General features: G+C 38.1%; 2 protein-coding genes across 17 annotated transcripts; both read left to right on the forward strand.

Moving 5' to 3' along the window:
• Positions 1 to 8760: 8760 nt before the first annotated feature.
• ARL14EPL (ARF like GTPase 14 effector protein like) lies at positions 8761 to 33953 on the forward strand. 5 transcript variants are annotated; one of them, XM_019940861.3, is made up of 6 exons: positions 8791 to 8886; positions 19843 to 19945; positions 24824 to 24942; positions 25196 to 25313; positions 26889 to 27028; positions 30121 to 33953. In XM_019940861.3, exons 4-6 carry the CDS (start codon positions 25218 to 25220, stop codon positions 30341 to 30343), a joined length of 459 nt encoding a protein of 152 aa, XP_019796420.1. In that variant the 5' UTR covers positions 8791 to 8886; positions 19843 to 19945; positions 24824 to 24942; positions 25196 to 25217; the 3' UTR covers positions 30344 to 33953. The 5 variants fall into 5 exon arrangements, with proteins under 5 accessions (XP_019796421.1, XP_019796420.1, XP_073658522.1 ...); XM_019940862.2 differs by lacking the exon at positions 19843 to 19945 and having other exon boundaries at positions 8761 to 8886; XM_073802421.1 differs by lacking the exon at positions 8791 to 8886 and having other exon boundaries at positions 18015 to 19945.
• A 20227-nt stretch (positions 33954 to 54180) lies between these two features.
• On the forward strand, positions 54181 to 226941 carry COMMD10 (COMM domain containing 10). 12 transcript variants are annotated; one of them, XM_033853097.2, is made up of 8 exons: positions 54181 to 54577; positions 56000 to 56090; positions 64812 to 64922; positions 67162 to 67317; positions 83877 to 83987; positions 210355 to 210441; positions 213554 to 213613; positions 226654 to 226941. In XM_033853097.2, exons 1-8 carry the CDS (start codon positions 54537 to 54539, stop codon positions 226786 to 226788), a joined length of 792 nt encoding a protein of 263 aa, XP_033708988.1. In that variant the 5' UTR covers positions 54181 to 54536; the 3' UTR covers positions 226789 to 226941. The 12 variants fall into 12 exon arrangements, with proteins under 12 accessions (XP_033708988.1, XP_019796423.1, XP_073658525.1 ...); XM_019940864.3 differs by having other exon boundaries at positions 54184 to 54619; positions 226654 to 226940; XM_073802424.1 differs by lacking the exon at positions 226654 to 226941 and adding an exon at positions 226007 to 226630 and having other exon boundaries at positions 54352 to 54577.
• The last annotated feature ends 61417 nt before the right edge of the window (positions 226942 to 288358 follow it).

A 288358-nucleotide genomic window follows, 5' to 3' on the forward strand; every position in this document is an offset into this window, starting at 1 on the left:
ATAGTCCTTCCTCTAAATACGAACAAGAATTTTGAATAATGTACAAATTTTCTTACTTCGATGAAGCCAATTACTCCAGATAAGCATTCTATTTTATTATATTGTACCTTATACTTAGTATAAAAAGAAGTAATTATTGATTGATTACTGTGATAGCAATAAGTCAGGGAGTGATACTGAGTCAGATTTGTCTAAATGGTATAAATACTTTATTAACCAATAAACCAGCTTATTTATTAGCACGCCAACTGTAACACAATATTTTCGACCCATCTAGTTTATACTGTTCATCCTAAAGCAGGTTAACAAGATATACAATGTATTCATGATTTTTTTAATTTGAGCATCAGAAATTAAAGTTTTCCTTATAATCTTATGCTTTTTTCCTCCTCAGACCTATTCAGTGACTTTTCATTGTTGACCTTAAGTGAGAGAACAAATGCCTTAGTCTTGAACACTCTAGATGCTTTGTAATTCAGAGCTCTGGGACCAATCTGTACAGCAGTTTATTCTGAAGAATGAATGAAGAAGCAAAATGAGCTTTAAAAAGGATTTCTACTTGATTACTTTTCCTGTTTACTCCAGTGAATGCTTTTTTTCCATCCATACTCTAGCAGGATTAACATGTCCAATCCCAAGCCTTAAGGGAGGTTTACAAGTGAATGTAACTGCTTCCCCAGATACAAAGAATTACGTAGCATAGTCAGAAGCATTTGAAACTACACGTATATTGCCTCCAGCTCAATCTTCTCACCAATTCAACAACATTCAGCAAATATGTTCTTCACAGCACAACTCTTATTTAAGAGTTATTTGGACTCTTCCTCTTCCCTTCCTTTTATAAACAGGTCAGTCCTAAAGGTGAGGCAGAGCAAGGTAAGCGTCTACACCAGTGGGAGCTGAGGGGCAGCTGAGGAGGCCCAGGACCTGGAACGAGGTGTAAGAGCTTGAGTGGGTGAAGAGGGAGTCCACACACCAGGGAGCAGCTTGGCACAGGATGTCAGAGCCCATGAAGGGTGAGTAGAGTGGCCCTACAGTGCAAGGAGGGAGCTTACGACATGGATAGTCAGAGCCCAAACAGGGTGAGAATGGGGAGTCCCATAGTGGGGCGGAGAGGAGGCTCAGACTGGATGAGGGTTCAACATAAGGTATCAGAACCTGAGGCAGGAGAGGACGCCATCCACATGGGGTGGGGGAGAGGCAGATATGGGAACTTGGTTACCACAGGGGGTATGGTTCAAATAAGAAAATTTACAAATGATAATAAGATTCAGGTTTCTCACTGCTGGAGAAGGGAGTTGCAGATATTCAAAAGGAAAAACTAGAATGAACCCTTTTTTGTTGGATTGGAATTAGAGGTATTGATGTTAGCAGTTCTCACTGTTCTCAATACATGGATAGATTTATACATATAGATGTAAATGTGTGTTTGTAAACGTATCTTACACTTTCTCTCTAGATATATATAGACATAGATGGAAATACAAATATAGATATAGAAATAGATGTAGATACAGATATAGATATAGACTTTAACTTTCTAACTGAGAAGGCCTGGGAGCAACAACACCTCAATGACAATGAGCACATCCAGTACCCAGATCTTGGCTTCTAAATGCCATGCTCTGCTAAAAGAACCAGGGCTTCTTGGGGAAATGGCTGATTTCAGGGATGGGGCAGGAAAGGGACAGCTTGAGATAGAACATCTCTTTGTACTAAAAGATAAGAAAGTACTCAAATAATGATGGGTACATATCAAAGGGTACAAAAGCCAACCACAAAAGTAGCAGGATACTAAGTAAGACAGGTCAAAGGCTTCCTCTCGCTTTACTTCCCCTCACAAATGATGCCAAGAAGAATAAAATGAAAATATCACCTTCTCTGCTTTCAGGCTTCTGCTGAAAGTGGGCTAGTTTGATGACTTGAAGAGTCTTGGACCCTGGGTGTTGACAGATACATATCAGAGGAGTAAATGAGTACTAAGCATGGAGTTTGCAAAAGTTTCTTTTTATTTATCCTCATGCAGTGATCACCCTATCATTTACAATGGCCCCTCAATCTTAGCATATCTTACCTGGGCTCAACACAGTCTATTAGTCCCATCAGTTTCTATGAGCCAGAACAGTCCTTATTGAGGCCAGGGGTCTTAGGTCTCATTTTAGGAGACTGTCCTAAAAATGCTCCATAATAGAGAGTAAGTATTATTTCTTTCAGAAATGATTACCACAATAAGATTAGTGAACACCCATGGTCTCCCATAGATACAAAATTAAAGAAATAGAAAAAAATTTTTTTCTTGTGATGAGAATTCTAAGGATTTACTCTCTTAACAATTTTCATATATAATATGCAGCAGTGTTAATTATATTTATCATGTTGTACATTACATCCCTAGTATTTATTAGCTTGTCTCCGGAAGTTGATATCTTCTGATTACCTTCATGTAACCCCCCATCCCATCCCCCCACCCCACACCTTTGGTAATTACAAAGCTGATCTCTTTATATGGGTTTGTTTGTTTGTTTGTTTTTGAAGTATAACTGACTTACAACGCTATGAGAGTTGCTGGTGCAGAACACAGTGATTCAATATTTCTATGCATTACAAAATGGTCACTACAATAAGTCTAGTTACCATCCATCACCATACGAAGATATTACAAAATTACTGACTATATTCCCCATGCTGTACATTTCATACCTGTGACATTTATTTTGTAGCTGGTAGTTTGTACCTCTTAATCTCCCTTACCTATTATTCTCCTCTCCAGAATTCCCTCACCTCTGGCAACCACTTATTTTGTTCTCTGTATCTATGACTCTGTTTCTGATGTTTGTTCATTTGTCTTGTTTTTTAGATTCCCCATATAAGTGAAATCATATCGTATTTGTCTTCCTCTGTCTGACTTATTTCACTTAGCATAATACTCTCTAGGTCCATCCATGTTGTTGCAAAATGCAAGATTTAATTTTTTTGTGGCTGAGTAATATTCCATTGTATTTATCCATATAATATTCTTTATCCATTCATCCAATAATGGGCACTTAGGTTGCTTCCATATCTTAGCTATTGTAAATAATGCTGTAATAAACATAGGGGTGCATATATCTTTTCTAATTAGTGTTTTCATTTTCTTTGGATATATACCTGAAAGTGGAATTCCTCAGTCATATGGTGCACAAGAGTTCCCTTGTTTCCTTTTCTCCAGATCCTTACCAGCCATTGTTATTTGTTGTCTTTTTGATAATAGCCATTCTGACAGGTGTGAGGTGGTATCTCGTTGTGCTTTTGATTTGCATTTTCCTGATGATTGGTGATGTTGAATATTTTCATGTGCCTGTTGGTCATCTGTATGTCTTCTTTGGAAAAAATGTCTATTCAGGTCCTCTGCCCGCTTTTTTTTTTTTTTTTTTTTTTTTTTTTTTGCGGTACGCGGGCCTCTCACTGCTGTGGCCTCTCCCGTTGCAGAGCACAGGCTCCGGACGCGCAGGCTCAGCATCCATGGCTCACGGGCCCAGCCGCTCCGCGGCATGCGGGACCTTCCCAGAACGGGGCACGAACCCGTGTGCCCTGCATCGGCAGGCGGACTCTCAACCACTGCGCCACCAGGGAAGCCCTCTGCCCGCTTTTTAAATGGGTTTTTTTGATGTTGAGTTTTATGAATTCTTTATATATTTTGTACATTATCCCCTTATCAGATCTATCATTTGCAAATATCTTCTCCCATTCAGTAGGAGGCCTTTTCCTTTTGTTGATAGTTTCCTTCACTGTGCAAAAGCTTTTTAGTTTGATGCAGTCCCATTTGTTTATTTTTTATCTTGTTTCCCTTACCTGAGGAGAGAGATCCAAAAAAAGATTGCTAAGACTGATGTCAAGAGTGTACTGCCAACTTTTCTTCTAGGAGTTTTATGGTTTCAGGTCTTAGTTTAATTTTTTAATCTATTTTGAGTTTATTTTTGTATATGGTATGAGAAAGTAGTCCAGTTTGATTCTTTTACATGTAGCTGTCCAGTTTTACCAACACAATTTATTTAAGAAGCTGTTGTTCCCCCATTGTATAGTTTTGCCTCCTTTGTCATAGAATAATTGCCTGAATAAGTGTGGGTTCATTTCTGGGCTCTCTATTCTGTTCCATCGATCTATGTGTCTGTTTTTGTGCCAATACCCTACTGTTTCAATTACTGTAGGTTTGTAGTATAGTCTGAAGTCAGAGAGTGTGATACCTCCAGGATTGTTCTTATTTCTCAAGATTGTTTTGGCTCTTCAGAGTCTTTTGTGTTTCCATACAAATTTTAGAATTATCTGTTATAGTTCTGTGAAAAATGTCCTTGGTATTTTGATAGGAATTGCATTGAATTTGTAGATTTCCTTGGGTAGTATGGTCATTTTTTTTTCACTGTATATATTTTTAAAATTTATTTATTTATTTTGGGCTGTGTTGTGTCTTCGTTTCTGTGCAAGGGCTTTCTCTAGTTGTGGCAAGCGGGGGCCACTCTTCATCGTGATGCATGGGCCTCCCACTATCGCAGCCTCTCTTGTTGCGGAGCACAGGCTCCAGACGCGCAGGCTCAGTAGTTGTGGCTCACGGGCCTAGTTGCTCCGCGGCATGTGGGATCTTCCCAGACCAGGGCTCGAACCCGTGTCCCCTGCATTAGCAGGCAGATTCTCAACCACTGCGCCACCAGGGAAGCCCCAGTATGGTCATTTTAACAATATTAATTTTCCAATCCAAGAACACAGTATATCTTTCCATTTGTTTGTGTCATCTTCAATTTCTTTAATCAATGTCTTATAGTTTTCTGAATATAGGTCTTTAACCTCCTTAGTTAGATTTCTTTCCAGGTATTTTATTATCATTGATACAATTATAAATGGGATTCTTTTTTAAAATTTCTCTTTCTGGTAGTTCACTGTTAGTGTATAGAAACACAACAGATTTCTGTATATTAATTTTGTGTCCTGCAACTTTACTGAATTCTTATATGAGTTCTAGTAGTCTTTTGGTGGTGTCTTGTAGCATTTTCTATATGTAGCATCATGTCATCTGCAAACAGTGCCAGTTTTACTTCTTCCTAATTGCAGTGGTCAGGACTTCCAATACTATGTTAAATACACATGGCAAGAGTCTTGTTCCTGATCTTAGAGGAAATGCGTTCAGCTTTTCACCATTGAATGGGATGTTATCTGTGGGCTTGTCATATATGGCCTTTATTATGTTGAGGGCTGTTTCCTGTATACCCACTTTGTTAACTGTTTTTATCATAAATGGATGTTGAATTTTGTCAAAAGTGTTCTACATTTATTGAGATGATTGTAGGATTTTTATTCTTCAATTTATCAATGTGGTGTATTACATTTATTGATTTGCAGATACTGAAACTTTCCTCCATCCCTGGGATAAATCCTACCTGATCATGATGTATAATACTTTTAATGTATTACTGGATTTGGTTTGCTAATATTTTGTTGAGGGTTTTTGCTTCTGTGTTCATCAGTGATATTTACCTGTAATTTTCTGTTTTTGTGATATCTTTGACTGATTTTGCTATCAGGGTGATGCTGCCCTTGTAGAATGAGTTTGGGAGCATTGTTACCTCTGCAATTTTTTGGAAGAATTTGGAAAGGTTAGGTGTTAACTTTTCTTTAAATGTTGCATAGAATTCACCTGTGAAGCCATCTGGCTTTTGTTTGTTGGGAGTTTTTGAATTACTGATTCAATTTCCCTACTGGTAATTGGTCTATTCATATTTGGTATTTCTTCCTGATTCAGTCTTGGAAGATTGTACATTTCTAAGAATTTGTCCGTTTCTTCTAGGTTGTCCATCTTATTGGAGTATAATTGTTTGTAGAAATCTCTTATGACCCTTTGTATTTCTGTGGTATTGGTTGTAACGTCTCCTTTTTTATTTGATTTTATCAATTTAGGTTCTCTCTCTTTTTTTCTTGACGAGTCTGGCTAAATGTTTATCAATTATGTTTATCTTTTCAATGAACCAGCTTTAGTTTCATTGATCTTTTCTATTTTTTTTTAGTCTCTATTTAATGTATTTCTGCTCTGATCTTTATTACTTCTTTCCTTCTCTAACTTTGGGTTTGTTTGTTCTTTTTCTATTTCCTTTAGTTGTAAGGTTAAGTTGTATATCTGAGTCTTTTTTTGTTTTCTGAGGTAAGCTTGTATCACTATAAACTTTCCTCTTAGAACTGCCTTTGCTGCATCCCATAGATTTTGAATCATTATGCTTTGTCTTCATTTGTCTCCAAGTATTTTTTATTTTCTCTTTGATTTCTTCAATGACCCATTGGTTGTTTAGTAGCATATAGTTTAGCCTCCATGTGTTTGTGTCTTTGCAGTTTTTTTCTTGTAGTTGATTTCTAGTCTCACAGCTTTGTAGAAAGCATAGAAAAGATGCTTGCTACTATTTCAGTTTTTTAAAATTTACTCAGACTTGTTTTGTGGCCTAGCATGTGAGCTATCCTAGAGGATGTTCCATGTACACTTGAAAAGAATATGTATTCTGCTCCTTTTGGAGAAATGTTCTATATCCATATATTAAGTCTCTCTGGTCTAATGTGTCATTTAAGGCCAGTGTTTCCTTATTGATTTTCTGTCTGGATGATCTGTCCAATGATGTAAATGGTCTGTTACAGTGTCTTACTATTGTTCTGTTACTGTCAACTTCTCCTTTTATGTCTATTAATATTTGCTTTATGTATTTAAGTTCTTCTATGTTGGGTGCATATATATTTATAATTGCTAAATCTTCTTCTTGGATTGATCATTTATTATATAATGTCCTTCTTTGTCTTTTGTTACAGTCTTTGCTTTAAAGTCAATTTTATCTAATATAAGTATTACCACCCTGCCTTTCTTGTTATTTCCATTTGCATTGAGTACATTTTTGCATGCCCTCCCTTTCAGTCTCTGTGTGTCTTTAGATCTAAAGTGAATCTCTTGTATACAGCATATAGATAGGTCTTGGCTTTGTATCCATTCAGTGACTTTGTGCTTTTTGATTGGAGCATTTAGTCCATTTACATTTAAAGTAATTATTGATAGGTACATACTTATTGCCATTTTTTTCATTGTTTAAGGGTTGTTTTGTGGTTCTTTTTTGTTCCTTTTTTCTTCTTTTGCTCTATTCCCTTGTGATTTGATGACTATCTTTAGTGTTATGCTTAAATTCCTTTCTCTTTTGTGTGTGTTTATCTATTATAGGTTTTGGGTTTGTGATTACCATGAAGTTTGCATATAGCAATTCATATAAATATGTGATTATTTTAAGTTGCTGATCTCTTAAATTGGAACCCATTTTAACAACCTTGCACTCCCCCTCCCTCTCACATTTACTGTTTTTGACATCATATTTTATATTTTTTTGTTTTGTGTATCCCTTAACTACTTACTGTGGATATAGATGATTTTACTACTTTGTCTTAACCTTCCTACTAGCTTCTTAAGTGGTTGATCTCCTACGTTTACTATATATTTGCCTTTACCAATGAGATTTTTCCTTTTGTAATTTTCATATTTCTAGTTGTGGCCTTTTCTGCTTAGAGAAGTCCCTTTAACATTTCTTGTAAAGCTGGTTCCATGGTGCTGTCTCTTAGCTTTTGCTTGTCTGGTAAACTTTGGAGCTCTCCTTCAAATCTGAATGCTAGCATTGCTGGAACACATTCTACTGTTGCCTCATTTTGCCTAATTCACTGTTTTCATTTTTATATATTTGGAAGGTTGATTATGAATGCTGATCTTGGAGAAGTGCCCTTATATAAGAAACATCCCATGGGGCCCAGCAGCTCACTCACCTCTGCTCACTGGTGCTGTATGCTCTAGATGTGCCCTCTATGTGGGCTGCATGGATCCTTCTGTTGTGGTGGGCTGACGACTGTGGGTGCAGTCGGCGTGGCTGGACCCTAGTCTGGTTGGTTGCCAGGCCCTGCCTGGTGTGGAGGCTGCCAGGCACTGGTGGGTAGGGCTGGATCCTGACATGGCTGGCTACATGGCCAGGGGAGTCCCAGTGCTGGTGCCAGCTCAGTGGTGGGCAAGGTTGGGTCATGAGGCTGCTGGCTACAAAGCCCAGGGGATCCCAGGGCTAGTGCTGGCCCACTGGTGGGTGGATCCAGGTCCCAGGGTGGCTGGCTGCTGGGCCAGGGTTCCTGGAGGCAGTTCAGCCTGCTGGTGGGTGGGGCTGTGGTTGCAGAGTCTGGGGTGTTCCAGAACTGGGGTCCTTCTGCTATTGGGCAGGGCTGGGGCCCAAGACATCATGGGATGCTACCAGCCTGCTAGTGAGTGGACCAGGTCTTGACACAGCCTGCTTTGGGGCCTCAGTTGTCCCAGGGCTTGTGTATGCCTGCTTGTGTGTGGGGTCGTGGGCCCAGAAGCTCCCTGGGCTGGTTTCCACCCACTGGTGGTTGAGGTCAAGTCCCAGGGCTAATGCCGGCCTACTGGCAGATCCAGGTCCTGGGGTCTCTAGCTGTGGGGCCCCAGTGGCCCCAAAGTTAGTGTTGGCACACAGGTGGGATAAGCTAGAGCTAGTGCCAGCCCACTGATGGGTGCATTTGGGTCCTGGGGTCTCTGGCTGTGGGGACCCAGGAGTCCCAGGTGTTAGTGCCAGCCCTCTGGTGGGTGGGGCCGTGTCCTGACCTGGCTGGAGTTCAGGGGGTCCTTCAGCAGGCTGCCTGCTAATCGGTGGTGCTGTGTCCCTTCCCAGCTAGCTGCTTGGCCCGGAGCAATCCAAGTCTAGTGCAGACTGGCTGGTGGGTGGGGCCTGGTCCCGGCACTAATAAGCTAAAAGGAGGATTCTGAAATGGCGTTTACCACCACCAGTGTCCTCGTGGCTGGATGAGCTCCCACAAATGGCTGCTGCCAGCGTCTGTGTCCCCAGGGTGAGTCCTAACTGCCTCCTGCTTCTCCGGGATAAGCAAGTGGGTCTAATCCAGCCTCCTTTCAAATTACTGCTTCTGCCCTGGGTCCCGGAAAGTGTGAGATTTTGTGCACGCCCTTTAAGTGTGGAGTCTCTTTCCCACAGCCTTCTGGCTCTTCCGAAAGGAAGCCCCACTGGCCTTCAAAGCCAGATGTCCTGGGGGCTCATCTTCCCAGTGCAGAACCCCTGGGCCAGGAAGTCCATTGTGACGCTTGGACTCCTCACTCCTTGGGGAGAACCTCTGCAGTTGTGATTATCCTCCGGTTTGTGGGTCACCTATGGGGGTGGGGACTCTGGGCAGCTGGTGCTGATATCTCTGAGGGGACACGTTAGGCTGAGTCTAAGGGATGGGGGTGGGATCCTGAGAACTGGAATCCAGCAGCCACTGTCAGGAGCAAGAATCGTTGCTGAGGTGTTGCTGGCAGAAGCAAGAAGCAAGCAGGAAGGAGCAAGCCCTTTTGCTCCTCCAGCCTTCTCTTGTCCCTCAGCGCCCCCCGTTGGCAGAGCTTGCAAAATCAAAGTGTGGTTTGCAGGGTCCCTAACATTACATGGCTGAGAATAAAAAGGTGGATTTGGAACTGACAGATAATGGCTTAATAACCTACTCAGGTCAGTATAATTATTCTGATTTTAACACATGGGGAAACAGAGGCTTAAGGCCACAGTGCTGGGAGAGGCAGAAGTCAGAATTTAAGATCAACTCGTTTACTGCCAAACCCCATTTACTTTGGGTTTTTCTAACTGTCAGCTTCGGACATGGTTAATATGCTGAGAAGGCACAGGTGAACATTTTTACTCCACACACACCTATGGTAAACCAGACAGCAGGCAGCTCTTAGAAATAACAGGCAGTGCTTCACGTGGATATGGTTGTTCAACACAAAGGATAACTCTGAAAATGACTTTTTAAAGAAAGTTAAATTTGGTCTTGTACTGAAAAGAAACTTTAGGTGAATGCATTTAAATAAGTTGTTGCTTCTACTTTGCAAACATTATTTAGACAGATTTTTATGGAATTGCAAATGTTCTAAAAAAACTGGCTTCATGCAGTCAAATCACTATTTGTTATGGTTTATAATTGCATTTTGAAATATAGACTGTACAGGAAGTACAGCTTAAGGATATTTTATTGACATAAGTAAACTTTATTGATACAAATGAATATGCTTATATTACCCAAGAATATGCTGTATTACTCATGAAAGCTAGCTTTAGCTGAAATGCTGAGTTCCCATAGTTTGCATAAACCATAAAAAGGATTGAAAAGGATTTTTAAATCATAAAAAGGATTTAAGTGAATCCTAAGTTAAATATATCAGAAATTTAATTCAACATAAATTCTAATTGCAGATGTCAAATGTGTGGAATCTATTAGTGTTGAATTTATTGATGCATTTTGAATGTCCTTATTGATGTTTTTCTTTTAAAAGCAATTAATGACTTTTTTTAGTTGGTTTTATATATGTTCTCATTTCATATTGGAAACTCTCCTCCGAGCATCCCTTTTCTCAGCAGCAAAGTGAAAGTATTGCACTGCATTAGTGGTTTTCTCTAGGGCTTCTTAGAAGTATATTATGGATTGCATAGCTGTTGATTAAGTATAGCCAATTCTTGATTATGTCAGCCACGGGTGAGGGGGTGGGTGAGGGTTGGAGAAGCTTGGACAAAGAGAATGCTTGGGATGGCTCTTGTCCCCAGTCCCCACTTCAATTAGGATAGCTCCAGTTTTGTTGGCTTCATATATTAGAGTTTATTTAGAGAAAAATCTAAAAAGCAGTGTGTGGAAACTGATCGACTGTATGATCTGCAAAGCCCTTTGCAGGTGCGACATCACGTTGACACTACATAAATCATCCTGGGCTGCAGCCTCCACACGTCCCCTCTTCAGAGTCCCCTTATTTACCTCTGAAATGACTCACCTTTGACTGTAGAAGTAAAACAAATTACATTCGATGAACACAAAAATTCTAGAGCCAGTGTGCATTTTGACTGATCCTTGGTCACTAAGAAACATCCCCTCTACATGGCATTCTTGCAGTAGTAAGGGTTATTATTTTTTAAATCTATTTTAATTCTAGATTAAGGTTTTGCGCCATCTGCTGGAAGTATTTATTTTTGCAATACTACGGGAGAACTGTACATTTATTCTCAGAAGTATCTTTAAAAATATTTATTAATACTTTAAAAAATTGTAAAGTACATGTTTATTACAGGAAATGGATAAGTGTATAAAATAATAGAATGTAATACAAAAATCCGGAGATATCTACTGTCAATAGCTAGCGTTTTTTCTTTATACATACAAGAATATGTTATCATGAGGTTTGGTTTGCGTTTTGTGGGTTTTTTTGTTGAAGTATAGTTGGCTTACAATGTTGTGGTAGTTTCAGGTGTACAGCAAAGTGATTCAGTTATCCATGTGAGATATATATATATATATATATTCTTTTTCAGACTCTTTTCCATTATAGTTTATTGTAAGATATTGAATATAGTTCCCTGTGCTATACAGTAGTTCCTTGTTGTTTATCTATTTTATGTACAGTGTGTATGTGTAGTGTGTATCTGTTAATCCCAAACTCCCAACTTATCCCTCCCCCCCAGTTTCCCCTTTGGTAACCATAAGTTTGTTTTCTATGTCAGTGAGTCTGTTTCTGTTTTTTAAATAAGAAAAACACAAGTTTGAGATCAATACTATGCTGATTTAGGTTACAGCAGTAGTAAAAAGAGAGGACACATTACAGATATGAGATTCTTTGGGAGGGTGTGCTCTCAGGCCCTGTTGTGTGTGAACCTTAAGATTTGCTTTGCCAATTATGCAAGGCAGGGATCTTACCGTCCAACTTAACTGGGCAGGGTGGGATAGACATAGGGTTGAGGGAGTGGGTTAGACCCTAGGAAAAGTGCATTATATTGCTCAGATTCCCAGGAAACAGATCCCCAGATTACTATTTCCAGCAGTAAACGTGGCATTGCTCCTTTCTGTTACTGTCCGTGTATTGAACACCGGTGTGCTAGTTGCTGTGACACATGCTATAGAATGAAGAAGTCTTATAGATGCTGCTTTGAAGTGAGAGAAGTCTATCATGAGAGATAAGTATGTAGATAATTAACTACAACACAAGCTTGGAGACATAGAAGCAGGGGTGCTTAACCTCATTGGGCAGGGAGACTGGGAGGAAAGCATTAAGTGGGTCCTGGTGGTGGGAACATTCCTGTCATTTAGGGTCAGGTTAATGAAGGATGCAGTGACAATGAGGCTGGGAAAGTAGACATAGGTCATGTCATCAAAGGCTGAGGATCACAGAGCACCACCAAGTTGTTGGAGGAGGAAAGTGACATGGTGTAAGAGGATTTTAGGAGGACAACCGTGGTAGCGACATCTGGAGATATGAAGGACAGAAGGCAGAGAAACCAGGTTAGGATCCCAAGGTGACCTGCTAACTGTGGAGGTCTGAAACAGAGATAAAAATTCCTTATTCAGTGTACTTGGGAGACAGAGTACAGTCAGAAAACCACATCCCATGAATAATTACTGCTAAGTAAAGTAAAATGTGGACCCAATTGTGAAAGCAATCTGAGAGCAAACGTATGTTTCTGTGGAACACTGACAATAGGCAGAGCCTTCCAAAATGAAGTAGCAGACCCTGAGGGAAACTAGAAACACTTTCCTTGGAACTGAAAGCCTCAGACAGGCTTCCAGCACATCCCTGGGGCCTGAGTGACAGAGAAAATGGGGCAGAGTTTGGTGGCACACAGACAAGCTACACTTGCTGTTGGAGTGGTAGGATGGGGGAGACAGGGTGGGTGGCAATCAGCCCTGCAGGTACTAGTATTGATCAGTAAAAGAACCAGGGACATTCCAAGCTGAATTGCAAGTCAGGAGCACATGTGAAGCCAGAAAGAATGGCCTCCATGCAAAGACCAGAGATTATCAGGAAGGATCAGAATGGAACCTCTGCAAAGGCACTAGGAAGAAAGCAAAACCAAATAACTGATAAAAAAATACATAGCAGGACAAATACACCATAAAGCGGAAGAAAATATGAACAAAGTTCTCCATGGAATAAAACAAATTAGGAAACATTTCCTCTTTGAAACAAGAAATCAAATCAGAGATAGGATTCAGAAGAGAGATGATAAAAGGAGAGAAGAAGAGAAAAAGTAAACTGAGCTGGCTGAGACAAACCTACTGAGATTTATGTCCCCAAATGCTTATATTAGAAAAATAAGGAATCAAAATAAATGAGCTAAGCATACACCTTAAGACAATGGAAAAATAAAATTAAAATATACCCAAAATAGAAGGACATGAGATAGAAAAGAAAGAAAGAGAGAAAGGAAGACAGACAGAAAGAAAGAAAGGGAAGAGAGAGCTTTTCTTTGACAAGATGAGAAACGTTGGAGAAGTAGTAAAACACTAGTACTAGGAATAAAAAGGGAGAGATAACTACAGATGCTGCAGACATAAAAGAAAACTTGATGCTATTATGAAAAAATTTATGTCAATAAGTTTGAAAACTTTGGAGAAATGGTTAAAGTTAAGGTCCTAGAAATATATGACCTACTAAAACTGTCTCAAGAAGGGGAAAAAAAAATCCCTCTAGATTCTCATTTGGAATCTACTTCTTTAACAGTAAAGTATGTATATCTTTTGTCTTATTAACAAATACAGTTCCATAATATCATTTTAATGGCTACATTGTATTATATAATTTTGTTTGATAATTAAGTCATTAAATTTTTACTCTCCCAACCTAGGAGCTCTATAACCTAGCAGTTATACAAGATGTGAATTTTTGCAGTGAGCTTTGTCTTTTCTTAGAAGAAATTCCCCAAAGAGGAATTGCTGGGTCAAAGATGCCTGTTTTAAAGCTTTTGTTACACAACAAATGTCTATAATTTTTTTAAGGTGTGATGGGAAGGCATTCCTGGAAGAAAGAGTAACAGGAATGAATTTAGGTGCAGCAAATACGAAATGTGTTCTGAGAATGAAAGAGTTCACGAAGTGCCCTATGATGTTAGTAAATCAATTTAGTAGAGCAATATTAGCATAATATTAATTATGTTCTAGTAATAACAAATAAAATGCTAATAACAAATAATAGTAAATATATAATAATAGTAGTAAATATAATAGTAATATGGTAAAACAACTTAATATTTTTAAAAAGAAAATTGTTCACCTGTACAACATGTGCACTTATACTGATCTCTGTTCAGGTAAGAAATTGTGTAAAACCAGCTTAATGGTTTTCCAAAACGGAGCTGCTGGGGGTCCTGAAGTTACATAACTCTGCTAATTCTCCTCTCCCTTGCCTTATTTCAACTGCCCACCAACCACCCTATTTTTGTCATTGTGAATGACATTCATCAGAGTCTATCTAAATACACAGATGCTATTGCAGTGCACTTGGAGTTCAGCCTTACCGTAGCCAGGACAACCCCTCCCACCTCCCACTAGTCTCTTCTCCTCCTACATACAGCTTTTGCTTGGAGCAGCTCCATCCTCCTAGAATACACACCCCACTCCCTCTCTACCTGAGTTTTCCCTGTCCATTTTTTAAGATTAACTCAATTGCCACCTCTCCTTGGGAGCCCTTCTTGATACGTCTCTTCCCAGGGAAAACCAGCTGTTCCTCCACTGCCTCCACTGGCCCTGGCAGTGTCCTGAGCACGTGTGATGCACATCTTGTATTTACGTGCTTACCTATCTCCTTCTACTAGACTTGAGCTCTTTAAGGAGAAGAACCATGTCTTATTTGTCATTTTATTAGTGCCTACCAATAGAGGTATTTAATCAGTGCTTGCTAAGTGAATGATTTGAAGAGTAGTCGTAATAGATCCCAGTGAGCACCTCCAGTGATGGAGCCACTGGTCCAAGTTCAGATTACCAGCTTCATTCACTTCTGACCCTTCACGGTGTTTCCCACTAGGAAGTTTGTCCTTTCAAAAGTACAACTCACTAGAGCTTCACAATGTAACAGTACCTTAATCAAATAAAAACCCCAGTGAACCTGTAATTCACCAGAGAGTAAGGATTTGTCTCTTTGACATCTTTCCGGTAGAGGGTTGGACAAGCCCCGTGAGAGCCTGTTCAGTAGCTGCTTAGAAGGCTGCTAATGCATTTAAGAAGTTAAACTAGAGAGTTTCCTACCACAGCCCCTCCCTAGATTTTCATGACTCTCAAAGTCAGTGACTTTTTAATTATTTTATAAGCCACACCCTACATCACATTAAGTTTATTAAGATTATTTGGCTACAAGTAACAAATTTTCTTATATCCCCTTCTTTCTTACATGAGGGTAGTATATACTTTCTTACATGAAGGTTAAATACTCTTTTTACTATGTTATTTTCATTTAATAGTATACTCTGGAAATCACTCTATATCACTTCATAGAGATCTTCTTTACTCTTTTTTCACAGCCGTATAGTACTCTATGTTTATGGTGCATGTGGATGTACCATACTTTATTCAACCACTCCCCTGTGTCTGGGTATTCCAGTATTTCACAGTTTAAAAAATACTACAATAAATAAGCTTATAAGTGGTGTTATTTTTAAAGTAACAGTTGACCCTTGAACAATGTGGGGTTTGGGGTGCTGGCCCACTATGATGGCAAAATCTAAGTATAACCTGTAGTCAGCCCTCCATATCCAGAGTTCCTCTGTGTCTGAGGTTTTTCACAATCCACGGATTCAACCATCAGCAGATTTAACCATCCGTGGCTGGTGTAGTACTGTAGTATTTAATATTGAAAAAAAAATTCCATGTATAAGTGGACCTGTGCAGTTCAAACCCATGTTGTTCAAGGGTCAACCATACAGTGTATGTTACAAATTCATATACAGATAGCTACAAACTGACAAATTAAATTATATAACTCATGAGCATAAAGAATTTTACTCTCCAGGAATTAACAGGTAACTGAGGAATGTTTTAGTATGTGAATCCTTAATTTTTAAAAAGCAACCAATTTTAAATTACATCAACTTAAGGTCTAGAAAACCTGAGAACATCTGAAGAGGAAAAAAAATTTTTTTCTTAGTCAAAGTCACGTCAAAGTGCAATAAATTCAGGACTAGCAAATTTAGCAAGGTATTATTAACTTTAAAAAATACTCTTCCATCTTTTAAAATTATACTGTTATCTTTTTTAAAAATGATGTAAAGTTCCTCTGAAGATTTGCTACTTAAATCATTAGTTTGAAAAGCTATTAGATTTTATTTTTTTTTAGCCAGGTCTCTCCTTTATTTCTTTTAAATTGAGGTATAATTAACTTACAATGTTGCGTTAGTTTCAAGTGTACAGCAAAGTGATTCAGTGATGCATATGTGTATGTGTATGTATATATATATATATATATATATATATATATATATATATATATATATATATAGTTTTTCAGATTCTTTTCCGTTACAGGTTATTATAAGATATTGAATATAGTTCCCTGTGCTATAAAAAAAAAGGCCATTAGATTTTACTTGAGACACTTGGAAATAACACAGGAAATTATTTTGCATAATTTATATTCTTTTTTTGGCTGTGCTGGGTGGCATGTGGGATCTTAGTTCCACAGCCAGGGATCGAACCTGTGTCCCCTGCATTGGGAGCACAGAGTCTTAACCGCTGGACCGCCAGGGAAATCCCCTATATTCTTTTCTAAATTGAAGAAATAAGAGGAATAATAACTTTCGAACTTGTGGCACATTTATTTCTTAGCACTTAAATTTTTTAAAAAGGTTTTCAGTTGGAACTTTTCTTGGTTGGTCACAATCCTTATCCTTTAGAAGATTTTCCTCCAGTTTTAAGAGGATTACTGCCTTGTATTTGGCCCTTGATATGTTTGTTCTTTCTGTAGCATCTTGTGTGGTAAGATCCGTGAAAAGTACCTTCTCCTGTTAAGTGTGTAAGAATATTATTCAGCCATAAAAAGGAACAAAATTGGGTCATTTGTAGAGACGTGGATGGACCTAGAGACTGTCATACAGAGTAATGTAAGTCAGAAAGAGAAAAAATATCATATATATCGCATATATGTGGAATCTAGAAAACTGGTACAGATGAACCAGTATGCAAGGCAGAAATAGAGACAGATGTAGAGAACAAATGTATGGACACCAAGCGGGGAAAGTGGGCGGTCGGGGTGTGGTGGTGGGATGAATTGAGAGATTGGGATTGACATATATACACAAATATGTAAAAAATGGATGACTAATAAGAACCTGCTATATAAAAAAAAAATTAATTTTTTTAAAAAAGAACAAGAATAAAGCTAAACGTTGGCCAAAGCGTGTATTTTTGTAAGGTGTGATTGACTGTGGAAAAAGTCTGGTAGGATTTTTACCTGATTCGAGGTTTATCAATCCTTACTTGGCAAGATGGAATTGGCAGTTCTTAAATGGCAAGATGACACATTTTTGATGGGCAGAATTTATCGCGTAATCTCAAAAATATAGCCTTTGCCTAATGGTTTTAAAGTTCAGGTCAAACATACTTAATTCTGGTACCCCCTTAAGGTTTTGCATCACTGCCAGATGGATTGCAAGCTCTTAAAACTGAAGTTTTTGTTTCCTTTCCTTGTTTTTGCTGCAAAAGTAATTAGGAATGAAATGACGGTTTTTACCCTATAATTCACAAATGAATGAGGTGGGTATTAACCTGCCTGGGAAGTGGTTTTAATGACTCACAGCACAATAGCTGAGTCCTGGTGGCAGAGGACAGTGATTAGAGGGCTGTAATTTAGAGATTAATATGTCTTAGTCGCAGCTTATAAACGTGCTTTAGTTTTCTCCTGGGACAACCCAGTTTTTTCCTAAATGGTTTTTAGTTTAAATATATAGATGCAATATCATATATATGCAATATCGTGTATATTTTTTATATGCAGTACTTACAGTGTAATCTCAAAAACATAGCAGTTACTTAACGGATGTAAAGTTCAGGTCAAATATATTGAATTCCGGCACCACCTTCAGGCTTTATATCAGGCCTGATGGGTTGAAAGCTCTTGTAACTGACGATTTTGTTTCCTTTTCTTGTTCTTTGCAAGAATACTACATATATGTACCTATAATGTGTCTGTGAGTGTATATATACTAGGCTATTTACACTGAAGTATAAAAATAGCCGGGCAGCAATTGGCTGTTAACATTAGTTGACTATCTGAAGTCGAGATACGACACCGAGCAGTACAGTCAAATTGTAAACTCTAGATTCATTGCTTATTGCAGATGCAAGATGGATGAGCAGACGAATGATCATTCCCTGATTTCATATGATTTTAGATAGACTCATGGTGGAAGAGAGAGCTAGCAATTACACTCACCTCCCACCCGCTCCGTTTTTCTACCTCTCCTCCTCTCAGCCACTATTACAAGAGTTAAGGAGCACCTTAGGGGCCTTCTGACTTTTCCTCCGGAGGGTTCTATAGTTTCTCAGCAAAACAAAGGAAACAAGGCTCTACAGTTTCTCTTTTTGTCCAGTATTCTTCCCTTCTTTGTCAACCGACTTAAAGGTATGTGTACTTTCTCTTTACAGCCCACCGCTTCAGCTTGGCAAGGCAACTCTCATTAAGAAGTAGGCACTAACGAAACTGTGAAAGTCATCATTGGAAAGACGCTCCTTTTCAAATGATGCACTTAAACTTGATTTCCTCTGAGGCTGGTAGAGAGAGAAGAGGCAAAAGCAGGTTACGGAATGTTGACTCTGAATGATAATTGCCATATTAATGTGTTGTAGTTAAGAGCAGAAGAGAGTTGGGGTTCTTTTTGTTGCAGGCATGAAACTGAAAACTAAGAAATGAGCATAAAAAGACGTTAGGGATCTAGAAAAAAGGACCTCCACACTTGAAATATGGGATGAGTGGTTTTGAAGTATATTTATCAGGACAATGCTGAATGTATATTTATCAGCATAAGGCTGAAATGGCCCAGGCTGCTGTCTCATAAAATAATTTTCTTCCTTCTCTGCTTTCCATCGATGGGGCAGAGTAAGCAGACAGGTTTCTGTTTTTTATAATCCTTAAAGTTGCAAGGAAGAATTTAAATGCATAATTCAAGAGATCCAGATTATAAGTGAGGTGTGAGTAGAGAGGCCCTCGGGGATGCTGATCTGTAACTGACCCAGAAGAGCCCTGCAGGGGTTTTGGTTTCAGAGCTACCCCAGACTGTAGCCTTCCTGGTGTTAGCCAAAAAAAAAAATCAATGATATGGTTGCATAGCTTATCAGATTCTCTGCTGAGTGCATTTCAAATTATTTTAAATCTATGATAGTGTTTTCACATTATTTTACATTGAGCCACAGAAGGGTGTGTGTGTGTGTGTGTGTGTGTGTGTGTGTGTGTGTGTGTGTGTTGGCAAATCCAGCAATAAAAGTATTCCTAGGAATCTTTACACACTGCAAATAAAGTTGTTTCTAAAGCATTAACATTGTTCATCTAAAAACACTCTCAAAGGCTTGGGTCAAAATTACTTTTAATTCTTACAGACAAATGGCAGTGGAGATTTTGTTGGAGGTTACGAGTTTTGTGGCTTTGAAAACAGTTGAATCATCTGGGAGGGAGCAGCAAGGGAATGATTTAATTGATCACCAGCACAGCAGTTGTGTCTCTTCCAAATATGTCCCTGGTGGGATTTGGCTCACCTGCCAATTATCTCAGTGATCTGTCATTTTTACCAAGGATGGGAACTGAGGGTAGAGACAGAATGAGATTGAAATAGCTTGACTCTCTCCTGAAAGGGCTTTGAATGAAAATATGCGTGTGTGTTTTACTTCTAAATATTTTCTGAGGGGTGTCTGACAGGTAATGTCTCTGAATAAACCCCTTTATCTGCTACTGAGTAAACGTGGAGACCAACTTCTGAGCAAGCGTTTAAACTGAATGCTTTTCCTCTTTTGATAATTTGCTAGTGTCCTTAGGGATCAAAGTAGAAAAAATACTCCACCTTGTGCAAGACACCATCTGCTTACATAAATTCAACCTTACGGTGCTGGAGGCCTCCTGAAGATAAGGGTAAGTGCTTACGGTGTGAGTCATTTTACTGCATTTCCCTGGATGACCTGTGCCTCAGAGTGAGCAGGAAGGTGGGGCTCTGGACCCAGTGCTGTTTCTAGGGTGACCTAGTTCCTGAGGCCTCATAGAGTGTGGAACTTGCCAGGGTTCCAGATCTGAGGTTTAAAGGTAAACATAATTCAACCGTGCTGGCTCCTATATGTGTGTAAGTAAGTCAACTACTTCATCCGATTCCTAACCTGAGAAACTGGAGAAAGGCCTGGCTGTATAGGGCCTTTCCCAGGCAGCATTTTCTGAAGGCATTTTCCAGGGTGACTTTGTCTACGTGTGACTCTCTTCTTTCCGGCTGACTTCCAAATCCAATCCTGAGGTCAGATGTGGCTCACGTGTCTGAGATGGGAAGCTTCTTCCCAGCACACTTTGGAGGTGTGTGCTATGACAGAGGAACTGGACGAGGCAAACTGGAGAGGATCATCTAAATGCATCTTCCCCTGTTCCTAGTCCAGGCTTCATTTTGAACAAGCTCTGTGGGGTCACTTAGCAACAGCCTATGTAGAGATGGAGGTCATCATTAAAATCAGTCTTGAAGCAGTGTAACATCCCCAAGACAGCTTAGTTTGGGAGGTCAGACGAGTCTGGATTTTAAACCCCTGTGGCCTAAATGGTCTTTCTGGGCCTCAGTTTTCTCATCTGTAAAATATTCAATAGAAATAACAGTACCTAGTTCAGAGCGTTGCAGTGGAATTAAATGAAATAATATATGTAGAACGGTTAGCAAAGTGCTTGGCACATAGTAGGTGGCTAATAATTAGCATTATTAGCATAATATTTATGAAATATGAATTGAGTACTAACAAAGTAGTAGTTCTAAGGGGAGATAAAGGTATAAGACTGCTTCCAGAGCTAAATTTCTAATGGAGGAACTTGCACGTGAGAGTTGAACTAACCACAGAAGGAAGATGAGTGTCGCAGCCAAAATGCACTCCAGTGCTACTCAAAGTTCCTGTTCGTGGTGAATCAAGGTTGGGCCAGATCGGAAATCAGTGAACTGCCTCCTCCAGATAGATAGTCTTGCTCTGGAGAAAAACATCAGCTAAACTATCCAATGTACCCAGTGAAGTGTCTGACATCCATTCTGGCCCAAGCCTGGTGCTAAACTGTTGCCCCATCCTTGGGCCATACTTTAAGGATGGCTGCCCTTGGAGTCTGTGTTATGTCTGCCACTTGGGGGAGCTGCTTCTCTTTGGGCTAGACTAGATTGTGGATTTTTACAGGCAATCTGACATATGTTAGGACAAAACAGAGAGCTGGTTAATTTGATGTCATACACTTTGTGTTTCATTAAATGCAATTCCCCAGGATATACCATACTGCTTCCAGCCCTATCCTTGAAAATGAGCATCTTCTACAGCCAGGAGCTGTTGTTTCTCATCACCATGATCAATGAGGTGGCAGCAGTGGGTTCTCCCTGCCTCTTTGCAAGGGTTCTTCATCTTATTTTTGTGTGTCATGGACTCCTTTGGTCAGCTGTTGTATCTATGGACCATTTCTCAGGATGATATTTTTTTTCAGAATGATGGTTTTAATCATATAAAATAAAATCTGTAAGGTTACAAGGGAAACCAATTATATTGAAATACACTTACCAAAATGTTAAAAAGAATTTATGATGGTGATATATGTTTTATTATCAACATATCAAATAAGATCTAGCGGCAGGTCTAAGATCTACCATCATTTTGAAGATGAGTGTCAATAACGTTTTGACATATCTACAACAGCTGTAATGGGTTAAAAAAAATATCAATCAAGGGGCTTCCTTGGTGGCGCAGTGGTTGAGAGTCCGCCTGCCGATGCAGGGGACACGGGTTCGTGCCCCGGGCCGAGAAGATCCCACATGCCGCGGAGTGGCTGGGCCCGTGAGCCATGGCCGCTGAGCCTGCGCGTCCGGAGCCTGTGCTCCGCAACAGGAGAGGCCACAACAGTGAGAGGCCCGCGTACCGCAAAAAAAAAAAAAAAAAAAATCGGTCAAAAGTGCTACTCAGACTATTGTGGTTTGCTGTTTGCCTTATAATAAAAGGCAAAGCCAGAATTTCAGTTAGAGGTTAGTGAAAATAAATACGTGTTCTCTATTCATCCAAGTTCAAGAGCCCCCTGCTTTCCTTCTCTGGTTAAGAACCCCTGCCTGGGAAATGCCAAGCAGGGAAAAAAGGGCGTTCTGAACCATTTTATTACTTTTCCTGGGACAGATATTTTGGGTTCCTAGTAAAATCCAATTACAATTTCAGGCCCTGGTGAAATTCTATTATAATTTCCATTTGCTTTATTCAGAATATGAATAAATACGAGTAAGTTTCCCCCCAAATCTATATTTGGAGACCTACATTTCATGAAGGACTTAACCAAAGGCATCTTGGGTGGAGGATTTGCATAAAATATTCATTTCTCCTAATGCAGTTAAATGGTTGCTCTTTCAGAAGATTTTCTTGCTTGCAAAGATGATCATAAAGTCATATCTATTCCCATGTGGAAGAAAATTTGTTACATGAAGAAGCTAGAAGGTTTAGGGCCCCGTTGGGGGCAATTTTCTTGAGGAAGCTTCAAACAGAGCCCAAGAGTGAAAGGAATCTTCAAGAATCAGATGATGGGGAGGCTTCTTGGAGCAGAGAGATAAACCAGAGTTCAAAGGGGGAGGAATGAGTTAGGTAAGAGATGGGAGGGATGGTAACAGGAGTGGGGCGGTCAGTAGCTTTGGCCCAAGGTAAGGAATGCAGGGAGGTGAGCCTAGATACGTTGCTGGAGTCGGTTTTGATGGACCTTCACTGATACACCAGGGATGTGGGATGTTACTGACAGAGGGGAGTCACGGAAGTCCTTGCATAGGAATAAGATAAAGACATTTCTGGTTTAGGAATATCAACATGACCACAATGTTTTGGACAAATTTGGGGTAGGAAGAAATTATGGGCAATAGTTTTAGGATCAGATGGCAAAACTGGATGAAGAAAATTATACCTATCCTAATATCTCCCATAATTGCCTAAGGATAGGATTCACCTGGAGAACTTATTAATTATACAGATCACCACGATTTTCCTCTGCAAATGATAACCCCAGTAGGGCTGGCATTTGACAGGGAATTTATCATTTTTAAAATAGCTCCATGTGATTTCATCTCCAGACAACTTGGAAAATGCTCCCTGGGAATGTGTGGCTGATCAGATGTGAAATTGCATGTGACAGTGTCAAAGCAAAAACCGCGCCAGATCAAGTGAAACAGGCAAAGTAGATTTTATTCAAGGCTATCATAGGGAAGGAAAGCCAGAACTCAGTCTGAGCTCAACTCCACTGAAATAAAAGGTGGGAATAAAATACTAGAGGACTTCAGGGGAGAGATTGATCCCTGGGATGTGTTGGGCACATTGAGTAATTCCTGAGCTTGCAAATGTTTTTCTCTGTGATTAGGTCACCTGTGTTTGCTAATTGGCACTCACCATTCCACCAATTAGCGAGTTAGGTTTCTACCTTCCCACAGAGACTGGCAAATAGGAGCCCAGCCTTTCTGGCTGATTACATTTCAAAGGGATGGTTCCTAGCCCTTGAGAAAGACCTTCTGGGGTTATAAAACTGGCTGAGGCTGGGAGAAGATTTACATCTCAATGGAGCAGAGAAAGAATTTACGATGACACGTCTTCTGAAGTAAAGGATCTAAGCAAAGGGAGGTCAAGGCAAAGAGTCAGGAGAAGGCTGAAGTTTAGTCAAACTGAGGGGAACGATAAGCCCATCTTGGTCAAGGGTAAGGTACTACTGCTACTCTTACTACTATGACTACTACTACTGCTATCTTTAGGGTGGCTTCTCCCTGATACAGAATGGAAAGGAAGAATCAATGCTAGGAATGGTAGGAAAGAAAAATCAACACGTCTTCCTAACCTAATGTTGGGAACTGGAGCGGAGGATACAGAAGAGTGAACAATCCGTGTCTAGCGGCCCTAGACATAGGGAAAATGGAGAATTGGAATTCTCAGTTGGAATTGGAATTGGTGGAATTGGAATTTCCAGTTGGCAGGCAGAGTGGCGGTGCCAGATGAGCTGGTCAAGCGTAACGCTCAGGTCCTTTGGTAGAAACAGCGCCCTGCACTCAGCACAGGTAGTTGACAAGAGACGGGAGAGGCAGCAGGGCTGCGGAAGCCTCCTCTGGCTCGTGGTCCTTTCTGACAGAACACTGCAGAGCAGGCTGGACTGTGCATTTGTGATTGTCAACCTGTGTTAGCTTCACCTGACACACACACACACGTATGCATCTTGTATGTGTGTGTGTGTGTATGTATACACATATAGAAGTATTTAAAAGTAAATTACAGAAGGGTAAGCTGTGACGAAGCGAGAGAGAGGCATGGACATATATACACTACCAAACGTAAGGTAGATAGCTAGTGGGAAGCAGCCGCATAGCACAGGGAGATCAGCTCGGTGCTTTGTGACCACCTAAAGGGGTGGGATAGGGAGGGTGGGAGGGAGGCAGACGCAAGAGGGAGGAGATATGGGAACATATGTGTATGTGTGACTGATTCACTTTGTTATAAGGCAGAAACTGACACACCATTGTAAAGCAATTATACGCTAATAAAGATGTAAAAAAAAAACTAAATTACAGGCATTTAAGCAGCTGAGTTTTATGGAAAACTGATGACTTCCATTTAGCACACGTTGTGTTTGAAATTTGTCAGAAAACTTGGTTGAGGAGGTTGGAGCTTTTAGAGACATCCTGGGCAATGATTTCTGAAAAGGTTATAATGAAACCATGGGAGCGGAGAAGATTTTCACAAAGTTACTGGGGATGTACTACGACATTAACGTATCTTCTTCTCTTTCAAGGGAATAAGTGTAAAGGAGGAAGAACGGAGATCTAAGAATTCCTAGTCCTCTTGGGCAGGAGTGGCTGGTCCCAGGGTTGCCTGCTCCAGTGAGGTCTCTGATGCTAAGAACTGTAAAAGGTACGGTTGATTTGCTCATGGAAGTTGATTTGCTCATGGAACACCAGGCTGAGAAGAGCATCAGTACAGTGTTCTGGGGGAGTCAGATGCAGGATTTAAGAGTGAGTGGTAAAAAAAAAAGAAGCCAGGGGAGCAAATGGCTTTTCTAGTAAGTCTGGTTTTTAAAGAAAGTAAGATGTAGGGAGAGAGCAGGAAAGTCACAGGATTAAGTTACTTGGGATATGTGATATTAATGTGTTTTATTTTTTTCCAGTTACTTTTTTTTGTGATCAGAAATGAGTGAACAATCAGAAAAAAACAATTCCACGCAAGAGAGACATGCAGGTCAAAGTTCTTCTGAGAAAAACTGTCAAATCGGACAGAAGCAACTGGTATGGCTCGTGAATACTATGATTCCGTGGTATTTGGGGAGTTCGCAACTTGGGGATCTCTGAGATGCCCCAGATTTGGGTGGGAAGGTAGGCCCCATCAGGAATCCACAGGAAGGATCTCTGCTCCTTAGTGCTTCTCCTCGTCTTCACCCCGCTTTCATGAAGCTGGTCTCATCTTACCTGTCTCCTCTGTGCCTCTCAGTCCCCAGCATCCTGTGCAATAAAATCCTACCCTTGGAGTAGGAAATTTGTAGAGAATATGGTCAAATATTTTTATTTAACAAATCCTTGGGGTTTTTTTTCCCATGATATGCTAGTACCTGTTCTAAAGCTTGGTATATGTTAATTCACCTAACCCTTATCACAAGATACCATTGTTAACCCATTTTGCAAAAGAAGAAACCACGGCTTAGAAGAAGGAGGAACTTGCTCAAAGCACTCCAGTAACAAGTGGCAGAGCCAAGATCTGAACAGAGGCGTCTAAACTCTTGCTTTGCTACTGAGAATAATAGTAGATCGTGCTAAGTTGTGTTTATTGAGCAGCTATACCTAAATACAGAATCATTTCATAAGGTTGTTTGTAAAACAAACCCATACACACAAACCAAAATGAAATTTTAAAGAAACATACCTATATTATTTTAGACTGACTAGACTATTATTAAGCTAAAGAAACTGCAGAAAAGCCCGAGATTCTGTTACTAATTTGTTACCTTGAAATTCATACATTGAAAGTTTCCCTTTGGTTTCAAAATGTAGTATTTCATATATGTGTTAGCCTAAGTGTTTGGGGGCCACTCAGATTATTTTCTTCTAAAATCCTTCAGAGGAGCATTCCCTTCACTCCTGACATATGTGCTGTATGTTCAAAATTAATTATCAGGACTGATTGAAGTATCTTTATTGCTTGTCTTTCCAATTAGGCCCCATTTAATTTCGAATTATAAATATCCCCAAACAGAGACTTGTGAAAATGTCCACTAACATGCTATTTTGTCATTCAAGCCAGATTTTCTTCTTGCAGTCTGGCTTTGACTGAGAGGGGATCCTTCAGGTGGCTGCATTCTGCATCAGAGCCCTGATGGGGTCCACACTCCCAGGGCAGTGAGTGCTGAGATGCCCTAGAGCACTGAAGGGGAGGGTTGTGTGTACTGTGTGTTCTCACTGTGTTTTGAGATACTTTACCTGGGCAGAAGGGCTTTTACTCCCTTGTCATTATCCACCATAAAATGGTAATTCTGACTTTCATCCCCAGCAGATTTGAGAAGCCAAGGGGTGTTTTGCAGGTATAAAGGGAATTCTTCTGTTCCCCCTTGATTGTTTTTTATTTTTTTTATTATACATAGTTTTACACTATGTATTTGTTTATTCAGAAAGAATGACCTAATTTGAAAAGTTTTACATCATCTTTTGAAACTTAATCTGATTAAATTGTTTATTACTCTAGCTAAAACAACTAAGCTTTCATGCCATTATGGTAAAAGTTACAGAAACTTCATTTTGATTCTGTGTAAAGCAGATAAAATTACCTGGTTCTTACTACTAATATATTTTATTTGTTTATTTGTTTCATAGCAACAGATAGAGCGACAGTTAAAATGCTTGGCATTTCAAAATCCCGGACCACAGGTAGCAGACTTTAATCCTGAAACAAGGCAGCAGAAAAAGAAAGCACGAATGTCAAAGATGAATGAGTATTTTTCTGTGAAGTACAAGTAAGATCATGATTTATTATATTTAATCCGTGGGATTACAAAATGCATGAATTCTCCTTGACAAAGCAATTAAATGTTGCCACTTTTTTATTACTTAAAGATGTATTTTCTAAAGTACAGTATCACCCCTTATGTCTGGAAGTTAGCAATTTCAAGAAATAGACTATAATCTCCAACTAGGCATCAGTTTTTTTGTGTGTGTGTTTTTTTTTTTTTTTTTTTTTTTTTTTGCGGTACGCGGGCCTCTCACTGTTGGGGCCTCTCCCGTCGCGGAGCACAGGCTCCGGACGCGCAGGCTCAGCGGCCATGGCTCACGGGCCCAGCCGCTCCGCGGCATGTGGGATCTTCCCGGACCGGGGCACGAACCTGTGTCCCCTGCATTGGCAGGTGGACTCAACCACTGCGCCACCAGGGAAGCCCAGCCATAGGCGTCAGTTTTTTAAAAACAGGCTTCAGAAGTCCTTGCACTAGAGTAATGGCTGTAGTAGGAGAGATGATTAAAAGTAAGAAAGATGTGCATTAGAAGGAGAAATAATATAACCATGGGAATGAATTCCAGTATCAGATGGGCACAGAAGTATCATAAATTCAATTGTTGCTAGCACACCAGAGGCATAAATTAAGCAGACCATCAAGGAAAAGGTTGATATATTTGACTACATTAAAATTAAGACTTTATGCCCTTTAAAAGACATTCTAAAAATAAGGAGAGACAAATCACAAGGTGGGAGAAGTTATTTATGATCTAAAAGATCAGTATCTAAAATATATATGAATCAATAAGAAAAAGATAAACATTCTAAGAGAAAAACGAACCCAACAATGAACAGGCATTTCATAGAAGAAAAGACTAGTGAACACTCAGGATACTAAACCTTAGTCATTGGTACAGTATGGGGAAGTGCCCCCCCCGACCAGATGGGCAAAGAGTTCAGTCTTATGATATCACTGTTCATGAAGCTATGGGACATGAATTAGGTGTAAAATAGTACAGCCTCTTTTTTTTTTTTTTTTTTTTCCGGTACACGGGCCTCTCACTGTTGGGGCCTCTCCCGTTGTGGAGCACAGGCTCCGGAGGCGCAGGCTCAGTGGCCATGGCTCATGGGCCCAGCCGCTCTGTGGCATGTGGGATCTTCCCGGACTGGGGCACAAACCCGTGTGCCCTGAATCGGCAGGCGGACCCTCAACCACTGTGCCACCAGGGAAGCCCTGTTTTAAAACAGCTTGGCATTACCTATGTACCTTATGACCTAACATATTCACTCCTGGGTGTATATCCTGCAAAAACTCATACATGTACAATAGGAGACATGTTCAAGAAATTCATAGCATCCCTGCAATAGCAAAGAAAATAAAGTAGTAATAATCCAAATGCCCACCCATAATGGAAAAATTAAGTAGCTGGTATATTTGTACTGTGGAGTACATATAGATGTGAAAATATCTGAAAACAGCTACATGTGCCACCATGGATGAATCTCAAATCATGATGTCAAATTAAAAAAGCAAATTACAGAAGGGAAAATGCGGTGCGCTTGGAGATACATACACCTATGGCATAATGAAAAGTAAAACAAGGAGATGACTTTTATGATATCAAGGTATGGTTCCTTTTGGCCGAGTGGAGGGATACAACGGATGGAGCGTGAAGAGGTTGTCAAAGGCGTGAAACCTCTTTATTAAGCTGGGATATGTGGAAGTGTGTTTTATTCTTTATCTCTGCATGTATGTTTTGTACACTTTGTGTACCTATGATAGCTCAGAACTATATAGAGTATAGCATCAGATGGGCAGGAAACTGTAAGATTTGTGTCTTGATGTCTGAGTAAAGGCAGGGAGTATTTGGGTGAAGGCACAGGGAGAAGGACAGAGTCTGACCTAGGCTCTCTGTTGGCTGCATGACTCCCCATTCCCATAATAGATTTCACACCTCCTTGTCTGTTGACACCTGCATTTCCTGGTGGGTGAAGGAGCTCTCATGCTTCAGATGAAGTGCTTCAAATGTCAATCCTCATCGGAAAGGCTGTCCTGCTACAGTAAGATAATCAGGCAAGTCTGCATAATGATCCTTAACCTTCCCTGCTTTATTGGGAGAGGGAAGAGGATGGAATAGCATTACCTAACAGGAAGGGAAGGAGGTGTTATGCCTGCTTGGGGGCCAAGGGTGCAGAAGGTCATAACTTCACAGCCTTTTCTGACTTCAACTGGTCCTAATGGATACAGGCTCTACACAGGTACTTTTGTCATTCTCAGGGTTTCAAGCAGCTCAGTACTAAAGGATTTATTTCGAGATGGTTTGATTTTGAGAAGGTGGCAGAATCCTTTCGCTTCCTGGACTTGTAGAGGCCGACAGGGGCAGTGTCGGGGGACAAAGCACGGTGTACTCACTGGTACAGAACTTCCTGCTGTCACTCAGAGTTTATGACACCTTCTGCCCCCCACACTGGGTAAAAAAAACAGAATCAGAAAGGGACAGAAGCAGTGGTATGAGAAGACTGTTAGCAGAGGAATTTTCAGTTTGCTTGTTTTTGTTTTTAATGATGTTGGTATAGTAACGGACAATTCCAATGCTTCTCTTGAGTCATTCAAAATGTGACTGTATTCACTGTAGTGCTTCTTCTTTTCTCTCTTTTTTTTTAATTGAAGTATAGTTGATTTACAATGTTGTGTTAGTTTCAGCTGTATATAGTGCTTTTTCTTAAGAAAGGAAAAATGGATGTAATTTATCGGGGGAAATTCCATCAAGGATGGTTATATTTTTAAGTAAAAACTTGTAGAAGGAAATTTTAATAGCCTTTAATCAGCTATTCCTCAAAATTTGCTTAGGTGGGATATTACATTCCCCAGCATGCTGGAAAAAACGAAGCCTTACTCTAGGTGACAGCCCTGACTGCCTTGGTGATTGGTGCATATTGACTGAATTTCCCAGGACATGTTGCCTTATAGCATTCTGAAGTGTTGCTGGACCATCTTTAGGGTGCTGCTTCCTCAGAGTAAAGGGAGCCTACCTGGGAAGATTGCTACACAAGAATCTATTCTCAATGCTGAGGAAAACTGCACTGTCCTGTTAGTGTCATTCTTTTCCTTTGCAGAGTTATGAAGAAGTATGACAAAAGCGGCAGGCTCATCTGCAACGATGCTGACCTGTGCGATTGCCTGGAGAAGAACTGCCTGGGCTGCTTCTACCCCTGCCCCAAGTGTAACTCCAACAAGTGTGGCCCTGAATGCCGCTGCAACCGCCGCTGGGTGTACGATGCCATCGTCACTGAGTCTGGGGAGGTCATCAGCGCGCTGCCCTTCAACGTTCCCGACTAGGAGCTGCCCTCGTGGTCTGATCGGTTTCTTCTTTACCTTTAAGGCAACCTCTTTCTCTTGGGTGAATTTTAGGGCTGGGGGAAAATGTTTTAAAAAATTTACTTAAGACTCATGTTCTGCGAAGCCATAGAACAGTAGGGAATGGGCCATCCTTCTCTAACCTTCCTGCTGTGACCTCCTCTCAAATTCCTCTCCTTGTAACCCAAGAGAGTGCCCATAGATGGGTATCAGCACCGACACCTCCATCACTACTTTGCTCTCAGATTAAAAATCCCTTTCCTCTTTGCTGGTATCTTAGGAAATGGAGTCTGAAGATCTTCAGAATTCTGTAGCTGGGAGCTTGTCTTGACATAGAACATAGAATCATACATTTATAATAGCTAGTTACCCTTAGAATCTTACACATCACTAGTTCTAAATCAGAATTGTTATTTGGCTTGAAAAAAACAAAACCTTGTGACTTAGCATACCAAGTCTCATTTTTTATTGCATACCCACAGTCTCATTTTTTTATTATTGATATTTTAATAATATTAAAAGGCAATGTAATACTTGGCAATATTTTTATTAAAAACTTATATTTTATTTATGAAATGGAAACATTAGGACTTGAATATCCTAAAAGCCAGTGGTTTACATTGTTTTTTATTTCAGGATCAGTATTTCAGAATATTTTTTCAAAAGGAGGAAACTTAAGTTATTATATGAAAGCACATTGTTGTGTGTTGGCTAATTGAGAGCCTTGATACCTAGTTGACTAGATACATGATGTGGTCTTTTTCAATTCTGATACATTGTAGGAGGTTTATAGAAACTTCCACTCAGCCTTCTTTGAATTTGTCTTTATGAGTCCTGTTTACCCTAACTCAGTGGTTCTCATCCTTCAGTGTACATCAGAATCACCTGGAAGACTGGTTGTATGGTAGATTTTTCTGCCCCACCCACAGAGTTTCTGATTAGGTCTGGGGCAGGGGTCAAGAATTTTATTTCCCAGGTGATGTTGATGCCACTGCTGTGGGGACTTGAAATGTTAGTTTTCAGAGGTTATTTTTCCTGCCCAATCAGTTTCAAAAGCACTTATTACTGCACAGTCCGCATGCCGGGAAAGGTTCCTGATAATTCTAGACTTGTTACTTGACCGTATGTTTTGGGACTAAAGTAGCAAAAATCCTGCAAGGCATGCTGTGATGGCACTATTCCTGTATGTGCAGCAGGAGAACTGACTCTGTTTTTCACAGAATTTACTGAGTTTTCCAGACTCAACTTTGTGCTACATGTTTCCAATTCACTACCTTTAACCATCACAGCCCTGGGAGGAAGAAATCAAATACCCAAGTCAGATCCTTTGAAGTGCTCATGAGGAGTGCGCAGCCCTGAGACCCGTCCAAAGGAGTAGGGGCCTTTTTTGGTTTATATTATGTTCTGTTTTGAGAATAATTGTTGTTTTGTAAATGACTGACCAAGTGAATTGTTTCTTCACTTATTTATTTTAGAATCATATAATTTTAAAGTTGAAAAGGAATCTTCCAGGTTGTCTAACTAGTGACTTGTCAACAAATAATAACCAAGAGGCTGTTCTGTGCCAGGCTCGGGGATGGAGCTGTGAGTAAAACTCAGCTGGTCCTGGTCTTCATGGGGTTTATAGAACTAAAAACAGTCTTGTTGTTGTTGTTTTGTTTGTTTTTTCTACAACTGAGGAAATTTGGACCCAGTGAGATTAAAATGACTCGGTTAAGGACAAGCAGAAGCCCTGGCAACCTCGGTGTTTTGAACCCTAAGACTAGGTCAGTGTTCTTTCCATGACACCAAGTATGTCCCTAATTGGCCTGATTGTAAGGCTCATCCAGGTGCTTTTAATAATATGCATTCCTGAACCGCATCCCAAACTTCAGGAGTCAGAACCTCTAGGGATGAGGCCTGGTGATCCATACTTTAAAACAAGCACCCCCAAGTAGGTCTCATGATCAGGTAAGTTTGAGAAACACTGCCTTATCATAGCTGTCTTATTTTCGTATTAAAAAATAATCAGGCAAATTGATATTAAAGTGTATTTCCCTTTTATCTCCTCCTACAGTCTTAAACATTAGATGAGAGGATCTGATTTAAAATGATCTCATTTAAAACACGTGTTGGCAAATTACGTTGGTAAGTTTTCCAAGTAAAGCAAAAAATAAAATAAATTCACATATTTATTAAGCAGACACCTCATACTGCTTTTATGGAAGCCTAGTAAAACCTTTGATGAAGTCCTTTTTTTATAAATCAGTGTATTTCATCTTGATCTACTGCCAATTCAATTCATTTTTAAAAAGCCTCCTGCACTAAAATGATTCTTGCAAAAATAAGTTTATGTGAATTTTCAGAAACTTATTTTGTAAGTGTCTAGTTCTATCACAAAGTGAACAAAGCTCTTTAGTTATTTGAACTAAATTCAGATTAACAAGGAATATAGTTGTACGATCTGATTACATTAAGGAAATTGTCTTAGTGTAATCAGATTTTTTTTCTCTTTCTGTGTGGCTATCTTTCTTTCAGTGTTGACAGTGTGTCTTCATGAATATGTATAGAAATTGCAAGGAAAGCTATTTCACAGAAGCTTGTTTAAATATAAACTGTTATTTACTGAAGGATTTAAACAAGTCACTCAGTAATCCTTTACACAAGGATTTACAAGTGGAATGCCATTTCACATCAATTTGCAGAATACTTTATCTAAGTCTAATTTGTAAGAGAAAGAATCCATACAGCGTCTGAGACAATCCTTAGGCACCTCCCGCCCACCCCCCAATACAGTATCCTGGATCCATTACAGGTATGAACCTTGGGATGCTAACTCATAAAAAAATCATTTAAGCTCTCCTTTATATATTTATTTGCTTTTCCTGGAAAGTGAACACTGCCAACTTGGATATTTTGTGGCTATCATGGATCGCAGTTCTATAATGCCTCGGCAACGTAAACACTTACGTGAGCAGGACTGCAGTGTTTGGCTATGCAGGCTATTGGCTGCACATGTCCAGGGGTGCCTTTCACATGGGCTACACTGCCACCAGTGCCCCCACAGCAAAGTGGCTCTGCTAGCAGGTGCCATTGATGTGTGGATTTCTTGATTGTCTAGTATTTATGGACACTCGGTATATGCTAGGCATTGAGTGCTTTACACTAGCTTATATCTGGTATAAAATGATTAAAAGAATATCCCTACATCTTGCTTTTTCCCCTTCTACTGTTTCTTTTTCCTTCATTCTCTGTGGTGTCTATAACCGCAGACTACAATTTTCAGGTTAGTTCGAATAGTACTCCAAATATATTATCGAGCCAAAACAGTTTTCATACTTTGTTTCTTTTTCATAATCTATATTTTAATCCTAGATTTGGAATATTCTTTTTCATATTCACAGATTTCCTGAAATTCTGCTTTTACCATAATAATTGTTTTTCACTCTGTGCAAGGGATATGACTCTCTTATCATCACTATTCATGTCTAACAGGTAGTTTATTTTGTGTTTATAGTTTGTAGTTTCAGAAGAATTTCCCTCCTCACTTTGTATGGTTCTTTTAAAATTGGCCGATGCTTATGTCAGACATAATAAATTCAAAGAGATCAGAGACTGCCTTTGTTTTTCCTTTGATAGTGAATTCAATGGCCCTGAATGCTTAACAGATATACTACTTAGTGACCATTCATTCGTTCATCCATTCATCAAGCACCTCCTATCTGCCAGCTACTTTACTAGGTGCCAAGGATACAATGGGTAAGAAAAAAAATTTTTTTAAACCTAGGATACATAAAGTAGAAAGAAAACCCAGGCTACTTAAACTGTGTCATTCCTCGTATCCAAGGTCCCTATCCTGTCCGCCTTCCTCTCTCTATTTTTCAGAGTCATCTTGTGTATATTTTATTAATCATGTCTAGCCTTTTAACCTACACTTACCGAAAGAAATGGAAAAAAATACGTCTGATACCACTAGGTGGCATTCTGGGGGGCGCTCCAAGGAGCTCCAGTCTCAGGGCAGAAAGAATTCAGCAAGAGGCAAAGTGGTAAATAAGAACTGATTTATTAGAATAGGGACACTTGTGAGGCTCAAAAGTGGGTGGGTGCGAGGGTGCCGCACCCCGAGAACTTAGTGGGCTACAGTTTTATAATCAAAGGAACAGTAGGGAGAGGGAAAAGGCCATCTTCCTCATTCTTGAGTAGATGTCATGCTTCCACCATCAAGTCCTCCTCCAGGTTGGGCAGGGGAGTTTTCTTCTCCTTACATCGTCAAGCCAGGACTGCCATGGCACTATGGAAAAATTATTTTAGGTTTCAGTACAATGAGAGTCTTTCACTTTGAAATATCACCTTTCAATAAATTATTGTTTTTTATGTGTGCAGAGAGCATGTCCTAGGGGTCATTAACTTACTGAGCTCACTGGGCAGGATGTGATTCTCATGCCATCATTGTTTTATTGTTTGGGAGCATGTCTGATGCTTCTGTTGGATGGTTTTGTTGCTAAGCAGACCTGCTTGGTTTTGTGGTTAAGCAAATCTGCTTTCCTGAGTGATCATTAACTTACAGGGGTTTCCCATACTTGTTTCTTTACTTACAATCCCCTAGGGGGATTAACTACTTAATTACCTAATTTGTCCCTTTACTCTGTCCCTATCACATCTACCCCATCTTTCCGGAAGTGGAATCCCTTGTGGTCTTTGATATCGAGGTAATACTTGTCTCACAAAAGGAGTTGTGGATTACTATCTCTTTTTTCTTCTCTGGAAGGCTTTGTTTCAGATGACTTTGGTTTCCAGATATTCCTTAAATATTTGCTGGAACTTGCCAGTGAAGCCATTTGGGTCTGAGGTTGGTTGGTTGGTTGGTTTTTATAAGAAAGTGTTTAATAATACAATTGTTTAATAATACATGCATTTGTAAAAACAGTTATATTCTATTTTGTTCCATCCTAATGTCAATTTTGGAGAGTTCTATTTTTTTTAGGAATTATCCATTTAATCTAAATTTTCAAATTTGTGAACATAAGTTTGTTCAAAATAAACTCTTATCATTTTTCATTATAAAATATTTCCCCAAATTTTAGTTATAAACTATTCAAAGGATAGTACAAACCAGCATCCTTTCAATACATTCCTTTCCCCACTAAGTTAGTCAGAATTGGATTTTTTTGCTCATAAACAAGATACCCTAACACAGGTATCATGCAGAAAATGGAAAGACACTTCTATGTAGTGGCAGCAATTTTTTTTAGCAGACTTCCATGAGAAATCCGTCCCTTCTCTTTCCTAAGTTATAGCTGAAGCCTGACTTAAGAGGTCTGAGCCAGAGCTTCTTGTCCTGTTTCTTGTCAACACACCTGTAACAAGTATGCTCCCTGCAGCAGGAGCTGAACAAGTGTTGATACAACTCACAGAAGGTTTCCGCTGAAATAGAATACAAATGACCTAGCTTTGGGGAGTCACTACAAACCAGTCCCAGAGAGAGGAGAGAGAAACAGAGAGGGAGGGTGGGAGGAACGCTTCTTTTTTGAACTACTTGAGATTCAGAATCCCCTTGTAGCTTTGAAATTTTCTCTAATGTACTTGGCATCAGAGTAGCATTAAATTATATGATTTCTGTAATTTTTGCATACATTCTTGGAAGATGAGTTTCATTTGCATTGGCAGTTTTTAATAATCCACTTTCCTAAAAGCTTTATAGAAAAATTATATGCATGGTTTTGGCTCCCTCAGCTGGCCATTCATATGTACTTCAAGTTTTAGAGAACAAAACCGAGACACCCCTATTGAAATAGATTTTGGTTTTCCCACCAAAGTTTATTGCAAATTTAATGCTTCCAAATGCTTGACAATCTTTCAAGTTTCATAAGTACATTTTTATTCTGGTGTTTTTTTTTCTTTAGAGTTATAACTGAAAAAAAAGGCTACATTTTAGCCAAAACATCAAGTTTAGAAAATATTTCAGATAAAATGTGTAATTCCTTTATGTCTCTTTCTCAAGCTTTCTGTGATGAAGGTACTAGTTAAGCAGACTGATGCTGTTGCCTGTTCCCATGGCAATGCCTCCTTTGGTCAAATGAGCTCCTCAGCTGTTCGCCACGGCAACCTTGTAACCTTTAGCCTTTTATTTATTTTGAAGTTTTGAATTTTACTTATTTTTTATACAGCAGGTTCTTATTAGTCATCTATTTTATACATATTAGTGTATATATGTCAATCCCAATCTCCCAGTTCATCCCACAACCACCCCCCCACTTTCCCCACCTTTAGCCTTTTAAACTCACCACCTCTTCATCCTCTCAGCAACGTTTCCTCTTTCTTAGAAATGATAGAGGTTACCCAACACAAATAACTTTGACATCCTGATTATCTCCCCTGCCCCAAGTCTTCAGACAAATCTCTATCCTTTTCTTGCCTCCGTGTCTCTAGGTTCAGTGAAACAAGTTTCTCTCCTGTCAAGGACCAGTCGGTTGGAATGACCACGGGATCCCTTTTCCCCTGATTCTTCAGGAGCCCCACTCTATTCACCGTTGTTATTTCTCCTCTTTCTTTTCTATATCTCTGCGCTCTTAGTCGTTGTTGGCTTTTCATGATCAGCATACAGACATGCTTATGTCAGCTAAGGTTTTTCAACTGCGAACAGTTCTGGCTAATTTAAGCCAAAAAAGGGCTCACCCCATGTAAGGAAATGTACAAGAGCTCGCCTTGGGAAAAGCAGGTGCCAGGACAGCTGTGGAGCGGGGAGCAATGCACGGTGGACAGTGTCCTCAGGACCAGTTGTCGGGAGCTTAGCTGAGCTGGGAGAAACAGCTGAGTTGTCAGGTGTCACGGCAGCCGATTAAAGCAAAGAGCCAAAAAGGAAAGAGTTAAGTCTTTAATCACTTACTGTGATTGTATAAGTAAGAGGCTAAAACCAAACGATGCACCACCACCCCCAACCCCGTTCCTTTTTCCCCATGGTGGAGGGTCAGGTAGATCAGTGCCGTCATGGCGGGCATCTTACTGTTGACAAGCCCTGAACAAAATGCTCCTGCAGTTTTATGGACCCTGGGATGGTGAGGCCAGGGGGTGAGGGCTAGGAATGGATGAGTACTGGGTATTGAGTCAGAGAGGGGAAAGATGTCTTCAGAATTCCCTCCTCTTCCCGATAAGAAGGGCTCAGCAGAGGTCTGCCCAAGGCCTCAGATAAAGACACCAAGGATTGATGAATGCAAATGTGCAAAGCGCAGGTCTGAGAGGCCCGAATCCTTGACTGCAACACCCCTCAGAGATTACAGTGTCCTGGCTGTGCACCAGTGTGGGGAGGGCAGCCTTTCCATGAGGTGTCCAGGGAGAGCTCTTGTAATGGCCCATGGTCAGGCCTGAAAAGTCATATGTAGGTTTTTTAACCAGGAGCCGGACTCCTCATCACTGTGGGGGTGAATCAACTCTAACCATTTTTTGTCCTGGTGTCAATCAGTCCCTGGGAAAGTACTGAACGGTCCTACAGTAGGTCAAAACCCTCCCAGATTAGCAGTCCCACCAAGAGAGCATAGAGTGGGAGAAGGGGATTAGCCCAAATAAAATCAGGGGCTGCTACAAAGAAGGTGGAAGAGAAGCGAGGCAAGTCAACTCAACAGCCATGAACTACCCATGCTCCCTTCTTAGAAAAACCAAAGCAAAGCCTATTGTAGAAAGATCTCTCTTTAAACCTGTGTCTACTGACCCCCTCCTCTTTTCCGAACAGCCGAGCTTCTAGAAATAATATTCAACACTCACTGTGTCCATTTCTGTCACTTATTTACTTATTTCTCAACTCACTGTGATCAGCTCCACCTACCCCCTAGTCAACCAAAACTTCCCTTGCCAAGATCCCCAAGGACCGCACTGTGATTAAAGCCCAAGGACCTTTACATCTTTATTTTGGTTGACCTTCTCTTGCTTTTTGACTCTGCTGACCATGCTCTGCTTTTTGAAATCATTTCTACCCTTGTTTCTTTCCCCTCCTTCCTCTCTGAGTGTTTTTTCCCAATCTCTTTTGTGGTCTCTTTGCCATTCTTTCATTACAGAGTTTCTGTCTTCAGCCCAATCACACACTCCTTGTTAGATTCAGTCATTCTCCATCCCTCAGCAGGACGGTGGTTAGGAGTTCTAGGTCTTGAGTTAGCACATGGGGTCCAAATCATGGCTCTACCCACCACTCATTGAGTCACCGTGGGAAAGCCACCCAGACTCTCATTGTGAGTTTTCTTTTCTGTGAGAGTGGACCTCCCGACAGGATTGTTGTGGGATTTAATGAAACAATGCTTGCAAAGCATTTAAAACAATGCCGGGCACACAGTAAGCATAGCTTGATAAATGGTGGCTATCATTGTGTATTCAGAGCATCTACCCTGCCTTGTGCTCACATCAATCATGGCACTTTTTTGCTTTGTATTGTCCTTTTTCAGACCTCACATTAGTTAGTAACTTCCTTTTGGGGAGGACTGTGTTTTTTGGACACCAGATCCTTAGCACAGAGCTTGGCACAAAGAAGATGCTGGATAAAAGCACATTGGTTGAAGGTGAGTGACATCATGGATCACATGTTGAGGGGAATGTGAAAGTAAAGTGGGCATGGTTATGAAAGGTCCTCTGGGTTTCCTAGATAGTAACATAAATTCTTTTCATTAAGATGTTTGGTTATCATTTTTATTTTTTCAATCCCACCTGACAAATATCCTGAATCCTTGTTCAAGTAAAATTCAAGAGTCTATCAGACAAAAACTTTTCCTTTCCTTCTTCTTCCCATCACCATGACCACCTCTACCATCATCATCACCATCATAATTGTCTTCAAGTACCTGAGGCAGTCATTGAGTAATAATCTTGATCAGTTTGTCCAGTAAGAATCCCTGTTGCAACTTGGGTTCCCCAGTAAGTGGAATCTGAGCTGAAATTAGCATGCAGGAAGTTGGTTAAGGAGGGCTCTTGAGTTCAACACCTGGAAAGGGGTGGGAAGAAAGCAGGATTCGATGGAGGGGGAGGGTGGGCTGTGATGGAGTCAGACCAGTCAGCTCCCTGGGGCACTCATCTAGCCCCAGGAAGCTCTGGAGCTGAAATGGTTCTTTGACATTGTCCCAGTTTGACTTCAGGGTGACACAGTGGTGTGCTGGAGTTGGCTCCTACTAGCTCTGGAGAGGAGAGATTGCATACATCTCTTCCCAATGAATGCCCAAGTGTGCATTCATTGACAAAACATTGGTAGCTCGAAACAGGTTATGGTGAGAGCGTTTACGTTATAGATATTGGAGACAGGCTGCCCTGAGAAGTGTATGTGACCTTGAACTGGGTGGGGTTCTTTAGGTGAGGAGATCCCTGAAGAACACTTGACAGCTTAGAGCTGTCAGCCAGCAACCTTCCCAGCAGCTGGGGGAATATAGCCCTCCTTCCTGGAGGAGGATATGGGCTGCACAGCACAGCATCCGCAACGGTCCCTGTGATCTAGTCGTGCTGCTATGAGAAACCATGGAGGTGATGATATTTTTAAGTTTTATATGTGTCATTTTGACAGCAATATTTCCTTTATAATTTAAAAAGTTGCAAATAGTTAATAGGTTTTTTTTTTTTAAAAAAACTAAACTTTCTCTTTTAGAACAGTTTTCGAAAACAGAAAACTTGCAAAGACAGTACAAAAGGTTCCCATGTACCCCACACTCAATTTCCCCTATTATTAACATCTTAGATTAGTACAGCATATTTGTTACAATTAATGAACCAATACCAACAAATTATTGTTAACTAAAATCCACAATTTATTCAAATCACAAAGGAGAACCTCCTCGACTCCGGATTTAGAACTGAGAATGGGCAGGCATGTGTTTGGAACAATGAGGAAACGGGGAGAAGGGTCAAACAAACCCTATGTTGTTACCTGTGGCTCTAATGAAGCAGACTGGGGCCTCTCTGCCTCTTTGGCTTTACAAGCACTGCTTTGTCTTTACTGATGCTATGCTGACACTTCCTGGGGGATAGTAACTATGTCGTCTCATCAATTTGCTAATGGAAGCAAACGATAAAGAAAAAAACTTTAAAGATCCTGTGTAAATAAAAGAGGGGCAGTTACACTGAAGAGATATATGATTGCATTCTTTTCAAATGCAGGGATATTAATAATTTATTTTGGGCTTTCCTTGAACACACACAAAAAACTTAAGTAAATTTTGATAATGATTAATAAATTAATATTATTTACAAATTACCTTGAGAATGATGTTAATATTTGGGTCACCAAAGTATTTTTATTGATATGTAACCTCCTTTAGTACCTAATACATATAGAAAAACTAACTTGAACATGTAACTAATTCACTTTGTTTTCATTATATTTTGAATAATGATTTTATTGTTTTTATTAAAATAATACATTCTCATTATTGGAAATTCAAGCAGTACAGAGAAGTAAAAGTAGAAGGTAAAAAATTATAGAAAATCTTAGCCACCAGAGGTAATACTGTAAACACTAGCCAAACCAAATTCCAGTAATCTCTATATTGATATTTTTCTAGATCTCAAACTGTATGCAGTCTATGACACCTATATATGGCTATATAGAAATAGTTTTATCAAAGTGGATAAGAGAAAAGAAAGTGAAGAAATTGCTTTTAAAAAAATAAGTGGTTTCTTTAACAAAGTTATGTGTGTTCCTAAAATATTCCTCTAAGGCAGGGGGTCACAAACCCAAGTGCCTTTACGAGCAGTGACAACACGATTCGTGAAGCATGCTATAGATTTCAAGTTGCTGCTATTGTTTTCAAAGAAAAAAATCTCTCTGATTACATTGCCTATGTCATCACTGAGTAGGTCAAAGAAAATGAGGAAGCAAAATATTTCCATAGTCCATTAGCCATATTCAGACTACAGCTCTCTACATTGTTACCCTTGGAAAGATCAAGAAAAGATTAAGAAGTTACAGTCAGTTTATTTTTTAAGTGATGTATTTCATTTAAGATAGCATTTATTGATACTATGCCATGAAAGTTTAAGAAATCAGTACTCCTAAAACTTTATTCCACTTATTTTGTGCATTTTAAATTAGGCTTCTTAGCTATATACTAATTTTACATTTTCAAATATTATAATGTTTATATTTAATCTCATAAGCATAATTCCCATTTTTACTAAATCTTGGTTCTAAATGGATTTAATGTTCACTACATGCCGTAGCACCTCCGCTCCTGTGTTCTTTGTTTTTATTAATCTCTTGGTTGGCTTGTTTTTAACTATCAGTTTTCCCAAAAAGAACTCATGAAAACTATAACTACAATCATATATGAGTATATCTGACTTTTGCTTTAATAACTGAATTACATCATGGCTGGACAGAATGTACTTTTCTCAAAACTTTGTAGACATTTCTATGGAGGAGTCTGAGAATTGTTAATTTCTTTCCTCTTGTAAGTGACTTACTTTTTTCACCTGGATGCTTGAAGAAATTCTTCTTTATCCTAGGAGTTTAATAATTTTACAAGAATTTGTCCTAGCATCATCATTCTATATCAGGTTCTTCCAGAAAACAATTTACTCTTTCATCAAAGTACAGATTCAGTTTTTCCAACATTGTAGGCAAATTGTCTTCTAGTGTATATTTGTTGTGATCATCTCATAGAGCGGAGATGGACTCCCCACCCCAAATTTAGTTTGCTGTTAAGACTGATGATCCAAAATCTTGGAAATAGAAGGGAGAAAATACAAGAGACATTTAACAAGGAACTAGAAGAACTAAAGAGCAAACAAACAATGGTGAACAACACAATCAATGAAATTAAAAATTCTCTAGAAGGAATCAATAGCAGAATAACTGATGCAGAAGAACGGACAAGTGACCTGGAAGATAAAATAGCGGAAATGACTACCACAGAGCAGGATAAAGAAAAAAGCATGAAAAGAATTGAGGACAGTCTCAGAGACCTCTGGGACAACATTAAACACACAAACATTCAAATTATAGGGGTCCCAGAAGAAGAAGAGAAAAAAGAAAGGGTCTGAGAAAATATTTGAAGAGATTATAGTTGAAAACTTCCCTAACATGGGAAAGGAAATAGTCAATCAAGTCCAGAAAGTGCAGAGAGTCCCATACAGGATAAATCCAAGGAAAAACACACCAAGAACATATTAATCAAACTATCAAGAATTAAATACAAAGAAAAAATATTAAAAGCAGCAAGGGAAAAGCAACAAACAACATACAAGGGAATCCCCATAAGGTAAACAGCTGATCTTTCAGCAGAAACTCTGCAAGCCAGAGGGAGTGGCAGGACATATTTAAAGTGATGAAAGGGAAAAACCTACAACCAATATTACTCTACCCAGCAAGGATCACATTCAGATTCAATGGAGAAATTAAAACCTTTACAGGGAAGGAAAAGCTAAGAGAATTCAGCACCACCAAAACCAGCTTTACAACAAGTGCTAAAGGAACTTCTCTAGGCAGGAAATGCAAGAGAAGGAAAAGACCTTAAAAAAACAAACCCAAGACAATTAAGAAAACGGTAATAAGAACATACATGTCGATAATTACCTTAAATGTGAATGGATTAAATGCTGCAACCAAAAGACATAGACTGACTGGATACAAAATAAGACCCAAATATATGCTGTCTACAAGAGACCGACTTCAGACCTAGGGACACATACAGACTGAAAATGAAGGGATGGAAAAAGATATTCCATGCAAATGGAAATCAAAAGAGAGCTGGAGTAGCAATTCTCGTATCAGACAAAATAGACTTTAAAATAAAAACTATTAAAAAAGAAAAGGAAGGACACTATGTAATGATCAAGGAAACAATCCAAGAAGATATAACAGTTGTAAATATTTATGCACCCAACATAGGAGCACCTCAATACATAAGGCAGATGCTAACAGTCATAAAAGGGGAAATCGACAGTAACACAATCATAGTAGGGAACTTTAACACCCCACTTTCACCAAAGGACAGATCATTGAAAATGAAAATAAATATGGAAACACAAGCTTTAAATGACACATTAAACAAGATGGACTTAATTGATATTTATAGGACATTCCATCCAAAAACAACAGAATATACTTTCTTCTCAAGTGCTCATGAAACATTCTCCAGGATAGATCATGTCTTGGGTCACAAATCAAGGCTTGGCAAATTTAAGGAAATTGAAATCGTATCAAGTATCTTTTCTGACCACAACGCTATGAGACTAGATATCAGTTACAGGAAAAATACTGTAAAAAATACAAACACATGGAGGCTAAACAATATGCTATTAAATAACCAAGAGGTCACTGAAGAAATCAAAGAGGAAATCAAAAAAATACCTAGAAACAAATGACAATGAAAACATGACAACCCAAAACCTATGGGATGGAGCAAAAGCAGTTCTAAGAGGGAAGTTTATAGCAATACAATCCTAACTCAAGAAACAAGAAACATCTCAAATAAAGAACCTAACTTTACACATAAGCAGTTAGAGAAATAAGAATAAGAAAACCCCAAAGTTAGTAGAAGGAAAGAAATCATAAAGATCAGAGCAGAAATAAATGAAAAAGAAATGAAGGAAACAATAGCAAAGATCAATAAAACTACAGGCTGGTTCTTTGAGAAGATAAACAAAATTGATAAACCACTAGCCAGACTCAACAAGAAAAAAACAAGAAGACTCAAATCAACAGAATTAGAAATGAAAAAGAAGTAACAACTGCAGAAATACAAAGGATCATGAAGGATTACTACTACAAGCAACTATATGTCAATAAAATGGACAACCTGGAAGAAATGGACAAATCCTTAGAAAAGCACAACCTTCTGAGACTGAACCAGGGAGAAATAGAAAATATAAACAGAACAATCACAAGCACTGAAGTTGAAACTGTGATTAAAAATCTTCCAACAAACTAAAGCCCAGGACCAGATGAATGCACAGGCAAATTCTATCAAACACTTAGAGAAGAGCTAACACCTATCCTTCACAAACTCTTCCAAAATATAGCAGAGGGAGGAATACTCCCAAGTCACTCTACAAGACCACTATCACCGTGATACCAAAACCAAATATGTCACAAAAAAAGAAAGCTACAGGCCAATATCACTGATGAACATAGATGCAAAAATCCTCAACAAAATACTAGCAAACAGAATCCAACAGCACATTAAAAGGATCGTACATCATGATCAAGTGGGATTTATCCCAGGAATGCAAGGATTCTTCAATATATGCAAATCAATCAATGTGATACACCATATTAACAAACTGAAGAATAAAAACCATAAGATAATCTCAATAGATGCAGAAAAAGCTTCTGACAAAATTCAACGCTCATTGATTATAAAAACTCTCCAGAAAGTAGGCATAGAGGGAACTTACCTCAACATAATAAAGGCCATATATGACAAACCCACAGCCAACATCGTTCTCAGTGGTGAAAAACTGAAACCATTTCCTCTAAGATCAGGAACAAGACAAGGTTGCCCACTCTCATCACTGTTATTCAACATAGTTTTGGAAGTTTTAGCCACAGCAATCAGAGAAGAAAAAGAAATAAAAGGAATCCAAATCAGAAAAGAAGAAGTAAAACTGTCACTGTTTCCAGATGACATGATACTATACATAGATAACCCTAGAGATGCTACCAGAAAACTAGTAGAGCTAATCAATGAATTTGGTAAAGTAGCAGGATACAAAATTAATGCCAGAAATCTCTGTGTATAGATTTCATTCCTATGCACTAATAATGAAAAATCTGAAAAAGAAATTAAGGAAATGCTCCCGTTTACCATTGCAAGAAAAAGAATAAAATACCTTGGAATAAACCTACCTAAGGAGACAAAAGATCTGTATGCAGAACAGTATAAGACACTGATGAAAGAAATTAAAGATGATACAAACAGATGGAGAGATATACCATGTTCTTGGATTGGAAGTATCAACACTGTGAAAAGACTACACTACCCAAAGCAATCTACATATTCAATGCAGTCCCTATCAAACTACCAATGGCATTTTTCAAAGAACTAGAACAAAAACTGTCACAATTTGTATGCAAACACAAAAGACCCCGAATAGCCAAAGCAATCTGGAGAAAGAAAAATGGAGCTGGAGCAATCAGGCTCCCTGACTTCAGACAATACTACAAATCTACAGTAATCAAGACAGTATGATACTGGCACAAAAATAGAAATATAGATCAATGGAACAGGATAGAAAGCCCAGAGATAAACCCACGCACACATGGTCACCTTATCTTTGATAAAGGAGGCAAGAATATACAATAGAGAAAAGACAGCCTCTTCAATAAGTGGTGCTACATGTAAAAGAATGAAATTAGAACACTGCCTAACACCATACACAGAAATAAACTCAAAATGGATTAAAGACTTAAATGTAATGCCAGACACTATAAAACTCTCAGAGGAAAACATAGGAAGAACACTATTTGACATAAATCACAGCAAGATCCTTTGTGACCCACCTCCTAGAGAAATGGAAATAAAAACAAAAATAGGGACTTCCCTGGTGGCGCAGTGGTTAAGAGTCTGCCTGCCAGTGTAGGGGACATGGGTTCGAGCCCTGGTCTGGGAAGATCCCACATGCCGCAGAGCAACTAAGCCCATGCGCTCTAGAGCCTGCGAGCCACAACTACTGAAGCTCATGTGCCTAGAGCCTGTGCTCCACAAGAGAAGCCACCGCAATGAGAATCCGGTGCACCCCAACAAGAGTAGCCCCCACTCACCACAACTAGAGAAAGCCTGTGCACAGCAATGAAGACCCAACAGAGCCAAAAATAAATAAATAATTTTATAAAAAAATAAACAAATGGGACCTAATGAAACTTCAAAGCTTTCGCACAGCAAAGGAAACCATAAACAAGACCAAAAGGCAACCCTCAGAATGGGAGAAAATATTTGCAAACGAAGCAACTGACAAAGGATTAATTTCCAAACTTTACAAGCAGCTCATGCAGCTCAATAACAAAAAAACAAACAACCCAATCCAAAAATAGGCAGAAGACCTAAATAGACATTTCTCCAAAGAAGATGTACAGACTGCCGACAGACACATGAAAGAATGCTCAACATGATTAATGTTAGAGAAAGGCAAATCAAAACTACAATGAGGTATCCCCTCACACCAGTCAGAATGGCCATCACCAAAAAACCTACAAACAATAAATGCTGGAGAGGGTGTGGAGAAAAGGGAACCCTCTTGCACTGTTGGTGGGAATGTAAATTGATACAGCCACTATGGAGAACAGTATGGAGGTTCCTTAAAAAAACTAAAAATAGAACAACCATACAACCCAGCAATCCCACTACTGGGCATGTACTCTGAGAAAACCATAATTCAAAAAGAGTCACAGGGGCTTCCCTGGTGGTGCAGTGGTTGAGAGTCCATCTGCCGATGCAGGGGACACGGGTTTGTGCCCCGGTCCGGGAAGATCCCACATGCCGCGGAGCGGCTGGGCCCGTGAGCCATGGCCGCTGAGCCTGTGCGTACGGAGCCTGTGCTCCGCAACGGGGGAGGCCACAACAGTGAGAGGGCTGCGTACCGCAAAAAAAAAAAAAAAAAAAAAAAGAGTCACAGTGTTCATTGCAGCACTATTTACAATAGCCAGGACATGGAAGCAACATATGTGTCCATCGACAGATGAATGGATAAAGAAGATGTGTTGCATATATACAATGGAATATTACTCAGCCATAAAAAGAAACAAAATTGAGTTATTTGTAGTGAGGTGGATGGACCTAGAGTCTGTCATACAGAGTGAAGTAAGTCAGAAAGAGAAAAACAAATACTGTATGCTAACATGTATATATGAAATCTAAAAAAAAAAAAAAAAGGTTCTGATGAACCTAGGGGCAGGACAGGAATAGAGACACAGTCCTACTAGAGAATAGACTTGAGGACATGGGGAGGGGGAAGGGAAGCTGTGACAAAGTGAGAGTGTGGCATGGACATACATACACTACCAAATGTAAAATAGATAGCTAGTGGGAAGCAGCTGCATGGCACAGGGGGATCAGCTTGGTGCTCTGTGACCACCTAGAGGGGTGGGATAGGAAGACTAGGAGGGAGATGCAAGAGGGAGGAGATATGGGGATATATGTATAGTTGATTCACTTTGTTATAAAGCAGAAACTAACACACCAATGTAAAGCAATTATACTCCAATAAAGATGTTAAGAAAAAAAAAAAAAGACTGGTGGCACCACACACACACTCCAAGAAGCTATGAAAATGTTTATTACTCATATCATGAGGCTTTCTGGGGTGAGCAGGACAGGCTCCCAGCAGGTCAAAAAACATCTGGGGAGAGCAGGAAGTCTGACTTGCTTGGGGTTTTATCATGCTCAGGGAGTGGGGCCAGGATTAGGGTTCTCCCATGCAGGCAGGGGCTTGTGTGGTTTGAACATCCTGCCAGTGCCTAAGGAGGGAGCAACCGGGCTTCCTCATCAGTTTGCCCAGATGTGGGGCAGAAGGGAGAGGGAGGGATGGGGGCTTGAAAGCTGTCAGCAGTCACATCGAAATGGAGTCAGACTATTACAGTAATTGAATGTATTTTTGTGTCTTTTTGTTGTGTTCTTGTCTTGGGGACACAGTTATCCTCAGGTTGGCTTTTCTTTGTTCTCAGTATCTACTTTGTGTTTGTCTCTCTCCTTTTCGTTTAACATGAATAGCCCTTTCTTTCTGTCAGTAATTCGATTTGCAATTGTACCTAGTCTGTTTCCTTCTGTTTCTTATTTACCTGTTAATTATGAGATGGTGTGCTTTTAGCCCTCCATTTCTTTCTTTGGTTTTGCCATGCCTTTTACATCTAATTTTGTTGTTTCATCAAGTTGTCTTTTAGCTCTTGTTCCACTGAATTTATTTTCGTCTTAAATTTTATCTTGAGCAATCACGTGGCATTTTCTTCTGTCTCTTAGGTTATGTTTTATTCCAGGTTGAACTTTTCACCTGTTTCTTGTATACTGAATACCCCTCTTTTTCTGTAGGATGATTGCATAGTTGTTATGCCCTTTCTTCTCATCCTATTTATGTTTAGCGTGGACAGTTCTGCCCACACCCCTGTTGTCTCTGGTGTAGTGCCTAATCACCTTACTTCCTTTGCCTGTTTGCGTGAGATCTGTTTTTCCATCCCGGTGGCTCAGAATTGCATTCTATCTACTTTTCTTCTCCTTCTCCCCCTCCCCCTCCTCCTTCTTCTTCCTACAAAAGCTTAAGTGAGGGAAGCTGGGACTGAGCACTTGGTGGTGGATTTAATTTTCGCTGTCTCAACTCTGAGGTTCACTTAACTGTTCTGTGTCAGGATTCACTCCACTTGGTAGGGGCGTCCCCAGTCCCTGAAGGGGCACCACAGAGCCTCTGATTCCCCCCGAGTCAGCCCTGGTTGTTCACGCCCCTATTTCCACGTAGTATGGGGGAAGGATTGGGGTGCCCGTGGGTTTCACCCAGTGTTAACAATGAGGTGGGGAGGTCGGGGTGGAAGAAAGGCTATTTTCACTGCAGCTCTGATGTAACCTTTTCCACTGGCTTTTTCCCTCAGGATAGCTTTTCTTATTTTCTCTTCAGATTTCCAGCTCCACATTCATCACTTGGGATATTAGATATAGTTTTGTTTTGTTTCCGCCTTGTTCTACTTTTCCCCTCCCCCAGGGGCACCAAAAGATGGACTCTTGGAGGTTCCTCCACCCTCCGTGGCAACCTGCACCTGCCTTCACAGACATACATTCTCCAAGGATGTCCCATGACTCCCCTTGGGCTGACTATTTACCCCCCCAACTTCTGCTCCTCTTTAAGGTACGGGGTAGAAGGAGAATTCTCCTGGCTTTGTGGACGCCTTCTTTTCCTAGTGCTGTTTCAGCAGTGCGGGGATCACCTTTAAGATACAGCTTAGCCAAAGCAGACGTTCTTTTTTTTCTCGGCAGATGCTTTCTCAAGTGTGTTGTTAAGCTATGCTTCTTCCTTTGTTTGCTCTCAACAGGTAGTTTTTTTTTTTTTCCAGTTGCCTATTTGTGGTGTTTACTGTTTTTATTTCCTTTCCTAGTCATTGGGTAAAGGGGAATCTGCAATTGTGCCTCTGTGTACGTGTCTATAAGGGAAGCGCCATTTAATTCTTTTCAAACTCTGCTCACCGGTGAAAATTACTGAAGAAACCATTCAATGTTTCACACATCCTATGTGTAAATATCAGTCCTGTTAATGGCACGGGCCTCTGAGAGGTTGAGTGAAGGAAATTAGGTACAAATTAATATGGAAGGGTGATAATTTGAGATGGTTTTCAACTTGAAGTTGGAGAATAGATTAGAACAGAGATCTGTTCATATATCACAAAGTATATTTTTGCTACATTTTAATAAAAGTTTCCCTCCCATTCCCTTCCCCACCCTCCATTCAGTTAAGGGTGGGTGCACATAAATACTGTTTGTATGGACAAATGTGGCCTGCACTCTTGATACCATTCCTTCTTTTCTTTTTTTCTAAGCTTCTTGCTTCCTTTCCACATCACAGCCTGGTATGCAAATACTCAGAGAAGACTTTATGTTTATGCTTTCTTGATTCCTAATGTGTCTCACATTAAACAGGAACATTCACATAACCAACTCTTAAATTAGAATATGTGATTTAAAAACTTCATTCCCCTGAGAATCTGGGGAGAAAATGTGGAACAATGACACGTTTACCACGTAGAAGGCTGTTCTTCAGTTACATCCCAACTGATTCACTCACACTTATGAGGTAAGTGCTGACAACAGAGCTAAAAACAGGGCTGGAGAGTGTGACTGATGCTGGTGTGGAGACCGGGAGGTGGAGGGAAGGAGGAAAACTGGGCCAATGGCTTCTGCAAGTGAGTGTGACAAAGCAGCTGAATGTGACTTTTGTATTTGCCAGTCATCTGGGTATAGGCCATGAGCGGCAGGCAGTTCTAGGCCTCTGCCCTGATGTGGCTCTAAACTACCTTTGATAGCTCACCTGGGAAACTCAAGGTGAGTTGTAGGACTGCAGACTTTCATAGTGTTAGGGTCCTGGGCCAGACACTTAGCTAACCCATTGCCAGAATAATCTGGGTATGTAATAAAACCCTTTACACCTGGCCTCCCCAACCCCCCAATTTGACAGTATATATCAAGAGCTTACTTAAAAGGTCATTTCAGCTGGACTAGGTTCCTGGGGCTCAGATACCATTCTGATGGCTGAGTAGGTGTTACCTTTCCTCCAAAGATAATCATTTACATTTGTGGCTGGAATGTTGAGGAATGGATTTGGGCTGGGTTCCTTGATGTACCCAGGGTTTTCTTAAGCGTTGGAGGAGACTTCTGGAAAAAATATTCCCAGACTTTCGCTCTACTTCATTGAGTGTTAAAGATATAAATCATGCCTAGTAGGGAGAAGGCGGGTGCAGACTGAGGCCACATTGCTGGATACTGCCATGGGGCCCTTGGGAAGGAACCCATCAAAAAGGAGGGGCTCCAGGGACTTCCCTGGCGGTCCAGTGGATAAGACTCCGCCTTCCAATGCAGGGGGTGTGGGTTCGATCCCTGGTTGGGGAGGTAAGATCCCACATACCTCGCGGCCAAAAAACCAAAACATAAAACAGAAACAATATTGTAAGGAATTCAATAAAGACTTTAAAAGTGGTCCATATCAAAAAACAACAACAACAAACTTAAAAAAAAACACAAAAAGGAGGTGCTCCAAATGGGACAAAGTTCACACCTAGCTCTAAAGACAGAGGGGAGGGTGGTCACCAACCTCACTCCAACCTGTGTTCTGATAGACTTTGGTAGAACAACTAGGCACACGTGAATTGAAAAAGGTCCATCAGTTAAGAGCTGAAGCACTCACGGCCCAAGCAATTCTTGTGTTGAGATTCCACTTGAGGAGTAAAACTGTCTTCAGGCTATGTACCTCCCCAGATATGCTCACCCCATTGCATCCCAGGCTTCAGCCCGTTGCTTGACTTTCCCAGTAAAGTGAGCCCTGGGAATGCTGAATTATTCCTGTGGTCTTAAATCTCCTGTCACTTGCTGCCAGCCTTGGTGGGGCAGGGGTTGGGGAGGAGACATCTGAGGTGGGTGTTGGCAGGGATTGAGCCGAGGGCTCTTTTTAACAGCTCCAGACTCAGTTCCTACTCTACCCGACTCATGGAAGCTCTGGATTTTCCAGTGGCTGCCTAGAGGTGCCAGGTGACATAGCCCAGGAGTTCAGGGGAGGTGTGAACCATAGGACAAATTTGGACCAAAAAAAGACAGCAGATTGGAAAGAGTTTGCAGACAAAAATTTCCCCCCTATTGCTATCTCTTTGCTGTTGCAAGATACAGCAACTTGAAATAGTCTCTCTGAGAAATAAGCTGGGTTTTGAAGCTGTAACAATTGGGATAACATGCCACCTTTTATTTGCTTTCCTCCTCCCTTCATTCCTCCTTTCCTTCCCTTTGCCCTCACTCCTACTTCCCTACAATTACAGCCCCCAATGAAACACCAGCATGCAACTCAGGTTGTTTTCTAGAGAACCCAGGCTAACACAGAATATAAAAAAAGGTGAATTTGGCAGAAGTTTGCAATAAAGGCAACGGTATGGAAGAAATTTCAGCGCACTGAGCATGTTTAGTAGCCCTAATAGATCAGGGGCAACAGATCTGGGCTCCAGATCTATCATAAAGATGGGTTGACAAGTTGGGGGGTAGGAGTAAAGTGTGGTTATGGAATTATGCCTCCAGGAGGTACAGTTCCTGCCCTCCAGCAGGTGGCAACAGGAAGACAACTACGATGACTTGTAGCTTTGGATAGGTATACTCCAGAGACTACAGAAATATTTGGGGTAATAGTCTCATTTAGGGGTTGAAATTATTCACTGCATCAAGCCTTTCTAGGAAAAAGTAGTAATAAGAAGTGATCACCCGGGGCTTCCCTGGTGGTGCAGTGGTTGAAAATCCGTCTGCCAATGCAGGGGACACGGGTTCGAGCCCAGGTCCGGGAAGATCCCACATGCCGCGGAGCAACGAAGACTGTGCACCACAACTACTGAGCCTGTGCTCTAGAGCCTGTGAGCCACAGCTACTGAGCCCGCGTGCCGCAACTACTGAGGCCCGCGCGCCTAGAGCCCGTGCTCCACAATGAAAGAAACCACCGCAATGAGAAGCCTGTGCACCGCAAGGAAGAGTAGCCCCGGCTCGCCGCAACTAGAGAAAGCCAGTGCGCAGCAACGAAGACCGCTACACAGCCAAAAATAAATAAATAAATTTATATATTAAAAAAAGTGATCACCCTGTCAGTGAAAATGAAGAGAAATATAGTGAAAGGCCCTCTGTGTCCACTGGACACAGTTTTGCTAAAATCTTGGAAGTCTGTGCTTATAAAGATAAGGGAAGGTAGAGTGATTCTTGCACATACACATCAGGCTGTTTAATTCTCACCACAGCCCAGGGGAGCAGACATTACTCTCACCTCCATTTTGCAGATCAGTAAGAGGAAACTTGGTGAGGTAGAGTGCTTTGTTCCAGGTTACACAGATTCAGGGCTCAAACCACCCTGAGGTTCTTTGGCTCAAAATCCCAGCTATAGTTTTGAAGGGAACTGAAGAGGAGGTAAACTTCACCTCCTCCTCCTAGAGATTCAAAATAGTTTTACCTGGTTAGTGGCTCTACTTCAGGCAATGAATCAAGACAAAAGGGAAATGATTCAAAAGTTGAGCGAACTGGGACTCTATTAATGTCCCAGGTAAGGTAATCTGTGTTTTTATCGGACACCTATAATTTATGTAGATCCACACACATTTTTTTCAGATGCTGCACAAATTGGGAAATGTGTGTTGTCGAACCATATGTATTTGTATGTGTTCAATACACTGTATAATTGACTCAATTATCCATGTGGGGATTATTCACTTTTAATTTGCAATCTGGCTTCTTTCAGTTAGGATGTTTCAGGGCTGCTCTAGGAATGCCAACTAATGTAAATAATAATTTAAGTAAAACATAATTGGGTATGAAAATTAAATCCAATCTTTTCTCAGCTCCTGAAGATTCTACAGCTGAAATGTAACTCTAATTCATCCACTATCTTTTCATTCTCCAATGCCATTTTACTACCAAGGATTTTATTGCTTTCCATAGATTATTGCAATAGCTCCCTATCTGGCTTTCCTGCTTACCTCTTTCCCATCCAATAATCATTCTGCTTACAGTAATCTTCAACAAACAAACAAACACAGTTCTCACAAAAATTTCTTTGCTTGAAAACATTTAATGGCTCCCCATTTCTCACCAGACTAAATGTACATGCCACAACCTATCATTCAAGGCTTCTTCATGCCACCTGTCCCAGGAAGTTTTTCTGATCCAACCTCGGATGCCTTATCACTGTTCCCAGCTCTGAATCCCCTTAATGCACTACATGTTTTTCTCTAAGTGAGACAAAGGTATTCCTGAACCCGCGTTGTCTCTCTATTCTCCTGAGATGTCCTTAATCGCAGTTTCTGCGGCGATTCATCTTCTCTACTCCGCAGTACCTAGCTCAGTGCCCGACCACAAAGAAAGGCACAACGAACATTTGCCCATTTACCTGCTGGCAAACCTCAAGAGCAGGAATTTTGGTCTTTTGTATCCCGAGTGTCTAGCACAGTGCCTGGCACACAGTAGGTGCTCAAAGAACACTACTGAACGAATAAGAGTACAAAGAGCCCAGGCTCCGAGTGGGGGCACTGCAGAGCTCCAGGGGTGTAGATACAGGAAGGGCTGGTGGCGCAGGGCACAGGGTGGAGCTGGCCCTGGGCTCCTTCGGGGAGCGCGTTCCACCGCCTGCCCATTTGCAGCGCAGGCCAGACACCGCGGACACTGCTTAAACTTTTTCTTCCAAAAAAAAAGTATGTGTATATGTACGTACGCGTAAATGTATATGTTTATACACACACGCTACCTACATAATACATAAAAATAGCCACACCATATCCAGGTATGCGTATATATATAAAATAGGCAAATTGTACATATAAATAAATTAATATATGTACAGCCTTAACTCGGAACGGCGGGAGTGGCGGGGAGGACGACGGGAACGCCCCTTCGCCCCTCCAGGATCGCAGGACCGGAGCGGCGCGGCCCCTGCGTGGCTTGAGCCTTCCGGCTTGCCGTCCGCCGCTGCCGCCGCCATTGGTTGGACTCCAGACAGCTGATCCTGGCGGCGGGGCTAGGGAGCTTCGAGGATGGCGGCGTCCGCGGCGCTGATTCTGCGGGAGAGCCCCAGGTAGCCCCGGCTGAGCACGGGGGCAGCGCGGACAGGGCAGGCGTAAGGATGCTGCTGCTGTCTGTCGCCGAGGCGCGAGTGGGGGTCCGGGGCGGAGGGGCAGGTGCGGGGCCGCGCGTGTCCGGAGGGGCTGGCGGAGTCGCAGTGCGGGCCCCGCGGGATTGCGCGAGTCTGCGGGTGCCTCCACCTGCGTGGTAGTTCACCTGCGTGGACTTACAGTGGGCCTGGGCAGCTGAGGTTCGTACGACAGTGTGTGGTCAGTGTCACCGTTCCCCGAGTCTGTATCGCAGGTACCCAAGTCAGCCTGGAGTAACACTGAAATCACGCGGAAAGGTATTCCGTTTCCGTTTTCAGTTCTCTTTCAGACCTCCTGATTATGAGAAAGTCTCCTATTGGTCCCGGATGGTTTTTAATACTTAACACGCGTTAATATACCTTTTCAATCGAGATAGACTAGGCCTCAGGCCAGGAGTTTTGGCTTGTAACAGTACCTAGCCAGAATTGAGTAACATTGCTTTTGTTTTCATTTGATTTCTTTTGAGTTCATTTGTTTATTTAGTTCATTTCTATTTATGGTAGATAAGTAAGGTCGGCTGTCTATGGTGGTGAGGTAGTTATGTTTTAAAATAAAATTATTTAAGTAAAAGTGACTCCATTTAATGAAAAATAATAGTGCAGGTGGTGTGTGGATGCAGAAAAGTGCGGAAGTATACAGGCAAATAATTGAGGCTGGAGAATAACTTTGTGTCTAGATTGGACCAGGAGTCTTTTTGAAGAGAGTTGTCATTTTGAAGTTTTTCCTTTTTTGATTACTTGAGTTCTGACAGCCAGTTCCTTTTCTCACACCAATGCCCTGGGTAACACATCACATCAGTAAACCATATTCAACGTGGTGCAGTAGAATTGTTCTTATCACATAATTTAAGTTGATTATTACAATTGAAACAGGGTTTTAAAACAGCTGTGTACTTAGTGACCCCAAATGATATTGTATGTAGTTTTTTTTTTTTTATTCCATTACCTGCCATGCAGCAGTCTTTTCTTTCTAATTTTGGTGTAATTGCCAATTCCCTTCTCCCACTCTTCTCAAAGTTCTGTTTTGAGTTAAGTGGATACATAAACTTTCACTCCTAAATTAATACCATTCCCCACAGAGTGCAAGCTTCTCCTAGTCGTTTGCCTTGCCCAGAAGAAAGAGAAAATTTGCCAGATAGACCTTTTCAACAGATATACTTTTGGAGGTATCTTTTGGAAACATCCTGCCTTTGCTGGCCATCATCTGTTTTTCTTTATTTTACTCAGACTTACCTTGTAGCAAGCAGAGTTGTCGAAATGAAAACTTACAGACAGCTGTACTTACAGTAACTACAGTACCACTTGGGGAAAACTCATTTTAAAACTTTGTTTTATGAATTTATTTAGCATGAAAAAAGCAGTGTCGCTGATAAATGAAATAGATATAGGAAGATTTCCACGATTGCTCACCCGAATTCTTCAAAAACTTCACCTGAAGGTTTGTATGTTTGCACTTCTATAGATTATAATATATTCTTGTGATTCCACTGCAACTCTAGGTTTCTACTTGAAGTACCTTTTGCGAGGTATTGTTCTCCAGCAGGTCCTCAGGAACACCGGGTCTCTAGAAAATTTGATAATATCCCACGGTCGAAAGTTTGGGAACTTCTGTCTTCATTCAAATTAATTTTTTTAAATCATGGAACTTTTCAGAGTATATTTTATGGTAGTGTTAATAGTAAATATTTAAGCATGAATGTTGTGTGCAAAATTTTCCAAATGTGTTTGACCAGGGAACTGTTTTATCATGGTATTTATTTTGGAACCAAGGCTCTGTGGAACACGCTTTGGGACAATTCTGATATCATGATTTCATTCTTTGTCTTAAAAATAACTCTGTAGTTTTGCTATCAACCAATATGTAATTTTTCATTTAATCTTTCTCTTCCACTTTTATTTTAAGGGTGTGGTTATCTTGGATATATTGTTGCTTAGTAATTCATTACTTGGTTAATTTGCTAACATTACTTAGTTAACTTCTTTACCAGGTTAATAAAATTTAATTCCATTCAACATGTGTTTAAGGAGTGCCCATTAACTGCTCTACCTGGTGCAAAGTATCACCATTAAATGAGAACCCAGACTCTTACCTCTTCTTTTTCCTGGCCAGAGACCAGTCCCAAAGCCCTGCCCTTTCTCCCTCTGAAGTATCTCTCAAATCCAAGTTCTCTTCGTAATCTGAGTTCAGAGCCTTATTATTTCTCCCTTGGACTACAACAGTTACCTTCAAACTGGTACTGCTGTCTGTAGTCTTCTACCTTCTTATCACTTCTTCATGGTGCTGTTCCATTTATCTTTCCAAATATTTTTTTCCTAAAAAAAAAAAAAAAAGTTGATCATATCTTTACAGCGTTCAAAGCCATCAATGACTTTCCATTGCTCATGGGAAAAAGTTCATATTCCTTAACATTGTATTATACTAACGTTACAATATAGGTACAGTCTGTGTTTTCCCCACTTTGCAAGTGTTTCAGCTACCCTGGATGCTCTTTTACTGGAACGTACTGTGAACTTTTTCGACTTGGTGTCTGTGTAATATACTTTTTCCCTTACCTGAAATATCTTCCCTTCTTTAGTGAATAAACTATTCATCTTTCAAGGATTTGACAGTCCTACTCTCAGCAGCTCATCCTCTCTTCTTTGCTTCTAAAACACTTGGTTCGTCCTCACCTCACTTTAGTACTACATCATAAGTATTTGTTTCATGATTACAGGGTCTTTCTCTGACCTTGAATACTTTAAGTATCATGTCTTACTCATCTTTATATTTCTCACACTTGATACATTGATAGTTATGCAGTTGGCACTCAATAGCTATACTTGGAGTTCATTCTTTTCCTTGCCATGGGAAACACAAAATGAATATAGGTTCTCTGAATTCCTGCCTATAAGGAATTTGTGATGTAGAAGGAGAAGCAGGAGGAACAACCACAGTCACAATAGCAGCTACATTCTGTGGTGTTTGCTATTCACAGTTCCATTACTCCCTCTGTGACCGGTGCTGTTCTAATGGCTTTGTGGTATTAACTCATCTGATCCTCACAGCACCCTTAGGAAGTAAGAACTGTTGTCATCCTTATTTTATCCATGAAGAAATTGAGATAGAGACCAGTGAAGTAATTTGCCCAAGGTCACACAGCTAGCTAGTAAGGCAGTCTGGCTCCAGAATCCATCCCTCTGACCCATTACAGTAAAGCTCAGGAAAGAGTGTGAAATGGTATATAAATCAGTCCCAAAGTGAATGATGCAGGCAGTTGATACAGAGTTTCTTTGATTGTCTGAGTTGGCGGCTGCCTTCTTTTTTATTTTATTTATTTTATTGTATTTTTCAGTTGAAGTATAGTTGATTTACAGTGTTGTGGGTGGCTGCCTTCTTAAACACACACAAAGTGGTACGGGACACAGAACACTTATATACATCTTTTGTTCTTCGTACTGAGGGAGGATGGAACATCTGCAGGAAACTCGTGACCCTCTGGAGTTTGTCTTTGACCCTCTGGAGTTGAGAAAACATTAGGATCTATCTTAGAGTAACTGAATGGCCAAAGCATTCCACAGAGGTGTTTGAATGCTGTGCCTTCAGAGGTGGGGCGTGGAGGTGAGAAGGTGTGGTTGTTGAAGAGCTGAAGCAGCTGAGGACAGAAGCATCTGTATTTGATTACTTGCCTGCAGAAAGTCAGGAGAGAAAGTCAGGAAAGGGGCAACCCATCCCATTCCCCCAACCCCCCCGGACAGTTTTAGGGAATGTTCTTCCAGAGGGACTCCAGTTGTGATAAGGGCTCTTACCAAAGAGTTGGCAGCAACGTCTCAGATCTGCCAGCTTTCTTTTATGTACTGTTGGTCTGTCAGGTTGGCCTTTGCCTTGGGACAAGCAGAGTCCTGAGAGCGGTGAAACTGCATGCAGGTAAGTTGGTGAAGAGGTTTAGGGATTTGGTTGCTATTCTTAGTGTTATCAGCTTGACACTTTGATTTTACCAAGTTTGATCTTGGTAAAATGGGATTGTGGGCAGAGGGTATCTATTTTTGTCCAGACTGGTTCCTTGAAATCTCTAGTAGAAATAAACATGGGGAAAATAAGCTTAGGTATAGAATATGGGCATGCCTAAGTATGGGTCTGAGCATCTATTCCTGAGCAATCGTGGCATATAGGAATACTTGGGAATTTTGGGTGGTTTGTTACCAATGTGTGGAGGGTGCTGGTGGCATTTAATGCCCAGGAACTTTGTTTTTTCTAACTTTTTATATTATATTGGAGTATAGTTGATTAACAACATTGTGTTAGTTTCATATGTACAGCAGAGTGATTCAGTTATACGTATATACGGATCTATTGTTTTTCAAATTCTTTTCCCATTTAGGTTGTTACATAATATTGAGCAGAGTTCCCTGGCTGTACAGTAGGCCCTTGTTGGTTATCCATTTTAAGTATAGGAGTGTGTACGTGTCAATCCCAATCTCCCTAACTATCCCTTCCCCCCTGGTAACCATAAGTTCATTTTCTAAGTCTGTGAGTCTGTTTCTGTTTTGTAAATAAGTTCATTTATATCTTTTTTTAGATTCTGCATATAAGCGATATCATTTGATACTTGTCTTTTTCTGTCTGACTTACTTTACTTAGTTTTACAATCTCTAGATCCATCCATGTTGCTGCAAATGGCATTATTTCATTCTTTTTAATGGCTGAGTAATATTCCATTGTATATGTGTACCTTTAAATGTCTTGCAGTGAGTAGGACAGTCCTGTACAAAGAATTGTCTCATCCTGCATGCTAATAGAGTCTGCCTTGGGAAACACTGAAGGAGATCAGAGTAACTTCCTTATCTGTGAACTTAAAAACAAACATTTGTGGCCTCTACATTTTTAAAATAGCTGTCACAACTCATGCAATTAAAAAAAAAAACCCTCATATACCTTGCTCCAGAGACTCTTAGGCCCTCCCACAAAGCCTATTGATGTTACTATGTTATATGTCTAGTTCTGCAAGATGAGGTGTCTGGATTTCTGGCCATGGCCGACTAGCAACAGCAAACTGGGGGGTGAAGGCGCTCCTGTGATGGGGCATGTAGGCAGTTTCAAGAATCAACTGCTGGGTATAGATTGAAGTGGAAGAATTATGAAAATCAGACACAAGAAATACAAAAGCAAAGAAATCTGAGGGTTTTTTCTGATGTGAAAAATCATCAGTGTATCTTAGCAGTTCTTTAGGAAACTAACTGCAGCACGGAACTTGGATGCTCGTAATTATGATCTGACTTATTGCAAGAATCTAGTGTAATCCAGTATACTTTGTTTACAGAAGTCTAGAATCGGTGCCGTACATTTCAGAAAGATTGCTTTTAAAAGTTTAAAAGTTCTTTTATTTGATAGATTGACTTGGGGGTACCACCATATTTCCTCATTATGACAGATAGAGAAGTCTCATTATATTAATATAAAGGACAGTCACAGATGTAAACCCCAGCATACAGAAATGCCTGAGGATTTTGTTGTTGTTGTTGTTACAGTGTATGGAGGGTGTTGCTGGCATTTAATGCCCTGGGACTTTAAATGTCCTAACGATGTGCAGCACGGTCCTGTTCAAAGAAGAATTGGCCTCACCTATGTGGACAAAAAAAAGAGTAGCTTATCTCTGAAAATGCATTTATTTTGTACTTAATATAAGCTGGAGGGCTTCTTACAACTTAGTTTATTAGGTTAAAATGATATATACATACATTTTAAATTATGGCATATGCAGACTACTAGGACCAAGTGTTCTTCCATTGTGGTGTTGGTGTGTGTGTATGCCTGTGTATGTGAGTCAGAGCTTGGATTCTGGACCACAGGCCTCTCTTGTCTCTAAAGCCGTGCTCGGAGTTTTTAAAACCTAATTGCCTTCATAATTATTTAGATAGTATACTGTCTTCATAGAATAGAAGATCCGTATAACTTTCTGAGGAATGTGACCTGATTTCAACTATATGTGGAATTAAGATGAGTTCACTCATCGTGCATGTTAAGAAAATAAATTCTTCAAAAAAAGAAAAAGTTGGAAGAATGGATTTTTGATTTGTTATTTTTTTGTGCCCTTAAAGTTCAAAATAGAGTGCATAAGTGAAGTGTTTCAGTTACATTTTAAATTTCACAAATAGTTTATGAGGAAGTTTTTGTTTTAAGACATTTAAACAACATGGATGAACTGAAACGCCCCCCTTGGCTAACTCTTGCCCCTTCCTCCATCTTGATTCTCTCCTGTGTGAGTTATCTATTGCTGAATTGCAAATTTCCCCCAAATTTAGCCGATTAAACCAACAATAAGCATTTATCATCTCTCACCCTTCCTGTAAGCAGGAATTTGGCTTGGCTGGGTGGTCCTGGCTTGGGGTTCTCATGAAACTGCTCTCAGGTGTTGGTTGGGGCAGCTGGTACCTGAAGCTTTGACTGGGGTAGAGGATTTCCGTCTAACATGGCTACATGGTGGCACCAGTTAGTTCCTTGTCACATGGGCCTTTGCTCCTGACACGGAAGTTGTCTTCTTCCAGAATGAGTGGTCCAAGAGAGGGAGGTGCTGTCCTTTTCATGACCTAGGCTTGGATATCACATACCTTCCCTTTTACTATGTTCTTCTGGTTAGAAGTAAGTCAGTAAGTCTGGCTCATATTCAGGGGAGACGAAATTAGGCTCCATCTTTTGAACAGAGGAGTGTTAAAAGAATTTGCAGATATGATAAAACCACCACACCTCCCTAGAAGGAGTCTTTGTTGTCGCTTTGGTTTTCATCTTTCCAGGTCTTTTTTTCAAGTATTAATAAATACAGATGTGCAAACATGTGCACACATCTATAAATAGAATTTTTTGGTTTTTATATAAATGCGTTCATAAGTGGCATTATACTGTTTACCTTTTTCACTTATCACTTGTATCAAAGATCTTTCCATGTCAAGTCATACAGCAGTTATTCTTTTTAAATACTGTTTTTCCTTTCTGCCTGTGTATATATGTCTATGGCATATGCTTTTTAAATATATAGAAAAAATTAACATCCATTTTCCATTTAAAATTTAAGTTTTGGGCTTCCCTGGTGGCACAGTGATTGAGGGTCCGCCTGCCAATGCAGGGGACACAGGTTCGTGCCCCGGTCCGGGAAGATCCCACATGCCACGGAGCGGCTGGGCCTGTGAGCCATGGCCGCTGAGCCTGCGTGTCCGGAGCCTGTGCTCCGCAACGGGAGAGGCCACAACAGTGAGAGGCCTGCGTACCACAAAAAAACCCAAAAAATTTGTTTCTTGGACACTTGCTCTCTAATTTTATAAACGTGGGCCTTAAATTTCTCCCACTGAGAGGGTAAAAACGAATATATCTCCTTTACTTTCTCTTCAACACCCAAGTATGTGTGGGTTACTTTTGGTACCTAGGAAGAAGTTAACCTGCTTCTGTCTGGAAGCAAATAGAGTGACTTACATTTAATATTGATCTACCCAGGGTCGTTGCTGGAGCAAGATATTGACTATGGATTTGGAACTTTGTTTCATGGCTGTATTTTATTCTCCATTTGTTGTTCTGCTCACATATTTTAAGCGCCACCTTATTTTAAGGGTGCACGTTTCATGTACCAGTGGATGGGGGGCGATACATGTTCCCTTGTCCCCCTTCACTCCAAAGCACTTTATTAATATGATGTCCTTGAAGATCTTGAGAATGTCCCTTTTCTTGCTCTTTTTAAAAATGTCTCGGGACTTCCCTGGCGGTCCAGTGGTTAAGAATCTGCCTTCCAATGCAGGGGAAGTGGGTTTGATCCCTGGTCGGGGAGCTAAGATCCCACATGCCTCGTGGCCAAAAAACCAAAACATAAAGCAGAAGCAGTATTGTAACAAATTCAATAAAGACTTTAAAAATGGTCCACATCAAAAAAAAAAAATCTTAAAAAAAAAGTCTCATTTTCTTGTACATATTGAGGACACTGAAGTTTATTTTTCTACGTGCTCAATCACTATTTTTATTTTGTCAAAATATCTCATTTGGTGTATATTTAAAGGAATCAGATTGACAAACTTGGAAGTTAAATTGTACATATCCATTGAATTTAATGCAACATGTGGTTCATTGATTGTACATGAGTAATACTGTTATTCTCTTCCTCATATTGATAAAGTCTGGTACTGTAGGTCATTATTTCAAGAAGGTGTATGGTAATCACAGAAATTCTGGAACTTTAAAATCAAAACATTGCTCTTGAGGTAAGTGATTGGCATTTTGGCCAAATAGGGTTCATGCTTTTCTCAGTCATAAAACAGGTAGTAGATACTGGGAGTTCTGGTGACTAGCCTCCCCAAACCAAAAATATGCCAGCTTAGAGTTCTAATGCTGCTTCACTTGAGCAATTGTAAAGTTGTACCTCATCCTAAGCTGTTAAGGCATGGACTTCTGAAACTTCTCCATGTAGCTGTTGGGGAGAGGCAGCAGCAGGGAAAGTTGTTTTTGGTATGTGTGGATAAAGTATTTTTATTTGAAAGCAGTTCTAATAGTGTATATTTTTCATACTTGAAAAACCAGTCTTTAGATCAAGGAGATTATTTTGGAAATGAAAGAAAGGAGAGTAGCTGGAACTTATACTCAGATGGCTAACTTCTTTCTTTCATATATTGCTTATAAAAGTAATGTGTGTAATGTGTAAGTTTTAGAAAATATTAAAATTATCAAAAAGACTTAATTTCTTGCTTTATATATGCTCTTATAATAATCCATACTTTTGCAAAACTCATTAAAAAGGGAAGTTATTGGAACAATTATTTGTTTTTAATTTGTCTTTCTAACTAGACGATAGTACTCCTGAGGACATAAACTATCTATGTAGCACATAATAAGTACTCAGTAAATATATATATATATATATGTGTGTGTGTGTATATATATATTTTTATATATATATATATATTTTTTTTTTTTTTGTACTTCTGCAGTATCAGTTGTGATTTCTCCTCTTTCATTTCTTATTTTATTTGGGTCTTCTCTCTTTTCTTCTTAGTGAGCCTGGCCAGAGGTTTGTCAATTTTGTTTACCCTTTCAAAGAATCAGCTCTTGGTTTTATTGATTTTTTTTCCTATTGTTTTTTTCATCTCTATTTTATTTATTTCCTCTCTGACCTTTATTAGCTCCTTCTTCTGAATTTAGGTTTTGTTTTACTTTTTCTAATTCTTTTAGGTGGTGGGTTAGATTGTTTGAGATTTTTTTTGTTTCTTAAAGCCTGTATCACTGTAAATTTCCCTTTAAGAATTGCTTTTGCTGCATCCCATAACCCATTGACTTTTAATAAAATAATCCTAAGGGTTAAACTAGTTGCCACCTCTCTATCTGATGGGAATCCTGGTGCTAGGTAATGGAGGATGTAGATAAAGGTTCCCAAGGTTAACGGTTTTTATCTGTTTAATGCCTCCAGGGTAGGCTCCCTCTTATTAAATGCCTACAGGGGCTTAGGGCTAGGTAAGGTCATATACTGGCAGAGGTTTTGGGGTGAGTTGGGGGGAGGAAAGAGCTACCAAAGGAAAGGAGCCCCAGGTATTTTCTGCCTTAAAATGCTGTTCTCTTAAATGGAGATTTTGCTCTGGGCTCTTAGAAGAGTTGCTGGGGCCCATTATAATTGGATAGTATTATTGCAGAGAAGGTGTTCCCCCCCCCCAATGTTTTTTAAATTTTCTGTCTCAATTTTTATTTGATACTGGAATATAGTTGATTATAATGTTGTGAGTAAAGATGGAGATTACTATTAATTATTGTTAACATTTTGAGGTTTTACCTTGTAGTATTGTTTTTTCTAAATATCCATTTTTAAAAAAAATTTTTTTATACAGCAGGTTCTTTTTAGTTATCCATTTTATACATATTAGTGTATATGTTAAATGTCCATCGTTTATGTTATTTACCATTATTTTCCACCTCCTATACATCATAGAATTGAAAATACTGGGTTTTTTAAATGAAATTTATTTGCCAAGAGCCAGGTAATGAACTGTACTATGATTTTAAGATATTGAAATTTAGAGACACATCAGTTTCTTTCTAGGATGGATTTACTTTCTTTCTTTCAAGTTCTCATTGTCATATGAATAAATGAATCTTCTGTTGAGTATCTGAGTTTTGAATACCTGAGTGTATGCTAATAGATTGCTTTCTGTGTTGTAGGCTGAGAATAGTTTCAGTGAAGAAGAGGAAGAAAAACTTCAAGCTGCATTTTCTCTGGAGAGACAAGATCTTCACCTAGTTCTTGAAACAATATCTTTTATTTTAGAACAGGTATTTTTATTGCCCCAAATTTCCTAACCATGGTTTGTTTACTACATGTTTGCATTGCTGTGATATCTATAACATTTTATCTTATTTTTCTCAAGTATACAGATGGAAGCTGTGAATATGTTTTATCAAAAAATTTTGATGTAGTAAAAAAATTTTGAATGTGTGATTTTTTTTCCATGGTATTGCGTTCTACTAAAACAGTCTTAGTGTTGAGCAGCGTGAGTAAAGTATTTGACAGTATGAATCAAGACTTCGTTGACTTGAGACAGTTAAAAAAGATTCAAATTTATTGTTACTTGGTATAATAATTTGGAAAAAAAATTTGGAAAAATGAACACATTTTATTTAAGAAATTTAATAAATGATTTTGGAGGATCTATTTGACTAGGTTGATAAAACATTTAGAAAAGAAATATTTGTCAAAGGACCTTTTGTCATACTATTTCTTCCTACTGAGCTGTTCTTCTGCATCCCTTCTTTACATCTAAATTCAGTTCATTGTTCAAGTTCATTGTTCTGTTAAAATCACATCTCCTCCCACTGCAGCCTTGACCCCTTATATTTGCAGTCCTCCCCTTATTTGGATTCCTTTTATGCTTGGCTCATCATGGTAGAGCACATTGTTAGTCTTTTCATTATTTCATGTATGTCAGTTGTGTCTCCTTCACTAGGTTTTGAATTTGTATGGGGCCAGGATCACATTTTCTGTGCATCTTATGTAAATGTAGCACATTGCTGGGCTAAAAATAATTTTTTTTTAACATCTTTATTGGAGTGTAATTGCTTTACAATGTTGGGTTAGTTTCTGCTGTATAACAAAGTGAATCAGCTATACGTATACATACATCCCCATATCCCCTCCCTCTTGTGTTTCCCTCCCACCCTCCCTATCCCACCCCTCTAGGTGGTCACAAAGCACTGAGCTGATCTCCCTGTGCTATGCAGCTGCTTCCCACTAGCTATTTTACACTTGGTAGTGTATATATGTCAATGTTACTCTCTCACTTCGTCCCAGCTTACCCTTCCCCCTCCCCGTGTCCTTAAGTCCATTCTCTATGTCTGCATCTTTATTCCTGTCCTGCCCCTAGGTTCATTAGAACCTTTTTTTTTAGATTCCATATATATGGGTTAGCATACAGTATTTGTTTTTCTCTTTTTGACTTACTTCACTCTGTATGACAGACTCTAGGTCCATCCACCTCACTACAAATGACTCAATTTTGTTTCTTTTTATGGCTGAGTAATATTCTGTTGTATATATGTGCCACATCTTCTTTATCCATTCATTGGTCAATGGACACTTAGGTTGCTTCCATGTCCTGGCTGTTGTAAATAGTGCTGCAATGAACATTGTGGTACATGACTCTTTTTGAATTATGGTTTTCTTAGGGTATATGCCCAGTAGTGGGATTGCTGGGTCATATGGTTCTATTTTTAGTTTTTTAAGGAACCGCCATACTGTTCTCCGTAGTGTCTATAAAAATAGATTCTTAATAAATTCCTGTTGTTTGATTAAGTAGAATACTTGTGAAGTAAAAGTTTATTTCACAATAAACAATACTGTAGCTTTCTGGGCATTCTAGTGAATAGATACCGTTAGGAGGACAAGCTGCTAGGCACCTACTACATGCAGCCTTATACAGGTTACAGATCATAAAGTTGATTATGGTTCTTATCCTTGGTGAACCTTCAGTAGAAGAAAAGGATAACTGAATAGGGCAGAGCAGCCTGGGGTTTATGAGGAAGTTTTTTCAGAATAATGTAAAAAACAACAGGTATCACCGTAAAAAAGTTTTCAGTTTTTTATCATATATTACCTAGGAAGTTGGTAGATGAACGTGGTTTTGAGAAAGTGTTTCTTGGAAAAATTTTGATAGTTGGGAAACAAAACCACTGTGTACTTATTTGAAATAATGAAATGAAATAAGGAAATGAACTTTTAATTAGGATACCATTTACATAGCCAAAGCAAAGAAGTTTTTCTCTTAAGTGGATTTAGTATTACTTAAACCACAGGCAAAAATGAAGCAGTTTAGCTTGAATAATTTAGGCCATTTAATTCTGAATCTTCCAGCCCTTGGTTGAGTATATTATTATTTGTAAAATAAAAAAAATTCTGCAGCAGAAATATGAAATTTTTAAAATTTAAATCATTTAAAATAATGTTGTATTTGATTACAGTTCAAGGTCTCTGTATGAACAGTAGGGATATATATAATTTTTTTTTCCTCTTTAATAGGCAGTATATTACAACGTGAAGCCAGCAGCTTTGCAGCAGCAGTTAGAGAACATTCATCTTAGACAAGACAAAGCAGAAGCATTTGTCAGTGCTTGGTCTTCTGTGGGCCAAGAAACAATTGAAAAATTCAGGCAGAGGATTCTTGCACCCCACAAGGTATAGTATATACTACTCAAAAGATATTTTTCAATGTGTATGTATGGCATAAATTATTATATCTGAAAAGTTCCGCTCTCCTCTTTCTATTTTCTGGAAATATTTGTGATTGGTGTTATTTTGCATTTTCACCAGCATTATATTAGCGTTCCAGTAGTTCCAAATCCTTGTCAGCTCTTGGTATTGTCAGTTGTCTGTATTAAAGCTATTCTTTTAGGTTTTGTAATGATATCTTGTGTTTTGAATTTATATTTCCCTAATAACAGATTATGATGATTATCTTTTTATGTAGTTACTTGCCATCCATATGTCTCCTTTTGTGAAGTGTGTGTTCAGATCTTTTGTCTAACTGTATTTCCACACTGTGACAGATAATTATAGTAATATAAATATAAAGGACAATTACAAGTGTAAATCCCAGCATACAGAAATGCATGGGTTTTGTTTTTGTTCTTGTGTTTTTGGTTGTTACAATTTGTAGAAGGTGTTTGTTTTCTTTCTGTTGAGTTTTGTGAATCTTTTGAGTCCTTTGTCAGATATATGATTTGCAGATATTTTCTCTTAGTCTGTAGCTTTCCTTTTTAGTTTCTAACAGTGTCTTTTGCAAAGTAAAACCTTTAAAATCTGATCAAGTTTGATTTATCATTTTTTTCTTTTATTGATACTGCCTTTGGTTTTGTATCTTAACCTAAGTTTTTTTTTTGTAGTTGCTGTAAATGGTACTGGTTTTAAAATTTTGGTTTCTAGTTGTTTACTGCTAGTATATAGAAACACAATTGATTTTTATATATTGATATTGTATTCAAGACCTTGGTAAACTCACAAATTAGTTATAGCAGTTTTTTTGGTGGTTTTCCTTGTGATTTTCTTTGTAGAAAGTCAGATTGTTCATGCATATAGAGATAGTTTTATTTCTTCCTTTTCAGTTTGTTCACCTTTTGTTTTTCCTGCCTTACTGTACTGACTAGGACTTATAATATGATGTTGAATAAGATTGGTAAGTTTGAACATCATGCTTTGTTCCCAGTTTTAGAGAGGAAGCATTCAGTCTCTCATCATTAAGTAAGATGCTGGGGACTTCCCTGGTAGTCCAGTGGTTAAGACTCCTCGCTTCCATGGCAGGGGAACAGGTTCAATCCCTGGTCAGGGAAGTAAGATCCTGCATGCTGGGTGGTACGGCAAAAAAAATTAAAAAGAGAGTAGGATGGTGGTTACCAGGGACTGGGGCTGGGGTAGGGAAATGGAGGCAATGTTGTTCAAAGAATACAAATTTCCAGTTATAAGATGAATAAATTCTGGGGATCTAATGTATAAAGTAGAAACAAAAAGATGCTAGGTATGGGTTTTTAGAAAATGCCCTGGTATTGTTTTCATTTCTCTCTTTTTCTTTTAAACTGTACATTCTAAGAGCTCTCAAGTGTCCTCCACATCACAGTTTCATTTTTCATTTTAATTTCTGCTTTTTCCTGTACCCTGTACAGATTTTGTTTTCCATTTTTTATCCCTAAAATTTTTTTAACCATTGCCATTAAAAAAAAAAATCTCTACTTGTCTTTGAATATTTGCCTATTTTTTATATTTATATAATTTTCTTATGTTTTTTTCTTGCATTTATATAAGTACAGTATACTTGTATAGTTAAAAATATTTCTTTTTTCACCTCTGATAGTAAGTCATTTTTTATTGTTTTCTGGCTGATAGTTTGTTGCTTTTTTAAAAGTAATATTTCTGGGGCTTCCCTGGTAGTGCAGTGGTTAAGAGTCTGCCTGCCAATGCAGGGGACCCGAGTTCAAGCCCTGGTCTGGGAAGATCCCACATGCCGCAGAGCAGCTAGGCCCGTGTACCACAACTACTGAGCCTGCGAGCCACAACTACTGAGCCTACATGCCACAACTACTGAAGCCTGTGTGCCTAGAATCCGTGCTCCGCAACAAGAGAAGCCACTGCAATGAGAAGCCCATGCACCACAATGAAGAGTAGTTCCCCACTCGCCACAACTAGAGAAAGCCCGCGCGTCGTGGTGAGGACCCAACGCAGCCAAAAATAAAATAAATAAAAAAAATTTTTCTAAAAAGTAATATTTCTTCCTTATGTTGTATTACATTAACTTCTGTTTAAGAAGTAGTTTGATCAGTTGTTATATAAAATATGCAAAAAAGTAGTTGGATATGATTAATTGGTCCCTATGACACTGGTCCCTTGAGAATGTAGGAAATTATCTTTTGCCAATACAGAGTATATGAGAGGGTAGCTAATACATTTTTTAATACCTTAAATGCTAATTAAGATCATATAATAATATCAAACATTTCTTATGTTTACAGTGGACCAAAAACTCTACTCAGTGCATTATATCTTGTAAGATCCATTAATAGTTCTAGTTTATATTTAAAATTAAACTGAGGATTAGAGAGATTAAATAATTGGTCCATGGTCACGCAGCTAAGTAAGTGGTAGAGTTGGGATTTAACAAAGTAGTTACACTCCTAAGCCACTGTGCTCTACTACCACCTAAATGTTAGCAGCAAAATTTTTCTGTGTCAGGCTTTATGCAGGGTAGTTTACATAGTTTGTGTATATGTGTGTTTTATATCTTTGAAAAAGAAATAAAACTTTCGAACGTGTACCTTTACCGTGTTAACCCAAGTGGTCCATGGTGAAGGTGAGGTGGGAATCAGATTGGGCTCTCTCTCTTTTTTTTTTTTAATTTTATTTATTTATTTTTGGCTGCATTGGGTCTTCGTTGCTACGTGCAGGCTTTCTCTAGTTGTGGTGAGCGGGGGCTACTCTTTGTTGCGGTGCGTGGGCTTCTCATTGCGGTGGCTTCTCGTTGCAGAGCACAGGATCTAGGTGCATGGGCTTCAGTAGTTGTGGCATGCAGGCTCAGTAGTTGTGGCACACAGGCTCTAGAGCGCAGGCTCAGTAGTTGTGGCACATGGACTTTAGTTGCTCCGTGGCATGTGGGATCTTCCCAGACCAGGGCTCAAACCTGTGTCCCCTGCATTGGCAGGCGGATTCTCAACCGCTGCACCACCAGGGAAGTCCGAGATTGGTCTCTCTCTTAATTGAGCCTTTTATGTCATGGTACCTCTGACAACTATAATGTTATCTTCCTTTTTGCCCTGTTGACTGTTAAGATATGGTGACTAAAATAGCTGTGGATGAAAATAGATCATGTCATTTAAATTGTAACAGAAATATATGGCAGTGATTTATTATATAATGAACAAAAGTTGTATTTGCAAAGACTGTTTTATAGTCATTTAGAGGTTAACATAAACTGTGTGGTGCTTGCAGTGGAACATCTGTGTAATTCTGAATTCAAAGAGAGTCAGATTCAGTTAAATAACAAGTTAAAAAATCAAAAGGAACTTATTTTTAATTCAGTTTTTAAAAACACCTCTTTTCATCTTCTGTTATTTAAATCTAATAAGTGAGAGGCAGATTGAAAATTGATTGGATAGCTTTTTACAGGATATGATTGAAGGGATTTAAAAATTTTATCCTGTCTCACTTTTTTTTTTTTTTTTTTTTTATCTTAACCTCTTTGGACACTGAAATGTTACCACTGCTTATTAGAATTGGTAGTCTTCCCTCTTTTATCAGTGTTGACTATGTTAGCAGTGTCCTTCTAACAGGATTTTCTGTTTGATTTTTGTTAAAATGCCTGTGTGGTTACAACATTTATTAAATTATGAATACCCTTTCAGACAGAACTTGAATACTATGTTTAATTTTACTCCTATAATTCTGGTTAGAGTTCCTTTATGTATATTCCTGCTATACAAAATGTAAAAACTTATATGTTAAATATTACTGACATATTGATACATCTCTTTTTTTCTGAGACCTTAAGGAAAAGAATGTGTTTTTTTATATGATATTTTTTCTAAGACATTTTTACATTTGAAGTTCACCCTATTCCTCAGTAACAGATATGATTATGAGAAATATACATAAGGCATATTTTTAGCACTCTGAGTAGCCTGCTCTTTAAAGGCTACTGATTCCTGTACTGATTCCTTTTCTTAAAATGTACTTGTATGTTTGTTAGGAAGATTTTAAGGATAAATTTGACAGTTGTATTTGTTTTGAATGCTCAAAATGTGTGTATTGTGATTTCGTCCTGTTAAGAGTGTTCTTAATTTTACCAGTTACATAGCAAATTTATTATTTCATTATGTAGTGAAAATTCATCATGTCTCATATGTTCTTGAGAAACCTACATTTAAAATGGATGGCTAGGGCTTCCCTGGTGTCGCAGTGGTTGAGAGTCTGCCTGCCGATGCAGGGGACACGGGTTCGTGCCCCGGTCTGGGAAGATCCCACATGCCGTGGAGCGGCTGCGCCCGTGAGCCATGGCCGCTGAGCCTGCGTGTCTGGAGCCTGTGCTACGCAACGGGAGAGGCCACAACAGTGAGAGGCCCGTGTACCGAAAAAAAAAAAAAAAAAAGGATGGCTAACGTTCTTAAGATAATAATGTTCCTAAACAGTCTTTTAAAAAAATCCTCTTTAAGCCATTATAATAAGATTTACTTTATTGTTAAGTGTAACAACTAATTGTTTGCTTCATTAATTGTTAAATATCTGTCTTTTATATGTAATATAAGAAATTTAGATTTGACATTTTTAAAACTTAGTGTATTCTTTTGTTTTATTATTTTCTTTTATATTCTTATTTCATTTCTTTTGGAATTCTAAGGATGGATGAATGGCTTTATTAAAAAGAGAACAGAAAAAACATACTTCATATAGCTAAATCTAAATACGTAACTATGAATACATATCTGAGTGCTTTTTCAAGATTTAAACGCTTCTTAACATTATCATCTGCATTTATAGGAAAGGTATTTTGTTATAATTATGTCCATATACAAGTCAAATTTCTGCCTCATTTGTTGCGTTAGTTGTTGGCATGTTAAGAATGAAGTGAAAGCCATGGTTTTTCCATATGCTGGAATTGACTGAATGTAAATGTTTGTGAGATTTAAATGCTGCTATATTCATTTACTGTTTTTTTATTGAAATATAATCTACCTGCAGAAAATGCAGAGATTTTAAGTGTGTTCAGTTTGATGAATTTCAGAAATTATATATACCCTTTTAATCATTCTCCTTAACAAAATAGAGAAAATTTTCATCACCTGGAAAGTGCCCAGTTTTAATTCCCTCCACCTTCATACTCAAATTTCCATCACTGTAAGTTGTTTTTTTTCTGTTCGTAGAGTTAATATAAATGAACTCAAATGAGTGTCTGTCTACTGTCTCTCAACATAATGTTTTTTTGGATGCATTCATGTTGTTACTTGTATCAGCAGTTCTTTTGTTGCTGAGTAATATTTCCTTGTATGAAAATAACACAGTTTGTTTATCTGTAGTCCTCTTGATAGACTTTTGGGTTGTTTCCAGTTTCTGGCTATTAGGAATAAGACTGCTCTTTGACATTTGTGTACAAGTCTTTTTGTGGACATATGTTTTTATTTCCCTTGAGTAAATGTCTAGCAATGGGGTTGCTGACCCCTTAAGCCAAATCTGAGGCTTTGTATTTGAGTTTTAGCCAGTCCATGCTGCACGGATTGGGAAAAAGTCATATAAATGTAAAGAGTCATATAATTGTGAATCTGTCACCTTGTGTGGATCCCTTCACTTTAACTTCTTTCTGCTTTTAGTCATTCTCCAATGCCTTCAAATCACTGTTTTTAAAATATTTTCTTCAGAAGTTATACTTTTTTTTTTTTTTTTTGGTGGTACGTGGGCCTCTCACTGCTGTGGCCTCTCCCGTTGCGGAGCACAGGCTCCGGACGCACAGGCTCAGCGGCCATGGCTCACGGGCACAGCTGCTCCACGGCATGTGGGATCTTCCCGGACCGGGACACGAACCTGTGTCCCCTGCATTGGCAGGCGGACTCTCAACCACTGCGCCACCAGGGAAGCCCTAGAAGTTATACTTTTTATTTGCAAGGGAAGTTGATGTGATATAAACTCCTTCCTACCATTATCAGATTAGGAACTCTAAAAGTGCTTCTTTTAAATTGTAAGTCTTATTCTGTCTTTGCTCTGCTCCAGATCCACCAAGTCTTACCGTGTTGTTTACAATGGAAGTCAAAGTTCTTAAAATTGCCTTTAAGACCCTACATGATCAGTAACCCCTTTTGGTCCACTATCTTGTTGACCTCCACCTGGCTCACTTTGGAGAATTCTATTCTCTTTACCTCAGAAACTCTTGGATGTTCATGTGGTTGGCTTCCTATCTTTTTCAGCTCTTTGCGCAAATATCACACTTATCAGTGAGCCTTGCTGTAATCATCATAGTGAAAAGTGCTTCCACCTCTATGGTACATTCTTACTTCGTTTTTTTCTATAATACTCATTATTCTTATCTGACCTTCTATATATTCTACGTGTTCATTTTTTTAAATTGTCTCTACTACTAAACTATAAACTCCACAAGGGCAGGAATTTTTGTCTGTTTTGTTCACTACTGTATTTTCATTACTTTAAATGGCCCTTGGTAGATAGTGGGTTCTCAAAAAATAGTTGTTGATTAAATAAATGCACAATATTCCTGCTTTACTAATTGTGCTACTTTGAGGTTCAGTTTATAGGGTTTTCTTATAAAGAGGGATATTTGTGTTTATTGGTGTTAGAAAAGTAAAGAGAGGAGGGTATGGATTATATTTTGTATTTCCTAGTGTTCTTTTGTGCTTTCATTTTGGTTGTACTTTAAGCCTTTTGTGGTTCATTTATTTCATGACTCTTGAGTTTTGCTGGAATACTAGATTCAGTCATTTACATTTTTCCTCTTTAAAAGTGGGAATATGTATAATAAGAATTGCTTTAGCTTGAAATGGAAATTCTCCAGGGGAAAAAAGGTGATGTCATTAGCTGTTGATGCAGCAATCAATTTAAAGAACTTTAGATCTAAGAGACCCTTAATCAGTCTAATTTGAAGTAGAAATGTATTCTCTGCTTTATAAATAATTGACTAAAACCAGACCATTAACAAATTAAATTAAGATTTTACTAATGCCAAAGAACTGTGCTGTTAGCAAAATTACTCTTATGTCATAGTAGTCAAAGATGTGCACTTGCTAAATAGAATTGATGTACTTTTTCAGAGTGTTGTCAACTGTGAGAGCATTAGCTGAATGACATTTCGGTGTCAGTAAACTTGTACTATGGTCTTCATATATTCATGGTATGCAGAGGTGGCAAGCAGTCTGAATGATGATTCATTGATGTTTTCCCTCATCACTTTATAACTTGGATAGGAAGACCAATTAGGTATTTTGGCCAAGTCTGTGGGTCAAGGAGTATAATTTTAAGTTTCATGCCACCCTAGCAATGACACTAGGTTGACTTTTGTGGCATCTAAACTTGAGGGTATAGGTTAGAGAGTATCCCTAAGTTGTGATATTTGTAATAAAGCATTTATACCTCTTGTAATGTGGATACTGTATTGCATAATAGTCATCTCTGAGATCCTGACCTTGTCTTCGTATACTTAAAGATGTCACAGTATAGAATTCTTTCTCTGGGAGGCAAGTAGTAGTGTGGCTTGTTCCTTTGAGGCTTACTGCCTCCTGTTCTTGCCCATGACTAGAGGATGGCAAAGAGATTGAAGATGTTCTCTCATCGCACCTATACATTCCTCTGTTACGGCCTTTAATATATTGTATCTTTTAAAAAATAGCATTATTAAATTATAATTTACATAGTGTAATCTGTATCCTTTTAATTGCACTATTTGGTGAATTTTGATAGCATTATTTCTGTGAGATCATGGTCATAATTAAAATACAGAGCATTTTCATCGTGCTAAAAAGTTTCCTCATGCCCCCTGGCAGTTCTTTCCTCCCTAAACCCTGGCTGCAGGAAACCACTGATCTGCTTTGTGTCACTATAGATTGTGTTTAGTAGGATTTTATATAAATGGAATTATACACATGTACTTTCCTCTGGCTTCTTCCACTGAGTATGATTTTGAGGTTCATCTGTGTTGTTGTATCAATGTATCAATGTATCAATGGTTGTATCAATGTATCAATGTTGTATCAATGTATCAATGGTTTGCTCCTTTTCATTGTGGGTTGGTATTCTTTTTTATTGCAGGGTGGTGTTCTGTCATACGGATGTGTCACAGTTTATTCATTCACTTGTTGATGGATAATGGGGCTCTTTCCAGCTTTGGGCTATTTTGAATAAATCTGTTAACATTCATGTACACATCTTTTTAAGGACATATATTTTTATTTCTCTTGAGTAATTTCTTAGGGGTGGATTGACTGGGTTGTAGGGTCAGTGTATATTTAACTATATGAGAAGCTGCCAAACAGTTTTCCAAAGTGGTTGTACTATTTTACATTCCAACCAGCAGTTTCTTCATGTCCTGGCCAACACTTGGTGCTGCCATTCTTTAAAGTTTTAGCCATTCTAATGGGTATAAGGATGTTGAACATAAGGATTTTGAATATCTTTTTATGTGTTTGTTGGCCATTTGTTTATCTTCTTTTGTGAATTATCTGTTCCAATCTTTGCCCTTTTTATATAGATTTCTTTTTTTTAATTTATTTTTCTTCTAACATCTTTATTGGAGTATAATTGCTTTACAGTGGGGTAGATTTCATTTTCTTATTTTGGTAAGAATTATTTATATAGTTTGGATACAAGTCCTTTGTCAGGTATATGTATTGTGAATATTTTATTAGTCCGTGGCTTGCCTTTTTATTAATGGTGACTTTTGAAGAACAGAATTTTTTATTTTGATGAAGTCTAGTTTATAATTTTTTTCTTTTGTGGTTCATACTTTTATGGCTCTCTTTAAAATCTTTGCCTATCCTAAGATCACAAAGATTTCCTTTTATGTTTTCTTCTAGAAGTTTGATGGTTTTAGCAGTTACATTTAGGTCTGTGATCCATTTTGAGTTCATTTTTGTGTTTGGTGTTAGGTAGAGGTTGTTTTTTATTTTGTTTCCATGTAGATATCTAGTTGTTCCAGCATCATTTACCTTGGTACCTTCGTTAGAAGTCAATTGATGGGTCTTTATGTCTATCCTTTGCCAGTGCCACATTGTCTTTATTGCTGTAGTTTTATATTCTTCAAGTTAGGTAATATAGCTCCTCCAACTCTTTAAAAAAATTGGTTTGACACTTTTAGGTCATTTGCCTTTCCATTTAAATTTTAGAATCAGCTTGTCAGTTTCTATTAAAAAATTCCTGCTGGGGAATTAATTAGATTGTCCTAAATTCTATAGATCATTTCTGGAAGAACTGACATCTTAATAATATTGAATCTTTAAATTCATGAGCATGGTATATCTCTCCATTTATTGATATCTTCTTTAATTTATTCCAGTAATGTTTGTAGTTTTTCCAGTGACCAGGATTTGCACAAATTTTGTTATTCTTATGCTATAGACTGAATGTTTGTGTCTCTTCAAGATTTGTATGTTGAAACCTCACCCCCATGGTGATGATGTTAGGAGGTAGGACCTTTAGGGGGTGATTAGGTAATAAGGAAAGAACCCTAATGAATGGGATTAGTACCCTTATAAAGAGGCCCTAGAGAACTCCCTTGCCTCCTTCTGCCATGTGAGGATACAAGAAGTCTGCAGCCTGGAAGAGGGCCCTCGCTCAACCTTGCTGTCACCCTTATCTCAGACTTCCAATCTCCACAACTGTGAGAGATAAATGTTGTTATTACTAAGCTATGCAGTCTGTGGTATTTTGTTTTAGTGGCCTGAACAGACTAAGACTGTGTATTTGCATGATTTTGGTTGCCACTAAAAATGGAATTGCATTTTTGACATTTTCCAATTGTTTCTTTCTAGTATATTGAAAACTATTGATGTTTCATATTAACCTTTTGCCATAACTTTCTTAAAACTGGCCATTAGTTTTAGTAGCTTTTTTGCAGTTACTTAGGATTTTCTACGTATGTGTTATATCAAAATTACTTTTGTGTATGTTTGTCTTCATCACTAGACTTGGAGCTTTTGGGACAGAGATTGTAAGTTTATTGATTTTTATGTCCCCAGCATCTATGACGGTACAAAAGTCAGGTCTGTGCTCTTCTGGTTTTTCTCCTTTCTGCCTGCTTCTTTTAGACAGTCATATTTGCTACTTTCTTCTCATTTCTACAACCTCTAAATTTTGTATTGTGCCAGGAGTCAGTCCCTGATCCTCTTCTCTTTTCTTTTGTACTTCCCTGGCAATCACATCTAGGCTTCTGGGTTTAAAAACTATTTTCTAATAAAACATTTTTTCTCTAGCCTACTTGATAGTTTCATTGGATATAGAATAGGCATCTCAAGCTTAACATTAAAAAAGTAAACTGATCTTTGGATCATTCCTCTTGAAACTGTTCCTGTAGTTTTCTCATCTCAGTTAATGGTAAACTTGTTTTTGTTTGTTTGTTTTTTCATTTGCATAGGCCAGTCTTTATATCATTGTGCCATTATTATTTAAAAATGGATAGAAGACTAGGATGAAAGTCTGATTCTACTGATAAGTGTAAGTTTCATCAGCATACAATTTGTGGTATTTACATAAAGATGGGAATCATTAGTGTCCTGAAAGCAACAGGCTTTTTCTCAAATTATATGCTTGTAAGTTAAGGCTGATATCTATTGTATATAATAGTTAAGAAAACCACGTATATAAAATGCCAGAAATTGAAGATTTTTCTTAATGCCAAGGTATTATTTGTTTTTAGCCATTTAGAACTGGAATTTATTATTTTTTGAGTTTTAGATATTCCTCTAGTTAGGACAAAAGTAGGGAACCACTTGCATTCCTTCTGTTAAATTACTTGGTAATTTAATCACCATTTATAATTTTATTATATTTGCAGATTTGTTCTAAGTCCCAAACAAATAGATTTTTTAGAATCTGATTTTATAAATAGGGCACTGCCAGCTTAAAAATGGGGAATAAAATTTGGCATCTCCCGGAGGGCCTCCAAATGACAGCCTGTTTAAATTTTTGCTGATTTGATTAATGAACCTATTTGAGCAGATTATAAATGCCTTCTTCATTTCTTCTACAGCATTTTCTTTCCAAAGGAAAAAGGTGAAAATTTGAGGTATAATCATCAGTGCCTTTATTGTTCACTGGTATATAGAATGTTTCCAATGAAATGTACTCCTAAATTGGTGCTGTCATCTTGTGTCCTTAGGCAAACTCCTTAGATACATATATCACTTGAGAAAATAGATCTCTATACATTATGGAAATAGTGGAAACTTCTCTATTTTAGACAAATGTAAAATTACTCTGAATCTATTATTTTAAAGATTTCATTATATACATATACACATGCCATAATTGAGGGATCATAAGTATGACCTCTTATACATTCATGAATTGATTTTCCCAGCAGGTATTCCTTTCTTGGTGATACAGGGTTATAATGAGAAATGCTTCTAAAAGCTAACCTTATTAAGCAGATTACATTGAATTGAAAAATGCCCTTCTCCCCTGTATGAAAGATTTAGAAAAAGTTCTTAATATCATGCTTTATTCTATATGTATAATTTTAGAAAACAAAGAATAAGCCAACTAGAATTTTTTTAAGTTGGGAATTTTCTATAATTAATCAGTAGATTATATACGAAGAAATCATTGAAGTCAAGAGAAATGGTCAAGGAAATTATAGAGCAAGTGTTTAGCTAAGCCTTAAAAACAGGTAGGTTCATGCTCTTCTTGTATTAAATGTTTAGTTAACTTCCTAAGTTTTATATTTCATAGGCGTAAATAGTAATATATAGTTTGTGTAATAAGCCATATATATACAGAATTTCTGCTTATAGTATTTGCCAGTTATAAAATGAATGATGGATTATAGCGACAAAATATAGGTACTGTTTTCTCTTTTAGCAGTTACAGTTCTACTTTGTGTTTTCATGACATTATAATAAATAATAATTGTTTCATGAATATCCATACACATAATTCCTAAAACTCATTCAGTATTTCTGAGCAGTATTTTTTCTAACTATAGATAGATAGCTTGACCTATTAGTGGCTTAGTAGGTAATGAAATCAATTTGGAGGGTTTTGAATTAGTATTTTATTATTTTTTTTAATTTTTAAATTGTTTAAATTTTTATTTTATTTTATTTTTTAAAGTATTTATTTGGCTGCACTGGGTCTTAGTTGCGGCGTGTGAGATCTTTTATTTGCAGCATGTGAACTCTTAGTTGTAGCATGTGGAATCTAGTTCCCTGACCAGGGATCAAACCCGGGCCCCCTGAATTGGGAGCGCAGAATCTTAGCCACTGGACCACTGGGGGAGTCCCTGAATTAGTATTTTAAAAGTGAAACATAGTAGAGATTCTGTATTACTGCTCTGGGTAAAAATTGTTTTATGACACTTTTGTATATGTATATCAGTTTGCAACATAAAAAAGTGTTTCTTACTATGTGATATGATCCAAGCAGAGGCTACTATTTGAGAGATCCAGTAGTTAAAGTATGGTGATTAACTTTACATTTTCTTTTTCATTTTAAAAGAGCTAATATTATTGTAATTTTGACTAATTTTGCATATGCTTAGAACTGTGGTTTACAAAGCAATTACGAGAATTTAAGCTTATGCTGAGTTTTTTTATGTGGAAGTTAGAGGGAGAATGAAGTCCTTATATTTTGAACTGACATGTTAGTGACATTGTCAGGTAATAAGTAATGTAAATGAGATGCCTAAGAACTATCATGTAAACAGTTTTGGCATGGGTTGGAAAACATTAAAAATATTAGTGGCTCATTTTCCTTGTGTTTCATGTTATTTTGATGACATTTAAACTTAAGATGTTGGTTAAGGTATAAACACCCTCAGATTTAAATTTGAATATGAGATGTCAAAACAAATTATATTAAAATGGTTCCTGGTATTTTAATGTACAAATGCCTCATATACACTGTACAGAATTTTCTTTTAAGTAGAAGCAAATGTAGTTTAGCTAACTTAAGTCAAAATTCTGTGCTAGATTTTGTTTCCTATGTAATTAAATATTGATGACTATCATATTTGTTTCTTAGGAGTCTCAGAGGAATAATTAAATAGTATACTGTAAGATTTTCACCTTGGCAAAGGGCCTTTGTTTTATTCATATTTGTATTACCAGTGCCTATTATAGACCCAGAAAATAATATATGTTCTAAGCAGTTTAAGGAATTCCTTCTTTCTTCAGCTTTTCTTTGTCTTTTAGGACATTGATGTTTTTCAAGTGTACCTTCCACTTGTTTTATGTGTTTCTCTGTTTTTTTCTGTCGTTTCTTCATGATCAAATTTAGTTATGATTTTTGGCTAGAAAGTTATGTAAATGATGTTGTGGTCTTCGCAGGATATCATTTCTAGAGGCACCTGCTGTCCATTTGCTACTTTTTGGTGATGTTAATTTTGATCTCTTGATTAAAATGTTGCTTTTTTTTTTCAACTGCATAATTATTTTCTTCTTTTGCAACTAAAAAGGAATTGTGGGCAGAAACTTTGTGACCGTTCATTTCAAATCAAACTTTCTCCACTTAAATTTAGTATCCATGGATGATTTTTACTTGAATCAATTTCTGTAACTTTTTTTTTTTAATTTCTGTAACTTTTGATTTTGATATAATTTCAAACAAAGTGGGAATAATAACATAAGGAATCTTCATATACTCTTTACTCCTATGCACCAGTTGTTTACATTTTACATATTTAATCTCTAGAATGGGGATAATAAGAGTACCTATCTCAAGTAGTGTTGCTGTTGTCTCCTAGTTTCACTGTAAATATTTTGTTAGTTTTGTTTTTCTTACTATTCTGTGAAACTGCAAAGTATTTTTTAAAATAATTCTAGTTATCCTTTATTCCCTCTTCATTTAAGTTTTCTGAATACTGATCTTTTTCTATGAAATTTTATGAGTGGGTGTGTGTATGTGCATATACCTACATATGAGTTTAGCAATTTTTTGTTTTTACTTTTAAAATTACTCTTTCATGGGGGCATGGGACAATTTTTTTTTTTTTTTTTGCAGTACGCAGGCCTCTCACTGTTGTGGCCTCTCCCGTTGCGGAGCACAGGCTCCGGACGCGCAGGCTCAGCGGCCATGGCTCACGGGCCCAGCCACTCCGCAGCATGTGGGATCTTCCCGGACTGGGGCACGAACCCGTGTCCCCTGCATCGGCAGGCGGACTCTCAACCACTGCGCCACCAGGGAAGCCCGGGACAAATATTTTTAAATCACAAAATTCAATAGAAAAGGCTCTAGAATTTAAGAACATCAACCAACGAACTCTTTTTAGTTATGATGGTTTTAAAAATTTACCTTTCCTTGTATTTTTTGATTTGTTTCAATTCAGCAGATAGATATAGAGTGTCAACTCTATTTAAAACATACTATTAAAAAAAGATACTGTAGGAAAAATGAGGCGACCCAAATGCCTTATATTTATAATGCTTTGCAGTTTCCAAAGCAATTTGAATATGCATTTTCTTATTTGATATTATCAGTAACTCAGAAAAGTAGATAATTCAGGTAGATTTATTTCCATTTTTTATGAGGAAATTGAGACCTTGAAAGATTGTGACTTAACTATCAGGGTCACCTAGCTAGTGAGTGACAGTGTAAGCATGAACTAAAGCATAAGCTTTAGTTATGCATAAGTTAAGTTATGCATAAGTTAAGCATAAGCATAAGTTAAGCATAAGCATAAGTTTAGTTATGCATAAGTTAAGCATAAGCATAAGTTAAGCATAAGCATAACTTAAGCATAACTTTAGTTATGCATAAGTTAAGTTATGCATAAGTTAAGCATAAGCTTTAAGTTCAGTGATCTGAATTCTCCCATTCTACCTCTGTGCAGTGACTGAGCATACATTAATTTATGCAAAGGCCTGACCATAGTGGGACCATATTTTAATTTATTCACTTAATATTTATCTTTGTCATTTATCTTAAGTGCTTAAAGGACAGGGATAGGATTAGTTAAATGAGATCAAAACAGTGTCTTACAGGTCCATACAAATACCTAGAGGGTGCTTTTCAATTAAGATGGTGATGTGTATCAAAATGCTTGGATATATGAGAGTAGTTATGACATGTTCTTTCCTGTTATATTGGAGGGTCTATTGCATGGGACTGTTGAAAAAGTAGTGGGCTGCTATTAGAGACTATGTTACTACTGTAATCAGTGTTAAAGATCAGTACATTATGGATCCTTAACATGTACCATTAAATTGATTTTTTTACTTGTGGTATTATGGATTATGTCTCTGCAACATCTTCCCCCTTTTTACCCATAAACTCTAAAAGGTTCAGTGCCAGAAAGTACAGAATTGTATCTTTATTTTCTCATCACATCCTCTCTCGAATAGATAATACTTTCATTGCTCTCTTTCCAATTTGGCTTTGAGTCACTGCTGTGATTCTAGCTGTTGAACAGTCTTTCAAGTTAGCAATTAGTATTCCAGCTAAGTAAAGATTGTTGTGAGGCTGCCATTCTTACCAGTGTAGCTAAGGTAGTTTTACTAAATCAATTACTAGAGTCATGTTGTCAGAGGTATATGACAATTTCATGTCACAAAACTTCCCTAAATATTGATACTTAGATTTATTGGAAATTAGATTTAAAACTTCATAGTTTTGAGGTTGGAGAAACCAATAATCTGTCTTGTTCAGTAAAGCCACATTTATGCTGCTTAATATTTTGAAACTTAAGCTGTTTTAGTGTGTCTTTACTGTTTTTGCCTTCCGGATTCAATTTTGCTGTTGTTAATTAATAAATTCAAAGGAAGTATTCTAATTAGTTTCTGTCATAACTGGGAACCATAGTAAGTTAGAATACTTTGGAAAGCATGATAACACCTGCTCACTAGTAGATATCAATTCTTTGCCTGGCTCTATTCCAGTCTCACTAACTGTGTCTAAATGTGTGAACCTCTTACCATCTGGGCACTTCAATTTCCCTTTAAAAAAAAAAAGTTCTACCGTGTTCTACTTACTGCAAAGAGTTTTGAAAGATAATAGGTCATTAAAGTACTTATCACCAGTATATGCTATTTACTGGTTAAAATTTATAACTATTTAAAAACCATTGGCTTTAAAATATACTGTTTTTTGTTTTTGTTTTTTTGGCTGCACCGCATGGCTTGTGGGATCCTAGTTCCGTGACCAGGGAGGGATCAAATCCGGGCCCTCGGCAGTGAGAGCGCAGAGTCCTAACTACTGGATGGCCAGGGAATTCCCTAAAATATACTATTTTAAAATAGTAATTTACTATTTAAAAACCATTGACTCCTTTAGTGTAGTTCATCGCTTAGTCTCAGAACTTTTATTTTTAGAACAGAGTGTATTTAAAGGCCAGTTTTACTGTTGAATTTGACAGGCATGGCACGTGGCCAATCTAATGAGCCCAAAGGGAGAATGTACAGAGTGTGCAGGTTAAAGGAGCCCTGGAACTGACTTTCCACAGAGTCCAGGCTATCCATGTTCATTCCTGCTGATTGGAGATTTGCTTAAAGTTGACTGTTTTCTTCCTTCTGTACCATCTGATTCCAATCTGTGCTTGTCTTTTGTAGCTGGAGACGGTTGGATGGCAGCTTAACCTTCAGATGGCTCACTCTGCCCAAGCAAAACTAAAATCTCCTCAAGCTGTGTTACAGCTAGGAGTGAGCAATGAGGATTCGAAGGTAAGAAAGGGTATCCCATTGAAAGGATGTATTTTGTTTACTAGGTCTTGTACTTTATTGTTAGCAAGGTCTTTGTTCTTTGAATTGAAGGTTTACACATAATTTAATTAAAATGAAAGATTAACAAAATGACAGATCTTTGTGACAAGTTTTGATGTCAGATTTACATATCACTTTGTTATTTATTTGAAAAAACAGGTTGTCTTACAAGGTACTTTTCTTGCAAGAATATGTTATAATGTCTTTTAAATTCTGCAATGGAAAAAATTGGTAGTGGTCATATAAAATTATGATTTTAATGTTTTAGATAATTGTGAATGTTTCTGGGTGTTTTGTGTTTTAAGCTGCATACATATGGCAGAGGGAATAATGTTGTCCAGCCAATGCCTGAAATATGAAGGTGACCTGAGTTCTGTTTGTGTATGTATAGTATGTCTGTGTGTGTGTTTAAATCTCAGATAATACAAAATAGAATTTTGGATTAGTTTTAAACTGCATGGTGATTTTTTTCTTTAGTATTAATTTAAGAAAACCTGAACATGTTATCGAAGGTAAAAGAGTTGCTATGGACAATATACTACAGCATATTGAGAAATGTGTGTTTCAGTTGTCATTGAATGCTATTTTTATATATTTTTTACTACAATTGAATATCTTAGAGCAGGAGGAGTGACTTTTTTTCCTTAAATAAATGAGACTGTCTCATTTTAAGACAAATGAAATAGAGGTGAGAGTGAGGTAGGAAGATCTGAAGAAGAAGAGGTAACTGTGGCTGTATGTGATCAGAGAATAGTGGAAGAAATGTTATTATTTATAATGGGCATTGAAGGATGTGTATATTATTACTTCTTTGTTAGCACTTTCACTGTTTATTATGTCTTGTACATTTCTGTCTTCCATAAGAACTGGCATCAGTGCCTAGCTCAGGTTACATGTCCACAGAATTTTAGGCAATTGAATTGGATCTTAACATGTATAATTTATTAATTTATTACAGTGTTTGCAAAGAATCATTTCATTTCACACATTTTGACCAGAAAAGAACATAAACTTAATGGTTAAGTGTCGAATTGACTGCTATATTATATATGCTCTGCAATTTAGTAGCGGTCTAACCTTGGGCAAGTTACTTAATCTTTATGAGTGTCAGTTTCTTCATCTGTAAAACAGGAATAATATATCTGTCTCACAGGGCTTTTATGAAGATCAGATACTCAGTGTATGTAAAGTACATGATGCTCTATAAATGCTGGCTGCTGCCATCTTCATCATCATCAATAAAAGTTTTCTTGGGCTAATGAATAAATAAATCTCTTTGTTTTAAACCAAAGCTGCCACTAACTTTATTTCTTGATGAAATTAACCTTTTCCCTTTTCTTTCATTCTTTCTTCCTTTAATTTTTGATCATATTTTTCATACGTATGCTTCTGAGAATAGAGGAGGGAAAGGATAGCCTGGAAAGTCCTTTATTTTTTTTTCTCTCCATGAACTAGGGAAGGCATTCCTTTAGCTTTAGGATAATAACCTGAAACTCACTGGTGTGGACTGAGACTCTTCCATGAGGGAAAACACACACCTATATACACACATACATATATGCGTTCTCCAGGTATACGTTCACTGCTTTATTTCTCGTGACTATCATATGTTAAGTCTGAGTAGCTAAATGGAATTTATAGCTTGGAAGGATACAATTTTGACTCTATATTTGATATACTTTAAGCATCATAGCTTTGGCAGTGTTTAACTCTGGGATGCTTGAGTCCTCCCAGCTTCTTTATTGTGTCTTCAAAACATGTCTCTGTGTCAGTTATATCTTTAGGCAGTAGGAATGAATGAGTAATGCTTCAAGTAAAAGAGTCATGTTTTTAATTCATTCATATTATTCAGGAAATCTATACAGATGTGAGATCCAACTCATTTGAGATATAGGCTGGAGTACATTTGTATTTTTCTGTCTGTTGCTGTTTTAAAATTTTGAATGAACATTTGGTTACCCTTATGACTTGCAGAGCTAGAGAACCATTTTCCTTAACGGACACTTGGGAAGAGCAGCAGCACAGGAATGTAAAGGATATTTTCATCTCGTATGCAGACTTAAGTGACCCTCTTTCTCTGTGTTGCCTGTCTCCCCTGTGGCATTTTGTGGGTTTGGTCCCTACTTCTTATATATTGTAAACAACAGACGTATAGTGGAATGTACAACCACGGTCAACCTGGTTAAAAACAGGCCCTCTCCAAGGGACATGTGCCCTAGCTATAAAGGAACAGTTATCTACCATACCTCTGTTCCCCTCAGTGAACTGCTGCTGGGAAGCTTTACTTTTTCTCCATGTTTTTATGATCTGGTATTCTATTCTTTGTACTCTTGTTATATCTGATTCCTTGATGTTAATTTTTACATAACTTCTGTTATTAAGGACCACACACTGCTCTTCCCCCAAACATTTGCTCTGTTCTGAATGAGAATTCGGGAATTCTAGACAGGTTAGAGTATTAGGTAAAAGGAACATGAGTATGGAACATGTTTTAAAAACCAAATTTGTTAAAGAAAGGGAGAAATTTTATTAAAAGGAAGATTAAAAGTTATCGCTGGTTAGTTTATGATGCAGAGTATCATAAAGTACACAGTTGTCATGCTTAAGAAATTGACATTTGTTTAAAACAGGAAACAGGTAAAATTCTTTCAAATGTATGGGTTTTTTTTTCCATCAAATGTATGTTTTACAATGTAGTTATCCTGAAAGTACACATATATTAAAATAATTCTGAGAGGATTAGAGTCAGTGCAAATTGTAAGAGAATATTTTGATAGTATTTACAATACGTATGAGCTGCTGAACTGAAAACTTACAGTAATTCACTGAAAAGCATGGTTTCTAAGAATCTCTTTCTTCTCATTCCCTTCCAACATACACATGAAAAGTGTAGCCTGAGGTGAAGTTTTAATTGCTGTCACTTTAGATAACATTGTTGTACTGGCCTCCTTTCTGTTAGAACATTTCTGTCTGGAGGCTTTCCTGTTTTGCTACTAATTTTATCATGAAAACTGGATGATTCTAGCTTTTCCTATAGTATTTTGATAGATATTCTAGTTGTTTTCAGTTAATTTTCTTACTGTTTGTCTACTGCATTTAGCAAAGTAAGATTATCTTCCTGTTCCACACATACCTCAAAACAAGTTTTCTGAGTTTTTGGGCTTTTTTGTTTTTTTTGTTTTACTTCATTAGGGGGCAGTAGAGCTCTTTGCTTACCTAACCTCTGGCACTCACAGTGTTATTTGAAATAACATTCAAAATAATTTGTGAAGTCAGTAGTTGTGGGAAATGCTAAGTGTTTACATTTCTAATCTGTATATAACAATAGAGTTCTCTTGTTATCATCAACAAAATTAGTGCCTATTAATCAGATATGTACAGAACAAATAAATAAAATCATCCTGATTTCAATATTTGCTAATTTGCATATGATCATTTGCCAAAATGAAATTTATTAAAAAGCCTTCTACACTGTTGATTTTTTTGGTTACATTCTGCCACCCGTATTAACTTCTTTATGAGAAAAGAGAATACAATAATCCCAAAGATAGTTGAATGGCTGTGTTAGGTTAGAGCATAACTGGTTCCAGACTAGTCATAGACAGTTGAAATTTCTTTATAGAGAATAGCAATTTTATATGTAACAGGTTTGGTAATTTGGATGGCATCAACACTTTAACTGAATATCCTAAAAACGCTAAAATATTTGAATTTTACTACTAATCTTGCATTTTCCTCAGTTAATTTGCTGTTCAAGACAATCATGTTTTGTAAATGCAGTGATTCTAAATTCTTTTTGTTCATCCTTTAAGAAAGAATCCTTGTGTTTCATTCTTTTTTTCTTCTTCTTTTGAAACAACTGAGATAAAGTCACCTTGACAAGAGAACTTTCTAAACATTTATCTAAGTGTTCCATTGGATTGTGCTCAGGTTGCAGAAGGGTAATTATGGTCTTGAGTGAACTTAGGACTTTTAATACCAATTTTTAAAATTAGAGGTCTTCATTCTTATTTTCAAAATGTATGACAAATTCTATTTAGATTGAGAAAAAGGGGGAAAAAAGCCTTTTTTTTTAATTGCTTACTCTATGTAGATACGGTATTACCTCCTTTGATATTTAAAAAACATCTCTTCCAGGTATGAATTCTTATTATTATCTGTATTTTATAGATAGATGGAGAAATGGAAACATGTAGTGGTTAGTTTATTTTCCTAGGTTATTCCCAACTAATAAACAGAGCTAGGATTTGAAGTCAGGCAATTTTATTTCAGAGACCTATGCTATATTTATTGCTAGGATACTGTATCATTTTGCTTATTTAATAACTTAGCAGTTATCCTGTAATATGTGTATATGTTTCAAGGTGTTGAAAGCTTTTCTAAAATGCAATGATTGTTTTATTATTGTTTTTCATAAAACTACAATCACATGCATTCTAAATTTCCTTTTTGACTAAATTGAAACAATTTTACACTAAAGTCAATGAAAGACACATATATTCTTTTATGTGGTAAGTAAAGTTGTATGTTTTGATGTTGTCTCAGTTTAATAGACACTGCATTTATTAACAGACCTTATTGTAAGGGCTATATGATATCATTGATGTTGACGTGTCGTGAACAAAGAAATAGGGTATATCATTAAAAACACATCCTTAGCTGTATATATGACAGGTTTTTCAGTAAGAGAAAAACACACATATGCTGTTCAAATCATGAACTCTTTGTATTAGAAATTTAAAGTATTTTGATCTTCTTAAAGGTAATGTTTGTATTGACTGATTCGGAAGGACCTTCAGATTTTTCTGAGCTGCTTTGATGAACAGGTCTAAATTTTACAAATGTTGTATTTTTATTAATCTAATCTAGTGAATATATTTCAGCATATTCTTTTGATAATTTAAATTTATTTTTCTGTGTTACAATATTTGTGTATATATTTATAATGGACATTTTGGAAAATATAGGGGAAAAAAGCCAATTAAAATCAAGTGTAATTCTAGTACCCACAGCATTGTTATGTTTTGTTATATGACCTTCCAGTCATTTTTTTCCTATACCTCTGTTATAAGTGATTTTTTAAAAAACAGTGATGTTTGCATTTGGTTTAAGAAAAAGAATTGAAGTTTTGTTATTACTGTTCAGTACTGTTATTACTGTTCAGTGGTATGAGAAGGTAGTCTCATTCATCAGTCAGAACTTTTTTTTTCTTTTTTGATAAATAGCAGTTATTCATTTTCTAAAGTATACTATCTTATGATCTGAAAAGACATTCTATAAAGTCTTGGGCTTTTTTACTCACTGATTTTGATCAGAAATTTATAAAGTTAGCTTTGTATAATGAGCAGGTCTGTGTCAAGATACTTTTATTTGTGTCATTTGGGATGGTTTTATTCAGGGTTTAGAATTTTAAGACAGGTCAGTGGTTTTTACTTTTGAAATGAAATGATTGATGAATATTGCTTGTCTTTTAAAGAAGATGTTTCTGGTTCTTTTTTTATTACCTAAGTTGTATACATTTATTTTGAAAATTTTATAGATATGGAAAGAAAAAGTCACAGATTTACCACCACTGTGCAGTCTCTTTTATTTCAGTGTTCATTCAATAGCTACTTTTTTTTTTTTAATAGCTACTTTCTTTTGAAAGTCTTCTTTGATTTTATATTCTGCTTTCTTCATTTAACTCTGTAACAGATCTTTTCCATATTCAGACTCATCATTAATATATTAAATGATTGACTGCATCACGTTTTGGCTATGACTTACTACAATTTGCTACCAGTTCCTCTGTTGTCAAATAATGAGTTTGCTTCCAGTATTTTCCTATTATATTGTGATAAACATCTTTGTGTATAAATACATGGTAGGTGTTCAGTAAACACTTATTGAATGATGAATGAACAAATGAATGAATGAATAAAGCATCCTTGGAACTTATGGTTATTCTTCAGGAGTGTAATTACTGGGTGAAAGGGTGTAAACTAAAAAAAGGTCTTTACTATAGTTTGATAATTGGCTTTTCATAATCGTTTTAGGAACACACACACTCAAAGGTGGCATTCAAAGAATATAAGAGCTTCTGGAGAAAAGTGTAACATTACTATCTCAAAAGTAGGCTCTTTGATAACTAGTTAATTATTTTGGATAATTTTAGGAGACCAGTGAAAGGCCCTGGTATTTTTGTAAGATTATAGAGCCCTCTCATTTATAATTTCTTTATTCCTTTAGTATACACATTAAAGAAGCTTTTGTTGTATGTGTTTTATTTTATTATAGAACATGTAGAAGCAATCTCATAAAATATTCTAGCAGTTAGAGTAAATAGAAACAACCCTTATTTGGTAGACAATTGCCCATATACTTTGAAAAAAAAAAGCCTGGTTCTTTGCAATCAAATTTATTTATTTAAGTAATCCTAAGGCTTTGTGACTCTAGTTTTCTGATTCTTAATTTTGTTTTGTATCCTTTTTCATTGTGATCAGTTTCTCAATGATAGTATCCTTTAAGGTGTCATGTGTTCTAAATGAGAGCAATACAAAACTCTTTCCTTAATTTATTGTGGTTTCTTTTTTTTTAGTTTTGTGATCAGTATGACTTTCTTAAAGATCTTAGTATTCAAGTATATTGAAGTGTTCAAATAATACGTGTGTAGCTCCTTGGTATCACAAAATGAACCCCCTTATATGCGTGTGAAGAGTATGTATGTATAAGTCTTTTTCTGTACTTTAGATTGCCTAATGGAAAGTCTGCATTTATCTATGGATAAGACTTTTAAGCTAGCAAAAATACTGTTTTAGACATTGTGTATTTTTGATGAGTAAAAACGAAATATTAATACACAGAGTGTGATGGAAGTTAGTATTCATGTGGAGAAAATGATAAAAACGACTTGGGAGGAGAAAATCTTTTAAAAAATACTCCATGTATTTCATAATTTAAAAAATCATCTTTTTACTAAAATTCTTTTCAAAAATTTTGTGAGGGCTTCCCTGGTGGCGCAGTGGTTGAGAGTCCGCCTGCCGATGCAGGGGACACGGGTTCGTGCCCCAATCCGGGAAGACCCCACATGCCGCGGAGCGGCTGCGCCCGTGAGCCATGGCCGCTGAGCCTGCGCGTCCGGAGCCTGGGCTCCGCAACGGGAGAGGCCATAACAGTGAGAGGCCTGTGTACCGCAAAAAAAAAAAAAAAAAAAAAAAAAAAAATTGTGAAATTTCAAAGTAGGCAAACAGTATCACCCTCACTTGTCTTTCCTAGCTTCTGAACTTCTTTACTTTTTTGAAATCTGGAGGCAATTGATAATTGTAGAATTCCTCAAACATAATAGAATATGTTTAAAAGTACCTTTAAATTTTGTTTAATGTATTTTTATGGATTAGAAATGATAGTAATGTAAATGAGTGGCTTATGTACTTTGAAATAAAAGTGTTAACAGTGAATTAGACATCTGAACAAATAAAATTCAATAAATTAAAGTTCAATAAATTAAATAAGCAACAACTTTTAAAATAGCTCAAATTCAATTCAAGAAACATTTATTAAACCTTTACCATGCATGAGGTACTAGGCAAGGTATTTGTGATATAGGCAGGTTTTATTTTCAATCATGGAGCTTATGGTCTAAAAGGGAATGCATACATTAAGCCGGTAAATACATTTAAGTTTAGTGACTGTTACAAAAGGAAATACATGGAACTGTGGAAACTGACAGCAAGGAGTTGGAGACTGCAACAGGCAGGGGAGTTTCAGATGGAGGAAAGAACACATGAAAAAGGATAGGGGCTTATCTTCTGAGCATGTTGAGTATGAGGTAGCTGAGATATCCAGGTGGAGATTGTTTGGATGGCAGTTGGTGAGGTGGGGAGTGGATTATAGACTAGAAATTGAGACTTGGAAATCATCGAGGTTTTGATTATCATTTCAGTTATGAGATGGAAGAGGTTAGTCACTTAGGGAGGAAGTATAGAACCTGATGAGCTCCCAAATTTAAAAGGCAAGTAGAGCTACAGGAGCTTATCACAGTGATTGGGAAAGGAGCAGCCAGCGACCAAAGCAAGAGAGTATTTCGTCGGGGGTGAATAATGTTACATGCTGTAAGAGGTAAAAGAGAGAAAAAAGAAAAAGATACTAATTTAACCCTCACAGCTGTGAATTAAGTACTAGTATTTTCCCTAGCTTGTAGATTAAGAAGACTAGTCTCAGTGGTTAAGTATCTTTCCCTAGATTGGATATTAGAAAGTAATATGGGCAAGATTTGAACCCAGGTCCACCTGCCACAATAGCCTAAACTTATAATCACTATATAGCAGTTTAAAAAAAAAATGAATTTAGTGTCATGGAGGTCACTGGTGATCACTGTGTGGGGCAGGAGAAGGAGGTGTTTCGAGACAGAGGGCGGTATTGAATACTGTTGAGGGGCCAGGAAAGAGAAGAACAGACATACATATATGACTTGGATTTGGTTAGATGGACTTCTCTGATAACCTTGGTAATTGTGGTCTCAATCACAATTGAGAGGCAAAAGAATCCTGATTGGAGTAAATTGAGGAAAGAAAATGAGGCAAAAAAGTGAAAGCAACCACCTACGCAACTCCTTCAAGAAACAGAAACGGAATAGTCAATGTAGGGGAATGTGGATTCAGTGACTGGAGATACTAGAGGAGGTTTGTATGCCGATTCCACATCCATTGCGGAGAAATTGACGCTGCAGGACAGAGAGGGATACAAGTTCCATGAGAAAGTGAGACGATAAGAGGGCCAGAGCACAAATGAAAGGGTTGGACTTTGATGAGAGTGGGAACACATTATTTGTTGTAACAGAAAAAAGAAAGAGAATGGATTAGGTAGGTAGTTTGGGTGGTAGAAGAGGAAGCTGTGTCCGATTGCTTCTGTTTCTGAATGCAGTCATTAGTTGAGGTAGTGGGTAGGTCTAGAAGGTTTGGGAACAGGGGAGGAAGTATGAAACAGTTATTTTGGATATTGGGAAAATGAACAAACTAGTTATTTTAGGCTGTTTCACTGTTACTGGCCAGTGCTTATTGCCCACTTGAGATTTGTGACCATGAATTTGAAATGAGAACTGTTGAAATGGTGTACATTTTCTTTCATCCATTTTTAGTTGCTGTGATGCAACTGTGAAGTAGGTAGATAATTGGGTTTAATCAGCATTTCATCTTTGCCAGTGTATCAGGTGAAGGGAGAAAGGGACAAAGGATTGGCCTTGTGTACAAGGGAGTGATTTTAGTGATGGACCATAGATTCTAAATCAGATCAGTTGGAAAGTGAGGATATGGTGTATGTTGTGGGTGGCGTGATGGAGAGTGAGAATCTGGCTGTAAAACTGGAACCCTAGCCGCAGGCTCCCTTGAGTCGTTTGTCATACAGAGGACCCTCAGACACATTAGTTCCAGGGTCACTTGGGAATTTTTTATTTGAATCTTCTCCCTTCCTCTCTTCTTCCCTCTCTTTCCACTTCTTCCTTTCTTTTTATAATCGAGCAAAAATGCAGTTTCTTTCAGCGTTATTCCATTTTATCTCAAGGAGTTCCAACCTATCCATCTTTAAAGGGCCATTTTATCCAAAGTTAAAATACTGCCACTTCCTTGGTAAGGGTAATATAATAATAACTCCAAAAATAACCCTTTTATATAATTCTCAGCAGTAAAACAAATAGAATTATTATTCATATACAACTTTATTTATGGAATGAGCAAAGGCTGATGGAATTTTCCAGCCCAAAGAGATCTTACATGGATATGGCAATGGATTCTTAGATATAATATCAAAAGCACGAATGACAAAATAGATAAATTGGACTTCATCAGAATTAAAAACTTGTGCATCAAAGGACATTATGAAGAAAAAGAAAAAGTAACCTAAAGAATGAGAGAAAATGTTTGCAAATTCCTGGTAAGGAATTTCTGTCTAGAATATGTAAAGAGCTCCTACAACTCAACAGCAAAAAGGCAAACAGCTCAAATAAAAAATGGGTAAAGGACTTGCATAGACATTTCTCTAAAGAAGATATGAAAATGGCCAACATGCACATGAAAAGATACTCAACATCATTAATCACTAGGGAAATGCAAATCAAAACAAGAGTGATACCACTTCACACCCATTAGGATGGCTATAATTAAAAACAAAAAAAAGTAAAATAACAAGTGTTGGTGAGGATGTGTAGAAATTAGGACCCTCATATATCGCTGGTGGAAATGTAAAGTGGTTCAGCCACTATGGGAAATAGTTTGTCAGTTCCACAGAAATTCAAACATAGAGCTATTGAATGACTCAGCAGTTTCACTCCTAGATATATACCCAGAAGAAGTGAGAACAAGGACTCAAATATGTATATCTGCATGCATGTTTATAGCAGTACATAACAGTAGCCAAAAGGTGGAAGCAACTCAAATGCCCATCAATGGATGAATGGATAAACAAATAGTAGTATACACATACAATGGAATATTATTGAGCCATAAACAGAAATGAAGTCCTGATACATGTTACAATGTATATGAACCTCAAAAATATTTTTCTTAGTAAAAGGAACCAGACACAAAAGGTCACATATTGTATGGTCTCATTTATATAAAATATCCAGGTTAGGCAGAACCAACAAGCAGGTTAGCAGTTATCAAGACCTGGGGGAAGGAAAGAATGGGGACTGACAGCTTAAAGGTTATTGGTTTCTTTCTGGGGTAGTGAAAACGTTCTGAAATTAGTGCACAGCATTGTGAATGTATTGGAAGCCACTGAATTGTATACTTTAAAAGGATTAAAATAGTACATTTTAGAGACAGAGAATGAGAGCGAGAGAGAGCGAGAGAGAAAGAGAGAGAGAGAGAGAGAGAAGGAGGATGAAGGAGACCAACTTAGGGAATATTTCAACCCTTTAAGTTTACTGAGAAAACTCAGGCCCAGTGAGGCTGAATGGTTTGTCAGTTGATTATTGGCATAGCCAGATGAGACCCTAGTCTGACGGAATGAAGGGGGTACACTGGATTTAAAGTGTAACAGTGAGATGACTTGAGTTTAAATTCTTAGACTGTGGGCAAGAATCTGAATCTTTCTGCAGCAAATTTCCCAGTTTGAAAATGTGGCTAGTAATACCTGTCTTCTAGGATTATTGATAGAATTAAATATCTGTGAAGTGCCTATTATCGATAGAATGACTCTCACATAGTAGGCACTTAATGTTAATTAAATTTGAATTTGCAGTGCTATAGTTCAACATTGTGTTAGGAACAGATTATTCTGGAAAATATTTTTAGGAGTATATTATTTTGGAAGATAGTTGAGTACTGACTTGATGGCTTGTATAGTAGTTTGCCCTTATTAAAAAAATTGTTCAGTGTTACAGTATTCTCCTTTGTAACCAGGCTGTTGGAATTCAGATTGAATTTTCTGTAACCATCATTTTTAACAAATCACTGTTCCTTTTCTCTTAATTAGTAGAAATGATTCCCAAATGAATATAGAGGAAGAATACCACTTCCTTAATTACTAATATTGCATTGTAGGCTACTTGAACTCCCTGTGGGGTTTTTTTTTTCACCCACAGTGACCTTTCATAGAGTATGTACTCTGAAAGAACAAGTCCTCAGGGGTAGTATGGCATTGTGCCACTTACAAATGTAATTTTCTATTATCTTAAACCATCTTTGTTTTTATATCGCTATTCTTGATTATAATACTTTGTATGCACTCTTTCAGCCACAAGGCTCAAAAATCTACAAATATTGAGTCTCAAAACACTCCAGTGAGGCAGGCATATTGCAATCATCCTTTTTAGTTAAGAGAGGAGGAGGAGGATATTATTTAATTGTTAATGTATAATAATAGAAGAAATAGTCTACCAAAAATCTGTTGCTAGTTTTACGATAGTCTTGTTTTAAAATGAGAAATCAAAAGTTCTTCTGCCTCATGTAAATGATGGCTCAGATTTTCATCCTCATTTTAATTTGGGTATTTTCTCTACTTTTCAACTGATTTTTATGTATATTGACTTCTTTTGACTCCGAAGTACAAGAAAATATGAACATTGTAAGCATATACCTAAAGTAGCTTGAACGATTTAAATTTATCAAGCATTTTGCTGTAGACAGATAAGTAATTTATAGATTTATATATAAATTTATATTTAGATATAATTTATAGATTCCTTAGCTTTGAGCGTGGGTATTGTGTATTCGTTTATAAGTTAAATTATAGTCACCTCCTCAGGTGTTTTAGGTTGGCATGGTAATGAGTAACAATAACACTGCTGCCGTATAAGTGTATTTACACTTCTCTTTGATGGTACACATGTTATCTATGAATTAAGTACTACCTAATTCTATGTATTTCAGCTGTCTGCTTCTAAAGAGTAGAGATCTTTGGAGATGAGGGGATATTATATAGGACAAGAACAAGTTTAAAAATAAAAATAAGTTAAAAAATGCAGTTTAAAATGCGGTCTAATTAATGGTAATTCCTAAAAAAAGGTAAACATTTCTCATAAGGAAATTTTGTTTATTTAAGAAGTAAACCCACAAGTTGCCTTGGGTCAGTTCATATGGATTATGACCTATTTGGAGGCCGAGGGGACATCTAATTTCTTCATAATATTATATGAAATATGCAGGTGGCTGAGATACCTCGTTGTCTCTTTCCTAAGTGCTGCCACTTTGTATTTTTCTGAATTCTAGTCAGCCTAGGTGGATGGAGCTCATTAAAGCTGAGTGTCTGGATAGCTGCAGTGCACAGAAAGTAACCACTATGCCTGATACTGCCACATTTAAACAATTAAGAAGGTAATGATAATAGATAACATTTATTGACCATTTAATATATGCCAGGTATCCTACGTGCTTTTATACTTTGTCTCATCGGACCCTTGAAATTAATAAACAATAAGTCACTTTTTTTTTATTTGCCCAGAAGGACTGAAAATAATGTACAATTTAATAAAGTAACCACTGTGCTTCCACAGTGATTACTTTGCCGTCTGTCTTTAGTGAGGTCCATGGCTAGTGCCTATTCTTATAGTCTGTATGGTTTTATCTTGCTCTTAAACATTTTGTTTTGATCGTCATGAAACTCTCTGGAGGGTAGGTGATTTATTTCCATTTGCCAAGTGTGAGGAGTGAGAGAATGACCTTGATAGACGACTGCATTGAGAGTTTTCCTATTCTTTTCTGGCAGGGCTGTCTGGGTGATGAAGTACTCATAGTACTAGAGAATCAGGGAGTTTCTGGTAGTAAAATAGAGTCTGTACCGGATTTTTCTAGATGATAGCTGCTCAGCTGAAGTGCAAGTAGGCAGGTTAGCTGAATATTGATTGCCCTGTTCTGCCCTTGGGGCAGCCAAGCAGTGTCTGGGGGAACTGGAGGGCCCAGCCAGTCACCCAGCCTCAGGCTGCCTTGTTGGTTAACCACACTGTAAAGTACAAACATGATCATTTTTTTTGTCAGCGCCAGGATGTGAGTTAGGCTTAGGAAACATGATTTCCCTCAGAAATGGGAAGAAGTAGAAATTGTAAAATATTTTATCTTTTTTTTATACCTAATTCTCTCTATCCTGTTGTTTAATTGCTGGTGGGATGTTGAATTTGGAGCTTGAAAATTGTACTTAGCAACTTAACCATAGCCACTTGCATGAAAGTGTAAACATTTCCTGACCAGAATGTGTCTACCAGTCAATTGTATATATTGACAGAGGGCAAACTTGACCTGTTTACTTGAGGGTGCTTTTCGCTTCCAATATTCTTTTTGGGGAAGTTTGGTTTACAAATAGTTTTAGGTAATTTTTGAAACTCTGATGTAAAAATTCTGTCAGATAGTTTATATTTCATTAACTTACATTAAAAAATTCTATCAGTTTATAATTCATTAACTTACGTTAAGCGATTCATATTGCAAATTGGCCCAAATCTACAAAGACTGCCTTTTTTAGCCCACGTAGTTTTCCCTAATCCTCATTTCTGCCAGCCTCTCCCATAAAATTTCTTATTTTTCTTTTTGCACATTAATATTAAAAAGAGTGATGTCCTCTTTTTTTTTCTTTTATATATAAGGAATCTTACGGAGAGATGGGTTTTAGGGTCTCTAATGTCGGTGCAGAAGGTGATGATCTCATAGAGACAAGACTCTTCTTGGGAGGGAGAGGAAATGCCTTAGGAAAGTACCACATTGGATCCCATCATAGCATTTCTTATTAAGTCAATTTCAGCGGTATTATTTTTCTTCAGAAGTTTATTGGAACAGTTTGCTGTTTCTTTAGTTGAACATTTAGATTTACAGTGCACGTATGTCTTTTAGCCCTAGAATCACCTTAGTACATGAGGCCTCAGCACGCATCGACTGAGGAAACAGAAGATTCACATTTTCCGTCTCACACTCACACTGACTCCAGGAGTTACGCTCGTTCAGGGAATGGTGGGCCTCATTGCTTGCATTATTTAATTAGTATTCTATCTCTGTTTGCAGAGTGTATAGTTGAAGTCCATATATATATAGTTGAATTGAGCTGAATCACAGTTAAATTCACATGAATTAAATATGTCACTTGTATTAACTGATGACTTGTTTGTGCTTTGGTCCCTCTTATGTTTTACTAATTTATGCCTTCAGAATCTTCAAGTTCTCTTGTCTTAGAATTTAAAAGTACTAGTGTGTTCATTAAGAAAGTCTCCTGCCTATTCCCAATCTCTTACTGATTTATAGGATTAGAGCCTGTTAGGAGAGAAAAAAGGTTCTTAAATATAAACTCACTGGTATTCTATATTTGTCAGGGAAGTATATTCTTGTAAAAATCTTATAGGTAAACGAACATTCTGTGTGTCCTAGTGAAAAAAGGAGGGGATAAGATAGTATAGATGGTAGTTCCTAACTTTTAAATTTGACAGGGAGGAATGTGAGTATATTGACCTAGTTAATGCCAATTTGAAGAATTCTAATATGATTCCCTATTTTCCTTCAAATTTTATTGAGCCGGGTTCTGTTGGTACCAGCCATGTTATTTTAATTGGATTTAGATTCAGACATGACTGTCTCCATGGCTTCCATTCTTGTACGCCCTACTTATACTGCTTTGCACAGTAGGGGTTTGCCTTTATATTTGCAGCATTAATCACCTATTAATTTTTCATTGTAGGTCGCTAAAATATATCACATACATTAGTATAAAAATTATAAAAATCAATTATCCTAATAAACTGTGGAGCAAAAAAATTGTGAACAACTGTGATTTTAATTTCTTATATTTTAAAAGGTCTGGTTGAAGATTTGTATTCATGGTTCCTTCCCCCCTCACCTCTCCCATGTTAATATTGTTGTAGAGAAGGTTTAGACTTTGTTACTAAATACACACCTTATTAAATAGGTGTGTGTCCTGGGACAAAGCATTTCTCTGGTTCCTAGTTATTTCTACCATTCAGCTAAAAAATAGCTCTGTATTACATTTGACAGATAATACAGAATAATATAAAGGACTTTGAAGGTGGCATTGGTATGTAGTAAAAGCAACACAGGCTTTGGAAGCACACTGTTTACCTCTTGGGAAATAGCTAAAGAATCTCGAGCGGTTACTTACCTGATTGAGGCTCAAATTCTGATCTGAAAGTTTGGACAATAATAGCAACCTTCCAAGGTTTTTCTGAGAATTAAATATGGTAGGAAATGTAAAAGTGTCTGTTACATACAGCACATTGGTATCTTCATTACTTAAAGAGGTCTTTCCAGTTTAGAGCAGCAAAATTGAAATGCCTAACTCTTTATAAGGCCATTAAGTTTTGCCAGAAGTAGAACTACTTGTGAAAGTAGAAGGCATAAAGAAGATAATTCCTTCCTTTTTTTTTTTTTTTTTTTGTCTAATATCTTTAGGATAAATTTAGGAAGAAAATGTTTAAGGGAAGATTAGGTCTATTAAAAGACCTTACTGAATTTTGTTCTTTGATGCTAGTGACCTTCTTTTCCTAGCTGTTTGAACCAAGTGAAAAAGGTTAATAAAGCTCTACAATAAAATGATCTGATTAAAAATAAAGCTGCATACTTAATAAAAAGCCTGTCCCTTTGCTTACAACAAGTGGGAGAATATAACTTTGAATGTTTGATGAATGCAGAACGTTAACAAGAGTTATGAATATACCTGCTCAATTTTAAAATAAAAATGAAAAGTTTGAAATATACAGATCACCAGATGAGAGTATAAATTATTATTGGGAAGTTTATATAAAATAGAAATTAGAGAGATTATGGGCATCCTAATCTCACATTATTATGAAGATATGAAAAATTAAATGAAGTGTCTTCAAATTTTGTATTTTTAACCAGAGAAAAGTTATTTTCTGAGTACTTCTATTTACAAAAAACAGCCACTGACTTGGTTCTAAAAAAGTTAGATTATTTAAGTCCTGTAAGAATTTCATCTGAAATAGTTTTAGCAGCATGCAGTATCAGTAATTATACTATGAAGTCAGCATGATGTTTGGATCTTCTAAAACTGTTTTGAAATTTGCTTAGTGCAGTTTTACCCAAATTTGTTAGTGACCTTGAGAATTTTTTTTAAAACAATACCAGTTACAGTGGTGTCCTGTGAAAGAAGTTTCAGTAAACTGAAGTTAATTTAAAATTACTTATGATTGTCACTTTGTCAAGAGAAATTATTTAACATGGCATTTCCCTCAATTGATAATAACATAAACAAAGAAGTAGATTTTAAAAATATTATTGATAAGTTTACTTCCATAAAACCAGGAAAGTAAACTTAAAACATGCTGTTGTTGATATAAATAAAATATTTAAACTTAAAATGTTATGAATTTCAGTTTCTCAATAATGTTCTGGAAAAATATTAACCGTTAAAATATGCATTAAAACGTGAATGGGGGCACGCGTTTTTCCTTTAGTGTCAAGGTCCAGGCACTGCTAAGAACTTTACAGTAGTATACATTCATTCCTCCCAACCCCTGGCCTTTTGCTTTTATTATCACATATTTTTCTTAAATATGTTATAAGCCTTACACTATACTGTTTTTGTTTAAATAGATAATTATCTTTTACAGATTTAATTAAAGTCCCAAGTCAGTTGGTTTAAGATACGGAGGTTTTTCTGGGTGGGCTTGGCCCAAACTGTTCACTTTAAAAGCAGAAAGTTTTCTCTGGCTGGTAGCAGAAGAGAAATCAGAAAGATATGAAGCATACAAAGGACTCTGCGTGTTGCTGGTTTGAAGATGGAGACATTGGTGAGAAAGAATGAGGGCAACCCCTAGGAGAAGAGAGTGTTTTCTGGTTGACAGCAAGGAAACAGGGATCACAGACCATTAGCTGCAAGAACTAGATTCTGCCACCAACCTGACTGAGTGTGGAAACAGATTCTTGCCCAGAGCCTCCAGATAAGAGCCCTGCCTGACATCTGATTACACCCTTGTGAGAGGCCAGCCAAGCCTGTCTGAACTGCTGACCTACAGAACTATGAACTAATAATTTGATGTTGTTTTAAGCCACTCATTTTGTGGTAATTAGTTATATAGGAATAAACATACTAATATAACTTATAAGACCTTTTGTCAATCTGAACATTTCTATGAGGCTTTGTCTTAGCTCTTTCTGAAATCTTAACACAGCATGTTACAGCCCTACTCTGGATTTGATCTTTACCTGAAAGCCATTTCGTTATTTGAGAATCGTTTTGTCATCTGGAGGTCCTTGTAACTTCACACACTTTTATTTAACCCAGCAAGTCCTTGCTCTTTTGGAGCTAATAGTTCATTCTTTAGCTTATCTCTTTCCTATATGCAACGAGAAGAAACCCAGTGGCACTTTTAGTCATTGAGTTCATTAGGAACATTTCCCATTTTCAATTTTTCTGCCAACAACAGTATTTCTAAACTTCCCTCCAAAATAAAACAAGGAACCCCTTTCTTGCAGCTTCCAATCACATTTCCGTACTTTTAAACCCTTACCAACAACCCCTTCTGGTCCTTTTAGGCTTCCACTAACACTGTCCTCAGTGCCCTTTAGGCTTTAACCTGAATCCAATGCCAATGGCAGCTAAATCCAAGAGCATCCTAAGGCAGACGTGCATGACATTTTTATGACCTAGGCTCGTAAGTCACATAGCATAATTTCTGTTGTCCTCTGTTGGTTGAAGCAGTCATAAAGGTCTGCAAGCTTCACGGGGCAGGGATATTGACCACACTTCTCTATGAGAGAAGTGTTAAGGTCATATTGAAAGAGGGGCCTGTGGGATAAAAGATATTGTGTCTATATTTGGAAAATTAAATCTACCACAGATCTCAACATTTTAGCTTGTACTTTAAAATTGCATTTTGTCTGATTTGTAATGCTCTTTCGAAATATAATGCTACCAACCCTGTAGCCCATTTCACAATTATAGATTTATGGGAAAATCTAAGGTTTTATTTATAACAGTCTTATATCCAATACTGACATCAGCCAACTGGTACATTCTTTAATTTAAAAATTAAAAATTAAATTTAATTAAAGTTATTAGCTAGTGATTAAAGCTGATTTTTTTCTTGTTTAATGAGTTTAGATTTTTAAAGAAAAGTATTTTCTTAACTGAATTAATCTGTAACCCTCTTTTATACTTTGTGTTACAGATTTCAGAAATGGTGTAGCAGTAGAATATGAACTGGACAAATATAAGTTATGATGTATGATTTTTCAGCATTTTTTTTTTACAGTGGTGCCTTTTTCTTTAAGAGAAGGTTCTAAGTGTAGCATATTATTATTTTGTGGTATACATGTCTCTTCTCACCGTAGTCAAGCTGATCGTCAGCTGCGATACATACTGAAGCCTTGAGGGAAGGTTCTCTCATCTCTTGTGGCTTCTCGCATCTCTGCTCTTTCCCTGGCAGAAAAAGTCTAGGACTTTGCTTGCAGCTGTAATGGGGCTAGGAGGCAATTCTACTCAAACGTTTCTCATCACAGTAGAATTTCACAAGGAACTTCTGAAGAACAAGTAGATAAATGATGGAGGAATAATATTTTATCAGGACTTTTTGAATCGCTATTGAGCACACATCTTAAAAAACTATTATTGAGGGACTTCCCTGGTGGCGCAGTGGTTAAGAATCCGCCTGTGAATGCAGGGGCCATGGATTCGAGCCCTGGTCCAGGAAGATCCCACGTGCCGCGGAGCACCTAAGCCCGTGTGCCACATACTGAGCCTGTGCTCTAGAGCCCGCGAGCCACAACTACTGAGCCCACGTGCCACAACTACTGAAGCCCGCGCACCTAGAGCCCATGCTCCACAACGAGAAGCCACCGCAACGAAGAGTAGCCCCCGCTCGACGCAACTAGAGAAAGCCTGCGCAGAGCAACGAAGACCCAATGCAGCCAAAAATAAAACAAATTTTAAAAAGAAAACAAAAAAGAACTATTATTGAAAGTGAATGGTGCTCCTGATGAGAAACGGTGATAGTTCATCTCATAATATAGTACCTGCTAGATTTTACTGAATCATTAAGCAAACACAGGGAATCCTCTCTTCCCCTTTAGTCTTAAACAGGCTGACAGAATAAATCAGTGTTGCTTTGATTACATGAATTGAATAAAATCTCAGCAGAGCATATCATTTAAACAAAATAGTTCTGTCTAAAGTGCTTTTGAACCTGGACACGTTCCTAGTTCTTTGGCTGCCACAGTCCTTTGGTCTCACTGATGCACATCTTTTATACATGTTAAATTATGTATGTACAGAAAAGTACATAAAACACAAATGTACAGTTAATCACAAAGCTGACATCTGTGTAACTACTACACAGATCAAGATATAAAACATTGCCAGTTTGCCAGAACTCTCCTTGGCCTCTTCTAAATAGTTTCCCCTTCTTTTCCCTCTCATGTAGTCTACCTTCTATGATAATATTTTCTTTTTGTTTTTATATTTTTACCCCTTAATCATACATCTCTAAACACCACAGTTTAGTTTTAACTTTTATTTTTGACTTTATTTAAAAGGAATTATATTATTTTCCTGTGTTGCTTGCTTCAAAATTGTGTTTTTGCTATTCATTTTTGTTGCATATAGATATAGTTTATTTTCATTGCTGTATAACATATTATTATATGAAAGAACACATTTTATTCAGTACAGTTTTTAAAAATTTATATTCATATTCATTACAATGTTGATAGGCATTTGGGTTGTTTCCAGTTTTTAGCTATTATGAGTATTACTGCTGTGGACATCCTGGTGCATGCCTCTTGTTACATATGATCACCCACTTCTGTTGGTTATCTGCCTGGGAGTAGAGTTGCTGGGTGTTATTATATGCGAAGAGTCAAACTTATAACTGTTTTTGAGACACACTTTTTCTAGACTTATTTTGGGTGTGTCAGACTTCTGTGAGACAACTCCTTTAAGACCACAGAAGGCCTTTTATTTAGCTGAGGGGGTCTTGTAGGCCCCTTCATTATTCTTTTAGAGACGTTAATGAGGGGGTTTTACGTCTTGATTTGGTCTGCAGTCCCAGACTATACATTTGGAGAATGTTTTGCCAGCTGAGAGACTGGAGATGAGAAGCAGTTGTGTTTTCCAAACCAACAAGTCCTGGCCCTTCTTTATTCCTTCTAAATTTTGCTTGTAAACTGATCACTTTTTCTTTAGCTCATCTCTTTTTTTTCCCTGTTACCTTAGTCATGCACAGCTGGGAACAACCAGCTGCCTTAACATTTGCCTGGAAATCTCAGACAAATCTAAATGTTTATTAAGTAACTTTTTCATCTTCTGAGTACTATAGAGAACACAATTTGGCCACATATTTTGTTACTACATGCACAAATTCCCATTTTTTCAGCATGCGGTGAAAATTTTCTTACCCTTTTCCAGCTTTTGCTAAGAGTTTGCTCACCATTTTTCAAGCCTTAGGCCACTGTTTGGTTCTAAAACCAATATTACATATTTAATTTTAAAATTGTGGCAGTACCTCACTTCTGATACCATCAGTTAGCTATTGCTGTAGAACGAACCCCTCCAAAACTCAATGGCTTAAAACAGTAACCATTTATTGTTGATCATGGGTCCGTGTGTGGGCAAGGTAGTTTGCTGGCTGGGCTCGGCTGGTCTCAGCTGGGCTTGCTCATGTGTCAGCAGTTTGCTGGGGCCACACTAGTTTAGGATGGCTTTAGTCACTGTGGCAACTCAGGTAGCTGGGCTTCACGTCTTCCATCATTTGGCAAGTTAACCTGGGCTTGTTCGTTTGGTTCAGAGGGAGCGTGAAATGCAAGACGCAAGGCTTCTTGAGGCCTGTAGGTGCGAACTGGCACACGGTTGTTTTCAACACATTCTGTTGGCCAGAGTAAGTCACACGTACAGGCCAAATCCAAGGAGTAGGGAAATAGATTCTAATTATGGATGAGAGACGCTACAGAGTCACATTTCAGAGGTAATGTCTATAGCAAAGGGTGGAGAATTGAAGTTATTTTTACAGTCTTCTAAAGTATATATATGTTTGATTTTGAAGTAGTTGTACAGTTTACACTCACACCAACAGTGTATAAAGGTTGTATTTGTTCTGCATTGTTATCAGAACTTAGTAATGAATCTTTTTAGTTTTAGCTATTTTGCTGAGTGTCCAGTGGTATTTTATTGTGGTTTCAATATTTATTTTTTTTAATTTCTAATAAGATGGCTTTCCTTTTTTCCCCTTTTACTGGCTGTTTGAATATCTGCTTTTGTGAGGGAGGAGGGGAGAAGTACCTCCAGAAGAGAGTTTACTTCTGAGCTGCTTCTGACCCTCAGCTGTAAATCATTACTTTGTTGTTAGCTATCCAGTGCCTTCAAGCAAATGTTTCTAAGTTTTTGCTTTTAATTATTTCTTGGTAAGTTTTTCTAGTTAATCCTTAGTGGGAGAGTTGGTCTTAGGCTCCCATTCCTGGAAGTAGAATAATTCATTGCTATTTCTTTGTAGTTTTGACTTTCATGAATCTGAGAGATTTAGGGATGCCTATCTAAAGATTTAAGGGTTAATGTACATTATGGAAAGACCTTTGTAAATGAAATATCATCTGCCTTGCAAATGATTTTTTTTTTCCTGAGGCCTGAATAGTCTGTTAGCAAACAATTCTGTTGTGTTTGACATGTAACAGGTGCTAACATCTTTTACAGTCTTGTCACAGGGAATAGAGGGTCTAGGTCATCATGTTCATTAATTAAGTCCAGGAAATTTTATTTCTCCTGTGGCTAATCACTTATGTTTGACATGAATCTGTCATTTGTGCCTCTAGTTTCCCTGCTTCTGCCTTTGTTCTGTGTAGCTTATTTTTCACATGGCAGTCATAATTTTTAGACATAATTCAGATTATGTTATTTCTCTGCTCAGTATATACTCTAAGGGCTTCCCTTTTCTATTTATTTATTTATTTATTGGCTGCGTTGGGTCTTTGTTGCTGCGCGCGGGCTTTCTCTAGTTGCAGCGAGCAGGGGCTGCTCTTCATTGCGGTGTGTGGGCTTCTCATTGTGGTGGCTTCTGTTGTTGCGGAGCATGGGCTCTAGGCGCGCAGGCTTCAGTAGTTGTGGCACGTGGGCTCTGTAGTTGTGGTTCACAGGCTCTAGAGCGTAGGCTCAGTAGTTGCGGCACACAGGCTTCGTTGCTCCGTGACCTGTGGGATCTTCCCGGACCAGGACTCGAACCCATGTCCCCTGCGTTGGCAGGCGGATTCTTAACCACTGTGCCACCGGGGAAGCCCTAAGGGCTTCCCTTATAACTAAAAGTAAGACTCAAAGGCCTTAGCATAGCCTGTAAGATCCTACTGGATATAACCCCATGCTGCCTGTTTAATTAACTTTATCTGATACCTTTTCCCCTCTGTTCCCTCTGCCCTATCCATAGAAGTTGCCTTGTTTTTCCTGGAACACTTCACGGCTTTTGCAGTTTCTATTTCCTCTTCTAGAATGCTTTTTCCCTTGATAGCCACATAGCTTGGTATTTCCCCTCTGTTAGTTTTCTGTTCAGATATCTTTTCAGAGAGAAGCCCTCCCTGAACACCTTACAAATAATTGTAGCATCTCTCCTGTCACTCTTTATCCCCCTTAACTTACTTTGTTTTTCTTCATATAATTGTCATCTCCTAACGTATTATTTATTAATATGTTTATTTACAGTTCCCCTGTCCTAGAAAGTAAACTCCATGAGTGCAGAAACATGCCTAAAACAGTGCCTGGCACACGGTAGACCTTCAATTATTATATTTTTAATGAATGAATATGTGGCTACTGCAGTATTTTTATTTCACACTGTTTTAAATTGTTTTAAACTGTTTTAAATTGATGAGACTGTTTTAAATTGATGAGCTAAATAACTAAGTTGAACAGCAGTAAAACATAGAAACTTATACCAGCAGATAGGACTGAGACCTTTGTTGACATAGTAGAAGAGCAGCTTTGAGCCCTGAGCACATCTGGCCATGGTGATAATGTTAAAGATCTTTCTTCAGGCAGTGGCAGTGTTGACAGGGCATTGTCCTTCTGATTTTATAAACCAATAAACCCCAAATTAGGAATAGATTACAGAGGGAAAATATTTTTTCTGCATCTTGAATCTTTACAAGGATTTAAAAACAATATAATTATTTTAATTAAGCATTTATTGCTTAAGACAGCTTGTATAAATAAATATTTAATAAAATATGTCTAATGGGAAATAGAAAATTCAAATTTGGCATTTTAACAAATCCACCATTTTAACTGTTAGTAAATGGATTTGGGAATGGACTCATATAAAATGTTTAATAAATTTAATATTTAGTGATTTCAACTGTGATTTCAAAGACATTGGGGAATAGTTTTCTAACTGTGTGCCTATACCTTACTTCCTTTGTCCTTGCACCAACAGCAAATCTCAGAATGAGGTGTGGGATATAAGTTATATTTTTATCAGTTACACAGGTATTTTTTGTGTTCTTTGTTAGACACATCTCTTTGAGTATCACTGGTTTAAAGTAAGACTGTAATCATTGCTGGGTTAGGAACAAATCGCTAACAGGGACAACAGCTGCATATTTACTGAATGTTTAGTATGTGCCATTGCTTAAAATATATTATCTAATTTGCTCTTCACAGTAACTCTATGAAATAGATACCATTTATTATCTCCATTCTATAAAGAAGAAACTGAACAAGATCATATAGCTAGTAAGTAACTGAGCTAAGATTTAAGCACAGGTCTGTCTGACTATAATAAAGCATTCAGTGAATAACTCTCCTGATTGAGAGACGAAATGATTTCAGCACTTGATTTTCTATTTAAAATGGAAAAAAAAAGTCAGAAATGAGGATATGACGTGGAAAATATATTGATGCTAAGCAACTATTTATATCAATTTCACTTGTTGAAGAAAATCAAGAATCAAATTTTGCATTAGAATAATAAAACTTGAAGATTCTGATCAGATTATAGTCCTTATATTTTGGGCAAATACAATTGTATATTTCTGATAACAAAATGTGTACTCTTTTTTTACTGAAGTATAATTGATTTAGAGAATTATTTTAGTTTCAGGTGTTCAGCATAGTGATTCAGTATTTTTGCAGATTATACTCCATTACAGGTTATTATAAGATACTGGTTATAATTCCCTGTGCTATACAGTATATCCTTGTTGCTTATCTATTATATATATTGAAGTTTGTATCAGTTAACCCCAAACCCCTAATTCGTCCCTCCCTACTCCCCTCTCCCCTTTGGAAACCACAAGTTTGTTTTCAGTGTCTGTGAGTCTGTTTCTGTTTCGCATATACATTCATCTGTATTATTTTTAGATTCCAAATATAAGTGATTCATACAGTATTTATTTTTCTCTGTCTGACTTATTTCACTGAGCATAATATTCTGTAGGTCTCTCCAGGTTTCTGCAAATGGCAGTATTTCATTCTTTTTTATGGCTGAGTAATATTCCTAAAATGTGTATTCTTAATAAAGTATGAACATTATTGAAAACCTATTATGTCCCAAGCTCTGTGATAGGTGCTGAGTGGATAAAAATGGTTATTAAACTTCCTCTTCTGGACAGACTGACAATGATATATGATAGATAAAGACTTGGAAACAATGCAGTTAATTGGGAAATATGTTAAACACCTAAAATGGTGCCAGACATACTAGAAGCTTATAAATGGTGATGAATTATGGACGTTTATTCACAGTACAGTGTGAATATACAATGTATGGTATTGATTTTATGTAGATTCATAGGAAAGTGTCCACAATGGAGTACATATTTGATTTAGGCCTTAAAAAGTGAGTGAAAAAAGGAATGGATAGTCTGAGTAAAGGGAAGAGTATACACAATGACTAAATTCAGTAAGATTAAAACCTAAATATATTGCCCACGCCCACAAAGATACTTCATTTACCTCCCTTGTAGCTTAAAAAAAAAAAAAAAACAGAAGGTGTTTCATTTACTGTATGAGTAGATTGTTCCAATAATATTGTATTATGACAGGGAGTCATTGACAAAATCAGGAATTTTTATTTTTTATTTTTTTATCTTTGAGCAATGTAGATACATAACCTAACTGTACCATATAAAGTACAGTAGATCAATCAGGATACTATTTAATCCTTAAAAGAGAGGATTGCCAAATATGTTGGCCTAAAAGAGTTATTTCATAAAACTTTGAACTCTATTGCCAAGTGATCATTTAGAAGCTTCAGGCGTCTAGTGAGTATGCTCCATTCTTAAGACTTTTAGGACAATTCAGAATGGAATAGTGATGGAGCAGGGACCTAATGTTATGCCTGATACATTAGATGCTCATAAATGGTAATGAGTTTTAGAGGTCAGTTCCAAGTGCCATTGGACAACACATAGCGAGTTGTTGTCTGTCTGCTTCCCATCCTAGACTCTTGAACCCATCCTCTGCCTAGTAAGTAGATGAAATTAGAAATAGAGATATGGAAGAGACTGCAGTATTTAGGTTATATGTGTCTCAGAATTGTTATGACTTTTCCTGTTGGTCACTGTTGGAAGACAAACTATGAATTTTTTAAAATGTAGATTTATTACGAAATTTTAACTCAAATTCACACTTACTAATGTTTTACACTTTTTCTGGCATTGAGCTAATAAAGTCATTGTAATTGACCCTAAAACAGTAACTTAGGATCCTAATATCAGATCCTGCATCAGAAACATGAGAAAGACAAGGTTCTTGCTCTTCTTAATTAAGTGTGATAGATAAGGCTGGAAAGACAGGAAAGTAACTGAAGACAAATGAGTCTCTTAGGTGTGAGGTAATAGATCTGTATTCTTTAACCACTCTTTTGATTGCATCGATGCAGATTTTGTTTGAAGGAAAAGCCTAAAGAAGGACTGCTATCTGTGAAAATACATAATAATACTGGAATTGTTGATCTGTTGATACCAGAAGCTTCCTTAACTTATATTTAAGCTTCTGAAGTTGTCTTTGTCCTCAGAGCCTCAGCATATATATAAAACTTTGAGAAAGCCCATGGCTTTCTTTAGTCAAGGAAATATGCATTCTTTTCACCTTTGTACTAAAATTAGTAGGAGTAAATAGAGCGTTTCAGGTTCTGTATTCTACTTCTCTCTATGGGAAACAGCGTGCTTCAGTGCATTTGTTCTCATTTGCCGCTTGGAGGACCTGTTCTGTGGTGAAAATGTCTGTCTTTTCTTTGATATTGAGATTGTCTTTCTTTTGATATTGTCTTTCCTTTCTTTTTTTTTTAATGTTAGTATCCTTTTGTTTTATAAAATAATGCTGATGGTAGATAGTAGGGCTTAAAAAATATATAATTTCATAGAAAGTAAAATGTTGCCAGCCACATGAAGACCACCAATTGTGTGTGGGTGCGCGCGTGAGTGTTGTTCTGGTTTGTAAAATCTAAAAGTCTGGAAAGTACTGACTTAATGGAAAGATCATAGGCTTTGGATTCAGCAAACCTGGTTTAAATTTTTTCTCTGCTATCGTTATCTTCTTTATCTCTAAAATGGGATGCGAATACTTATCTCTTAGCGTTGTTGTGAGGATTCCCTGAGGTAATGTAAGTGTAAATGTAGTGCCATGAGTATAATAGGGGCTGAATGAATTTAGTTCCTTCTCTTCTTTCTTAGTGGTTGGGGATAGAGGGAATCTCAGGTAAAGCTACCATTTAAATTGAATATAAATCCAAGAGGAAGAGATGAAGAAAGGAAAGAGCCTTGGCAATCCACCGTTTGATGAGCCTCTTAGTAAAGGGATATGACATAGTGCCTTGTACATATTTGGAATTTAATAACTATGTATTGATTTTAAATTATTTGAAAATGTTGGATAAGGGAGTTAATAAAATATTTGAGGCATAAAACAAAGAAAAATAAATTTAGAGAAAAATTGAAAGATTAAAAATTTTATTGTTGTAGTAAAGTGAATCAGGCAATGAACAAAATACTGTGGTGAAGAATCCACCATTTTTACATTACACATTTTAATAAAGTGTTAAAAGTATTAAAAAATTTTCCAATCTCGTTATACTTATAACAATAATTTATAATAATTCAAAAATGTGTTCTTTTTTGTTTTAAAGTATTTTCACACATTGTGACTTCGATGTTTCTACATATGTACTATGCATATTAATATTTTATTAAGTTTAATAGATGAGAGAAAACTGAAGGTAAGATGGTTAAGTGACTAGCATAGTTAGTCATGGTTAGTAAGTGATAATCAGACCAGATCTTAAGATAGCTAGTATAATTGTCTTTTATTTTGGTTGCTATTATTATGACAAAGACAACTTTATGAGGACCCAGTGATTTTAAGTATTTTATTTTCCCTTTTGCCTTCTATGAAACTTTTTTTTTTTTTTTTTTTTGTGGTACGCGGGCCTCTCACTGTTGTGGCCTCTCCTGTTGAGGAGCACAGGCTCCGGACGCGCAGGCTCAGCGGCCATGGCTCATGGGCCCAGTCGCTCCACGGCATGTGGGATCCTCCCGGACCAGGGCACGAACCCTTGTCCCCTGCATCGGCAGGCGGACTCTCAACTGCTGCGCCACCAGGGAAGCCCTATGAAACATTTTAATCCTTATTCTTATACATTCAGAATTTAATAAAAAGGAGGATGATTTCCCACATTAATGACCTTATAACTCTGAAGCAGAATATATTCACTGAACTCCCTTGCTTTTGCTGAATTACAGTGACAACAGTTGATGCCATGGCAGTTGGATAAAATCAGCCAAAGAAAATATTTCTTGGTGTAGATACTTGGAATAGATGATCTAGATATCTTTTTCACGTTTATGAGCAACTATATTTTTGGGTTTAAATATTTAGAAAACCTTTTGAAATTGCTTTAAACACCTGGAGATTTCTGTGTAAAATAATTTACCTGGGCCAAACATATGCAAACCAGCTCTCATTTAGTGACATATACACACACACACACACACACACACATATATGGTGTCAACTGTGTCATATACAAGATATATGTATCTTACATACATATAGTGTATATATGTTTAACATTTTAATTGAGCATGCCCTGTAACCTTTGGTAGCTGTTGTCTCTATAATTAGATACCCATATAGACTGTGATCTAACCCAGTAGCTTTTGATAAATTTCTTTGCTATAAGAAGGAATATATTGGTTGGAGGTAGAGGGTAACCATGCCCCAGCCCAGCTGGATGGATTATGTATATTCCTCATTCTCGATAATTGAACTTGGTTAATTTAGAACTAATTTTGGCTAAAGGCTTTAAAGTATGGATAACACAGCAGTTTAATGAGCAGCAAAAATGTGCACCTTGATGTCTGAAAGGCCAGTTGGTGATATCTCTTGTCAAATCTGTGAGACTAAGTTAAGAAGCATAAGTCTTTTGGAAGAGATACTGGTACATGTCCCAATCAGTGTTTAGTTATCACAGAGAGGACACTGTATAGGATCTAATTTGGAGCAGTAATTTTGGAACTATTTTAGATGCAGCACCTTTTATCCCGGTAGTCATTCAGCTTCCCCCCACCCCTTCCTCCCTCGCTCTCTCTGTGTCTTTCTCTTTCTTTCTCTCTCTCTCTCTCTCTCTCTCTCTCTCTCTGTGTGTGTGTGTGTGTGTGTGTGTGTAAATATTTGACAAAATGGAGCAACTCTTGTTGGAGTGAGGTAGCCAGGCATAGTTAGTTTATTTGGCCTGCTCGTACTCCCCCCCTTAATTCCTAGAAATCTCTCTACCACCCTTAGGGCTCCTTACCACTTCTTTAGAGGTTCAAACAAGAAAAGAGGAATCTTTTGACTTAAAGAATAAGCTGTAGGGAAATAATAATTTACCTTAGTGTGAAATTTTTAAATAATACAGCAGTTAACTAGATATATATAAATGCTTTTAATGTCAAAAGATAAAACATATCTGTTAGTACCTCTTATCTAGATCTGCTTAAATCTTTTAAAAGTATCTTCCTAAGCAGCCTCATAGCACAGGGAGATCAGCTTGGTGCTTTGTAACCACCTAGAGGGGTGGGATAGGGAGGGTGGGAGGGAGGGAGACACAAGAGGGAAGAGATATGGGGATATATGTATATGTATAACTGATTCACTTTGTTATAAAACAGAAACTAACACACCATTGTAAAGAAGTTATACTCCAATAAAGATGTTAAAAAAAAAAAGTATCTTCCTAAAGTTTATCTTTTAAATGTTGGCTTTTTCTTCTTGAAAGCATCTTGTAATTTAAAAAAAAAAAAAATCCTCAAATCAGTGTGAGAAGTTCTTGATTATTTTGTGAATAATTTATAGTTTATGGTTGGATTTATTTTGTGGCATTACATTCTTGAATTAGTCAGATTACTTTCACCAAATAGTGCTATTTTACTTTTTAAAACCATTTTTTTGGTATAGAACACTTCTTATGTTTTCTGAAATACATTAAATGATATATTTATGTTAATTTAAAAACTAAATGATGTGCAAAAATACCCCACCCAATTTCCATTTGAATGAAATTTCTGTGTAAGTTTCCGGTTATGTCTTGTATGTGAGTAAATAAGCCTAGTCTCTTCCCCTTGCCCCACTGAAGCTATGGGTTTATAGCCACGCGGGGTGATTGAGATTACTTTGTGTAACTGTTCTCCCTCACCAATAGAAACAAACTCTGGATTAGTCTGTATTTCAAATTACTGGTTAACTTGTGCTCTACCTCCAAGTAAGTGTGGGTAGTAGATAATTGTTTGTTCAAAGCTGTGGATAGATCTATGATGAAATTTCATCAATTTAGAGTAAGTCCTAATGAGCATGCCCATGTTGTCAAATCTTCATGCCATAACTGCTAATTAAATAAAAACGTTAAGCTAAAATAGTACCCATCTAGCTTTTTAAACTTTAATTATAAAAGCTAACTGTCATGGTTTACAAATGACCACAGATATCTTTATTTCAAGGAAATTTTGGGATACTTCATTTATTTACACATAGTATATGAAGTAAAAAAAGAGTGTGGTTCTGAGCTTTACCACTTACTAAGACTCAGTTTTATAATTTTGGGGAGAGGGAAGTGTATATATTTCTTAGAAGGGGTTGTGTTGTACAGATCAAATATGATATTTGACATACAGCCGCTTAATAAGCTATAATGTGCTCTTGGTAAAATAGAGTGAACAGGAGTTATAGTCTGAACCCTGGAATCTATTTCAAGTCCTTGGAGGCTAGAGTAAAGCACCCCCTAAAGACTTGGAAATGAAGAAAATGCTTCATACAAGATAAGTCCCTCTGAGACTTATCTTGTATGTACACAAAATGAATCATGGCTAACATATGAAAAGTCACTGATAAAGTCAATATTTATCTTAGTCTGTAGTTATAGCTTTTTCAGTGTATCAACATATCTAAAGAAGTATGTGCTTCTCTGAAGCTGCTCAAATGGCCTTGTGCTGTTGAAGCCCAAAGAGATCTCTGAGACAAGGACCAGAATTGGCAGTGCATGAAGAAAGGACATTTAACTCAGAAAAGTCTGAATAATCTGGTTCCATTGTTGAGGGGAGTTCCTGTGGTGAGAAGGATATTTCAGGCCATTAAAATATCCTGTTCATCAAACTCCCCTGGTTTTGTTTCTTGGCTCCAAGCACAGTTCTAACAAGGAATACAGTTGACCATATCATATTTTTGGTAAGTGTACTTATTATAAATTAATAATTAGCTATTCTTATAGGTCTTTTATACATAGTGTATTAGTTTGCTAGGGCTGCCATAATAAAATACCCCAGACTGGGTGGCTTAAACAACAGACATTTATCTCTAGCAGTTCTGGAGGCTGGGAAGTTCAACATCAAGGTGCCAGTAAATTTAGTTTCTGGTAAGGGCGCTCTTCCTGGCTTGTAGACGTCTACTTTCTCACTAGGTCCTTAGATGGACTTTTCTCAGTGTGTATGCTCAGAGAGAGCAGGTTAGCTCTCTGGTGTCTCTTCTTATAAGGACACTAATTCTTTCAGATTAGGGCCCCACTTAACCTTAATTACTTCTGTAGGGGCCCCATCCAAATACAGCCACACTGGGGCTGGGCTTCAGTATGTGAATTTTGGGGGGCATAAACATTTAGTCCATAACATTTGGTTACCATGTATCCATGGAGGTGACCCCCCCCTTGTACCTTTTTTTTAAATCAATAGTAGATTTTTTTAAATCAATAGTAGATTAACTTTTTTTTAATACTTGTATTTTATGGCAGATAAGATAAAATACAGCCTGCCGATGCAGATATGGAGGACTAGTTTGCTGGGGAGCAAGTCTGTTTTGCTCTTTTCAGTCTCTCATAGCTAATTCCTTCACTTCCCTCAGTCCTCTTCTTAAATGTCATCATTCAAAGAGGAATCTCTTACCACCCCATATAAAACACCTGCTCATTACTTTCTGGCTCCTTAACTTGTTTATTTGTCTTCCTTGAATTTATCATTATCTGATACATACTTGTTTCTTATTTTTGTGTCTATCAGCCCACTGAAATATAAACTCCATTAAGGCAGTGGCTTTTTTTTTTTTCACTGCAGTAGTCACAGGGGCTAGAACAGTACTCAGCATGTAGTAGTTACTCAGTAAATAACTACACATGAATTGAATGTATGAATGGTTTTAAGTAGATGTCCTTATGTGAAAACATAGCACAGTACATGGCACAGAATTAGGGGTTTATTAAATGGCAGCATGAAAAGAAAAACGAGCATCCTTGTGGATTGCTTGTGGGAATGTAAAACAGTGCAGCCAGTGTGGAAAACCGCATTGTGAGTCCTCAAAACATCAAACATATTACCTTATGATCCAGCAGTTACACTTCTATGTATGTGCCCAGAAGAAGTGAAAGCAGGGACTCAGGTATCTGTACACCCATGTTCACAGTGCCATTGTTCACAATAGCCAAAAGGTGGAGGCTACCCAAGTGTTTGTCGACAGATGAATGGGTAAAAATATAGTATATACATACCATGGGATATTATTCAGCGTTAAAAAGAAATGAAATTCTGACACATGCTACAACGTGGATGAACCTCGAAGACATTGTCCTAATAAGTAAAATAAGCCAGTTACAAAAGGACACATAATGTATGATTCCACTTATATGAGGTACCTAGAGTAGTCAAATTCAGAGAGACAGAAAGTAGATAGAATGGTGGTTGCCAGGGGTAGGGGAGGAGGGAAATGAGGAGTTAGTGTTTAACGGGTACAGAGTTTCAGTTAGGGAAGATGAAAAAGTTCTGGAGATGGGTGGTGGTGATGATTGCACAATTATGTGAATGTATTTAATGCCACAGAACTGTACACCTAAAAATGGTTAGAATGGTAAATTTTTTTTTTGCGGTACGTGGGCCTCTCACTGTTGTGGCCTCTCCTGTTGCGGAGCACAGGCTCCGGACGCGCAGGCTCAGCGGCCATGGCTCACGGGCCTAGCCGCTCCGCGGCATGTGGGATCTTCCCAGACCGGGGCACGAACCCGTGTCCCCTGCATTGGCAGGCGGACTCTCAACCACTGCGCCACCAGGGAAGCCCTAAACTTTTTTTTTTAATTAATTTATTTATTTATTTATATTCGGCTGCGTTGGGTCTTCGTTTCTGTGCTAGGGCTTTCTCCAGTTGCGGCAAGTGGGGGCGACTCTTCATCGAGGTGCGCGGGCCTCTCACTATTGCAGCCTGTCTTGTTGCGGAGCACAGGCTCCAGACGCGCAGGCTCAGTAGTTGTGGCTCACGGGCCTAGTTGCTCCAAGGCATGTGGGATCTTCCCAGACCGGGTCACGAACCCATGTCCCCTGCATTGGCAGGCGGACTCTCAACCACTGCGCCACCAGGGAAGCCCTATCATATGGTTTTTATCTTTCAGTTTTGTTAATATGGTGTATCATATTGATTGATTTGCATATATTGAAGAATCCATGCATTCCTGGGATAAATCCCACTTGATCATGATGTATGATCCTTTTAATCTGCTGTTGGATTCTGTTTGCTAGTGTTTTGTTGAGGATTTTTGCATCTATGTTCATCAGTGATATTGGCCTGTAGTTTTCTTTTTTTGTGACATCTTTCTCTGGTTTTGGTATCAGGGTGATGGTGGCCTCGTAGAATGACTTTGGGAGTGTTCCTCCCTCTGCTATATTTTGGAAGAGTTTGTGAAGGATAGGTGTTAGCTCTTCTCTAAATGTTTGGTAGAATTTGCCTGTGAAGGCATCTGGTCCTGGGCTTTCGTTTGTTGGAAGATTCTTAATCACAGTTTCAATTTCAGTGCTTGTGATTGTTCTGTTTATATTTTCTATTTCTTCCTGGTTCAATCTCAGAAGGTTGTGCTTTTCTAAGGATTTGTCCATTTCTTCCAGGTTGTCCATTTTATTGGCATAGAGTTGGTTGTAGTAATCTCTCATGATCCTTTGTACTTCTGCAGTGTCAATTGTTACTTCTCCTTTTTCATTTCTAATTCTGTTGATTTGAGTCTTCTCGCTTTTTTCTTGATGAGTCTGGCTAACGGTTTATCAGTTTTGTTTATTTTCTCAAAGAACCAACTTTTAGTTTTATTGATCTTTGCTATTTCCTTCATTTCTTTTTCATTTATTTCTGATCGGGTCTTTATGACTTCTTTCCTTCTGCTAACTTTGGGGTTTTTTTTTTTTTTGGTTCTTCTTTCTCTAATTGCTTTAGGTGTAAGGTTAGGTTGTTTATCTGAGATGTTTCTTGTTTCGTGAGGTAGGATTGTATTGCTGTATACTTCCCTCTTAAAACTGCTTTTGCTGCATGCCATAGGTTTTGGGCCATCGTGTTTTCATTGTCATTTGTTTCTAGGTACTTTTTGATTTCCTCTTTGATTTCTTCAGTGATCTCTTGGTTATTTAGTAGCATATTGTTTAGCCTCCATGTGTTTGTATTTTTTACAGTTTTTTCTTGTAATTGATATCTAATCTCATAGCATTGTGGTCAGAAAAGATACTTGATATAACTTCAATTTTCTTAAATTTACTAAGGCTTGATTTGTGACCCAAGATATCATCTATCCTGGAGACTCTTCCACGAGCACTTGAGAAGAAAGTGTATTCTCTTGTTTTTGGATGGCATGTCCTCTAAATATCAAGTCCATCTTGTTTAATGTGTCATTTAAAGCTTGTGTTTCCTCATTTATTTTCATTTTGGTTGATCTGTCTGTTGGTGAGAGTGGGGTGTTAAATCCCCTACTGTGATTGTGTTACTGTTGATTTCCTCTTCTATGGCTGTTAGCATTTGCCTTATGTACTGAGGTGCTCCTATGTTGGGTGCATAAATATTTACAATTTTTATATCTTCTTGGATTGATTCCTTGATCATTACATAGTGTCCTTCTTTTTCTTTTTTAATAGTCTTTATTTTAAAGTCTATTTTGTCTGATATGAGAATTGCTACTCCAGCTTTCTTTTGATTTCCATTTGCATGGAATATCTTTTTCCATCCCCTCATTTTCAGTCTGTATGTGTCCCTAGGTCTGAAATCGGTCTCTAGTAGACAGCATATTGGGTCTTGTTTAATGTATCCATTCAGCCAGTCTGTGTCTTTCAGTTGGAACATTTAATCCATTTACATTTAAGGTAATTATCGATATGTATGTTCCTATTACCATTTTCTCAATTTTGGGGGGTTTGTTATTGTAGGTCTTTTCCTTCTCTTGTGGTTCCTGCCTAAATAAGTTCCTTTAGCATTTGTTGTAAATGTGGTTTGGTGGTGCTGGATTCTCCTTGCTTTTGCTTGTCTGTAAAGGTTTTGATTTCTCTGTCGAATCTGAATGATATACTTGCTGGGTAGAGTAATCTTGGTTGTAGGTTTTTCCCTTTCATCACTTTAAATATGTCCTGCCACTCCCTTCTGGCTTACAGAGTTTCTGCTGAAAGATCAGCTGTTAACCTTATGGGAATTCCCTTGTATGTTATTTGTTGCTTTTCCCTTGCTGCTTTTAATATTTTTTCTTTGTATTTAACTTTTGATAGTTTGATTAATATGTGTCTTGGCATGTTTCTCCTTGGATTTATCCTACACGGGACTCTCTGCACTTCTTGGATTTGATTAACTATTTCCTTTTCCATATTAGGGAAGTTTTCAACTATAATCTCTTCAAATATTTTCTCAGTCCCTTTCTTTTTCTCTTCTTCTTCTTGGACACCTATAATTTGAATGTTGATGTGTTTAATGTTGTCGCAGAGGTCTCTGAAACTGTCCTCAATTCTTTTCATTCTTTTTTCTTTATTCTGCTCTGTGGTAGTTATTTCCACTATTTTATCTTTCAGGTCACTTATCCATTCTTCTGCCTCAGTAATTCTGCTATTGATTCCTTCTAGAGAATTTTTAATTTCATTGATTGTGTTGTTCATCATTGTTTGTTTGCTCTTTAGTTCTTCTAGGTCCTTGTTAAACGTTTCGTGTTTTTTCTCCATTCTGTTTCCAAGATTTTGGATCATCTTAGTATTGTTACTCCGCATTCTTTTTCAGGTAGACTGCCTATTTCCTCTTCATTTGTTTGGTCTGGTGGGTTTTTACCTTGCTCCTTCATCTGTTGTGTGTTTCTCTTTCTCCTCATTTTGCTTAACTTACTGTGTTTGGCGTCTACTCTTTGCAGTCTGCAGGTCCGTAGTTCCCGTTGTTTTTAGTGTCTTCCCCCAGTGGCTAAGGTTGGTTCAGTGGTTTGTGTAAGTTTCCTGGTGGAGGGGACTGTTGCCTGTGTTTTTTGGTGGGCGAGGCTTGATCTTGTCTTTCTTGTGGGCAGGAACGAGTCTGATGATGTGTTTTGGGGTGTCTGTGAACTTATGTTTTTGGCAGCCTCTCTGCTAATGGGTGGGGCTGTGTTCCTGTCTTTCTAGTGTTTGGCATGGGGTGTCCAGCACTGGAGCTTGCTGCTCCTTGAGAGGAGCCGGGTCTTAGTGTTGAGACGGAGATCTCTGGGAGAGCTCTTGCCGACTGATATTACGTGGGGCTGGGAGTCCAGTGTCCTGAACTCGGCTGTCCCACCTCTGAGGCTCAGGCCTCATATCTGGCCGGAACACCAAGGCCCTGTCAGCCACGAGGCTGCTAGTGCTGGAGGGTCTCCTGCAGAGGCAAGGGGTGGCTGTGGCTCACTGTGGGGACAAGGACACTGGCAGCAGAAGTTCTGGGAAGTACTCCTTGGCGTGAGCCCTCTTGGAGTCCAATAAGCATGTTTTTAAATGTAATTCTGGCTTCATGTTTATCTGTGTAATTTTATAATCCCAGAAACAAAATAAAATAACTGAAAGGGAACCAATATAAAAACGAAAAGTATTTTGCTATAGAAGTTCCTAAAAGAGCTGAGCTAGAGTTTGCCACTCTTTCAAAGAGTAATTATTTGAAATACTGAATATAGCTAAGCATTACCAAATATATTCTTATGGGCTTCCTAAAAAGAAATTCTCAGATCATGTTTTATCTTTAGCTACCTAAATTAATTGAAGAAAAGAAAAGGAAAGGAAAAAAATAAACTTCCCCTCATACCCTGATTTCATGATTTTGAAAATTATGAAATTATTTTAAGGTTTTATTACTTAAAACAGTATTGCTTTATTTATCTTGCTTGATATAGACAGAGGAGTTGTCAGAGTTAATCAGTCACAGGTATTAAGGATCTGCTTGTCAAACACTGTGCTGTGTCTTGCTGAGTTTGCAACTAGTTGTTACCTCAAAAATCTGCCCAGAGTCACACTACTGGATAATGTCAGAAGCAGAGTTAGAACCCACGTTTCCTGACCGTAGCGGAGTATTTTCTGTTTGTAAGCACCTATGAGCATATGTGGAGAGGGCTTTATTCAAGACACATGGAAGAAGTGAGATGTTGAAGGGTATGAACAGGTGGTGGGGAGAAGAGCTGGTGCTCCATGAGGGAGAGAGCTTAGAAGCCTTGGGGAAGAATAGAGGGAGCAGCCTAATGAGAGCGGAAGGCACATAGTAGGAATTGTTAGAAACCTGGGGTTGGATTAAGGAGATCCTTGCAAACCATGTACTTTTTATGTTGTAGGCCCTGGAGTGCTTTTATAGATTTCTGAAACAGAATGACTTGATAAAATTGTATTTGGGGAAGATCATTCTGTGATGGTGAGCATGAAGGATTGAAGTAAGGTAATACCAGGGGGCGGAAAGCAGGATAGATAGAGCTATCAGGTTGTCGTAGTAGGAATGAAGTAGAAAATTCAAACCCACAAGGCATATCTAGGGAGAAAAGCAATAGGATTAGATTTTAGTTTAATGCAGAGAATGAAGGGGAGAGTGTAGAAGAATTGTGATCCTGATGCTGCTGGTCCAGGAACACATTTTGAGAGCCACTGTTACAGACCTTGACAGACATGTTTGAAGTTATCCAGATGAGAATGAGAAGGAAGATTTTTTAATTTAAGAAAGTGATCTTTGACTTCTGGCATCCATGGTCTTATTTACCACAATGGTAGTGTGTTATGAAACTGGCCAGCATCTCAGCATTTTTTCATCTGAACTTCCCATTATTTATTCATTTACTCAATAAATGTTTACTAAATATTTAATATGTGCTAGGCATATTTAGAACTGGAGATAAAGAGTAAGACAGACTTAGCTCCTGCTCTCATGAAGTTTACATTCTCCTGGGGGCCATATAGAGACAAATAGGTAAACAGGCAAATTATGTAGTTGCCAGTTGAAGTATGTCATGTGAAGGGCACAAACAAGGGAAAGAAGATAGAGAGTATCAGAGACCAGACTCTGTTAGGTATGGTGGTCTCTGAAGAGATGACACTGAAGTTGAAACCCCAAAAAGAGAAGGAACTAGGTCTGTTGAGAGGAGGAGGCAGGAGTATTATCTTAGACAGTTAAATATTTATAGGCCCTAAGGCAAGATGAAAAATCTTTATTCTAGGAACTGAAAGTAGACTAGCTTGCTTATAAGTTTGGAGAAGGGAGGCAGGGGGGAGGTGAGGGAGAAAGAGGAGAGAAATTAAGGGCAATCCTTGGCTTTCTGGTTTATGTAAATAGATGAATAGTAGTATTGTTTACGGAAATGGGAAGAACGTGTGTGTGTGCGTGTGTGTGTGTGTGTGTGTGTGTGTGTGTGTGTGTGTGTGTGTGTGTGTCTAGGGTCGGGGAGCTCAGCTGTGTTTTGAGAGTTTGGTCAAAGAAGCAGTCAATGAAGGTGATTAAAATAATTACTACATTAAAGTAAGATTACACAGTAAGATTAAGATTACACAGAGAGGAAACTTTCATTATTACTAAGATTAGGAGATCCCCTAATTTTGGGGGTGTTTAAAGTAATATTGGTACCCACAAAGATTAAAAAGTTAGAAAGTCAAGTAAAAAATTAAAATTCTTAACCAAATGGAAAAAAGGCAGATTGTCCAGAAGGGAAGTGAAAATAATAAATTAATATGTAATCATAAAGATAGATTGTTGGTGAGAGAGGCCATTGGCTCTTCAGAAACTATAGAAAATAATTACCACGGACATAGAATATCTAACATTATCGTTGAAATATGAAATGTTAGTATCCATAGGGGTTACTAAAGGGACAGTGTCAGAATTGAAAGGAAAAAGCAGTTTCTAAGACCTAAAACCTAAAAATCTTAGCAAACTCCTTGAGAATAAAATTTAAATGCCTAAAATAGTTTTTAAAATCTGGGTTTAGCTAGCTCAATGCCCTAGAATTTCAATGACTACATAGAAAATTAGCTCATTAAAATGAAAGTCAATCTTGTTTTTATTTTTAATGTGATATTTCCCAGATCTCTAAGGGACCATCGGAAGGATTTAAATATTCCATATCCTTATGAAAGTGAATTATATAGGCCTCCTTGAATTAAAAAAGTGTAAAGACTTTCCAAGTAGTGTTCAATTTAAACTTGTGGCTTTCTTTCAGAAGGAAGCTCTGTTCTAAGAGAATACGGTGTTGTTTACATTTGGAAGAAATAGACATTGGTGTTTTGTTTGCCACTTATGTATCATCATACTTACCACAGTGCCAGACACATAGTAAACATTTAGTCAATAGTTGTTGAATGAATAAATGGATGAATGAATATGAATTTTACATTCCGTTTTGCTTTTTCTGGAAAGCTGATAATCTACAAAGCAGTTCATTTGTGGTATGTGAGGAGATCTCTCTCCCATTAGTGCATTCAGGTATTGTACAGTAGCAGGGCTATACCTAAATAGTGTTAGTGTTGATCAGAAAAGGGCTAGAACATTTTTGAGATTGTGTTTCCATGCATTACAGAGGAGACTGATGTCATGTTAAGCCAAATATGAATTCCTTTTCGAATTTGTGTGAATTTTGATCATTTTGATCAGTCTCCTGTTTATAGCTAATAATCTACAGTCCACTGTGTCATCCCTCAGTTCCAGATATGAAAGGATTGAATTCATGATGCTTTTGAGAAGAAATACTGTAAAAGAATATTGGAAACAGTTATATGAATAATGAGATATGCCAGGACCTCATTTTACTTGGTTTATTTTTGAAAGTTTAGTAGATGTACTTATTACTCTAGTCACATGTAGAAAAATGACAGATATTTCTATCTGGTCCATAGTTCTCTATTCTTAAAAAAAAATCTAGCGTGTTCTTTTGTATTTACTTCCTAGTTATGTATCCATACTTCCTTTATTTTGCTTAGTTATGTATCTGACTTTTTCTTTTCCTGAAGCTCTTAATTAAAATCAACTTTTCCTCTACAATACTTGAAATTAATTTGGGCTCCTTTTTCTCATGATCCTGTTACTCAGTGATTGTTTTCTCAAATACTTGTTTCCAAGACCTTGGTTAGTTTTATGTAGACATATTTTAGTGGTTGGAGTTTCATCTCCAGCCAACCTTTCTGGGTCAATAATACTGCTTTACCCTGGCTTCTAGGATAGAACCTCATCAATCATGTAGATGTAGGATAGGACATAAGGAGCACTAAAGAAGCAACATCATCTTTTATTCTAGCAGCACTGGAGAGGATCATTATTTACCAAAAGCAAACAGATTGAGCAGAGATTTGACTATGTTAAGTGCTATTATTATTTTTTAAAAGTTATATGATAATTCTCAAGGGTTGAGCTTTTTTTAATGCAAAAACATTTTATGGGCTTTTAGCCAGAGAATTTTATATATAAATGGTAATAGAGGGACAGCGTAACATTTATGAACTTGGAGGCAATGTGATGTAACGGACTTGGGACTTTAGGAGCAGATGCTTTGAGTTCTGACCCCTAACTGTGGTCTAGTTACTTGACCTCTTTGGGCCTCAACTTCTTGTTTTGCAAAATGGAAATAATATGATTTATTCTCCAGAATTTTGAGGGAGTTGAATGCAAGTATATACACAAAATGCCTAATGAAAATTTGGCACATTAAGTTTTTCTCCAAAGACAAATAGATCCTATTGCTAAGTGTAGAAAGGAAGACGTAAAAAAAGTTTCTTCGTGATTTGCTAGAGCTTTGTGCCCATAGATCTCTATATTGTCTTAACCTGTGATCCATAATGATCCCAACAAGGATGAGTGTTTTAAGAAGGCATAGAATTTTTACTTTTTTGTTCACTTTGAGCAAAAAGTCAGTTTGCGCTCTGAGGTCCTAGGTGGCTGCTAGATACAAGGTTATGGGAAGATGGAGGATGGGCAAGGGGAGTTTAACGGGCCTCTGGTCCTACTTCCACCTATATTTTTCTGTTTTAGCTTTTGTATTTATGTGGACAATATTGTCTGAACAAAAGGATCGGTGTCTTTCAAGAAAGTTTGGAAAACCAGGAGCAGGCTCAAGTGTACTATTCCTTGACTTCCCTTTCTCTCGGGTCCCACTCTGCTTTCTCCTTAGCCTTGGTAGGGCAGGGAGGAGGAACGAGTTTTCCAGGCTGTCTTCTCAGCCTGTTGGTAGAGTTCTCAGCCAACAACACATCACAGAAGAAGGGTCCTATGCAAAGAGGGCACTCCTGGTAGAAAAGTTCCTTGACCTGCTTAGCTCTAGGATTGATCTCTGCCCATACAGAGGCACATTTTGGGCCATGATCAGAAATTTTCCAATTTTGAAATAACAAAAACAGATATCTTGCCTCTGATTACTTTCTCCTATTTGTCCTTATTGAGAACTCTGATTGACCTTTACTATTTTCGTTTTCTTCTTTATCTGTCTAAGACTCTAATCCATCATTTACTCTCTTTTCAGTGTCCTAGTCTTCCCTGAACCCACCAGCAAGAACTGTGCTTCTGGATAAATCTATCTGACTTTACTCTGCCATCAAGCATTAAGCATTGTTGGAGAAAATAACACCCTGGCTGATGAGTTGCCTAATAATTTCTTGAGCTCTGAGTTCCTTCTCTTTCAGTTGTCCGAGTGACTTCTCTCTCCTCCATCATCCTCTCTGTTGGCCTCTTACCATCAACACTTAAGCATGCTCAAATGAATCCAGCATCAAATAAAAGTAACAGATGAGTCCATCTGCTATTTGAGATGCCACCCTCTTTCTCATAGTCTCACAAACTTTTTAAACAAGTTGTTTATTTTCATGGTCTTTAGACCATTCCAGTACTGTTTCTGCTTTTGTAAATTTGTTTTACCTTCCTGCTTAATAATGCTTAACAGCTTTGTCATTACTTTATGAGAGAGTCTCATATCCCCAGCCTTACATTCATACCATTCTGTTTCCCCTTTTCTTGTCATATGCACTCCCTTCATTTCATCAGATATACCTAGTTTTTTCTTCTCTCTCTGGGTTTTTACAGGTTCTGTTTCTTTTATCTAGAAAACACTCTCCTCGATTTCCCCAACTCCTCGAACATACTGTTCAGTTATCAAATGTCATTTTCCAAGAGATTTTCCCTGACCTGACCTGACATGCCTTAGTCTTCCTACTTTATACCTTATCTTCATAGCACTTGTCACATTTGTAGTAATTTATTTAATGTCTTTCTTCCCATGTCTTTTAGTGTTAGCTTCTAAAGAGTAGGGATTTCATTGGTCATAGGGCCTAATACTTGTAAGGAGCTCAAGACATATTTGTTGAAGAAATGACTGAATAAGTGAACAACTTTATTTCTCCATAGCTCTGTAGATCAGTGTATCTTTGACCTTATGAAGCTTCTTTTCATTGGCAGTGTATAATAATAAGTTTTAAGTGGAGGTGCAACAATTAGTTCTTCTACTAGAGTTATTAAGCAGTGTACTCAATAGGGTATAATAGCTGTATAGCATATACACTTTTTCTTTATCATCCACTGCTTTTTGCTTTTTAAAAAAACTAGAAATATATAATAATTTCAAACTTTTTTATTAAGAAGCTGAGTGTTTTGTTTCTTATGGCACTTTAAATTAAATCACATATTTATTGACTACTATTTAGTGTATGCCCCTAAATGAAAAACTAAAATATAGGTAAAAGATTTTTATCAATTTTCCAAAAATTTTTTTTCTAAAAATAAAATACACTTTAAAAACATTTAAGGAATACATACATCCAAAAGAGACACCAGAAATTGTTTTCTACCTAAATATATTAGACTTTTCTCAGCTCCTAATACTCTAGTAAATAAAATGTTACAAAACTTTTATAATGAAGAACAATTTGACACCTGAAAGTACAGCTAAAAGTATAAGGTAAATTAATGAATATATAAAGGAATAGAGAGCAGTGACATTGTACTCATTTTGTAGATTTCTCATTTCTACACAAAATAATAATGGTATGTGCATTTAAGTACAGTCAAATATTGCACATATGTACAGAGATTGCTACCATGTTTTATGGATTAGTAAAGAGTGTTAAGTGGAATTCTGAAGATACTTTAGTGTTTAAAATAACCTTTATATCATTTATAGAGCTACTTTAGTGCTGTAAAAAAATCCCCGTCAACATATCTACATGTGAATATGACAAAGAATGACAGAATTTGGTTTATCACTAGGAAGCAGATTAAATGATCTCTTAATTACTTCTCATATTAACATTTACATGTAACTATATTCCCAGCATATTCTAATTCAAACTGAAAACAGAAATTTAGAAATGAATATAGTTTATATTTAACTGAGTTGAGAAAACATATGGTAGTAATTAAATTCTGCCTTTTTTTTTTTTAAACAGAGCTTTTTTGTGAATAAAATTGCTGGCTTCCAAGTACTTGTACTTTAATTAAAACAACAACTGTGCATTGTAATCCAGATTTTCCTCTTAAATACTTCCTTTATATTTTATACTTTATTTTCTTTAAATTATAGCTCTGTGTCTTGGGTAGAATTCTAAGAGAGTAATAATGGACTTTACCCTGCAATCAAAAAAGCAGTGTGGTAATATAGGAGCCAAGTGACAGCATTTTCCCTCTAAGTATATAGATCCATAGTCTGGACAGGAATCTTTAGGAGTGAGATAACACGTCTTTCTGTCAGTTTACAACAGAAAATTGACTCTGTCAGTTTCCAGTAGCTGTAATGGAAACTAACCTAGGTGAACATCGCTACTTACTTTGCAGTAAGTGACTGACTACTTGACCCATTATACTCATGGTGGAGAAAGAAGTAACTTGTTCATGACCTGCCATAATCTACCCCAGCAGGTCAAGCTTTGATTGCCTCCTGTTTATTGATTGCCTTAGTATGTCCATTTGAATTAAATTATGTGGTAAAGGCAGGATATATCTGGGGGGAAAGGAGGTGGAGTTTATTTTTAAGGAATTCTTTCTGCAGGAATTGGAGCCAAGAGTTGATTTGGAGTAATCAGTTTTTGCTTATTTTCTACCAATAATTGTGTGATTTGGTAAATATCTTTGTTGAGTTTTTTTTTTCTTTAATGAAAACGATCTATCGCTCATATAGTATCATGGTAAAAACATTATTTGCCACATAATTACTTAAACCATGCTTTTATGAGAATAATAAATTACATTTATTAAGGGCTTATTATATGTTAGGGTTTATTCTAAGTGCTTGAAGTCCTACTTCTGTGGAAGCCATAATGCTGCGATCATGCCTCTCATACCTCTTGATACAGCTTGAGTTCAGGCACATGATTTATGCTCAACTGGTTAGAAATCTCTGCATGAAACTTCACATCTGAAAAAAGCAATACAAAGGAATAGGGGACAGTTACAAATGAGGCACTGGTACCAGCAGTGGTAGTGGTGCCAACATTCTCAGCAGAGCCTTCCTAAGCCAACTTTTCTTTCCTTCAGCATGATTTTCATGGCATTTCTGGCCTTCTAGTGCTCTTTACTTCCAGCTTGTTTCCTAAGTCTGTTTCTTCAGCTTCATCATTTATGTGTCCTTTTCTGCTTAACTTAACAGATTGTACCTGCTCCTGCAACCAAGCATTCTGACTGGTACAATTATTAGTGGCAATAATTGGGCTTAATCTCTATCTGGAAATATATCTTTTTTTTTGTTTGTTTTTTGGTAGCTACAGCTGTCAAAACCCTGAATTTCAGTTAACGTTGTAAAAGGGAATTTGAAAGGGGGAAAATATAGGTTTTAATTATTTCAGTCGTGGCATCAGAAGGAAACAACGAACATCTAATTAAGAATACTATTTTCGGGCTTCCCTGGTGGCGCAGTGGTTGAGAGTCTGCCTGCCGATGCAGGGGACACGGGTTCGTGCCCCAGTCCGGGAAGATCCCACATGCTGCGGAGCGGCTGGGCCCGTGAGCCATGGCCGCTGAGCCTGCGCGTCCGGAGCCTGTGCTCTGCAACGGGAGAGGCCATGACAGTGAGAGGCCCGCGTACCGCCAAAAAAAAAAAAAGAATATTATTTTCAAGAAATTGTTCATATATTTCCACTCTAAAAAACTTAAAACATTTTTTTGTAGATGTTATTTTTTGTTCACATAATTTTTATTATGAAAAGATATAATTTGTATTGGGCATGTGTTCCTGATATTATGGAAAACATCCCTTTGATTTTATTTTGAAGAATCCACCCCTTCCTTGCTCATAGGGTAAGGCCACACCCACCAGCCAAGTCAGAGATGGTGTATGTGACCTATACCTAAGCAATCAGCACATTGTGTCTCCTTACATACATGGATTGGTTCAGATTGGGTAAGTATATACCAGTATATACTGATAGAAAGATGGCTGTAGCAGCTTCAAGCACTACAGCCTCACATATCACATGGAGCCTGAGAAGGAGACCAACATATCAGAAAGTAGAACTGAGAGGATGGAGGGAGAGAAACTGAGTCCTGATGATATATTTTGAAGCCTAAATCCAGCTATGCCTGAAGCCATTCCTACTCATACATTTTAATCCTTTGAGCCAATACTTTACCTTTTTGCTTATGCTAGTTTAGGGTATAGATTTCTGTTGTTGGCAACCAAGAGTCCTAGTTTCTTTGGGATGTAGATGATAAATCATCTTGAATTGGCATCACGGATTATTGCCACCACATTTTTAAGGTTAGCTTTTTATTTATATTTTAGTTATATATACCTTTTATACATGAAATATTAACAAGGAAAAGCAACTGATACTTGAAGGTGAAGAATTAATCCAGAAAGAGATGAGAATTCAAACCTTGAATTCTATAAAACTTTAAGATAGCTGCATTTTTACTTTCTGTATGACTTAAATCTGTAAAACCCAAGTTGAGAAACAAAACTTAAAAAGAATATTATAGTCATGTAAAACGTGTATTTTAAAAAGTCAAATTAAACACATTACAAACATTTGCTGAATTGTATTTGATTTATAATAAGCACTTCCCTACATTTTATACTGTTATTGCCTTATTATATAACTTTCTGAAGTTTTGATGTTGAAACATTGTGATTTTCTATCAAACATCATGACTGAAAATATGAGCGTACGGATGAGAATCATGCTATTTCCAGATTTTTGTACATAAATATTTTAAGTATGAAAGTATATTTATTAATAGTGCCTTTAACTGCCCCAACATCATTCAGTATCCCTGTATTTTCCCTTTACCAATCATTCTTGGTCTGAAATTGAAATTGATTTTCTTCATTTCCCTCTTGCTTGGAATGGATAAAGAAAAGAACCAGTGAAAGCACTCCAGGGGGAAGATGCCCTCAAGAGCAAACTCTCAAAAACCTATGTTAGTCAGGATTCTTCTGGGTGTGAATGTCAGAGATCTAACACAAATTAACTTAGTCAAAATTTGCTGGCTCAAATAGCTACTGTGAAACAAGAGGTGAATCTCTAACCTCAGTCATGGTGGGATGCAGGGCTTCAAGCAGTATCACCACGGCTTTGTCTCTACATTGTTCAGTTTTACTACTCTTCTGTGATGGCCTTATTCTCCAACAAGTACTCTCTATGGACTGCATGTGTCCAAATGTCTATCATTATAGTTCCAGACTTCAGATAAGTATGAATGACTGTCGTTTTCCCCAGTGACAATTTAAAAAAATCTCCAGGGGGTGGGGGAACCCCAAAAACTATTGGCCTTGCTTGATTCTTATGGCCACCAGGGTGTGGGGATGGAAGGCCACATGATTGATAGCTCTAATGGAGTTGTGATATTTCCAAAAAAGAAAAGATGCCAGTGAGACAAGTATAGAAGTCCTCTTCCAGTAGGGCTGATTTACTTCCCATTGCAAGCTGTTCTGCTTGCTTTTGTTTCACTACCTAATACATCATTCTTGAATTCAGTTGAATTCAATTGCCTCCTTTTGAAAAGATGCAAATGCTACTTCTGGTAGGATTTAGTTATTTATATCCAGTGCAAATTATATCAGAAAGGTTTCTTCTAGTGTGTAGCTGGGATCACCTGTGCTTAAGGACTGGAAATTTTGGCTCTGGAAAGGAAAGTAGGTATTTTGAAGGTTGGCAGTGTAGCAGAGTGGTAGACAGCATGGACTTGTGGACCTGAGTATGACTTTGCCACTTCCCAACTATATGACTTTAGGCAAGTCACTTAATTTTTCAAGTCTTCATTATTTTAACCTGTAGGATGAAAATAATACCTATATCACAGAGTGGCTATGAAAATTAAATGAGGCAAAATATGTGAAGCACTTACCACAATACCTAGCATGTAGTGGGTACTTGGTAAGTGATAGCTTACTGGATATTATGATTCGCACTGATAATAACAATAATAATAAACACTGTCTCTTGCCACCCTTGTTCCCAAATGCTTCCCAACTACCTAGGATTAAGAGTTTGAAAAGGTTCTGTAGTTCAGCTACATTAAGGTTGACATCAGATTTTACAAGTGAGTCTGGAAGTCTGATTGCTGTTCATAATGTTGGTTCTATGGGGAAAATTTTCTTGAACTTGAAGAAAATATATTTTTGTAACATAAGTGATACTTCAGTGGAATTTGCTTCTCTTTGCTGTGTTATTGTTGTTTTTTAAATTATATTTAGTTTTTCCTTTTATGAGGGTCAATCAAGTAAGTAAGGGTCAGAATCTATTTAATAAAATGCTAGAATTAAAGTATATCCTAGCAGAATAAAATATATTCGCAGAGGCTGCTGATGGCTATAAGTTGTGTCATAGCCATGTGACTTGTTGCCGGGAGAGCTGCTTAACTTAGAGCCTAATTAAGCCACAGATGAAATTTCAAGCGTTTTCATTTTGTTTTTGTAGTCAGATATTTAACATTTCACTTTAAAAGTCCTGTCATAACTTGTGGCCCTTTACAGTGGTGGGCTTACTGACTCAGTATGAGGAAATGTGGTTATGGTAAGCAGGCATAGAATTCAGCTGTTTTGTTATTAATGAGAATAAATTCATGCATAAATAATCTTAGACACACATAACTAAAATGATGACTTTCTAGCATAAAAAACTTGATAGCCAACGGTGTTAACATTCCCATACCTGCTTTGGTGAATGTAGGTGATTATCATGATATTAAGAAGTCAGAGTTATGGAGTTGATATTGTACTAGCTTACCTTTAAGAAAATTTATTTATGACTATAGACAGTGATACTTTATTCAAACATCCCTCATGCTATTATTAGTCACAGAAATACTAAATCTGTGTGTATGGATGGCTTGTCACAATCTAATATAATGATTAGGAAAACAATTAATATAGTGTACTCTAAATGATGAATTTTTATCTTCATATATAAACGATAGCACAGATTTTCAAATTTATCAGGAAAAGGAGACACTAAGCAAAACCTAAGAAATAATGGATATTGTTTTAGTGTGACGTATGATTTTCTAAATAAAGCTTAGATGCACTTAGAATATACCTGTATTCCTGTTCTTTCAGCATGTGCAAAAATAACATCTTGATAATACAGGTTTTCTTTTTATAGATTGTCAGTAATTTTTATCAGAAGTATATAATCAAGAAAGGATAATTGTTTCTGCCAAATAAGTATCCATCCTTTTTAATGTTTTCTGCAGTAAACACTTGTGGCATTTTTAATATGTGGGGTTGTTTGCCACATTTTGCAGAGTCTAGTTCACAGTCATAGTCTTCAGTTTTGGAAGAGAGCATAAAAAGGTCATTCCATTTATCCCCCATCCATTTGATGGTAATGGTAATGTGCTTTGCAGATATAATATGAAATTAACACCTTAGGCAACAATTTTTACTTTCTAAAATGTCATTGTATTTCTTAAACAGTTGGTTTTTTTATCTTTGTTGCCAATAAGAATTATAAGTAGAGTTGAGGACAATTTTATTTTTAAAGAAATAGAAAATCTGTGGAAGAACTCTGCTACTTTTTCTATCTTTCTGAAAGTGCGATAAAGTGTAAATTACCATAGGCCCCCATGGAAGGAGCCAGTTACCGTTTGAGTAGAATCCAGTTCAGATACTGAAGCACAGGGAGATTACATGACTTGCCTATGTTATATATATAGAATTAGTAGTAGAGGTAGAATTGAAGTATTAGTGTTTCGGAACCAAACTTGGGTCTGCTCGCAATAAAGCCAATCTGCTGACACCGGGTTGTGGTGGAGAGAAGTGCAGCATTTATTGCAGGGCTCCAGGCAAGGAGTTCAGGACAGCTAGTGCCCAAAGCACCCAAACTCCCCATGAGTTTCAGCAAAGCATTTTTAAAGGTGAGGTGAAGGACGGGCATCCCAGGGAATGTGGTCAGATCATGCATAATTCTCTGGTTGGTTGATGGTGAGGTAACATGGGTGATATCACAGGGGTTAACATTATCAGTCCTTAGGCACCAGTACGTCTGGGGGCTTATGTGCTCATGATCATCAAGTAGTTAATTTCTTACATTTGGTGGTGGTTTTAGCATCTGTAGAACAACATAGGAAATGTGCATCAGATACTATTATCTAGGTACTTCAAAGAGGAGCTAGAGCAGAGGATATGGGGCAGGGAGTCTGTCCTGGGAAGGCCCCATAAGGTCCTGCTCCGCTGTACGAATCCCTAATTCTCAAGTCAGTTCAGCCCAGAGCCAGAGCCATCGATGCTTTCTTTGTGGTTATTATGTGAAATGTTTGACAACCAAAGATGTAAAGAGCGTGGACTCAGATGCATGTCCCCTCCCCTCCCCTCCCCTCTCCTCTCCTCCCCTCTCACACACATAGTCTTAGTTAGCTTGAGATAGATATACATACACATGTATATATAAATCTAAAACCACGTATATATACTGCCTGCTACAATTAAAACTTAATTTCATAGTCTTAAGTCAAGTTATCCTCAGAAAGGTCCATTGTTACCCTTAAAAAGAAAGACTTTAATATTAGTCACAGCTGGAGAGAGAAGAGGAAACTTAGAAGGAGCAGTTTAATTTTCAAGTACATTTTGGTTTTCTCCTTGCTCCGTATTAGAGATGCATGCTTTTAATAGATGTTCACCTTTAGAAGCCAGTCTCTTGCCTTTGACTGAATAGAAAGAATTATAAATACTGTATTGATACCAACTGGTTGCTGTGGAAATCATTTTAATGTTATAAACTGACACCCTGACCATACTGCAGCATTAAATGAAGAGAAGGAGAAGTTGCTGTTTGGTTTTAAGTCTGTAAAGCAAATGCTGGGAAGGTTTTTGGTTTACCCAAAGTTACACAGCCTGTAAATGACAGAGATGGGACTAGAACCTAAATATTTGCACTCTCAATCAAATTCTCTTTCTACTGCACTAAATTACGTTTTTCTGAAAAGTAATATGAGTGGTTCATATAGGGAAATGTGGCAATGAGGCTTAAGTTACTGTTTCTTATCTCATGTTCACTTAGGTGTTTTCAACCCTTCTTTTCTGTACCTTCTGCATTAATTTTTCTTTTGGATCTGGTTCCTGATTATGTTGAATATTTAGAGAAATACCTGCCATTTTTGAGGAGAAAATGTCTAATAATGTTACCCTCATTCTCTACTTTATATTACAGGTAGAAGGAGAACTAGAGCACAAATTTGTCTTCCCTCTTATTCATTTGAATAACAGAATATGTTAAAAATAATTGTAATATGCAAACAAAAACATCACACAATGAAACTACTTATATGCTTAATAAGAATTCAGCACCATAATTAAATTGCAAAGTTTAACATCATTGTATTCCATTTTAATGTTAATATTTAATCTTACTTACAATGGCTGTCTGCATGTAAACTTTTTATTTACTATAGAGGTTGTAGTATAGGATATTAAAGAAGACATTCAACTAGACCTGGATTTTTCTTATGAGCTCCGAGGTTCCCATAGCAATTTTAGACAACACATGCTGTTTTACTGGAAGAGTAACTAGAGGATATAGTCTGATCACTCTCTACCTCCCATGGTAAACCTTCTGTTTGTTTTGTGAATTTAATAGTTAAAGGTGCATGATAAAACTTGTCATCTCTGTTAGATGCTGCTAAATCAGACGGTGATAAAATGGCTGCCAAGCTCCAGCGGCTCTTCTTCTTATGCCGTTAAACATCAGTTTCCTAGGTGGTCATACAGCTGGTGTGTTCAACACCTTCTTACTCTGAAAGGACTAAAATGTACAACGTAAGTTTTAAATTCCAAGTTAAAGGGAGGAGGGGGATTCTTCGTAAGTGAAAACGTTCCTCAAACATACGAAAGAAAACAAAGTTTTTCATGGAAATTTATTTTCACTTTTCTGACCATTATATGATTTTCCTAGCAATACAAAACAATTCCCTGCAGTTCCTCCCATTTACTTGTTGAAGTAGAAAAGTACATTAAATCTTAATTAGCCGTGCTACCTATAGTAGCATCTGGTGTTACTGAATTTTTGCAGGCATCTAAAGGCAGTGTAGTAATCATTCCTTACCTGGAGGAAGATTCCAGCATTCTGTTTCATTAGGCATTTTTTCTAGTCTTTCCTTCAGTTACATGATATGTTGGGGAAAAAATTATATATTCAGTTAACATGATTTGTTGAGAAAATACGCATGTGCATACACACACACATGCGTATATGTGTATTTGTATATGCACATATGTGTGTGTGTATATATATACATATATACATGTGTATGTGTGTGTTGTTTGTATGTATATATTTATGTTCCTTTCTCAATAGTATTCTATTTCATACCTTAGAAAATATAAATAACAACAAAAAATATAAGATCAAGATGGCTTCTTTTAAGAAACTAAGTTGTTATTCCACTTTTTTTTGCCTTCACATCACAGATATTAAGAAAACTAGAGGACTTAATTTGGCTTAGACATTTTTTAGCATCTGTTTGGTTTTTACTTTGTTTTCTTGACTCGCTCAGTTATAGCGGGTTGGCCAAAAAGTTTGTTTGGTATTTGCTTCCTTTTATTGTAAGTGTTTCTCATTTCTCTAAAACACTTTGAATTCCCCCTCCACTGATTCTTTTCCCTCCTTCGTTTGTTTACATGCCTCACTTATGTGGTAGTATCTGAAAGTAAAAAAGCAATTTAGAAACAAAGTTGAATAAAATTTCATTGTTCTTGATTCTGGAGATTGTTTACTGAGGTTATTATCTTGTTGATGAGTTATCTTCACGTCAAGCATTCAGGATATCAGTTACCAGACACATCATATTCAGTTATGGTGGGCTTATGGTTGTGTATTGTGCAGAATTCATGAAGTCGTTTTCTACAGATGTATCATGAATTTATGGCCAATGGAACTGTTTAAACTTCCTAATCCATTTGTTCCACTGAGTAGCCTTAGAGTTAAAACAGCGGTTTCCATTTCCCTTATGGGTAGGTGAACCCATGCACACATTTATCATTGATTTTTAGCACTGGAAAAATGTAGAAAGTTGGTGAGTTACTCTGTATTCAAAGGAGAGAGAATATTTGGAAGGAGTTTTCCTGAAAATAGGATTGGTGAAATAAAAATAAAATTTATATTCACCCTAAGGGAGATAAACTACCAGAAGCAAACCTCTTTGGTAGATGTTTGAATCAGGGCTATAATCCAACCATGGTAGAGTATTTGGTCTGACTTCCCTTTGAGAAGCAGGGACAACCCATGGTGTTGGGCTGGCAGGCATGAGGAAGCAATCACCCTTCTCTCCCTTCCTTCCCCCCAAATTATAAATAGAAACATTGTGTCCAAATAACTGCAAAGATACAATCTAGCTTTTTTCTTTTCCTATTTTAATAAGCCTTTTTATTTTTTAAGAATTACGGTTAGCAAACTTGAGAGAGAACCTAAAAGTACTCTTTCACATGTTTCTGATCTTCAGTTGATTTACTTGAATTAGATCTATTAATATAATTATTGCATATATATAATATATAATATATACATATATATAATACATATAATACACATATAATAATATATACATATATAATATATGCATATATATTGCATATATATGCATATATAATATTGCATATATATAATATAATTATTGCATTACTACGACCATTCGTCTTTTTACTCCTATAATACTGAAATAAACATTTAATTTTTAGGCATTACAAATGCCCAATAGCTGTGTTTTTAATTAATGGGAATTGTATTTTTTTTATTAATAGTTTAGATGAATCTATATATCCAAGTCTTGACCCACTGAAATGAGTAATCCTTTGTATTAGGGAAGGACATCAGTAGGATTAGAGATTTCTTGACTTTCTTGATCCTTCTTGTTAGTCCTTCAAGAGACTGCATAAAGATGATAATAGGTGTTCTGTCTTATTCACCAAGTTTTCTCCATTGATTTCAGAACATTACATTATCAGAGAGAGAGGGGAATATCAGTATTTTTTTCTGTATCACACTCCCCACCTTTAGCACTGCTTCCCATTCTTTCTTTTAGCCATTATTTATTGAGGACCTATTGTGAACCAGAAGTTGTACAAAGCTCTGGCAATATGTGACCTTAACCATTCTGACCATTATGGAGTTACAGTTTAGTAGAGAAGGCAGGAAAGAACGTGGATTCCTGAGTCACACTGCCTGGGTTTTACTCTTGGTTGCACCACTTCCTGGTGAAGCTGGACAAGTCACTTAATCATTTGTTTCAATTTCCTTCTTGCTAAAATGAATATAACAACTCTACATTAAATGAGAAGCGTGGATTAAATGAGATAATGCATGTGAAACATTTAGCACTCACGTTAGGAGAGGAAACTTCTAGGCTACTATCTCTAACCCTGTTAAAAAAGTGATTTGACCAGCTTTGTTTAGTTATAATATTTTTATTTAGCTTTTGGAGCCTTTTCCCAGTCCTAGTATAATACAACCTCTTGAATGCACTCTGGTCACCTTTTATTTTCTCCTTCAAAGCTCCTGGTATTCTCTCGTTTCTTGGAAGCTTCCCCATTTAACAGCTCTTGGCTAGACATTCCTATCCATGTAACACTCATGACTCCCATTACACGCTGTGCAGTAATGTGCAGTTACTCCTTCCTTGTACATGTTGCTAATGTGGATTATTTATTTACTTATTTGAGGTGTGACTACTGGGTATCTTTTTAGTTAGTTATTATCTGTCTCTTGTAAACACCTAGAAGGGAAGACACCATAGCAATCTGCACAGTAGACATTTAATGATTGAAATAAGTGAAAACAATTTCCATTCTCAGTAGAGGAGAGTCTAGCTTTCTTTCACCAGGCTGTTTACGTGGTTGAGAACAAACAGGACTGTCAGAACTGTCCATCTTATCCTTTAGCTGCAGAGGTGTATCAAGTTCTATTGAACCCTTTGTAAAATGAATTACCTTTTTCGTTCTTAAGTTTTAACAGTTTTAACTGCATATTTTCCAATTTCAACTGTGTAGTATTTCTCCATTGTAGCTCATTTGTTAGATTAAACTTTGGGAATGTCTTTTATTGTGAATAGTAATTTTCTAAATTTTTACTTTTGTTTTGCTTTTTGATTCTTTGACTACTTTCCCATAGCCAATCACTTTCTTCCAAGTCTTACTCAGAAGCCATTCACAGCTCTACAATTAGATTACGTTTATTAACCACCCTATGATTAAGCCGTGTCTTCATTTTTTCTTTTTTATTTGCAGTTTGCATATTATATGCTGTACTTTGACTCATTTAATAAATAATTACTCTCCTTTCTTCTTATAATTCTGTCTGGAAATTTTCATTTTCATTTTATTTTCTTCCTTCCTTTACAAAAACTAGAGATCAAGTGTAAAACTTTCTGGATAAGTACATATTAAGGCTTTGTGTACCTAGCCCTTAATATTTTCACTGTTTTACAAGAGAAGAGGTTGTCAACTGACTACTAACCACATAAGATGCCAGTTTAATGTGACAAATCTGTCCCTTAAGACTGATTTTCCAAATAGTATTTCTTGGAAACGCAAAATCAAAGCTGTGGAGTACTCTGTATGATTTTTAGTTCTAAGGATGTAGCATGCAAGTATTACTGTTCTCATTTTAGAGAGCAAAAAGTAGACTAGGAGAATTAAAGAGATTTATGCGTTATTTCTCCATTCATGTGGTTAGTGTTGGCTAGTATGTGTTGGTATTACTGAATCTGAACCCAAGTTCCCTGTCTCCTGCTGAATTGTTGTAAATTCAAATGAAAATGCTAAGAAAAAAGTCAACATTAAAAATACAATAGCAATTGGTAATTTAGCACAGGGCATGAAATATTACCTCAAGTCACAGTATGCTCATTAAAACATTTTAAATTAACTTCCTCAAGGCGTCTCTTAAAGGATTTGGTTTTATGTACTTAAAAAAAATTTTATTGACAGATTTATTTGTCAGTCTTCTTTAAGATACTGTTAGCTGCTCATTCACTGAAATAGTGACATACTAAATAAAAGATAACTTTTCATATAGTCACTTGCGTTGTTAAACTTTAGCATTTGATGTTAAGATTATGTATATACATATATATAAATACACATATATACAGACATGCTCATGTTTATTTGTGTTATTTATAAATCTTTTCTCTAGGAAAAATAATATTTATTTACAAAGTTATTATTGACATTGTTGGAATGACAACAGAGGAAGATTTGAAATACAATCTAAGTATTATGGTAGAGGATGTACTCAGTGCTTTGAAAACTGCCTAAAAACCACCTAATAAATGAGTGTGCATTTGTTGGCAGGTAGTAGATCATGCTACAAACTTACTATCAGATAATGTTATTCATCCAAATATTTATGAATAACTATCATAATCAGTGTCCTCACACTCCATATCAAATCCATCAACAAATCCTGTTATCTCTACTTTCAGAGTATATGCTAAATGTAATTTCTCTCACCACCACCTACTTCAAAATTAGATTTCACCTTTTGAGAGACACCTGCCCCATGCATTTTATCTAAATTGGGACCCTATTTCCCAACTCCACATTCTTTCCCTCTATTCCACTTTATTTTTTTTTCATAGAACTTTCCACTTTTTGATATTATATCTTTTTTTTAAAACTTGTCACCTGTGGTTTATTGTCTGTTTTGCCATTAGATTGTAAGCACCATGAGGGTGAGGATTTTGTCTTTCTTATTAATCCAGTGGTCACTAAATGTAGAACACTACCTGGCACACCTTAGTTATTCAGGAAAATGAATGTAGGAAGGAATTAGTGCTGTGGAGATATTGGAACTTGGTGCAAGCCATGTAATACATTTTTGCTTAACACATTTTTAAAAATTAGGGAGTGAGTGAATAAATGAATGTAAAAATTAGGCTTTGGTAGTCCACTTTGGAAAAATATTTGTCATTATCTACTGAAATTGAACATACTTATACCATGTAACTCAGAAATTCCACTTCTAGGGATATACCCCACTGAAATGGACATGTATGTTGTGGACAACTGTGTTCATAGTAATACTATTCATGAGAGCTCCAATGTAGAAACTGCCCACATGCCCATGAATAGTAGAATGGATAAGTAAATTGTAGTATGGTCATACAACAAAATACTATACATCATTGAGAATATACAAACTGTAGCTGTATTAAACTATGGATGAATCATATAAATATAATGTTGAGTGAAAGAAGCCAGAGGCAAAAGAACACATATTGTGTAATTTTACTTACATAAAGTCCAAATCTATGTTTTTAGATGTCAGGATAGTGTTTATCCTTGAAGGGATGGCACTAGAAGGGGACGAGAGGAGGTACTCTAGTATTTTATGTATTAAAGATAGTACAACATGACAATCCTAGTCTTAAAAGAACTAACTTAATGAAGGAGCAACAAACTAACATTAGACTGACTAAAATAACTAATGTATAAAGTGCTTTGAATGAGCAGAGGATGAAATAATTCTGTTGAGGTGTGTGGAAAGATAAAAGTAAGTAGTTTTAATACCGCTAATAGTTTTAATAACCTTTGTCATAAGCATCAAAATTTTTTTGAATTTTATTTTTTTTATACAGCAGATTCTTATTAGTTATCTATTTTATACATATTAGTGTATATATGTCAATCCCAATCTCCAAATTCATCCCATCACCACCCCTCCTCCTGCTTTACCCCCTTGGTGTCCATATGTTTGTTCTCTACATCTGTGTCTCTATTTTCTGCCTTGCAAACCAGTTCATCTGTACCATTTTTCTAGATTCCACATATATGCGTTAATATATGATACTTGTTTTTCTCTTTCTGACTTACTTCACTCTGTATGACAGTCTCTAGGTCCATCCACCTCACTACAAATAACTCAGTTTTGTTTCTTTTTATGGCTGAGTAATATTCCATTGTATATATGTGCCACATCTTCTTTATCCATTCATCTGTCGATGGACACTTAGGTTGCTTCCATGTCCTGGCTATTGTAAATAGAGCTGCAATGAACACTGTGGTACATGACTCTTTTTGAATTATGGTTTTCTCAGGGTATATGCCCAGTAGTGCGATTGCTGGGTTGTATGGTAGTTCTATTTTCAGTTTTTTAAGGAACCTCCATACTGTTCTCCATAGTGGCTGTATCAATTTACATTCCCACCAACAGTACCGGAGGATTCCCTTTTCTCCACACCCTCTCCAGCATTTGTTGTTTGTAGATTTTCTGACGATGCCCACTTCTAACCGGTGTGAGGTGATACCTCATTGTAGTTTTTATTTGCATTTCTCTAATAATTAGTGATGTTGAGCATCGTTTCATGTGCCTCTTGGCCATCTGTATGTCTTCTTTGGAGAAATGTCTATTTAGGTCTTCTGCCCATTTTTGAATTGGATTGTTTGGTTTTTTTTTAATACTGAGCTGCATGAGCTGTTTATATATTTTGGAGATTAATCCTTTGTCCATTGATTCATTTGCAAATATTTTCTCCCATTCTGAGGTTTATCTTTTCATCTTGTTCATAGTTTCCTTTGCTGTGTAAAAGCTTTTAAGTTTTATTAGGTCCCATTTGTTTATTTTTGTTTTTATTTCCATTACTCGCTAAGAGGTGGGTCAAAAAAGATCTTGCTGTGATTTATGTCAAAGAATGTTCTTCCTATGTTTTCCTCTAAGAGTTTTATGGTGTCCAGTCTTACATTTAGGTCTTTAATCCATTTTTGAGTTTATTTTTGTGTATGGTGTTAGGGAGTGTTCTAATTTCATTCTTTTACATGTAGCTGTTCAGTTTTCCCAGCACCACTTATTGAAGAGGCTGTCTTTTCTCCATTGTATATCCATGCCTCCTTTTTCATAGGTTAGTTGACCATAGGTGCATGGTTTTATCTCTGGGCTTTCTATCCTGTTGCATTGAACCATATTTCTGTTTTTGTGCCAGTACCATATCGTCTTGATGACTGTAGCTTTGTAGTATAGTCTGAAGTCAGGATGTCTGATTCCTCCAGCTCCATTTTTTCCTTCAAGATTGCTTTGACTATTCAGGGTCTTTTGTGTCTCCATACAAATTTTAAGATTTTTTGTTCTAGTTCTGTAAAAAATGCCATTGGTAATTTGATAGGGATTGCATTGATTGCTTTGGGTAGTATAGTCATTTTCACAATATTGATTCTTCCAATCCAAGAACATGGTATATCTCTCCATCTGTTTGTGTCATCTTTGATTTCTTTTATCAGTGTCTTATAGTTTTCTGAGTACAGGTCTTTTACCTCCTTAGGTGGGTTACCAAATGTTTTTATAACATAAAACTTAGAAATTCTTTTCTTTTTAATTAATAGAATCCTCAAAACCAGATAATTTTATGATGAAGAGGCCAAGCACTTTTTAAGAGACATTGTCTTAACTTATGGCAAACTAGAACATTCCTTAAGAGAGATTTTATTTCCATACTTAAAAACTGAGTTTTTAAATGTTTTGAATCACAGCAAGTTGAAAACGATTAATAAAATATGTAAACACTATCACAATACAGTGTCAGCCCTAAGAAAAATAAAATTTTATATCAGTAATACATTTCCCTGATGAACCAATGGAATATCAGGTAACAAACATGGGTGAGATAGCATTGGCACAACCATCAAATTGACAAAAATGTGAAGGTCTGGTATTTGCCAAATATTTATATAGGGAAATGAGAACTCTTTTATACATTTCTGGTTGCAAAGTAAATTGGTACAGCCACTTTGAAAAGCAATTGTATAACACCTAGTAATCTTCGAGGTGCACAAACCCTATGGCTCTGCAGTTCACCTCTCTGGATGTCAGCATGAGCCAACATTGTACATGTATAGTGGAACCAAGCAGAACCCTACAGGACCCCCACCCCAAATACAAACGCTCCTCTTTGTCCCCTGCCTTTTGTTTGTAGAAAAACTGAAGTCTCCCAGTCATCTCTGAGCCACAAAAGAGCAGGCTCAAGCAGTTAATGATTAGCATAATAGAGTCACAGACTCAATGTCTGGTGCACATTCTTGAGTTATTTTACGGATACTATAACTCCCATCAGAGGGGAAAAGCTAACTGCATGATAACCAGATTGTAGCCGTGACATAAGCTGCTCCATCTTGAGCAGTACTGAATCTATAGCTAGCACTGTTTGAAGAACTGGCCTTAAGAGAATGGGATTAACACTATTGCTCAGAATAATCTACATCTTTGCGGTCATCAAAGGAAGTAGCTTGTTCTGCCTGTATACATAACAGGCAACTAAAATTGTCAGCAAAGAGGTGCTCCAGACCCATCTTCCACTCTAATTATACAGCACCCTACGTAAGTGTGAAGAAGTTACGGAAGACAGACCTTGGCCCCTGATCCCGTAGAAATGGAATGATGTCCGACAAGTGGGGATTTGTAAGCAGCTCTTTGGCCCCTTTCCTGTTTGTCTGTTTTTGTTCCCCTTAAGCCTTAATTATAAAAATGAGATCACGAGGTAACATTTAACCTAACTCCTGACTTATGTTCTACTAAATGCATACAGTACCTTGCCTAACCTATTGATTCTTTCCCTAGACTAAAAGAAGAAGGAATGAAGAATTAAGTAGTTAAAGAATGACTAGCTCTGTAACTGTAGCAGCCCCCTTAGCAATCCTGCAGCCAGACCACATGGGCAAGATAACATCTGAGGAAAGATCATTAGGAGTCAGTCAGCCTTCATGCAGTGGAAAATGACACAGAACTTAACCTTCTGTCTCAATGATTAACTGAGATCACTTCCCCCTTTTCCCTTTAAAAATCATCATGGCTGAGCAGAATCTTCAGAGTTGTTTTTTGGGGACATGAGTCCACCTTTTCCCCAGACTGCAGGCTTTCTGATTAAGCAACTTTCCTTTCTACCTGTCGACTACTGGCTTTTGAGCAATGAGCGCCTGAACCTGAGTTCGGTAACAATAGGATGATTGTTACATTTGCAGTAGTGACAAAGTAAAACAGTATCGTGGCCTATTCTAGCTGGATAGTTAAGCAGGTTGCTTTGTAATGTGAGACATCGTATAGCAGTCAAAATGGAAACATTAGACTTCCATTTTCCCAAGGTAGATAAATTTCAAAAATCAGTGCAGATTAAAAAACAAAAAGACAAGTTGCAAAATGAAGTGCACAGTAACAAGAATTGTATAAAATTTTAAAACAGTAGTATGCATTTTTAATGTAATGAAAATAGAAAGGCTGAAATATTATCATAACCTGTAAAGTATCTCTACAGAGAAAATACTGTAGTACAGTTTCTTTCTTCTGCAAGGGTTTAAGTAGAGGTTTGAGGGAAGAAAGGTGAAGTATAAAAGTTAATGTTATTTGAGGGTTTCCCTGGTGGTGCAGTGGTAGAGAGTTCGCCTGCCGCTGCAGGGGACACAGGTTCGTGCCCCAGTCCGGGAAGATCACGCATGACGCAGAACAGCTGGGCCCGTGAGCCATGGCCGCTGGGCCTGCGCGTCCGGAGCCTGTGCTCCGCAACAGGAGAGGCCACAACAGTGAGAGGCCCGCGTACCGCAAAAAAAAAAAAAAAAAAAAAAGTTAATGTTATTTGAAATTGCCATTAACTAGGCAAAGTTTCAGTTTTGCTGCCTGATAGATTACCAGGAGGTCACGTTGTTAAATGGAAGAGTTTGGTAATGGTTATTGTTTAGCTTGCTATTTTTACTCATTAGTGTATTAATATAAATTTGTGTAAAGGAATTTCTAGTGAGGCTCAAATCACAGATATAGATGAAATTTTTCAGTTGCTTTTCAAATATATGGAAAACTTTAAATACATGGATTTTAAAGGTCAGGAAAGTTAAATACATATCTGTTTGTAACTGCATTTTACACACACACACACGTACTCAACAATTCATGAAATAAGATTATGTTATACAGTGATATTTAAAACTTGAAATACACATACAAGATAATGAAGTGTAGTGGCTAAGAGCACAGACTTGGATCAGATAGAACTGCATTTGAATTCCAACCCTGGCAAGTTAACTTACCCTTTTAAGCCTTGGTTTTCTTAGATCTTGTTAAATAGTGATAATTCCTACTTCATTTTGTTGATTAAATGAGAATCTATGTAAACTACTTAGTACAGTGCCTTCATACACAGCATACTCAGGAAACCATCAATATTTTAATTCTAACTTCTTTCTCCTGAAAAACAATTTGATAAGTATCATTGAAGTTTATGATTCAGCTCTCAAAAGTTTATTTGATTCATAATGTAACTCAGAGTAATATACATAGTACCTAGAGTGAAATGACCATCTGTAGCAGTGGTTTGATAGAAAAGTATAGTCAGACAGTGTTCCAGTTTGAAAAGCTGGAAGCTATACAGTCATCCTTTGGTATCTGTAAGGGCTTGGTTCTAGGATTTACTGTGGATACCAAGATCTGTGGATGCTCAAGTCCCTTGTATAAAAAGGTGTGGTATTTGCATGTAACATACACACGTCCTCCCATATACTTCAAATCGTCGCTAGATTACTTATAATACCTGATACAATGTAAATAGCTATGAATACAATGTAAATGCTATGTGATTAGTTGCTGGTACATGGTAAATTCAAGTTTTGGTTTCTGGAACTTTCCGGATTATTTTTTCCAAATATTTTTGATCTGGGGTTGGTTGAACCTACAGATGCATTACTTGCTCATACGGAGGGTCCACTGTACTTTCTCCTCTTAAAGTTCTAGGAATAGAAGTGATAATCCTGTCCCCAGCCACCCTTCTATCTTGTGAGGAGTAGGAATGAATATATATATATATATATATATATATATATATGTAAGCCTGTGGTAGTAGCTCTGGTTGCCTGGGGCTGCGGCTTTTTGCGGAATGGGGCTTACAAGGGGAGTGAAGATTGGAAATGAAGTTCCGATGACAGAAGGTGCTGGAATGCTATGTTGTGACGGGGGAAAGGGTGTTGGGGTGGGGAGATGGGTAGTGGAAGACGTAAAATTGTAGGCCAGGGTTACAGGTGCAGTAGAAGTTCTGAGTTTTAAAAATATAACCATGCCTGCTGTACACTATTTCAAGAAATACTCTTGGCATTTCGTTGAGATTAGATAATGAATGTATCACATTTTATCATCGCAATCTTCTTTATTTTAAGAAAATTAACTGGATTTCCAATTGTTTGTTTTAACGTGAGATTGTTATAGAAGTTAGTACAGACATTAAAGGCTATCAGCAAACCCATGATAGAACTTTAATGATTATAAGAAATAAAGAGTTTTGTAAATGTATCTGACACTTAAAACTACCTGTTTTAGGGTGTCTATAATAAAACATCCGTCACGTGGTTCTCTGTGGTCAGTATTTTCAGGAATAAACTTGGTGCATAACACTGAATGCTCTTAGAAGATTATCTCTGTAAACTACACTATGACTAGCGTTCCTTCTACAAAATGGGAATTAAATAAATATGTTAATGAATAGCTGTCTATGGAGATAATATACTTTATTTCTTTTACTGGTTTGTTATCTTTGATAAGCCTGCTTTCTCTTAGAGAATCAGGATGATATAACTTGCCCAGGAGACTTAGGATATGAAAGCACAGTGGACCATTTTGAGTATGAGAAGTTCAGAGACCTTCTGAATATATTAATGATTACCACCAAAGCACTTCTTGATATTTATTCTTCTAATAATGAGTTGTAAAGATGCCAGAGTCAAACTGAGAGGTGAATGCCAGACTCCCTCACTATCTGGGTGACTTGCTATTTCACATCCGTTTTCCAGCTTTATTTTAGCATGATTCAAATGTGTGCCTCTGCAAAATGATAAATTACCACAAGCCCTGAACTTTGGGGTCACTGTGAAAATAGTCACTGAATATCAAGGGTCTATATAAGGATTCTTTTTCTAAAAAATTTATTTATTTATTTTTGGCTGTGTTGGGTCTTCATTTCTGTGCGAGGGCTTTCTCTAGTTGTGGCAAGCAGGGGCCACTCTTCATCACGGTGTGTGGGCCTCTCACTGTCGCGGCCTCTCTTGTTGCGGAGCACAGGCTCCAGACGCGCAGGCTCAGTAGTTGTGGCTCACGGGCCCAGCTGCTCCGCGGCATGTGGGATCTTCCCGGACCAGGGCTCGAACCCGTGTCCCCTGCATTGGCAGGCAGATTCTCAACCACTGTGCCACCAGGGAAGCCCCTATATAAGGATTCTTAACCTATATAGATTCTGTCTTCAGAAGGTCTATGAAAGTCCTGAAATTGCTACATTTTGTGTATATGTGCATACACATTTTTTCCCTAAGATGTCTATAGTATTTACAAGCACTATCAAGTCTGTAACCCAAGAAAGGTTAAGGACCAATCGGTTCGAAACCTCTTCAGAAGTCTTTTACATACAGTAAAGGTTTGCCATCTCATTTCCTTGATATACAGCATGTACCTCCAGAGGAATGAGGATACAATGTTTGTTTACTTATCAATTTTACTTTAATTTTACAGTCCAGAAAATTTGTGGCCTTTTCATAGTACAGTGGTATTTCTTCTTTATGTGAAATCATATTTTAATGCAAATTCAGTGTCACTGAGTGAATGTGATTGATAAAATGTGAATGATGCTTTACATAGTTTTATTATTTACATACCTGAATTCATTATTAAAGGGGGAAAGAAGGGATTTTTCATATTTTACATGTAGTTTGTTTTATGAAGTAAAATAATTTAAAATAAATTTTGGATTGAATTTAAAATGTTCATATTCAGAAAACACCTGCCTTCTTTTTTTAAAAGAAAATACCTGCTTTTATGGAAATACTAAACCCTAACACATTCTGTAGAAATAGGATCTTATTATGCAGAAAATGGTAGTATAATATACAGACTAAACCATAGTTGATTATTATGAGTGTATGTGAATATTTTGTCCTATTTGAATTGGACTTGACAATAGAGTGAGAATTCTTCTTTAAAGCTTTAGCTATTGCTTCCTGGACCTTTGTGTTGCCCAAGGGAAGCAAACTTCCTAGAAAGTGGAACTGTAGAGAGAGTTGAAAATGAACAAGAAGATTAGAAGATGTTAATTACAGTCCAACCTTAATTAATATTTTTTAACTAGACAATGAGTAATTTATTTGAAAATTCCAACACCCAAGGTCATAAAATTTATCACCTACATTAATGAGCAAATGTGGAGCTATTTTGCTGACTTAGGAATTAAATTTTTGAAAACAAGAAATTTGTGTTCTGTCACCAAAGAAAGGAAGCACAGTGGTTATGTTAATTAATAAAAATACTGGAATTAATAGCCATTTTGGGGTGTTTCCTTGTTATAGACACTTTTACATATTACCTCATTTGATCTTTACAACTGTGTGAGATAAATAATACTGCCATTTTGATGAGGAAACTGAAAAAGAGTAGCTTGTTCAAGGTGTTCTTTGGGACCTTCAAAACCAGGGAATAATAGGTGCTCAGTATTTGTTAAATTGAATTGCATTGATATCTGTGAATCTCTTATCCTTTCCTTTTTTAGTGTTTCCATTTCCCCATTTATCTGTGGTTAAATTATGGCCTCAGGACCCCAGGCCTTGATACATATAACATGGAAATGTCCCCAGTGAAATATGTGCTACCCTGTCAGCAAGATTGTTTAGGAGAAATATGACCTATTTTATATAATCCTATGTAACAGGTTAGTGAAGTAGATTTCTTATGCCTCCACTCCTAATTAATCACCAGTTACTGGACTGGCGATTGGGTGAAATACTGAAGGTCTTTTCTGTACAGCTTTCTTTGCCTCTAGAGATGGATCCTTATTTTTCTTAATAATTGGGGTAGTTAAACAATCTGTAATACAGTTTTTGCTTACTTTGATTTGGTTTCTTGGGAAGGAGAGTATATTTTATGGATATACCATAATTCTGTTTTTGCTCCCTCTCTCACTTTGCTATCAGCTTCATTTTAAAATAGTAGCTAATTCTGTGAATGATAACAAATTTGTATGTTGTGGAATATGAGAAAAAGAAATGAAAATTTGTATTGTATAGTCAGCATTTTATAAAGACCTATGTATATGAAGAAAGGTTACTTACATTAAATAATAATTCCTCAGCATATTTGAAGTGTTAATAGCAAGTATTGGTGCATTATGGTCAAGTTCATTTAGTTGAAGGGAATATGATAGAAAATAATATTAAGCGATGTCCTACTACATCTAACTTTTATAAAAGGGAGCAATTTTAAGAGTCTGTGAAGATTATATCAAATATTTTGTTTATGCAGGTGTAGTACTATATTTAAAAATAAATGGCTTTTTTCCTTATTCTTATTTGTTTATAATCACTGTTTTAATATTGCCTAATTATTTAGATCAATCCAGAGTGTGTGTTGTTGTTTTTCAAATGAAGATTTGCTTTGTGAAGAAAATTTTGGTATGAATATTAGAAGATAGACTGAGTACGTAGAAGAAAAACAATATTTTTCCTTCCTAATATAGAAGTCAGACTAGAAAAGCAGCTCTTGAAGTTGTCCCTGTGGGAAAGGAAAAGCCTTATCATTTACAGAATTTGATATCAAGGGGGCAGTTGTTTTGAAGTAAGACAACCCAGACCATTACAGCACTGATAATTTTCTCCAAGTAGATTAGAGGTTTAATCATAAAAGAACACAATGTCCAGTATTTTTTGATACAGTGTTTTTGCATACAGAAGCAGCATTTTTAACTTTAAGGAAATTCTTTTACCTTAGATTTATATTTTTTAACCATTATGTAAAAGTTTTTATTATTGGAAAAGGAATAGATAGCAAACTGATCAGAAGATTTTACATTGCGGAGAAAATTTGAATTTCTACATAGTTTTTATTAGTATAATTTTCTGTTGTGGTTCTGTTGATTCAGATTATTTTACTTCTCAGTGATATACAATACAAGAGTGATGAAAAGTTGATCACATAAGATGCATATATGTAATATTTACACGAGCCAGAAAGTTTTGTCCTTGGGCTTTCAATAGAAATATAAGACAAATCTGATGTTCTCATAGGAACAGTTTCCAAAATAATAGTTTGGTTTTTTATCCAAGACCTGTGTTTTTACCAAAATTATTACAAACTTCATAGTTAATCACCAGTAAATTTTACACGTCTAGATAGAACTTTCCAAAGTGGATATAAATTAAACATAGCAGTTCTAAATTACAATTTTTTTCAAGTTTTTATTATATCCTATAATTTCTGTACTATATCTTTAGTACTAAAAAGATGAAAACTTTTAAATTGGGATTGTAGAATTCAGAAGGTTGGGGGGGCAGAGGGTAGATTTTAATAGATCCTTTTGAAGATCCTTTTGAGTAAACTGAAACATTAAATAGCCATTTAAAAAGCCCAAAGATTTATGTATTTTTATGAAAGTGTTTTTAAATTCTGAAGGTAACAGATGACTATAATAGACGATTTGGAAAATACAGAGAAATATAAAGAAGAAAAAAGAAATCACCCTGATTCTACCACCCAAAATCAATCGCTTGATAGTGAACTCTTCACAGATATTGACTACTATGTAGATTTGGGGTTGTTTGTAAATTTTCACAAAAATAGTTATGTCTTGCACAGTTTCTAAGGATACTTGCTAATGACAGCACAACACAGTTTTCTAAATAAATTAACCCAACTTGGTAAACAAAACCAACAGTTCTTTATTCAAAAGTTCAGGAAGAGTACATGGGCTAGCTGTAAGGAGGGAGTTTCTCTAATCGAGGTTTGGCATACATTTTCAGAAAGCAGGGAAAGTGGAACCATATTTCCAGGAAGTAGTCTCTTGGCGAGACAGGATAGAAGAAAGATATTGTAAGAACCCTTTAGGCCCAACCTTGAGTAGTAAAGAAATAAAGACTCAAACAGAACTTATATTCAGTCTTTTGTCATTAGAAAAATTCAACTAGCCTTGAATAGGGTCTTGAGGCCTCCTTGACATGAACCTTCTTAGAGAGTGTTATAGACTGAATTCTATTCCCCCCAAATTTATATTCTGAAGCCGTAGCCCCTAATGTGATTGTATTTGGAAATAGGGCCATTAAAGGGTTAATTAGGGTTCAATGAGGTTATAAGGGTGGGTCCCTAAACCAATATGAGGGATGTCCTTATAAGAAGAAGATGAGACACCAGGATTGCATGCACACAGAGAAGAGACCACGTGAGGACAAAGGGAGAAGGCGGCTATGTGCAAGCCAACGAGAGAGGCCTCAGTAGAAACTAACCGTGCTGGCACCTTCATCTTGGACTTCTTCTAGAACTGTGAGAAAGTAAATTTCTGTTGTTTAAGCCACCCAGTCTGTAGTAGTTCGTTATGGCAGCCCTAGCAAGCTTAATAGAGAGTAAAGCTTTTTTTTTTAAGAATAATGGGTCTCCAAAGATATCAGGTGCTAATCTGTGGACCCTGTAAATGTTACCTTATAAGGAAGGAAGGGTCTTTGCAGTTTTGATTAAGTTAAATATCTTGAGATAGAGAGATTATTCTGGATTGTCTGGATAGGCCCTAAGCACAATAAAAAAGTGTCCTTATAAGAGAGAGAGGCAGAGGGAGATTTGACACAGACATACATAAGAGAAGTTGATGGTATCCCTAAGGTAGAGACCAGATATGGCCACAAGTCAAGGAATACTGGCTGTCACTAGAAGCTGGAATAGGCAAGAAGAAGATTCCTAGAGGGAGCATAGCCCCGCTGACACCTTGATGTTGGTCTAATGGAACTGTTTTCAGGTTTTGTGAGTGAATAAATTCCTGTTGCTTTAAGCCATCAAGTTGGTGGTAATTTGTTACAGCAGCCATAGGAAACTAAAACAAATAGCTACTAAAAATACCAGATAATTTTCAGCATGTGTTGAAGGAATCTTAGGATTTTGTGTCATATGAGATTTGCCTCTTATTTTATGAAGTTATGAATTATGTTGATTATTTTTCTGTTGTTGAGCCATCATCTTATTCTTGGATAAACTCACTTAATTCTGATTTTTTTAATACACCAGTGAATTTGATAATATTTTGATGATAGTTTACTTAGAATTTTTTTTTAATTAAGGAATGAAATTAGCCTCTAGTTTTCCGTTTTCATACTGTCTTTGTCAAATTTTGGTCATAAGGTTATGTCAAATTTGTTTGAATGTGTGGCTGGAGCCCCGATTATGCTAACTTTGAAAGCCAGGCATCAAAGCTAAAGCTTCCTATGTAGACAGTTGGGAACTATTGTTGGTTCTTAAGCAGTAGAAACCTCATGAAAGGGGTGGTTTAGATAATAAGACATAACAGTACATTTAATAGTCATCTATAGTCACCTATAAAACATAATCAGGTATTACAGTCTCAGATAACAAATCCAGGTACTGAGTTTCTCGAACGTATTCCACTTCATTCATGTTCTTCAGCAGTGAAGGCTTATGTGGGTTATGGGACATTCATAACCCACATTGGGAAGCAAAGGCACACTAAGCCACTAAAGAGTGAGTGGCTGAAAGGTGACCATATTTATCTTTGCCTTCTGATTCTTTTATTCCATTTTGTTCTTGTTTGGAAGAGAATCATAAGAATTGTAGGCATCATAGAATCATAAACTTTGGGAATGTTAGTGGATGATAGGAAAATATCTGTGTAGATCAGAGTTTCTGAACTGTGGCTTTGGATTCTGTGAGAAAAAGGAGTGGAGATATGACTGAGGATCCATGGACCCATATGCAAACCAAGCATTATCTAAACACTAAAAATTATCTCGTTAAAAAATCTATATCATCAACTGAACAATTATATTTTTGAATTTGTAGTACATTTGTTTGGTTTTTAATGTTTTCAAGCAACATTAATCTACCTACTATTCCATGGTAGTCTGTAATGTTTTTGTTCATTTGTTTGTTTTAAAGGGACTGTCTTTTTTTTTAATATCTTTATTGGAGTATAATTGCTTTACAGTGTTGTGTTAGTCTCTGCTGTACAACAAAGTGAATCAGCTATATGTATACTTACAGCTATATGTATACATATATCCCCATGTACCCTCCCTCTTGAGCCTCCCTCCCACCCTCCCTATCCCAACCCTCTGGGTCATCAGAAAGCACCGAGTTGATCTCCCTGTGCTATGCAGCAGCTTCCCACTAGCCATCCATTTTACATTTGGTAGTGTATATATGTCAATGCTACTCTCTCACTTCATCCCAGCTTTCCCTTCCCCCGCTGTGTCCTCAAGTGTGTTCTCTACATATGCGTCTTTATTCCTGCCTGCCACTAGGTTCATCAGTGCCGTTTTTTTTAAGATTCCATATATGTGTGTTAGCATACGGTATTCGTTTTTCTCTTTCTGACTGACTTCACTCTGTATGACAGACTCTGGGTCCATCCACCTCATTACAAATAACTCAATTTCAAAGGGACTGTCTTCTAATCAAACACCAATCACTTTCTCTTACTGCTGAGGATATTCATGATTATACTGTTACTCATGTTTACACATCTGGTTAGTCAGACTCCTGGTCAGAGCCTGTGTTTTCAAGATTCCTTAGAAATTTTATGAAGAAGAGTTCCTAGATTTATAGCATTAATTACTGGTGTTTAACTGAAAAAGTATAGATACCTGCACCTTTTGACCTTGAGCTGTGCATAGATTGAAAGTTATATTGTTGTATTTTGAAAGTTAACAAGATAGCTCCTGTTTTTATAAAATTGTTCTTAAATCAAAAAGTTTTTTTGTACTTTCAATTTAGTAAACTATTTTTGAGGTGGTCCCGCTGATTGTTTTGGATGTTATGTTTTAGTTCTAGCCACCACTCTTTGTTTAAATGGGTAGTAAGTCAAGAAGAAAATAAGGGTGAATTTTTGGAGACCTTTGTTTGTTTTCCACAATTTTTCTTACCAGAGGAAAAATAACTAGATAGGAAGACACAGTTCAACAAGAAAAAAATAATAATAATAAAAACTGTGTAGCAGGTTTGTGAGAAAATGTGCTGAGTCCATTGATATATGCATGTCCTTTAGTGAGCAGGTGGATGTGAGTAAGCCTCAGAGCATCAGCCAGCACTGGTAAGTGTGTGATAATTCCAAATAGAGATGTGGTGAAAGAAAGAAAGAAAATGTTAACACTCCCTGGGGTATTAAGGAGATGGGTCAGGGCACAGAGCACAATTAAGAAGAAATTATGATGACTTACTCTCTAGTGATAGTTAAGTCCAATTGAAACCTCTTTGTTCTCATGAAAATATTCCCAAAGCTGTAAAGAATAAGTAGTAAGACAGTTTATGTGGATCTTAAGAAAAGTTAGTTTTGGGTGTTAGAATTAAATTTTAATAGTTTAATTTGGAAATCTGTTCATCTTGAAATCTTAGTAAAAACAATTCTAACATGGGTTAGAATTATTATGGTTGACAATTAATAGTTTCTGTATCCATCAGGCTATCAAACTCTTATATTCCAAATGATATTAATTTGACTCATTGACTCATCTAGTTAAATGGGAGTATGTCTTTAGAAGAGGGGTAGTAGAATGGAAGTACAAGAGTCTACTTGTAATCATAAAGTTGACACAGGGTTTAATGAGTGAATTTATTTAACCTTCTATTCAGGAACATACGGCTGGACAGAAAGAGACTCATAAGAAATTATCTTGGGTATTCATTTTGACCTTTTGTTCACAGAAGAAACTAGAATTCAAAAGAAAACAACATTTAGACTTTGTTTTTTACATTATGATTATTTTATTTTATTGGTATCTGCAGATTGCTCTTAATTAGACTATAAAATATTTAATAGTGTTTTGTGTTGTTTTAGTTGTCTGTGTTTCTTATTTCTCTTAAGTTGACATATTTTACTGTATTTTTACTGTCCATATATAAATTATACATTGCCAGTCTTTAAAGGAATCATATATTCTATCTTAAATATTTTTCTTAAAAAGAAAAAACAGGATAAAATGTGAAGAAATGAAATCTAGGAACTACTTTAGAAACATCAGTGGATTTCTACTTATTTAGTAATAAGGAATGTAAAATAAGTTGAATTTACATACCAGAGGAAAAAAGTTTTCACTGCAAAGTAAAATGTGAAGCAAGAAATGAGTATGCTTATCCATATTTTACCTGAATGTAATTTATTCAGCAAACGACAGTTGAGTTCCAAACTGGTGTTAGAGTCTTTCCTAGGCTCTGAGAATATATTTGCAAACATATTGGTGAATCAGACATTACATTTATAATTGGAAATTTTAGGAGTTCTAAGAAGGGAAAGGTCATGGTGCGTGCAAAGCACAGTTTAGGGAGCTTAACCTAGTCCAGGGAACCTCAGGAAAGATGCAAGCTGAGACATGAGCTGAAACTGTAAGGTTGAGTCAGAGCCAGCAAGAGGGAAAGGGTTTGGAGCGAGTTGTAGGCGGTGGGAATTGCATGTTCAAAAACCCTGTAGAGACAGTAATGTAGGAAACTCTAAAAGATGTTCATGATCACTCGAATGGAGGCAGTGAGATGAGGTGAAGCCAGCCAGACTGGAACGATTCAAAAGGCAACACTTGAAATCATCTGATTAAAATAAGGTACTCAGCATAGCCGTGAGAATGCAGGTATTTTAATTGGTGCTCCTTGCCTAATTGCTTAAAAGCATTTTTATGTTTCTAAGTGCTGAATTCATTTTACTTTTTTTTGTTGTTGTTTTTTTTTTTGCGGTACGCGGCCCTCTCACTGTTGTGGCCTCTCCTGTTGTGGAGCACAGGCTGCGGACGCGCAGGCTCAGCGGCCATGGCTCACGGGCCTAGCCGATCCGTGGCATGTGGGATCTTCCCGGACCAGGGCACGAACCCGTGTCCCCTGCATTGGCAGGCGGACTCTCAACCACTGCGCCACCAGGGAAGCCCACTGTGCCACCAGGGAAGCCCCATTTTACATATTTTTTAAAGGAAATCATTTATTAGAAACATCATTGTAAGTCTATGGAAATGGTTTTACTATTAATCTCCTATTTTGTTGTACTTTTTTTTTAACATCTTTATTGGAGTATAATTGCTTTACAATGGTTCACTTTGTTATAAAGCAGAAACTAACACACCACTGTTGTGCTTTTTAAAGAGCAAAGCATTTTAAACTTCCATCTCCAGGTCTGTTCCCTTAATTATGTATGATCTTTTCTGTCCTTCAGTCCAGGTCCTGTAAGGAAACGAGTTTGGAATTTAACTCAACCCTTTTTTACATTGAACCAATATTTTTTCATTGAGAAATAGTCCATAAATTCTTGCTGCTCAATTAAGTGTTAATCTATATAAGGAGGGAAATTGCTTTTTTGTTGTTGTTCACTAGAATTAGAAAACTACATGTACAAAGGAACCATCTGTGTTTTTAGTCATCATTGTATCTCCAGTGCCCTTCATTGCCTGGTGTCTTATTGATGCTGTATAAATATTTGTTAATTGGATTAATACTAAATTTTATTTTTAAGCCCTGCTATTTGATAGTTCCATGGTTTTGTGATTAAAATCTAGGCCTCGGTGAATGAAGTATTATAGTTGATTTGAGTAATCTTTTAAATTTAAATATAAGAGGGGTGAGAATATTATTTTAACATTATATGTATCATTTAAGAAACTATATGTGAATCTTTAGTTTATGAGGCTCCTTTTGAAATCAGTGTGGGTTTGATATTAAGAGGACATATAGAATAAAAAACATAAAAAACAAGAATTGGATTGTTCATGAATTTTTATATTTTAGGTTTATTGGGAATCAGACAAAGCAATTATATACTTGAAACTACGGTACTTTCATTTGTAGGGAGACTATAAATTTTTCTAGTCATATCAAACTCTTAAAAAAATACTTACATGCCATAAAATTTATTCATTGTGAGTATAAACTTTAATAAATTTTTGCAAATTTATGGAGGTGTGCAGCCATCACCACAGTCCAGTTCTAGAATATTTGCATCATCCTTAAAAGTTCCCTTTGGAACATTTGCAGTCAGTCCTTGCACCCAACCCTAGGCAACGACTGATCTACTTTCTGTGTATATAGATTTGTCTTTTCTGGAAATTTCCTACAGTTGGAATCATATATGGTCTTGTCTGAATTCTTTCACTTAGAATAATGTTTTTGAGGTTCCTTGATGTTGTGGAATATATCAGTGATTGGTTACTTTTTATTGTTAAATAGTTTTCCATTGTCCAAATATATCCTATTTTGTTTATCCATTCAGCAGTGGATGGTCATTTGGATTTTTTCCCGTCTAGGACTGTTATTCATAATGCTTCTGTAACATTCATGTGCAAGTCTTTATAGGGAAACATGTTTTCATTTCTTTTATGTTAAAACCTAGGAGTAGAATTGGTGGGTCATATGGTAAGTTTATGTTTAAATTTTTAAGAAATTGCTGAACTCTTCCAAAGTGGCTGTACCATTTTACATTCCCACCAGCAAAGTAGGAACCTTTCAGTTTTTCCTCTTCCGTAACACTTGATACCATCAGTCTTTGTGATTATACCCATTCTAGCAAATTTGTAGTGGTGTCTTATTGTGGTTTTGAATTTGCATTTCCTTAAAGACCAGTGACGTTGGGAGTATTTTCATGTACTTTTCATGTACTCATCTTGTTTTCTATTGTGGGACGTCTATTCAAATCTTTTGTCTGTTTTTTCTTGTGCTGTTTGTCTTCTTATTAATGAATTGTTAAAGTTCTTTACATATTCTGGGTACAAGTACTTTTATCAGATTTGCAGATATTTTCTCCCAGTCAATGGTGTGTCTTTTTGCTTTCTTTCTGATGTCTTTTCAAGAGCAGAAGTTTTTAATTTTGATGGTCCAATTTATCAAATTTTTCTTTTACAGATTATGTTTTTAGTGTCATATCTAGGAAACTTTTGCCTAGCTCAAGATCAAAAAGATTTTCTCCTATGGATGTTTTCTTCTAGGCATTTTATAGAGGAAAAAGTCTTCAACAAGGAGTGTTGAGACAATTAGATGGCTATATGGGTTTTCCGTTAATTTCCAGATAATTTCCTGGTGGCTGTTTTGTCTAAAATCAAATTGTCATAAACGAAAGGCTTTGTTTCTGGATTTTTCTCTTCTGGTGCATTGATGTATATGTTCATCTTTAGACCAATACCACACTGTTTTGATTATTGTAACTTTATAGCAAGTTTTTGAAATTGGGTTGTGTAATTCCTTTGACCTTGTTCTTTCTCAAAATTATTTTGCCTACTTTATACTCTTAGCATTTCCATATATAAATTAAGACCAGCTTGTCAATTTCTACAAAAATACTTATTGGGATTTTGTTAAAGATTATGTTTTATCAGATGAAGTGGGGAAAATATCCACTTTAACAATTTTGAGTTTTTCAACGTATAAATATGAAATGTAGCTATGTATTTATTTACATTTTCTTTAAATTCTCTTAAAGATGTTGGGTAGTTCTCAGTGAATAGCTCTTGTACTTTTGTGGCTAAATTTATTGCTAAGGATTTTTTTTTAGAGCTCCTATGAGTAGAATTATTTTCTTAATATCACTTTTGAGTTGGTGGTATATAGAAATATAATTTACTTTTTTTAAATTAATTTTTATTAATTGTATAGTTGATTTACAGTGTTGTGATAGTTGATTTACATATGTATAGTTGATTTACAATGTTGTGTTAGTTTACATATTTTACATAATGTAAATAATTTTACATAATTTACATATGTATAGTCACATAATTTACATATAGTCACATAATTTACATATGTATAGTTGATTTACAATGTTGTGTTAGTTTCTGTTGTACAGCAGAGTGAATCAGTCATACATATACATATATCCACTCTTTTTTAGATTCTATTCCCATATAGGTCATTACAGAGTATTGAGTAGAGTTCTCTGTGCTATACAGTAGGTTCTTCTTAGTTATCTATTTTATATATAAAATAGGTGTGTATATGTCAATCCCAATCTCCCAATTTATACTTTTAATATTGGCCTTGTACCCTGTGACTTTGCTAAATGCATTTACTAGTTCTAGTTGTTTGTTTGTTTTGGGAAATTTCTTAGGATTTTTTACATATGTCTGAGAGTACAAACATTTTATTGTTGTGTTGTTGTTGTTGTTTTGAAGATGATTTTGTTTAATGCTAGGATTTCTATTACACCAAACAATTCTTCAGAAGTTGGAGTCATGATATAATCACTATTATATTACCTTATGTTAGTAATTAAATTTTTTATAAACTTTATTTTTAGAGCAATTTTAGGTTTACAGAAGAACTGAACAGAAAGTACAGAGTCTCCATCTATCCCATCTCTCCCTGCATAGTTTCTCCTATTATTAACATCTTGCTTTAGTGCAGTACATTTGTTACAATTGATGAACCAATATTAATACATTATTATTAACATAAAGTCCATACACTGTTATAACTTTTGCTTTAAATAATTATATATTTTCTTTAATTAAGAGAAGAAAGGAAAAATTTTGCATACTCTTTATGTTTACCCGTATATTTACTCATACTCTTCTTTTCTGTAGACCTGAGTTGCCTTTAGTCTTTCAGACTGAAGAATTTCTGTTAGCATTTCTTGTTATTCAGGCCTGCTGACAATATATTCTGTTTTTGTTTACCTAAATATGTCCTTATTTTACTTTTATTATTGAAGGATTGGACTTCCTGGAAATAGAATTCTTGGTTTCTGTACTTTGTGTTGTTTCAATTTCTTTGGCTCCATAGTTTCTGAAAAGAATTCAGTTTTATCATTTTCCCCTTTATGGAATTTCTCTGGCCCCTTTCAAGATTTGGTTTTTATCTTTGACTTTCAGCAGGTTTTGTTTGTTTGTTTGTTTGATTTTTTAATAAATTTATTTATTTACTTTTTGGCTGAGTTGGGTCTTTGTTGCTGCATGCAGGCTTTGTCTAGTTGCAGCGAGCAGGAGGTACTTTTTGTTGCAGAGTGCGGGCTTCTCATTGTGGTGGCTTTTCTTGTTGAGAAGCGTGGGCTCTAGGCGTGTGGGCTCAGTAGTTGTGGCTCGCGCGCTCTAGAGCACAGGCTCAGTAGTTGTGGCGCACAGGCTTAGTTGCTCCGCAGCATGTGGGATCTTCCCGGACCAGGGCTCGAACCCGTGTCCCCTGCATTGGCAGGCGGTTTCTTAACCACCGCGCCACCAGGGAGGCCCTTTCAGCAGTTTGACTGTGTTTTTTTTAGTATAAATTTTCCTTGTATTTATCCTGCTTAGATTTTATTTAATTTCTTGGGCCTTAACCTACTATTTTCCATCAAATTTGGGAATTTTTCAGCCATTATATCTAAGGATATTTTTTTCTTGTCTTTTATCACCTGTCCTACTAAGATTCCAATTGCATGTGTTGGATCATTTCATATTGTCTCATATGAACATCTCTGATGTTCTGATCATTTTGCTTTGGTCTTTCTTCTGTTTTACCTTTGGCTTGGGTAATTTCTATTAATCGAACTTCAATTTTTCTGATTCTTCCCCTACCATCTCCACTTTGTTGTGCTCATTTGGGAATGTTTTATTTCAATTACTGTACTTTTCAGGTCTGGAGTCTCCTTTTTTTTTTTTTTCTTTAGCTTCCATTTTTCCCTTGAGATTTCCTCTATATTCACTCACTAACAGCATGTTTTCCTTATATTTTTTGATCATAGCTTCTTTGAATTATCTTATCTGCTAAATTCAGCTTCTGAGACAGAGTGCACTTTTTTTCCTGAACATAAGTAGCATTTCCTGTTTCTTTGCATGTCTAGAAATTTTTGATTGTAAACTGGACATTGTTGATTATATGGTGAAGTAACTCTGAGTTCTTTCATATTCTTTGTTTTTAAAAAATTTTTATTTATTCATTTATTTATTTGGCTGTGCCGGATCTTTGTTATGGTGTGCGGGATCTTTAGTTGCGACATGTGAGATCTTTAGTTGCAGCTTGTGGGATCTTTTATTTGTGGCATGCGGGCTCTTAGTTGCGACATGCAGGATCTAGTTCCCTGACCAGGGATCGAACCTGGGCCCCCTGTATTGGGAGCATGGAGTGCCAACCACTGGACCACCAGGGAAGTCCCTGTCATATTATTTAGTGGTCTTTTTTTTTTTGATCCAGTAGGCTTCCTTGAACTGAAACTACAAATGTTGTCTCCTATGCATTATACAGCTTATAGCTTCCCACTAATGTTTTCATTTTTTAGCCTGAACCCTTGTAGGTCTCCCTTGTGCCTGCAAAATTTGGCCATTAGCCCAAGGATTTAGGCTAAGATGGTGTTCATGCTTTGTATTGTTTCTTTGCTTCTAAGGATTCCCTCCTAAATGATAGTGGCTCCAGTGACTTTGGGCTGTCTTCTCTGACAGTAAAGGCTATCCACAGTCATCTTTTTCCCACTCAAGCTATAAATGATTGATGAATTAACTCAGTTAATAATAGCATTGCAAATAAAAACCTGATTTTTTTTCCTCTTCCTACTTTTTCATCAGCCTTCATGGGTCTCCTATGTTCATGTGTAATTTTGCCATCAGCCAGGAATTTGTGTAGCTTATGCTCTGCATTTGGGTCTTCATGCCTTCTGAGGTTGACTTGCTGCCAAGATTTCCTCTTTAAATTTTCAGCTGCTTTTCCAGCCCTAAACTCTGATTTCTAACATCTTTAGCCAGTGTGGCTGCATTTGGTTTTTTCTCCATTTTCTGCAGCTGTAGCTGTAGCTATGGAGCTTGGTCAGTGCCTTGGGACCAGTAAGCCATGAACTTTTAACCCATTCCACTTTCATTTTTCAAAATTAAAATTAAACTCTCTTTAGCCTTAAATGTGCTTCTGAATACTTTCCAGTGTCATAGTTAGTTTGTTTGTATTAATCTTGTATTTTATCACTGTTACCTCTGGCATTTTGTGTGACCACTTCAGTCATCCACCATGACCAGAAGTTGAACTTATTCATCTCTATTGATTTTAATGATACATTTTTTTAAAAAAGCCTCTAAACATTCAGTAAAATATAAGTGAAGTTTTTAGGTATTAACTTATACCTCAGTTCTCCCAGGTTCATGTTGACAGTTTATACTGTTTTTAGGGGACAGCAAATTTATATTTTAGCTGATAGGCTCTTCAGTTTCTGTAAGGTGTGTGTGTGTGTGTGTGTGTGTGTGTGTGTGTGTGTGTGTGTGTGTGTGTGTGTGTGTGTGTGTTTGCGTGCATGTGCATGTGTGTGTGTTTAATAGTACAATTAAAGTCACTGTTCATTCTTCACATCTGTCGGAGTTTTAGGCATTTGGTTGGGAAATAGTTTGGCATTGAACTTGGTGATGTTATTGGGGAACTTAAAAGACAGTGCAAATATTTTTATTCTCAAAGGAACATTTTATGTTACACTGTTTTGTAGGACACTTTCTTCTATTGTAATCTAACCAATTTTTATATTTTCTCTAATGGCTAGCATTGTACCTACTAATGTGCAGTCAATTTATTGAATTATTCCCAGTTTAAATCAATAAAAATGTGTTACTGTCCTTTGTATTTTATGTGGATTAATACCCCTATTTACATGTAGGAATGTGCTTTCTCTGATGAAACTGGAACTTTTGTCTCTCCAGCTTTTCTAACATATTAACCTCTATTGTTAACTATTCTAAATATAGTTTCATAAAACTGTTGGGTTTTAGAGCTGGAAGAGAAACAAATGATTAGTACTATGACCTGCTTACTTTATTGGTGAAAAACTAAAGTACAAACAGGTAAAGTAATACTTTACTCAGTTGATTATTAATATATAGTATCAGAACTAGTTCTTGAACCCAGGTCTCCTAAACCTTACTTCATTAACTATTCTTCTACATCTAACTCTATTCCCTCCTCAAAAAACTTATAATAATGTCACTTTTAAGAAACTTTCATGTCCCTTTCAAGAAACCATCCCACCCACAATTATAAAATTTTCTTACTCAGATTTGATTAGCATGTACAGCTTCCTTTTTTTCTCCCTCAGGTTTCAGAGTATTTATAAGCTGCAAATTCATATTTTAAACTTTTACTTAGAATGGAACATCAGTAAGTTTGTAGGTGTGGTTTTTGTAACAACTGTAGAAGAAATTAATTCCAACATGAGTTTTCATTTTAGAGTGTGCTTATTTTATGCAAATTATCTGTAAATGGAAAATAAATATGGAGATGGGCAGGTAAATAACAAGAATCAGTTTAGGCATGTTGTACAATGACTTATCTAGTGTTGTGAGGTATGGTTGGGATATTGGAATGCCCCTAATGATGGCAGGGATTCCCGCTCTCTCTCTTTCCCTGTTTCTCTCCCTCTCTATCTTCTTTCCTCCTTTCCTTCCTCCTTTGTCCCCTTTCTTCCTTCCTTCTTCCTCCTTTTCATCCTTCTTTCTTTAATTAGTGGGTTATTTTAAATACTTGTTCTAAATCTTAGCTCTTTTTCTAAATGACCCTTTGAGTGTGCTAGGACTTGGATATTTGTCTTGAAGAACTTTTGGTATAATATTACCTTAAAATAACTCAAGGCAGAAACCTAGGATTTATTCCTTAAGTCCTTTTTGGTATTCCCCATTCATTTCTTAGCTTAATTGCTTCTGTCTTCAAATTCTGTCTTGAATCTACCCTCATCTCTTTATATCTCCTGCCACCTATTTCAAAGTATCATCATCCTTTAACTTTCCTAACTCCTGCTGGAGCCCCTTTAATCCATTTATACATAGTTTATACACAGTTTAAAGCTGACCTTCTTAAAATATTATTTAGATCACATTACTCCCTGCTTAAAACACTTCTCAATAGCTTTCTGTTGTGCTTAGTATAATATCCAGATTTTTTTCCATGGCTTATGATACCTTGTCTGATTGAGCCCAGTTCTGTAGCTCTCCAGCCTGATCTTGTTCATTGACCACAATCACATTGATGTCCTTGTAGTTCCTCAAATGCTAGTGTTTTTCTGCTGTGGTTTACTTCACATCCTTTTTCATCTGCCTGGAAGTCTTTTTCCTGCTTTGCACATAGCTAACTTCTCTCACTTTATCAACTCAAATATTATATCCTTGGAGAGGCATACCATGAGCACCATGCCCATCCCAGTTTATTGTTAGTTTCCTTTTTAGCAAACAGCTTGCAGTTATTTTGCCTGTTTTCTTGTATTTTTGTCTGTCTTTCTAAAATTTAAATTTCATGAGAGTAAAAGGACCCTAAATGCACTGTGTGGCTCATAATAAGCATTTGGTTTTCACCAACTGCTTGAGTAAAAGTTAAAGTTTTTTGGACAAGTAGTTCAGCTTAAGCTAGAGAGTCTGTGGGGGAAAGAAAGGAACTTGTAAACTGTAATTAATTAATTGAAAGAACCTGTAAAATGTTATCATCTAGTCTTACATTTTGGATGTAGCCATAAATTTATTTTGCCACTATTAAATATGGCATTCAGAATGTAACAGCAGACTGTAAATGTGTCTTAAAGATTTAAGTGCTAGTGTTCCAGACTGCTTATCAACTGAAAATTTTTTGTGTTGCTTAGAGGTAAAAGACTTATCATTTTTAAATGATTATGCATAAATTAGCTTGACCAATTTGTATTTGGTTTTCTCATTTGTGACATTTTGTGTCATTTATGCTTTTCATTTATTACTTATTTTGAGTGTATCATGTAGTCTATTTCCTATGGACTACAAAAGAGTTTTTATAATTCAAGTGGTAAACAGTTTTCTAACTTTCACTTTTTTAGAAGCTGAGTGGTGGTTGGGTTTGAAGTGCAGTACAAACAGTTGGGCATATTAATGTGTTTTGGTTGTGGGGAGGACCTTGAAGTTGTGGGATCAACACTCTCATTCATTCATTCATGATGTGGAATGTTGAGTTCCTAAGGTTTGAGGGGAAACAAGAGATAAGCCTGATAAGACTTAAGTGATCTTCATTTCTTACCCTCACGCCAAGCCTCTTGAATTTGAGGAAATTCATCTTCTGCCGTTATTCTGAAAAGCAGTGACTCTTCTTGGTGTGGGTAGAACAGTTGGGGAATTCCAGCATATTATGGAAACACTTTAAGTATTACACAGCCCTATGCAGGGTACTTGAATTCTGCGCCTCCTGGTTAGCCTCAAGAAGGAGACTGAGGACGTGGTTCATTGTCGTATCCCTTATTGCTGCTTCTAGCCTTGGCTAATGATACTCTCAGGTTTCCACTCTGTGCACTCTCCGAGGAGCTGCCAAACAGAATGCTTCTGGGGCAGAGGTCCTGCCAAAACGCCCCTAAGCTGCTGCTACCACCACTTACTTTTTGTGTAAGGTAAATTCTAAGCTCAGTTCCATTATTAATCAAGCAAGTTTAATAATAGCAGCACCTACCCCATAACGTTATTGCGAGAATTCTTTGAGTTAATGAATAATAAAATATTTTTCACATCAGGTGGCACTAGGCAAATATCATTTGTTATGGTTTTCATCATCATGAAGAAAACCAGCCCCCCCCCCCAGTACCATTAAGGATGCTATAAAGACGGTCATAGGGGAGAAGACTACTTTTCTAAGCATTCTGCAATAGTAAGTCTATTCTAGGATACGTACTCTTCCCCTAACCTCTATTCTTTTCTAAATCATTCTTAACTTTGTCACATCTATCAGAATAGAACATTCCCAGAGTCTCAAGACATACATGTATTATGCCCAACCTCAGTTTCTCCATGCCTCACCATTCCGGAGACCCACATGCAGTCACATTAATGGTAATAACTCCGTTATTTTGGCTCATGTCCTACCTAAATGATGCAAGGCCTCCACCTTCCTGTAAAGTATCCCACAGTTTATTCTGGTAGTCCCCGGGGGCCATCTCAGTAGTGCACACAGGCTCTACTTGTTCCTTTACTCTTGTCTTCCCATTCGGTCGCATGAGGGCGGACCCTTACCACCACCTCTGTAATGTACACGTGTAGCTGCTTCCCTATTAGAGATGCTGTCCCTTGCTACTCTCACAGATGCAAATCTGGAGCGCGTAAAACGGCATTACATTTACCATAGTTACCCCACTGTGCTCAGACTCCATGTTTCACAGAGTCCTTTCTGAAAACAACTTGTGCTATGGGTTTATAGACATAAACGTATGTCCTTAGACACAGACATTTCCATAGGTCCAGCCTAGTGTTTTCTCTCCCCTCCCCTGCAACCTCCCTCTCAAGTCAGCATCCCTTGGGTTTCCAGCCCCTGCGCAAGTCAGGTCACACACACAGCTTAGATGTGTTACCAGCTTGACAGTAGTATCCTGCTACAGACATCCAGGCACCTTTGAATTCCAGAGTAACTTTCGCACTTATATTCTGTGTTTACTCATAAAAGTAGTAGCTATATGATTGGTTATAACCCCTAATATGATATTAGGAGTTTCACATATAGGCAAATTGCTGATCTTGATAGTTTAAAACATTAAAGACTATTTTCAGATTTTCTCTAATTTCACTTCCATTTCACACAAATTCACATTATTTCTGTGCCCCGGGCCAAAGTCTAGGTAAATTTACTTCCCTTATGCATACTCTGTCTGACTCTCTGTCACTCTCTTTTGCCTTCCTGCTTCACAGTACTGGTAAGCAGGATCCGTTTCTATCTGTATTACAATTTCACTTCTCCTTGGCATAAGTTAGAGTGATACTTTAAAAATATCACTGAGTACTGGATTCAGCCCACTGACAGAAATTTTTTCTCTTTGTCTCAGGCCGCCGAGCCTCTTACCTAATTTTCTCCTTAATGGAGCTTCACATTTTCAATCAACATGACTTGGATTTCTTTGAGCAGACATTACTAGTCCTACTAATAATTTTAATAACTTGTGGTAAATTGTAATTACCCATCCTCTTTATTCTCCAACAGTTCATTATAGATACTCTTCTATTTCCCTTTTTCTATCTTTCACAATATCTTTGAAAGACACCTTTATTTTACATCTTTAATCTGTACTATCTGCAAAGACTTGTTCAATTCATGCTCCATGATAATTTAACGTAGAATAGTACTATCCTTGAAATTCCATATTTATGTTTTGTCTCATATGCCTCCCAGCTGCCAGCCCACTATTACTTGCAGGGAGTAGGGAATGTGACCCCAAATACTAAGACCACCCACTTACGTGATTTCATTTCTGTTATCTTCATTTCCCAAGGTGTTGGCTATAGGATTTTTTTTTTTTTTAACCTTGTGTTATTACAGGGTTTAGTTTTCTGACTTGATTGGTGATGCTGAACATTCACAGCTTTTCACTTTTTCAGTTTATAAGCAAGAAACTTTAAAAGTCACTATCAGCGCCATTTGTCATGAAAAAGACAAGTAGAAGGAATTAGTCTTTCTCACCCAAGGATGTCAGTTTGTGTATACCAGTGGGAACCAGACAGCATGTCTAGGTAAAATCACTTATCACAGTGCAGCTACTTCTTTACTATGGTAATTTCAGCTCAACTAGGTCATGTTATAAATGTCAGCAAGGCGCGAGAGGGAATAAAATGTCATCAGAATAATACACATGTGCTTACATTTCAATGGAACTTAAAATCTTTTATAGGAATCAGGATTAGCAGGATGTTTTTTTCATTGTAGTGATAAATGTGAATACAGTTACTGTCACTGTGACTCTTAAGCGTTCAATTTGGTCTCACCCCTGGTTTCCTTAAATTAGAAAGAAAATCTCAATTTTGTTATTGGAGGTTAGTACAGATAAGAGTTTTTCAGCGAAGTAGATAACAGTCATTGTAGCGGCTTGATTTTAAAATACACTTCCAATTCACCTTTAAAAAGTGGGTTAAGAGGAATGAGATATAATGTAAGCCACAAAACCACCATTTGATACTAACATTATTCATATTCCAGGCCAGAGTTTTAAAATTAAAAAAAAAAATAAAATTTTATTCATTGTTGATTTTGTACCTCACAAACTAGATGTTAATTTTAATTTAAATTAATTTAGGCAGAGTAATTGAAGAAAGGAAATATCACATTTCTCATGTTTATATATAGTAATTTTTTCCCTTACTTCAAGAGAAAGAATTATAGACATAAAAGGTGTAACAAAATAGATTTGTCAAAGAACCTTTAATAGGCTCCTGCTTTTTTTTTTTATTCAAAGTTTCAATTAAACCTGAAGAGATAATACAGTCCTGCTGTGATTTTAAATGACTCTTTTCATGGTTGCATAAATTGGGATTTGTCATAAATTGTCGATTGTGAATGACAGTTATGTCTGGATTCTGATCCTTTTCCTTTACTGATTCATGCTTGTTAAAATAGGACCTTTAGGTTCACTGTGACTATCTCCTTGCTTGTTTCATATTATAACTTAGCCTTGATTATAAACAAGCTTTAACTACTTCTTAATTCAGTTTAATCTTTCTACATTTGCAAAGAAAAAATTCTTCACTGCAGTAAATAAGTATTAAGACATACTCTTATATTTCAAAGATTAACTTAACTTGAGAATCACACTTTTGATTTTGACCTCCAACTTGTGATAGGATTAAGGTAGATTATTTTATCTTCTTGTAAAATAGTATAAAATAAATATGTGCTCATAGATGTTACAGTGTAAAGTAGAAGAATTTCACTTTATAAGAAACTAACTTGCCTTCACATTGGGCATAAAAATGCCAGTATGTAGAGAACATTTATAATTTATCTACTTTTAAAGTATTTTAATTATTTCCCTTTTTACTATTTTTTTTATTCCCACTTACAGAATGAAAGATACAGGTAGTGAACTTATATTAAAGATTGGTCATTTGTTTTCAATCAGGTACAGACTAATAATGACTCAGTCTAATATAATATTTGGGGTTCAGTCTCTAGGTGACAGGTATTCCTGTGTAATAAAACTCACCACTTGAATTGGCATTGATTGTCGTTGTTGTTGATAATCCTGGTAGGAGCAGCATTGATTGAACAAATGTGAAGATTGAATTTGCCTTTTCCTAGCAAGGTGATCACAGAAGCAGGATGAAGTATAAAAGCTGACAATACCACAGCATTAAATCTATTCAACTGTACTTCTGAGAAAAGAAATGGCAATGATTAAGGGTACTGTTCAATTCAACAAGCATTTATTGAGCAATTCTATAGCCCAACACAGTGTTAGCTGCTAATAGATACAAAAGGAGAAGATAGTATGATTTGCCCTAAAGAAGTTTATCATGTAATTTGGGAGACAAATGATTCATACATGAAACAGCTGGAGAACAAAATATGACAATATATAATCAAACAAAATACAAGCACAGTTGTTTGTCCAGAAGATGAAAAGACATATCTGTATGATCTGAAATTCTGTGTGGTGACGTAAAGTAACATAGCCTGGGGTATTTGAGATTTTTCGTTATTTAACATGGAAAAAAAAAGTAATTTAAAAGATGTTTATTTAAACTATCCTTTAGCCCAGTCTAAACACCAGTTACGTACATGATCACTTCATACATGAGACACTAAATGAATTCAAGAATACTTTGCTTCCTTTTAATGGCTCTTTTGCAGTGTCTTCTATATATTCTAAATACAGTTTATTTTTCCAATGTCCAGGTAGTCTGAATTGTATTTTTTAAAAAGTAAGTCTCAAAGAGCACAGTCATCTGCTTAGCTTTGTGTAAGGAGGCCATGTAGCAAAGCAGCCTCACTACGTTCTGTTTATGTTATTTTTTTCTCCACTGCTTGCTCAGTGGTAATGGTCTAGAAGATTCCTTTTTTTGTTGTTGTTAATTGTGGTAAGAACAGTTAACATGAGATCTACTCTCTTAACAAATTTTAAGTTTTTAATACAGTATTGTTAACTGTAGGTACGGTGTTGAATAGCAGATCTCTAGAACTTAATCATCTAGCACAGTGGTCCCCAACCTTTTTGACACCGGGGACCAGTTTCATGGAAGACAATTTTTCCACGGACGGGGCGTGGGATCGGGGGGGGGATGGGGGGAGATGGTTCAGGTGGTAATGCAAGCGATGGGGAGCGGCAGATGAAGCTTTGCTCGCTGGCCCACTGCTTACCTCTTGCTGTGTGGCCCCGTTCCTAACAGGTACCGGTACTGGTCCGCGGCCCAGGGGTTGGGGACCCCTGATCTAGCATAACTAAAACTTTATGCTGATTTTATAGCAACTCCCCATTTCCTGAGTCTCCCTCCCCACCCAGCCCCTGGCAGCCACCATTCTGTTCTTTGCTTCTATTTGTTTGACTCTTTCAACTACTTAATCTAAGTGGAATCATGCAGTATCTGTCTGTGATTGGCTCATTTCACTTAGCATACTGTCCTCAAAGTTTTTCCGTGTTGCATGTAACAGAATTTCCTTCTTTCTTTCTTTTTTTTTAAAGTTGAGTATTATTCCATTTAAGAGTATAGCACATTTTCTTTATCCATTCATCTATTGATGGATATTTTAGGTTGTTTCTACATCTTGGCTATTGTGAATAATGCCGTGAACATTAGAGCAAATGTCTCTTCAAGGTCCTGATTTCAATTCTTTTGGATAAATACCCAGAAGTTCTGTTGCTGGATCATATGGTAGTTCTATTTCTAATTTTTTGAGGAACCTCCATACTGTTTTCCATGATGGTTACACCACTTTACATTCCCACCAACAATGTACAAGAGTTCCAGTTTTTCCACATCCTCACCAACACTTGTTACCTTTTGCTTTTTGATAACAAAAAAGTAACCATTTTAACAGGTGTGAGGTACTATCTCATTGTGGTTTTGATTTGCATTTCCTTGATGACTAGTGATGTTTACATCTTTTTATATACCTGTTGTCCATTTGTAGGTATTCTTTTTTTAAAAATTAATTTTTATTGGAGTATAGTTGATTTACAGTGTTGTGTTAGTTTCTGCTGTGCAGCAAAGTGAATCAGTTATACATATACATATACCCAGTTTTTTTTAGATTCTATTCCCATATAGGTCATTATAGAGTATTGAGTAGAGTTCCCTGTGCTATATAACAGGTTCTCCTTAGTTATCTATTTTATATATAGTAGTGTGTATATGTCAATTCCAATCTCCCAATTTATCCCTCCCCACCCCTTTCCCCCTTGGTAACCATATGTTTGTTTTCTATACCTGCAACTCTATTTCTGTTTTGTAAATAGGTTCATTTGTACCATTTTTTTTTTAGATTCTACATATAAGCGATATCATATGATAAATTGTCTTTCTCTGACTTACTTCACTCAGTATGACAATCACTAGGTCTATCCATGTCATTTGTAAGTATTCTTTAGCAAAGTGTCTATTCAGGTCCTTTGCCTATTTTTTAATGAGTTATTTCGGGCTTTGGGGTTTTGTTGTTTTTTATTTGATTGTTTTTGTTATTGAGTTGGAAGAATCCCTTTTATATTTTGGATATTAACCCTTTATCAGATATATGGTTTGCACATATTTTCACCTATTCTGTAAGTTGCTATTTTCATTCTTTTAATTCTTCCCTTTACTGTACAGAAACTTTTTAGTGTGATGTAGCCCCATTTGTCTTTTTTTGCTTTTGTTACCTGGGTTTTGGGTGTCCGATCAAGAAATCATTGCCAAGACCAATGTCATGAAGTTTTTTCCCTCTTCTTTCTTTTAGTAGTTTTACATTTTCAGGTCTTACAATTAAGTTATTACTCCATTTTAGGTGATTTTTGTGTATAGTGTAAGATAAGGGTTCAGTTTTACTCTTTCACATTTGGATGTCCAGTTTTCCTAACACCGTTTACTGAAGTGACTATTGTTTCCTCTATGTATTCTCAGTACCCTTGTTGAAGATTGGTTGAGCCTATATACATGGGTTTATTTCTGGGCTCACTGTTCCGTTCCTTTGGTCTATATGTGTGTCTTTATGTTAGTACCATGCTGTTTTAATTACTGTAGCTTTGTCATATATTTTGAAATCAGGAAGTGTGATGCCATCAGCCATGTTCTTCTTTCTCAAGATTGTTTTAGGCATTTGGGGGTTTTTGTGTTTCCATACGAATTATAGGATTGTTTGTTCTATTTCTATAAAAACTGCCATTAGTATTTTGAAATGCCATTGAATCTGTAGCTCACTTTGGGTAGTACAGACATGTTGACAATATTAAGTGTTCCAAGCCATGAACATGGGATTTCTTTCCATTTATTTTGTGTCTTCTTTAATTTGTTTCATCATGTTTTGTACTTTACAGTATACAAGTCTTCCACCTGTTTGTTAAATTTATTCCTAACTATCTTATTCTTTTTGATGGCATTATAAATGGGATTGTTTTCTTGATTTCTATTTTGGATAGTTCATTTTTAGTACATAGAGGTATAACTGATTTTTGCATGTTGATTTTTTTTTTAATCTTTCACCTTTACTGAATTTCTTTATTAGTTCTGTCCAGTTTTTTCTGTGGAATCTCTGGAGTTAAGTGTATATGAGATTATGTTATCTGGAAACAGAGATAATTTTACTTCATCCTTCAGTAAACTCTTAAAATACTCTTCAGATTCAGCTTTGGCTGGGAAGCTTTCTCTCTTCTGTGTCTCTCCTTAGATATTTCTTCACTGTACCTCCAGACCCGTTGCACATCTATCATGACATATGTCATTGTATTTTAATTTATTTTAATAAATTCATTTGTCTGATTCACTAGGTTGGCATTTTTACCGTATCACCAGGACTTCACATAGTTCTTGGTGCATTGCAGATTCTTAATAAACACTTACTGAATGAATAAAATATATGAATTTGTTATATATCACAATGCTAGTAAAAATTTGTTATTGCATTTAGTTCTTAAAATAAACATGGGGTACATCCTATCATTAAGTGTCCAGGGGGTATGGATCTTTAAGATCCAGTGATGTATACAAGTTTAAAATTAAAAAGTCTACCTCTTTTACAGCCCCACCTCTACCATATAATTTTCTCCGAAAAAACTGATATGAAAAGCTGTGATGTTCATTTCTCCACACCATCAACAGTTCTTAAAGTTGCTTGAATCAGTCCAAATATAGATGTGATATATAGATATATTATGTGTGTGTACACACACTCATCCTCCTTAGAAACAGCTTTTCCAATGTTAACTGACTTTGCCTTCCTCCCAGTTTTCCACTTGACTTAATGATTTCAGATACAGTTTTAAATTGCATTAAATTTTTTTTTTTTAGTATTTAGTCTCTGTTTATTCTGTTTTAAGGTTGTTTATAAGGCTGGCTCGGAGTAGATCAAATCGAAATAAATACAGTTTGCTCCCCGTCACTCCATACTCTTAAAATGGTTTTGCTAGCTCTTAGATACTTTTAAAATAAGGTCAAGCTGATTCCACAGCCTATCGGTGGTATATATTAGTGCTATACTTTTGGCTAAATGTAATTGACATTAAATACAATAATTAATACAATTAATAAACTTATTGCTTGTTCACCTGGAATTTTTGGTGTTGCAGTTTTTCATAATAGAGTTTTTTAATGTCAGCTAGTTTATTTTTGGCCAAACTATATTTTATTTCTTAAGTCCTTAGACACCAGAATATTTGGAAAATCATACACTCTCTGACAAATGAGGATTCTTGTATTTTATTGTTTTGAACTATTTTCTTCAAAGTCATTATTTCAGCAATGAAGATATCAAAGTTTTCACTTCTGTAGGTGTTATTTCTTGGCAGTGAATACAAGAAATTCTCCAGTTCAGTTTAAAAGAGTATAATTTGAAATTTGTGTTTTTGTTAATTAGGTTTTCCGTGAACACCTGGTTTTTGGCTTTCTTCTGACTATAGTGTAGTAGCCTTAAAAGTACTGAAATCATATCTAGGATTTTATATGTTGCAGAATGTAGTAGCTACAACTGCACTTTTCTAAGTTCATACATAGTATGGTTAGTATTTATCATAAATTTAAAATGTGACAAGTTTTTTTTTTCTTTTTTTCCTGTAAGAAGTGCTTCTTGGACATCACTTCAGGCTCTGCCCTTAATTCCTGTCCATAGCATTATTTTATAAACATAAATGAGAGGATTAAAGGAAACATTTTAAAAACAAACATTTTAACTAGCATTTGAAAATTCAAGCAGTTTCATCAAATGTGGCTCCCGATAAGTTACTTCAATTTAATCAGAATTTTATCAGCTTGTTAAGGTCCACCTCAGATGGACCTCCAAATATTTTTTGAAGGCTTTCCATTCTTTTCTCTCTTCATTCTGTTTTCTTTTTGCCCTCCTAAGCTCTCCTTTCTCTTCCCATGTTTTTCTCCACTTATCTTTCTTCCTATCCCGATGTTACCTCTTCCATTTCCTCCCCTATTTTTCTTCATTCACCTGTATTCAGTTCCTTTCTCACATTTATGTGCTTTATCCACTTGCCGTTCTGTCTTCTCTTTACACAGTCTAAGAAAGGACACACCCTGGCTCATATAGTGATCTCCTGTTGTCTGCCTGTCCTTCCTGTGCTCATTTTTATGAAACAAAGTTGAAGGGAAATAAGAGTTTGGATGGGCAAAATAGAGGTTCATTTTTAAAAATATTTGTTATTAACTCCAGCAAATCTTGTGAGGATTGTTGATTAACTACGAGTGTATAAAATCTACTCTGATCTTAATGTGAAAAGAGTTATGTTAGTATAGCATTCTTGGTTGAAAGCCATGATTCAAATTGAGTATACGTTTGTGATTGGCATTTAAAAACAAACTTTGCTATTCCCTTCTCTTTAATTAAAGAGACAACAGTGAAGAACATTGATCCCTTCAATAGAAGACATATTTATTAAAAATCAACTTTTTGATGCAATATATTGCTATAGGATGCTAGAATTACTTTAAGCTTGAAGCAAAACCAAAACCCAAAACTTGGAAAGCTAAGTGCAAAGGCTTCAAAGCAGTTTAGGATCATCCAAATGGTTAATCTAAATAATTGAAGACATTAAACAGATCCATATTTGTAAATGACAGAAATGATTACTGGTTTAAGTATTATTCAGTGGTACTTTATCAAAGCAGGGTCCCCTCACATTCCTGGTTCTGTGCTTTGCTGGACTCATTCTCTGGGAGTTTGCCCCATGTAATAAGTTTTGGTTGTCATATTGTTGCCAGTAGAAATGGGTTTTTATGGCTTGAGTGGAGTTGATATTGTTTGGTTGAATATGAACTCCTAGGGAGCCTACACATTAAAAAAAATTTTGAAAACCAACTGTTAAAAAAAAAAACCCCAAAAAAACAACTGTTAGATTAATGTTGAAAAACACTACTAATCCTGTTACAGTGTAGTGGGTACTTACTTATGAGGTTCTCAGAGCAGAATCTTGAGGTTTCTTGAATAAAACTTAATGGGAATTTAAGCTGGTTTGTAACTATTAACAAATGTAACTTAGAAACATTTTCAAATTACTTTAAACTAGTTAAAAGTGGTCAGGACAGTCATCAGAGATTTGAAAGTTGCTCAAGTTAGGTTCATTGAAAACTCCTGACTTTTAATCTATTAATAAGAAAAATGTTCTGTTCTTACTTGTCATGCGGTCCAGTAAATATGAGCAGTTTTCTATGTCACCAATGCTGTGAACAATCAGGCTGACGATTTCCTGATAATGTTCTATTATGGTGGTGGCAAGTAATTCTGGAAATAGTGTTTTAAGAAATGTCTTGCTCAGAAGCATCATTTCTTCCAGGAAATAGCCTTTCATTTTGGTCTAGAAAGTTCAAGGATACGGCATCCTGTTGGAGCTCTGGGGTATTACTATTTTCAGACCTTGTTTGTGTGCAACATGAGCCATATTGATTTCCAGATAATATGAATTTATTCAAAACAGGAGATTGTAACATTCTAGGAGCAGATTGTTTTTAGTTTTATTAAATTTACTTTGATTACAACCAAGAAAATTGCTTTGAAACAACTAAGACATTACATTCTGACCCCATAGCTTTGCTGTCATTTAATCTTTCCCAAGGTTTCTACTGTTATCCTAACTCTTCTCAGTAGGAGATGATGGTATTGGTACAAATCAAGAGATGTAAGGTTTAACATCACTGCTGACTTAGCGAGAAATACAAAATATATTTAATCCATTTTTTAAATAAATACAACCAAATGAACTTTGCTAAGTAATAATTTGACCATATAATAAAAAGCAGATTAAAGATAACCACTTATATGATGGGAATATTTTCTAAGAGTACTTCAGCCTCAAATATTGCATACAATTTTTGTTCTTATAACATCTACAATTTAGAATAAAAGCATGGTGTGGTATTGGTTTTTTTCAAACTTTCTGAGATTGTGATAGAAATAAAGTAAAAATAAATCATGTGATTTTTATGACTGGAACATTAAATCTGTTTTTTAGTAATACTGTCAATTAAAGGGGGAAATGCTCAGATTTAACTGTTACTATTCTACCATGCAAAGGCTTCCCATTTTACAGACTGGGGAGTCTCTACATTAGCCTACAAAATCCTAAATGATATGGCCCCCTCCAGGTTTTCTCTCTGATCTTATTTTCTACCACTCTCTCTCCCTCACACAGTTCACTTCAGTCACACTAATCATCTTACTGTTCCTCGAACATTCCAGGGACTTTCTGCTTTAGAGTCTTTGTACTAGTTGTATCTCTACCTGCAGTGTTCTTCTCTCAGATGGCCGTGTAGCCTTTCCTCAGTGCTCACATGTCAGCTTCTTAGGCAGGCCTGCGTTTGTCATCCTATTCAAAAAGCCTTCACTCCCCACACTGCCCACAGCACCTGAACTAACTTACTCTGCTCTACTTTTTCATTTTCAATAGCACCTCTCACTTCCTAACAAACTATAAAATTTGCTCTTATTTTTAAAGAACATAATGTGTGAAATATTAACACAGAAGGGTGTTCAAAGGTAATGATGTATGTGTAATACAGAGAGGAAGTTCAGGAAATAATAATTACAGAATCACAAGACCTGAGGAAAGGTATTAGTCTTTGAATGGAAGGGCTGAGCAAGTATCAGGCAGAATGAATGAATATAAAATACTCCCATGTAAATGCATACTTTTGGCATTTCAGTCCCCTGACCATAAAGAAGGAAATCCTGAGATTCCAAAGAGGAAAAAAAAAAGTTACCAACGGAAAAACATGAATCAAACTGGTATTACACTTCTCATGGGTGACCCTGAATTCTAGGGCATAGTGTAGAAAATGTTAGGGTTCTGCAGGAGAATGATTTTGAAACTAGAAGTTTATATACCAAGCAAAACTGTGCTTGAAATGTGAAAGCAAACAAAGATAACTCAGACTTGAAAGAACTCTAAAAGTGCGTCTCCAATAAAATCATAATAGATGAAGAGGTGAGAGTTAAGAAACAGTGACTCTAACTCCAGAGTGTAATAGTATAGTGAAATACCCCAAAAATATAAGTGAGAGCTCAGCAGTTATCCAAGAAGGCAACTGATTCAAATTGGAACTCAAAATCTAACAAACAAGCAGCAGTCCTACAATTAGCAGTCAAAGGGAATTACAGCTTTTATAGTTCTGAACCCTGAAGACCCAGAAAGACTCCTCAAGGGAATTAAAAAGTATTCATTATCAACCTGTTCTCCATTTAATCTGTTTTTAACTGATGAGCTGCTGCTTATTAGCCCACACTCTCTCTTCTTAATTGTATCAGTGTTCTTTGTTTAAAAAAAAGTAGATGAGTAGATTCTGGCACATTTCACAAATGGAAAAAACTGCAAAATATGTAGAAAAAGCACAGATCTGCAATTATAGAAATGATTGACTTCTGTGTCCTCTTACAAATAGTACCTTCAAGGTGGAAGTTCATAGGTAGGATGTAGACTGTTGGATAGACTGGGTGAGGGTTTTCCAGCAAAATGAAAAGCCTCAGACCCTCCGAGACTGCCCAGACCCGGACTCTTTTCTGAGTGACTGGTTAGGAGAGCTGTTGCTCTTCTTCCCCCAGCACTCCTGAGGCTCCACGTCAGCTGCTTCCTGTGCTCTGCCAACCATTTATACTTTAAAGGATCTCTTCATGAAAGGGACTCTGAGACCCTTTAAAAATCTGACCTTGGAGCCAAAATTATCCTATTGGGTATGTTTTTAGAACTCATACTGTTTTTTAGCTAGTTCATAACTCGATCTGTGTGTAAATTATTTACAGATGAATGCAGTTCCAGCCAAATTGCCTTATTTAAATGTATCATTACGGACACTTCAATAGCTTCTGCATTTGAACACTGAATTTTACTTCATTTCAAATATATTTGCATAAGCAGTTTATATCATTCCTTACCATACATTTTACAGTGTTAAAGTAATAATTTTACCCATCTTCAAAACCATATGCATTAGATTATTACTACCATGAGAATTTATATGTGAACTGTGGGTATTTTTTCCTCTTTATGTGACCTTCTCTTAATGATTATTACAAAATTGAAATTGTTTTCCTTTCAGCGCTATCTAGTACTTTTTTGTTTGTTTTCAAAGCGGGCAAGTCTTTTAAATGCCTGACTTGCAAGTGTCTGTTAGCTAGCAAAGCTGGCTAGTTGATTGGTATTGCTGTCCAGTGACATTCTCTTGTCTTTCCCTGTGAGTATTTCTGTGAGGAATTCATTATATTACTCTAATGCTACTGAGAATTTCCCTACCTTCCTTTGTTATGTCTGCCTCCACTGTCACTTTGGCTTTCATAACAGATGTTAGTTCAGATCCCATTCTTCCCCACCACAATGCCTGTGAAAATTTTAGCCTCTTGCCACTTCCTTTCTCTCTGCCAGTAGAGACCCCGACCCTTCAGAAATGGTAACCTCACTGATTACAATCCTCCTCTTTTTGTTTATTAATTTCATCTCTTATTTTAATGCAAAACACTTCTCCAGTTACCACAGATTCTTCTAGAACCCTTAAAGCCCAAACTTCTTTGAAGTTTTGGTTGTCTGTGGGAATCCCTCAAATGGCTCCCCATCTGAAAACAATACCCAAGATCTAACAGTGGCTTTATATAATTTGTCCCACTACTACCTCTCTTACTTAATCATCTACTAATCTCCCTCTTACTTACTTTGTTCCAGTCATACTGTCTCCTTGTTGTTTCTTGAAGATACCATGCACAGTTTCTCCTTAGGAACATTGTATTGCTGATTTTTCTGTCTGGAACGTTCTACTCCCAGATAGTCTCATGGTTTACCCTTTCACTTCTTACACATCTTTACTCACATTTCACCTTATCCATGAGACCTTCCCTTTCCACCCTAAGAAATAACAGGGTACCATATTTCCAGCATATCCCATGCCGCACAGCTTCAGACAAGCTATCTGTTTTATTAGACAAATTATGTATTTTACTTATTTATTAATTGTCAGCCTCCACCAAAATGCAAACTTCCACAAGAGCAGGGAACTTTAGTTTTATAAACTGTTGAATTCTGAGCCCCTAGAATAGTGCCTGGCCTGTCATAAGCATTCAATAAGTATTTGTTGAATGAATGAATATTATAAATGCGACTGTGTTCAGTATTTTATATGGGTATACATTTTAGCTAGAGTTGACCGGTCTCTTTCATTATGCGCATGGAATTAAACAATCCGATAGCCTGGGTTCAAATGCCGTTTTTGTTACCTTGCACAAGTACTTAACTTCTCTGTGTCTCATCCTGTATCTCATAGGTTGCTTGAGGATTAAATGAATTAATATATGTAAAGCAATTTTAACAGTATATGGCACACATAGTATTCTGTAATTTGATGTCTACGGAAATGTTCAACATCATCAGATTTGCTTTAGTCGTTTCTTTCAGCTTACTGAGCATTGTTATTTTTGAATATTTATGCTAAGGTTCTTTTGAGGTGGAAAGTACAAGCCCCAACACCATGGGTTGAATTTTTTTCTAACTCATTTGTTTATCTTTTTTTAATCATGGTTTTGATACTTTAACATAAAAAATACTTTCTTTAGGACAGAGATATTTAACTTGTATGTGTACAGTATTATATATACCTACTTCTGGGCCCCCACTTGTAACATCTCAAAGCCCTCCGTTTCTGATCAGAGCTGCTTTTTTGGTTTAACCCAGTTTGGTTCAAACCAGTATGACAATGGATAAATCACAAAGGGCAGCTTAAGCTTACTTGCTGCTGGTAACAAAACAAATATGCAAATATAACCTGTACTTCTGAAATATAGTGTACAATCCTGACATGCTATGTAGTGTCAGAAACAGGGTTTCTGCCCTTCACAATGTGGCAGTGAAGTCTGTGGCTCTCCAGCTCCCATATACAATTCAGCTCAGTATGAAGTGGCTCTTTAGCGTGACACAGTTGTGTATCACTGCTTAAGATAACCTCTCTGCCTTGGAGGGAGTGTGAAGTAGTATCCTTCGTTCAGAAGTAGTTGTTTTTCTACATATCTCAAACAGTTCTTTAAATACAACTTGACTTTTCTTTTATGTTAAAAACATTTCATTTGTATCTTCATCTGTTAGTTTCTGGATTGTACGGCAGTAATTACTCCAGTGTTCATGTTCAACTGTTATTTCCCAGTTGGTTTCTTTGAAGCCTTTTAAGTTTTCAGTGACAGTTACATAGAAATTAAAATAAATAATATATTTGCTAATGATGATTTTAAAAGAATGAGGACATTTTAGCTATTACACTAAAATAATTTTTGCCCTTCTTCTTAGTCAGTAGGATTCTCTGGTTAGGAGAAAAATTTGCCCATGTTTAAGAAAATAATAAATTTGTCTTCAGACTAAAGCCACTAAAGTTAGTCTTTGGTCTCCATATGTTTTAAAGAAGTATAACATACACACAGTTAAATGAGTTATCACAAAATGAACACTCCTGTGTAACCACCAACCATGGGAGAAGGAAAGTGTTATCTGCATCCCCGGAAACCCTCTTACTGATTCCTAACCACTGCCCCTTTCCTGCTTCCCAAAGTTAACCACCCTCCCACCTATTCTAATATCATGAGTTAGTTTTGCCTTTTTAATAAACTTTGTATAAATTGAATTAGTCAGAATATACAGTTTTCTCTCTGGGTTTTTTTTTGCTCAACATCACATGGGTGCAATTCCTCCATGTTTTGTGTAGCAGTACTTTTGTTCCTGGCTGCATAGTATTCCATTGTATGACCATACTGTAGTGTGTTTAACCATTTTTCATATGGATAGAAATTTGAATTTGTACTATGATTGATGCACGTGCATCTCTGTTGAGCATATACTTAGGAATTGTTAGATCACAAGTTCAATTTTAGTAGATAATCAAGTTTCCCAAAGTCACTATACCAATTTGCTTACCATCAGCTGTGTATGAGACTTGTGGTTGCTATGCATCTTCTCCAAAACTCGGTATTGTCCTTGTTTTTAATTTCAGCCGTTCTGGTGAGTTTGTAGAGAGGCATCACATTGAGCTTTTAGTTTGCATTTCCCTGATTATTAGTGAGTTGAGCACTTTTTGACATGTGTATTGACTATTTAGATACCCACTTATATAGAGAGCTTTTTCAAGTCTCTTGTCCATTTATCTATCGAGTTGTCCGTTTTTCATATTTATTTGTAGATATTCTAGATACCAGCCCTTTGTTGATTGTATATGTTGAAATTATTGTCTCTTACTCTGTGGCTTACTTTCTGTCTTAAGGCATTTTTTGAGGAAAAGAAATTTTTAATTTTAATATGATCTTATTTCTCTGATTTATTTCTCAATCTTTTCCTTCATGGTTTCTACTTTCTGTGCCATATTTAAGAAGTAATTACATTCTTATGTCATGAAATATTTTCCAGTGTTATTGTTGGAAAATTTTATTGTTTTACTCCAGCCTTCCTGTATTATATAGCCTATCAATAAAAATTTAGGTGTATGCACCCTTCTGTATACATATAATTTATTTATATGTATCATATGTGTACAGTATACTCATTTTTACATAAAACAAACAAAAAAAAGAAAATAATTAGATAAGTATGTAAGTAGATAAGTGTCCTTTTTCCACACCCCAGTATTATGATACACCCAGTATTGTGCATTTTCTGATTTATACACACTACATTTTATGTCAACCTTTTTAGAATCAAATAATATTGTCAAGTAAATTACTTAAACTGTCAAGTAGGAAACTTAACTCATTGATATTCCAGTCAGAAAGCTTTTATTTGGAAATTTTCACTTGATATCAATTTGAGAAAATATGTTTTCTATAAGGCAGAAGTTATTCCCCCAATTTTCACATACTGTAATTTAGGAAATATCGTAGTCTCAAATTAGTTAGGCATGTGACTGTCAGCAAATACTTGATTTTTTCCAAAATGCATATTTAATCATTTTATTTCCCTACTTTAAATTCTCAAATTTAACAAACATCTCCTTACATTATATATTTGTCTGAAGATTTTCTTATTCTCATAAGATTTGCTCAGATAGAGAAAAGGCTTGAACTAATCATGAAAAGTTAAAGAAAACAAATTGCACAGTTTTCCTTTCTTTTTTAATAGCTAAACACAGACTTTTTAAAAAAATAATTGTTCTGGTTTTCAGTAAATAAGTTTGTGGTTTAAGATGGCTTTAGTCACTAAGCCCAGTAAACATCCTCCAACTCTTTCTCTCCCTCTCAGAAAGCTTCTTATATGCAGGATCAGCAGTCCCCAAATTAGACCATTTAAATGGTGTTTTGGAATAGGATCACATATTATCTGTTTTCTGCGAGAGTTGACATATTTTAAAAGAAATCTTCTCTCAGTTCAAAACAAACTCAGATTTACCTGTTTATCTGACCTTCTAATCTATTCATAGCTTGGACAACTTAATTTGGAATCTTTACCAAAAAAATAGAAAATAAAGGGTTATTTCTGACTCTAAAATTATTATCCTTTTAATGTTGGAGTATTCCTCTGTGTCAAAAATAAAATCTTACGAACTTTCCCCTTAACCTATATGTGAGGGTAAGGTCCAAAGAAAAACAATTTAAAGAATATCTTACTATTAATTAGGTTTCAAAACAATCAAGAATGAGATAGGTTTCCTGGAATTATTTAAGCATCCGGTTTCCCAATAACCTCCACTATGTAGCCATAGTTTTTAAAGGTGGTTACAGGGACTTCCCTGGTAGTCCAGTAGTAGAGAATCCACCTTACAGCGCAAGGGACACGGGTTCAATCCCTGGTCAGGGAACTAAGATCCCACATGCCACGGGGTAACTAAGCCTGCGCGCCACAACTACTGAGCTCACACGCCTCAACTAGAGAGCCTGCATGCCGCCAACTACAAAGCCCACGTGCCTTGGAGCCTGCACACCACAACTAGAGAGATAAAACCTGCACACCACAACTAGAGAGAAGCTCGCGTGCCGCAACGAAAGATGCCTCAGCAAAGATCCCGTGTGCTGCAACTAAGACCCGACACAGCCAAAATAAATAATAAATAAATCTTTTTTAAAAAAAAGGTGGTTACATAGTTACCAGAAAAATTGAATTCTGGTGAGGTGCAATTTTAATGCATTTGAGCTAAAGTAAAAAGTTTTAGGTTTGGGGCTTCCCTGGTGGCGCAGTGGTTGAGAGTCCGCCTGCCGATGCAGGGGACACGGGTTCGTGCCCCGGTCCGGGAATATCCCGCATGCCGCGGAGCGGCTGGTCCCGTGAGCCATGGCCGCTGAGCCTGCGCGTCTGGAGCCTGTGCTCCGCAACGGGAGAGGCCACAACTGTGAGAGGCCCGCGTACAGCAAAAAAAAAAAAAAAAAAAAAAGTTTTAGGTTTGGATATAGAGCGGACAACAAAGGCAAAAGTCTGATGTAGTTAAAATTTATTGGACTAAGGGCAACTTCTAGAGTATAATGCACTTTGTTAATATGTATACACAGACTGAAGGTTGGTAAATGTTGTATGTTAGCGTCGTAAGATCAGTAGTTGTTATTAAGATAGTCAGTGAGCTTACTAATTGCAAAATAGGTAAGCAATTACAAATTACTAAAGTAAAATAAAGTCTGTTTGAAAAGCATTGTATTTTTAAAAATGTCCAAAAATGTAAACGACAGAGATTGGAAACATAAATTTTAAACTGAACCGCAATGCATCTAACCACTTCTAGGCCATGTAATCTATTTAAAGAGGGGTACCATGAAAGGCCACTACAAGAGATCCCCTGTAATAGCTGATGAAGCCTTCATTATCCCTGAGAGATTGCTTTTGTTCAAAAGATTATCATTTTCTTTTTCCTTCAGATTGTTGAGTTCCAAACCAACACATTTTGGGGTACTGAAATCTGCCAGGTATAAACTGATCTGTCTTTGAATTCACCTGCACAGCTTTTCACCAGAATCTCATGCTTTTTGTCATGTGTTGCTTTTCTTGAATAAAGGATTAAAAACCTCAGTATTTTTCCCTATTCTCTGTACTACCATGTGCTCCCGTCAGAATATTCATTAAACAGTTATACCCCTGTGAGCTTGAATTCTCCTTAAATAAAAATTTAGAGTGCATATATAGACTTCAGTGTAGCTTTGGGGCAACACTGAAAGTTTCAATGATACAGATGAACTACAAGGCGACCCTGTGAGGAATAGTTAGAAAAAGTATAACGCGAAAGTTAGGTAAACTGGATGAGAAAGAATGGAAATTTTTACAACAAAGACTTGGGAAAGGTAAGGGAAGAAAGTAAACTGTGCCAGGTGTGCCAGATCCTAGTTACACATCAAAATAGCCTTTTGCAGTTTTGTTTTGTTGATGAAATTTTGCTTTGTTTGTTTTAATAGAGCTGCCGTGGCCTCAAGATTCACAGAATCTTTGGGAGTGGCTCTGAGGATAGAAAAATTTTAATAGAGGTCCCTGTTGGTTCTATTAGAGCCAAAGTTGAGAACTACTGTGGCATGGCTGTGCAGATCATCTTACTTTTTTTAACTTTCCCACTGATCTTTTAAAACAACACTAAAATAAAAACTAACAATAGTACAATATCCATTATTACAATTTTATGCTGTGGTAAATTTCAGTAATGCTGTCTTTAGCAATTTTTATTGTTTTTAATGAAGGAATATTTAAACTAATTAGTTCACTTCAAAGCATGGTTACCAGTTATCTTCTTCCTTTAACGTCAAAACTTTTACCACATATTCTGTTTACCTTAGTATATTCAGGACTCCTGTGGTTAGGGCTGTTTCAAATATATGAATGATTACAAGAAAATATTTACTTTTTATTGAAAAATTCTTTACTTTTTGTTTCATGACAACAGGTAGGTTCCCAAACATTATTCCAGTGATTATTGTGCACTAGCATTGGTATCTTTCATCTGTCAGACATGTGGGTAAATCAGATGACCTGGCCATGGCAAACTGCTGAGTCTGAGATTCTAGCATTCATTTGTCTTAATGTAGGGTTTTAATTCTAAACACATTTATCTAATGTAGGATTCTGAAGTTACTGTGATATAAATGAAAAGCAACTTTTATTTGTAATGGTAATAAAGTATTAAAATATTAGTAAATAAAAAATTGAGACTGTGAAATTGACTAGAGGATTTTGAAATGAGAAAAGATAGTTGAGGTCAGTATATCCCCTCTCCCTACTTCTACTATGGCCCTCCTCCTCCACTACATAAAGTTTGAATTCTAAAAGATTAAAAGATAATGCCAGCATGGCTGAGACGTTCTTTGGGTTTACATCAAGTAAACTATACTATTTTGTAATTTTAAAAAACAGTTTTCTCTTTCTGTAGTTAATTAAAATCTTAACGTGTATAATACAGTGCAGATTTTAAGCCGCCTTTAGATGACTTGTGCTTCTTATTATATTTGTTTCTTTGGGGATTCTTGGCTTGAGACCAGTTCCACATCTGATTTTATGAACCAGCAGTAGACAATGGCAGTAAAGTAATAAATCAACATAATGATTCAATTAATTGTGCTTCACATAAGTCACTTAACAGTCATATTTGTTACTCAGTGGTATGTTTGTCACAAAGTTAATATCTGTTTCCACAGTTTTTAAGGATTGTATTGTTGCTGTTTTTTCAAATTTGATTTTATGAAGAATAATAATTTATATTCCCCCAAACTTCCAACTATTGTAGTTGATCCTTTTTACTCATGCCTTCTTTGGGGGGAAGAAAAGCAAATTCTTACTTTCAGACATCTAGTTTTCATTATCTTGCAGCTAATTGTTAATTATTCAGTTGCTGAGATAATTGGAAAAAATACATTTTATCTTTTAGTTTGTAAGGAATCCTTTGAACTTGAAACAGAAACTGAATCTTTTTGAGATTCACTAGATGGATTAGGTTTTCTTAATTAAGCATTGGATATCATAATAGTAACTTTTTATCCTTCAGGTATAAAAATAACTGATTTCCCATCCATAAGCAGTTTATATTAAATTGAAATGCTGAGGAGTTTTAAATTTTGTGTAGATCTCAGGAAAGTTAGCTGTTCTACAAGTTAGCAGGTAAGACTTTTGTGTACAATTATATGCACTAGATGGTAGACTGGTTAAAAAATTTAGAAAGTTGTCCCACCTGGTGTAAGATGGAGGCCTGCGCATACATGTTGATTTCTTGTCCCTCCTGAGACATCCCTAAAATAGAAGCGTAAAAGCACATAATAGATTGATGCAGCAAAGAAAATCAGAGAGACTTACTAGTACTTGTAAGTTTTCAAGAAATTACTGGGAGAAGGAAAGATGGGAGTGAGAAGACTGATGAAACAAGCTGTGAGGAGGTGAGAGGAAACTGATCGCCTATCTGAACCCGAAAGAGCCTCTGGACTGAGAATCTGCCAAGTATGAAGTAAGAGAGGAAGATGTAGAGCTGAAACAGGAGGATTAATTAAAGGTCTGTCCCTGAAAGCAGAACAGTTGGCTCCCCTATCCCACTTCTCCATCCCCAGGCCAGAAACCAGAGCCTCATCTCAGAAGAAAGGCAGTGAACCATATGGGAGGGAGTAAGGTTTCCGTTGTGCATCTTGGCACTCTACAAATAAGTCTACATTATTCTGGCCTTTGAAGGGTTGCAGCCTGACAGCTGGCTTCCTGCATGCTCACTACAGCGCTTGTCTAAAGTGAAGCTTGCCCATGTCCAAACATGCCAGTGTACACAGAGCTCTAGCGAATGCCACCAAGTAGACAGATGAAACCTATTTTCATTATTATGCTTGTCTATTGTTTCTGAAGCCCTCATGTTATTACAAATGCTTAAATTTCTGTTATGTCCTTATTATCATTTTGATTGTTCACTGAGTATTTGTCCCCTATTTGACAGATTTTTCATAAACGGAAGCAAATTCTGTTTTCAAGGGTAATTCATTTTGGTAGCCCAATCTTAGGACTCTACCAGAAACTGCTTTTTCCTCCCAAGGTGTTTTCATTTGCTAATGTATTAGTGGGATATGATTTAGGAACAATTAGTCTTTATTATTCATAATCTTAGTTTGAATTTAATCATAGCATAAGCTCACCCTGATATTTAATAATGTACACATATGCTAACTGCAAATTCAGATTTATTTAGCCTTTTGGGTTTTATCTTTTTTGCCTGTAAGAGATACAGAATGCTTTATTAAAGCAGTGAGAAATGTTATCTCATTAAGTGGAAGAGAAGAACATATTTCTTGTCTCTAAAACATTTAGTAATGTGAATTGAGTTGTAGTGTTCAGAAACATTGCAGGTAGACCCAACCTTAATTTTTCTCATTTCCTTACATTTTCATGGATGTGCGTATGGAACTATTTTTGTATTCATTCTCAGCTAAATAAATTAGTCCAAATATGCATGACTGAAATTACCTTCTATAAAAATTTCCAAAAGCATTTGAAAAATATCCCAAGGGTGGCAGATCCATAATATTTTACTTGATTTAAATGCTGGGCCTAGCTTCTGGATGGATATATGATCAGAAGAACAAATCTAAAATGTAATGAAAGTTAACCATACTGTTGTAAAGTCCAAAATGATCTTGTATCACTGAATGAGACTGACCTTGGAGACTAGCGGAAACTTCAATTCATTTTGGAGTTATTGAGTATATGAAGAATATATTATACCTGTTCCTGAAGGTCAGTAGCATGGACATGATTATGCTGAAGTATATTTTGGATATTGGTTTTAATCTATAAAAGACTTTCATATTTTGTACTTTGGGTTCTATAGAAATTACCATTCCCATGCATCCTTATGACAGTTGAGATCTGAAAAGTCTTAATTAATGGTCCCTGGTTTTGTGTTTCAAGAAGTCAAAGGATGGGCATTTTCCCGCCTCTGTCTCACTTTGACATTAGAGACAAGATACAAACAAGCTTTTTTAGATCTTGTAAAGACCCTTTATAGATATTTTAAATATACAGCTTATTATTGTCTACTGAGTAGAAAGATCGAGTTCTTTTTTGTTCTATTTAATATTTTAAACTTCTGTATTAACCCGTTTCCAGATGCCTTGTGCTGTAGAAACATTTATTTATTTTCATCTGAAATTTATGAAACGAATGTGCACAAGACGGCATTTTAGCAAAACAATGAAGACAAAACAGCTTTCGACACTTGGTCTGCCCTTAATGAGTTCATTGTAAATTGAAGGCTCATTTAGACCTTCAAAATTAACTTTCATGAGCATTCTTAGCAACAGGCCCTCTGCCTGAAATCACGGTGCCAGTTTAAGACTTACATGTTCTTTTTTGTAAATACCAGTTCTTTTCAAAATTAGATAAACTTCTCGGGAAGAAAAATAGACATCAAACTTATTTACTGAACAAAATGAAAACTGTTGTGGTTCAGGTCAGTTCTAGTTGGAACATTGTAAGAGATAGTTTGAATATTCTCATGTATGGACTGTTTTTATGTAATGTAACTCCAATATAAAGCTTCTGTGGTCATCTGAACTTTGGAGGAAGTAATTTTCCAAGAATTAGTACTGAAACTTTCTGAGTTACAAAGTCATATACCTGATTTCATTATTTGGTTCCATTCCATATGGACATTCAAAACTATATATAACCATTTTTGTCTAATTAGTTTTAAAGAGCATTCAGAACCTCTAGGAACAGTGCAGTGGTGATGTTTACACACCAGTAAGGGTTTATCGATGTACAAGTGTGGGTATATGTGGAGAAAAGCAAATTCATATTAAATCTAAAGGTGCAGAAATTAGATCCTTTTTCCATTGTCAGGCATCTCTTTGTGTAAATGAATGAAAGGAATATTTTGAGGAATATTTTCTCTTAATGAATGTTTTTATTCTTTTCTAAAAATGTCTAGAGTTTTTTTAGTATGTATGTATTTCTTCCTCCCTGACAGTCATTCTAAAATACTTTTGTACTTTATTTTAGATTGTTATTTCTTTTTAATATTATGCATCAGTGATGATATAAATTTAGTTTTACTAAATTTAATTTAGTAATTTAGTAAATTTAGTTTTACTGCTTTTGGACATCACGATTTCTTGTATTTTACATCTTCCTCATTGTTTCTTGTTTGTTTTACTAGAATTGATCTTTTAGTAATTCTTTTAGATTATACCTGAAGGTGTTGAACTAGTCTGAGTCTCTTCCTGACTATGTCTATTTAATCTCTCACTTGTTTGCTAATTGGGCTTGACAGAGTTCTACATATAAATAGTTTCACCTGGAATTTTGAAGACTGTGCTTTATTTATTTTTTAAATATTTATTTATTTATTTGGCTGTGCCAGGTCTTAGTTGTGGCATGCAGAATCTTCGTTGCCATGTGCGGGATCTTCAGTTGCAGCATCTTCAGTTGCGGCCTGTGGGGTCTTTTTAGTTGTGGCATGCTGGATCTAGTTCCCTGACCAGGGATCAAACCCAGGTCCCCTTCACTGGGAGTGTGGAGTCTTAACCACTGTGTGCTTTATTGGCTTCTGTTATCTGATTTTGCTAAAAAGAATTCTGATATATAATATGATTTTCATTCCTTTGTAAATAACCATTTTCTCCCTCCCTCCGTCTGTCCCCCTGCAGCCAAAGATTTTGAAATGTGTATCTGTAGAGTCCTGATATTACACTAAGATGTGATTAAGTGTCTGTTTTTAATTATTAGTGTTCTTCTGGTGCCTCTGCCCCTGAATCTATCTTCAGCCAAGAAGGAAATTTTCTTCTTTTATTTCTCTGATTACTTTTTCATCCAGTTCTTTCAGTTTTGTCATTCTATTAGGTAGCTACTGGAACTTGTAAATCTGCCTTCCATTTCTCTTTCTTTATGTTTTCCTAATTTTGCATTGGGTTATGGAGAGTCTCTTGTCCTTCTTGTCTAGCTCAATAATTTTTTCTTTAGCTGGTCCCTTTAAATTATCAGTCCATTTTTTTAGGCTTTGTTTTATCATTTTTTTATCAGGCATATTTTTAATTTTGTAGAACTCTTTTTCAAAATAGCCTGTTCTTTTGTTGTTGTTGTTGATGTACTATGTTTTCATTTCACTGAGAATGTCAATTATATTTAAAGTTTTCTTTTTCTTCTACTCTGCCTGAATGGTATTTCTTCAGTTTAAATTCAATGGCTTTGTTGCTAATTTTTCTTCAAATGATTGGTGATTCTTGGTTATTAGTATGTATGGTTGAAAACATAGATGGAGGAGTTTTCATGGCTGGAAAGTATTTATTCCTCAGCCCAGGTGAGACTCCATCCCTCTTGGGGTAATAAGATTCTTATTATAGAAACCTTCATCCAATGACTGCATGGCAAAAGGAGGGAATACCGCTGGGCAGGGTGTTCCTTGTTGCAGGATTTTGTCCTCTGGGTTTGGGAGTCCTTTCCCATAAATTGCCTGCCATCTTGCTCTGTTCCTCTCATCCCCCTGTCCACTCCAGGACTCTCCATAGATATAAATCACATTTGAGAAAATAAACACCTGCTTTTGTTGACCATGAGCTTTATGTTTCTCTGGGCCTCTACAGTAGCTGCTTCTTTGCTTGTTTTAGATTCAGTTTTCTCATTTTATTATTATTTTTTTAATCAAATCTCTGATTTTTAGTTTATAAAACTTCCTCAGATTTTCTGGCCTGCAGTGTTATTCTTTCTTATTTTCCTGCATGTTAATGTTTCTTCTTCTTTCTTTTTTTTTTTTGCGGTACGCGGGCCTTGCACTGTTGTGGCCTCTCTGTTGCGGAGCACAGGCTCCGGACGCGCAGGCTCAGCGACCATGGCTCATGGGCCCAGCTGCTCCGCAGCATGTGGGATCTTCCCGGACCGGGGCACAAACCCGTGTCCTCTGCATCGGCAGGCAGACTCTCAACCACTGCGCCACCAGGGAAGCCCAATGTTTCTTCTTTTTAAAAAATGTATTTTTTGTGGAATTTGAAGGGAAGGGGAAGAGGTAAATGTGTCCTTATTTGCCATCATGATTCATTTTCTCTTAAAAGTATAGATTTCAGGGGCATCCCTGGTGGTGCAGTGGTTGAGAGTCTGCCTGCCGATGTAGGGCACACGGGTTCGTGCCCCGGTCCGGGAGGATCCCACATGCCGCGGAGCGGCTGCGCCCATAAGCCATGGCCGCTGAACCTGCGCGTCCGGAGCCTGTGCTCCGCAACGGGAGAGGCCACAACAGTGAGAGGCCCACGTACTGCAAAAAAACAAAACAAACAAAAAAAAGTATAGATTTCAAAATTAAGAGGAACTGAAAAGATGATGAAACTATTTAATGGAGGTTTATCAACATTTTAAAAGAACGAAAATGTGCTGAATGTTTATAGTACGTAATGAGTTTATAAAAGCTATTTATTTATCATTAACCTTCTTCATGAGTTCATTTTTTTCCCCCAAGAAAACACATTGAAGCTACTGACTTTGGAGCAATTTCTTGAGCAGTATTTATTGTTAGTCATCCTATTTAAGAAGAACTTGCTTAAGTGGTATTTTTATTTCATGGTAACAAATGGATTATTTTGATATATTCAGTACTCAGTATTGATCCATTTTATTAAAGTAGACATGTTATTTTCAAAAGTAGCATGGCAAGTCAGCATTTTGGTTGGTAAATTTTAACTTAGCAATATTAAAAGAAGTAAACCTTAGGTACTTTAATGGGGATTATAAAATAACTTCACTGTCTTGTTCCAGGCAAGATTCAGTAAAAAGCAAAAATCAGATATTATATTAATAGTCATGCAAAGCAATAACCAATCTGTGCAAATTACCTGCCTGCTAAAATGGACAGGTTGATTTTTTTATAACCTCATTTTAATTAATTACATTTTTGGAAAATGAATGCAATTTTAAATTAGACCCCAGGCTTGAATGTCATATTTTTCATAATTGTATTTTGAAACAAAGTTTGCTAATAAGTATTTAGAAGAGAATAAGGAAATATTGTCATTTACATAGTTCTGGTTTACTTATGGTGTAAGTACTATATGTTTTTTCATTAAACTCTTCAAAAATAGGAAGACGCGGAACAACACGTTCTCTTTGTGAAAGTTAGAAATTATTAACAAGTCAGTAAGATTGCTTTTGTACATGGACTGCTTCATGGAGACTTACAAAATTTGATTTCGTTTTTGTCTTTTACTTTTTTCTAGAAAAACCAATTCCTACTTTAGAGACATCAGTAGCCCATAGAAATTTGTTGCTTTTCTTTTAAAAGTGCACCTGCATCCAAAACTGATTAAAAACCTACTGAAAAAGAAAGCTACCATAATGAATTATATTTCTCAGTACTACCTAATTTGCCAATATGACTAGTTTTGATTAAAAAGAAGTTGATTATAATGTTCAAAACTGTTTATTGAATAGAAAACCTGGATGCAATCAGAAATCAGAGGTGTACCTATGGAGTTACTGATTCTGAAAATCTTGATGTGACAATTGCTGTTTCCTTTTAAGGTTTTACTGATCTTGCTAGGGTAATACTAAGTAGCTCTTCTACAGGCATTGGGAGGATTTTCTTGTTGGGGTGGGGAGATGGTGATGCTTTCATTTTATATTTATTTTTTTAGTAAGGTTAGAGTGATGTTACAGTGTATTCTTTTTTTTTTTTTTTTTTTTTTTGCATTATGCGGGCCTCTCACTGTTGTGGCCTCTCCCGTTGCGGAGCACAGGCTCCGGACGCGCAGGCTCAGCGGCCATGGCTCACGGGCCCAGCCACTCCGTGGCATGTGGGATCTTCCTAGACCGGGGCACGAACCCGTGTCCCCTGCATCGGCAGGCGGACTCTCAACCACTGCGCCACCAGGGAAGCCCTACAGTGTATTCTTATATTTTAGTAAAACTCTTTTGTCAAATTGATCAGTATAACCTGTAGCTGGGTATTTCTAAAAATACGTTATCATGACTAGAAGTTTTCATTTCATTGCATTTATTTGACATCTTTCTGGTTATTATTGACCAAAACACCTGACTCTTGCCTCTTCTTCTCTTCTTTCTGTGTATCCTTTTCTCATTTTTATTTTGCAGCCTTTTGTATATGTCCATATCTCTGGCTTCTTCATTCCTATCAACCAGCACTAAATTTTTAGTGCCTGACTTTTATCTTCACTTATCAACTAAAATTGTCCCTGTTTATGGTTTACCAACAGGCTCAATTTTCCTGTTCTGCATCTTCTTGATCTCTCATCAACCTTTGGTATTACTGGCTAGCCATTCTTAGTGTTTTGACTTCAGAAATATTTTTTTCCTTAGTTTTATAATAATTTTAGGTAACATTTATTGAGCACTTAATTTGTGTCATTCACTATGCCAAGCACTTTTCATGTCATATGATCTTTACTACAATCCTGAGATTAGTCACTATTATTATTCCCATTCACAGAAAAGGAAAGTGAGGAACTGAGAGATGAATTACTTTGTGTGAAGCCACACAACTATTAAGTGATGGAACGAGGATTGAAACACAGGCAGTCTGACTCAAGAACTGGTACTTTCAACTTCTAGACGCTACATCGCTTTTCTAATCAGTGTTTTCTCTCATCTTTTTCAGTTTGAGTCTAGGTTTTTATGTTTTCATTTGGCCCACTCTTACCTAAATGTTATGTTAAACATTTCTGTATTCCTCAAAACTGTCCAAGTATCAGTCAGTACTTTTCAACCCACTAGGAGTTTAATACATGTTATGGACAAATTTCTTTTTGTTGTCCTTTGAAATTAAATTTAAGGAGAGCAAATCATTATAAGGTTCAAAGTTAGACCTAAAAGGATGTAGAAGTAACCTACATAGGTGTTTTTATCTTATCCATAATTCTTCAGTTTCCTAATTGCCAATACTATAACAAGACATTATTATGCTTGGATTTCATCATTAACAATTAAGATATGCTTTTCTTAGAGTTTAAGACTGAATTTAAGGCCAGTTTTTTCCATGTTAATTATTTGAAAATGTGTAACTCTACTCATTATAAAACGGATTATTGTCTAAGTATTGGTTGTCAGGTCCTAGTCTATGCATTCCCATGTCTTTTTACTCTAATAACTAAGCTAAAGATAAAATACCTATGAATTTTGTTCTTTACATTTTGTACCAGCAGAATGAAAATAATTTTTTATAACTTCAGTACTCATTTCCAAAATAATTTGAGGTACAAGTTAGGCCCGTTTGTACAATATTTGGCAGTATTTCTATGTCAAATATTTTACAACCTTGCATTTAATATGTCCCATGTATTATCAGGAGCCATTGTTTCCTTTTTAAAAATGAGTATAAAATTAATAAACAGTGCTTTGGAAATTATTTCTTTAGTGACTGTAATAGGAATAGTTCATCTAGCAAAGGAAAAAACTTGAAATAAGTTTTCCTATTTGGTTGTCATGACTAAAAATTTCTCTGCTTTTATAGAAGTTTAGTAATATAAGCAAGTTTTTATTTATACGCACACGTTTTAGAAAGTGAATAGTTGCTATTTTGCTCTTTGAGGACTTTTCTTAAAAACGTGTTAAACACAGATGTATTTGACTTGCAGCAAACCATAGTTCCTGAGACGATTAAGAGTTAGAGCTGGACGTTATCCGTAGTGTGAACCTGTACCCTGTTGTTTAAAATGCCAGCTTGAGAGCCTTTAACTCACAGTGCGGCCCCTACATCAAATGAAACTGTTTCAGGTCCAAACCACCTCCTGCCGTTCAGGATCCATCTGGCCCTGCTTTCTCAGGTGTACATTTTCCTTAGATGAATCCTAGTGATTAAAATGCAGGACATGGTGCTGGGGGAAAAGAAGGGTTTTATTTTGCAGATTTATTCAACAATAATTCAGGTCAAATTTTCAGTGTATATTTGAAACCATAATATTGTTTAATATTCTAGTTCCCTTTAGTATTTAAAAAATTACCGCTTAAAGTTCAGCTAGTCAGAATATTCCTTCACTAAAATCTAGCTCTGTCATTTTATAATTCATTCCACAGCACCTCACATCACTGTTACCTCCACCATAGCACTTAGCATGCAGAGATTTGATTTTTTACAACTCTCAGTTTCCTCTCTTATCAGGAGATAAGAGGGCATTAGCTACAGTGCCATGTAAAAGACAAATCAAGGTTTAATTTGAAAACAGAAGCCTGCAGTTTTGAGGCCCACCTGTTGACGTAACAGAGACAGCATTGTGATCTCCTTTCTGACTTTTGGATCTGGGCCTTGCATCATATTGCTAATTTCTCACTGGCCTTTCTTAGCATGTTTTTTTTTTTTTTTTCCTAGTTAGGAGCTTGGTGGAGAGAGAAAAGATTTCTGTTAGATTTTGCACAGTGTCTTCAGTTCCTTGAAAGATGTGTCATCTAAATGCAAAACATGGTCAGTCCTTTTAGTCTAAGACTTGGTTGAATTATTTGCCTTGCCATTGAAAAGAATATTTAGTTCTTTAAAGCAAGTCTGTACTATGTAAATGACACATAGTGCTTACCATACATGAGTTCATGTCCTGAAAATCTAAGATACTGTGTTCAGAGTAGCTGGCATTCATTTTGTGTCACATATTCATGAAAAAGAATAGTGAAAATATTTCTAATACTAATATTATGTTTTAATCTCTGGATTAGGTCACCAGTGAAAATGGACCTAATAGACTCATTCTATTAAAGACGTTTTATCTACTTCACAAAACAGTAACATACTTTTGCATTATTTGGTGGTCTGAGCACAAAAGACATTACATCCAAAAATAGCTGGAAGATGCAGTTTTAGTGTGAAGCAGTGTCATGTGGGAAAGGAAACCAACCCTCTGCATGCTCTCTGCCTAAAACATAATTCTCTACTTACTGGCTTTTTTTCACTGCCTTGGAAAGTCAGGAGTTTTCATGCAGTTCTAATAGTACTATTCAAATGGACCTTCATTATAGTACAGTTGTCTCTTGCTATCAGCAGGGGATTGGTTCCAGGATTCCTTGCGGCTACCAAAATCTGCGGATGCTCAAATCCAACAGTCTGCCCTCAGTAGATTCCACATCTGTGGTTGGCTGAACCCGCGGATGGGGAACCTGCAGATACGAAACCTTCTGACCGAGAGGGCTGACTGTATTTATTGAAAAAATCCATGTATAAGTGGACCCGCTTTGTTCAAACCCTAGTCATTGAAGGGTCAACTACTGTATTAATGTATGTAAATGTATATGGAAAGGCCCTCTCTGACAACCCATAGGTATGAAAATACTTAGCTTTCAGAATCGTAACCCACATTTAGCTTAGATCTAAAGGATGTTACATCTTTTCTGGAAAGTAATTTATTTAGACAACATTTATATAACTCTTTGTATTTAATTATTAATCTACTACTTGCTCATTTAAAATGTTACATTTAAGAGAGATTTTGGTTTTGGTTTTCCCTGCTCAGTATTTTCCATGTGGCTTTATTTTCCACTTGATTTGAAAAGCCAAAAAAGATTCTATTCAATTTAGTAAGCATTTATTAAATATTTGTTATGTTCAAGACCCTGGGCTAGGTGCATGTGGAGCGTAAGCAATGGTGACTATGATGATGATGACAAGGATTGTAAACACTTGCAATCATTGATTACTTACTGAATACCAGGTCAGGCAGCTGGCCTAAATGCTTCTACACATAATACCTATTTAATCCTTCTGTCCCTGTCAGGTAGGTGCTATTATTATCCCCATGTTACAAATGAGGAAACTGAGGCATAGAACATTTCATAATTTGTTCAAGACAGTGACTTGTGAAGATGGGTTTAAAACACAAGCAGTTTGACACTCAAGATCCTACCATAAAGGAGCTTGCGTCCTACTAGAAAAGTGATGGTATATTCACAAGGAAAATGCAGTACAAGGTAGAATATGTTAGATGCTGCACTACTAGCTGAAGTGTGGAAGATATTGGAGCTCAGAAGGAGACATGCATTTCTTTGGGGAGATGGGGGAAGGCCTCATGGAAGAGGTGCCTCAGCGGGGTTTTGCCATGTGTAAGTTAGAAGAGTACATTCCCATTGAAAGGGGAAGTGGGAATAAAGGCATTGTTTTGAGAAAATACAGAAGTGTTCAAGGGTAGTAATAAGCAAATTTGTATAGCATCCTTGTAGAGGTAGCAGGGAGAAGATAATTCAACTTGCACTGTAGAAGGATTAAAGTGGCAACCTGGGGAATTTAAACTTCTGCCAGTAATGAAGAATCTTTGGAGGATCTAAACTCTAGAAAAAGAAGTTCATGATCAGAGTTGGATGGACTGAAGGGGGAAGAGAAGAACGGCCATGAGACTTTTTAAAACTTGGGCAGAGAGCATATTTAGTAATTGCGTCAGATATTTGAAATATATTTTACTCTGTAACTAAATGAAAACTAGGATGGTTGAAGTTAATTTGAATACACGGAAAAGAAAGATCTTCGTGCTTACACAGACCCTTAAATATGCATAGGTTTTCATTTAAACTTTAGAATTCAGTTTTCTGGTATTATTACAGATTCAAATTATAGATTATTTTAAAATGGAATTGTTATATTTTCTTTTTTAACTATAGGAGACTGTTTCAATGGAAAGGATTATCCAAGATGGAATCTGGACAAGGTTTAACATCTCTTTCTTATAAAGATGTTATAAAATATTTTATAGATTTTAATGTTTTACATCTAATCTTAGAAGATATCCTCTTAAGCTGAAGTAATAGGTCTGAGTTGATGCAACAGAAATAAATCTGTTGATACCTTCTAAAGAACTCCTCCTATTATGCTTTCATTTAAATCTCTTTCCATAACCTGACAATATGTAAAGTACAACATTAAAGAGAGTTGCACTCAAAACGCAATTTCATCTTTAGTCGTGTGAATGGTTACATGTGAATACCTTACTTCATAGCACTGAAACAGTATTCTCTGAACATAGTATTTCTAGAGGAAAGATTTCCTATCATGGCTGCCAGGGGAAAGCTGATACACTTGGAGAAATTTTGGGCCACTCACCAAACCTGTGACTTCCTAACCCAGTTTGTCAACCAAGTTATACTGAGGTCATTATGCAGGCTGTGATTTCTCCTTAATGATTTTCATATTTTACTTCATAGGTTATGTTGACCTTTGGATTTCAGGCAGTAAATAAAATTTAAAAATCTTAGTTTAAGTTAGAAAAAATTGAGTTATTCTGTACCATATTTTTGTCCAGTATCTTTTTTCAAGCATTTTCATGTTACTTTTTATGATTTTTGTATAATAAAGTGATATATTTTTAGATTTGTCCCTTATCCTTTTCTAAAAACAACTCTAAATATACTGATTCTTTTTGGTTATTTTAGCCTCTTCCTAATGATCACCTCCCTCCCAACTTTCCATGCATGTGCTATGTACTGAGAATGATTTCTAACCATTATTTTGGTTCCTTAGATTGTAAGCCATCTTAGCTTACATACATATAGGTTATTAAAGAAGATAATGGGCTCTCACGTCTTCTGATCTGTGCCTTGCCAGTCTTAGTTTTTATTTTTTATTAGAGGAATAAGGGATAGACATGGGAGAAGTAGTGAATACTCTTTATCCCATTTCTGCATATTCAAATCCCATCTTCAAACACTAGGTCTAATTTTGCCTCTATTACAAATTTGCAATGAAAGTAAAAGAGATATTAGTTGCCATTTTTTCTCTTTCTTTTCAACTTTCTAATCTAAGGTTAATAATTGGAGGGCATTTAAAAAATCATTAATCTTGATGTAGTTAAGAACTATATTTGTACATTTTTAAGTCTTTTGTTTGTTGTTTCTCATTTCCGTCTTTGTATTTTTATTTCTAGTAAATCTTTGTCCTTCTACTAAAGGGAAGGAAACAAGATGAGTGGTGGCAGACTTAACTGTATTCTTTATTTACTCTTTTTTTTTTTTTTTTTTTTTTGCGGTACACGGGCCTCTCACTGTTGTGGCCTCTCCCGTTGTGGAGCACAGGCTCTGGACACGCAGGCTCAGCAACCATGGCTCACGGGCCCAGCCACTCTGCGGCATGTGGGATCTTCCCGGACCGGGGCACAAACCCGTGTCCCCTGCATCGGCAGGCGGACTCTCAACCACTGCGCCACCAGGGAAGCCCCTATTTACTCTTTTTAAGGACAAAATGTTAACCTGAATTATATCTGGGTATTGGGTTACATGCCTGTCAGCTCTGTTAGTCTCTGTAAATTTTTAATATTTTAAATATTTCATAATTAAAAAGGAAAAGGTAGACTGGGAGAGGTTTATGGAAAGCTTTGACTTCTAGCCAAAAGAGGTAGAACTTCAATTGTTGGTAATGGGGGAGATACTATTTTTAGTAGAAAAGCAACTTGATGAAAGTGGCACTTTAAAAAACTGAATTTGGCATCTGTATTTAGAAGAATCTAGAGAATAATGAGACTGAAGAAAAGAAATTTAAGCGAATTCAGCATTCTAATTTTTGAGGACTTTGTGCTTAGGCCAGGGGGAATAGGAAGGAAAGGGCAAGGGATGCTGCTTTGTCTAATAGTTTTGGTAAGCATTCCCAAATGAAAGCGTAGGTGTATTACTAATGCTGCATAATGCATTTCGTGTGCTTGAGAGCCTACCTCAGAGCTAGTTCCTGCTGCATAAATACAAGTGCTCTTCATGAACTAGGCTAACATTTCAAACCAAGACCAAACTGAGAGCATGACCAGTAATATGGTTCTTACTCCCAAGCCACCCACATGGAAGATCATTTTTTAAGAAGGGCATCAGTTAGCTCTGTTACCAATAATACTGTTTTCCAATTAGTCTGGCCCATCTAGAAGTAGCCTTTGTCTATTTGAAAGAGGTCTGACATGCGACATAGTCATTGGCTGCTTCTACAGGTTTCCACAGACTTTTATTTTAAGCCAGTATCTTCATAAATGGCTAAAAGAGAAACCTTTAAACCATTATTTCACCCCACTTAAAATAATATTGCTCCACACGAATACCCTGTATTTTTACAAAATCATTAACTTTTTCCAACTCCGTGACACAACTGAGTAGTTTTTTCACAACTATTTTGGGTAAATCCCACCAACCTTATCAATTTTTCATTTGTTAATAACTCAGATGTGACTTGAAAGTAAAAATTACTTGTAATCACTTTGGGGTTACACAGATTTAACCTGTTCTTAAATTAGGTTGTATTCCAGTCATCTGTGGAATAATCTATGTCTTAATTCCCTGTTACCTTTGTCTGATTTTAAAGCAGCCCTATGTGACCTATAATCAAAAAGTGATGTTTGATGGATACTTTTACCATACTGTCATTTTTTTCCCATCCAGGTTAGGAAATGTATTTGAAATCCTTGTTTATTTTCTAGCACTGTAAAATGCTAGAAATTCTATAAAGCAAGTTCAAAATTATTATTGACTTTTTAATATGTTATTTAAAGGTTTGTTTCATTAACTTGGCCTAGGTCACAAAGCTCATTAATATTAATGACTAGGCTAGAGAGGCTTGTAGCCTCTCTAATCATCAACAGAAACAAAACGTTAAACCAAATTGTGTCGCTTTATTATGTTATGAATCATTCTAGGCAAAGACCACATACAACAAGCAAGAGCTGAACAGTCCAGTTTTAATGTTTCTGATTCAAACCTTTGGCTTTTTATTTCTCTTCGTAGAGGAACTAGAGTTTTAAAATTGACACGCAAACAATTTTTTTATGGACTTCGTATGAATATATAATTCATTAAAATAAAACACTTGGAGCTAATCATTCAAAAAAGCAGTTTTTATTAATAAACTTTAGAAAAAAGATAAAGCTTGGGGAGGACTTCCCTGGTGGTGCAGTGGTTGAGAGTCCTCCTGCCGATGCAGGGGACACGGGTTCGTGCCCCGGTCCGGGAAGATCCCACATGCCGCGGAGCGGCTGGGCCCGTGAGCCATGGCCGCTGAGCCTGCGCGTCTGGAGCCTGTGCTCCGCGACGGGAGAGGCCACAACAGTGAGAGGCCCGCGTACCGCAAAAAAAAAAAAGATAAAGCTTGATTTTTAAAAATACCAATTTTAAAATCACATTTTTTTTCTCTTAAAGAAGTTTGCATGATATAAGGTCTTACTACCGTTTGAAAATGTATATAAATGTGAGCTCCTAAGTGATGTATTCTATTTATTCCAAAGATCTAACAGCCTCTGCAGCTGTCTCTAGGCCTTTCCTATAAAACAGCAGTGCATCAAATGATAGTGAAGAGGGCCTGAAATTTCAACCTTGACATGAGTATTTATGCTGTATTCAAGACAGATGATTTTACTTACTTCCACTTACATATAAACAGCAGGTTCTTTTAAACTGGTAGTAGTGAACATAATGTGGAATATGAATGCTTATTAGGTCACTTTTGTTAAGTAGAACTAATAATTTGAGATGTTTGTGTACAATAGGGGCTGGCAAACTTCTTTTCTGCAAAGGGCCAAATAGTAAATATTTTTTAAAAGCTTCCAGGCTGTGCAACTCCACTATTGTAACACAAAAGCAACCACAGACAATACATAAACAAATGAGTGTGTCTGTGTTCCAGTAAACCTTTATTTATGAACACGGACAGCAAGCCAGGTTTAGCCTGTGGACTGTAGTTCACCAACCCCTGGTCTACATTCATTTGAATTCCTCACTTTCTACTCACCTTTTTAATCTACTGGTATTGGCTTCTCCCTACCAACCCACCAAAAATACTTCTGCCAATGTCAGTAGCATTCTCTTTGTCATCTAAAATAAAAACTTACCAGTCCTTTTCTCAGTTGGTTTTGGGGAGCCTTGACACTTGAATCATACCTTCCTTCTTAAAACTCTTTCTTTAGGGTGTGTGATAGCACTTGTATAGTTTTTATCCAACTTTGCTCAAGGCATTCCTCAGGTTTTGTTTTTGCAAAGCTCCACTTTTTATTATAGCCTATTCCTTAAATATTAGTGTGCATTAGGGATCCATTTAAATTTTATATTGTTTCCAGAATAGGCAAATCTATAGGCACAGAGAGTAGATTGCTGGTTGGGACAAGGAGTTAGGAGGGTTGGTGGATGATAGCTAAAGGGCATACAGTTTCTTTTTGGGGTGATGAAAATGCTCTAAAATTAATTGTGGTGATGGTTGCACAATTCTGTGAATATACTCAAAACCATTGATTATACACTTTAAATGGGTAAATTGTATGGTGTATGATCATCCTCATAAGGCTGTTAAAAAAGTGTAAGTAAGTTAAATTCTCCAATGTCATTATTTTTCCTAAATTAAAAATTAAACCTACGTTCCACCCTTTACTCAAGTACCATAGTACAGACTGAACTATCTCCCAGTGCTGTTCTGAATTCATAGTAGCATGCCCCAGACACTACGTTTTAAATGTAAAATGAAAATCTTATTTGAGCTCCAGATATATTCAGAATTATAGAAAAATATTAACTTGTTAGAACCATTTCTTTGTTAAAATATGCATTATTAGTTCATTTGATGATTCCAAGAGGAATTTGCAAATTATAATCAGGTAATGAGGTTAGCAGGGAACTAACGTGGATGGAAAAAAATGAGCTCAATCTTCATCTGTCACCATTACAAGTTAAAAATTTGTAATGGAACAACATGATTACAAGTTAACAATTTCTTCTAGATGGTTACTGCCTTAAATTAACCCATAATCAAATTAGTATTAAAGCTGCCTGTCTTTAGGATTTGGGGTCCACATGTGTTGAGGGTGAAATAGAGAGTTTCCTATTATTATATTGCAGGTTAACAGTGGATTTTCAGATGGCGCTTACATGATAAATTCAGTGCCCTCCAGAACATGGAGCAAATATTGAACTTACCATTTTTATTTTTCAGAAACAGAGCTTCCAGTTAGCTGTTAAGAAGTGTAAATTGTAACGAAATTGTGAAATTAATACTCATTTAGGTGCACATATTCATTCTCTTTTCCTTGCAGACTGACCTGACAGCACAATATGGAAAAAAATTAAACCGACTTATGTTTTTAATTGTTTTTTCCTCAACACTGCGAATTACATTAGGTTGTTTAGTTTAGGATGCAAAGTACATAGTAGCTCTTGAAAGTACACACACACCATCCAAATTTCTATGAATTTACTATGAGTACAGTAATGTGATTTTATGAACAAAGGAGAAACCCAAACTTGGACACTGGAGCTCATAGTCTTTAAAACTACGTATTGAAAACATAGTATGATTTCAATTTGATATCTGTAGTTTACCCGGAATCCTTCAGCTAGGATACTAATACATGTTTTGAGAAGTTAAGTAATGCAGCTATTCCTAAATCTGTAATGATAATGCTTCAGTAATCAGATAAGTATTTATAATTAGAATAAAGTATAATTTTCAGAAAAAGATAGCATCACTTATAATATTTATACAGGAAAAAACTCCATTTTTTTGCTGTCAGTGCTCTTCTTAACATAATTTCTTACTATATTTAAGGAGCTTCGTGTAATCATATTCAAAACCTCTTATCTTGCTGATTATATTCAGCAACCATAGCTAAATATTTCAATACCAAAGCTGAAAATCGTAATGACATATCAGCATACACATAATAAATTAGAGTTAATGAATACTATAGAAGGTGCATTTTGATTGGCTCCAAGTTTGCGATCTGCTCATGCATAGCACACTGTTAATTTTTAAAAGGACAGAAAATATGGTGATGATATGACTGCCAAGCATATTGTTTTGTCTACGCAAGAATAAAGTAATATTTTAGCCAGAATGAAAAGAGCGTACACAGATAACGGAGTAAATGTTCTAACAGCTGAAGTATATATCCCAGATTAAACATTTAGTGGCAATATTTCATACACACTTTTACACAATTTTTATATTGAATAAAGATTTCTGGCCAAAAGTGGTTTATTGTTACGTTGACAGCCACAACTGCTGTATTTTTAGCTAAGTATGTACAAAACCTCGAGTCTTCAGCTTTCACCAGTTTGAGACAGGCACCTTCAAGTATGAGAAGCCATTTTTCAAGCTAACTAGAGAATCAATACTTAGAGTTTAATTTTTGTCCTATTTAGCCTACATATTTACTGAGTAAGCAAGAGTTATAAGACCTGTCTGCTGTCAGCATTGGGGAAAATGGAATAGAATACTTTGAAAACATTGTCATCAGGCAAAATCCATTTATTCTGATACTTTCCATATATAATATTTTTTAATATTTTTCCCCCAGTGGGGTGAGAGGGAACATATTTAAATTTAATTCTTAAAATTAAGCTCAATAACCATATATTGTTATTAAGTACTATGATCAAGTACCATACTAGGCTATTAGACTACAATAAAGAAAATAAAGGCTAGCCCCTCCCTTAAAGAGCCTACCATCAGTGGAACAAATGTAAGTAATTCCATACAGTATAATAGGGAAAGGCAAAGATAGAGGTATGCATAGGGTGCCGCAGTGTCAACTGAGCTGAGTATTAAAGGATCTAGCCAAATGAAATAGCTGGTATATGCGCATGTGTGTATGTCCATGCACACACAGGAGCAGTTGGGAGCATTACTGGGAGAAGACAGGGAACAGCGTGAACAAAGACCTGAAGTATGCAGAATGCTACTGGTACTGCTGGTGCATGCAGCACATTAGGAGGGTATTAGGAGATGGGGCCATAGGTGGAGTCATGGGCCAGGTTTTGGAAGTCTTGAGTGCCATGTTAATGAGCTAGAAATTTGCTTTTGCTGTTTATGTACTGCCTGTATTCTTAAACAGATAAGCATTTTGTCAAACTATACTTTTCAAAGGTTGAAAAAAGACAAGTTACAATTGGTTGATTTGACCCTGGGGAAATGCCTTTTGTGGCTTGTATTTGTTGCAGTCGTCTTTTTATAACGTCTATCAAACTTTGACATAAGCTCAGGGTTTTCAGTTTGCCCACTGCCCTCCTCAAAAAGCAGGGCCAATGCCTGTGAGGTTTTGGAGCCTGCTAGGCTAGACAATGTTTTAATGAAGAGCTTCTGGAATCATAGGACTTGAGGGAGCAACAGAAATCAGCTCCATATTCAGGTGAAAGTAGTGATTTTCTTGCTCCGTTTCTCTGTATGATGTAGTATATTCATTGGGCTAACAGTTTTGTTTATATAATTGGAATTAGAATTTTAAACATGGCAATTGTATTGTGTTAACTTTTGTGAAATTTTCACAGTAGCTTTTTTTTAAAAAAAAAATAATGTAACTGAGACAAAGAGAGTTGCTTATATTTTTTTCTGAAAATTTTTGAGAAATTTAAGACCTTCACCTGACATTTTACATCTCTTACTTGGCATCTCATCAGCCATATTTATCAAACTATTTACCCTCAGCAAAGCTTTTATGTATTTCTGTGTATAATGAGTTAGAGAAGGGAAGCAATTGTGCAAATTCATGGGAAGAATTTTTTTTCTATAAATTAGCTTGATATGCAGGTGAAAGTGTTGTTTTATCTTGAGTTACCATAATAATGCAGTAGAAAGAACAATGACTAGTTCCACTGCTGTATACTTTATATGAGTTAGTTCATCTTTTTAAGACTAGTTTTCTCATCAGTTAAGTAAGACGGTTGAATTATGTTATTCCTAAAGCTCTTTCTTACTGGCATTTTTTGGTCCTCTAACTCCCTCAGTTCCCCAATTTACTTTGCTTATAGAGGTGTGCCTTTCAACATCCTTGAGTCATAGAATTGAAAAGGACCTTGGGAGATTGTGTAGTCCAACCGCCGTGCAGAAAAATGGAAATTTGCTCTTTCCCTCTACCTAGAATGTTTTGCTTCCACCTTCTCAAGCTAGCATCCTCTGAATCGGAGCTGTTTGTAACCCCTTTTGTTGCTAGGATTAATTCCATTGATCTGACAATGAGCAGAGAATCCCTTCTTTCTCACTGTTCCATGTACATTCTTCTTATAGTTGGAAGCTTAGCTGTAAAGGGCAACCTGCCTACCTAGAAAAGGATCTTTCTTTGGTCAAGAGTATATGGCTTATTCATCTCTGTATCAGTACCGTTTAGATGTTTATTGAATAACTGTATATTATTGGGTGGCAGAAATGGTTCATGTTCATGTACATGAGTAGAGTTTCACTAACTATTCAGTAATAGTGAAGATAGTCAACAAATAATAATAGAAATACTGGAATATTTTTAAAGTGATCTGTAACTGTATATAGGTACAGTTGTAGATAATACAATTTTTAGATGTATTTATTTAATAAATGGTACCTAATGATTTGTTTTATAAACCCATTCAGTAGAACTTGAAATATTAATTAAATATTATAGCTATCCATCATTTCTGTAAGTGAAAAGGAGAAAACTTCCTCTCTAAGTCCCTAGCAAATTATTTTTAGATTTAACCAGGACAAGAGATTAGTAGTTTTTCTTTTACTGGAATCCTCTACTCCTGATTTTCTAGATGAAAAGATAATTGTATGATTTCTAATTCTAATATCCTACTTAATTTTAAAAGCTAAGCAATGTAAAGTTGGTTTAATTCTTATCTATTTATATCTGTTATTTAGAGGTTATTTCTGCTTAGATAATTTGTGATGAGGTTAATACATTTCTCTCTTGGAAAATGTATGTGTTCCTAATTTCTAACTAATGGGAAAGCAGACGATCTTTTTACTGTCAGCTTTCATCAAGTTAGACGTCTCTGAAGACCTTACTAAATTCTATTTCCATGGGAATTTTGCTAATGGGTATGTGCAACATTATCCAGGTGCTTGCAGACAGGATTACAAATTAAAAATAAAAGAAATGGGTGAACAAATACATCTTTCTTCTCTTTTAAGAAATTGGCAGAATGATACTCTTTGCACTTTCATTTTCACTTGGCAGTGTTTTCAGATAGGGTGCAGGAAGTCTGCGTGGTATTAATGCATGAGACCAGCTTAGACAACATAAGTAATGAATTTCCTAAATGGGTTCTTGGTTGCAATCTTATATGTATAAAGCAGAAGAAAGAGAGTAAATCTTCTAGTCTGTGTATATTTAGTTAACAATATTAGTGAGTTTAATGGGTCTTACTGGAAAATGGAACGTTGAAGGCAAGCCACATAGTTTTATTGCCTGTGTGCCAACTTACTAAATTATTTTGATTCATGTCATAAATGCCATATATTTCCACATACCATGCAGAAAACATTTGTGGACTTGGTGATACTCATCATTTATGAAACACCTACCTACCTTAAATATTGGAGTTCCGAAGGGTTCTGTCTCAGGCTGCCCTCTCTTCTCATACTGCATTCTTCTCCTGGGCAGTCTCATTCAGTTTTAAATAGCAATATATCAGTAACTCCCAAATGTATATCTCTTATCTAATTTCCTTTTCTGTCTTTCCAGACTTATTTCAGATATTTTCAGGGAAATATCACAGACATATCAAGCTAATTGTGTCTGAAACTGCACTTTTGATTCTCTTTCTTCGCATCTACTCCTCTAGTTTCCTATCTCAGTTGCATCCATCAGTTTCTCTTGCCGGAAACTCGAGAGTCATTCTTGACTCCACCTATTCCTTCACCTCCTCCCCCAGCTCAAATCTTTCACTAAATGCTATCTCTTCTACCTCTTAAACCATTTTTCAAGTTTTTTTCACTTTTCTCTATCACTGTTGCCATCACATTAGATCAGGTCACTATCTTTTGCCTAGACGAATGCAATATATCCTCCTAACTGGTTTCTCCACATCTAGTTTGTCCAGCTCTAATCCATTTACAAATAAAACCGAAAGTGACTCGTTAATATGTAAATACAATTACATCATTCTTAAAATTCTCCAGTGGCTTTCCGTTGCTCTTAAAGATCTTCTCTCTGTCCCAGAAGAGATGATGGGGCCTATTGTTAGTTTGCTGGGACTGCCATAACTGTACCACAGACTGGATGGCTTAAATGACAGAAATTTATTTCCTCACAGTTCTGGAGGCTAGAAGTTTGAGATCAAGGTGTCATCAGGATTGGTTTCTTCTAAGGCCTCGCTCCTTGGCTTGTAGATGGCCATCTTCCTCCAGTGTCTTCATACAATCGTTCCTTTGTGTGTGTCTGTGTCCTAATCTCTTCTTATAAGGACAGTAGTCATATTGGATTAGGGTCCACCCACACGGGTTTGTCTTTTTATTGTTGAATTATAGGAGTTCTTTATATATTCTGGGTGCTATACTCTTATTAGATAATGATTCACAAATATTTTCTCCTATTCTGTGGGGTTTTTTTACTCCTTTACTTCTTGTAAATCTTAACTCAAATGTTATCAGCTCAGTGAGACCCTTTTTAACCATCTAACCTTGAATCTCCACCTACCTACCCCCAAACACACATTCCCTCTCCCTGCTTTATTTTTCTTCCTAGCATTTATCACCAACAAACATTTCTATATGTATGTTGTAAATTATGATGATGATTTTATTATTATTGTTATTATTGTCTTTATTACATTTCTTGTTTATTGTCTGTTTTCTTCAACTAGAATATGGGGGATTTTGATTTCTATTGCTCATTGCTCTTTACGTAGCACCTAGAACAGGCCTGTAGGCCTTTAATAAAAGTTTATTGAGGGCTTCCCTGGTGGCTCAGTGGTTGAGAGTCCACCTGCCGATGCAGGGGACACGGGTTCGTACCCCGGTCCGGGAAGATCCCGCGTGCCGCGGAGCGGCTGGGCCCGTGAGCCATGGCTGCTGAGCCTGCGCGTCCGGAGCCTGTGCTCCGCAACGGGAGAGGCCACAACAGTGAGAGGCCCGCGTACCACAAAAAAAAAAAAAAAAAGTTTATTGAATAAAAAGGAATGAATTTAACACATAACAGTGCCGGGTTTTTTTTTAATTGGGGAAATATAGCACACATACAGAAAAAGAGCACAGTAATTTGTCAAAAAAAAAAAGAACACCCTTTTACCTACCACCAAGATCAAGAAATAAGTTATTGCCTAATTTATAATAACAGTCAATAATAAGAAGAAATCAGAAGCCTCTCTTATGCCTCCTCCCAATTACTGCCTCCTTTCTGCACTCACCCGGAGGTGATCAGTATTTTGGTATTTCTGGTAGTATTTTTGTTGCTTTACTTTATACTTTTACCACCTAAGCATTTGTCTCTAAAACCTTTTCTGTTATTTTTTTAAATATTCATATGCATGCAGTTAATCATACATGTTCTTCTGTGCCCCCCGCCCCGATGTTCAACTTTATTTTGTTAGTCATGCATGATACTGTATTTGGCTGTAGTTTATTTTCATGTCTGTATAACATTCCATTGTATTACTATACTACAACTTACTTACATATTCTTCTGTTGAAAGAAATTTTGGTTACTTCCATTTTTAGCTCTTTTGAATCATAATACTATCAATATTCTTGTACCTATGTCATGGTGCCCAAATGTGTACATTTCTACTGAGCTCAATATTAATACCTAGCAGTGAATTTCTGGGTCATAGGGTGTGTATATATTCAGCTTTAGTAAATAATGCCAGACAAGTTTCCAGGGTAGTTAGAAAATTTTCACCCCTTCCAGCATATATTTTCATATGTTTTTGTTTGGACATCCTTTTCTGGGAAGTGCCTGTTCAAGTCTCTTGTTTTTTTTTTTTTTCAAATCAGATCAAGACTGTCAGTCCAGGGTACTCATGGGCAATCTGGATGCACCCCTTTCAGCTGGGGGAACTGCCAGGAACCCTACCAAGAAAGGTAGAAAAGGGCTGTTCCTAATTATTCTCCCCCACCCCCAACCCTTGTGTTCCACCACCAGCCAGGCTTCCAGATCATTCCCATTGGCTAGAGTCCCTTTTAACAATCAAATCTGGCATCTGAGGGTCTCCTGATGGTGTCCTCCTTCTCCCCAGCCAAATGCTACCACCCAGGTGGCTTTTTTTTATTATTATTGAGATATAATTGACATAAAATGGTATTAGTTTTAGGTGTACAACATAATGATTTGAACCTTTCCATACATTTTCTGAAGAGTAAACAATGAAGTTTAAAGAGTTGATTCTCATTTGATAAGCAGATTTGTCACTTTTGGTTATATTCTCAAGGAAATCTAGGAGTGTGCTTTCCTCCCAAAAATGCTGGAGTCCCAGGGGAGATTTTGATCAGGTCTACTCCTAATATTTATGGGACCTGAAGAAAGAGTAAAAATGGAGGCCATCATCCATTCTAAATTTAAAGTCATAAATAAAGTTACCAAACTGTTAAATGAAACGTGAACTGTACTTTTTTCTTGATAAGGTACTTTTGTACAATGTCCTGGAAGGCCAGATTTGGGTTTAAGATTCTTAGACTCTGTGGGGTTGCATGTCAGAACATGACAATGTGGGAAGTTGTCCCCTGGCCAGCACCCCCCTTTCCTTTTTTTTTTTTTGCGGTATGCGGGCCGTTCACTGTTGTGGCCTTTCCCGCTGCGGAGCACAGGCTCCGGACGCGCAGGCTCAGCAGCCATGGCTCACGGGCCCAGCCGCTCCGCGGCATGTGGGATCCTCCCGGACCGGGGCACAAACCCGCGTCCCCTGCATCGGCAGACGGACTCTCAACCACTGCGCCACCAGGGAAGCCCCCCCCTTTCCTTTTTATCCTACACATCTAAGCTCCATCCTTACTTCCCTAAACCTAAAAAACAACTGCCACTGGCCACCCCTTAGGTAAACATAGATTCTCAAAATTTGGGATAATCTCTCTACACATAGACATGAAACACTTAAAACCACTCCCATACTCTTCCATATTCTCATGGTCTTCTCTAAGTCATTGTGAGTTGAATGGGAAATGATAATGATAATAGCTACCCATTATTATGTCAAGCATAAGAAATTTTATGTCAGGTATCAGTTTTTTTCCTTCGTGGGGCTAAGTATTTCAGTAAAGTAAGACTAAATTTAGTTGACCTTTGAACAACACAGGTTTGAACTGCACAGGTCAATTTATACTTGGATTTTTGTCAATAAATACTGTGGCCCTGCTTCATCCACGGTTGTCTGAATCTACGGATTCGGAACCACAGATCTGGAGGGGCATTTATGGGACTTCATCCGGAAAATTTAGTATCCACAGCAGGTCCTGGAACCAGTCTCCCGCAGATACTGAGGGATTACTATTATGGATGGATGGATAGGTGTATGTGTGTGTGTGCCTGTGTGTGTAAAATAAACATATCCATATATATGCACACACTCATGCGCACACACACATTATTTTAGCTATTGTTATTTTAAGAAGTATTTTTTTAAAGTTACCTTCCTTCCCTTTCCTCAGGGTAGCATTTTAGAAAACACTACCCTGAAAGAAAGCAAAGCAAAGTACAGGAAACAAGAGCCTAGCTTGGCTGCTACCTCTAGGGGTACATCAAATGAGCTGTTCACATACTGATTCAGTCTTCAGTCTCTCCTAACTTTCGGCTGGGGAGGGGGTGGTAAAGAAATGAACTTGCTTTGCTTTTCCCTAGGGTTAACCTAGGTTTATCATTCCCCTTTAACTGCTGGAAGGAAATATAGCACTGCTAGATAATGCCAATTCAGCCTTTGGAGGTTTCAGGATATGTGCCAGTTAACCAACTGATTCTTCTAATATGATTTGAAAAATTCATAGTTCTTTTTTTTATCATTCATAAACGATAAGGCTTTAAAGCCGGTATTCATTTTGAAACTTACATGGGTGTATAAGAGAAAACAAAGAAAGGAATTGGAGCCTATGTGCTTAGGCTTCATGGAAAGGGAGGTGCCGTTCCTGAGCAGAGCCCCACTGACTCTCCTAAAATTAGGAGAAAACTTGTTTTGAAAATGTTGGCTTTGTGAATGGAAATGGAAATCATTAAAACAAATAAAACAAAAAAAGTGAGCACAGAAACTGAGAAATAGAATTAATACAGTGTTGGAAATGACCATAGGCAATTAAGTGCATGAATCAATGTCTGTTTGCAGCAGTTTTCCACTTCTTCAATTCATGGTGCCTGTTGTATGTCACGTGAGCATGACAGTATGGTCAGAGCGGGTGATACATTCTTGGTATTCTCTCCCCATTAACTTTCACTTCCCAAAGGTACGTTGAGTAAAATAAACATGTTTGAACAATTTTCAGAAACAGTGTTTCCTCAGTTTACAAAATCAACCAAAAGCGGATTGGGGTGGGTTGGGTTAATGTCGCACTTTACTGCACTATCATGCACACGTACACAATATTACTTAGCATCTGTAGCATCCATAACGATTTCTCTATTGCATTTGAGGTGAAAGGAATGAGCAGGTTTAAGTCCCAGCTTTGAAGCTGTTGTGTTGTTAACTTGTGCTGAGTCTGTACATTACAAAAGGTAACAATCTCAGCATGTTAAGATCATAACTGTTAGATTAATGCTTGGAGGCAGCAGCTGTGCTGATGTGAGGCATTAATGGCTGGATGAGTTCAATCAGATATGCTGCCTCCAGTGTCTTTGTGTAATGGTATTTACTAGATTTCAAATGGACTGCTGAGAAAGATGAAATAAAATCTCATGTATTATCTCTGTCTTGAAAAAATACGTAATGAAATTGTTCTCTTGTTGGAATATATTTTATTAACCTCTGTGGAGTCAACTTAAAGAACAGATGCCCCTATAGAGTTGAAACCTTTTGCTAAAGTGGAGTGTTAGTAAATGTATTTTTGAGTTCTTGGAACAGTGGGGTTGAGTAGAGGAGGTAAGTTTGGTTTGTTTGTTTTTTTTAAACCACTCAGAATAATATGGCATATTCTGAGGCTAATTGGAGAGGGAAAAAAAATGCAATGTAAATTGTACACAACTAAACTTTTTTCTTTCTTTCTTTTTTCTTTACAGAGCCTGAAGAAAGTTCTTGTGGAATTCAGTCACAAGGAATTGTTTGATTTCTATAACAAGGTCTGTATTTTTTAAATAATTTCTGGTAATGTAGGGTTTTTCACATTGTTTCCTCCACTTTATGAATTCTTATTTTTAAATGCCCATTACAGAGCTGAGTTCTTTAAACTTCCCTTATAAACATCTTATGTTTCACAGTAGGAAGCACTGCCAAGATGAAGAGAATCTGACAAACTAAATCAGGAAGAGAGTGGATATGGTTTTAATTAAAGCAGTAGGATTGTTGTTTTAATGTAAAGCATTAAATAATAAACTGTGTGGTACCTAGCCACACTGGCACTTTAGAGATAGGTAATGTTAAATATTTTAATTTCTGGGCCCAAGGGAAAAGGCAGATACCAGGCCTTTAAAGATTTATCTTTGAGGATATTTCGTGTTTCTTTGTAAATACTGATTTTGTAATCAAGGAAAATGCACTGCCCCCCTACCACCCTCCCCCCTTTAGAAATCTAAAATGAAAGAGCTGGGTGCATTTTAAACAGTACTATTTAGAAATCCTCTTTTACAAATTTGAAAACAGATAGCAAGCTTGAATTCTAATATCCACATAAAAAGAAAAATTTTCTAAGTGGTATATTTATTGCTTATGTGAGTACATTTAAAATACATAGTTACCAGTTACATTCTTTTCTTTCATTTGCATGTTTCTAAACAACACTTCATATGAATTTCTCTCCCTTCACCAACTTTCTCTTTTTTTTTTTGTCTTTGTAAATAGCTAGAGACCATACAAGCACAGCTGGATTCCCTTACATGATGTTCTCAAAGACTGGTTTCTCTATCACACTCCTGCCACCTCATTGTTTTGCATTGAAGATAAACTGCCAGGTTGTTTTCTGAAGGATTCATTAGCTTTCTTCATGTAAATTATACGGTTTATTGCTTCTTATACAATAACAGCCAAGGAAGATCATTGTTTTGAGTACTGGAGTTCTAATATACATTCTCCAGTTCTGTGAGCCAACAGCAAGCAATTGTTAAGAACATTTTTGTTTTAAGGGGAACAAAAGTGAATATCATATTGTTTTTACTGTCCTATTTTTGCTTTATTGCCTGACCTGTTTATTTTTTACATACTTGATGATACTTCTATGTATCAAGAAGGGTCCATGGATACAAGGTGTAATATGTACCTTAGAACACAGAACTTCTTTAATTACATTAATAAAAATAAGAAAGTAGCCACAGTCAATTAAATACATTATGGCATTTGTTTCCTTTAATATAATGAGTGTATTTTGCTTGGGAAATAATATAGGAAAGAAATTTTAAATAGAGCTAGTACTAGTACATCAGCCAACTCCAGTATGAGCATCTCTGTGCACTTTCATTTTTTCTCTGAGTTTAATGATTTAATAACAGTTCAGGTTTTTGTGTGCTTTTTTTTGTACTGAAAATTAATAATGATTCATTTCAAGGTGTGGGAGAAAAATTTTAAAACAGAATGTAAAACAAATTTTATGTTCTCTTTTTGTAAATATGTTAATTTCAGCCAAGAAGATTTTTATGTCTTAGAATTAGTTGAACTGAAGTGCACAGTATTTTATGCTATAGATCTATATAAATGGGAGTATGGTTGCCTACAGAAAATAATATCAGTTGAATTTTTATGAATGAAATGTCTGCACTATATTATTTCCAGCGAGAAAGACAGAGTGAGGGAGGAAAGGAGAGAAAGGGAGAGGGGAGGGGGGGAGAAAATGAGAGAGAGAGAACAGAGAGAGACAGAGAGATTCAAATATGACTTCACGTGAAAGAATTTGATTTCAGAAATATCCTATAGTTAAACAGAACCACTGGATTTAAATCACATTCTTTATATGAGGTATCTGAGTAATATGAATGTTAAATGTCTCCCAAATAAATGTTTAGTATATGGAATTTATGCCCTTACTTATTTATATGTGTGCTTTTATGTTGTTGCTTAGAAGGATTAGGTGTTTGGATTATTTCAGAATGTAAGTATTATAGTGGCTGTCCATACTTGGTTGATTTGAAAAGTTTTTAAACTCAAACTTCCATTGATAGGATATCTAGAAGACGTGTTTATAGTATAATGGGATTTGTTTCCATATGTAGCTTGTGGGATCTATCTTATATTTTTACGCTCTGTTCTGCTGGGCCCCAGAGGAAAGTACCTGACTACTGTAAACATTTTGGTAAATATTCTTTCAGACTTCTTATCTACAAATAAACATACATCATTTCAAGTTGAATTTGTTGGGCCTTCCCAACAGTGACCATATGAATAGGTAGAAGTTTTCATTGGTTTGATGCCAACTTAACTCCCAGTGTACGTATCTAAGTTAAATGTGACACTTCATGATGAAATTTCCTATTTGTAGCTTAAAATAGTGGTAAATAGTTTTCTCTCCATCCGTCTAGTTCAGGAAAGTCTGACCAAAGGCATTGAAGGAAGGACAAGTAAGTAGTAGGTCTAATTCTAACTAAGAACATAATTATTCCTGAAATATATTTAATTCCAGATAATTTTATTTCTTAAGCTACCACCATTGTTATGATACACAAGTAAAAGAAGATATCATTCCCAAAGATTATTAAGGTGTGTGTTACATTTTCATAGAAATAAGGTGGGTGGAGCCATAAGTGGGAACTGAAACCTACTGTCTTAGCAAATAAACATGTTTTGTATGAGTGCTTATCATGAGGATTGAATAAAAATATAAATTACTTGTTAGAAAGGAGTACTACAAATAATATTTGCAATTCTCCAATTATTAAATATGATTATTTTTAAGTAGGAAACACCAAAAAAATCATAAAGGAGTAACCTAAAATCATAGACTCTCAACATCCAGAAACAACCGTTAATGACATTTTGGTAGATTTTATTGAAGGTTTTTTTGTTTTTTTTCCTATTCATATATCTTTCTCTCCTATCTTTAAGTAGTCCTTCATTTGAATGAGTTACACTTTATTTATTCAATCTGTTGTTGGACATTTAGACTATTTCCAGTTTTTTAAAATACTAAAGAACTCAACTGGTAAAGATCATTATAAATAAACCCTAAACCACATTTCTCATTACCTTACTAATATAGGTTCCCAGCAGTAGGATTATTATGCCAAAAGTATGAAGATTTATTTTCTGTTTTTACTTTTTTTTTTTGCGGTACGCGGGCCTCTCACTGCTGTGACCTCTCCCGTTGCGGAGCGCAGGCTCCGGACGCGCAGGCTCAGCAGCCATGGCTCACGGGCCTGGCCGCTCCGCAGCATGTGGGATCTTCCCAGACCGGGGCACGAACCCGTGTCCCTTGCATCGGCAGGCAGACTCTCAAACACTGCGCCACCAGGGAAGCCCTCTGTTTTTACTTTTAATGGGATTTTATTATAAATATAAAATTGCCTATATTTTTTAAAAAGTGTTTTTAAAAAAGTCTATTTTGCTCTCTTACTCCCTAGAAATACCTAACTAACTAGTTAGAAACATTTGGTTTATATCTTTTCAGATATCTCATGTAAATTCAAACACACACACACCTCTCTTTGTATATGTTTTTATTTATTTACATTTATTTTTTATTTTGGTTGCGCTGGGTCTTAGTTGGGGCAGGCAGGCTGCTCCTTAGTTGCAGCACATGGCCTCCTTAGTTGTGGCTGGTGGGCTCCTTAGTTGTGGCATGTGAGCTCCTTAGTTGTAGCATGCGAGCTCTTAGTTGCGGCATGCACGTGGGATCTAGATCCCTGACCAGGGATTGAACCCAGGCCCCCTGCATTGGGAGTGCAGAGTCTTAACCACTGTGCCACCAGGGCAGTCCCTATTTACGTTTATTTTAAGGCCATTTTTGCATATTGATAAATTGTTTTCTCAAAGGTTCATAACAGTTTATACTCTTACCAACAATAAATGAGAACTCACCTGCCTCAAGCCAGCTTCATCACCCTCTTCCTCCTACTGTACATTTTATTCTCAACATTTTTTAAAATCTAGGAATGGGTTTGGGAAGAGTGTGGAGTGAGAGTGGGTTGGAGATTGAAGCATCACTAATTACTTGGGATATGTTATGTTGATAATTCCAGAGGGATAGAAGAGAAAAATTTCTTCTAAAATCAGCAAATGTGAAAAACAGTTGCACAGTGTTTAAGCGTAAAAGCACTGAAGTCAAACATTTACTTCCTCAACAAATATTCAGTAACTGCCTATAGTGCCAGGAACTGTGTGTATGCTAGACATTATGTTAACAGTGATGAGCAAAATTAATATAGTTCTTGGCGTCTTGAAGTGTAATGTGTTAGTCAGTTAAAAAACAAGCAAAATGTAACAACCTAATTGGGAAAAGAATTTGAAAAAGAATAGATACATGTATAACTGAATCACTTTGTTGTACACCCAAAACTAATACAACATAGTTAATCAACTATACTCCAATGTAAACTGAAAAGTTAGGGGCTTCCCTGGTGGTGGAGTGGTTAAGAATCTGCCTGCCAATTCAGGGGATACAGGTTCAAGCCCTGGTCCGGGAAGATCCCACATGCCACGGAGCAACTAAGCCCGTGCGCCACAACTATTGAGCCTGCGCTCTAGGGCCTGCGAGCCACAACTGCTGAGCCCGCGTGCCACAACTACTGAAGCCTGCGTGCCTAGAGCCCGTGCTCTGCAACAAGAGAAGCCACTGCAATGAGAGGCCCGCGCACCACAACGAAGAGTAGCCCCCGCTCGCCGCAACTAGAGAAAGCCCATGTGCAGCAACGAGGACCCAACACAGCCAAAAGTAAATAAAATAAAATAAAGTTTAAAAAAAATGAAAAGTTAAAAAAAAAGCAAAATATAATAAATTGTGAATAAGTATGGGATGAAAAATAATTGGATTCTCTTAAGAGAAAATAAAAGATAGGATGAAACTTAGATGATGCATCAAGGAAAGACTCTCTGAGGAAGTGAGATTTGGGCTGAGTCCTGTAAGATGAGTTAGAATGAGGCAATAGCAGAATACAGTGAAAAGCATTCTAGGTAGAGAGAATGGCCAATGCAGAATCTCAGAGATTGGAAAAGGCTTAGCGCGTTTCAGGAACCAAAGATCAGTGTGGCTAGAGTGTCGTGAACAAGGGAATAGTGGAGTGCTTTTCAATTAGAGAGGTAGCCTGTCACTTCTACCACCTAAATATCTTGCAAATATATCTCTAGGATACTACCTTTTCCAAGCTACCATCATCTTTGCCCTGGACTACCTTGCTTCCTCTAGCCCCCCTTCAGTCCAGTCTCCACACAGAGCTAATATTTTTAAAACATTAATCATATTAATTACACTACCTCCCTGCTTTAAACCCTTCAAAGACTTCCCATTACACTTCAAATAAAATTTAAGTGTCTGGACCCTCAGGAAAGACTAAGAGTCATAAACTAGTTCTGCTGCTTTTTGTGTTGCTTAATTCGCTAAAGTTCAGCTTCCTCATCTTTGTGGTGGGAATAATAATAATCTAAATTACATGGGAGTGTTATGAAGATTAAATGAGGTCATTCATGTTAAACATTTAGCATAATTCCTGATTTGCAATAATCTTGTAAGTGTCAGCTGTCATTTTCATAATCAGTAAGAAAATGACCAGGCTTTCTGTTGAAATTATTCGAGGTAAGGTTTGAATTGAACTAAAATCGGAGAAAGCTTGCTATGAAGCCCCTTCACTTTGAATTTAGTTAGAGTTCCAATAACAGCTCTATTTTATGATAAATAAATTTGAGCATAATGCTCATCTATCCCATTCTTAATTTTTCATTAACAAGGTAATAGGTGTATTATGGGATAGGACCAGAATCAGAAATGCATTTTTCTATGACTGTGTTTCTACAAAGCTCCTCTGGCTCTGAGGATTCTTTTTCTCTAACTCTATTCAATTAATTTTTATCTTTTCTTACCTTAAACAATGGCTTCTACACCTTATTTATTATGCCAGGGGTCTGTAAACTATGTCCTGTGGGCCTAATCCAGCCCACCAGTTGTTCTCATAAAGTTTTATTGGAACACAGCTCTGCTGGACAGACTCCCAATCATCTGTCAAAGGTAATGGAATGTCACTCCCGTGACTTACATTATGTGAAATTCTGTCATGCTACCAAAGTCACTCTGGAGACTTTCTCCCCTCTTGGCTTTGAAGAAGCAAGCTGCCATGTTGTAAGAGGGCCTGTGGACAGAACCACAAGACAAGGAACTACGGGTGGCCTGTAGGTGCTGAGGGCAACCAGTAGCCACCAGGAAGCTGAGGCCCTAAGCACTCTGCCCTACAGCCACAAGGAAATAGATCTGCAAACAACTTGTGTGAGTTTGGAAGTGGATTCTTTCCCAGTCAAGCCTCCAGAAGAGAACACACTCCAACTGACTGTGACTGCAGCCTTGTGAGATCCTATGTGAAGACCCAGACTCCTGACCCATGGTAATTGTGAGATAATAAATGTGTGTTGATTTGAACTTCTGATGTTATAGTCATTTGTTATGTTGTGATAGATAACTAAAACAACAGCCATGTTCTTTCGCTTACTTATAGTCATACAGTCTACGGCTGCTTTTGCACCACAATAGTAGTTGCAAAAGAGAGCATATACCCAGGAAGCCTAAAATATTTACTACCTGGCTCTTTACATGAAACATTTGCAGACCCATTCCTTATTACCGTGCTGCTCTAGGGCACCTCCAGAGGAATATAGCTGTTGGTAGATACATAAATCCGTAAGACAGGTGTGGTATATATTTCTGTAGCATCACCTTTATTTTAATTTTTGCCAGCCACATGGCCATCCAACTGGAAATTATATTTTTCCATGCTCTGTAGCTACTGCAGCCATATGACTAGGTCTCACCAGTGAAATGTGAGTGAAAATTATATTCATCTTCACTTTTCTTTGCCCTTTCTATGACTGAAACATAGATTTGAAGCTAAGTTAGGTTTGACTGAGCAGATAAGGATAATGCCTTAAGGGATAGAGAGCAACAAGATGGAAGGAAGCTGGGTCCTTGATTATCCTCATGGAGCAGTACTGCTGATATGCCCTTGGCAAGCTGCTGCCTCCAGACCCTTACATGAGAAATAAAACATCTTGTTTAATGACTATATTTAGTATCTTTTTAATATAGCAGCGTAGCCTATAGCCTAACTAATATGAGGGTAACATTTTAATTAGCCAGTAATTTAGAGCATGTATATTTTTAAAGAGAGATGAATATTTTACAGCATATAGTTCGAAATACATATAAAAGTCAAAGAGAAAATGGGGAAACGTCAAAAAAAAAAAAAAAAAAAAAAAAACACTGTGCTTGCAGCCTGCGACTTCAGGCTAAACTCTCAGAGCTACTGAGAGGATATATGAATCCCCACCCCCAGTGTTGCTACTTGGAAGGGAAAGTTTAAGAAACCATAGGTGTATGTTGTAAATTTCCCCCAACATGTTTACATACTCTCTTTTCCACTGTTGAGGATGAGGGCCAGGACATTTCTGACTTGTTCAGACTCATTAGTCAGAAGCTGCTCAGGAATTAGAATTTAAGTTTCAAATGAGTCAATTTTGCTTCTCTAAAACTTTGATTTTTGTCATCATTATGCAAATAGTTCTACTCAATACACCAGCCTCATTTAATGCTAAAATTAGAAACACATTAATTTGAGGGATTTTATAGTAAAGCTTAATGGCATTTATAATCTGGGAGAATTTCAAGGATTTTATCATTGCTTCCTTCCCCCTCCCGCCCCCCTTCCCCTGTCATACATACTCTTGAATCTTATTAAAGGTCTTTCGCTTTTGTCTGAAGTGTGAGGTTGTACTAGCTGACCGAGGACCTATGATCCAAATCCAAGTGATGGCTGTTCTCATAGCTTGCTTTGTTTTATTTGAAATAGAAAGTTATTAGTTTTTATTTGAAAAGAAGTAGTCTGCAAAGACAAGAAAGTTGAAGCAGGTCCAGGCTATGTAACGGTAGGTAAGAGGATGCTACAGGATTAGAGAAACTGTTTTAATCTCCAAAGCAGGAAAAATAATGAATATATAATAATGTTCCCTTAGTAAAACTAGAGTTCAGTTATTTTTAGCTGCTTTTAATGAGTACAAAAATCTCATTCTATAAATGACTTGGGTTTTTTTTTTTCAAAACGGATCTGTTTTATTATTTTTTTTACTGAAGTAAAATTGCTGTACAATGTTGTATTAGTTTCTGCTGTACAATGAAGCGAATCAGCTATATGTATACCTATATCCCCTCCCTCTTGGACATCCCTCCCACCCCACCCCCCATCCCACCCATCTAGGTCATCACAGAGCACCGAGCTGGGCTCCCTGTGCTATACAGCAGGTTCCCTCTAGCTATCTATTTTACACATGGTAGTGTATTTATGTCAAGCCTAATCTTCCAATTCGTCCCACCCTCCTGTTCCCCACCAGTGTCCACATGTCTGTTCTCTACGTCTACATCTCTATTCCTGCCCTGAAAATAGGTTCATCTGTACCATTTTTCTAGATTCCACATATATGTGTGAATATACGATATTTGTTTTTCTCTTTCTGACTTACTTCACTCTGTATGCCAGACTCTAGATCCATCCACATCTCTACAAATGACCCAATTTTGTTTCTTTTTATAGCCGAGTAATATTCCATTGTATATATGTACCACATCTTCTTTATCCATTCATCTATTGTAGGACATTTAGGTTGTTTCCATGTCCTGGCTATTGTAAATAGTGCTGCAATAAACATTGGGGTGCATGTGTCCTTTTGAATTATGGTTTTCTCAGGGTATATGCCCAGTAGTGGGATTGCTGGGTCATATGGTAGTTCTATTTTTAGTTTTTTAAGGAACCTCCATACTGTTCTCCATAGTGGCTGTACCAATTTACATTCCCACCAACAGTACAAAAGGGTTCCCTTTTCTCCACACCCTCTCCAGTATTTATTATTTGTAGACTTTTTGATGACGGCCATTCTGACCTGTGTGAGGTGATACTTCGTTGTAGTTTTGATTTGCATTTCTCTAATAATTAGTGATGTTGAGCATCTTTTCATGTGCTTCTTGGCCATCTGTATGTCTTCTTTGGAGAAATGTCTATTTAGGTCTTCTGCCCATGTTTGGATTGGGTTGTTTGTTTTTTTGATATTGAGCTGCATGAGCGTTTGTATATTTTGGAGGTTAATCCTTTGTCCGTTGCTTCATTTGCAAATATTTTCTCCCATTCTGAGGGTTGTCTTTTCATCTTGTTTATGGTTTCCTTTGCTGTGCAAAAGCTTTTATGTTTCATTAGGTCCCATTTGTTTATTTTTATTTTAATTACCCTAGAAGGTGGGTCAAAAAAGATCTTGCTGTGATTTATGTCAAAGAATATTTTTCCTATGTTTTCCTCTAAGAGTTTTATAGTGTCCCGTCTTATATTTAGGTCTTTAATCCATTTTGAGCATATTTTTGTGTATGGTGTTAGGGAGTGTTCTAATTTCATTCTTTTACATGTAGCTGTCCAGTTTTCCCAGCACCACTTATTGAAGAAGCTGTCTTTTAATGGGAGTATGAGAATCTCATTCTATAAATGACTTGGGTTTTTAAATTTTTTTTTTCTTCAAAGGAATCTAGGTAAAGGAAAGAAGGGGAAAGCAATTAATAATATTTTTAATAGTTACATTTATTTCTGAAACTGAGTATTAAAGAACACAATACATCCTTCCTGCATTGTTTAAGGAAAAGTCAATAATAAGGTTTTTCTCATCTTTAATAAATGTAGATTTGCTGTGAGGCGTGGGGCTCAGTGATGTCTCAGGGTCTTTCCCCATGTCTCCTTGCTTCTGAGATAAACAGATTTTCTTTGTGCTCTCTTTCTAGTCCACAGTTCAGATTCTTCCTGCAGGTTCAACCAGGCTACGTATGAACAAAGCAGAAAGCTGTCCCCAGAAACAGGCTGCTCTCACACTTTAGCATTGGAAGGTTCAGTGTTTCTCCCCATCCAGGAATGCAGTTTTGCTTTGGCAGCAGAGCACAGGAATTTTCCAAATGGTCAGAGATAGTAGTGACTCATAGCATCCCAGGCCATGTGCTCCACTTTGCAGTCCAGCCTCTCTGTTACGTGCTGATGTAAGTAGTCCTGTGAACATCGGGGTATTTAAGAAATACTGGCTGAGCGAATTAATGGAGTACATTAATCGTTTCTCTCCCTCTGCTGCTTTTATTTGCACGGTACCATCTGAATTCTTAAAAACAAACAAAACCATCATAAACCTAGATTTCAAATGGCTTTAGGTGATCCACTGGGGAGGATCACCTAAAGTCACTGAACCTTTCATTCACCAATGAAAGGAGAGATATATGAGTAGAATAAAAGCCTGATAACCTGCCAGATTTCTCCTATCCAGAATGCTAGAGCAGGTTCTCCCACTGCTGTGAGGAGATTTATGGTGGTCATGACGTTGACCTAGATATGCTTCTGGTACTGATGCTGCAAAGTCTGAAAAACAATCACACTCCTACCAAATTCGGAGGAGATGTATGTTACAGGGTCAAATGGAATGCTCCAGAAAGGCATTGGCAACATTCTGATATTGAGATGTATGTTAAGTATGGACAGATTTTGTGAGCTCATTACCCAGGTTTTAATTTCCTATTGAAAAATTTGTCTTGATTAAGATACACATACACACACTGCCTACAAAGAGGCTTTCCTTACTGGTGTGGGTAATTCAATGACAAAGTTTTAGAAAGAAGTCTCCCCTTACATGACACAGATTGTTCCAAGTTAGCATGCATATATAGACTGGACAAAAATCTGAAGTTCACATAGATAATGCAAAATGCGTTAAAAAAACACGTGTCCTATCCAGCTCCTCCGTGTGCCCACACACCAGCCCCCCAACAATGACTCACCCATCCCCCCTGCCCCTCCAGTTTGCCCTTCTGACACTGTGGGTGTCCCAAGCCTCCTACGAACAGTGGCATTCCCTCTGCGGCTGGACACATCTGGTCACTGGCTGGAGCTTACTTACCTGCCAGAGAGTTGCTTCCTGCTCTCCCAGTGACTGTAGACCAGCTCTGTCTTGGGAAAACGAACAAATTTCTCTTCCATCCAGTAGACTTCAACTACCTTCTCTAACCAGGTATGAACCCCAGCCTTGAGATGGTGGGGGGATCCCCTTCCAAATTCAGTCTTCCTTGGGCTCTCCCTCAAACCTGTGGTACCCTATAACGTTTTTTGAGAAGTAAAAAATCCTCCTGTAATTAAATAATTACTCCTTATTTCATCAGCTTTCTAAGACTAAATTACATGTGTTCAGGCTTTCCTAAAGAAGCCACGTCTATTTCATAAGCTTCTCTGTGTAGGATTTCAAATAGAGCGTGTTTGTGGGGAGAGGGTGAATGTTTCATAGGGGACGGAATGTTTCTATTTCTTTACCTACTTTCCTACTGTCTCCGTTTCTAGCTCCCTTACATCTTTTAAGGGAGAATGATCTGCTATTCTGTTTGGTTAATTATAAAGTATTGGTTGATGTTTACCGATGAGCAGAGTTCTATAAAAAGCCCACGTTTGTGCAGGGGTGACCCTCTCTTGCACTCCCTGCTTTTGCTCCGTGGGTTGGACTTGCCAGAAGCACCAGGGGAAGAGAGCCTAGCCATCTTTCTCTGCCTCAGAAAAGCATCACTGCTTTAGTTTTGTGCCATGTGGCTGGCAGCGACTAGTGATGGTCCAGAATTTGAGCCGACGCTGATGTGTGTGGGGTAGGAGGGTCCTTCTCAGGCCTTAAGAGTGAACCTCGCACTCTAACCCAGCCTGATCAAGCTCTGAAAGGTAATAATAAAGTGTTACTTTGTTTCTCATTTGCTATCAGTCTTTCTGTATGCAGCTCCCTTGGGGATGTCAAGGGTTGAGGAGTGATTGGCAGGACAAGATTTGGGTGTTTGGAGGTTCTCTAGTCAAGTGCCATTAAATGCAATCACAATTTCTCCTCTGTCCCTTTTCTTAGCAAATCTGTCTTATTTTTCAGTGGTAAACATGTGTAGAGAGCTATGGACAAAAATATCAAAGGCGTCATTCATACCTCAACTGTCAAATGGGCACTGAGTAACAGAAGGCTTTAAAATCAGGGACTGACTCTCTCTGAAGAAAACCAGCTTGACATTCTTAATAACAGAATATACACTTCTGTGAAAGCAGAGGGGAGATGTTGCTAAGTCAGTTTCAAAGGCCACAACAGACCAATGAGACCAGTTCAAGGGAGGATGGAAGTTGACCTCACATTCACCACTTCCTCTGTATTTCTGAGAACTTGAACTTCAGCCTCTCCCTCAAGCTCCTTAGGAAGCTAAAGAGGTATGGAATGTACCTTTGGTAGACTGACATGATTCTGTCTTTTGATCATTTGCTGAATTTGTGGAAGGAAAAAAACGGTCGAAAACTGGCCTTCTCTCTTTCCAGGCTAAGCGTTGACAAAGCAACACAGCTAAGGAGGAAACTGAGAAGAAGAGAGGACGAGATACTAATTGACTGATCAAGTTACCCTTACATGCTCCAGTAACAGATGTCCAAGCCACTTCAGGGCTACCTTTGTGCCTCTTTTTCTAAATGTGTTTAGTTATCTGCAAGTGGGGCTGATTCACATCATATGAAACCCACAGGATTTGCTTCAGGCAGGGGAATGATTGAATTAAAGGCTTCTTCCCATATGTTAGTTTCACCCTGAAGTATTTAACCCATACCAGTGTGAATCAAAAGCAGAGCAAACTGATTTTGCAATGCCAGTTGTTTCTGCCTCAATTAACCACTACCTTGTGCAAATCGATGAAAGTGCTTATTGGCTGAACCTCATCCACATTTAAAATGTGTTATAAGCAGGAGAAAAAAAATTTCTAATTATGTTAGTGACGTTTCGTGTTAAAAAACATGCAACACAGTGCTTGGTGTCAGTTTATTTATCTCTTGTAAAAATAAAATACAGTGTGTGTATGTGAAAAAAAAAAAAACACAAAAAACATGCAACCTTTCAGTTCCGTGCAGGGGGCTCTGAAATGTCCCAGGATACGTTCAGAGTAATTAAACTTGCTTGCCTTTTTCTGCTTCTTCAGGACTGCCGTTGTGGGACAGGAGTGGCCGATGGCAGGAAGTTCCTCTCCCAGACCAATCAGCATGTCCTCAATTTTCATCCCCTCCAGTTGTTCCCAGCTTCCTCCCCATATGAATCTGTAGCAGCCCCAGGGTAGGCAGAGTGGGAGCCGCAGATGACCAGGAGCTTACCCCTCATGCAGAGAGAGACACCTCAGACAGGTTCAGACCTCGGATAGCAGTGCCCACAGTGTCCAGACAGAGCTCTGCTCTATTCTGTGAGGTTTCTGCTTCAAAAATACAATAAATCAATGAGTAAATTAGCAGTTGCTTTGCATGCGTACCCAATTTCTTCATTTATTTTTTTTTTTAAAGGGAGTAATGGAGAAATGAATGGACAAAGGATTGTGTGCATGTGTGTATGCTAAGGTGTTACATTTAACAAAAAGATGGATTTTAGTAACCCTATGGTTATCATATTCATACGGGCAAGACCCTAGCTGGGCAACTCTGCTTTTTCATTCATTCATCTATACATCTGTTTATCCACCAACTGTTTAATAGGCCGGCAAGTGAGGTCCTCTGGAAGCTCCTTGAGTTGATAACACCATAAAGGCATTGCCCCAGGGCCTCAGGAAGAGGCTGATCAGGGGGCCAAGGGGCTCTCCCTACTGACTCCTCTGCAGCTTTCTGGCTGAAAGATGGGGAAATACCAGTGGGGCCCCTTCTGAGGAGCTACGGTCTGTCCCTGCTTGGTCAGACACATCTTTACCTTAAGCTTCAGCTCCTCACTTAATGTGACCATCAGTAAGTAAGTAAAAGAGTACAGGTCTGGTAATAAAGACAGATTAACTGCCTGCTTTGTGCCAGTTCGTGTGCTAGGTGTCAGGGATTCAAAAGAAATAAGACAAGGTCTCATGTCTTCGGCCTTAATACCAGGGGAACATCACGCAGCTTGGAGGGACAGCACGTGGAATACTGAATACAGCTAACAGCCATGCCCATTGGAAACGTGAAGCACTTTACAGTTTACAAAGCCCTTCATACTCCTCGTCTTACTTGATCCTCACAGTATTGTTGTTTAGTAAATTGGACAAGCATTATTTCCATTTTGTAGATGAATAAGCTGAAACGGAGACATCTAAGTCACTTGCCTGAGAGTACACAAGTTGTGCTCAGAATGCTGACACCCGGTTTAAGGCTCTGTTGATGTCCATTTTTGCCTCTTGGCAATAATGGTTGGAATTCCTTCCAGTTCTTCTCCTCTACAGAGAGCACCATGTCAAGCTTTCTCAGTGGAGGGCCCTGGGCAGACAGTACAGGAGGAAGAGGCTTCTGCAGGTCCCACCAGCTGCCCCATTGGTCACCGGTGTAGGGGTGAGGGCATCAGGTGGTGCTCTGCCCCAGCCAGGGCTCCAGAGCACCCAGTCCTCCGCAGCCTTGCAGCCTGGCATGGCCTGGTGAGCACTCTCCCGTGACTCTCCCAACACAGACACTGCGTGTCCTCTCCAGCTCCTCCGTGTGCCCACACAGCGGCCCCCCGACAATGACTCACCCATGCCCCCTGCCCCTCCAGTTTGCCCTTCTGACACTGTGGGTGTCCCAAGCCTCCTACAACAGTGGCATTCCCTCTGCAGCTGGACACATCTGGTCACTGGCTGGAGCTTACTTACCTGCCAGAGAGTTGCTTCCTGCTCTCCCAGTGGCTGTAGACCAGCTCTGTCTTGGGAAAACCAACAAAGTTCTCCTCCATCCAGTAGACTTCAACTACCTTCTCTAACCAGGTATGAACCCCAGCCTTGAGATGGTGGGGGGATCCCCTTCCAAATTCAGTCTTCCTTGGGCTCTCCCTCAAACCTGTGGTACCCTATAACGTTCTCATATCTTAGAGTTACTGTTTTATCACAACTTCATAATTCTTTATGTTAAACTTCCCCTATTTAAATCACTGTTTGGATTCTGTCTCCTGATTGGACCCTGACTGACATACTCACCAACTGTTGGTGTGCGGTCACAGACAAGGTACAGGAAATAGTTAAAGTTTCTAAAGTGTCTTATGGGCTGGATCTTGTCATCTGTCTTTGATCACTGCAAGCACCTGCCTACTTTGATGCCTGACACATAGAAGGTCCTGAATAAGGACTGAGTAACTGAGCACAGTTGAAGTTAATTTGAACACCCCTGTTTGATGGAAGTAATAGCAGCCCACAGAGATGCAGGAAGGAGCCTGAATTTATGTATGCATGTGGTTATCCACTCATTTGTTCAATGAAATTGATCAAATTTCATTTGGGAACACCAGCGTTGGCTCCAAGGGCAGGTCAAACAGCAGCATTGACCCTTAACTGGGAGACCAAGTAAATGGTTGCCTCAAGAGGACAAGATAAAGAACATTCTGGAAGACTGAATGAAAACATGAAAAGACCCAGAAGGAACTAGGGGAATACCAAGTGGTCTAACCACTTGTGAAGCTCAGAGAAGGTAAGTGACTTACCTAAGGCCACAGGGCCCCTTCTTGGTAGAGCCAGGAGCAGAGAGCAGGTCTCATGGTCCTCAGTACAAACCCTTAACCATTGCATTGCATTGCTTCTTCAAGTGGGGCGGGAAGGGGTGGCGATACAAACTGCCATCTCGGGAGATGGGGGGAAATGCCCCGACAATGGTTGTCCCTTCCCTAGTAGCTCAGAAGAGTCTGGGGGATCCAAAAAATTCTGCTCATGCTGTTACCCTTGGAAGAGCAACTAGCAGTCTGTCAAATACGTTGAGTTTGGGGTTTGACTCTCCTCAAGGTAATCGGCCACCTGTTAATCCGCAGCATCCCAGGCTTTTGGGGCAAAGCAAAATGTTCTTCGTCCTACCCTCCTCAAAGCATTACTGAGGTTTCTCTGAGGTGGTCTTACACCCGCACGTAAAGCCTCTCCAACATCTGCTGCTTAATTGTCCTGAAGATCTTCCTTTATCATGTTGGTTTACTTAGCAGGACATTTTGCTATTTCTGATCAGATGTTTGTCCAGGGAACCAAGGTATGGAATCTTTTATTAAGTGAGGGAGCGCCAACAGAGCCTGTTCCACGTGCTCCTCTGGAGCTTCTCCAAAGCATGACTTCTAGCTTGAATCCTACAATGAATGTATGGGCATATGTGACATACTGTGTCATTAATTTTTCACCAACAGATGGGTCACGTATGAGCCAAAGGGGAATGTGGATATAGCAAGAGCTGTGTGAGTTAAGTCAAGCCATGTTTAGACGGTCTTTGTTGGCTGTCACTGGGAAGGAGCCTATGCTGATTAATTGATTTCGGGTGTGCATACACCTCTGTGGTGGGAAGCAAGAGAAAACAGGCCTGCCTGTGAGCGTCCTGGGAGAGGCCAGGTTCTCTGGAAAGAGTAACAGTGAAATGCGAGTTGCACTTTGCAGGCTGGCCCTGGCTGGAGAGGCATCTTGCTGGGAATTGCAGGTACCCAGGAAATAAAATGTTCCTCACTAGGGACTCTGTTACAGTGAGGATGGCTCTACTTACCTGGCCCAGTGAAATCAGTGAGGAAGGACGCTGCCAGGATTTACAGATGCTTGCGTTGTGCAGCCAGTTGTACGCTTCATAACCTGGGCTTGCTCCAAGAGCCAGTCCTGAGGCGCTTCCTGGCTTCATGGTTTCCTTCAGGGCCACTGCTTTGCCTCCCTCTCTCCACCCCTGACTCTCTCAGTCCTTGCATACGTACTGCTCTAGAGATCTAAGCTTTCCTCCGGGAATACAAGCATCCCTCAGAGGTATTGCGGGTTCACTTCCAGATCACCACAGTAAGGTGAATATCACAGTAAAGCGAAGCACACACATGTTTTGGTTTCCCAGTGCATATAAAAGTTACATTTACACTCTTCTGTCGTATATTGTATGCAATAGCATTATGTCTAAAAAAACAATATACATACCTTAATTTTAAAATAACGCTGTTGGAAAAAAGGCGCCAATAGACTTGCTCAGCACAGGGTTACCACAAACCTCCTATATGTAAAAAACAAAACAAACAAACAAAAAAAACAAAACTGTGAAGCTCGATAAAGCAAAGCGCAATAAAATGAGGTATGCCTGTACTCTTCTTTTGTCTTATTTATTCAATCAAGAGGCATGTGCTAAGCTCTAGGAATACAATAGCTCTTCATGGGACTTCTTTATTAGCCAAGTCTTCATCACCCTCTTCTAACAGCTAGGATAGGATTCTATAAACAGAGACATTCAGAATAGTGGACTTTAGACCTGGGATGTTACTGTTTTTGAAAGGAAGGTGGTCCCAGGCCTCTGGTCCAGCAGCTGGCTAGAGTTCAGGCCTTAGAATGGCATAGCTTATTCCATTGCAATGTGTCATTCTGGTGGTTGAGATCCAGCTGTCTGAAAACTAAATATAAAAATAACTAGGATTTATATTTTTAGTCAAATTTGTTGAAATTCGGTTTATATACAATAAAATATATTTATTTTAATTGTACAATTCAATACGTTTTGACAAATGTATACACAAGTGTAACCACCATTACAGTCAAGATACAGAACATTTCCATCATCCCAAAAGATCCCCTGTGCTCCTTTGCGATCAATCTTTTCCACCTCTGAATCCAGGCAACCACTGATTCCTTTTATGTCATTATAGATTAGTTTTGCCTATCCTAGAATTTCATGTAAATGGAAAGCATACAGTGGGTACTCTTGTGTCTCGCTTCTTTTGCTCAGCATATTTTTTAGATTTATCCATGTTGCTGTATATATCCGAAGTTCGTTCCTTTTTATTGGTGAAGAGTATTTCATTGCATGGATATGCCACAAAATGTTTGTTTATCTATTGATGGGTTTTGGACTAATTCTAGTTTGGGGCTATTATGAATAAAGCTGCTGTGAACATTTGTGTCTGTCTTTGGGAGAGCACATGTTTTCATTTTTCTTGTGGAAATGCCTAGGAACTAATGAATTACATGGGAAGTGTTTATAAGAAATTGCCAAGTTGTTTTCCAAAATAATTGTCCCATGTTACAGTCCCACCATCCATCTATGAGGCTTGTCATTGATTCACGTCCTCACCAACAGTTGGTATTGTCAGTCTTTCTAATTTCAGCTTTTCTAGGTATGTAGTGGTTTTAAGTTGCGTTCCCATGATGACTAAAGATATTGAGCAATCTTTCATGTGCTTGTTTAATATCTTCTTTTGAGAACTGTCCTTTCAAATATTTTGCTCATTTTTTTAATTAGGTTGTCTTTTTAATAAGAGTTCTTTGTATTTTCTGGAAACAATTCCATTGTCAGACATATTTATTGCAAATATTTTCTCCGTGTCAGTGGCTTGCCTTCCAAAAGCAGAGGGCTTAATTTTTAAAAAGTCTACCCTTACCAATTTTTTTCTATTACGGTTTGTGCCTTCTGCGTCCTAAGAAATCTTTGCCGTCTTCAAATTCACAAACATTTTCTCCTGTACTTTCTTTTTAAAGTATTTTAGTTTTAACTTTTATGTTTAAATCTATAATTCATTTTAAGGTAATTTTGATAAATGATGTGAGGTAAGGGCCAAAATTCATTTCTTCTCTAAACAGGTATCCAGTTTTGCCAACATCATTTGTTGAAAAGAATACATATCTTTTCCTCATTGAATTATCTTGGCACCTTTGTCAAAATCACTTGACTATTGATTATGAGGGTCTATTCTAGACTCTGTTTGAAACGTGTACGTGTTTATCCTTACACCAAACCCACACTGCTTGATAACTGTAGCTCTATAATAAGTCATGAAATAAACTTCATTATAATTTTTCAAGACTGCTTAAAATATTCTAGGTCCTCTGTATTTTCTCTAAATTTTGGAATGAACTTGTCAGTTGCTACAAAGGAAAAAAAAAGCCAGTGGGATCTCAATTGAGACTGCATTTAATCTATAGATCAATTTGGGAAGGAGTCACATCTTAACAATAGTGAATTACCATTTATTCAGTTCTTAAATTTCTCTCAGCAATGTTTTGTCCTTTTAAAAGTACAAGTTTTATATTTGTTTTATTAAATTTATTCCTTAGGATTTCATTTTTACTTATATATTTTTTGTTTGTTTGTTTGTTTGTTTGTTTTGCGGTACGTGGGCCTCTCACTGTTGTGGCCTCTTCCGTTGCGGAGCACAGGCTCCGGACGTGCAGGCTCAGCGGCCATGGCTCACGGGCCCAGCTGCTCCGCGGCATGTAGGATCTTCCCGGACCGGGGCATGAACCCGTGTCCCCTGCATCTGCAGGCGGACTCACAACCACTGCACCACCTGGGAAGCCCTTTACTTCTATATTAAATGGTGTTTTTTGTATTCCATTTTCTAATTGTTCACTGCTAATATATAAGAATACAACTGATATTTGTATTTTAATCTTGCATCCTGTAACCTTGATAAACTCACTTCTTAGTTCTAGTAGCTTTTTGAGTATTCCTTTGTGTTTTCTGCACATGTGATCATGTAGTCTGGGGAAAATGACAGTTTTACTTCCTCCTTTCTGATCTCCACAATTTTTTTCTAATTGTACTAGCTATGACCTCCAGGACAGTATTAGCTAGAAATGATGAGAACAAACAACATTGCCTTTTTTCTTATCTTTCAACCATTAACTATGATGTTAACTTTAAATTTTGGTATATGCTGTTCATGAGACTGAGAAAGTTCTTTGCTGAGAATTTTTATCATGAATGAATGTTCAATTTTGACAGGTGCTTTTTCTGCATTTATTAAGAGGAAAATATGTTTTTATTTCTCCCGTATTCTGTTGATATTATGGATTACATTGATTGATTTTTGAATGTTCAGCCTACTGTACATTTCTGGGACAAACCCAACTTTGTCACTGTGTAGTGTATAGGATTAGTATATAGTGCTCAATTCATAGAACATTTTGGGTTGACAGTTTTCTCTTTCAGCCCACTTAAGATCTTACTCCATTGTCTTCTTGTTTGCCTGGTTCCTGATAAGACATTGACTCTAATTCTTTTCCTCGTTTCCTTATTGATAATGTGTCTTTTTTCCTCTGGCTGCCTTCAAGATTTTCTCTTTGGTGTTTGGTTTTCAGCAGTTTGACTATGACATGCCTGGGTCTGGGACTTTTAGTTTTTATTTTAATCCTCCTTAGTCTTCTCTGAGCTTCTTGGAACTGGGTTTGGTGTCTGTCATTAATTTTGGAAAATCCTGCCATTATTTCTTCAGATATTTACTTTGACCCATTCTCTTCTTCTCAAGGGATTCTAATCTTGCACCATTTAATAGTGTCCCACAGCTCTTTGATGTCTGTTCTAGATTTTTGTTTTTGTTTTCCATTCTCTTTTGTCTTTGTGTTTCAATTTGGATAAATTCTATTTACTTATCTTCAAGTTCACTGATTTTTTTTTCCCCTCAGTTGTGTCAAGTCTACTGATAAGTTTATTGGAAGCATTCTTCATCTCTTTTACTGTGTTTTTTATTTCTTAAAGTTCCATTTATTCTTTCTTATAGTTTCCATTTGTCTGTTGAAATTATCTATCTGATCTTTTATAGTGTCTACATTTTTTATTACAGCATTTGACAGTATTAACCATAGATGTTTTAAATTTCCTGTCTGATAGTTCCAGCATGTGTCATACTTGAGTCTGGTTCCAACCATTACTTTCTCTTGGTACATTGTGAAGAGACATCATGTGTTCATGATGAACAAAATATTGCTGAGTTTTCATTTGCTTCACATTCCAATATAGCTCAGAACAGCACTATTACTGATCTGTATTTAAAATTTTGATATTTTATTCATCATGAAATTTTTGCATTAATTTTGATTTTTTTAAATAATGCATTATAATATGATTTACCTTGATTGCAGAGTCCCCTTAAATTTTGTGCCTGAGGAAAATGCTTCACTCAGCTACCTCAGTCCAAGGACTTTTGCTCTCTATATCTTGAAGCTGAAAAAATTGAAATTTTAATAATTTACATTGAAATAAGTAACCCTAATATCAATGCAGAGGGATTTTAGGATGAAAAACATTCTGAAAATTTCTATTTTAGACAAAAAAGCAGTAAAGCACACACTCCACCAGAGCTCTTAGATCAAGGAAATGTGTGCCTCACAGACTTCTCACAGAAGGGCCTCATAAAGTTTTATTCCACTGTCTCCCAGAGTCTGTGAGTGAAGGCTAAGCTAGGTATAGTGTACTGTTTTTAAAGATTATCTATTAACTTTCATTTGAATACAGCCAGAAGGATTCTGGGGCCTGTTCCCCATAGGAAAAGGTACCCAGGGCTGACCAGGTCCTACAGTTGAGAGTATAAGAACATAAAGAAGCCACTACTCTATGACCACTTGAAGGCTTGAAAAGGTACCACTTTGGAAGAAAATGCTCACCATAATATCTTCTCAGCTCCTTCCGGTGAGGGGAACCAGGAGGAAGAAACGAGACTGAAGGCACTTTGGTGTCTCCTTTCTCTGACCTCCATGAGTTTGCCAGGCTCTCCCTGCATTGTGGGAATCACACAGAGGGATGGGAAGGGCCTGTGTGACTATGTTCCCCCAACCCCCAGAGGTCACATTTTTAAAAGGAGTGTGTGCAGTCACTTATTATTTGGCTGTTTTGCTTTAGCACTGTAAATCTCACTGTGATCTTTCTCCCCTATAATTCTTATGCTCAAAGAGAAAAAAAAACACACCTTTTATGTGTCGGTGCTGGTGAGATAACTGAAAAGATGAAACTGAAAACTGAATCTTAAAGATCCAGGAAGTGAATCCCAGGACGAAAAGGCCAAACGTCTGTTTATGGTTTGATCAAGGATTCTGTAAACATCGTGGTTCTAGACACTGTTCTGGGAGTTCAGAGGTAAAATGACTCTCCCCACCCTCTGGCCTCTCAGTCAAGTGGCAAGACACTTTGGGTCCAAAATACAAGGCTGCATGACTAGAGGACTTAAGGAGTATAGTTTAGATTTCTTTTCTCCTTAAGTGACATTCTCTATCATTAAAAGCTTTAAGTTATAGGGACAAACTTTCTAGAGCCTGATTAACTGTTCCTGTGCTTTAGGATTGGTGACTCTCCCCACTGAATGGTGATGGCTATGGTGGCCGAATTGGCACAGGGCTTAGGCTTTCCTTAAGAATTAGATCAGCTATTTTAAAAAATATATTTATATATTTAGGCTGCATGGGATCTTTAGTTGCTGCATGCGGAATCTAGTTCTGTGACCAGGGATTGAACCCGGGCCCCCTGCATTGGGAGCGCGGAGTCTTACCCACTGGACCACCAGGGAAGTCCCTAGATTAACTATTATTAAAGTATTTTCTACAAAATTGTTTACTATTTACTCAGAATGTGTTTTTGGAAATACATAATTTTCCCTGATCAGAGCATGCTAGAGCAAAATTCAACATATCCCCTAACAAAATGTTAACTCTTTTTACCAAACGTTGCTGTTTGTTAAAATACATCACTTACCTCAGTGCCTCCCAAACTTTTTTTCACATCCTGCTGCACACAGAAAATACTTGTCTATTGGAGTAAACTGTAGAGGATTTGTGAACCCTCAGCTAGGTTGCTTACTGCTTGAAAAGTTGAAAAGATGCACATGTCAGTGGGAAAGAGCTACATCCATGAAAGTACAGGGAGTTTTCACCGCAATTAAATACGTGGGAATCTGGTTAGTTGTCAGGTACCTGCCAAATAAGTTGCTGAATCTTGTGTTCCAATCCATCAAAGAGGGAGCTTAATGCTTGCTGGGCTGCTTTGGATTCTGCAAGTAAAATTTTTCTCATTAGGGTGGCTGCTCTAGCCCATTCAATAGCTACCTGATTAAGACCTTTAGATGACCTAAATACTGAGAAGATTTTGCTTCCCTACTAAGTAATCCAAAATAAAATCCCAGCTAATGAAAAGGCACAATTAGGATGTTTGTTAAAATTAAGAATTTCTTTGTAAATTTTCAGATTTCAAAATATCAAGGTAAGTTCTCTGAAGGTGAATAAATCAATAGCCCTCTCTTCCTCTGTCTCTGTCTTTCTCCCCCTAAGCACATTCTTATTCTACTTAGTGGATAATCTAGCCTGCATTTCCCATGTGGCAAAAAAGCTGTGAGGTTTGAGTAGATCTTAAGGAAAAGGGGGCTCTCCAGTGGATCCAGGCACTAGTGCTTATGACCCAGCAGATTCCAGAAGGGCTTGTGGTATCTGCAGCAACTTGGAGTATTGTTTCGATTCTGTAGTGAGGCCATTAAGATTTTGGAGCAAAGCCTTTAACAGGTAACTGTTCTCCTTTGAAACATTGCTCCTGGCTCTTTGCTGGGCTTTGGTGGATTTTGGACATAGGGCACTAAGTGACCATATGATCCAAATCACGCCCCTCCATGAATACTATCTGCTCTATCTGTCATGGTGAGCAGGCCAAGAAGCATTCCATTATTGGATGGAAGGGATGTTTATGAGGCCAGATCCCACCACATCCATGAAGCCTCATGGAAAGTTCCCTGTGACCAGGTACCTGAGAGGGAAAATAAAAATTCAGACCCAGTTGCAGATGGTTTTGCTTGATATGTTGGCAGCTGCAAACGCTGGATAGATCAGCTACAGTATAATGGTCCCACTCAAGGTACCTTGAAAGACAAATTGCAGGAAAATCCAGTAGGCATAACTTTGATTAACACATACTGTTGTCCACTTGTTGGAAAGTAGATGTGGCCTGAACCCAGGAACACAATTTATGTGGATTCCAGCAAGAATTTTGAATCTTGCGCAAGGATTGAAAATAATTGGAGCTCCTCCTTTATATGTATAAAGTATTTGAAGGCCCTGGTATCCATATAGCCACTATTCATCTACATACATAAGCCTGAGGGATTCCCAGTCAGGAATTATGGGTGACAGATAGCAGGAAAAATATGTCCTTGGAGGGAACTGGGGTGAAGTCACTGAACCTTACTCCAAAGGCCTCAGATCAATTCAATTCAGTGGTCATTTATTAAGTAAACGCTTACCCTGGGTCAGGCATTGTGCTAGCTACTAGGGATCTGGCAGATCACAAAGCATGGTGCCTGTCTCAAGATTCTGTGGGGTATCTCCCTCCCACAGTCCAGGAACTGAAATAGTGTTTTCTATGAGCCCAGGACAAGTCTCTACTGCATATTTATATCCTGCTAAGGAAAGAAATGGGCATGTGGGTGAGTACAGAGAGCCAGATCAGTGTGAAAAGTAGTAGGGGTTTGGGAAATGACAGATCAGTTAATGACTAAAGCTGTATTTCTGAACCCTCTTTCCACAACTGGTGGTAGTTAAATTCATGCGAGTCTCAACAGACTCCTGTTAATGATTCAGATCCTGTGATAATCCTGACAGCCCCAGTTGAAGCATGATTTTGAGCTCATTCTGACCTCAAGAGCTGGAACAAAGGGGATCATACTCATTAATAATTAGACTCAAATCGCATACAGTCTTGCCTGGGGTGGGTGGTGACTTGGTTCTCAATTTAGTTCTCTAAGTTTTATCTACAAGCTCCTACCAGTTCTCCCCAGCATGCATGATACATTGATCAGTCATAGACTTGGGCTAAGTTTACACACAGAATTTAGGTGTAATTCTCTCCAACTCTCTCCTTTCTAAGGTTCCCTCTTTGTTCTTCAGTGGCTGTGGTTTTCCCATGCATCTAGCCCCGCTTTCTCTCAACAGTATGTGATAGCTTTTCCTATTGGAGTTTTAGTGACCCGGCAATGTTGCCACCATGTCTGTGGTCTGCCTTCAGGGTAAAGTGACACAAATGGAATTCGTTCTGTGCTGACCACTTTTCTAAGTTTCAACTCCTTTATAACAGGCCTGTGTTTTTCAATCTTCAGAGCCTTCAGATAGTTTTTTTCCCCTTTGTTTTATTTTTTTTTTCAGGGAGTATAGCTGTTATTTGATGGAGGATGGGATTTATTAGTAGCTCAGTCCTTCTAAACTAAAAACAGAGCCTCTGAGATATTTTTTTGCAGTTCTAGAATGCCAATTTGAGTCTTTTTAAATAGAGATTCAAATTCTTTGTTATAATGCTTCATTGTTTCCATTCAGTAGTTCCATCCTTCTTCCCATTTTATCTTTATATTAATCTTATTTATTTTTAAACCCTTGTCTACAAACTTCAGTGTCTGGTTCATTTTTCAGTCTGCTTCTAATGACTGTTTTATCTCTTGATTGTCAGTCACTTCCCTGTTTCTCCACTCTAGTTTTATTTTATTGTACACTAGACATTGTAGATTTTAAACATTTTTGAGGCTTCAAATGATATTATCTTTCACTAGAATTAATTTACATTTTCCTTTGTGAGACTTACAGAATGGGGATTGATGGCTTAATCCAATCAGGGACTGAGCTAAGAAAATGCTTACTTGAGATTTTTGTCAGTCTCAGTCTACCTCTGGCTCATCCCTACTCCTAGAGTATTGTTCTCTAAATCTTTTCTGGTATGGTCATTGATCCCCCTCCCCCATCGTGGTAAGTCTTGGGCTCTATTCTTTGTTTCTTCATCACTGTGAGAGCACCCCAAAGTCCATTCTGCTTTTCAAAACCTTTCTGCTTAGGCTTTTTGGCTCACAAACTTCAGAATTTGGCAGAAGTCCTTGGGAAAAACTGGAGGTGTTTTGAGGCCACTCAGATTTTCAGCCCTGTGCAACTGCCAAAAAATTCTTCTGGTTTCTCTCACTCCGCTCAGGTAAAGCCTGAATCAGGTGCTTGCCCTTTGGCCAAAATCAACAAATGCCTCCAGAGAAAAAGAAGTTACGGAAGGTTAGTTCATTTCTCTTCAGTCTTTCTCCAGAATCTTAACCCTTGTAATCCCCTCAGATGTCTTTATACAAATGATTTCCAAAAAAAAAAAAAAAGTATGTGGCCTTTTGTTACAGGGGTTATCTGTTATCAGTGGGAGGCTTAGTATGTCACAAGCTAAAAGCCAGTCTATGGGAAAAAGTAATAGATGTATAAATGAAACGAGAGAAACCTGAACAGATCAATTATGATAGTATGCCATGAACATAGGACTATGATTCACTCTAACCTCTGCACTCACACTTGACAGCCGAAACAGGAAAGAAAAGAGAAAGAGAGAGAGATACAATACTGTCACAAACATTCTACATAATCTCATGTCTCCCTACCTCATGCTGTTCCTTCTTCTGGGAAATATCCCAGTTCTCACACAAGACATGAAGACAGGTAAAAACAATTAAGACTTCACACTTTGACCATAAAGGTAAAGGATGAGTCTATGAGGGAAAACGTGTCTTTCAGAAGAGGAAGAGTGAGTGACCCATCTGAGTCCATTTTTGTCTCTTGTCCATCACTTCAGCAAGGAAAGAGGGAGCAGCACATTTTTTCTCAGAGAGGGGGCTGCCCAGGGCTCTACCACTGATCATGTATCACGTGTTGTGCTTCTGCTCTACCCAGCAGTGCCCTAGGCACTGAGGATACAGAGTAAAAATGAAACACAACTCTCTGCCCCAAAAGGAGCTCCCAACTCCTCATCACAGCTTTTTCTGCATTTTTGAGGCCCTTGCTAGCAGTTGCTAAGGGAAGAGTTTTAGTAATATGCTCAGTGAGATATCCTTTGTTTCTCCTCCTTACCGGTATCTTCTGCCAATTTTCTATCTCTCCAGCTAAGCAGGCATAAACTTGTAAGCAAGAGAAATGAGAAAGTTTTGCACTTCTCATAGCTTGAAACTGACCCCACAGGCCACTATCCTCTGCTAAACATTAATACTATTCTCAGAGTTTTGCCACTGTGTTGAAAATGGGAAAGGAAATCTTTTATAGGGATTATTATATCAACCAGATACAGTCATGCCTGGATTCTTTTTGATAAGGCAAATGGGAGATTACCATCTAATGGTTTCCAGATAATAATAGTTAAGTTATAAATTTGTATCTGAATAAAATGTTAACACGACTGGCATGCAGAGGTTATAGAAATGTAAACTGTATCAGTCCCAATTGTGTAGCTTAAAAAATACTAAATTCTACTTGCACTCTTTGCCAGAGACTTAAAACTTAAGTTTCCTTCCCTGGAGTAGTTTAACTGTAAGAAAGGATGCTTCCATTATCTGCCCATCCAAAATTATTCAGTTGATTTAATCCCCTCAAAATTAGTGGATTTTCACCATGGGATTTAGCCAGGGGATTTTTCCAGCTCTGCTGATACCAACATTTAAAGTGATTATGTATAATCTATTTCCTTTCCACTATCTCATTTCATAAAATACTATTTTCCCAATTTCTCTATCTTCAGCAGAAAGGAGATCAGGACTGAGTATGCTATCAGGATTTGGCCCTGTGCCATCTATTAGACAAAATAGCTTTAAGAATTGCTGCTGAGGTATCTCTGGCAGTGGATTCTCTTTCCAAAATCCTGATATGCCCTGGCCAGAGCTGTTCACAGGTCAGAGGAGAGTAGGCTGTTGGGTTGTTGACATAAGAAGATTTGGATAACCCAAGAGACATTTGGAGATGTGGAAAGAAGTCTTTGTAATAATATAGTCCTTGTGAGCATTTCTGTTCTGAGTGATAGGAGGCAAGGGGAGGGGATGAGCAGTGTTGTTTTGTTACCCCTAAATATTTTCATTGTCACGAAGTGGTGGGAATTGACCCAACTACATTATAGAGGTTAACGTCTAAGCCCTATTCACAAAGGCACAGAGTGCACAATAGATTTTACATAACTTTAAAAAGCTGGGCCATTTATTGTGCTCAAATACTAACCCCCTTCACCATGTAATCATTGCTTTATATAGAGCAAGGGCCAGAGAACTAATATTGGATATAAAGCAACTTAGATATGGTCCTGAATGGCTTGTTTTTAGGAATTAGGTCTAAATCTTCAAGACATAAATATTTTGGAGAACATTTATTAAAAATAACCCTTGGTCCCTTGAATCTTAGAGAAATTTGAAGTTGAGGGCAAGGACAGTTCTGCATCTCCTTCTATCCCCATTAAACATAGATAAAGCTGCTTCTGCTTCTGTTACTGAAGGATTAATTGCTATAGAAGTGCACATGGGGATTTTGTGAGTCTTTGGTTGATTAGCAGTCTGTGCATGCTCTGTTCAAAGAATTAAGGAGAAACATGAATGTAAGAGGAGAGAAATGGAAAACATCCCACAAAGTTGGACAAAGTAAAGTAATTACAAGGAAACTGTAAAATAAGCAATTCCCAGAGCTCACACAGGACTGAAGAGTGTTGACTAATATCCAGCAAGAGTAAAGAGACATTGTTGAATTAAAAGACATTTAATACCGCAAAAAAAAAAAAGTGTAAAAAAAAAAAAAAGAGTAGAGACCTCAAAAGGGCCAAGCCTTAGAAGGGGGGCAAAAGAGCTCGAAACAAGGGCTCTTCTAAGCCCTCTTAAAAAGAACTTCTAAAAGGTACTTCAAACGGGTCAAATTAATGTGAGAGTAACTGAACTACCTGCCAGAAAAAAAAAAAAAATTCAAGAAATTGTCAAATTTTTTTCAAACTTGGAAAAAATGTTGAACCCACAGATCCAAGAAGCTCAATAAACCTCGACCAGAAGAAACATACTGGTTGGGTTTTACCTCCAGGAGCCCCACCAGGTTCTCATGGTGAATATTGGAGAAAAATCCCTCATGCTTCTGGTAAGGGGAGTAGAAAAGTAACCATTTTCAGATATGCCAGAACATTCTCTTCTCAACAAAATCTGCCCTTAAGATAAAATATTTTACCAGAGCCTAAATTATTGGGGCTTTATTAGAGCTTAACCAACCTGGGGGGAGAAAAACACCCAACTCCAGCCCCCTCTAGCCATCCTATCCCACCTAGGAGGGGAAAACAACTGAGAAGCCCTTGTGAAGTTCACAGTCACAGGCTCATGAAAAGACTGAGACCTAATCACAGAACTATAGGATTCTTCCCCTTTCCTCACGTCTTACCGCATCATAATTAAAGGCCTGTTTACCAGAGGTTTTTTTGCCCAGTACAGTACGTCTGGCTTTCAACAAAAGATTGCAGGGCATATAAAAGACAAAAAACACAGTTTGAAGAGACAAAGCAATGTTAGAACCAGATTCAGTTATGGAAGGAATGTTGGAATAAGCAGACTGGAAATTTAAAATGACTATGATTAATATGCTAAGGACTCTCATGAAAAAGGAGACAACATTCAAGAACAGGTGAGTAATATAAGCAGAGATATAGAAATTCTCAGTAAGAATCAAAATAAATGATAGAATTCAAAGACACTGTAACGGAATGAACAATGCCTTTCCTGGGCTCATTAGTAGACTGGGACAGCTGAAGAAAAAACTCCCTGAGCTTAAGGATGTATGAATAGAACCTCACGAAACTAAAAAGCAAAGATAAAAATGACTGAAAAAATATCCAGAAACTGTGGGATGACTACAAAAGGAAAAGAAAGAGAGAAAGGAGCAGAAGCAATATTTGAAGTAATAATGATTGAGAATTTCTGCCAAATTAATGTCAGACACCAAGCCACAGATCCAAAGTTCACAGAACACCAAGCAGGATAAATGCAAAACAAAACAACCCCCCCCCCAAATCCACACATTCAAAAAAACAAACAAAAAGACTACACCTAGGCAAATCATCTTCAAACTGCAGAATTTAAAATATAAAGAAAGTAATCTTGAAAGAAAGCAGAGGAACAAAAACACCTTATAGATGTGCAAAGGTAAAAATTATATCCAACTTTTCCTCAGAAACTATGTGAGCAAGAAGAAAATGAAGTGAAATATTTAAAGTGTTGAGAGAAATAAAACACCAACCTAGAATCGTGTCCTGTGAAAATATCTTCAAAACAAAGAAATAAAGGCTTTCTCAGACAAACAAAAATTGACGGAATTTGCTGCCAGTGGACCTGACTTGCACGAGATGTTAAAATAAGTTCTTCGGAGAGAAGGAATATGGTATAGGTCAGAAGCTTGAATTTACATAAAGAAAGGAAGAACGTTAGAGAAGGGTAAATAATTGAAGGAATTAGAGAAGGAATTCCATTAGAAAAGGAATAAATAAATGAAGGTAAAAAGCATCCAGAGTAAAAACACACATTACATATAGAGAAATAAAATATGACAGCAGACTTGTCGAAAATACATTCAAATGATACCTTTAAAGTGAGGGAGAGAGCTGTCAACCTAGAATTCTAAACCTAATGAAAACATCATTAAAAGATGAAAGTAAAATAAAGAATTTCAGACAAATGAACGCTAAGAAAATTCATTGCTACCAGATCTGCTCTAGAAAACACTGTTGAAGGAAGCTTTTCAGAAGTGAAGTGGTTTCTGATGGAAATTTGAACCCCCCCTGCCATACACACACACACAAATGAAGAGCACTGGAAATGGTAAATATGGGTATGTGAGTAAATATAAAAGAAATTTTTTTTTCTAATTTTTACTGTCTTGTAAATATAACTGTTTAAAACAAAAATAGCAACAGCGGGCTGTAGGGCTTATAATATATGTACTAGTAAAATGTATGGGAACAAAGGATAGGAAGAGGGAGATGAAAGCATACTGGTGTAAGATTCTTTAATCATATGCCAATTTGTACAATGTTATGTGAAGGTAGACTGTGATAAATTAGAGATATAGATGGTACACCTTAGAGCAAATACTAAAAAATATTCAATTAATCCAAAAGAATGCAGGAAAAAGGACAAAGAAACAAAGAACAAATGTGACAAATAGAAAACAAACAGGAATATTGTAGATATAAACCCAGCTGTATTGATAATTGCATTAAATATAAGTGGTCTAAGCATTGAAATTAAAAACCAGATTATAAAATAAATAAAAATCAACTTGGTAACAGTTTACAAGAAACACACTTTCAATATAAAGACAGAGATAGATTAAAAGTAAAAGGAGAGACAAGATGTCCCATATAAACACAAATGAAAAGAAAGCTAGAGTGGCTATGTTAATATAGGATAAAGTGGGCTTCAGGACAAGTACTATTCCAGGAATGAAGAAGGCTATTACATTATGATCAAGGATTCAAAATATCAACAAGAAGGAACAGTCTTATATGTATATGTACCTAATCACAGACCTTTAAAAAAAATGAAGCAAAAATTGATAGAACCAAAAAGAGAAAAAGACAAATCCACAGATGAAGTTGAAGATTTCAATTAATAGAACTAGCACACAAAAGAAATTCAGTAAATATATAGGAGACTTGAACAGTACTATCAGCCAGCTTGACCTAATGGACACGTAGATGATGTGCCACCCAAAATGAAACACAGGAAAGAAAAAGTTTCTATGATTTTATGTATAAAAAATAAAATTATAAAAATGTGAGAAGAAATCATATGTGTTTTACTGTGTTTTTAATCTTAGGATAGAGAAATCCTAAGTACAACATGCAACTCGTGGAGATTTAAAAAAGAGATAAATATAACTATAGGAAAGTAAAAATTTCTAATGCAAAAACATCATAAGTAAATTCAAACTGTAAATAAACCAAGGAAGATATTTGCTACTCCAACCATACAGAAACTGATAACCATTATATTTAAAGTGCTTCTACAAATAAGCAAGAAAAGGACCCTAACCCAATAGAAAAATAAACAAAAGACATAAATAGCTTCTAGAAAAAGAAATGTTTTTAAAATATATGAAAGTATACTCAATCTCATGCACAATATTAATTTTCACTGTCAGATGATGAAGATTGAAACGTTTGCTAACATGCTGTGTGGGTGAGGACAGTGTAAGAGCTGATAATGAACATCTCTTCCCAACTCCTCATCTAGTGACTTCATGTTGATAGCTTAAAATCCGCAATGATGGGTTTCACTGGTGGCGCAGTGGTTGCGAGTCCGCCTGCCAATGCAGGGGACGCAGGTTCGTGCCCCAGTCTGGGAAGATCCCACGTGCCGTGGAGTGGCTGGGCCCCTGAACCATGGCCGCTGAGCTGGAACATCTGGAGCCTGTGCTCCGCAACGGGAGAGGCCGCAACGGGAGAGGCCACAACAGTGAGAGGCCCGCGTACCACAAAAAAAAAAAAAAAAAAAAATCAGCGATGACGAAAGTATTATTTATATCATGGAAATTGGCATATGCTACAAATCAAGTTTTTTCTTCCCTGAAAGTCAGTTGGTAATCATTTACCAACACACCACCAGGTAAGAGTAGGGAAACAGGCTCTCTCATACTGCTGTTGTTTTGAATATAAATAGCACAATCTCCACACAGCACTTTATTAAAGTCCAGCAAAGTTATTAATTGCACCTTTTAAAGCAACAATCCTACTTCTAGGTACATGGCCTAGTTATTTTTGCACACATGTGAAATTGTACGCTCTTTTTTTTTTTTTGTATTAGCACATGTCTGTCAATAGAGGATTGGTTTTTTAAAATGTAGTACATCTCATACAGTGGAATGTAAAGCAGCTGTTAAAATAGATGAGAACATCCTTTATATCCTAACATGGAGTGAGATCCGTGCAATATTGTTAACTGAAATAAGATTTTGAGAGAGAGAAGAGAATGTATTTACATATATTTGCTAACAAAGTCCTATTCACAAGGAGTATCAGTTGCCTCTGGGGAGGAGGAAGCCTGGAAAATAGGGTTGGGAGGGAAATTTCACTGTGTTTAAAATTTTTTAAAAATTTTGTTTATGCACAGTATTTCTTATTAAATAAGTAAATAAATTTAAATTTCAATGCCATAAAAACACTTACTGAGGTGTTGTGAGACAGGCTATTTTATACACTATTGATAATACTGAGCTGGAATAGTCCTTATCAAAAGCAATTTGGTAATATGTAATCAAAACCTTTACGTAGTTCTTACCTTTAATAGAGCAATTATACTTTTCGGTATCTATCCTGAGAAAATAAGCAGAGATGAAAACAAAGATTTATACACATGATGCTCATCATGGTGTTATTTATAATAGTGAAAAGTTAGAAATAACTTAGATGTTCAGTGAAATGGAAATAGTTAAATAAATTTGGTCCAGTCATACAACTGAAGGAATAGCCATTTAAAATAAAGCTTTGAAAAATTTTAATAGCATAGTCAAAACATTATAAATAGAAAAGTAAGATGCAGAGTTTCACACAAGGTATGACCCTAATTTTTCTGAAAAGCAGTGTGTACACATTCACATGGCTTACGTACACATACACATACAGGGAAAAGATATGTGGCATGTTAAGAGGATTATCTCTGGATGATAATATTATGGAATTTCACTCTCATCTTGATATGATTTTCAGTATCTTCTTGATAATTATCTGTAAGAATAATTGTCAGAAATAATCTGTTAGAAAAATTTAAATTTTTAATGTTTTACAGTATCTTAAACATAAAGACATACCTTGCATCCTATTGTACAGTCATTCTGTACATTGTTACTAAATAAAACATGTGGCACTACAACACATCTCATCTATAAAAATGAAGGCAAAAATACAAATATATCCCCTCTTATGAAAGTATCTTGTAAAAACTAGGGGTTCCAGAAAGAGAAGAGTTCTGTGGTCAAATAAATTAAAGAAACATTAAGCTGTATTTCATGGTCTCTTCCTCTTAGAGTTATGTAATTAATATTAACGTTTCTGAGTGATCCTGCAGTAAGGAAAATTAACTCTTTATAGTTTCTTTCTCCTCCTCCTCCCTCCCCCCTCTCTAAATACCTAAATGTGGACCTAGTGTTCCAAAGGACATAGTTTAGAACATGATGAGCTCAGGAATTTTGGAGACCCCTTTCTCTGATCTCTAATTTTTGTTTGTTTGTTTGTTTCCATGGCATTCGCTCCCTGTAACAGCAGTGACAACTAGTGTGAGAGCTGTGCAGACTCTCCTCTCTTCCCCAAGGCAAGAAATCGCACCTGATCACTTCATTGTCCTGAGCACTCCCACCCCCGCAGCAGAGTTTACCTGTACATCATCATTCCTGCCCATCAGCATGTCAGAAAGAAAGGACCAGAAAGTACTTGGACACATACTAAAACACTGTGCACTTGTCTTTCTGATAGGACAAAAATTATTAGCACATAATTTTTTCCCATTTCCCAGCATTTCCATCTCCTTTAGAAGAGGAATCTGGTTTTTCAGTTTCCTCTGCTCAGTTCTTTGCTCTTCCTTGCTCTCCAATGCAGTCTCTTCCATTTTTAGAGGTATTCTTTGGGCTTTAGAGATGCAGATTTGGGGGAAAGAAGAGGTGACAGGCAAGATGTTGGGAGGAATTTTGGAAGAGAGATACAACGGGGAGGGATATGGAATATATAAGAGAAGTAGAAGGAAGACAAAGTGGGATTTTAAGAATTAATCTTTTGAAATAGGTATTATCTTCATAGTGTTCAAGAAATGATAAATGTGTGTGGATGGAAGGAGGGAAGGAAGGAAGGAAGTCCAGTAGGCTACCTTGAAAATTCTGTTTCGGTTGCTAAGCTGAAATTCTTTGATTGTAACATAACTCCTAGATGGCGTATGATCAGGCCACCCAAGATGGCTGTTTTCTTGCTCTCTGAACATCCCCTGCCGGACCAGTCCCTGCTTCACCTACACCCCACTCACATAGCTGACCTTCCCCCTAAATCATTGAACCTAATCAGTAAATGCCTACATACTTGCCCCAGCTAGTGATTGTTCTAATCTTTAGATCAGAACCATCTCCCCTCTATCTGATAGTTTATTAAAGGGGTGGTGAGGGGCATGCTCCTCTGCTGGTTTCCCTGGTAACTGATGAGCCAACCTGATGTCAGTTCCCCCTATAGTTGGTAACCTCCCTCTCCCTCGGTTGTGAAGACTACTGCCGTACCCTGCCCACTGTCTGCCACACACGGTGGGGTGTTGCTCCAGGATGTTGCTTCAGACACGTAAGCTCCCCTTATCTGTTAAACCACCGATGTCTCTGTAGCTGACTCCAGGCTCTTTCTTTGGTCTTGAGGCTGGCAGGCCTGCAGGGTGCAGCCCAACAGATGGACTATGCTAGTCACCTTTAATAGTGTAACAGGTTTAAATCTGCATTCTCTAAAGCCTGCACACTGTAAATAGAAGATTGTATGGGCTTGGGAAAAAACTGTCGAGATACTGCCAATCACTCAGCTTCTTTGACTAGAAAGAAGAGAAAGGAAGTGAAGTGAGCAGATTCTGGAGCATAAAGAGGGAAAAGAATTACAGCTCTGAAATTAGCATCTTAGTCACTCAGATAGCTGCATCCTAATCAGAAAATATGGTTTAGGAGAGATTCTGAATAATCCTGCATCCTGAAAGATTGCTTTCTGTTCTGAAAGGAAACATAACCAAAAAGAATTTTTGAATTTTTCATGGAACAAACTGATGAAGAGAAAAAAGCAGGACAAAGCCAAGGCTGTATAGAGGAGATCAACAAAAGGGAATCCAGATAGCTCACTAGACAGTAAGAGTTCAATAGCACAGTTTGAAAAGAAATGCAAATAATAATGCTCAGCACATCAAAGAAGGAAAATATTGACAAAACTCGGTGCTAAAAAGGATGACAATGCATAAGGCAGTTTTATAAACTGTGGAGGGACTGTGAATTGGTAAACCTTTCTGGAATGCAGTCTGGCAATATGTACCAAAATTTAAAAGTTTAAATGTATATAGCCTTGATAGGGCAATCTCTTTGTAGGAATTTTCTCTGAGGACATAAATAAACGAGTACATTAAGATGTATGGCAAGGATTTTTTTTTTTTTTTTTTTTTTTTTTTTGCAGTACACGGGCCTCTCACTGTTGTGGCCTCTCCCGTTGCAGAGCACAGGCTCCGGACGCGCAAGCTCAGCGGCCATGGCTCACGGGCCTAGCTGCTCCGTGGCATGTGGGATCTTCCCAGACCGGGGCACGAACCTGTGTCCCCAGCATCGGCAGGCGGACTCTCAACCACTGCGCCACCAGGGAAGCCCGGCAAGGATTTTTTAAAAGCTATTTTTATATAATAGTAAAAAAAAGAAAAGCCCTGTGAATAATTTAATATCCATGAGGAGGTGCTTGTTTTAATAAATTAAGTACATCCATACAGTGGAATACTATGCACTGTGTATCTCTTATAAGCAAGCATAGGCTCTGGAGTCAGATTGTCTGAGTTTAAATCTGGCTCTACTAGTATGATTTTGATCACATCATTTAACATCTCTTTGCCTAAGTTTCCTAATATATAAAATGTTTTAAAAACCTCTAAAATAGCTACATAATCTATAAAAGCTATTTCAGAAAGTGTGACAAAGATTGAATGAATTAATACATTGAAAGCCCGTGCACATAATAAGTACTCAATAAGTGTTAGATATTATTATGTAAACATTATAGATGATAATATCACAATGGAAAATGATCATGTCAAGCAAAAGTTACAGACTAGCTAGTAATATAGGTTTATGTTTATGTAGAATAATTTATGTTTGACTGTATGCATAGAATTCTGAAAAGATTTTTGTTTACTCCAATTTTAATTGTTTACTCCAATTTTAATGCTGGCTGTTTACTCCAATTTTAATGCTGGCTATCTCTGAGAGTCGTATTTCAGATTATTTATTTTCTTTTTCCCTATTTTCTGATTTGATATTTTTTATTAACATATAAGATAATAACTCCTGAAATGGCAAGCTAGGAAATGTAAATCAGCTTTTCTACTGGGAAAACAAAAGCTCTGGATAAAATATAAAAATCACAATTTTAAAGCCATAAGGAGCCAACTAGATAGGGAGGAATTACCAATCCAAAATCTTGGAAGAAGTTAAGTGACTCACTCAAAGCAACTTTGATTCTGAGGGCATTTGCTGATATGTTAAGAAACAACTGCTAACTGAGCTGTAGTTTTGATGACCGCATGTGACAAGGGGAAGGGAAGTTAAAGACAAGGGTTTGCAGCTCAAGATGGGAGTCTAACACTCATTCTTCCATATACCTATTAGGATGGTGTCCTGATTGGCTTTATCCTCAGAGTAAGAATGCATAACAGTAATTCTGTCTTTATTCAGTTTCTTTCCTTCCTTCCTTCTCTTCTTTTCTCTTTTGTTTTCTTTTTCCTCCCTTCCTTCCTTCCTTCGTTCCTTCATTCCTTCCCCCCCCCACCCGCTTTCTTTTCTTCTCAGATTGGCAGCCTGGCTTAACATCACCTGTATAATCCAAGACACCTTAAAGCCCTGAATTCAGATTACAGTGGTTCCAGACTGGTGATGAGCAAGAGCAAACAAAAATCCTCTCTGGAAGGAAGGTGACTTCATCTAAGTTGGCTTCAAATTATTTCTAACAACTTTATTTTCAAACACAATGGCCAGCATTCTTCAAAGATAAACAAACATACAAGGAAACAAGATACCTTGAGCAAGAACCAGCTCAAAGACATAAACAGATTTAAAAGATTAGAATTATCAAACACAGAATATAAAACTCTTAGGCTTAGTAGTAAAGTCAGTTTGATCTACAGGAAACAGGAAACTATAAAAAGCAATACAGTAGATATTTAAAAGAACCAGATAGAATGTCTAGAACTAAGAATGGTATAACTTAAATTAACAATTTAATAAATGGGTTTATTAGGAAACTAGACCAAACTGAAGAGAGAATTGGTAAATTAGAAAATAGATTGAAAGAAATTATCTAAACTACAGCACAGAAAGACCAAAAAATAAATTAATTAAAGAAAATACAAGAAAGGATGAGAGACATGAGTGATAGAGTAAGAAGACCTAAAATAAGGTAAAAATGAATCTCAGAAGGAGAGGAGGGAAAGAATGGGATAGAGGCAAATTTAAAGAGATAATTGCTGATAATTTTCCAGAACCAAACCCACATATTCAAGGAACTCATCACATGCCAAACAGTATAAATAAAAGGAAATCCACCCCATCATAATGAAACTACAGAAAATCAAACCAAAGAGAAAATCTTAAAAAACAGGCAGAGAAAAAAGACAGATTAATATCAAAGGAACAACAGACTGACATCTGACTTTTGGTGGCCACCTGGAAGCTAACAAGCAGTAAAATGATTAAGTCAATATGTTAAAAGAACAAAAATCTACCAACATAGAATTCTATACCCACCTAAAATATTCTTCAAGAATAAAGAAGAAATAAGGGCAAACATAAAATCTAGAACTGAAACAAAAAGATGGAGAGATTTTGACACTGGTGTACTCACACCAAGGAAAATTCTAAAGGACGTACTTTAGGCAGGAAGATAGTGATCCCAGGTGGAAAGTCTAAGAGGGAATAAAGAGGAAATAAAGGGGAAAATATGTAAACCTAAATGAACTTTGTATAAACAATAATAATATCTTGTGGGGGTTTTATAATACAGCATTAAAATACAACTCTGTGTGTGTGTGTATGTATGTGTGCACACATACATAATTAACAACTGAGGGCTTGAAAACATCCTTTTTTCATTGAAGTATAGTTTTATTGAATTATAGTATGTAATTATAAAAGTTAAAGGTGTACATTGTAGTGATTCACAGTTTTTAAAGGTTATATACTCCATTTATAGTTATTGTAAAATATTGGCTGTATTCCCTGTGTTGTACAATATAGCTTTGTAGCTTATTTTATACATAATAGTTTGTATCTCTTAATCCCCTATCCCTCTATTGCCCCTACCCCCTTCCCTTTCACCACTGGTAACCACTAATTTGTTCTCTATATCTGTGAGTCTGCTTCCTTTTTGCTATATTCACTAGTTTGTTGTATTTTTTAGATTTCACATGTAAGTGATATCATACAGTATTTGTCTTTCTGTCTGATTTATTTCACTTAGCATAATGCCCTCCAAGTCCATCCATGTTGTTGCAAATGGCAAAATTTCATTCCTTTTTATAGCTGAATAGTATTCCATTGTATATACATACGATATCTTCTTTATACATTCATCTCTTTTTTAAATTATTTATTTTTAAAAAATTATATTATATTGGAGTATAGTTGATTAACAGTGTTGTGTTAGTTTCAGGTGTACAGCAAAGTGATTCAGTTATACATATACATGTATCTATTCTTTTTCAAATTCTTTTCCCATTTAGGTTATTACAGAATATTGAGCAGGGTTCCCTCTGCTATACAGGAGGTCCTTGTTAGGACCATTCATCTCTTTTTTTTTTTTTTTTTTTTTTTTGTGGTACGCGGGCCTCTCACTGTTGTGGCCTCTCTCGTTGCGGAGCACAGGCTCCAGACGTGCAGGCTCAGCGACCATGGCTTATGGGCCCAGCCGCTCCGCGGCATGTGGGATCCTCCTGGACCGGGACACGAACCTGTGTCCCCTGCATTGGCACGCGGACTCTCAACCACCAGGGAAACCCCCATTCATCTCTTGATGGACACTTAAGTTGCTTCCATATCTTGGCTGTTGTAAATAATGCTGCTATGAACATTGGGGTGCATGTATTTTTTCAAATTATTGGTTTTGATTTATTTGGGTACATACCCAGGAATGGAATTGCTGGGTCATATGGTAGTTCTAATTTTAATGTTTTGATGATTAGTGATGTGACCATCTTTTCATGTGCCTGTTGGCTATCTACATTTCCTTTTTGGAGAAATGTCTGTTCAGGTCTTCTGCCCGTTTTTTAATCAGATTGTTTTTTTGATGTTGAAGTGTATGTGCTGTTGGTATATTTTGGATATTAACCCCTTATTGGTCATATCATTTGCAAATATTTTCTCGCACTCTGTAGGTTGTCTCTTCATTTTGTCAGTGGTTTCCTTTACGGTGCAAAAGCATTTATGTTTAATTACATCTCATTTGTTTATTTTTGCTTTTATTGTCTTTGCTTTAGGAGACAGATCCAAAAAAATATTGCTACAATTTATGTCAGAGTGTTCTGCTTATATAAAACATCCTTCTTGTGAGCGCTGAGACAGTATGGTGAGAATGTCATCTGTCAATGTGGGAAGAGTAGGCACAGGAAAGTTGTCTGAGGTATACTTTGAGCCACAACAGTCTTAGGCAGTATATTTAGAGAGATACCAGACTGTCATCAAGGAAGGTATAGTGGACATCACTTTTCTTTTGCCTGTAATCACCCTTCCTTTCATCTTGGAATAACACTTCCCATTTCTTTGGGAGAATTTATCCTCCACTCCATCTATATGCTTTTATTGGTACTTTCAATCATAATACCCAGTAGTCATGGAGGTGGGCACATACCTGAGTGTCTTAGTCTGTTTGGGGAGGTGTATCAAAATACCAGACTGGGTATCTTATAAACAATAGAAATGTATTTCTTACCATTCTGGAGGGTAGCAGTCTGAGATCAGGGAGCCAGCATGGTTGAATGAGGGGCTTCTTCCAAGCTGCGGACTTCTTGTTGTATCCTCACATGGTGGGAGGGGCTAAGGATCTCTCTGGAGCCTCTTTTTGTAAGGTATAATGCCATTCATGAGGGTTCCTCCCTCATGACTTAAGCACCTCCCAACGGCCCCACCTACTAATACCATCACCTTTGGAGGTTCAGATTTCACCGTATGAACTTGATGGGGGAGAACACAAATATTCAGACCATAGCACTAAAACAAGTCAATCAGAATCCTTCCCCAGCGTTTTCTTTTTTAAATTGGTGCTATAGAATGAGGTTAATCCCTCTCTGATGGAAAGATGTGAATTGTGGGAGTGGCAGATGGCCAATTTCCAACCATGTGAAGGAAGCTCATCTTAGAAAATGAACTAAACACCAGTGGGGATCAGAGAGGGAATTAGAGAAGGAAAAACTTGGAAGTATTCAAGTTCTTTGTTCCGTCAGCCCTGAGGGTCAGCTTCTTCCCTCCCTTTCCCTTCTGTTCCAAAAGATTTACCTTTTTGCCTCAGCCAGTTCAGGTCCTAATTGTTCTGCCGAATCAGAGGCAAGCAGCGGGGCAAGCTAGAGAACTATGTCTAAGGGTGAGGTTAGGCTATTAAAACTAAGCTGCAGAAACAGAGCAGAAACCAGGGAGTGGAGGCAGGTGACACTCGCTGATCGGGGGAGATCAAAGCAGTTGAACAGCAACTGATTGGAGTTGATTCGAGGCTCATTTTTCTGGGTTGTTGTTGGTGTCGTTTTTGTTTTTTGTTTTGCCACCTACATTTCATGGGGGCAGAAAAAACAGGCTAAGGGAGCCTCTGGATGTTACAGAGAACTCTCAGTACTGAAGCCACAAGTCGTCTGTGGATAGTTATGGAGAAACAAGAACTGGATTTTAAAATATAAGCGTTTCTGAGATGATACATGGAAAAACATAAATTAAGAGGAACAGTTGATGTTAGAAAGCATTCATTTGTACCTATGCATTCTTAGTTACTAAAATCTTGCTAGATATCCATGTTGACTTCTTAGGGGTTAAAGTTAGCACTAATTTATAACATAGTTGTTAGGAAGAGTTAGGTAAGTCTGGAAAATGTTGCACTAGATGGGAGTCAGGATAAAATCCATCTCATTTTAGCCCCGTGCTCCCTTAATGGCAGCTACTCAGTCTGCAGGCATGTCGCCCATGTTGGGCATTTGATAGAGATTTTCTTGTAGAGTTTATTGCTGAGACATGGTATTCATGCCTTGGCTCTGTAGCTTGTGTTTCTTCCCTCATCACCTGCTGTCTGCCTCCCCCTGCCAAGTTAGGGTGGTATTATTTCATAGCTTTTAAGAACAGAGACATTCCACCTTCCACACAGTTTGAGTCGGCGAGAATTTCCTTGTAACACATGCTGCTCACAAATACATGTTGTCAAACACATGTTCTAGTGCAGGTAACTCTTAGTAAGAGGTAGGAGCCCCAGCTAGCTAACTTGGGATCGGCAGAGAATTAAAGTCCCAATCAGAAACCGAAGTGGAGGGCCAGTTGGGAAACTGGCTGCATGCCTGGCATCAGGAAGGGAGGCTGCACTTAGGCCTCGGGACTCAGCTTTTCCTAGCGGGGGAACTGGCTCCCCTCACCGGTAGGGTGGGCAGGTCCAATATGCTGCCATGCTGGGTGCCGGTGGGTAGCATCCCACGTCTCATGGAAGGGGCAGGCTGCTGTTCTTCGTTCTTAGCAGCTGGATTGGAAGAGCTGGGATAGGCTAGGTTGATAGGTAATCCTACTGGAAATTCTAAAATTTGAGATCATCCTTTCCCTTTTTATTATGCATGGAAAGAATCTAAAACCCATTGTCTGAGGCATGGCTGTTTCTTTTTGTTTTTATAAAGCTATCAAGTGTTTCTCTTTTCATGTAGGGCTTTCAAGGACTTCTGGTTCTAAACAAGTGAACACTCTAGTAGTTGAGATCTCCTCTCCCCTCCTTGCATTTATTCAGTCCCCTACCTCTATACCCCTTCTGGGACACAGCCTGTCATTCTGGATTTGAAGCCCCATGGAGCAGAGTTGAAAATGTCTACCTGTGTTATCTCTTTTCCCGGAACTGTCTGCCTCACAGTCGGATCCACCGCACACCAGGGGAGCTCAGTCTCGCAAGAATTCACTGAGCACCTCCGAGGTGGCAGGCACTGGGGCAGATGCTGGACACATGATCCCAGACAAGGATTGCTCCCTGATGTCACGGAGCTTGTCTTCATCAGCTGTTGTTCTGAAACAGGTGGCAGGCTTTACAAGAGGTTTGGTAAAATGCTGCCTTGAGCACTGGAGTAACTTAAGGATTTAGAGGGATGTGACGGTCTCAAATACAAATGTGACTGTGCTTCATCCAGTCGGTTTAGGGTGAGTGACGTAGGTGTTAGAGGCCCAAGTGGTTTAGGACCTGAGAGCGCTTCTCAGGGTCTGCCCAATGCAGGACTCTTTTCTACACGGTAGGAAGTGACTTCTCCTTTGGCCTCAGGATGGACATGCGAAAAGAGAAAACAAGGAAGACAGAGCTTCTGGGTTATTGTTCATCAGAGAAGCCAACTTATATTTCCCTGCAGATTTACCCTGTCAGTTTTTCTTTCCCACTGAACCCAAGCCACTGTCTGGGAGATCTGAAGTCCAATTTGTGTCTCAGAGCAGTGTGATTCTCTACGTTTCCTGAAAAACGGACATGCTGTTCCTTCATACTATCCTGTCCAGGTTCTCGCAGAAAAAGAATTTAGCTCCATTTTGCTCCTGGCCAGAGAAAATATTTTGTTCCTGATTTCTAAGTAGCTGCTTTTGGGTGATTCAGGATGGGATGAAGAGGGTAAATTCTGTCAGGCTGTCCACTGGAGTGTGGTTTGGGCAGCCCGTTGCTGTGGAGACCAAGGAGCTAGGCAGAGGCAATTGCGGGTGGAAGCAGGAGCTGCATATGTAGGTTGGGAGGGCAAGGGGCAATCAGGGATGGTGTTTGAGCACAGGGGGCTTGAGGAATGAAAGGACAGCACAGTAAGTCTGGCCAGACCCTGCAAGCTTGGTCTGTGAACCCAAACCAAAGAGAAGGGAATGTGCACTTCTTGAGCCAGGCTCTGTATACACTTTACGCTACTTACTCCTTGCAGAAAGTTGAGCACTATGAGAAACTGAAGCCAAAGAGACTACGTCCCATTCCTGAGGCCGCACAGAAGATGCTAGCCTCACATTCAAGCTCGGGCCTCCTGATTCCAAAGCTGGTACCCTCTCCACCACCCCAAGCCCTCTGGGTGGAGAAGAGCACCTGATCACATGCCATTAAGAACAATTCCAGTGATGTTGTCCTAGGACACAGAGGACGAAGGCTGGACTCCCTGCTGCCTTTCTGTCATTCAGGAGCTAGTCTCTGGCCGTCAATTTGTATTGACTCATCTCCTGGCGTTTTTCTGGCAACTCAGCCAGCCCATTCATTCCCTTGCCCTTGGACCATTATAGGACTATACAGGTGCATGGGAAAAGCTAAATTTTCCAGACTGAGGTTCATTGTTACACTGTTAAATCCTCCAATACAAGTGCTGTCACTTGGCCTGGTTTGCCAAGATTTCAGCAATGTGGCTGCCCCCCTCCATCTCTCCCTGTGAGTGCTTGAGGTCCACAGCTCTGGTCGGCCCTGAGGAGTGGTGCACAGAGGATGCTGGCCACACTCGAGGGGTGGGGGGCTGTCAGACCTACGGACAGAGGTTGTGACCTCCTCTGGCCCCACCATGGATGTCAGCCACGTCTTTGGGCTGTCAAGACCAGCTCCTGAGACTGAGCCATGAGACTGCGCCTCCTGCAGGACCCGGGGACACCTTCCTTTCCAGGTGGAATCCACCACTTCCATGGGGCATCATCTCTGTAACAAAGGGGGAGTGAACAGGAAAGAGGAAAGGCAGTCCTTGTGGGTCAAAGGCTTGAGAAAGGGGTGGGAAGCCAGCTCAGGGATCATGCAAGTCTTTGGAGATGGAAAAGAACTAGAGCTAGGTGATCATTTCCACCATGTAAATACAGTACAGTTGATGTCTACTTTGGGCTGCTTTGGTTTTTTAAATAGAACACTTCCCCTACTAATAAGCTAGCAAAGTTCTGTCCCTCTCTTTATAAGAGGGCGCAGATGACGTAGTTCTATCAACACTTTCCTGTGTTCTTTCAACTGTAGCTTTTTCGTCTCCTCACACCTCACAACTGCAGATTTATCCTTCATATTCACTCCTCTCTCTCCCACCTCCTTGTTTCAGTAGGTGTTTAGGTCCTTCTAAAAAGCTCAGCACAAACGTGCTGCCGTTGATTGAGCCCCAGCTCTGTGCCAGGTGTGTGTTCAACATCATATATGCACTTAGGTCATTTAATCTTCCTAGCAACTTTAGGTGTACATCTCTAATTTACAAATGAGAAAACAAACCCAGAGAGGTTCAGCAACTTGCTCAAGGTTGCACAGCTTCTTATAAGTGGTGGAACTGGGATTTGCGCTTAGGCCTGTCTCATCCCAAAGGCTGTGCTCTGAGCACTGCCTCCTGGCACTGTCCTGCCTTCTGAGATAAGAGGATCTTTCGTATCTGTGATGTTGGTGGAGGGGGAATGAACGCTGCCTTCAGCTCTGCTCCCACACTACTGAGGGCTCCAGGTGTTTGCTTTTGGCAGAAGTTCCTTCAGGCATGCCTAATGCTCTGAGCAGCCTGTCAGGGATCCTCCCGCCTCCCGCCTCCCGCCTCCCGCCTCCCGCCACCCCAGGGAAGCAGCTGCTATTCCCAGCTCCGTGATTTGAGCAGGCCTCCCAAAGAAAGAATTATTGCAAACCTGGCCTTTACCCCTCCCTGTTCCAGTGATGGCAACTCCCGGCTGTAGCTGGAGGTCTAGAAGGCAAGATAAGGAAAGAGCTGGGCCAATTTTCTGGTCACCTCTTGGCACCGAGTGCTCATGTTTCTACAGCAGCTACGGGCCCTACGTCCTTCCTGGAGACTCTAGGGTAGAACACAGGCAAACTCACCTCTTCCCACTTTCCCAGCCCTTGTCGGGCGGCTGTGTTGATTTGCTATGCTCGCAGCCTCCCTTCACTGGGCAGGGGCTGCCATACGGTCCTCGTTAGAAGAGGATGGTTTCGAGGAGCTCCTGGAAATGTGTTGCAGGTGGGCTCCTGGGCACTTGGCTTGCCTACGGCCTCTTCAGCTCTGTTTGCTTTGCCTGATTGTTTTCTTCTCAGCTGCTTTGTCTGAGTAAAGTTTCTTTTCCCCGTTTTGTCCAAGGTGCATCTGGCACCCATTTGGCCGGGGAGGGAGCAGAAGCAGGGTCGTTAAGTGAATGCTTAGCATAGGGCTGCAAGAAGTAAACTGAGGAGAAAGACAAGACCTGGGAGAGCGTGAAGAATGTGGTTGGTTGGAGCCTTTGCACAGAGCAGAAATTCCACAACCTCCATCCTTGTACTTGGTTTCTGTCCAGAAACAGAGCCTCGAGAAGGCCGAGGGAAGGACTTTGATGTGATTCTGAAACTAGATGGCAACTCCTACTTCAGGGGAAGCCTCACAAGTGGCCTATCTTTCTTTCACAGGGGCCATGGCTTCTGGGCAGGTGGCCAGGGTACCAGAGGCTCTGCTTGCCAGGAGGGCAGAAAGAAAGGGCTAGGAAAGATCACCTGTGTCTCTGTTCTTGCTTTCATCTAGTTTGCAGTCAGGCCTCTGGTTCTGCAGCAGGAATTTTGGCTCCAGACCCTGGTCTGGATCCAGAATGCCAGGTAGAAGTAAAAGTGAAGTAGTAACACTAGGAATCCCCGTTCCTGGCAAGGGTCCAGGGCCAGCCCAGCCACAGCAGGGGGACTTCGGCCCGTTTACTTGCCTGTCTGTGTCTCTGACTTTGAGAGACCGAAATGAGCGTAGTCATTAGAGTCACAAAGTTTGGGTTTCAAATTGGGCTCCCACTTGATGTATGTCAACCAGTAAGTGCCTATTCATTTTGGAGCCTCAGTTTCCCCTCTATAAAACATGACAAATCACATTGTTCCGAAGAGTAAATGAAATGATTGAGAACACATGTCAGCTCTGCACCTCTCTTAAGACTCCACACGTATGACTTCATTCAATCCACACAACCCTAGGAGGAAGTAGCGTCATCATCGCCATCAGCATCCCTGTTTTATGGAGGAAGAAAATGAGGCAGAGACGACATAGGCTGGGACCTGGGACCCGCTACCAGATTGCCTGCACCTGGACAAAATCTTCTCCAGCAACAGAATACAAAGAAACTATAAGGGACTAAAAATAACTCCACGCCTGCACAGTTGGGGCAGTTATGAACAATAGGATACCAAAAGGCCACAAGCCAACCACCGTCTCTTAGGTGCCAGGAGCAAAAGTAGGGTACTGCGCATGGTACCACCAAGGGGGTGGGCAGACCACCTAAGCTACGCCTCCTGCCCTACCCACGGACCCACCCCCCGTTGTTACCTCATTTAAGGACCTAAGCAGTTCCTCTCCAGGAGCGAGCGAGGGCACCTGTTTCTTGTTTTTGCTTCCTGTGCTGCAGCACAAGCCCCAGTAAAGTCTTGCCTAAAATTCTCATCTGGCCTTTTTACCAATTTCTACTGATTCAAGAGTCCAAGGACCCAGGCTGGTAACAGAGAGAAGCTAATGCCTTGTCCATGGTCTCACCATCCAGGAAGTGGCGGAAGTGGCAGAGCCCAGACTCCACGCAAGGAGTCCGACCCAGAGCCTGCACGCCTAGCCTGTGCAATCCTGCCTCTAGGAAAGCGGGGAAGCTCCTGGCGCCTGGTGGGGAAAAGCACACGCTGAGTACTGGCCCTCCCTCTTATTGCCTTGCGGCTGCCGGAGCTGCTCAGGGAGTTATTCTGGCTGCTCTCTGGAAGGACAGCGACATGGGGGCTACCAAACAGTGCAAGAACGAACGTGAGCAGAGGAGGCTGCTGGGTCAGGAAGGACACGCGAGGCGCTGACACAAGCAAGGTCAGTGGGGCACCCGAGGGGCGGAGGAGGGGACGCAGGAACTGGGGCCGCCCTGGCCCGTTCCCTCAGGGATGCTCTTGAAATCCACATGGTCTATTTCTGACCAGCTCTGAGGAGTTGGCGAGGTCAGACCTGACAGCTTGCCCTGGCGGCGGCTGTCTTCTCTAAACATCTCCAGATTCAGGGCCCCTCCAGCCGATTGCTCCTGCCCCAGCCGCTTTCACGAGACTCGGCTGCCGTCCCTGCCTCTCCTTGATGAAAGCGAGTCTGTCATTGGGGTCCTGCCTGCAGCCCTCCCTGCCCTGCCTGCCCGCTGTCCTTGCTGTGGTGTCACTGCTCCCAGCACACACCAAGGTTCCCTCACGTAAGGAGGTGGCCACAGCACTCTCTGGCCACCCCTCTGGACTTCAACCAGCCTTGAGAAGGGTGCCCCAGGCTGGGTGTTTTAGACGGGGAAGCGCGGGAAGAAAGTCACTTGAAGGAAAAAGATGTGTTCCCTGGATGGGTTAGAAGGAATCACACTAGTTGGTGTGCCCAAGACACCCCACTCCCAAAAGAACAGTGAGAAAAGAAAAAAACCGTGGTGGAGAAAGGATGGAGGGAGAGAGGCCTCAGGGAGCGAGCTTGTGGCTGGCCGCGTCTCACCAATTTTACACGCGTCAATCAGGTTGAGCTCCCTGTTTTTTGGAAGGAGTTTGCCCATACGTCACCCCATAGGCCTCAGCCCCCCAGAGCGGAGGCACAGGGCAGATGGAGTGGGGGGCTTTGCAGTCAGTCCTGGCTATGAGCTCTGGCTCTGCAAGTTAGTCCCCTGCTCTGAGCTTCTATTGCCCCTATGCAAACAGAAATCATAAAATCACCCTCACATGAAAACAAGTCACCTAAACCACCTGACCCACAGTAGGTGCTCAGGAAAAGACAGGCCCTTCTTTGCGAAGTTAATGAGGAAGGGCTTTGGCACCCATCCCGCTCCTATGGAGAACTTTCGGAGCCTCTCACCTTCTTCCCTCTTCCCTTCTCCCCAGGGCTGATGCCCTCGTACTCATGCTGCTCTAGGCCCCTGTTGCCGTGAGGCTGGATGACTGCTAGCCGGCCAGGGAGGGCAGGGGGTCTTAAGTCTGAAGCTAGGGCATATACGGAAGCAATACGCTTTCTTGCCCAACAACTGTGGTGAACAGGCAGCTCAGCAACCATGACCTGCTGAGGGCAAGGCATTGAGGATCAGACCTCCCGGGGGATAAAGGTGTTTGTCACTGCCTAGAGCAATCGACTTACACCAGTGAAGTGCTGGCAGAGAGTGAGGGAAATGGAAAATGGGTGGGAGAAATAGATGAAGAGTATCAATCATGGTCTTGAGATCAGCTGGGGCAGGGAACCTGAGCTTGTTCACTCACTCTCTTGCATTAAGTCCTGTCAGAGGTTGCAGACTTAAATAAAGACCCAGTTGGACTTAGAGGGTCCGTGACAGATATGAGATGTGAGGGACATTCCTTGTGCCTTTTTTCAAATCCTCTCAGCCTCACTCCTTACTTTGCTGACCGTTGCAGGGAACAGGTCTGTACAGGCTTCAGAACAGCTCAGCTCAGTGGCAGTGTGACAGTGTCCCGCCCCAGGGCTTCCCTGGAGCTGCTGTGTGAATGTCCCCGAATTCACTGGGCGCTAACCCAGTGATAACCGGAGATGTGGGGCAGTTAGTGTGAGGGGCCACCCTTGACCAATGGAAGACAGGAGCCTATGGATAAATGCTTACCCATTTCATCCCCTGAGCAGAGAAATCTGAGCTACATCCCATCAGGCTCCACAGCAGTTCCCACAGGACTGATCATCTGTTGCCCATGGGGGCAGCCAACCCAGTGATGTGCCTTTGCTTTCCCCACTTCTCCCGTTTCGCTCTTCAGGGCCAGCCTCTGCATCCCTGAGATCACTTCCCATATAAACTACCTTCAGGTAAGCCTGTATCTCAGGCACAGCTTTTAGGGGATCTCAGGCTAAGACAGCCATGTATAAAGTTTCAAGAGGGAGAAGAAGGTGTGAAACAACCTTCACAGAATGGAAACGTAGGAACGTTACCGAAGTAGCATTAAGACTGCCAAGTGTGCTGGGTTCCTATTTGGGTGTGTGCTCAAGGTAAACGCCTTAGCTCTTTTGTATTTTCTACCACAGCCTTGAGCATCTCAGTGTCATCACAAAATGTGTGGATATGAATTTAATCTTGAATAACTTTTTGCCAGATGAATTTGATGAAAAGAGAAAGGCAGGAAAAATAAGGGAGTTCACAAAGCAGTAATTATAATGTTAAACCATGGAATTAAGCGGAAGAAGGAGGCAAGTGAGGATATAAAGAGAAGATAGGTAGATAGACAGATATAGATAGATATAGTCTTTGTATACATCTTGCATCTTTACAAAGATACAGAGGGGGATGGTAGGGTCAATGGATTGATATCAGAGAGTGGTGATGCCAGGGTAAGGGGACACAAGCATGAGAGTGTGGATCAAATGGCATAGGGATTAAAGACTGTTGGAGGTGAGGAGGTCGTGGGACTCAGAAGGCAAAGTATTGAATGGGTCACTATTCTACAAGGTTGTTAAATCACTAAGAATGGTGACAGGGACACGGGTTGAGAGCCAAGTGCTAAGTCATTAAGGAAAGGAGGGTAGGTTAGGAGGTAATAGTAGCAAGGACAGATGGTAGGTGTTAAAGGCGGGCATGAATTTCAGAGGGTCTGGGGGTTTTGAAGGAGGAGGGAAGATAACTGAATTGCAAGTACAATGGGACACCTACCCCACCCTTGAGCCCTCTGGGATATAGTCACCCCTACACCCCAACATTTAGAAATGACAGTGGAGGTGGGGCCTGAATGGCCTCCACTCAAGAGGCTGCAGATGGGGTGGTATTTGCAGGGGAAAGCCAAATTTCCACTAGGGCAAGATATGAAGCGACCTTAAAAAAAAGGATGAAAGGTAAAGGGTACTTGCTGATGACAGATCCCAAGTGTCAGGGTACATAGTATGTAAAAGTTGGGAACATGGACGACAGGGAGTGAGAAACAGAAATAATACTTGCCTTGTAGGATTACTGTAAATTTGAGAGGTAACTTTATGTAAAGTGACCAGTAGGGGGTTTGGCAAAGATAATGATGATGGTGCTGGTGTTGACGGTGATCGCCAGAAGAGCAGGTGTCAAAGCTGAATTACAGGGAATGTCAGAAGAAGCACTGGTCTAGGAATCGAGTGTCTTATGTCTCATCCTGGCTCGGCTGTTAACTAACTGTGTGGCCTTAGACAAATCAATCACCTCCTCTCTCTGGATCTTGGCTCCTCCATCTATAAAATGACAAGGTTAGACAGCATCACTGGTTGTCAACTCCAAGGTGGCAGAGTGGTCGTGCATAAAAAATAGATGCTAATTTTATGAAACACTTTCTTAAAACATGTGTATTTGCTCTCTCCTCCCCCTGTCCCCAAGAGGTCACATCTCATCTTCTGGGGGTAGAGACCCAGAATGTGCAGTTTGAAAAGGCCCTCTGGGTGATTTAATAAGTGACCACCCCCAACCCTATTTTCTTTCTTTGGGAAATCGCTTTGCCAAGAAGCTAGTCTTTCCTCTCCCAAATGTCATCGCTCAGAAAGTGATAGTGAGAAAGACATGGTTAGTCAGTCAGAGCTGGGTAGGAGCATTTATCAGAGGCACCAGATGCCCTGAGCTCTGCCCTTGGTGGGCTGATGGCCAAAGAGCAGGCAGCATTATTTTTACAGCTTGTTCTTTGGGCACTTCCCCATTCACATGCATAAGAATGAGAACTGAATCAGCATAGCTCAGTTTTGTTGCTGTTGTTTTGGATTTTTTGTTTAATATCAGGCAACACCATGCTCTTGACTAGCCTAGGCATTGGTCATCCTTGAGGAGGGTGGCCCCTTAGCCAGCAAGTGGGGGAAACACAGGAGATATGGGCCCAGTGGTGGGGAGTGAACCCAGCACACTTAGTCACCTGTATCCACAGCATGTAGAGATGTACTCAGCACATAGTAGGGACTCAACAAATACTTGTTAAACGAAAATCTAAGGAAAAGCAATAGTAGACCAAAAAAATTCACCTAGCAGTTTAGGGGAATTCATTGGCTTTCAATTGCAGGAAAGAGAATGGCTTCAGAGAAGTACAAATTTATGCTGAGTCAAGCTAGCATTAAAGTTGAAGGACAGGGCTTCCCTCGTGGTGCAGTGGTTGAGAGTCCGCCTGCCGATGCAGGGGACATGGGTTCGTGCCCCGGTCTGGGAAGATCCCACATGCCGCGGAGCAGCTGGGCCCATGAGCCATGGCCTCTGAGCCTGCGTGTCCGGAGCCTGTGCTCCGCAATGGGAGAGGCCCGCGTACCGCAAAAAAAAAAAAAAAAGAAAAGTTGAAGGACAAAATAAAATCACTGACATGCAAGGACTTGAGAGATTACCACCTACAGACCTTCTCTGAGCAGATGTATTTGAATATTTCTAGTAAGAAGAAAAATGAATTTAAGTATCAACAAGTAACAGGGAAGTGGTAAATACAAAAACCTGTAAAATTAATAGTTAAATCTAAAAACGTTTTGACAGAACAAAGTAAAAAATTATCACTATAACTAAGCTAAAACTAAAGTCCCAAATGATTTCGAGATGGTGCCTTTTGAATGGAGAAAAAAGTGATAGCAGACTAATATTGGAATTGTATCAAATCAATAGGTAAATTTCCAGGGAAGGTATAGAGACATTAACATAACCATAGATTCCTAGAAAAACATATACTTAAATGTGTGTTAAATACAAGGATAATCAACAGAAAAATAGAAATAGGATATATAATGTCCAAACTACTGGAGGAAAAAATTCAAAGTGTTCAAAATCAATTAAAACAGATGGTAGAAAAAAAAGGTAAACTAACAGATTTTTTTTAAAAGTAGGATACATGGAAAACATAAGATTGTAGAAACACATCCAGTCATATTAGTAATCATGATACTTGTAAATGAATCAAATTTCCCCTATTGAAAGACAGAGATTCACAGATTGGGTAAAATAGAATCCATTGTGGGTCATGATATGAAAAGGTTGGAAAGCACTACTTCTAGGGTATATAACCAGGAGTGAAATTTCGGAGTCAAAGAGTATGTGCCTATTTGGTTTTACTAGATACTGCCCCACTGCTCTCCAAATTAATTGTATTAATTTACCTTTAGAGTCGTGTTAGAGTTCCCATTGCCAAATCTGATATTGTTAGACTTTAAAATTTTTGCCAGTGTACCGGGTATAAATTTTATCTCATTATTATTGTATTTGATGTTACTTTGCTTACTCATGAGGTTGAGCATCTTTATATGTGTGGGGTTTTCTGTTTTGGGTTGTTTTTTTTTTTTTTTTTTTTGCTATTCCAGTTTATTATTTGAATGGCTTGTTCCTGTCATCTGGCCACACATTTATACATTTTGGCTTTTTCTTATTGGTTTGTAGGATTTCTTTATAAATTTAGATAGTAGTATCTTCTCCTTGTCTTTGATTTGTCTTTTCATTTTGTTTATGGTATTTTTGAACTATCCAAGTTTTAAATTTTAATGCAATCATATTCTATAGATTATACTTATTGTATTGTATTATTATTGTATTACACTTATTGTAACTTGTTAAAAAGTCCTTTTGTACCCTAAAGGCATAACCAGATTCCAATCAGCCCAAATATTACTCCTTTAGGAAAGTCTTCTCCACTCCCTCAAAATAGATCATGTCCCATTGTTATATGCTCTTATGATACTGTTGTCTCTCTTTGATTACACTTATCTCAGCTGTAATTACACATTTATTTGTGTTATTGACAAAAAGTCTGAATCCTCCACTAGAAGGTAAGCTCCATGAGGTCTCAGATCATGTCTTATATTCTCCCTTTCATTACAGTATCTCCAGGACTTAACATAGTTCCTGTCATATAATAGCTGAAATTTATTAAGTTCTTAGTATATGCAAACATTTTTCTAGGACTTTACATGTACTCATTTAATACTCAGGACAAACATATGAGGCAGTTACTACATTAGCCACATTTTAATGACATAAAAACTGGGGCACAGAGAAGTTGAGTAGCATATTCAATGTCACAAAGCTAGTAGATAGCAGATCCAGGATTCAACCCCAGGTTGTCTGGTTCCACACTCTCTGCTCTCAACCTTTAATGTATAGTCCCTCAAAGGGTAGGAACTCAGCAAATGTTTCCTGGATGAAATGAGTGACAAGTCTACAATATTAGCATGGTTCTATCAGAAATAGAAATACATTTTTAAAAGAAAAATAGTATATTTGAATAACAAACTACAAGCTGTATCTAAAAACGTTATTTCTAACAGAATAACATATTCTTTCAAATATTCATGGAGCGGTAACAAAAATGTACTATTTAATAGGATTCAAAGAATCTGAATAAATATTAATAAGCTGATTGTATTTAAATAAGTTTACTGGCTAATTGTAATAATAGTATAAACTGATAATAGGAGGGCAAAAAACCACATTTTTGTTGTTGTCCTTGTTCTTCTAAGTTTAATTTACACAGTTAAATGTATAAGTATTCAGTGTACAGCTCAAAGAATTTTGATGTGTACACCTAAGTAACCGTCATTCAGATCAAGATCTAGAACATTTCCACCACTCCCAAAAGACTACTGACTACTCACGCCCCTTTCCAGTCATTCCTCAACCCAGAGACAATGACTGTCTGTTCTTAAACTTGATGTAAGTGGCATCATGCAGCTTGTACCCTTGTGTGTCTGGCTTCTTTTACTCAGCATAATGTTTTTGAGATGTATCCATGTTGTTGTTGTGTATAGCAGCAGTTCCTTCCTTACTGATTTATTCATTTCCTATATATAGTATCTCTCTGTGTGAATATATTATTGTTTGCTAATCTGGTTTTCAGTTTGGGGTTATTGTAAACAAAGGTAATAGAAACATTCTTCTACAAGAATTTTTCTGAACCCATGCATTCACTTCTCTTGTGTATGTTCCTAATAATAGAATCTCTGGTTTGTAGGGTAGGGGTATGTTTAATTTTATTAGAAACTGCCCCAAACAACCACTTTTTTCCAAAGTGGTTGTGCCATTTTATACTTTCTTTTATGTACAAGAGTTTTTGTTCCACTTTTGCACCAACCTTTGATACTTTACATCTTTTAAATGGCAGCCATTTGGTGGACGTCAAGCGGTACGTCATTGCAGTTTGAATTTGCATTTCCCTGATGACACTGAATACCTCTTACATGTTTATTGGCCATCCAGATATCTCCTTTTGTGAGTTGCCTGTTCAAATTTTGCCTATTTTATAAGGGGTTGTCTTTTTATTATTGATTTGTAGGAGTTCTTTAAATATTCTAGATACACCTACCAGGAAATTTTAGCACAGACTTTTAAGTCACTCCTGGGTTAAAGAGAAAATCGTATTCAAATTACAAGCAACTTGGGAATAAATGAAAATGTGAGCACAGCATTAAACAAAAAGTTTGTGGGATGCATGCAAAATGATCTCAGAAAACATTTTATAGCTTTAAATGTCTGAACTAGACAATGAGAAAGATTTTTTTTCAATGAACTAAATTTATGAATCGAAGTTAGGTAAAAAATGATAAGGTAACTCCCCAAAAAAGTAGAAGGAAAGAATTAATAAACATGTGAAAATACAGGGGTCAATGGAATAAAAGCAAAAAAGGAAAACTAATCAAGGCTTTGCCCTTCCAATTATGAAAAGGAAGAAATTAATGAAACATTAGAAATAAGAAAGCACATATATTCTCTTAGGAGATTTGAAACATAAAAGCATACCATGCTCAACCTCATTAAATAAATTTGAAAAACTGGATTAAAAAATGGGTGGTTTCCTGGTAAATATAAATTCTAAAATTAACTAAAGAGGGCTTCCCTGGTGGCGCAGTGGTTGAGAATCCGCCTGCCGATGCAGGGGACATGGGTTCGTGCCCCGGTCCGGGAGGATCCCACATGCCGCGGAGCAGCTGGGCCCGTGAGCCACGGCCGCTGAGCCTGCGCGTCCGGAGCCTGTGCTCCGCAACGGGAGAGACCACAACAGTGAGAGGCCCGCGTACCGAGAAAAAAAAAAAAAAAGATTAAAGAGAGAGAAATAATTGCAGAAACATTTAACAGTTAGTCGAAGTTAGTCATAAAGCTCAGATCATGAAGGAACAGATAATTTAGGGGTTATATCACTTCTTTTGGAACATAGAATAAACTTGGAAGCTTGTCAACTCATCTGTGAGGCTTGCATAACCATATACCAAGACTAAACAAAGCTATCGTGGGAAAAGAAAACTATAGATCAATCACTTTTATGAACAAAGGTACAAAAATCCTAAATAAAACATTAGCAAATTAAATCCATTGGTGTACTAAAAGAATAATACATCTTAACTAAGTAGGACCGATCTTTGGAATGCCAGGATATTTCAACATGAGGAAATCTATTAATGTAATTCATTTGATCAAGAATTAAGAGAGAAAAATGATAACATCATCTTGATAGATTAAAAAAATTTAATGAATTCAACAAAGACCCATTTATGATTTTAAAAACCACTTAACAAAATAGAAATTAAAATAAAACAGCCCCATTTTAATGAAGGAAAGAAACCCCTCTACAAACATCATTTTCAATGGTGAATCACTAGTTTGGAATCAGAAGAAAAGACATAACATTTACACAATTATTATTCAACATCCTAGCTAATGGAATAAAACAGTAAAAAGAAAACATAAATATTGAAAAAGAAGGGACAAAATTATTTTTACTTGCAGATAATATAATTGTCTATTTAGAAAATCCATGCAAATCAGCTGAAAAATGATTTGAACTAATAAGAGAATTCAGCCAGTTGGCCAGAGACTATATACCCCATTAATAAGCAACTGTGAAAATGTCATGAGAAAAAAAGATGACCTTTTTGAAACTGTAAGCCACCCAGAAATAAACTGAATAAAAAATGTGTAAGATGTACCTGGGGAAAAAATGCTGAAACAATTTCCTAAAGGCTTAGGGAAACCTCACTGATGAATTGCTTAGATATCTGTGTAGAGGGAGTTATGATGGGACACGTCTGGGTGAGATGGGTCCACACTGTCATATTTGACCAGTGAATTCTCATCAAGACCATGGGTTTGCTTTTTCTTGTATAGATTTTGCACAATTGAAAGCAACAATTCCATCCACCTGTCAAAATTAGATATTATTTTAACCCCTTACCCTGATGAATCCAAGCTGTTGTATTTTCTGGTTTTTAATTTGATTTATAGGTTTTGGAGAACTGAAAGCTAATCCTCAAGATGACCTCTGGCCATTTATTCACTGGTCGGTTCAAACATGTCATACAATGGTTGTAGTTTCTAGAAAGGAGTTGCAGGGGTGAAGATAGCCCTTGGCTGATTTTTAGGCAGCAGGGGAAGATGGATTGGCTGCAACGTGATTTGGAAAGACCAGTGATCACGGAGCCGTGGAGTTAACCTCATCCAAGTATGCAGGGGGTTTAGAGGAACATCCATCCTCTGGTCACACTGAGATATTTTCTCAGCATCTCTTGAGGACTGAGTTCATGTGCCGTTTTCCTCCTTACAGAGGTGGGCTGCCATCAAGAACGGCAGCTGTCAGTCTCTCGTGGGTTTATATGTGTGTGCCGCACGTTTGAAAGTGGCCTTGCAGACTAAGCAAGGCCTAATCTTCACATCCGAGCTGGGAACTCCAAGACAGCAGGGCCCGCCTTGGGGGTCAGCTGAAGTGCTGGGGGAGAAACAGTGAAAGAGACTTTGACTTTTAAGGTTCTTGGAACACGGATAATCCAGCAACCTGGGTATAGAGCAGATGAATGCCAACCCCGAACTTTGGAGGCACGCTTGTCAGGATAGAGACTTTTCCCAAGAAGCTGGTCACTCGTCTTGAGTTGTTGGGGAGTCATAAAAACATATGCCTTTCTAGGGCTGGTATGACCTGAAAAAAATTAAAACACTCTAACAGCTTCTGATTCCAGGGGGAAACATGGTGACACATGGCTCCTGCAGGCTTGTTTCTTCACGTGTCAGTTCGCCCAGTGAATGTTGACAGCGTACCTCTCAGGTTCCAGTTCCCAGAGCACAGTCCAGGTGGATGAGTCTAGAAATCAGGTCCCATCAGGAACAATTACAACTGCTTTGGGCACTTGCCCATTTTTCCCAACTGCCTTTCTCTCCGCGGATAATGGAGACTGTGTAGTAAGTGATTTCCTGCTGGCGGCAGGAATCCAGAGAGCACAGCTGATCGCTGCCCTGCTCTCAACTCCACTCCCGCCCGAGAGCGAAGCAGGAAATCACCTGACTACTTCAGGCCCATTTGGATGACACAGGCAGCAGCAGCTGCAAGAGTAGTAGGTTGTTTTCTGGTTTTAGAGCAAAGAACAACAAAATATCCTGTTTGACTAAGTTGAGGGAAGCTGGCCAGCTCTGGAACAGGTGGACTGTTGATTTTTCTCCTTGACAACAATGAACTGAGTTTTTGTGTTCTGTTCCGAAAATCCCACATCTCCTGCCTGGTCAGGTGTAGCCAACATCCCTGCCTGACAGAGTTCTTTTGGGGACACCAGCAAGCCCAACACAATCTCTGCTCCACTTCGGGTTTGGCACCTGATCTCGAGTTCATTCCTTCAGTCAAGTTAGGATAATGACTTATATGGTCTTGGCTGGAAGGTTCCTTGCATCCTGTGGGGAAGGAGGTTGAATGAGCTAGTTTCAAACTATGATGATGAGGTCCACACAGCAGAAGGATGAGCCTGTTCTTCAGCTGTTCAGGTTCCTTGTAGGTGAAAAGGAGACCACAGCCGCAAGCTCCCAAGTGGAGAGTTTATAACAACATCCAAGCCCTCAGACAGATATTTGAAAGCCACAATTTAAACTTATAATCATATATAAAAGCAACAGGTTTGGCAGTGATGAGACTTTTTTCAGAATTCTTGTTTTGTGTTTGACCCTTCGTGTGTCTGCTTCACCTTCTCCTCGGAATATACATTGTCAGGCTGTCCATAGGATTTGACATAAAGTTTGTCTGGCTCCAGCCGCTCTGGAAAAGGGAGGGTTTGTTTGTTTTTCATTTTTAAGTTTTACACTTCTCTCTGGAGCATTTGGATAGTGTACTTGAGTGGAGTTCAGTATATGTATAAGACTTTTAAATGTCAAATATCATAGGATGAAAAGGAAGGCCACAAAAAGGAAATATTGTGTGCATAAGGCTGACATTCCCTGGCTTTGCCAAATTTTGTTCCAGAGGTTAGTAACCTTCTGTTTCAAAACAGGAAAGAAGCTGAATCACAGGGAGTCACCTACACACAGGCTTTGCTAGATAATTATTCAGCTGACAGTTCAGAGAGCTTAACAGACCCTGCTCCGTCGTCTCTGCAGACTGAATTCATTATGTCTTAAACAAGAAAAAAAAAATTCCCATTGGGATTTTCAGGTCTTATTGCTTTCTTTAACTATGTGGTCTACCTGTTTAAGGACTTGGCAAAGAGGATAAAAACGCCTTTCTTAACAGTTACATCTCAGGTTTTAATTATTCCTATTTTTGATCTTCGAGCTGTAGATCTAGAATTAAACGGTCTTCCTTTAATGTGGGTACTGGCTTTTTTAAAAGCCGTTTTCAACTTGTAGACTTAAAAAAAAATTTTTTTTTTCCCTTCATGAACAGCTTGGGTGGACAGAGAAAAGAAAGTGCAGAAAGTGCCAACTACTTTCCTTTTGTTTCCCTGGGAAGCTGGTGGGCAATTATTTGGAAATGTCTGGAGTGCCTTGTGCCACACGGATTGGGAAAAATCGTGAGGAGTGCTCAGAGGTACCTGGGGGGAGACAGACATATGGGCAAATCCAAGGTAGCTTCCTCCACCCAGGTCCTTCACCAGCGCCTTCTGTGGAGATGGTCTTTGTTCCTACCTGCTCTGTGGGCTGTGAGGTTGGGGGGCTCTGGGCAGGGAGAGCATGTTATGTGGGGCTTGGGAACGTTATTTGCAGAACTGCTACCCAAGTGGCCAAAAGAAGACAGGTTTACCTTAGAGAATTCTTTTTTAATTCTACTCCTCTGTTGTAGCCTTAAAAAAAAAGATAGCCGTTATATTCAGAGGGGGAAATGGCTAAGAAAAATCAAAGCAGTCTCCTGTGTGCCTCCTACATTTAGGGAGAGTTAGGAACATAGCAGAGCTGCCTTTTGCTCCCATCTTGGGCCGTGGCGTAGGGCTGAGTGTGGTGGTGGTGAGGTTGACATATTTGGGTCTTTTCATTTTTCTAAAATTAAGTATGTATCTGTTTATAAAATATAGATATATATTTCTCTCCGGGTAAGCGGGGCAGGGCGGGTATACAGAAACGTGAGTAAACAGATCGTTCTGGAGAAAGAGGAACTGTCACAAGAACAGGAAGGACTAAGCCACTCTGGGATCACAATAAGCAGGAGAGAGAGTCCGACTGTGTGTCAAAATGTGACGGATTAACTCTGAGTGGAGAGCTGACTGGGCAGTCTCTACTCGTTCTCTCCCAAGAGGAAACCTCTGAAAAACCCTGCTAACGATGAGATGTTACTGAGGCATAAGAAAGCAATAATAAAGCAGTCAGCAGCAGGGTGGCTGCGTTTATTATGGTCCAGACACTGTTCTGAGTGCTTTACATGCATAAACTCACTTCATCCTCACAGTAACACTATAAAGGAAGAGCTGTTATTATCCCCATTTTGTGGTAGCAGAAACTGAGGCACAGAGAGATTAAGTAACTTGGTGAAAGCCACCTACATAGTAATTGGGAGAGCAGCATTTAAACTCAGGTAGTGGGACTTCCCTGGCCGTCCAGTGGTTAGGACTTCACCTTCTGATACAGGGGGGGCGGGTTTGGTCTCTGGTTGGGGAGCTAAGATCCCACAGGCCTCGGGGCCAAAAAACCAAAACATAAAAAACAGAAGGAATATTGTAACAAATTCAATAAAGACTTTAAAAATGGTCCACCTCAAAAAATCTTTTAAAAAATAAATAAATAAACAAACTCAGGTAGTCTGAGATGAGCCCATGCTATTAATGACTAAAAGTTTACTAGTAAGAAAAAAAATTAAGTAAACTGTAATTCTAGGTAGGATATGCTGTGACTACGAGTTGAAAGACATCAGAGGGGGGATGGGAAGTTCCACTAGAGGAACTGTAGGTAGTCAAGGGAGAGAGAGAAGGAAGAGGCTTTTCTGTGTATCTTATCAGATCTCCCATCCCCCTGAGTCATCAAGTCCCCACCACATTCCAGCTGGCTGTGAACTCTGGGAGCACGTGATCTCTAGCAGGAATCAAGTGAAAGTGGTATCTGCTCTACTGACTCCTGCTTCTTCCCAGGCAGACACCTGTGGATGAGAGTGTGTTGGATTCGGCGTCTCTTGGGACTGGACTGCCCATCATGCAAGTTGGGGACCGGTCCAGAGGGAGGAATCAGACCTGTTGTCTGTGGTCTAAAGGGAAACCTGATTCTGCCCTCTTTCTCGGGGCCCTGACCCTGGCCTCTGGGAGGCCGTGGGAGTCCTGAAGCGGGAGCTCACTCAGCTCCAAGAGGAAGGAAGCCCCTCGTCATTTCCCCAAATGAAGCCTCCCACTTCCTCACTTCCAAATGGATTTGGAAGAACTCCTGAGTCTGGCCTGGGATTAAGGGTCAGAGAGATAGAAAGAGTTTGATGAGTATAACACACATTTTCACATGATTCAAGATGCTACAGTATCTCAAGGTCACCATCCTAGAGCTCTCTAAGCATAGTTTCCAAGACACAACCTAGTTTAACACTTTTCAATTGATTTTTTTTTGGTCATATGGCCTTTTGTGTCTATAAAAGTAGAAAGTAAAATGTCTGATTAATTGAAAAGTTTGGGTTAGTTGAATTCTGGTTAGCTGAGGTCTTTTTATACTATATGGTCTGCTCTACCTTTGTCCTGCCGGCCTCCTGAAACAAGTTGTGAAGAACATTTCATGGCATAGAAACTTCTTGAAGTTTATAAAAATGCTGTGCATTCTTCCTAGCCTAGAGCATGTTCATTGTAAATCAAACAGAAAAAAAGATAAAACACTGAAGTGATTGACAGACAGCCTAGAATATGAATCTACCTAAACTTTCTGTAGCTGCTCATCTGTCAGGTTCTAAGAGGCTAAAGGAATCAAGCAGAACAGGGTTCTGACCTCTTCTCAGGCCACATCTGCTGTGGTGTCCGTGCTGCCCCTGCCTGGAGGGGACGTGAGAGCTGCCTGGTATGACTTCAGTGTTTTGAGTTTCCAAATGGACAGCCGTTCTGGCAGGAGAGATCAGATGCCGTGTTTCTCGCTCTGAGGCAATCAGGTTTACTCAATCTGTATAAATGGCACTGCCTTTGCCTGCCTGGATCATCCTCTCTGGGTCTGGTGATTGCCTCATAAATCAGGGCTTTTGTCTTCCTTGGTTTAATCAAACAGAACCGCAACAATTAAATGTGTTCTTAATATAATCACCCTTTTCTTGTTGGGCCCTGGGAAACAAGTCTCCCAAGATGTCAGTTGTGTTTTTGCAGGCTAGTTTTCAGGGAAGGAAGAGAGCCTCAGGAAAGGGGAACTGATGTTGAGGTATGTGTGCAGTAACAAGGAAGGCCAAAAACCTAGGACAGAAAACCAGGCATAGCTCGGTCACCTGCAAATGGTACAGAGGATTCAAAGGGGCTCCAGCAGTGTCCTCACTCAAGCACTCCTCTGCTAGGATGAAATACAGTCCACCCTCCGTATCCTCAGAGGTGGAATCCCTGGAGGCTGAGGGCCGGCTATGGGATCTGGGGGGTCCTGGAATCAGTGCCCCATGATACCAAGGGACAACTGTACCTACATTCACTGTGATGGCCTCTTTCTCTCTCTCTCCCAACAATTAGTGGCTCCTTTGCTTGCCTATGGCCCTAGCTCACCCTTACTTTTGATTTCTTTAGCTCCACATTTACTGCATAACTCTTCAGAAGTAATTTCTCCTGCCAGCAGGAAAGTTTTGTCTGATTCATGGTTATAATTAGAGAGAAAGAGAGAGAGAGAGAATTTAATCATTACTTCTCCTTCTCTTTGTTTTTTGAAATATATGGGTCATAGGTCACTGGAAAGGTAATTATTGGTTCTTTTTGTGGGTCAGGTCTCCAAGCCCTGGTCCAACGAGCTGTGCGGGAGGCGTATGGATGGAGAGAAATGGTTCGAAAGTACACACCTAAGCAGCAAGGGCTTTACGTGGACCAGCTTCCCTTTGAACAGAGTGTGGTCCAAGCAGGCATCAACTTCCCACCAACATAGCCAGCATTTATGGGCATTGGAGAGTCTTTTTAGAGGAGCCATTGACTAGTCATAAACTACCACTCCCATGGAAGACTTGGTTCCATAGGAGAGCGGAAAAAGCTGGGAGAAGGTGAAAAATGTGTCTTTGGCTCTAACAGTCCAACACACATTTTCCATTTAAGGGCAAAGCCATGGACGATCTGGCTATTTCAGAGTGGAATGAAAGAGCCACACCCAGAGCCTCTAGGGCTACCCTGTGCTCCCAGCTCTAAGCCCGGCTCTGGAATCAGAATAAGTCTTCATCACTGGCACGTACACACCGGGAGCCAGGGGCAGGTGCTGCGGAAGATGTGAAACTCCCCTGCGGTCTTGTTGGGAAGTCTCCTGGTGCCCCTCTCTTGTTGGCCTGAACTGAGCAACCAGCAGCTCCTGTCCTTTAGGCCAGAAATGCCTACAGAGCTGCTATTGTTTCCCTCAGGTAACAAATGCCACAGGCCTGGGCCAGCCCAGCTGCTTCCGCGCCTTCCAATGAGAAGGGTGCTTTGTTTTAATTGTCACATTTGTTGTTTGGAAGGATGCTGTTTGACCATGGAGTTTTCTCGGTGACCTTTACATAAGAATTGCATGCAAATGCCCGAGCGAAAGGTTGTGATTGGTTTGGAAAGGTTATCTACATTTGTCTAGATGGCTGTCTTCACAGAGGCAGAAAGTTCAGGCGCGGAACCCAGGGCTGGGGTGCAGCTGAGAAGAAAGGTCATCTGGTCTACACCCCTCAGTCCACTGGGCCGCATCTGCAGGCGGGGGCTTCTGTTTGCTTCTGGCCTCCCACGTTTTACGTCAGCTAGAATAACCCTGCCGGCTGAGGCGCCTTGCTGCTGTTTCCCCCAGATCGCCTGTTTCCTCAGAACAGGCTCTCTTTGAGCAGAGGTAATACATCCTCCAATCGCCCTGAGATAGGCCATGCAGAGGAATCACCCCTCTGAACAACCAAGGCTCTGTTAATAGGTTCTTAAAGGGTTTGTTGAGGGGACAGCGTATTAATGCTTCACCCTCCAAACAACTCTATTTAAATAACTGCCCTTTCTGAACCAAAAAAAAAAAAAAAATCTCTCTGGAAACTCAGCTGAGATTAATGTGTTCCTTATTACCGTAGAGGCGTCTGATAACCCCTTATCCCTAATCTCAGGCTGGCGATGGGAGAGAGATGGATTTTAAATGAGAGGTACTCAGATTTAAGCTGCTGAAGAGAAAGGACTCTGCTATGATTTATGTGTGTGGGGAGTGGATTTCTTGCCCCCCTGGCCAGTCACTCCCAGCGAAATCAGACTGTTGATTTTCCTACTGGGTGGAGGTCCAGAGGCAGCATAATTAACCTTAAAGGTCAAGTGGGGCGAGGGTGGGAGAGAGGGAAAGCCCGGAACGTGAAGCTAGGGACCGGGGTTGTGCCTGACGGATAGCAGAGAAGGTTCCAGAGGCGTGAGGGGATTGCAGTGGAGGAGTGTGACGTTCTCATGGATCACATCAGCTGTTGACGGGGGATTCACAACAAACAGCTGTGCATACAAGCCGCAGCCCAGTCCCCGGGGAAGCAGGTGGTGGGGACGTGTGGGCTACAGCCTGCCCCAGCCTGTCTCCATTAGCTGTAATTATGCTCATGACTTGTGCTCCGGGACAGCAAGGAGCCAGCAAGGCCTGCTGGGACTACCAGAGACCTGCCTTTCTAGCAGTGGTGGTCAGTCAGCTGTAAAAATGGGCCACAGTTGGCAACAACAGAAGGAGTCTGAGGCCTGAAGCAATTTTTCTTTGAAATCAGCTTCTAAATTGCAGGGAGTCCAAATAAATGGACACACTTACTAGCTCGAGCGGCTTTTCCATTCCTGCTTCGTTGCCCTCAGCCTAGCCACTCCTTGCTGGAGCAGTTCTGGCCATGCAGTTGGAGATGGGGGATGGGGGGTCTCCTCCACTCCCTCAGCCTCACCCCCGAGGCTGGAGGCAGCTCTGAGCTCTCTGGAGGGCTGTCACAGGCTGGGCACTTAGCTGACGATTCATGTGTGCGAGCCCAGTTTCATTACCAACATTACCGAGTGCTTTTTACCTTATAAACTGAAAACATGTTCCACAAAAGAAACCTGTCATCTACAAGGGAAAGCCCCTGTAAACTAAAAAGCAAAGAGGTACCGAGCGTTCACTCCAAGATAAATATGTGTGGTACCACGATGCAGGCTCTCTCCCCAATCTGCCCTCCTGGGTAGAGAAAGCCTCTTTCTTAGGCAGCAGAATTTTCTTATAATTTACCTAGTTTAAGTTCTGGCCTGTTTCCTTCCCTAATCATAACTGAAATTAAATGACAAAAGAATGCCTCTTACTGAATGTAATGCTGTGATATTCATTAGCTTTAGATGGACCCGTGTCACCTCTTTTTTTTTTTTTTTTTTTTTTGCGGTACGCAGGCCTCTCACTGTTGTGGCCTCTCCCGCTGTGGAGCACAGGCTCCGGACGCGCAGGCCCAGCGGCCACGGCTCACGGGTCCAGCCGCTCCGCGGCACGTGGGATCCTCCCGGACCGGGGCACGAACCCGCGTCCCCTGCATCGGCAGGCGGACTCCCAACCACTGCGCCACCAGGGAAGCCCCCCGTGTCACCTCTTCATCCAGCTGGCTACAATTTTGAGGTCAGGAGTGGCTTTCTCTTTCCTTGCATTTTCCGCTAGCTTAGTGAAGGGCTCAAAATAGGTGCTTAGCAAATGCTTGTTTAGACTCTTGTAAAAATACAAAGAGGGCTGAAGACTTGTGCAAAAATCAGAGTTTGTTCTGATTATCTCTGGCATTGATTCATTCAACCAAATTTGACTGAGAACCTTCTAGGCCCAGGGATATGGTGGTGAGCAAAACACAAATAGGTGTTGATGAGAACGAATGCCCTGCATTGGCATTGGTATTTCTCCCACGGGTGTGGGAGAGGGATGTGGGGGTGGAAGATCACGGCTCTCTTAACAAGTATTACGGTTGTTTGTACTGTACCAACTTAGCTAACTGGAGCCACGGCCTCCTGCATTCCCTGTGCCGTATGGTTCTAGGTGAGCACTGGCCACGTGAGACATTTTGGATAAAATTTGGAAGGTGGAGGTAAAGCAGGAGCCACAGTTCTTTTTTTTTTAAATTTATTTTATTGAAGTATAGTTGATTTACAATGTTGATTTCTACTGTATATCAAAGTGATTCAGTTTTATATATATATATATATATATATACATACATATATAAAACATATATATTCTCTTTCATATTCTTTTCCATTATGGTTTATCTCAGCATACTGAATAGAGTTCCCTGTGCTATACAGTAGGACCTTGTTGTTTATCCATTCTGTATATACTAGTTTGCATCTGCTAATCCCAAAGTCCCAATCCACCCCCCATCCCTCTCTCTTGGCAACCATAAGTCTGTTCTCTATGTCTCAGTCTGTTTCTGTTTGGTAGATAAATTAATTTGTGCTATATTTTAGATTCCACGTATAAATGATACAATAATGGTATTTGTCTTTCTCTTTCTGACTTACTTCACTTAGTATGATAATCTCTAGCTCCATCCATGTTGCTGCAAATGGCATTATTTCATTCTTTTTTATGGCTGAGTAGTATTCCATTGTATATACGTACCACATATTCTTTATCCATTCATCTGTCAGTGGACATTTAGGTTTTTTCCATGTCCTAGCTATTATGAATATTGCTGCAATGAACATTGGGGTAAATGTATTTTTTTTTAATGTGGACCATTTTTAGTCTTTATTGAAGTTGTTACAATATTGCTTCTGTTTTATGTTTTGGTTTTTTGGCTGAGAGGCATGTGGGATCTCAGCTCCCCGGCCAGGGATCGAACCCACACCCCCTGCATTGGAAGGCGAAGTCTTAACCACTGGACCACCAGGGAAGTCCCTGGGGTGCATGTATCTTTTTGAATTATAGTTTTGTCTGGATATATGCCCAGGAGTGGGATTACTGGATCATATGGCAGCTCTATTTTTAGTTTTTTGAGGAACCTCCATACTGTTTTCCATAGTGGCCGCACCAATTTACATTCCCACCAACAGTGTGTTGGGGGGGTTCCCTTTCCCAGGAGCCACCGTTCTTAAGCTCTGAATGTGGGTATGAGGTGTAAGCAAGGTAGCAGCTTACACGCACCGATGCTGATGTGCTGGCTCACCCAGGTGCTACAGGGCAGCACTTGGCTGTGCAGATCTTCCCACCCCCACCAGATCTCCTTCGGCCTCTCTAAGGCCCGGGCCAGGTGTGCGTGCATCTCCGTAGCATAGAACCCCCACTTCTCCTGCACGTCACCCACCACGTCGAGGTGCCGAGACACAGAGCAGCATCCCCCCGGTTCCAGATATCGTGTGAGTCTCAGTTCATATCGTAGGTCCCAATCTGTCCTTGCTGCCACCCACATCTGCTCCCTTCTCAGCGGATGGTCTGACTGACCCAGAGTAGCTGCAGATCCAGCGCTAGACATGAAAGCAGAAGGCTGCACAGACTACATCAGTCCACTGAGGAAGGTCTAACTCCCGTCAACTCTAACAGATCCGAATCTAAGTCATCCAGAATGGTCCTGCTTCTCCAATCAAACCCTGCCCGATCCAATGAGTGCAGCACATAACACTTGTGGAGTCTCATCGTGTGCAGGTCCAGTGGTCGTACCTCGCCTAAGAGAGTTTACATGCAAATGATGTGGCAGGGACCCTTAAAACCCCCATCTCAGAGGGAGAGGCACCCACCATTCCCCTCTCTCCTGGGCTGTTCAGGCTGGCCTTGGGGTTAATGGAGAGGAGGTAGAATCTGTGCACATGACCACCATCGGAGGAACAGCTGTTCACCACAAGACTGGCACGATGGAGACGCAAAGCAGCTTCGGATTGCGTCGCTGGAAGCTAGAGATGCGGCAGTGGGAAGAGGTACCAGGAAATCCCATTTCCCAGATTCGCAGGATGCATTTGCCTTCAGAGGGGCCTCGGCCGTACCTGGTCTTTGAATGATGTGGCACGAGATGAGCAAAAACATCCAAATTTGAAGTCAAATAGGCGACAGTGTACACATTCACGTGAGGAAAACATGGGGACGTGGAGAAGGAAACGGAGTGGAAACAGGGAGCTTCCCCGGGGCACACTTATTGAGTGATGAACCGAAGCCTTGCTGTCTGTCACTGCTCAGAGTGCCGTCATTTTATCATCCTTCCCACGCAGCGCTGTGCTATTTTGGGTTCTGTTACTTTTTTTCCCCTCTCTCACCTCAGTATGCCCGAGTTGCCTGACAAACGAATGTGTAAGAAAATGCTTTATTTTCCCCAGCTCGGATGGAGGATTTATTGCAGGATGGCCACCTGCTCCTCTGTGCTGTCAGGCTCTGCCCTGCCGAAGATTCCTGCTGAGAACAGAGGCCTGCTGCCGTCTTGTGCCCAGGATCTGAGGCCCTGTTTGCTAGTAAGATTCCTTTGCTTAGCCGGGATCCAAGCAGAAGAGAAAAGAATGCCAGCCGCCCTTTTGCAAAGACCACATACCACCCCTCACCCTTACACATGGTGTGCCAAAGGTTTGTCTAATTTCCTTCGTTGAAAAACAAAGCAAGACAAAACCAAAAAACAAACAAAAAAAAGAAAAAAAAAACTTGGAACTCTTTTGAGGACAAGGAAGGAGACGCCAGAGGAAGTGGAAGCATTTGATGTTATCTTCGTACCATCTGTTCACCTAAGTTAGCTATTTAATCAAATGAACAGTTGAGAGCCTGTATAAACCAGGAGGCTGGCAGTCGCCCTCAGTCATCCCACTCCTTCCCTCACTGCCCTTTCTGGCCAGGCCTCCTCAGTTTCAGGACGGCGGAAACCCTCATCCCTTGTGTCCATCTTCCCGCTCTGGGTGAGGGCAGAGCTGTGAGCTGGGCCTAGGCAGGCCCTGGTGTCGCGTTACCTCTCGACCTGCATTTTCCGGGCCGGTGAGGGGCCAGCTCTCCATGAAGTAAATCTCTCTGCCTGTAACCCTGGGGCTGGGACAGCCACGAGCAGCACACCAGAGGCCATGTTACTTTGAGAAACAGTATTCCTAGCAGTGGGACAAGCCGTTAAACTTGAGGAAAGAAGCTACGAGCCACCTCCAGCAGAGCATGCGTTCCCTGAGACTCGGGGCACAGGACGTGGCCAGAGACCGGTCACCAGTCAGCCTAAGTAGCCACCTGCGGAGACCAAGCCCCTTCTCCTTGGAACTGATGACACTTCACCTTTAAAAGGGAACTGAGCCTGTCTGGGGCATCAGCTCGGGCCTAGTCTAACTGTGCTAATAAAAAGTTATGTTGGGTTTCCCTGGTGGCATGGTGGTTGAGAGTCCACCTGCCGATGCAGGGGATACGGGTTCGTGCCCCGGTCCGGGAAGATCCCACATGCCGCAGAGCGGCTGGGCCCGTGAGCCATGGCCGCTGAGCCTGTGCGTCCGGAGCCTGTGCTCGGCAACGGGAGAGGCCACAACAGTGAGAGGCCCGCATACTGCAAAAAAAAAAAAAAAAAGTTATGTTGCCCTAGGAGAGTTTTGCAGTGACAGCAGAAAGGTGACTGACTGCCTGGGTTCAATACTCCACTGACAGGTGTCCCCAGCCCCCCTCATTTTCCTAGCACCCCTAGGCAGATGCTCGTCCATCCTGCCATTCATATGCTTCTCTGTGAGGGGATCGGACCTAAATGAGCCCTGGAACGCTTGGGAGTTTTGTTGTACAGTATAAAATGCATGACCTCCTCTCTCTAAACCATTTTCAATTCTACCTCAGACGACTCTCCTTTAACTCTTTAGCTGGATGTTTCACTGTTCTGTGTTTCTCTGTTGCTTCTAAGACAACATTTCTACCTGAAAAGCGCCTCCAGAGGTACTAGTTTTTCAAACTCATCCTTTCTTAAAGGTGAGCACAAATGCCGAATCCTCGGTGAAGCCTCAGCTGAGACCCACCCAGAGGTGATCTCCATCTCCTCTGGATCCCCATAGCTATTTACTGTGACCTAGTTTACGGATCCCACTCATTTCTGCATCATTTAATGGTTGCCTAGCTTCTTGGTATAGTGGTTAAGTAGGTGGATTCAGGAGGCAGGTTTTCTGGGAGCAAACCCTGGTTTGGGCATTTGCTGTGTGGCTTTGGGCATATGAACCAGCCTTTCTACACATCAGTCTCTTCATCTATGAGATGGGATGATAATGAAGTACCGTGTAGGACTGCTGTGCAAATCAAACGAGCAAATCCATGTTGAATGTGTATGACAGTGACAGGCAGGGCTCGGCAATGTTAGCTGGCTTATTATTACTTATTACTATTGTTATCATTATTATTATATCTTCTCCTTTAAACTTTCTGATGGCAGGGGCCCGTCTTGTCTATCTTTCTGCTCCACCACATGGCACTTTGCATATTGATACATGTCAATTTACTTTGTATATTGATAGATGTTTATTTGCAAACAAGTAGATGGCCAAAGAATCAATAAGACTTCCATTCCTAACAAATTGATCCCATTTTCCTCCATTAATTTTAAGTTACAGGGGACTTGATCAAACTGACTTAGGCTTCAGATGACAGTATTAACACACTTTCTTAAACATAATACACCAGACGGGCATCCTTTCCATCTCGGCATGTCAGCCCGTGCTGTCATTGCTCAGAGGTAGTATCAAGAGTCCGTAGCCCAAGACCAGCCTTCCAGCAATAAACCATTAAGAAGCAACTCACCCCTGGGCGGAGGCCTGTCTACGATTGCCTGGCGTCTGGCAGTATTCCCTGGCCCACTATGCAGAGATGGGCTCAGGAAGGCCAGAGGTGTGACAACCTAGAAGTAGAAGTTGGAGATTCAGACACACCTGGGATCTAGGAAGGCCTTGGAGAAGCCATGGAATTTTTCTCGTAGACATAGAGTGACCCCCTCAAATTTTAAGAGGTGGCCCCGTGCAAGTACTGTTGTCCATAGGCCTCAGGATCATTTTGTAAAAGGACGTGGTGGTTTTTCCTAAGTCTTTCTGTCCCACCTCTTTCTGAGATTCTTGAGCAGGTGGGAGAAAATGTGGTGAAGGGAAAGAGAGGAGAAAGAGAAAGAGAGAGAGAGAAGAACTGGAGGAGAATAACCACAGTGAAAATCACCAGGGAGAAGAAGGAGAGATTTCGATTTTGACATCTTTTTCCACTGTTGTTACCATGAATGAAACAACAATGGAAACTGGAAGAGAGTGAGGAACGTGTGTGCACAGACTGGCCATGCAGGTGCAGCCCCGGACGGGCTGCTGTGTGGGGACAGAGGGGTGGGCAGCCAGTGAGCTCAGGTGATGGAAATGTCACGGCAGCTGAGTTATACTGAAGTGCTCAAAGTTCTTCTTTTCTTTCTTGATGAAAAATCTGTAATTTTTACTCTGTGGCAAAGCAAATGGAGCAGTGACTTACGATTCCCAATTGATGCAGTTGGACACTTCTGTCGTGTTTCTCGCCGGCACAAGCTTTATTACACTCAGCTTCGTGGAGAGAAGCAGCAGAGGGGAGGGGAGGCACTGTGCCCACTCCATCCTTGAAGTCATGTTGATAGCAGATGTTTGTTTATTTATTTAAATTCATTCACTCAACCAAGAAGTAATCTTGGAGCTGAATGGGAGTCCCGAGTAGCTTACAGAACTGTGCAGGAAGGACCAGGCTGACTCAGGAATCTGACTGGGAAATGAGGAAGAAGAGATGGTCTTGAATAAATTAGAAGAGTCAAAATCCTGGCCAGCAATAGCTTAGAGGTGATTGTAATGCAGCAGAAATTGCGGTATTTTGTGATGTATTTGACCTCGGTTAACAGGCACCGCAGAGCAGGGATGCGTGTCCCCTGCTGAGGTGACAGTCTCTAGGAGGGGATCCAAACAGAACCAGCCACCCCAGGGGCTTCATTTAGTCCACTTTCAAACCTGTGAATACAGCAGATTTCTGTTGAAAGCAAATATGATTACGTTGGTTTAAATAATTTAAGGACCAAATAACATCTTCGCAGAGTCAGTTGAGGTGTGAAGCACAAATGTCTCTCAAGCTGTAGATTAAAGTGGGAGCGGGGCTTGCATGTGTGATGGAGGAGGTGTGATCCCCAAAGTGTCTGGGGAAGAGGAGGCCACTGTAGCTTGACTTCCCTTCCTGGGCAGGACAGTGGGAAGGGAATTGTGTCAGGGCTGAGCTGTGTGGCAGTCTGAATACTCCATACAACCTCCCTGGGCCGGCCCTTTGCTCCCAGGCTAGGAAGTCAAGGTTGGGTTGTATTCAGCTTGTGCTGGGAGCTGCCCACTTACAAGTTGGAGGCTCCAGGTTAGGGGTGGGAGGGTGCTGAGTCCCACACCGTGGCCTGAGGTCATCTCAGGTAATATTCCCTCTAACGGCCTGAAAGCTTCTCATCCAAGATGCAGGGTTCCCTTCCTGGCCCGAAGCACTGTCACAAAGAGCCCCCTCTCTGCTTAGCCAAGGGAACACTGGCCATCTTCAGGCCTGGGGATACCCTGGTCACAGTTCAACCAAGAGAAGACCCCAGACCCCTGTGGCCTCCTTGCCCCTAACCCAGCAACCATTCACACACCCCTCAGGGGAGGATCAGACAAAGCCACTGAAAGAGTAGCTAAAGTGTTTCTTGCTTACTGGATGACAGACTCAGTTGAACTGCAAAATGGAGAGGTATCTGGCAATGTCCACCTGCATTTTAAAGGAATTTACCCTTGGACCTAGCAACCCCACTTTTGGGCATCTATAAACAGATATACCTGTGCATATATTCAATGTCCACAGAAGGCTATTCACTGTGATAGTACAATAGCCAAAGATTAGAGTCAACTCAAGTATTTATTAATAGGGAACCAGTCAAACAAATAATGGTACATCTGCATAATGACATACTACGCCACAATAAAAAAGAATGAGGTAAATCTGTATCAGTTGATATGGAAAGATCTCTAGGATATATCGTAAAGTGAAAAAAGCAAGGTGCGGAACAGTGTCTATAGTATGCTACTTTCCATATCATAGTTTCTCAGTCCTTTTTTCATTATAACCCCCCAAGAAGCCTTTTTAAGACATTTTTTCTAATTGCCACCCCCCATGAAATTTTAATACCATATATATCTGTTTATGTGCTGTATGTATAATGTATATCTGTGATTTATACATAAAAAGAGTATGAATTTTTCCCTTCCAAAACCAATTTTCACCCCCTTGGGGGTGGTATCATCCCTGTCCAATAAGAAAGGGAGAAAATAAATATATCATGTAACAAACTGGAAGGACACATAAGAAACTCATAAACGTAGTTGCCTGTAAGGAAGGGAGAGAATAGGGAGATGAGAGCCAAGGTGTGAGTATTATTTCTCCAGGTATTCATTTTCATATTATTTTTGTTTTTGAACTATGCAACTGTATTGCCTGTTTAAAAAATTGAAAGACATGAATTCATTTTTTCTAAAGTAAAACAAACAAACAAATAAAGGACGTCTGAGGAAGTGCCAAGCAAAACACACAAGCAGGCAATACGTGCACCTCTGCCAAGGCTCTTCTCTTAACCACGCACGTCCTGCAGGGCTGGAGGCTGCCTCTGACAGAGCCGGGTATCCGGTACCGCCGGGGACCTCCGCCCCTCAGCAGGGGACTTCAGTCCCCTCAGGTTTATTTATTCATGTATTTTAAAATTTATTTTATTTATTTATATTTGGCTGCGTTGGGTCTTTGTTGCTGCGCGCGGGCTTTCTCTAGTTGCATCGAGCAGGGGCTACTCTTTGTTGCGGTGCGTGGGCTTCTCAATACGGTGGCTTCTCTTGTTGCAGAGCACGGGCTCTAGGCTCATGGGCTTCAGTAGTTGTGGCTTGCGGGCTCTAGAGCGCAGGCTCAGTAGTTGTGGCGCATGGGCTTAGTTGCTCTGCAGCATGTGGGATCTTCCCGGACCGGGGCACGAACCCGTGTCTCCTGCATCGGCAGGCGGATTCTTAACCACTGCGCCACCAGGAAAGCCCCCTCCCAGGTTTATTTTTTAGCACAAAAGGAATCCAAGAGTATAGTCTGCCCTCTTATAAGGGCTGTTTGGGTTACTTTTGAAGATTTTACCTTCTACTTTAAAAGTGTCAGGATGTTTCAAATTCAGAGGAAGAGACAGCACAGGGGCTGGGAGGTAGCACTCCCAGCCAGCTTTTCGGAGAGAATGTGAAACGAACGGGGAGATCACCCGTGCCCTCTCGTCCTCCCGTGGCCCACACAGGCTCTTGCCAGGAAGGGCCTGCACTGGGGCCATGCAGCCCCGGTCGTGAGAGAGACGTAAAAGGGCAGAGATCCTGGGCCTGCCCTGGTTCCCGTCACACGGACCAAGGCCAGGTCAGCTTCCTCCAACAGTGTGTTTCCTCCTTCCAGAGAGATCGCTCGGAGGAGGAAAGACCATGCTTAAGGTTGATTAGTAGACCAGAAATTCCACTGTGGGATTAACAAAACAAAACTGAACAAAAAATTGGGCTCACACTTCAAGGTACCAGCAACTTTAATTTGATTGTGTAATGAGGCGAGATGATAACTAAGATGTGCATGACTGTGCCCTTTCTTTTGCTTAAATATCAAACGTTGCCATGCGTTTTTGGAATAAGTGGCCACCTTTGAATGAGTTTTGTTTTTAAAATGCTCCAATATGGTACCTAGGGAAGAGAGTCAGTTCATTTAGGTCACTTCATTGAGTTGTGCCCCTCAGACTCAGTTTCCCCGTCTGTAGAATGTGTAAATAATAATAATCACATCTACATGATAATGCTGTTGTAGAGAGTGAACGATTTGATGTAAGAAATGTTTCATGAGAGTAAGATATTGTCATGGTTGACATTGCTATTTCTAGAAGAGGGAGGGAGTCTTGCTTTTTAGAACTCAGTAGAGGACACTTAATAGACTTGTTGAGCTGAATTGTTGAGCTGAGTTGAAATGTCTCTGCTCCACTGAAGGAGATTCTAGAACAAACATCTCCCTTCTGTTATGTGGATTCATTTCTTGACTTTTTCAGAAGCCACTTACGAGAGGATGGTGTAGATAGCCAGGGTGTTGTGTGCAAAATGGCAGCTTTTGACGCTCAGTTCTATACCTTCTTACCACATCTCCCTGCGGGGCCTCA

The sequence above is a fragment of the Tursiops truncatus genome, chromosome 3, assembly GCF_011762595.2.
Source record: "Tursiops truncatus isolate mTurTru1 chromosome 3, mTurTru1.mat.Y, whole genome shotgun sequence".
NCBI lineage: Eukaryota > Metazoa > Chordata > Mammalia > Artiodactyla > Delphinidae > Tursiops > Tursiops truncatus.

Excerpts from the sequence above, each read along its gene's own strand:
- ARL14EPL (XM_019940862.2), top strand. The coding sequence starts at position 25,218 with ATGAGTGAACAATCAGAAAAAAACAATTCCACGCAAGAGAGACATGCA. Across the intron at positions 25,314-26,888 it reads AAATCGGACAGAAGCAACTG|CAACAGATAGAGCGACAGTT; the intron begins GTATGGCTCGTG and ends TTTGTTTCATAG. Across the intron at positions 27,029-30,120 it reads TATTTTTCTGTGAAGTACAA|AGTTATGAAGAAGTATGACA; the intron begins GTAAGATCATGA and ends TTTCCTTTGCAG.
- COMMD10 (XM_033853097.2), top strand. The coding sequence starts at position 54,537 with ATGGCGGCGTCCGCGGCGCTGATTCTGCGGGAGAGCCCCAG. Across the intron at positions 56,091-64,811 it reads TTCAAAAACTTCACCTGAAG|GCTGAGAATAGTTTCAGTGA; the intron begins GTTTGTATGTTT and ends TCTGTGTTGTAG. Across the intron at positions 67,318-83,876 it reads GGATTCTTGCACCCCACAAG|CTGGAGACGGTTGGATGGCA; the intron begins GTATAGTATATA and ends TGTCTTTTGTAG.